This window comes from Dipteris shenzhenensis, chromosome 25 (assembly GCF_047967505.1).
Source record: "Dipteris shenzhenensis isolate YYH24624 ecotype China chromosome 25, Dip_SZ_1.0, whole genome shotgun sequence".
Lineage (NCBI taxonomy): Eukaryota > Viridiplantae > Streptophyta > Polypodiopsida > Gleicheniales > Dipteridaceae > Dipteris > Dipteris shenzhenensis.
Genome location: NC_141620.1, coordinates 7,834,407 through 8,122,764, shown reverse-complemented (window position 1 = coordinate 8,122,764; position 288,358 = coordinate 7,834,407). Strand labels below are relative to the sequence as shown.

Below are 288,358 nucleotides of genomic sequence, written 5' to 3'. Positions count from 1 at the left end.
GCTTAGATTGGCAACTTGGGGAAATTCAAAGCGTCCCCTCTATGGCAATCTAGTCTACTTTGATCTAGATCTAAACCAACCGTCGATCGATGAAAGAGCAACAAATAATTCCTTTTCTTTTGTTCTTTTTAAGTGCTGGGTCAGATGCATCGATGTAGAGGCAAATATGCATGAAGGAAGTGGTTTTGTCGGTGAGGCTCAAATGTGAGTGTAACTTACACCGAAGTGTGCGCGTGATGTGAGAGCACATAGAGCACAAAAAAACGAGCGACTTTCCCTTTTGGAGCACCCTCAAATTCTTCGTGGATCAAGAGATATGACTTGATCTAGGTGGAGGGGCAAAAGGAGTGCAAATGTGCTCAATGATGATGTGTCACTGTGAGTCACATGTAGTGATGATGTGGCACTGTGCTTAGCAAGATGTGTGTCAGTGAAGCTCTGTGCTGAGGTGGCAGGAGTGTGCACATGCAGTGTGTGCACAGTGTGCCTGGCAAGGGACTGTGCCTGCAGGGGACAGTGCTGAGGTGGCACTACTGATGAGGCAGAGGTGACATGGTAGTGATGACATGGCCTAGTGACGTGGCCTGGTGACGTGGCCTAGTGATGTGGCACTGATGATGTGGCCTGATGATGTGGCTTGATGATGTGGCATGGTGATGTGTCTGCTAATGTGGCACAAGTGACGTGTCTACTGACGTGGCACAAGTGACGTGACCTATTGACGTGGCTGTCGGTGTTGACGTGGCAATAATGATGTGTCAGTGGGTGATGATGTGGCAGTGGTGATGTGTCAGCTGACGTGGTGCTAGTGATGTGGCACTATGGATAAGGGTGCCACGTGGCTGGTCCTTGACCAAGCTCTAGGGTGTGGTGACCCTGAGGATAGGGTCCAAGTCAACTGCCACATGTCGTAAGAACAACGACTGGAATCTTTTGAGATTTTGAGAAAATCTTAAGGATTCCGTCGTCTTCTCCGTCGATGGAGGCGGCCATCGAGCCCGTATGTGTGCAACCCGCAGTCGAGAGGTCATAGTAGATGGTTGTGGGCGAGCCGTTGTAGGAGGTTGAAGATGCCGTTTGTTGTTGATGGAGCGCAGGCCAACGATGGAGCCTTAGCTTCGATGTGCGATGCTGCGTTCGATGATTGTGCTGGCCTTGTTCGTTGATGGAGAGATCGTTGATGGAGCTAACACCGGACGACAACGCACGAGCAAGGAGCCGTTAGCTCATTGATGGCATTGGCGCTGGCGTTGGATGTGCTTTGTTCTGGCTGTTGGGAGACTTTTGGAGCCAGTGAGGAGTCGGCAGCCATCTGCTACTTGCTAGACTAAGGTCCCGGGGCTGCTAAGTCGTTGGAGATGGCGCAGGAAAGGCTTGAGCGATGCACAGGAAAGGCTATGCAAACGGTGCATTTGAAGGAGCAGCCGCGCTGCAGATCTTGGGCCGGATGGTGGAGGCCGCCTATTTTCGAGACGGGCATTGGAGTTTGGAGCTACCCGGTCGGCTGTCGGCCGTCGCTTAGTGTGGTTGCTGGGAGCAACCTCTGCTTCTATGGTTATGCGTTGGTCGTCGCAAAAGATGAGCTGTGGCCCGTGGCTGGCAAGGATTGCTTAAGAGCGTTGGAGCCATTTGGACCTTCCTTGGAACTGCAAGTGCTGGCTATGGAACTGCTGGTGTAACGGGAGCCGTTGTTGTAGAGGTCATCGAGGAGGTGTAGCTTTGTATGTAAATACTTGGAGAGGTGGCTTACATGGGCAGTTTTGAAGCATTGCCCGTGAGCCTGACAGGTCAAAGCTTGGAGAAGCAGGCCGTCGTGGATGAGCCCTTGCTGAGAACGCTATGCATAGAGAGCCTTATTCATTGTAGGCATGTAGTCAAGGTCGGAGCCTTGGAGACTTGGCAAGCACGCAGGGGTTGATGCGCCTCAGGTATGCAGTCGTTGAGGGAGTCTAAGAACTCTTTCTCACAGATATCTCAAAACCTCTCTCTCTTTCACACAATCTCTCAGAGTGAATCTCTCTCAACCAAACCTCTCACAATAAGAATGTCTCACAAAATGAATTGAAATCCTCACAAGGAAATCTCAAGAAATGAATGAAAATCTCTTAAGCAATGACAGAAATTCTCTCTCAAATGAACGGATGAAGATCTCTCAGCGGAAGTGGACTCTCACGGAGAACACTCAAGAGAACTCTCAATCTAATAATCTCTCTCACACTCTCAAGGATCGCAATGCCTCAGCGGAAGGCAAGGGAGCTCTGATACCATGACAAAATATGAAGAGGCGAGAGGAGAAGAGTGGAGATGAGGAGAGAGGGCACAGCTAGAGAGCACACCACAAATGACTAACTGTACACTAGATTTAGTTGAAAAAATAGAATATATACAAACCCTTTTAGGGTTAGGGTTAGGGGATCTAACCCTTTCCTTTATAGCACTCTATAAGGTTAGTGCTATGCACATATGATCATGTGATGTTGAGCGTGAACTCTCAACATGATCGACCATGCAAAGCATATCCGATCGTGACAATACTTTGCACGCATCTCAACCTAGTTGAAAAGGACTTGCAAACAAAGTGGAGCCCCCATCCGGTAAGTACTTGTTTGAATAACACACCTAGGACCGTGTTTTTTTATGGTTGTGCATTACACTAGGGCAAAAACGGTGTTTTATGCTTGATCCACGATGCAAAGCATATCCGATGGGCACAATACTTTGCACACACCTTCAACTAGGTGGAATTGACTTACATGCAAAGTGGCATTCCCATCGCATAAGTACTTGATCGGATAACACAGCTAGCAGTGTGTTTTTTTACGAGTGTGCATGACACTCAGGCAAAAATGGTATTGAATGCTCGATCGACCATGCAAAGCATATCCGATGGGCACAATACTTTTCCTACACCTTAACCTAGGTGCTATTGAAATATTTTCAAAGAGGCACACCCATCCGATAAGTACTTGGTCAGATAACATACCTAAGGGTGTGTGTTTTTGTGGATGTGTATATCACTACAGGAAAAATGTTCTATAATGCGTGATCGACCATGCAAAGCATATCCGATGGTGATGATACTTTGCACACACCTCAACCTAGTTGAAACGTACTTGCGTGCAAAGTGGAGCCCCCATCCGATAAGTACTTGTTTGAATAACACACCTAGGACCGTGTTTTTTTATGGTTGTGCAAGACATTAAGGCAAAAATGGAGTTTTATGCTTGATCGACAATGTAAAGCATATCCGATGTGCACAATACTTTGCACACACCTTCAATTAGGTGGAATTGACTTACATGCAAAGTGGCATGCCCATCCTATAAGTGCTTGATCAGGTAACATACCTAACAGCGTGTTTTTTTATAGATGTGCACAATGTGGAATTGACTTACATGCAAAGTGGCATTCCCATCGCATAAGTACTTGATCGGATAACACACCTAGCAGCGTGTTTCTTTACGGATGTGCATGACATTAAAGCAAAAATGGTATTTAATGCTCGATCAACCATGCAAAGCATATCCGATGGGCACAACACTTTTCCTATGCCTCAATCTAGGTGGTATTGAAATGTTCTCAAAGAGGCACACCCATTCGATAAGTACTTGGTCAGATAACATACCTAACGGCATGTTTTTTTGCGGATGTGCATATCACTACCGGAAAAACGTTGTATAATGCGTGATCGACCATGCAAAGCATATCCGATGGTAACAAAAGTTTGCACGCACCTCAACCTAGTTGAAACGGACTTGCGTGCAAAGTGGAGCCCCCATCCGAAAAGTACTTGTTTGAATAACACACCTAGGACCATGTATTTTTATGGTTGTGCATGACACCAAGGCAAAAACGGTGTTTTATGCTTGATCGACAATGCAAAGCATATCCGATGGGCACAATACTTTGCATACACCTTCAACTAGGTGGAATTGACTTACATGCAAAGTCGCACGGCCATCGGTGTGAGAATGCAAAGCATATCCGATGGGTACAATACTTTGCACAAAACTTGTTTTTGTCAGATAACACACCTAAGGGCGTGTTTTTTTGCAGATGTGCATATCACTAGGGGAAAAATGGTGTATAATGCATGATCGACCATGCAAAGCATATGCGATGGTCACAATACTTTGCACGCACCTCAACCTAGTTGAAGGATACTTGCGTGCAAAGTGGAGCCCCCATCTAATAAGTACTTGTTTGAATAACACACCTGGGACCATGCTTTTTTATGTTTGAGCATTACATTAAGGCAAAAACGATGTTTTATGCTTGATCCACAATGCAAAGCATATTCGATGGGCACAATAATTTGCACACACCTTCAAATGGGTGGAATTGAATTACATGCAAAGTCGCATTCCCATCGCATAAGTACTTGATTGGATAACACACCTAGCAGTGTGTTCTTTTATGGATGTGCATGACACTAAGGCAAAAATGGTATTTAATGCTTGATCGACCATGCAAAGGATATCCGATGGACACAACACTTTTCCTACGCCTCAACTTAGATGGTATTGAAATGTTCTCAAAGAGGCACACCCATCCGATAAGTACTTTGTCAGATAACACACCTAAGGGCGTGTTTTTTTGCAGATGTGCATATCACTAGGGAAATAATGGTGTATAATGTGTGATCGACCATGCAAGGCATATGTGATGGTCACAATACTTTGCACGCACCTCAACCTAGTTGAAATATACTTGCATGCAAAGTGGAGCCCCCATCTAATAAGTACTTGTTTGAATAACACACGTGGGACCGTGTTTCTTTATGGTTGAGCATTACATTAAGGCAAAAACGGTGTTTTATGCTTGATCCACAATCCAAAGCATATCTGATATGCACAATAATTTGTACACACCTTCAAATAGGTGGAATTGAATTACATGCAAAGTCGCATTCCCATCGCATAAGTACTTGATCAGATAACACACCTAGCAGTGTGTTCTTTTACGGATGTGCATGACACTAAGGCAAAAATGGTATTTAATGCTCGATCGACCATGCAAAGCATATTCGATGGGCAGAATACTTTTCCTACACCTTAACCTAGGTGGTATTGAAATGTTCTCAAAGAGGCACACCAATCCGATAAGTACTTGGTCAGATAACATACCTAAGGTCATGTTTTTTTGCAGATGTGCATCACTACAGAAAAATCATTGTACAATGCATGATCGACCATGCAAAGCATATCTGATGGTGACAATAGTTTGCACGCACCTCAACCTACTTGAAAGGGACTTGCATACAAAGTGGAGCCTGCATCCGATAACTACTTGTTTGAATAACATACCTAGGACCGTGTTTTTTTATAATTGTGCATGACACTATGGATTGTTGCTCGGAATCCTCGTGCCAAAACCTCTATCATTCTCGGCTAGTAGGATGTCCAGCTTCAGTACTACATTTATATTGTTGGCTTGAAGAACCATGCTCATGGCTCGGTCTGCATCGTGACTTGCTGGACTCCTCAAAATGGAGACTCTCTATGGATTGTTGCTAGGAATCCTCTTGCTAGAACCTAAAAGCCACCTCTCGATTAGAGGGTGCAAGATGTCTTGGACATAAATTCAAAATCAGCCGTACAAAACCACTCTTTTGTACACACGGAAGAGTCTTTGTTCATCCCAATCTTGTCATTGCAAGTGGTTTTCAGGATGGTTCCATTGTTCATCTCGTACTGGCTCTTAATTCATAGTAGCTTCTTAGGAACATCCTCACTCTATGGAGAGGAGTGCCAAGTCAAGCTACAGGTAGTTATTGTATCTTGACTAGATTTGCATAGACTCCTCCTAATGAAATTTGTGCACTCAATTCTATGGACCCCTAACCTTAAGCACCACTTAACAATTTCAACATGTGATTCCCTAGTAGGATCACCAAATCTTGATAGTCTTTTTCCTTATCTCCCGAGTTGACTAATTAGCTACCCAACGACCAAGCTCAATGTGAGTGAGTGTGTGTGTGTTTGTGCACACACTAATAAGGGAAGATGATCTCTCTTGCAATCCGTGGGTTGCTACACAAGGTTCCCTACTCAATGTGGGGGTGCATTGGACATTAATGTAAAGCTAACATAGGGCGACATGCTACAAGAGCAAACTATATGAAGACACCTAGGTACAGGAAGTACTTGAGCAAAAGAGACATAACAATGAGATTATGTAAAGAAGAGATCAATGTTCTATTATAAAAATAACCCCTCTATTACAATAGCCCATAGCTACACACTTGTTACAGTTCTAGTCATCAAAAACTCAAGCTCACCTTCACTCGCCTCGACTCACGAGAGCCTCACTGGACTCTCTAATCTATGCTACCCTCTTCCTTCCACACAAAACTCATCGTTTCTATCTAATTCCAATTTCTATGTCCAAGTAGGAGCTTATTGCCTCATCCAAAGTTGAGCTAACCGCCTACTATTTCTACTTCTAACTACCAAGGTAGACCATGCTCCACCATTAGTGATTATTGTTTGTTTCCTAAATTTCTCCTTGATCTGTGGAGGTGTACTACCTTGCCAATCAAGATTAATCAGATTCTTCCATCACTCCCAGCTTGGTCTCCATGTGACCTCGCCTACACCGAGATCTTTCATCCAAACTCAACCAAGCTCAAGCCACATGTAAACCAGAGGTTAACACTTGCCTTGACTTAACTTAAGCTATGCCCTCACAATTCATCTTGAGTGACACACTCCATCCATTATTCAAAGGATAGGGTTCCACTAATTGTGTGTGCCTTTGTCTAGAGGTGTGTTTGTGGTGCTTCCTGGGTGGGGCTTGGTGCTATTAATGTTTCCCTTGTGGTTGCTCTTGGAGGGGCCTTTCTCTTTAGAGTTGGTGGTTGTCTTGGCCACATCAGCTCCTCCGTGGTTACCAATAGTACCTGTCCCTTAGTGGCAAGCTTTGTAGGTACAATTGGTGGTGTATGCTATGGTAGAGTGGCCCATGGGGACACTCTTGGTATCTAACACTAAATTTTGCATTGATAGGTTAGGGATTTAGGGGGGCACAGATATATGCCACAGATATCAACTGGTGAGATTGTTAGGGATGTCTCCCATGCATTAAGCCATCCATGTACTAACTCACCCAGATCAAGGTGCATCCATGCTTAGGACTAGAACATGGTGTAACATTGACATACCACCTTGCCATTCGTTTGGACCCACTTTTTGTATGAGGGCTGGAAAAGTTGCTTCATATGATTGAAATATGTCATCTGCCTCTATGAGAGCATTCCCAAACAATCATTCCACCAATCAAAGAAGTTGGTTGAAATATGAGGGCAGATGAGATACCCTCAAGGGAGAATTATTAATTATATGATGTGCAATAGCAGCTCTCTACTTTGCAAAATCCCATTGTTGTTTGAATGCCAAAGTCTGAACCTCATCATCAAAGGCACTGGTGGACCACTCACACGCTGCCACTTCTAAAGGGCCTCACAATTTTCGTTTAAAAATGCCTTTCTCTCCCATTTCTAATCTCTTGGTGACCTTGGTATGGGGTGGAGAAGGATGAGTGTTGGGATTATTAGGAGAAGTTGGAGGACTGAGAGGAGTTTGTTCTGAGTTAGGACCTAGCAAAGGAGGGAGGAGGAAGTGGACTCTCTAAGATCGGAGTCAGGGTCTATCTATGAAGATGGGCTGTGGTACAATGAGTTCTCCAAATAAAACTTGAAACTGGGGGAGCTGAAGGCCTTGAGCAAGATTAAAAAGTAATCACCTTTAATTCGTTTGTTGTAGAGCCTACTTCTCTCTTTGCCTCCATCAAAAGACTCACCTGATCCACTCAGCATGTTGGTAAGTAGCAATCTCGATGTTGGCCCATCAAGATGAGGATTGCCTAGCCATCCAGTTCACTAAATATGGTTAGTGACTACTAAGGTTTTGTCACTAGGACAAAACCTTATCTCTCTCTTTTGAGTTGTACTCTTTACACTCTTCTATTGCAACTCAGCTCTCAAGCTTTCAGCTCTCCAGCTCACTCTCTCTTGCTCTCTCTCTCTCTCTTCCCAATCTCTCACACGGATATCCTTTGCATGGTCGATCGAGCATTAAATACCATTTTTGCCTTAGTATCATGCACATCTGTAAAAAAACACGCTGCTAGGTATGTTATCCGATCAAGCACTTATGGGATGGGCATGCCACTTTGCATGTAAGTCAATTCCACCTAGTTGAAGGTGTGTGCAAAGTATTGTACCCATCGAATCTGCTTTGCATTGTTGATCAAGCATAAAACACCGTTTTTGACTTAGTGTCATGCACAACCATAAAAAAACACAGTCCTAGGTGTGTTATTCAAACAAGTACTTATCGGATGGGGGCTCCACTTTGCACGCAAGTTCATTTCAATTAGGTTGAGGTGCGTGCAAAGTATTGTCACCATTGAATATACTTTGCATGGTCGATCATGCATTATACAACGTTTTTCCGATAGTGATATGCACATCCGAAAAAAACACGCCCTTAGGTATGTTATCTAACCAAGTACTTATCGGATGGGTGTGCCTCTTTGAGAACATTTCAATACCACCTAGGTTAAGGCGTAGGAAAAGTATTGTGCCCATCGTATATGCTTTGCATAGTCGATCGAGCATTAAATACCATTTTTGCCTTAGTGTCATGCACATCCATAAAAAAACACGCTGCTAGGTGTGTTATCCAATCAAGTACTTATGCGATGGGAATTCGACTTTGCATGTAAGTCGATTCCACCTACGCCTTAGTGTCATGCACAACCATAAAAAAATACGGTCCTCGGTGTATTATTCAAACAAGTACTTATCAGATGGGGGCTCCACTTTCTATGCAAGTCCTTTTCAACTAGGCTGAGGTGCGTGCAAAGTATTATCACCATTGGATATGCTTTGCATGGTCGATCATGCATTATACAACGTTTTTCCTGTAGTGATATGCAAATCTGCAAAAAAACACGCAAAGTGGAGCCCCCATCCTGTAAGTACTTGTTTAAATAACACACCTAGGATCGTGTTTTTTTATGGTTGTGCATGACACTAAGACAAAAATAGTGTTTTATGCTTGATCGACAATGCAAAGCATATCCGATGGGCACAATACTTTACATACACCTTCATCTAGGCGGAATTGACTTACATGCAAAGTGGCATTCCCATCGCATAAGTACTTGATCGGATAACACACCTAGCAGCGTGTTTTTTTATGGATGTACATGACACTAAGGGAAAAATGGTATTTAATGCTCGATCGACCATGCAAAGGATATGCGATGGGCACAATACTTTTCCTACGCCTTAACCTAGTGGTATTGAAATGTTCTCAAAGGGGCACACCCATCAGATAAGTACTTGGTCATATAACATATGTATTCACAAAGTCTCACCAAAATGATTCATCTTTCGCGTGATGCGACATACATGTTTTCTCATTTTCGACCATACATGGCACACTATTGGCAAAAATTTGTGCATTGGTATGCTTATATTATACGTCTATGTATTGGATGATGATGAAATTTTGCAAAGCCCTTGAACTAAAAGATTTCCTTATACTCAAAAATTTCATAAGGATCAGACATATGGGACATGCATATGTTTTAAATTTCGACCATGCATGGTGCATAATTGTCAAATAAATTACACCGATATTTATATCATACTTGTATGTATCTTATGGTCATGAAACTTTGAATAGTATCTTATATTTCTAAATTTTTATGAGCATCAAACATAACTTGTATGGTGGGATTTGCACATTTCCCCACTTTTGACCATGGATTGCATATAATTGCCAAATAATTAAGGATTGATATGCTTATACTATACCTATATATTTTTGTAAGAAAATAATACAGCGTCTGTGCTCAACAGATAACAGGATCTCGTATGCAAGAGAGAAAAGCAGATAGTATGGAGAATCAAAAATTTGATTACTGTAAAACTGATACAATAGATGGCACTACATCCCAGCCGTGCGCTCCTATGTGAGAAGCTTCGATGGCATGCTAGAAATAGTAGAGGATGGAGGCTGGATGCTAAGGAATCACGGTTGCTGCAGCCAGTGATGATCAACCTGGAAGTCGGTCCCGAAATAGGTCACCGACCACACGATAGAACCGTGGTGTAGAATAGAGCAACTATCCTACGGTCTTTGTTCTCGGCCCAGAGCCATCCGGGATCATCTGGGGCTCCAAATGGGCCTCGCAACCCAACAGTGGCCTGTCTCGGAAAATGCTCCATCTACCCTCAGTGCGGTCAGTCATGGGATGCCTTCCCACACTTGCATGTAGCCTAGTTGGTAGTGTGCCAACTCTATCTGAAGCCGTCCAGCCATCAGGCCACACATGGCCCCCATCTGGTGTCCAAACCAGGACCTACCGAATAACCGAGCTACCCAAATACCTTCTCATATGGGGGGCTTATAAGTAGAGTTAGCTGGTTCCCGTTTGGGAGATTTGAAGTTTTTTCTTAGCATAGAGGTGTTGAGAACACCTGATGGCATTTGGCTTATGCAGAGGCAGTATGCCTTGAATATGTTGGAGAGGTTTGGCATGAAGGAATGCAAACCTATGGATACACCTTTGGAGCAAAACTTGAAGGTTATGGCTTATTCTAGAGTTGAGATTGAGAACATTACCATGTACAGGCAAATGGTTGGTAGCTTGATATATTTGACTATCACTAGGCTTGATTTGGCATATGCTGTGGGACTCATTAGTCAATTTATGCAGAAGCCACGAAAGCCTCACTTGGATGCAGTGAGGAGGATTATGCAGTATGTCAAGGCTACATATGAACATGGGCTCTTTTATGCATATGGCAAGGAAATAGAGCTGGCTGGATACACAGATGCAGATTGGGCAGGATGTGCATATGACAGGAGATCCACTAGTGGCTGTACAAGTCTGTTTCAACTAGGTTTAGGTGCATGCAAAGTATTATCACCATTGGATATGCTTTGCATGGTCGATCACGCATTATACAACATTTTTTCGGTAGTGATATGCACATCCGTAAAAAAACACGCCCTTAGGTATGTTATCTGACCAAGTACTTATTGGATGGGTGTGCCTCTTTGAGAACATTTTAATACCACCTAGGTTAAGGCATAGGAAAAGTATTATGCCCATCGGATATGTTTTGCATGGTCGATCGAGCATTAAATACCATTTCTACCTTAGTGTCATGCACATCCGTAAAAAAACATGCTGCTAGGTGTGTTATCCGATCAAGTACTTATGTGATGGGAATGCCACTTTGCATGTGATTTAATTTCAGCTAGTTGAAGGTGTGTGCAAAGTATTGTTCCCATCGGATATGCTTTGCATTGTGGATCAAGCATAAAACATCGTTTTTGCCTTAGTGTAATGCTCAACCATAAAAAAACACGGTCCTAGGTGTGTTATTCAAACAAGTACTTATTAGATGGCAGCTCCACCTTGAAGGCAAGTATCTTTCAAATAGGTTGAGGTGCGTGCAAAGTATTGTGACCATCGTATATGCTTTGCATGGTCGATCACGCATTATACACCGTTTTTTCCCTAGTGATATGCACATCTGCAAAAAAACACGCCCTTAGGTGTGTTATCTGACAAAGTACTTATTGGATGGGTGTGCCTCTTTGAGAACATTTCAATACCACCTAGGTTGAGGCATAGGAAAAGTGTTGTGCCCATCGAATATCCTTTGCATGGTCGATCGAGCATTAAATACCATTTTTGCCTTAGTGTCATGCACATCCGTAAAAAAACACGTTGTTAGATATGTTATCTGATCAAGCACTTATGGGATGGGCGTGCCACTTTGCATGTAAGTCAATTCCACCTAGTTGAAGGTGTGTATACAAAGTATTGTGCCCATCGGATATGCTTTGCATTGTGGATCAAGCATAAAACACCGTTTTTGCCTTAGTGTCATGCACAACCATAAAAAAACACAGTCCTAGGTGTGTTATTTAAACAAGTACTTATCGAATGGGGGCTCCACTTTGCACGCAAGTCCGTTTAGACTAGGTTGAGGTGTATGCAAAGTGTTGTTACCATCGCATATGCTTTCCATAGTCGATCACGCATTATACAACGTTTTTCTGGTAGTGATATGCACATTCGCAAAAAAACACGCCCTTAAGTATGTTATCTGACCAAGTACTTATCGGATGGGTGCGCCTCTTTGAGAACATTTCAATACCACCTAGGTTGAGGCATAGGAAAAGTGTTGTGCCCATCGAATATCCTTTGCATGATCGATCAAGCATTAAATACTATTTTTGCTCTAATGTCGTGCACATATGTCAAAAAACATGCTGCTAGGTATGTTATCTGATCAAGCACTTATGGGATGGGCATGCCACTTTGCATATAAGTCAATTCCACCTAGTTGAAGGTGTGTGCAAAGTATTGTGCCCATTGGATATGCTTGGCATTGTTGATCAAGCATAACACATCGTTTTTGCCTTAGTGTCATGCACAACCATAATAAACACGGTCCTAGGTGTGTTATTCAAACAAGTACTTATTAGATGGCAACTCCACCTTGCATGCAAGTTAGTTTCAACTAGGTTGAGGTGTGTGCAAAGTATTGTCACCATCGGATATGCTTTGCATGGTCGATCACGCATTATAGAACGTTTTTCCTATAGTGATATGCACATCCACAAAAAAACATGCCCTTAGGTATGTTATCTGACCAAGTACTTATCGGATGGGTGTGCCTCTTTGAGAACATTTCAATACCACCTAGGTTAAAGCATAGGAAAAGTATTATGCCCATCAGATATGCTTTTGCATGGTTGATCGAGCATTAACTACCATTTCTGCCTTAGTGTCATGCACATCCATAAAAAAACACACTGCTAGGTGTGTTATCCGATCAAGTACTGATGCGATGAAAATTCCACTTTGCATGTAAGTCAATTCCACCTAGTTGAAGATGTGTGCAAAGTATTGTGCCCATCGGATATCCTTGCATTGTCGATCAAGCATAAAACACTGTTTTTGGCTTTGTGTCATGCATAACCATAAAAAAACATGGTCCTAGGTGTGTTATTGAAACAAGTACTTATCAGATGCAGGCTCCACTTTATATGCAAGTCCTTTTCAACTAGGTTGAGGTGCGCGCAAAGTATTGTCACCATTGGATATGCTTCGATCATGCATTATACAACATTTCTCCGGTAGTGATATGCACATCCGCAGAAAAACATGCCCTTAGGTATGCTATCTGACCAAGTACTTATCGGATGCGTGTTCCTCTATGAGAACATTTCAATAGCACTTAGATTAAGGTGTAGGAAAAGTATTCTACCCATCGGATATGCTTTGCATGGTCGATCGAGCATTAAATACCATTTCTGCCTTAGTGTCATGCACATGTGTAAAACAACACGCTGCTAGCTGTGTTATCCGATCAAGTACTTATGCGATGGAAATGCCACTTTGCATGTGAGTCAATTCCACCTAGTTTAAGGTGTGTGCAAAGTATTGTGCCCATCGGATATGCTTTGCATTGTTGATCAAACATAAAACATCGTTTTTGCCTTAATGTAATGCACAACCATAAAAAAACATGGTCCTAGGTGTGTTATTCAAATAAGTACTTATTAGATGGAGGATTCACTTTGCACGCAAGTATCTTTCAACTAGCTTGAGGTGCATGCAAAGTATTGTGACCATCGCATATGCTTTGCATGGTCGATCACGCATTACACACTGTTTTTTCCTAGTGATATGCACATCTGCAAAAAAACACGCCCTTAGGTGTGTTATCTGACCAAGTACTTATCAGATGGGTGTGCCTCTTTGAGAACATTTCAATACCACCTAGGTTGAGGCATAGGAAAAGTGTTGTGCCCATCGGATATCCTTTGCATGGTCAATCGAGCATTAAATACTATTTTTTCTCTAGTGTCATGCACATCTGTAAAAAAACACGCTGCTAGGTATGTTATCTGATCAAGCACTTATGGGATGGGCATGCCACTTTGCATGTAAGTCAATTTCACCTATTTTAAGGTGTGTGCAAAGTATTGTGCCCATCGGATATGCTTTGCATTGTCGATCAAGCATAAAACACCATTTTTGCCTTAGTGTCATGGACAACCATACAAAAACACAGTCCTAGGTGTGTTATTCAAACAAGTACTTATCGGATGGGGGCTCCACTTTGCACCCAAGTCCGTTTCAACTAGCTTCAGGTGCGTGCAAAGTATTGTCACCATCAGATATGCTTTGCATGGTCGATGACGCATTATAGAACGTTTTTCCTGTAGTGATATGCACATCCGCAAAAAACACGCCCTTAGGTATGTTATCTGACCAAGTACTTATCGAATAGGTGTGCCTCTTTGAGAACATTTCAAACCACCTAGGTGAAGGTGTACGAAAAGTATTGCGCCCATGGGATATGCTTTCCATGGTTGATCAAGCATTAAATACCATTTTTGCCTTAGTTTCATGCACATCTGTAAAAAAACACACTGCTAGGTGTGTTATCCGATCAAGTACTTATGCGATGGGAATGCCACTTTGCATGTAATTGAATTCCACCTAGTTGAAGGTGTGTGCAAAGTATTGTGCCCATCAGATATGCTTTGCATTATGGATCAAGCATAAAACATCGCTTTTGCCTTAGTGTAATGCACAACCATAAAAAAACATGGTCCTAGGTGTGTTTTTCAAACAAGTACTTTTCGGATGGGGGCTCCACTTTGCATGCAAGTCCGTTTCAACTAGGTTGAGGTGCATGCAAAGTATTGTCACCATCGGATATGCTTTGCATGGTCGATCACGCATTATAAAACGTTTTTTTCGTAGTGATATGCACATCGCAAAAAAACACGCCCTTAGGTATGTTATCTGACCAAGTACTTATCGGATGGGTACGCTTCTTTGGGAATATGTTAATACCAACTAAGTTAAGGCGTAGGAAAAGTATTGTGCCCGTTAGATATGCTTTTCCTGGTCGATCGAGCATTAAATACCATTTTTGCCTTAGTGTCATGCACATCCGTAAAAGAACACACTGCTAGGTGTGTTATTCGATCAAGTACTTATGCGATGGGAATGCAACTTTGCATGTAATTTAATTCCACCTATTTGAAGGTGTGTGCTAAGTATTGTGCCCATCGGATATGCTTTGCATTGTGGATCAAGCATAAAACACCGTTTTCGCCTTAATGTAATGCTCAACCATAAAAAAACACGGTCCCGGGTGTTTTATTCAAACAAGTACTTATTAGATGGGGGCTCCACTTTGCACGCAAGTATATTTCAACTAGGTTGAGGTGCGTGCAAAGTAGTGTGACCATCGCATATGCTTTGCAGGGTCGATCACGCATTATACACCGTTTTTTCCCTAGTGATATGCACATCTACAAAAAAACATGCCCTTAGGTGTGTTATCTGACAAAGTACTTATCGGATGGGTGTGACTCTTTGAGAACATTTCAATACTACCTAGGTTGAGGCGTGTGAAAAGTGTTGTGCCCATCGGATATCCTTTGCATGGTCGATCGAGCATTAAATACCATTTTTGCCTTAGTGTCATGCACATCCGTAAAAAAACATGCTGCTAGGTATGTTATCCGATCAAGCACTTATGGGATGGGCGTGCCACTTTACATGTAAGTCAATTTCACCTTATTGAAGGTGTGTGCAAAGTATTGTGCCCATCGGATATGCTTTGCATTGTTGATCAAGCATAAAACACCGTTTTTACCTTAGTGTCATGCACAACCATAAAAAAACATGGTCCTATTCAAACAAATACTTATCGGATGGGAGATCCACTTTGCACGCACGTTCGTTTCAACTAGGTTGAGGTGCGTGCAAAGTTTTGTTACCATCGGATATGCTTTGCATGGTCGATCATGCATTATACAACGTTTTTCCGGTAGTGATATGCACATTCGCAAAAAAACACGCCCTTAGGTATGTTATCTGACCAAGTACTTATCGGATGGGTGTGCCTCTTTGAGAACATTTCAATACCACCTAGGTTGAGGCATAGGAAAAGTGTTGTGCCCATCGGATATCCTTTGCATGGTCTATCGAGCATTAAATACTATTTTTGCTCTAGTGTCATGCACATATGTTAAAAAACACGCTGCTAGGTATGTTATCTGATCCAGCACTTATGGGATGGGCGTGCCACTTTTCATGTAAGTCAATTCCACCTAGTTAAAGGTGTGTGCAAAGTATTGTGCCCTTTGGATATGCTTGGCATTGTCAATCAAGCAAAACACACGGTTTTTGCCTTAGTGTCATGCACACCATCAAAAACATGGTCCTAGGTATGTTATTCAAACAAGTACTTATCGGATGGGGGCTCCACTTTGCACGCAAGTCTGTTTCAACTAGGTTGAGGTGCATGCAAAGTATTGTCACCATTGGATATGCTTTGCATGGTCGATCACGTATTATAGAACGTTTATCCTGTAGTGATATGCACATCCGTAAAAAACACGCCCTTAGGTATGTTATCTGACCAAGTACTTATCGGATGGGTGTGCCTCTTTGAGAACATTTCGAACCACCTAGGTTAAGGCATACAAAAATTATTGTGCCCATCGGATATGCTTTGCATGGTCGATCAAGCATTAAATACCATTTTTGCCTTAGTGTCATGCACATCCATTAAAAAACACACTGCTAGGTGTGTTATCTGATCAAGTACTTATGCGATGGGAATGCCACTTTGCATGTAATTCAATTCCACCTAGTTAAAGGTGTGTGCAAAGTATTGTGCCCATCAGATATGCTTTGCATTGTGGATCAAGCATAAAACATCATTTTAGCCTTCATGTAATGCACAACAAAAAAAAAACATGGTCCTAGGTGTGTTATTCAAACAAGTACTTATTGGATGGAGGCTTCACTTTGCACACAAGTCTGTTTCAACTAGGTTGAGGTGCATGCAAAGTATTGTCACCATCGGATATGCTTTGCATGGTCGATCACGCAGTATACAACGTTTTTCCGTACTGATATGCACATCCGTAAAAAAACATGCCCGGTGGATCGAGCATTAAATACCATTTTTGCCTTCGTGTCATGCACATCCGTAAAAGAACACACTGCTAGGTGTTGTGCTCATAGGATATCCTTTGCATGGTCGATCGAGCATTAAATACCATTTTTGCCTTAGTGTCATGCACATCCGTAAAAAAAACACGCTGCTAGGTATGTTATCTGATCAAGCACTTATGGAATGGGCATGACACTTTGCATGTAAGTCAATTCCACCTAATTGAAGGTGTATGCAAAGTATTGTGCCCATCGGATATGCTTTGCATTGTCGATCAAGCATAAAACACCGTTTTTGTCTTAGTGTCATGCACAACCATAAAAAAACACGGTCGTAGGTGTGTTATTCAAACAAGTACTTATTAGATGGGGGCTCCACTTTGCACGCAAGACCCTTTCAACTGGGTTGAGGTGCGTGGAAAGTTTTATTACCATCGGATATGCTTTGCATGGTCGATCACGCATTATACAACGTTTTTCCGATAGTGATATGCACATTTGCAAAAAAACACGCCCTTAGGTATGTTATGTGACCAAGTACTTATCAGATGGGTGTGCCTCTTTGAGAACATTTCAAGACCACCTAGGTTGAGGCATAGGAAAAGTGGTGCCCTTCGGATATCCTTTGCATGGTCGATCGAGCATTAAATACTATTTTTGCTCTAGTGTCATGCACATATGTAAAAAAACATGCTTCTAGGTATGTTATCTAATCAAGCACTTATGGGATGGGCTTGCCACTTTGCATGTAAGTCAATTGCACCTAGTTGAAGGTGTGTGCAAATTATTGTGCCCATCGGATATGCTTCGCATTGTTGATCAAGCATAACACACCGTTTTTACATCAGTGTCATGCACAACCGTAAAAAAACACGGTCCTAGGTGTGGTATTCAAACAAGTACTTATCGGATGGGGGCTCCACTTTGCACTCAAGTCCGTTTCAACTAGGTTGAGATGGGTGCAAAGTATTGTCACCATCGGATATGCTTTGGATGGTCGATCACGCATTATACAACATTTTTTTGGTAGTTTGAAATGTTCTCAATGAGGCACACCCATGCATAAGTACTTGGTTAGATAACACACCTAATGGCGTGTTTTTTTGCGACATCTGCAAAAAAACATGCCCTTAGGTATGTTATCTGACCAAGTACTTATCGGACGGTGTGCCTCTTTGATAACATTTCAATACCACCTAGGTTGAGGCATAGGAAAAGTGTTGTGCCCATCGGATATGCTTTGCATGGTTGATCGAGCATTAAATACCATTTTTGCCTTAGTGTCATGCACATCTGTAAGAAAATATGCTGGTAGGTGTTTATCCGATCAAGTACTTATGCAATGGGAATGCCACTTTGCATGTAAGTCAATTCCACCTAGTTGAAGGTGTGTACAAAGTATTGTGCCCATCAAATATGCTTGCATTGTCGATCAAGCATAAAACACCGTTTTTGCCTTAGTGTCATGCAGAACCATAAAAAAACACGGTCCTAGTTGTGTTATTCAAACAAGTACTTATCGGATGGGGGCTCCACTTTGTAGGCAAGTCCTTTTCAACTAGGTTGAGGCACGTGCAAAGTATTGCCACCATCGAATATTCTTTTCATGGTCAATCACGCATTATACAACGTTTTTCTTGTAGTTATATGCACATCCGTAAAAAAACACGCCCTTAGGTGTGTTATCTGACAAAGTACTTATCGGATTTACCGTGTACACTAAAAAAGATAGCTCAACATTAATTCAATCAATTTCCTATTGGGCATGTTAAGGATTAGTAGCAACTCTCTGAGGCCTTCTTAAGAGATTTAGACAAGAGATCACTAAAGATCTGTCTGTACTAATAAGCGAAGTGACCTAAATTAGAAAGAACATGAGTTTGTTGAAGACTTTGAGCTCTGACAGTGAGCTTTGATCAATCATCTTAGCACAAGTCTAGATGATAAGTCATTGCAAGCCTAGTTGATTATTGGATATACTCAAATCGATCTTTGATCTCCAAAAATAGTCAATCTGATAAAGACATATGATGAATTGTTGAACCGAGCTATTGAGTAGAAAAGAGTCTGCCTACAAAAAAGAACATTGAAGAAAGTGATGATGACGTTGCCTCAACCAGGCCTAATTAACTTAAGTCAACATTGATAAAGGCATTGAAAGGAATACGCTTCAAAGAGAAGCCAAGTTAGAAAGATAAATGGTACAATAAATGCTCCAAAAAGGGACATACATAAGATGATTATAGAACAAAGACTACAAAATTTATTCTAAATATAGGCATGATGGGTCCACCTACTAGTATACTAAAACGAAGATGTCAGAAGTGAATTAAGTTGAGCTAGAGTCCAAGAGTAAGGAGGCACAACCAGTAAAACCTAAGCAAGTTAAGGGTAAAGGCAAAAATGGTAAAGATTAAAATCAAGATTCCCTTCATAGATTCAATGTTACTTTGTAGTGGTAACCACACCAAGGTTGAGTGCTTGTTGTGGCAAGAGCATTTAAACTACTCCAAAATAATAGGGAAAGATGAGAAGTTGACCCTAGATGTCAAGTCATAATAGCAGAACTTTTGAGTTTGGTGGATGCACATGTAGTGACTCATTCACAATAGCCGGTCACTAATGAAGATGGATTAGCACAAAAAGGCATAGAAGAATGTTGCGTCACGAATAACTCAAGAATTGAAGGGTAAAGCTCCTACTATGACCTTACTCATGATTTGAGTATGGTACCACCTGTAGACAACTTGAAAGAGGCTTCTAAAAGCTAGTCTCCAATCGTACCAAGTTCTGAAGAGGACCCAAGTCCTAAAATGGCCAAAGCATGGGAAATTTTCTAGCAAATGAAGATCATCCTTACAATAGTAGGGCTTAAACTTGCACCTTATTGCACAGATGTTTTACTACAATAACATCAAAATGAAGAGCCATCTGTCAAGACCATGGATTCACTTGCTACTATTTTGATCATCTATCGATACTCCAATGGTGGATAATGAAATACTAGTGATTACTGTCAAAATTGAAATTGCACCTTATTGCACAGATGTTTTACTACAATAACATCAAAATGAAGAGCCATCTGTCAAGACCATGGATTCACTTGCTAGTATTTTGGTCAGCTATCGATAGTCCAATGGTGGATAATGAAATACTAGTGATTACTATCAAAATTAAAAAACATGTATCACGAGTGATTGTGGATGGTGGTTCTAAAGTAAATATTATATCTGCAACTGTGGTTAATAAATTGCAATTGAACGATATGAAACCTTCTCCATTTTGAGTTTGGATGGCATACCAACGGCCTTGACACCCATAAATTTGCTTTTAGATATTGTTCTTACAATTGGTGGTAATCATTACACATTGAGTTTATTAATTATTCCATTTGGGTAGACCCCGGTTGGAAAGTACAAAGCCGACGTTACATGATTGGGAAACTGAGTTGATGATGTAAAAGAATAAGAGATAAGAAACTACAAATTATGAACAATCCAAATAAGGTGTGTAAAAGTTACAGATCCAAGATGTTGACTTCCAAGACTAGTTTCCACAAGATGCTAAAACTTGGCTTATGGAGCTTCATATCTTACTAGTGGGAGAGCTTAACATCTTCCAGGTAGCTGCTAACCTGAATCAAAAAATCAAGAAAGACAAAATTTCTGCACAATGCACATAAGCATTGGCTTTTGCTCAAAAGGAATAGATTTCTTTGCTAGGTACTTTATTGGGAAACACAAGGTTGGCGCACGGCATTAACTTGCATCCATTGTGGTAGCAAACTGTAAAGTAGTCGTTAACAATTGACCAAGCAAATGATGAAGTACCACAATTACTACTACTACAAGACTAGTAAGTAGACCACACAAAGTACTTACTGGGCATTGACTAGAGATAAGTGCTCTAAGAAAGTCTGAAGGTGGCATGCCTTAGTTTGGTAAATTGAAATAATAAACATTATTTGCATTGGATTTGGTTGGAAATATGTTGTAATCATTTTGAGGCTAGGGACTGTGAACAATTTATGTGACGACAAGGAACGTTTGCATTTGCATTCCTTGGAATGTGGTGATTGCAATGTACTTTTGTTTGTTTATGTAGTCTGTTGGATGTGTGGTTCTAGTTGAGCAAGTCAGATGCTTGGAGATTCCAATCTACATTTAAATTGGCTGCGTGTAATTACAATGAATGTGTATTCAATTTTTGTAAGATAACATGTGTTTTACTCCAACTTTCAAGGCACCGTACATCGAATTGCCAAGTTACAAATTTATCTTAGTCTCTACATTTATATAGCAATAGTCCATGTGGAAGTGAGTAATGTTTAGGGGTTTTACGAGGTAGAGATGTTCCTTGGCATGGACTCTTGAAAGTGCCATGTATGTGATGTCGTGCTGTGGCATGCTTGTGGGATCACAGCATAATGACTCCAATATTGAAACCTGTGCATGATGCACTATTCTTCTGAGGCCGGTTGGATTGGATACTACATTTGTGTCACAACACGGTTTGTATTATTTCCTATTTGGATTTCTTTTGTAATTGGAAGTATTGTAGTCCATGGTTGGTCGATAGAATTCCCATATAGGTATGGGGTTTATTGCCATGTCCATGCTTGAGCCTATGTTGGGATTTGGAAATTGTATCCAAACAACTACAAGTCAATTAGACGTTGTCATTGCTTTGAATTGCCCATCGGCTCCATTTACAAGAGCATCGGATGTGTCGTAGTTTCCTGCACATAGCTCAATGACCATGCCCACTTTTAGTTTTATTTCTTTATGAAGCCCAACAATTTTATTGGGATCATCCAAGAGAGACAATGGATGAGGGCAGTTTGCATTTTTTCTTGTCTATGGCTAGGAAAATCTAAACATTACCATTGGTGTATTGGAATATGTATTCATTGTGCACACGGACTGATTTGTTCATACATAACAAGCAAGGTAATGTCAAGGCTGATGGCACCTTGCAAAAGCATGCAAAGTTGATTGCGCTAGTGTCTTCTGTTTGTTGCGTGCTTGTTTGGAACTTATTTAGAATGCTAGTAAAGAAGAAATCGACTTGTTGCATAACAGTGTTGAGTTGGTAACATCTGAGGTTCTCTTTCCAAAAAAATTGCTTCAAAGGGTTTTCTTCTTGGAACACCCATTCATCACATATAGGAGGCGATTGGTATAAGTCATATGTTATTATGACATCCAAGCCACCGAATGGTAAATTATGAACATGTTTAATGGTGCGCAGTCTTTAAGTGACAAAGCTGAACATCCTCTCACCAATTAGTGATCTCTCATCGATAATTATTGCTTGAACTTCCATGTATTCTTATTTGAGTTTGTCTAATTTGAACTGACATCAGAGTAGCTTTGCACACACTCAGGCGGAGGTGCAAGAGGAGATTGCAGTAGTGAGGCATCACGTTCACAATTTCCAAGATGAGATCCATTGAATGCGGACAGGCCCACAACACCCTGCTTACGATAGGGCAAGTGCAAAAATTCTTGTGAAGAACCTCATCCGGTGGTCTTGGGAGTGCATTTTGCACTTCCTATCTTCACAGTAGGCATGCATGCGCACATGTTCACAGGGTTCTCCTGATCCTTTGACACCAACGACATGGTTATGAGAAAGAGGAGTGACCCCAATCATGGAGACAGTATGTCTCAAGGTTCCTCAACAGAGTTGACCATTGTCAAGGAACTCTTCACATTCACACTCACCACCTCGATTGAGCTTAGCTCAGGGCAACGGGTACATGTTTCATTGGATGGACGCAAGGTGTTGAGTGCATCCTCATCTCCAACAATGGTTTTGGCTACTTCACGCAACCTCTTTAATCAAGGAGGGCCATCAAGAGGAGGAGCAATGAATGTTACACCCGTTGGAGGCGAAGCAATGGCAGGTCAAGTCAAGTCAAGTATGCCAAGTTTTTGGGGGGGAAATCCGATAATCCGGATGCTCATGTCCAACAATTTGAGAAGGTGTATGCAGTCAACAACCCACTGCCCATGGTACCACTCCAACAGGAGGTAGTGTTTGAATCAACCTTGGCAGGCAAGGCATTAGGTGGCTTGCATAGTGTGCGGTGGACCAATTCGCCTCATATGATCTCGTCTACACCACATTCTTGAGACGGTTTTGTAAAGAGAAGACGATACCACAAGCTTAGGAAAGACTACGATGGTTGGATCAGAGAGATGAAGATGTGGAGGATTTGCCTACCCAATCTTGTTTACTTCTGCAATGTGTGCTTGTAGTTGTCTTGCTCTGGAGGTGCTAAACAACTACTTCATTTCGAGGTTGTCCCAAGATTTACGAACGGCTTTGGCTATAGTGGATCGGACACGAATGGGAGCAAGTAAGCGTCTCTACATGGCAAAGTGGCCAAGAATCGCAAGTCCTCAAAAAGCAAATCCAAGAAGAAATCGGTGAAATCTAAGAAGTTAGATGATAGCGATAAAAATTCGGATGACGATAGTTCCGAAGAGAGCCTTGAAGAAACCAGTATGGAGGAGTTTGATTCAAAAGCAGAGAAGAAGACCTAGAGAGCCTCTAAAGGGGGGGAGGTCACTCCACTGGCTTCAGGAGATGGATCGGTTGTCAAAGGTTTGAAAGGCTTATGGTGCACTCACTGTCGAAATCCAGGTCATTCAGCAATGGAGTGTGCCCTCAATGAGAAATGGTGTGTGATCTACTTGACCAACACCCACAACACAGTAGGCTATGACTATAACAGTCACGGCCAATGAGCAAATTGGTCAACTACAATGGCTAGCTTCTGGTGAGCAAGATCCGGGCACATCCTACATGCAAGAGGAACATCCCCAATCGACATTCCAAATGAGGCAGTGGCTGCGGTCACGAACGTGGCAATCATGGCCAAAATTGATCGAAAACATGCTTGTTCTACTTGGGAGAAGACCAATGGCAACATGAATGTGTGGATGCTCAAGAATGGGATCGGCAATGAGCGGAGCGGCAAAAGTTGACAATGCCAAGTATCTCCATAGTGCACATTGTGGAGGATGAGCCGTCGGTATGCCTGAAAATTAATATAATCACCCGTGCGGGTATAAAGCTACAGCGGTCGACCACAAAGAAAGGCGACAAGATGCTAGATTGGCTAGTACAGAAGCAACTGCAATGCAGGTCCGAGATATGGTGGTGGAGGAGCCACCCTTGATGAAGTCAACTGAGCCCCAAAAGGAGCCCAAACATAGCTCAGTATGATGCACCCACCTCCCCCACCGGTAATTTCACAGTGGGTGATTGTGTTGGTAGCACTTGTGTCAACCAAGATGGGTGTTTCCAAAGGAATTCCATTGGTTGATGGGTCACTTACTCAGAGATGGCTGGAGTAGCTTCAACGCACATCAACCCACCACAGCGGCAACCTCCACTGCGATGGTAGTAGTGAGAGAGGCAGGTCGAGTGTCAGCAGCAGAAGTTCTTACGATGGTCTCTGAGCCTGGGATGGTCTCTCTGACACCCTTGGCTGGATTTTCATTACGATTGCAACCAACGCATGTTCATCTTCAGTTTTGTGTGTAGTTGCTAGCCCAACTTGCAACACAGTGTTCTGCGGGGGTTGATTCCTCTAGAGTTACGAGCTTGGAGTCTAAAGTTCTTCAGTTAAAGGGAGAATGAAGCCCTGCAGAATCAAAATGCATGAATGCAGCAATTGAAAGAGCAAGTTGCAGACCTAGAAGCACAAGTTCAGGTGGCTGAAGCACATTCAGAGGCTATCCAACTGTTGCATTCGGAGTATGTTTCTAACGTTCAGGAGGAATCGTTACACCGTCATACTACTGATGGGCTAGCTGAGTACTTGTGGGCTTTTCCTGGCACAATCAAGGTCAATATGGAGCAGATGGGTTCGCTCCTTGATGCTCTCCAAGGGGATGTCTGTGCAGAGTGGGATAAGCAAATCGCATGCTAGCACAACGCAATGGTTCCATAAACATGTCGAGTTGTAGTTTCGCATCAATGCTAACATGAGACTAATGGTGATGCAGGTGCTGGTGCAGAGCTGCAAAGTGGTCTAGTACTTCCGCAGATGGGAGCGGTAGTGCGGATAATGATAAAGGAGTGGTTGTGGAGTTAGCATATATTGGGGAAGATTGGCACGCCAAATATGAAGAGTTGGCTCACGACATTGTAGAAGTTGTTGCTCACTTAGGCAAAAGAGTTCAGATTTTGAAGCAGCAAAGGCATTCTCTTTATTTTTGGTTAAAGTTGTGTGCCCATTCCTTCAGTATGTCTTTGCCTCCTTGGCCTCCTTAGTGGAATGAAGCGGATCCGTTTTTGAAAAAAAAAAAATAATAAGCACACTTCTTTTCTTGGGTTGTCTGATTCCACCTCATATGAGCCTATGGGAATCCAGCGGCTAGCTACACAAGAAGAATGTTGCCAGTAGCAATTGCCACAAGGTACATGGATTGAGGAGATTCTTCCTACTAAACAGTGGCCTGAGCATTAGCTAGTGGATTGGTCAAAGCCGCATCCTTTGCAGTGGTTGATGAATATGGAGCAAGATCGTCTTGCTTAACATAAATCCGATTGAATTTTCATGGTGCTCCTGTACGCTTGTGAAGAAGAGGACCAGGAGGAAATGAAAGCTGTGTTATCACAGTATTCAAGGCTCAAAATGATGAGAGGAATAGCAGCACGAACTGGAGTACATTATTGTGTAGGATATACGCTATGGCTTGGGAGGAGTGGATCTATACATGAAAGATTATGATACACTGGGCGACAGTGAAAGGATGCGTAGAGCCACTGAAAGAGCTACTGAGGGACGTGGATGGAAGATCAAAGCCATTGCTGAATGACCAAAACTATGTGGGAAAGACACCCCTCATGGTGGAGATTGAGCAGGATCAGCCCGAAGCTTGCGAGATGCTGTTGGGAGATGACAACATTGTCCAAGTGGATTATGTTTCCCAACACATATATTTTTCTATCAAAATTCGTTTTGCACTCCACAAAGAGGATGCTCCTGTTGCAAGCAACGTATGTGATCCGTGAAGCGGTGAATCTAGATTTGTCCCTCACCTCAACCACACCTATGAGTACAAGTGCCAACAAATATCCACTCATGAGCGAGAGATTGCAGCGAAAACTAGCGCCGTGAATTTCGTGGACAAATGCAGACATGATAATGGCATCGTATATGTAGTAAGAGCTAGAAGTGTCATTGGAATTTTGAAGACAGCTTTGCAATACTATTAGGAGACGGTATTACTTAGAGACACTTGCAAATTAACAGTGAATTCTGCAATTTAAAAGTGAAGATTTGCCAATGTAGCTGACCTTGTGAAAATGCATCTGCTTCGCGAATCATAAACCTCCACATACTTGAGCTGCTCACCATGAAGAACGATGGGGTAAGAGCTCTTGACAGAATCAAGATGCATGGACATAGAAATTTGGCCACCAACACTAGAGTTCTGACCTTCGGATCAAGAAACGATCCGTGAAGCGGATTACAAGAAGTCGTTGCAACCAAGTGCGTAGAAAGGCAATCAAAACACAAGATGATGAGAGGGAGTACATAGCACTTAGCAGGATACGAGATAGCACATCTAACATACTGACCATACTAACATCTAAATGCAGTCTATCTGCATTCTAACTATTCTCAAATTAACTATTTTCATGATACCAGCGTTGTACCTATACTCAAAATGCAAGCATTTAAAATTACATTGACATCTACTATCTCCCTATACTAACAACGCAACAATTTAAATTTACATTAACATTGTCACATTATAACATAATAGCATACACTATACTTACATTAACATAGCATATACTATAATAACAGCACATACTATACTAATGTAATATCATTGTAACATGACATTAACAATATACTATACTAACATTGTGCTAACATTATACTACAAGTTGAATTTCATGCATTGGGCCTGCCCTCAATGAATTTTAAAAGAAAAGGATAGGATTGGGTTCAATTAATTGGAACCAAAGAATGTGGGAGCTCATTGTGGTCTCTCTTTCTCTCCCCCCTTCTTCAATCTCTCAATCAGCATCCACATATATGATTTAATTGGATGCAACTTCATTGCACTCAAATTAAGCCAACTTTGCATGATATAAGTGAAGCTTCCCTTCCGACATATAAAAATACGCACCATGGCCTCACCTGACTGCTTGTGAATCGAAGCAGTCAATGCCCAGTTATCATTGCTTTAGAGCATCAAAATTACATTACCAGGCAAGAAAATTGGTCTGTTTTAAAATGATGTAGACAAGAAGGGATGGTCGACCAGCTCGAGAATCTCCCTTTCCCTTGCATCTACTATTGTTTCTTCCCGAGTGTTGGTGTCTTCTTGTTCATGATCTTAATCACAAAGATCCAGCTTGTCTCTCGAAGTTGAGTGAGTTAGACGCTTCCAATATCTCCTCTACCTAGCCTGCTTAGCGGTTTGAAATGAGTGATTTTAAGGCTTCCTTCCCTTAATCTCAGACTTCAAATGACAGTCCAAGCAGCATCATGGGCTTCGTGTGGCTTGATGTGTTGATGTTGTGTATACACTTCTTTTCTGGTTGTCCTTCTGGTATAGCAATTGCTAGTGTTGGTGCTCGATGAGTTGCAGCTGAAACTACTAAAATGGCAATGAATTCGTAAAAGCAACAGATGAACCAAGTGCAGAGGGAGGTAAAGGGAGGAAGGAGAAAAGAAATAGGGAGGCAGGCATGGTGAGAGGAGCAATGGGAGTGTTTTGGGGGGAGGAAGATTAGAAGGATGAAAGCAAATATATCTATATAGCAGTAGAGCAACAAGATTGTGGGGGATGATACTTATAGAGATGGAGGAGGGAAGAAGGTGACAAGGAGATGGAGAGAAGATGATGGAAAGAGGTAGCTAAAGCCGGTGCAAGAGATGAAATGAAGCTATGAAGAAAGTTTTTGAAGCTGTTCCTGAGGTTTTGGAGGGATTGGAGGCTAAGAATGGCAAAAATTTTCCTTGAAGGCAAGGAACAGAGAGCCAGGAGTTGAATGAGATGGAAATGACTCGATGCAATACAGATTTTCAGCAGTTTTCATCAAAAAACGTGTAAGCGAAGGCCATCAAGTCGATGCACTCTAATTTACAATTCAAACAAGTGTACCAAGATTCTTGCTCCCTCCATAAACACCTAGCAGACACCACTCAGAATAGTGTTTATACCCACATAGGTATGACACCTGGACCAAGGAACACGGTACAGAATTTGCTCGTAATATTTTTTTCAATAATTTCATATTTTTCTCTTTCACCTCCAAGCATTCACTAAGGCCTTCCCATTGGGGGCCGCTAGAAATAATGACACTAAAGCATACAATATACTAAGATAATAACATTATATGAACATTAAAATATAGCATATACTATACTAAGAAACTGAAATGGATGAAGCAATGAAAACATTGTTATTAACTAAGTTGCATTCCAATTACCAAAATGATTGGTTTTATTAAAGAGGTTATCTAATTAGAAGTTATGAAAACATATATTAAACTTATTTTTTTCCCTCACCCAAATAATATCAGCAAGTCATGGAGGCATTATTAATATTGTCATCTTGTGCAATGACTGCCATTTTGTTGGCAAAAAATAAACTAAATATTTGGATAAAGGCATATAGGAGTGTATCCACCTTGGAAGACAATTATGGTGGACCTAGCTTTGTTGGAACAGTACACCATCTTGCTTTGGATTTGGTTCATCAAACTCTCTCGCTTCCAAATCACAAAGTTCTTCCACCTCAAGGCTCTTTTGCTACCATCTCTTCTACTACCATCTACTCTTCTATAAACCTCTTCTCTTCTATTGTGCACTAGCCTCTTCTAGTTGTTTCAATTCCTTTTTTTAAAGCTTAGATATTGACAAATGTGCTCTTGTAGTGGGTCCCTCTTTTCTTTTGTCTATCTATTCATGTGTCTTCTTATGTTATTGTGTCTTCTTCTATTCCCTTTTGAGCACTAAAACAATGCCTACATTTGTGTTCATTCACTTTGGAGAAGCTGAAACATTGTCCATTCAATATGACACCCCTTCATTGGAGATCTCTCTTGCGGATCTCAAGGAACACTTCCAACTTGTGGATAAGGAGATTAGTCTGCATCAAGAAATCAAAGTGGATGTAGTGCTTCCATTGATGGACTTGGACAATCACACCAATGACACAAATGTTGGAACACTGAAAGGAAAGAGTAGAGTTGACACAAAATCAGAATACTTGCATATAGAATGAAGAAGAAAGAGGTCCTTAAGTAGGCACCTCATACAAGGTCACTGACATCACTGATGACCTCAAAGCTCCACAATCATCTCCTCAATCTACTCCTAGATTCACTCAATCATCCTATGTGGCTTTTCCACCACCTAACTGTGCTTGTGGGCACCTAACTGTGCCTCTAGCACTCACACATAGAAACATAAGGTGTAGCACTCACACATAGAAACATAAGGTGTGCCTGAGGCATACACCTTGAGATATCCTAACAAACCCCCCCTCAAAGGAATGCCTCAAGCTATGTCAAGGATACATCTAGTCTCATAGTTTCTCATGCCATCTCATGGTGGTCAAGGATAAATCTATGGCTAGGTTCTCATGCTAGCAAGGGTTTCCTTAGGTGTAAGGTAAACAAAAAGGGATACAAACAAACCTTCCAATGGTTATCTCCCCTACATGTACATGCACACAATGTCTGTAGGAGGTACCATGGAACAAAACATACACATGGCCTACATCATAAGGTGACCAGAGGTGTTTACAAAACACACAACACACAATAATTTATTTTCATTCATTTTCGAGGACTATCCAGGCTGAGTACCTTGACATAAAAAGAGTGATCTGGAGCATACATAGAGATGATTTAAAATGCATAATCTTCATGGGATGCCTCATCTTGTGGAGGCAGAATATCCATGTCAAGGCAAGGTCTTACCACATGGGCAGTGTCTAGTGCCTTATAAGATGGTACTATGATAGAACAAGTGGATTTGAAAGTCATATTCTTTAAGAGAACAATTATCTTGTCATCTCCATAGTTGTGTAGAGAAGCATATCTTAGGTATCTAACCTTCATCTTTTTCTTGTACTTGGAGTCAAATAAAAGTGCCATGAGAGGGTAGATCTCTGTAGTTGCTTCCTTTTTGGCAACCATTGTTTTGGCAATCTTCAACAAGGAAGTCAGGTTGGCATTTTCATCCTTTGTAGCATAACAAGACATTGCTTTATGTTTTGGCTTTTCACATATTTTGCATAAGCAAGCCATGAGAGGCTCTAACCCAGATATTGGGTAGTGTCTTCTCTCTTACAAGGCAAAAAGAACTGAAATACTTCCAAAGTATAGCCACTTGATGTAGCAAATAGTAGTGACTAGTTTTTAAACAATGATGCTACTTTTGCATGCTTCATAGGAGTGAATGAAATAAGCACTATCCAAGTCTAGCAAGTCAAAACAAAGCTGAAGCAACACTTGTAGTGAAGTTATTAAAAACTTCAAAAGACCAGAAATGCTAGAGAGTAGCATTTTATGTAGCATCATTTTCAAAAGTATGTCAAAACTGTCAAAACTAGAGAGCTGAACTTGGAGGGCTCATATCACACTCTTTAAAGCAAAAGAAAGAGGGCTTTCTGAGGCAAAAGAAAGCTGGTATACCACAGTAGATCCTCTGGGAAGAAGAGGCGAAAATATGCGTCAGGTCGCCTCACCTTCATGAACAAAGTCGACTGGTTTTTCTCTGTTTTCTCCTTCAATATGCAGCCATTGCTGCTCAGATTTCAGCACAAGGTAGCTCTAGGTATGGAGAAGCTTGCCCTGGAAGGAATTAGGAAAAGACAGAGCAGGTGCAGAGAACTTGCAGTAGAGGATTTCGACGACTTTTCTGCAATGGCGACAAGCAGCGCGCGAATTTCGTCGATTCCTTCCAGCCCAAAGTTCGCCCCAACCAGAGGGATCTCCAGCAAAAAGGGTGTGGGAAATGGTTGACGATTGAAGGAGAACAAGCTCAAGCAAAATTTTGGGAGAAGAGGGAGAGATGGTGAAGAAGAAGAAGAAGAAGATGATGATGATGTGGCAGAAATGGGCTCAAGGAGGATCAAATGGCTCTGATACCATGTTGGAACACTGAAAGGAAAGAGTAGAGTTGACACAAAATCAGAATACTTGCATATAGAATGAAGAAGAAAGAGGTCCTTAAGTAGGCACCTCATACAAGGTCACTGACATCACTGATGACCTCAAAGCTCCACAATCATCTCCTCAATCTGCTCCTAGATTCACTCAATCATCCTATGTGGCTTTTCCACCACCTAACTGTGCTTGTGGGCACCTAACTGTGCCTCTAGCACTCACACATAGAAACATAAGGTGTGCCTGAGGCATACACCTTGAGATATCCCAACAACAAAGGGGAAGGCTTTAAAGGATAGTGCAGAGAGCAAGATGTGATGCTAGAGGAGGAGATGGTGGAATGGATTCAATACTAGATTTGAAAAAGAGATGTATATATTCATATGTGAAAAGTGTCTTATTTTATGGACAATTGCAACATGTGGTTGGCTTTGTGGATGTTGGAGTCAACGTGTGGGTGGGGGATGTTTTTGTACTAAGAGGAAATTTTTGAATTAGTTTCTACAGTAAATCTTTTAGAGACAAAGCACCCTAACATGAGGGCAACACATGGGTATGTAAGACACATAACAATGTATGAAGCTTGTGCTACAAATCTTGCAATGAGTGTCCTTTAAAGGGCTCACTATAATGCCTCTATGTGTGGAAAACACTCGGGTATAGGTCTATATTTGCAGACCGAATTTGATGTAAATCCATGAGAAGGAAGGATATATGCAATCCAAACAATGTGCCCTTTGACTAGTCTTTCTTTTATTTCAATCATATATTTTATGTACTAATAAGTCATTTTCTATCCATAATGAGGCTGATGTGACAGCATGAGAAGCAAGGAGAGATGGAATATCATTTTGGGGCATGACTTCTCTCTCCAATGAAATTGGGATTAATCATATAGTGGATGAAGGGCTTGCTCACTTCCATGTTGCTTAACCATGCTCTCTTATTTGGGCTTGTTCGCTTTTCCTCGCTTGCTTTTTGGTAATCCTCTTGTCATGCATGGGTTAACTGATGTGGCGCATGGCATGGATCTACGTTGACCAATCAATCTCCTTTGTGTGGCATCATTAAGGTGGTGGTTGGAAACTTTATCAGAGGGTTGCAAACGTTTGGATATTTCTCTAGAAGCTCTCTTTGATGAGATTCATATATAGTATGGAGATTTGTCATAGTTTTTGTTGTCAAGCTTTCAAAGCTGAATGGTGTCAAAGTTTTGGGATGGGCTTAGTCTTCTCATCTCGATTGACAAAATTGCTCGAGCCTTGAGTCTTGTAACAACAAAAACCCTCCATAGAGGTGAGCCAATGTCTGTTAGTCTGTTTATCAATAATACAAAATAATTTATGACTGTTACTTTGTTTATCAATAGTACAAAAATCCTCCATAGAGGTGAGCCAATGTCCATTAGTCTATTCATCAATAATACAAATAATTTCAGAGTCTTCATCTACATTTGGTTTTAACTTTGATTTAAGGATCCCCTTAGAAATACATTTTGGGTTTTTGTTCTTGCATGAGTTGATCAAAGTGAGAGAGAAGGTAAGGTTGTGCCGTGAATATCACAGGCCCTTTCCTTCCCATTTGTGCGAGTGCCTTATAAGGAAATCTTAGTAAAAAAGTTGGCCATTACCTTGACAAATGCCCCAAAGTAGGAAAGGTAATTCATGGCATGTCAAGCTTTGAAAATACAATGAAAGACATATATCAAACCTTAACTTATAAATAAACCTAACTAACTATGGGTGGCTTTCCACTAAACCATAGGGCTCTAAAGTTTAGCTACTTTAAATAGGATGATCAAATTACACCTATTTTATGACTACTTTATAAAGATGAATTTTCTCTCCACTAGACTTTAGATTATTATTTGCTTTCCATAGAGTCAAATATAATGATGGTCACATGCAAAGTATGGTTTTCCAATGCGTCCACTCATCAAGTTTAGGAAAATCTTTCATAGGACAAATTTTTACTATTCTCAATCACTAGTTTCATCCATTGCCTTAAATGTGAAAAAGATGTATATGCAATCTTATTCTTCTTCTTCTTCTCTCTCTCTCTCTCTCTCTCTCTCTCTCTCCAATCACTGTACTTTAGCACTTCTTAGAGTCTTGGTATGAACTCTATTTTAGTAGTTTTACTACATAGAGTCATACTGATTACGGATTTACCATACAACCACTTATACATGTGAACCCTATGCCCTTCAATATAGATACTGTGTGTGTCAACTTTGTATGAGTTGAGGAGATCCTATGCCACCTTAGGACTCCACATGTCAAACAAACCATGGTAGATTCGCCATGTCCGACAACTTGTTGTATTTCAATTGTAAGGACACTTTCTATAATTTTGTGGAGATTTCCCCTTTACCAAATGCAAAAGAAGCCATGGCCTTGGGAAGGTGATGAGAACAAAGATAGGATGGTAGCCTAAATCCTCATTTAAAGAAAATCCAAGGGGTACATCTTGCATGTGCACCCATTGACCTTTGCCCCCCTGCCATCCATGGAGTGCCCCCCCATATCCCTTATTGTACACTCACTTTCCCCTCTGCACCCTTGTATTTTCCTTTCTACCTCACTAGCCCCTTTCTCTCATGCATTTCCCTTATGCTCCTTTGTAGCCCTATCTTGCTTCCTCACTTTCCCGTTCCTCTATTCCTCCAGCACCATCCCCCCTCACTCTCTCTTTGGTCAGGGCTCTCAACCCCTCTCAGCTACTCTCAAACTCTCCTAGCTCTCAACCTCTTTGCTCTTGGCTTTTATTCTCTCAATGGTTCCAAGACAGTAACTTCCTAGCCCATCAAAAAATACTTGAAAAGCCATGGTCTCTGTTGACATGCTTGGTGATCTCCTCACATGGGACTTTTCGATTTGCCTCAAAATTGTTGGAGAAGAGCAATGGAAGAATGATGGAGACCCAAAACATGAAGAACAAGTGCATAGATCAAAAGGAATGAGGGCCATAAGTAGGCAACCTATACGTGTATCCATAGTGACAACATATGTGACCTCAATGTAAAGGCCACCGAGCTCCATGATCTAAACCACCAGCTCTTAGAATCTAGCAATCATTTAGGTGGCAACATACCAGTGCCTCTAGCACACACACATGACCATAGGTGTGCTATGGAGGCAATACCAAGCTTGACACATCCCAAAAAAAACCCCCCTCAAGGGATTTCCTTAAGGATACATCTAGTCTCATAGTGTCACATGCCATTTCATGGTGGTCACAGATAAATCTATGGCTAGGAGCCTAATCTAGCAGGGTTCCAAAGGGTGTAAGGCACATAGAGTGGGATACACAAACCCCCCCAATAGTTATCTCTCTTGCATGTACAAATGTGTCTACAAGAGGTACCATGGAGGGAAAAACACAACCCCCCAATGGTTATCTCTCTTGCATGTACAAGGATAACAGGTTTGCAAGAGGTACCATGAGGGCAAACATACTCACTTGGCCTACATCATATGGCAACCAAATGTGATTACAAAGACAAAGATACACATAATTTTATTCCATTCATTTTGGAGGACTATTCCAAGTAGAATACCTTGGCTAAACAACTATAGTGGCATACAAATGGAGCTCTATCAAAAAACATATTCATCATCAAAGTCTACCTTGTCTTGTAGAGGCTCATGAACTAGAACCATCTTGGTTGTCTCTTTCTTGGCATTCTTGTCCTTCTTGGTATTCTTGGCATAAAAAAATCTTTCATTGTGATTTGTCTTCTCACATATTTTGCAAGTGTGGGTCTTGAAGCTACCTTTGTCCAAGAGGTTTGAACTTGCCCTTTTGAGTCTTTACTATAAAGGCATTATCAACTTCACGTTTTCTAGAGTTTTTCTTCCTTCCTTCTTCTTGTCGTGCTTTTATAATGCCTTCCAAAATTGGATTTGAAAGATTCTTCAATGTGCTAATTCATATTTTTAAATGGTAGGAAATTGCATACCATCAGCCCTAGGGGTGTATGAGTACATAATACCAAATGGAAGGCAGGTCAAGGCCCAAGGTCGACTTGAGCTACAAGAATCAAAGATAAAACAATTGGCAAAAGGTGTCATACTCATTAGGCATACTTTTCAAAAGGATAGCCATAGAATCATAGTAGGTGACAGGAGAGGATACTAAAGCTAATTCAGTCATGAGAGTCCACATAGTGTTGATGCGAGCTGCTAAGGACTCTCCTTCATGCATCTTCAATTAAAAGGAGCTAATCTTCAAGGAGAGTTTGGAATTGTGAGAACTTGCTCCAAATAGCACATCCAACTTGTGCCATGCTTTGGAAGGGGATTCTAAATCTCAAATATGATGAAGATAGTCGTCACTAAGACCAAACGCAATGATGGCATAGGCTCTTTCTTCTTCAGCATGGTCTCTTTGTGAGCTTGCATTGGAACCTCTGGGCTGAAAGGTTGTGGAAGAAGAGGCTAAAGTAGGTTTTACAAGTTCCCACAAGTTCTCCGGCATCAATGTAAACTCTACCTCCATTTGCTAAGTATGAAATGATTTGCCATCGAACTTATCAATATGTAAAAAGGTATCCATGAGAGGGTCTTACCCAAGGATAGTTCAGTGTCTACTCTCTTACAGTATGAAACAAGCTTAAAATCGAGAAATGATCATGAACCCCCCCACACATCAAGCATGAACAGCTCCAAAAATTGTCAAAATTGGCATTCAGAGATAGCTGCAACTTGGAGGGTTAAGTTCACACAACCACGACAAGCATTGAAGGGGATATTTATGCAAAAACCAACTACATATACCAAAGAGTGTGGACACTAGAGGATCGGTAGAAGTTTCCTTTAGGTCGCCATAGCTAGTAGCTTCAATATCGATTGGTTTTTGGACAATGTCTCCTCAACCCATGGATCAAATGAGATCAAATTCTAATAGCAAGCACCTCATAGAATTGCCCAACTATGGCTAAAAGGAATTAGATAAAGAATGACTATAAAGGCCGCATTCTCCAAATAGTCACCGAATAGTAATTGTGATGGTGCATGCAGCAGAGGAAATATATCTCTGATTGTTTGCAACCTAAAGGTTTCCTAATAGGGTGGGAAATACTGGTGAAGTTTGGTTGGCAATGGTCCTTCTAGGTGGGAGAACAAGTAGTTTGAAATTTGGGGCAAGAAGGGGGAAGAAGGTGAAGATAGAGAAGAAGATGATGAGATGGCACAAAAGAAGGCTAGAAGCTTAAGGAGGGTCGTACTACTTTGATACCATGTTGGAGAAGAGCAATAGAAGAATTGTGGAGACTCAAAACATGAAGAACAAGTACATCGATCAAAAGGAATGAGGGCCATAAGTAGGCCACCTCTACATCCACAGTGACATCATATGTGACCTCAATGTAAAGACCACTAAAGACCCAGGACCTAATCTACCAGCCCCTAGAATCTAACAATCATCAAGGAGGCAATCTACAACCACTTACCAGTGCCTCTAACACACACACACACATACACACATACATGACCATAGGTGTGTTATGGATCAAGCCTAGGATATTTTAAAGAAGACAAACTACCACTATGTCAAAAAGTCCATCCGAGGAAATCTGAGAAGTATCATGTGAAGCTAAGGGTTTTGTACCAAAGAATTTGTCCATTGATTTAGCCACAACTGCTAACATGCAACTGAGTTACAGGCAGTCCTGGAGAAAATTCCAAAGGTGAAAGGCATTATTACCAGTCTAGATGGTGCAATTGTAGATATCATGTTCAAAGACATCTAGGTTGATAAAGTCTTGGACTTGCCATGCCCTTTCATTGAGATGCTAGAGGATGACACACAATACTTGAAGTTTGAACCCTTCGACAAGAAGAAAATAGAGGGCAGGCTCTTAGTCAACATGCATGGTGCAGTTATGGGTTCATTCCATTGCGTAATGTTCCTACCTAGCGCTTTCGATGATGATGCCTCTACCACAGTGTGTTAAAGTGCCATGTGGTCTTTTAATTTGTGATTTTGCTTTTGCCTTGTACAGCGAACGTTTTTACACTTAGTGCACACTTCTCCATTGTACAGCACTACTCGGTCATGTTCACTTCTTTGTAAAAAGCACAAAGACTTAGTGCTTCAATAGCAGAGTGCCTTGCTTCGAGCAGGATATGGTACACCTTTGTAAATATGTCTTGTTTTTATACAAAGGAAAAAAAAATTTGTACATAAAAAACGCTTGTATATCCTTACTTTCATTTCTTATTAATAATATGTAACGTGAAGTTCATTTTTGAATGGTTTATCAAAGTTTTATGTTGCTTCACATTTCAAGTATGATGGTTCATTCTCATAATACTTAGTTGTACACTTTAAGAAATTTCATATAAATTTAGTGCCCTATAAATTTAACACCCATGCTACTTCCTTGGTTTATACTTTGTTTTGCTTCGAAAGTAGAATGATTTTCTTCTAATAAAAGAACATGAAATACCCTCATACATATGCCTTCTTTTCATTCAAACTAAAAAAAACTTGATGTTCCTTCTTACTTTTTGTGTTATTAGCAAGATGTAAAGTTTGCTTTTAAATTGCTTCTTGATATTTTTAGTGCCGTGTGGTTTTCTAGTTTATTATTTTGCTTTTGCCTCTCACAACGAATGCTTTCACGCTTAGTACACTTCTCCATTGTACAGCACTATTCCACCAAGTTCATTTCTTTATAAAAAGCACAGAGACTTAGTGCTTCAATAGTAGAGTGCTTTCCTTTGAGAAGGATATGATACACCTTTGTAAATATGTCATGTTTATATGTAACACGAAGTTCATTTTTGAATAGTTTATCAAAGTTTTATGCTGTTTCACATTTCAAGTACAATGATTTATTCTCATAATACTTAGTTATACACTTACAAAAATTTCATATAAATGTATTGCCCTATAAATTTAACACCTACCCGACTTCCTTGGTTTATACTTTGTTTTGCTTCAGAAGTAGAATGATTTGCTTTTAATAAAAAGGCAGGACATACCCTTGTATATTTGGCTTATTTTCATTTGAATTGAAAAAAGTGCAATGTCTCTTCTTGTTTTATGTGTTATTAGCAATATATAAAGTCTACTCTTAAATGGCTTCTCAATATTTCAACGTACTTAAAATTGCAACTACAATGCTTCGTTTTGATATTAAAAAATCATGTGCCCATCGAAATTTTGTGCTCATAATGCTAGAATTTTAAGAAGTAAAACATTCGAATGAGTACTTATTAATTTCTAAAAATCTAAGTAATTACTTTATGCACATAAACTTTTTAACTCTTTTTCATGGTTTATCAAAGTTTCATGCTTCTTAATATTTTAATTATGATGGTTTATTCTCATAAGTCTTATTTTTGCACTTACAAAAATCTCATTAATACTGATAATTCAAAAAATTACTACAAGTACCTGAACTTTATTACCATGTAGATTTAATAGCCATGCATCTTTCTTTATTTTCCTTTGAAAGTAGAGCGACTTACTTTTAACAGAAGAACATGATATACCCTTACAAATATGGCTTGTTTTTATTTGAAGCGATTGTCTTATTAGCATCTTCGTTTCAATAACAAAAAATCATGTCTGCTTATACAAGACCAAGTCCTTGCATTGTAGGAGCTTTTCCTTTCTTGTAAACCCTTTCTGGAAATTTGAGAATCTTTTCGAACAAATAGCTTTTATCATATGTACCTCTATTGCATACAATTTTATCATTTGACAATAACTTCATGCTCACACTCAAAAACCAGTTCCCTATTTTTTTATAGTAGAAAATACAAGATTTATATTAAGCACCATATATATTAACAATATATCTTAAATTTTCTTAAGCTGTCATGTTATCTTTGAATAGCATGCGACAATACAATTAAACACTTTAATTTACTGCTTTCAAATACTTTTCAAATGATCGTATACACATTCATCAAGCGATTGCAAAATGCATCTCGACACATCTACAATCAAGTTCGAGACACTAGCATTGTACGTACAAATTTTTGTTGCACCACTCGCTATGGAAAGTGGATACTCGCAAAAAAGCAACTACATTTCCTTGAACAAAATTCACATTGACGACTCTTTCTACAACCTTTATCCGCAAAACAAATGTGTATTTACATCCATATCTTATATATTGGACTTTCATATGATGCCTACAACACTAAAAAAATTAATTTACTTCGAAGGATACAAATTGCTACAGACAACAGCTTTTGCACACGAGGGATGGTGGCTACAGTTCTTTAAATCAAACCTCTTTCAATAGCTTTACCTACACATCAACAGCACTGAAGAATACTTTCAAGGATTGCTACATGATCATTATTATTATTATTGACAAATACATAACATGCGATAGGAGCTTGCTACCAACAAACATTAAAGACATACAAACACATAAACACACATTCACTTGCAAAAAAAACAACAGCAAGAACTGCAGATTTTACTATCTGAAACCTCCACTATATGAAACAATGATGCTAGAACCTCTATCACAAAGCATGATTCATAGTTACAAATAAATATATCAATCTATTACTACAGGTATAAATCATATAGAACCTGACACAAAAATGACATTTGCTGAATGGATAGTCGATATTGGAATTGACATTTCAACATATATACTAGCACTACGGTCATCAATTTCAAAAACAACATTGTTTATAAAAAGACAACCAAAAGACGTTTTCACAAATGATTTCAATCATGAGATTAGTTTTCTGTGGCAATCAAACATGGACATACAACACATTATCGATCCATATTTAGCTACAACATATTGCACTTCCTACATGACAAAAATGGATAACACAATAACAACAAGTCTCTGAGAAACAATGAAAGCTTGCACAAAAACTAACAGTAACACACACGATAGATTGCGAGCAATGGGTAACACATCGACGACAATTACACAGACACATTGATACATAATCTTATTACAGCTAAACAAGTCGTGCATTACGGAACAAATGTCAGATATGTTGTTCCTTGTGAAGACAACACACCATTAGGTTTGTTTCTAGGCAAACATAGTGAAGAACTAAGCTAATAGCAACTGCACACATCGAAACAAAAAACAACCACTACACAATTGCAAATATATACAGATCACCATCTAGTACATATAAATTGTTCTTCCAATCATTAAGAAACACATTATTGAGCATCAACAATGCAAGCAACGTGATATTAATAGGAGATTTCAACATTGACTTATTGCAAAAAACAAAACAATCACAAACATTAAAAGAAATTATGGCTGGAGGAATGTACCCAATGCGGCCACTCATTGTGGCACATCATACATATATTGGACGGATCATTCCATAACGTTCTCACATAAAACCAAAAAAAAAAAAAAATTCATGATAAGAAAAATGTAAAAACTTGAAGCACTGCATTTTATGGCCTACTTCAAGTACAAATTGTAGTGCCATCACATCATGACAATATATACGGCACAGTTGGATCACATCTGCAGCAACATACCAAAACAAGCCACTCATTATAAAAAATCATGCGCATATTGGACGAACCATTTCATAATATACACATGTACAAGGGGAAATTTGTTTCTTAAGAAATACTATACATTAATCAATTTCTAAAGACAAAGTAGAAAACAAAGCACAATATTCTCACATTAAACACAAAATAATAATGAAAGTACATATATCTATCTAATAAAAAAAGAACCAACTCATATGAAAGATCTAAAAATTATGTCCAATGTTTCAAAAGTGTGGAGCATCTTTTCAAAGAATGAGCTCATAAGTATCTAGCCATAGCAAATCCAGCCAATGGTGATGGATTTTTCCAAGTTCTATTCAATTACAATTGGGACACAAATGGCATGGTTGCCAATACAAAGGACAAGGTTTATGCCTTGACTTCACCAAAGATCACAGCAGAACAATAAGCACAGACTATAGCTACTTACGCCATTTCCATTTCATGTTTTGTTCAAGTGGGTTTAAATAACATTTTTTGTTCAAGTGGGTTTAAATAACATGTTTCTTCTTCCTTTAGGAAGAAAGACATATTGCAAATGCTTTGCAAGTGCACAGCAAAGCATCCCACTTTGAGAATGTTGGAAAATTTTGCACATACATCAGGAAAGAAGCCTATTGGGGCTTCTTGTGCTAGACGAGGGGAAGCTCATCTTAAAAGGGTTAGAGGATGAGATGGATGGAGAGATTCCATTTCATGCTTACTTTAGAGAGTAGAGGCGTCATGATGCATTTCTTGCTCTTTGGAAGGACATGAAGAGTCCCGTGAAAATGACAAACAACCTGAGATAGGTACAATCACATTGTTTTTGTCGATGTCTAGAGATCTGTTTTAGTGGTACAATCATATCCCTACAAGATATACTATTTTAGTTTTTGAAGATCTTATTTTCTCGATTGTCAGGTGGCTTATGACATTGCTACATTCTGATGCTATTGATGAGCTCCCACCAAGAAGTAGAGGGTGGGTTCATGCACAAGATGAGAATGGCATGTATCCAAAACCTATGCAAGATAGGGGATTGTCTGAATGGGAGCAGGAGAAGTGCCCATGGTGGCTCGACTACCCCATCCAAGAAGACACCCCTGGATGATTTGTATGCTCGTGAGTGGCATAAAACTTGATGCATAATGATGCTTTTGAGGTATGTTTGATTTTAAATAATTTTTGAACATTGTTGTGGGTTTCAATGCATGAAGAGTTCATGGATACGAGAGTGCATGTGGACATGAAGGATGCTTATACACAACCAAATGAGTCTCAAGCTATCACCGGAGGAGGGCTGAAAATTTAGTGTGCAAGAAATGTAAATTAGAATTTAGGAGAGATGAACCCGAGATACAAGTGGCAGCCACTACCTCAAGAAATGTGCATATGCCACGGAAAACATGTCGCTCTCACATAGCTCATGCATGTGTCCATGTGTGTGTTTAATGTCATCTACAATTACACTCTTGCTAAGATTTATTTGGATGTGCAGGATTGAAAGAGCTCAAAGTGCTAGGTGTGCTTCTAGTAGATCTGGAAGGCATGGATGATGTAGGACGCCAAGAGTATGTGCATGCTTGTCTTCATTTGGGGCTTTTCCTCATATCAAATCATTTATGATTTTGAGAATGTGTGGTGGTAACTGCAGGTTGTTGCTTTTCTTTGCTAGAGTGAATGCAAAGGATCTTTCCTACAAAGGAGATCCTTGCATAAAGGTGGCCAATTTGGTGTGGGCAGACTTTTTGGCATCACTGGGAGAGCACAGATTGATTCCCTTGAGTGTCCCAAGTGGAGCATTTTCTCACATAGCCTATCAAAGGCAATGACCAAATTTGCAAATGAGTTTGTTTTGGATGAGGGATTTAATATTATTTGCTACTTGCCTACTCATTTTGTTTTTGTCCATCATTATGGAGCCAAAAATGGTTTTGTATTACATCGTACCATCACCCTGTTGTTGGTGGATGGTGGGTACTTCTACCAAGACACAGGAGACCAGGTAATGAAACTTAAATCTTAGCTCTTCCCATCTATAGTGTCCTTGGATCCAAGGCCATTGTACCTATAGAATGTCTTACAAATTGTACTTGTTTGTGATGTAGGTTGCTGACATATTTCTTGGTATTTTTTATCGTGATGAGTATCTGGTACCTGCGATTGATAGAGAGGCAGGTGAGGTTGTAGACCCACATATCTTTAAAGCCCAAACGAGCACTATCATGGAGTCATTACATAAAGGAGAGACTCATTGCACAAGAGCTAACACAACTATTGTTTGTGGTGGAGCAAGGCGCTCTCAATTGTTCTTTCAATAAGTGAACACCTGCGCACTTACTCCTCTTTGTTTAAGCTCCAATAGCTACTTTACTTACCTATGGTTGTCATGTGTGTAGGTGCCTACTCAAGTCATTCATTCAGCCTAGAGACACTATTGTGGATGCGTTTGCAGGTTGTGGGGGGCTTGGTTTTGAGAGCAAGGCTTTGCTCTGGCATTGTTTGTGCATATACAAGGATCCCCACGTGTACCATGCATGTCTTCAGCTTGTGCCATCTAATTCTGACTCAGAGTAGTCATGAGGGAGCTTGAGTTTCCATGGATGATACATTGCATTTACATTTACATTCTATTGACATATAACTTTGCATTAGACATAGGTGTAGTTTTGACATATTCCTCTCCTTTTATGCCTAGACATTTAGACTTGTTTTGAAATGTCTAAGAGGTCTGTATTAGACATTTGGACTCATTTAACATGTTTACATTGCATTTACATTTACATCTATTGATGTATAACTTTGCATTGGACATTGGTGTGGTTTTGATATATTCCTCTCCTTTTATGTCTAGACATTTAGACATTTTTTTGAAATGTCTAAAAGGTCTGCATTAGACATTTGGACTCATTTGACATGTTTACATTGCGTTTACACTTACGTTCTATTGACATATAATTTTGCATTGGACATTGGTGTGGTTTTGACACATTCCTCTCCTTTTATGTCTAGACATTTAGACTTGATTTGAAATGTCTAAAAATTTTGCATTAGACATTTGGACTCGTTTGACATGCTTATGACTTAAATGAGAAAGAGTAAAGCTTCTCAAAAGTAAGCCTTACATTTTGAATTGTCTATATAGGGTCTGCATTAGACATTTAAAAGCTTTCTCCTCGCTTTTTCTATTCAAGAAGCTTTTTCTTGACCATGTGCATCCATGTGCATATCCTACAATTAGGGCAACCTTATCCATGAAGAGGAATCATATTCTATAATGGGGGAATGTCTCTTTAAGGGAAGGGAGATAGAAACCATGGAGTCTTAAGTAATTGGGGAAAAGTTTTAGAAGACCATATGAGCAAAAGATGAGAAATGTTGCTTTGAAGCTAAAGGATGTACATGATTTAAGATGGATGGAGCCTATGTTTCCAAGTATGTGAGGATGAGAGCATGTTCAAGAGTGGCCCACATCAAGCAATAGTCCCCACTTTTGTTTCCTCATTGATTGGATGAGGTGGCTAAGGGCATCTTCCATGTGAGCATCTCTGCGAAATATCTCTCAATGGGATGTGACTTTTTCCATAGAAATCTCTTAAGTCTAGAGTTAGCCTAAATTTAGCTCACAGTTTTTTGAAAAAGCTCGTACTAAAAGCTTGCAAAATATAAACATCCGTACTAACGTATCTGTAAATGGATCATCAATTTTATTTTCTTGTTTTGCAAACTATTTGATTGTTTATAAGTAGCTGTAGTACATCGTCATTGTTTTGTTGTGCTTGTGCTTTGAGATGGAAATGTGGGAGCCAAAGGCATGATATTATCACACCCTCTTGCTTGTATAAGGATATTTTGACGAGTTGTTTTCGCACCTTCATAACCACATTGGGGTGGACATTATCACTCACATACGTAGTAGTTTTCCGATTTTCTTTTTATCACAGATCCTATGGTCATGCTATCATCTAGTTGTTGTGGAAGCACACTTTGAACATTTTTACTATCAGCGGCGACATTTATAATGCGACCCTTCAAATTTTACTGTGGCTGAAGTGCAAGTACTAGCATATTTAATCGAACATTGCTCACAGCCCAACTAGCCTTTCTTCAAGATTTGAAAGCATTAGTTTCATATGAATAGGTGATTTGGTCATTTAGCTTCATATGAATATGTTCAGTTGGATGTGCCAATCAATAGCTCGATAGCCCGAGCATCATTTGTGAATGCAGACTTGGTTTGAATAATGGGCTTGAAATGAGGCGCATGAGAGGGGTCATCATCATATAGAATGCATAGTGAAGTGCTAAAACCTTGGTCCGGGCCTGATACAAATTTGTTTTTCAACAACAACCACACATAAATAGGTCTTTGCAAGAAAACAATAGCCCATAAAATAGCAAATTCACCCCCCCAAAGACCATCCTATGTCGCCGGTTTGCTCATGTGTTAAAAACTCATCATAGCTTTGCACGCCATGTAGTGACAGGATAGTACTGGGTTAGCAGGAGTGTTCGAAGAACTATATTGCTTGTTCCTCATTACCATGCAAGTAAGTAAGAAATTATTGCACAATTACTTTTTGAAGTTCACCAGATGTTAGCTTTATTTCAACTAAATGTTTTATTGTATCAAACAAGCAATCACCAGGTGTATACCTATAAGCCGTTGCACAATTTAAGTTTTGCTTGAATAGCATGTCATCAATTGTTTCACATTTATATTGGTTGTAATGGTACGTGGATTGACTGCCATGTTGTTTTTTATGCCATTTTTGATTGTGAGGCCAACTTCTATAGCTAAAGTAGGTGCTTCCCTAATTTCATTGATAGGCTCAAAGTGTAATGCATTTTTCATTGTATAGAATCTGCAATGGCGACGTAGTAAAGTGGCTACGATACTTTGCATAAAAAAATTTACGCAATAGTGACCACACATAAATAGGCCTTTGCAAAAATGATGATGCCCATAAAATAGCAAATCGATCTCAAAGGCCATTCTGTGTTGCTGACTTGCTCATTCGAGTCAAGGCCATCATGTAGAGTCTGCAAATATTCCAATGATAGATATGTTCAAATGCAAACTGTTGCTACCTTTTCATTACAGCTCAAAGAACTGAGGAATTGTTGGACTATTGCTTCACGAAGCTGCTCTGATGTCAGCTACATGCTGACCAGGTACTTTATTGTGTCAAATAAGCAACCGCGTGGAACCTAGTTATAATTTGATATGTGATGTAAATGTTTTTCATGCATCACAACATCAATTGTTTCATCTTGATTGATATATGATTCTATTAATGGAGCTTGTGTTACATTGGTTATTACAACTTCTTCTTCAATTCTACAATGGGTATTTGTACCTAGGAGTGTAATGGGAGATACATTTCTTTTATTTGAATTCACTTTAATGATAGGCTCAAAGTGAGCTGCATGTGAAGGGCGATCATTGTTAGTATTTGCAACGGTCTTACATTGAAGTTTTCCCCATGCTTTCCACAAATTCTCTTATTTGAGAATGACCATATGTAGAGTAGCCTTTTTAAGAATGATGATGTCCACATATCAACACAATTATCTCTCCAAAGCCTGCCCTTTGTTGCGGATTTGCTCATGCAAGCCAAGTATTCTTCACAGCTGTGCACATTGTGTAGACTCCTTAGAAAATCTAAACACAGGTATGCTTCATACATAAAATAGCAAGATGATCTCTCCAAAGGTTATTCCATGCTGCTAACTTGCTCATTCTAGTCAAGTACTCATCATAGGTTCTCACATCATGTAGAGTCTCCAAAAATTCCAATGATGGATATGTCCAAATGCAATCTATTAATGCATTTTCATTATAGCTCAAAGAACTGAGGACTTATTGGACTATTGTTTCACAAAAATGCTCCAATGTCAGTTGCATGCTGACCAATTAATTTATTGTGTTGAATAAGCAATCACATGGAATGTAGCTATCATTTGTTATGCGATGTTAATGCTCTTCATGCAGCACAACATCAATTGTTTGATCTCAATTGATATCCGATTCTGTTGATGAAGCTTGTGCTACATTGGTTATTACAACTTCTTCAATTATAGAATGGGTATATGTACCTAGGAGTGTAATGGGAGGTACATTTCCTTTATTTGAATTCACTTTAATGAATGACCAAGCATTGGAGAAATCCAAGGATCCCTTACCTTTACTTGCACCTACCTACCGTTTGTCTTGTTTAATCATTGCTATCATGTGATTAATAGTCCTGCGTTGAACATCTTTCTTGCAGTGCATACAATTAAAAATGCTTTTACCTATTTTTTGCAAGCTGCTTGGTACCTTGCAAAGTGAACATGCAGTGAAAAATGGGCAAGTGGTTTGCACGAACGTTAATTCACCATATACATGCAAAAACCAGAACATGAAATAAATTAGCAAATTTTCGTATTTTCCTAAGGCTTCCAATCATTTATTGCAAGTTGTATTGCCATTCAGATATTCAATGTTGTTTTCTTGGCCTACATAGTGTTGGTAAACCTCAGTTAACCGTTGTATTATAGGTGGATCGATTACTAGGGTTGCTATTGAATAGCTTGCAAAGTGTAACTACTTCTTTGTGGTGTACTTTCCTGTTGTCACATTCTTTATTACATATAGAAAAGGGCATCCATCGTTTAATAGAGAAAGCATTTCATCTTTGATATGTTCTTGGTCATTGTAAAATATTAACTGTAGAGAAAAGAAGCAAGTGAGGCAACAGAGAGAGAGCGTGGTAAAAGCAAAAGCAATTGAAATAGTTAGTCAATAATTAGAGAGAAGAGGACATGAAATTGATGCCATAGTCTAATGAGCACTTACAATTGTGTAGTCATTTGCACTTGTTCCATCAATAACTTTTAGATAGTGAGTTGAAAATCTTTCACTTTCATGTCTTCCAGCATCCTCCAAAATCACAATTGCAATTGTAGTAGTTGGTTATGGGTCCAGATTTTGTAATAGCTCTGCTATTGATGCATTTTCATAAAAGCTCAACTCAATTGCTCGTCTTGGCAACAGTGTGATAAGTGGTTTGCACTAATGTCAATTCACCATATGCTTGCAGAAACCAGAATGTGAAATAAATTAGCAACTTTTTGTATTTTCCTAAGGCTTCCAATCATTTATTGCAAGTTAACTGCCATTCACATATTCAATGCTGTTTTCTAGTGTTGGTAAACCTTAGTTAACCATTGTATTGTAGGTGGATCGGTTAGTGGGGTTGCTACTGAATAACTTGCTAAGTGTAACTACTTCTTTGTGGTGTACTTTTTTGCTATCATATTCTTTAATACATATAGAGAAGGGCATCCATCGTATAACAGAGAAAGCATTTCATCTTTGATATATTCTTGGTCATTGTAAATGTCAACTGCCTACTGCAGAGAAAAAAAGCAAGTGAGGGGGGCAAAAGAGAGAGGGATTGGTAAAAGCAAAAGCAACTAAAATAGCTAGTCAATAATTAAAGAGAAGAAAGGACAACAGAAGAGGATATGAAATTGATGCCATAGTCTAATGAGTACTTACGATTGTGCAGTCATTTGCACTTGTTCCATCAATAACTTTTAGATAGTGAGTTGAAACTCTTTCACTTTCATGTCTTCCACCATCTTCCAAAATCGCAACTACGATTGTAGCAGTTGGTTATTGTTAGCTCTTTCCCATGGCTTCCGTAGGAAAAGAGCAGGTTATTCTCAGTATGCAGGGTTCCGAGGCTTTTTGTCACCTACAGATATATCGACATTGTCATTTGTAGTATACGTGGAGCTTAGGACCTCGAGTCGTGTTTCGATGAGAGACGTACGCTTAAGTGTGGTAAGCAAACATAGTGCATGCATGTGTAAAAAGAACGTGTATCATCATGGTTGAGGTAATGAAGGCTTTCATCTTCATTGGGGGTTGTAGGGTTTAGGAGGAGCTTAAGGGTTAGAAGGAGGTTCTAGGGTTTAGAAGAGGTTCCAGGGTTAGAAGGAGTTCCAAGGTTTAGAAGGAGGTTCCAAGGTTTAGAAAGAGGTTCTAGAGTTTAGAAGAGGTTCCAAGGTTTAGAGGGAGGTTTAAGGGTTAGAAGGAGGTTCCAAGATTTAGAGAGAGGTTCCAAGGTTTAGAAGGAGGTTCCAGAGTTTAGAAGAGGTTCCAAGGTTTAGAGTAGAGCACATGGTGGAGAACTCGTCTCCCTTGTAGATCATGGAGATTAAGGTTGAGGAACTAAGGGTTTAGGGGGATCATAGGAGTGGGAGAGGAAGAAGGTGTAAGAGCATGGGGGAAAGAAGAGAGAGGAGGGAGGAGGAGGAGGAGGGGGAGGAGAGGGAGAGGATGGGTTGCAAGGTTGGAGAAGAGGGGACGAGGAGTTGTAAGGTTAGGACATGCTTTTGGACATGGAGTGCAAGGAAGCATGGACACTTGAGACAATTGCTTGGAATACCAAAGTAGAACTCAACACAATGTCCTAAAGAGTGTCGGCTTATTCCATTATGGGGTATTTATACAAGTTGGAGAGCTTCTCTCTTTGCATGTAGGAATTATAAGACATTCTCTCGCTACATGTAGAACTTGCATATAGAAGTTGCATGTAGAACTCGCATGTAGGAGTTGCATGTAGAACTCTCACATAGAACTCGCATGTAGGAGTTGCATGCAGAACTCGTAGGTAGAACTTGCATGTAGGAGTTGCATGTAGGAGTTGCATGTAGAACTCGCATATAGGAGTTGCATGTAGAATTCGCATGTAGAACTCGCATATAGGAGTTGCATGTAGAACTCGCATATAGAACATGCAAGTTGGATTTCTAAGAGGGATTATTTCTACCCTTATGCAGGTACAAGCAAAGCTTTGCCGCTACTCTACACACACATTTTGTTTTACCTAAGTCCATGTTGGCACAGAGACAACATACTTCCAGATCCATTTTATTACCCATCCTTGGGTTATGGCTTATTGCAAGCACGTACCTAGATTGCCATGCCTTTAGTCTAGTGGTTGTGGAACTTGTGTCGTGCCAATCGATCCTATTGTAAAGCCTTGGTACCATACAATTTTTGCTCAGTTTCCAGGTAGCTTGTATCCACCATTTGATCGAACAGAGATATGTGGTGTGGTTCTAACAAGATCACTCTTCGATAGAGTCGGCTTCTAGTCTGAGCATTGACCCTTTCATTGGGATTGAAAGTGAGTGGAGGCAAATGGGAATCGAGGTAACATGGGACCTCCAGAATGAATTCCAATGTTCTACAGAATATAGCACTTAGGCAAAGGAAGCAATCAATGTTGTCGCACATTATTTGCTCATGCTACTGAAGTGCTCAGACCATTATGCCTTGGATATTCCATCCTACACCAGAGTCTGGTTTGATCATTGGCCAATTAATGGTTTGATCTTCATCCAATGTGTGTATATTGGCTTCCCATTTTTTACACCGTGAAACTGCATAGAACTTGGGATGGGTTCTGAGACATGGAGGTGCACGTAGGTACTCTTTCAAGAAGATTACATCAAAGAGCTTGGGGCAGCGTCAATTAGGTTGTGGATCCAACTTGCTAATCCAACCTTCACTAATTTGACGCCAATGAATGTTGGTAGGAAAGTTGTCCAGGGCATCTAGGGTCCATCCACCTCGAGTTTTCATATCAGGATATTTGCCATAAAATTCCTTGATGGGGTTATTGGGAAGTGGTATCTCATCAAAATCATACCCATCATTGGAACTTGGCATGGGAGTACGAATTGGATTATCCGGATCCTGATATTCAAAATCAAATACTGTGTCATTTTTTGCTGATGGAAGCACAAGTAGTGTCAGAGGTGATGATGGGGTAGGGAGAGAATCTGGGGACATGGGGGAGAAATATGGAAGAGTGTTAGTTGCAGAAGGGAGAGTAGAGGGGAGGGGGGGAAGAACTGGGCAAATGGTTTGAGCAGCTTTGTAATCCTCAAGGGTAGGATTATCAAGGGAGGAGCAGAAGCTAGGTGTGAGGGGCTCGTAAGTTTGTGATTGTTGGGTTAGTTGAAAATGGTGAGAGGCATGAGCAAAGAGACGATGGAGGAAATAGATGTTAGGATGGAGCTCGGGGAAGGTTAAGAGGGTGATAGCAGCAAGGGTTAGTGAGGTTATGAGATTGGTAAAAAGAGTGGTTAGATATGGGAAGTTGGATGTGAGATAGGCTCTGTCATCTTTGGACACTTCTTTTTGCTGGTGCGATGGGATCATCAACTGCATGTGTGGGATATCGGTTATGTTATGCCTTGCAAATAATAGTGATGGCCTTTGTAGCAATGGCAACAAACCTGCAATAACCTTGAGGGGAGGACTACCCATGAGGCATACATATGCAATGAAGACATTCGTCTTGAGTGCTATAAACCTGGCATGTGTAGACAGGCAGACGATATTTTTCTCATCTTCGGATAAGTCTTGGTAAATTATGCGTAGGGTTTTGGTCTCTATGGAATGTTCCCATTTGATTGTTGGATGATCAGATATGATCCCGATTTGGAGTTGCTTCCATTGGATAAGCACACATGCGTTGAGGTAATCTTCTACTTGTAGAGTGGCCACAAGCTCTTGGTACACCACCGTTGTGCATTGTAGTGGGGCTTCATTGGTGTTGTCTTCCAATGCCTCATTGGTGTGCATTAGCAATTGGAGCTCAAGCTTGGAGATGATTATCTTTTGGGAGTGCATCTCATTCATTTTTTCTTTGTATTGCTGGTAGATGGTTGTATATGCCTCCTTGAGCTTTCTCATTTACAAGGTGACCTTTTCCTATTGAGGAATGTCTTCAGTGGTATTGGACCATTGGTCCAAGACTTGTGCTTCTGAAGTGTTGGCCTCTTGAGTGGTAGTAAGTTGGTCCTTTAAGATTCTGCATTCCCTCGTAAGCTCGTCAATGCTGAAGGCTCGTACTGCCAAAGACTGTTTCATGTCTTCAAGCTTGTCTTTGCAATCCTGGAGCTCTTCTTCTTTGTGAATTAGAGTGAGTCGAGCTTGTGCCACTATCTCCATCTGTTGTGATCATGTGCGGATGTCAAGGAGTTATAGTAGGTCCGTAGGATTGCCATTGCTTGTGCTACTACTGTCAGTTGTGTTTGACTTTGGTGGAGGTTGGAGGTTATATCTCTCATTGCCTTCTCTTGAGCTTGGAGAGCTTGGTTCATGTGCACTTCTTCTATCTCCTCATCTGTCTGCACCCGAAGTGCCTCGACGTCTATGGCAATTACTTGGAAACTATCTTCAATTTCTATTGCAGTCTGTCTATCCAATTCTCTTGCATATTCTTCCTTAGCCAAGCAAGTGAATAGTTCTAACATTTGGATCATTTGGCTAGCTTGATGTTGGAGAATGACAGACGGTGATCAGGTCTGGTGATATTGCTGATACAAGTGGTGCCCATGTAGCCATCCCGATGATTCTATAGTACTTGGGGGAGGTTGTTCCAATGGTATTACAGTCCCTTGTGTACAATAGTCATACTGTTGATCTGGCACTAGCTCCCCTTGTGGCTCATTGACTAGCATGGCATCGATGGGCGGTTCTAGTGAATAGCAAGCAAGTGAATAGTTCTAACATTTGGATCATTTGGCTAGCTTGATGTTGGAGAATGACAGACGGTGATCGGGTCTGGTGATATTGCTGATACAAGTGGTGCCCATGTAGCCATCCCGATGATTCTATAGTACTTGGGGGAGGTTGTTCCAATGGTATTACAGTCCCTTGTGTACAATAGTCATACTGTTGATCTGGCACTAGCTCCCCTTGTGGCTCATTGACTAGCATGGCATCGATGGGCGGTTCTAGTGAATGATGTAGCCTCAGACTCTGGTGCCGATCTTCCCTCAAGTTTTGGTGCTGATCTTGCCTTAGGCTGTGCTTGCTGTTGTTGTTGGAGATATATTGGTTGCAGTTGTTCACCAAGCTGTAGCATCTCGTGGGGCAATTCCTCAATCCTGATATTTAAAATAGGTATTTCTTCTAAGGCATTTGCACTTATCAATGAGATAGTAGGAGAAGTTGGTGACGGCTCCCATACTGGGTGAGAAGGGTATGCCCAACTCCTCAATTGGTTTTGGTGACTGGGCCAGAGTCATTTCTCTTTCTTGTAGCTCTTTTTTTATGATTATAGCCAATAAGTGTGGAATTTTACATTTTTGGCTTGATGAGCCATCTAGTTTCTTTGTAAAGAAAATGATTAAGTGCTAGACCCAGTCTTGTTTTAGCTTTCTACTCAGCAAAACAAATGTGCGGAGTGGAAGGGATCTATTCTTGCTGCACTTAACCCTTAGGATTGTGGATAGAAATTGTGTTGCTTCCTTGAGGCGATGGTTAAGGATTGTGCAAAGCAATATGCCGTCGTACTTCAAGAAACTTTGCATCGGCAGGCCATGTAGGGTATTTGGCACTGTGTGTTGGCAGTGAGAAAGCCCTTTGAATGACTGTACTATCAAGGATAATTTTTTGGGACTCTGATATACATTGATTGTATAGTACTTGCCAACCTTTGCATTATTGGAGTGATAAGAATGGAGAAAGTCCCTGATGTATGTGGTCATTGTAGGACTGTCCTCCAAGGTTTTTAGGCTCTCATGCAACCTGCCTAAGACCCCTTTGCTCTAAGTAAGATGTTGAGAGTTCACACTCAACATCATGTAATCATGTGTGCATAGCACCATCACGTGATCATATATGTGCATAGCACTAACCTTATAGAGTGCTATAAAGGAAAGGGTTAGATCCCCTAACCCTAACCCTAATTGGGTTTGTATATATTCTATTTTTTCAACTAAATCTAGTCTATAGTTAGTCATTTGTGGTGTGCTCTCTAGCTGGTGCCCTCTCTCCTCATCTCCACTCTTCTCCTCTCCCCTCTTCATATTTTGTCATGGTATTAGAGCTTGGTTCTGCCTTCCGCTGAGGCACCATCCTTCTTGTGAGAGTGATTGAGAGATTGAGAGATCGAGAGAGATTGAGTGTTCCATTCTCTTCCATTGAGAGAAAATTCCATCCATCGATAGAAGATTTTTGTCATTTATTCTTGAGAGATTTCTGTCATTTGAGAGAGTCTATTTGAGTGTTTCTTGAGAGTCTTTCAAAGAGAGATTTGTGAGAGATTTTGGATCTGCTGAGAGGGAGAGTGTTTTATTGAAAGATATATTCTCCTTCTCCTTAGGTAGAGAGAGAGATTCTCTACTACTGTCCTATTGAGATGAAGCATCTACAAGTCATGCAATAACCTCCTATCTCCTGGGCTCATAGCAACTCACAACGGTGGCCTCCAAGAAGTATAGTTCATAGCAATGCAATAGTGAGCTTCGACGACTCTCTAAAGTCCTACAACGAGCCCATGCCTTGAGAGTAGCTAGACTAAAGCCTCATGGGCTCCCTTAACACACAACCAGCACCACCCACGAGCCACCATCAAGCAACGAAATCAATGCCTCATCAAGCCATCAACGACAGAATTGTCTTTTGCTGCTATTCTGGGAGCTTTGCTCGCTAGTCACAGACTTCTCAAACATAGCCTTCTAAGGCTCCAACAGCTTGTATCTCTGCATCAACCCGCCTAGCTCACGGGCTCATGAGCAACGCTTCAGAACTACCCATGCAAGCCACCTCTACACAGTCGGCAACAAGCCCACATAACAGCAACCATCCTATGGCTCCTGCAACGAGCTCCGGCTCTATGTCAAGTCTGCACCAACGAGGTGCTACCTCCTACAACAAGGCTCTATTAACTACCAAAGCCCATTCAAGGCTCCATACCACCATCGACAAAGCGACCTCTAGCAAAGCCTAAGCTCCATAACACTTTAGGCTCCCAGCTTCCTCAGTGCACCTCCAAGCCTACGTGGCTCCTCCACGACTTTGCACAGAGCACTCTCTGACAACAGCTCCAACCTCTCATGCAGTGACAGAATCGACTTAACAATGGAATCCGAATCTTTGACGAAATTTGCAGTAGATTTCGATCCGCCAGAAGGTGACACATGGCCTGTGTGCCACATCACCTTATCTACCACGTGGTAGATAAGGCTCTCTCACTTATCGACACATGCCACGACCAGCTTAAGCCACATGGCACCCCTATCTGCACTACCACGTTAGCAACCCCGTGAGATTGCCACGTCAGCACCTTATCCATCGTGCCACATCATCTACCACACTGGCAACCACATCATCTGCCACATCACCCTACTAGCTCAGTTGCCGCATCATCAGTGCCATATAGGCAGGCCACATCATCCTACCACATCATCAACCACATCATCATTACCACATCATCTACTGACATCATCATCTGTGCCACCTCAGCTGTCCAATCAGCACTGACCTTTGCAGGCACTCACAGTGCTCCACAATCACTAGATGTGACCACTCCTGCCACCTCAGCACAGGGCTTCTCAGGCACACATCTTGCTAGGCACAGTGCCACATCATCATTGCATGTGACCTACAGTGACACATCATCATTGAGCACCATTTGCACTCCTTTTGCCCTCCACATAGATCAAGTCGTATCTCTTGATCCAGGAAGAATTTGAGGGTGTTCCAAAAAGAAGAGTCGTTCATTTTTTTTTGCTCTACGCACTTGTCACATCACGCACATATTTTGGCATAAGTTACACTCACATTTGAGCCTCATCGACAAAACCACTTCCTTCACGCACATTTGCCTCTACATCGACGCATCTGATCCAGCACTTAAAAAGAACAAAGAAAAGGAATTATTTGCTATTCTTTCATCGATCGATGGTTGGTATAGATCTAGATCATAGTAGACTAGATTGCCATAGAGGGGACGCTTTGAATTTCCCCAAGTTGCCAATCTAATCCATGCCCAAAATTCCCGATTAGTACCTACTCGGAGTCGTCCATACGCTCACATATGGTTTCACATCATTACATTACTTGAAATCTTATGTTCATCAGTTTAGTGAGCAGACTTCAGAATTCAAAGGCATTGCAGATTGTTTCAGTGGGCAGATAGCACTTGATTTCACACACATGCCACCATTGTAAAGCCTATTCGGCTATCTCATGGCATTGTGCATATCATTTCAGCCTTGTAAAGCCTCTTGGCTATTTCCGGCATCATTGCCACAAGCCTTGTAATACAGATCACATTTTATATATTGCAGTTCTATCTTCACCGACAGTTCAGAGATTTCACTTGGCATAGTCAGTGTATTTGCAGTTGATTCATACAGAGAATTTCATGACACTTTTGAGTACATTTCTTACATCATGTTGACTAGCAACCTCAATTTAGAAGCATCTGCTAAGTTAGACAACTCCAATTACGGTACATGGAAATACCGAATGGAGATCATTCTTGTACTTCAGGACAAATGGGAGTATGTCAATGGATCTACACTTAGACCATTGGACAATCCAGCCACAAGTAGCTGTACTCCATCTGTTGTCACAGCACCAGCAACGGGATCTACAACTACACAAATAGTTTTTGCACCAATAGCAAATCCTGCCATTGCTGGAGCTCAGGTAGAATGGGATAAGAAAGACAAGTATGCCTATCATTTGATCAAGCAGAATGTGCAAGATGTCATGCTAGGACAGCTCAACACAGTCAAGACATCAAAAGAAGCATGGGATATGTTCGTAGCTCTCTATGAGTCCAAGAACACATCTAGGATTCTCACACTGAGAAACCACATCAACCAGAGTTTTCGCAACAACAGTGAAACCGGTCATGCTTATGTACTCCGCATAAAAGACTACAACAATCAACTTGCAGCAACAGGAGAGACTATGAACCCCATAGAAATAGTTCAAGTAATCCTGAATGGACTAGGAGAGGGATACAAAAAACTAGTCCAAAGTATTACCATCCAACAGCAAATTTCGACACTGGAAGAACTTTAGTAAGTCCTACTTGGTGAAGAACTTAGGACTCATGCCATTCAAGCATGTAAAGGTCATTCTAATGATCACGCATTCATAGCTTCAGACAGAGGCAAAGGCAAAGGCAAAGGTAGAGGTAGATCATATCAGAAAAGTAGTCATCATCATCAACAACAAAATCAAAGTCAGCATCAACATCAGCATTAGCATCATCCTCAGCAACATCAGAATCAGTAAAGAGGAAATCATTCCAACCGAGGAAGATTCCAAGGATGAGGGAATGCATCCACCAATGTGTCAAACATTCAATGCAACTACTGTTACAAGTTTGGACACTATGAAAAAAATTGCCGCAAGAAGCAGTACGACCAAGGCGGTCAATCTAGCAGTAATCGAGAAAATTCTCGAGGCAGAGGAAATCATTGTGGACATTCTAGTCATAGTCATTTTGCAAATGAACATGGGAATATGTTTCTTGCAAGCAAGGAATCATCAGATTAATACAGTGTACCTAGGCACTGATTTCAATCCCAAAGAGGATTTCAGCTATCAAGTCGACCAAGTTGAATAGGATCCTTGGTACATTAATAGCGGTGCATCATCTCATATGACAAATCATCAGGAATGGTTCACAGAAATGAAGCCATTAGAAGGTCAAAAAAATGTCATCTAAACAGCAGACAATACACCGAATCCAGTTCAAGGGACAGGTGTTATTCCTATGAACAATTTCAATGGTACAAAAGGACTAGTGAAAGATGTGCTCTATTTCCGAAGCTCAGCAAAAACATTTTGTCAGTAGGTCAAATGACGGAACACAATTACAAAGTCATCTTCGATAGTGATGAATGCACTATCAGAGATAAATCCAAAAGATGTCAGCTAGTAGCAAAAGGTGTCAAGGAAGGATGCTTATATAGAATGCTAGATACAGTACCAGATAAGCATGCCATGTCAGCTCAACCACAACAGATGCCACTATCTGCAAAATGGCACGAGATATGATCATGTCAATTTCAAGTACTTGTTAGATCTCAAGAATCAGAATATGGCAATTGGGATTCTGAAGCTACAGTTTCTTGGAAAAGTTTACGAAGCATGCTGCTTCGGCAAACAAAAGCGAACCAACTTTGTCAGAAGTACCTCTTGTGCACAAGGTATTCTTGATTTGATACATACACATGTATGGGGTTATGCCCAAACCCGCAGCATCAATGGTTCACTTTACTACTTGACTTTCATCGATGACTACAGTAGATATTGTTGGGTCTACTTTCTAAAAGAGAAATCTAAAGTGTTTTCCAGATTTTAAGAATTTAAAGCCATGGTAGAAAACCAAACAGGTAGAAAGATCAAGGTCATGAGATCAGATAGAGGAGGTGAATATAGTCTTAAGCATTCATGAACTTTTGTAAAAATCACGGCATTCGAAGACAATTCACATGTGCAGATACTCCTCAGCAGAATGCAAGAGCTGAAAGAAAGAATGGGACTTTAGCAGACAGTGCTAGAGCAATGCTTAGTGAAAAGCATCTTTCAAATCAGTATTTGGTAGAAGCAATAGCTACAGCAAACTACTTGCTTAATCGGCTTCCTACCGAATCGATATAGGGTATGACTCCTTATGAAGCATTCACTAGACAAAAGCCACATATTGGGCATCTCTGCATATTTGGTTGCATAGCATATGCCCACATACATGATGATCATCGTAGGAAATTAAATGCAAAGTCATGCAAATGCATCATGGTTGGCTACAGTGAAGAAAGCAAAGCATATAAATTGTAAGATCCCATCAACCGCAAAGTCATTATCTCCAGAGATGTAATCTTTGATGAGGAATCAGAATGGAAAACCTCACCTACATAGGAGATAGAAGCATCGACTTCACGGTCATCTACAGAACAGGTTGATGAAGAAGAGCAAGAATTGCTAGCAACACCCCAAGCAGAGCCATAGCAGCTCAGACGTTCTACTAGGGAAAGCAGACCACTAACCAGATTGACATATGCTCAGAAAGGCAAAGCAATTCAGGTTGAAACCACCAATTATGCTCTTATGACTACCATCATGGCTACAGAAGAGCCAGTGTACTTTGAAGATGCAGTAAACAAGCCAGAATGACAAACTGCTATGAATGAAGGAATGGATGCTTTGTATAAAAATAATACTTGGGAATTATGTGACCTTCCACCAAGAAAGAAGGCCATAGCAAACAAATGGGTATACAAAGTGAAGTATAATCTAGATGGTAGTATTCAGAGATACAAAGCGACTAGTTGCAAAAGGATTTGCACAACAATATGGTCAAGACTATGATGAGACTTATGCTCCAGTAGCAAAGATGGGGATTCCATACGGTTCTTGATATCACTAGCGATACTCAGCAAATGGAATGTGTACCAACTCGATGCCAAGAATGCACTTCTCAATGGTAATCTAGACGAGGAAGTCTACATGCAACAACCAGCAGGTTATGTTGAACCAGGAAAGGAGAATAAGGTTTGCCATCTCAAGAAAAGTCTCTATGGGTTAAAACGAGCACCCAGAAGTTGGTACAGTAGAATTAACAAGTATTTTGCTGATCTGGGATACATGAAGTCCAATGGAGATCATACTCTCTACTACAAAGTTCAAGGGGAAGACATTAATATTGCACTTTGGTACGTAGATGATCTGATTGTGACTGGAAGCAAGGATAGCTTCATCAGAAAGCTGAAACAAGACTTATCTGCAGAGTTCAACATGAAAGATCTTGGACTTATGCACTATTGTCTTGGAATTGAGTTCTGGAGAGATTTACATAGCACATTCATGAGTCAACTCAAGTATGTTGACAGTCTCCTGAAGAAGTTTCATATGGCAGACTGCAAGATTGCAGCCACTCCCATGGAGCAAAGTTTGAAACTTACTAAAGATTCAGAAAAGCCTACAGTCAATGATAGATACTATAGGCAGCTCATCGAATCTCTTATATATCTAACAATCACACGGCTAGATATTTTTTATGTAATAAGCTCACTAGCACAGTTTATAGCAAATCCAAAATAGTCTCACTAGAATGCAACCAAAAGAGTCTTGAGATACATAAGAGGTACAAGACAGTTTGGGATAAAATACAAAGGAAGTCATCCACGGTTGCATGGATACTGTGACATTGACTATGCCAAATATCATGAGACCAAGAGATCGACATAGCGATATGCATTTTTCCTTGGCCAAGGTGCTATATCATGGTTGTCAAACAAACAGCCAATTGTTTCTTTGTCTTCGACTAAAGCAGAATATAGAGCACTCACTGTAGGTGCATGTGAAGCTATATAGCTCAAAAGACTATTGTCAAAAATAGGTTACTTTGATGAGTCAAAGCCAACAATAATATACTGTGGTAATCAATCGGCTCAAACATTCGCCAAAAATCCAGTATATTACTCCAGGACAAAGCACATTGATGTCAGAGAGCACTTCATCAGAGAAAGAGTGTTACTTGGTGACATCACACTGCAGCATTGTGATAGCAAAGAGAATATTGCAGACATCTTTACCAAACCACTCGATAAAGAGCTATTCGAGAAACACCGACTAGCTCTTGGTTTGATGTAGAGGAAGGACATTCCCATTAAAGAGGTGTGATAGAATGTAATGTTCAGTCCTTCGATTTCCTAGAATCATCATCTTGAGGGAAGGCCTACTTCATGATGTTGATCTTGAGGGAAGGTGTTGAGAGAGTTCATGCTCAACATCGTGTGATCATGTGTGCCTATATAGCACCATCATGTGATCATATGTGCATAGCACTAACCTTATAGAGTGCTATAAAGGAAAGGGTTAGATCCCCTAACCCTAACCCTAAATGGGTTTGTATATATTCTATTTTTTCAACTAAATTTAGTGTACAGTTAGTCATTTGTGGTGTGCTCTCTAGCTATGCCCTCTTTCCTCATCTCCACTCTTCTCCTCTCCCCTCTTCATATTTTGTCAGATGTTGCTTCCTAGGAAAGAGCATAAGTCGATGTGGATGGCCAAACAAGTTCTAGTAACTGGGCCCTGTCAATGGTTGTGTAGGCCGGTGGTGACTAGGGTGGCATTTGTTCTTCTTGGTCATGCACTGAATCCTTTTTGAAGCTATCACTCTGGACCACAAATGCCTGTGGTCATCGTGGTTGCGAGGATGTAGATGGCTGTGAACTTTGGAGGGGGTCTTGTCGTTGAGGCGATGGGCTCTTTCTATGCATCCTCTATAGTGGCGGCATCTTTTTTAAACCTGCATCCATGTGCATGTGGTGTACCATTTATCATTAGATTGGTTGGCATGCCAGTATAACCTTTCTCTGTGCGTGTGAGAGAGCTTATTTTTATACATGCTTTGAGAGTGTGGAATGAAAGTGTGTGGTACAATTATTCATGAAATCATCTATGTGTCTAAGTGAAAGTGTGTGAGTGCACATAACCTCGGTATGACCTTTCTATGTGTGTGTGAGAGAGCTTATTTTTATACATGCTTTGAGAGTGTGGAATGAAAGTGTGTGGTACAATTATTCATGAAATCATCTATGTGTCTAAGTAAAAGTGTATGAGTGCACATAACCTAGTAGGCTAGGTAGAGACTAACTATATGCTTTTTTTTGTTGTTGGGATTTTCATAGGGCAATTAGATCTCAAGCATCACTTCTGAGCCCTAGGTTAAAATCGATTGATGCTACCTATATGTGCGAAGATGTACATATGCCAGTGAGTCCTCATGATACAATCTAATCCTAACTAAGGAAGACTTGGCTTTCCAAATCTTCATTTTTGTTGGAGATGGCTTGCGTGTTGATGTAGTAGCGCTTTAGTCGGCTCCCATTTTTTGTTGTGTTGAATTGGACTCCATCCAATGTTTCTAACAGCACAGCTCTGATGGAATTCATCTTTCATACCCGGTATGGTCCTTAACCGAGATACTTCAATTTTTCCTTGTGTACTTTGGCATTGTATAACAGGACTAAGTCGCCTTCCTTGATGTCTTTAGCTTTAAGATTTTTATCAAACCATGCCTTTCTTCTATGTCTTTCTATTGTCATGGCATGGTAGGTGACTAGTCTTGTCTCTATATGCTTCTCCAACTGATAGATGCTTCCTTTCAAAGATTCATGGTCTCCCATGCATTCCTGTACTGCTATGCATAGGCTTGGTATTACAAATTCTAGTGGGACCACAACTTCAAGGCCGTATACACCAATTGAAAAGGTATGTTCCCTGTATTGATCTTGATTGGTTCTGTATGCCCATAAGGTTGCATTCAGTTTCTCTGCCCAATCAGAACACTGTGGTTCTACTACCTTGGTGAGGATGATGCATATTATTTTGTTGGTGGATTCGTCCTGTCCATTCCCTTGGGGATAGTAGGGTGTGCTTTTTCTATGGATTACCATGAAGCCAGACAAGAGTTCTTGGATTACCTCACTGACAAAATGTGTGTCTCTATCTAACATAATTTCAATGGGGCATCTGAATCGGGTGATCACATTTTCATATAAGAATCTTGTTGTGCTCCTGGCATCTACCTTTCTGACTGCTTTAGCTTTAGCCCATTTTGTAAAGTAATTAGTGGCCACAATGATGTAGCATACCTGTGTTCTTTTTGCTTCTGGATGGATGGGGCCCACATAGTCAATCCTCCATTTTTCAAATGGTTTTTGTGTAATAACTATTGTTAGGGGATTGAAGTCTTTGTGTTGTGGTTTAGTAGTTCGTTGGCATACATCACAGCCTTTTACATATTCATAGGCATCTACCCACAGTGTTGGCCACCAGCAGCCTGCAAGGAGAACTTTTCTTGTTATGGCTTCCCCTTGGAAGTGTCCTCCTACAATGCCTTCATGGACTGAATTCACTCAAGATTGGCATGATCTCATGAGGCATTACACATTTTCTTAATATCTGGTCCTTGCCCATCTTGTACAGTTGTCCTGCAATGAGTTGATAGGGTGCAACCTTTAGAATCATTTTTCTAGCATCTACTGCTTTCATTTCAGAGAGTGATGTTCTTGCCATTAAGTACCCAATGATATCTCCACACCACTCTAGAACAACATCTATTTGAAATAGTGTGGCATCTGGTAAGTCGTCTTCTACTCCAATGGCTTCTTCTACCAACTTGACATGAGACATGTGATCGGCAATGTAGTGTTAGGCACCTTTGCGGACCACTATTTTGAAGTTGAATTCTTGAAGCAAGAGGAGCCATCTGGTTATTCTTCTTATTCTACACGGACGGTTCACAAGCTAAAGCAATGCTTGATGGTCGGTGTAGAAGACAAAATCATTTGCTAGTAGAGAGTGCCAAAATTTCTTTACACTATACACCATTGCTAGGGCTTCTCTTTTTGTGATGGTATAGTTGATCTCTGCATCATTGAGTTGTCGACTGGTGAAGTAGAATGGGTAGTCTTTCTTATGTTCACCAAGTTGACAAAGCGCACTCCCAATTGCATACTTGGATCCATCAATATGAACATGAAAATCAATATCCCAATTGGGAGATATAAGGATGGGTGCCGTGTGATTGGGCACCACTTTAAAAGCTCAAAGGCTTGGTCACATTCTTTGGTCCATAAGAATTCCACTAATAATTTGTAAAGTGGTCTAGTTATCATGGCATACCACAATATAAATCTTCTATAATAGCCAACATGTCCCATAAAGACCTGTACACCTCTAACCTCTGCTTGTCTATCCAACAATTGAGACCCTTAGCCCACAAAGGAAACAATTATGCATATGATGTTAGAGCTACATGATTCTAGCACTGCAAATGTTTTGTAGTTTTTCCCTCGACATCCTAATGAGATATCCTTGGATACATGGGTAGAACTCTTAGCACTTTGCCCACTGAGTTGACTAAATGTTGTTGTAGTAGGGGCAATGATGAAGGGTTACAATCGTTTGGATTCTTATAGTTCTTTATCTCTTGTTGTATTTTTCCCATGGGTATGAAGAGGTATATCTTCAAAAACTTTCAAATCATGACTTAGTGCAATTGCTTATGTTTGAATGACCAACTTTCCATCCAAAAACACCTGTAAAAACTTATTCATAAATGACTTGAAAGCTATGAACATGACTTGCTAGAATGTGGTCGGGGCATTACAAAGGCTGAATGGCATGACTCTATATGCAACAATACTCCATTCTGTAGCAAATGCTATTTTTGATTGGTCTTTAGGAGCAATTTGCACTTGGTTATAGCCATTGAAGCCATCCAAGAAGCTATATATTTTGAAGCCTGCCACCTTTTCCAACACTGTTTCTGTTAAGGGTAGGGGATAGTGATCCCTAATTGTGGCAGCATTCACATTCTTTAAGTTTACACATATTCTGAGCTTCTTGTTGTGTTTAGGTACAATGATGATGGGTGAAACCCAATCAATGTGCTCTATCTCATAAATGAATCTGGCATCTAGGAGTTTTTCTAGCTCGTCACATAAACCATGGTGCCATACTTAGGATTTGTGCAATAAGGTCCACATACCTTAGAGTCAGTACCTTCCCTTATAGGTATCATGTGTACTGCCACGTCTGGTGAAATTCCTTTAATCTCTTTGTATGACCATGCTAGGCAGTCACGGTATTCCATTAGGAGTGCTTTGAGTTTGGTTTCATCTTCTTGTCGAAGCTGTTTCCCAATGAAAATCAATTTTTCTTCCTCCCCTTCAAGGGCAAGGTTTATTGTGCATGTTTTTGCCGGTCCCTCATAGACTGGAGTTTCTCCAATGCTATCAGTTTCTTGAACTTTAGATTCCCTTAGTGGTCTTGGCATTGCTATTGGCGCACTGCCACTTGTGTAATTCTTGAAGTATTTTGGCACTTCTTGAAGATCGGCCTCTGATGGTGTTGAACTAGCCTGACATGTGCCATGTGTATCGGCTAGAATAGTTGCATTTACCAATTTGTTAGGCTCTTTTTGACTTTCTTTTTCTGAAGTCTCTTGATCGAGCTTTTGATTGAGCTTCATCTGCACATGTGGCTTATATTTACGAAACTTCTTACGTTGGGAAGTGTGGGGTAACTTTTCCACTGGTAAGGTGTTTCCCAGTAAGGGTTCATTTGCTGCACATACTCCTTCCAGTCCCTCAAGGGACCATTCAAAAGGCGGTGGTTCTGATTTTGAGGGAGCTGGTTTTGCAAGGTACAATTTAACGATCCTTGTTTGGACTCATTCGAATTCATTGAAGTGTTCGACCTTGGCTTTTCTGTGATTTCCTCCTTTAGCTTTCTTGTGGGATCTTCAGCTGTTATTTAACTTTGGAGGTTCAACTTTTGGGAGCTTGACTGCCATTAGGGCATGCAGAATAGCTAAGTCATTATATCAAAGATTTGATCTTCAATTTCAGCATTCTCATCCTCTGTTTCAAGGTCCCAAACAAAATCTGAGTCATCATTGGTATGGCCATGTACCTTCTTCAAGTTCATTATCCCACTCGAGGTCAGCCATAAAGAATGGCATCTCTAGATCGGTTGGTTCTTCATGTGTGAGTGGAGGATCTACCTGTAGCACCATAGCATCAATCTGCGAGAAGATGGGGTTTAATGAATGGCAGTTGTCGATGGTTGCCAATGTTTGTATCCAATTATTGACATTGCTTTGTGAATCACCTGCTATGCCAAGGGAGCTGATTTGCTTGAGATTGTTGTGGAAGATGTGTCATCCAATGCTCTAGGCACAATTGGTTTTATAGCTCTTGTTCCCACATTCATCCTGATTGCAGTGTCACGATTCTAGATTGCCAGTCTATCAGTTCCCCAATCATGGAGGGCTAATGCTTCCCGTAACCAAGGACATCCTAGTAAGATTTAATAGGATTTTTTGGGGAGATCCAAGATTGAGAATTAAAGGAAAAAGTAGACTCCTGCAATCTTTGTGGACACGCCATTTACTATTCCCAAGGGTTTAGCCCGTGAATCATCCATCGCAAGGCATATGTTGAAATTAGCCTTTTGCATTAGTGGGAGACCCCATTCTTCGTAGAGCTCCTTTGATAGGACATTTACACCTGCTCCATCATCTACTATGGCTTGGACTTCATTATATGCCTTGTGGATCAAAGGCACAATAATGTTGCATATGTCATCTCTCTCACCCATCCGCACAGGGATATCTTTGATGTCGTTCATAGGTGAAGGGGGATTTGTGAGTTCAATCCATCCTTTGAAACTTTCCCAAAGATTGGGACAATTTCATAGGAGGATTCCGATGGGAATTGACACAGGCAACTTAGAATGCTAGAGAGTGCGGCTCCTTCAAGTTGATGTGGCAGTACATTATGTTATGGAGTCTCTTATTGGAACATTGGAATAGAGGCTCAAGTACAATATTAATACTTTGTGGGGCCAAATCATGGATTGGGTCTTGAGCTTGTTTCTTAGCCTCAAATTGAGCTTGTTTCTTTTGTACCCATTGTTGAAGTTTCTGAAAACAAGCCTTCTCCACCTCTGCATTTGGGTATGGAGCTTCTTTTATTTGAGGCTCAGGAGTTGATGTGGATGAGCTCGGCTGCTCATTGCTTGGCGGAAGTGGAGGCACTTGTGCTTTCTTTTTAAGAAGTCACTTTGGTTGGATTGGAATGTTAGGGTCCTTGGTGGCCTCTTTCTGTTGGCATGTAATTACATTTACAGGTTGTGATATTACACTTGCTGGACCCAGACTTTGATGGTCCACCCCAATGATGTCGATTGGGATGTCAAGCTTAACCTCTGTTTGTTGTGGGACTTTATTTTTCATGGGACAATCTATACAGGCATGTCCTATGCCACAATCTCTGCAGAGTGGTTGGAATGTAGCGGGGCTACCACGATGAGGGCACTTTGCGATCCGGTGATTTTCTCCACAACCATACCACTTGACTGGTGCTCGATATGTGTTGGGACGTATTTGATTTGTAAAAACTGGTATTAGACTGGGTACCCTGTTCCATATTCAAATGATGAGTCTACTTCCTCAACTTGTAATTGATGTATTGGAATTGCTTGAGGAGCTGGATTTGGTGCTCTTGGATATGGTCATGGATTCAGATTCCTGAGTAGTTGTGGGACTTATATCCGAATGGGAACAAGATTTAGCCTCAGAGCTGGTGGCACTTGTGCAAGTCCGGTTGCCTATACACTGGCATGGGTGCCGCTTGATATTATTGAGGTCGAGGTAGGTTTTTGCGCATGTTGAACATGCAACTGTTTTCATCATGGCCACTGACGCCGCAAATATGGCACCACAACCTTGGCGGTGGATTTAATTGTGCAATGATCCTGGCTCTTAAGACTAGGCACTCATTTGCTATATGATTGGCTATGCAATGTGGACACCAGACATTTTCTCGTTGTGGATATGTCTGAGTTGGCGGCTGAGACAAGTGAAGTTTTTATTGGGAGGGGGGGATTTGCACAAAGGGGAGGGGAGGGAGGTGGAGGGGGGAGGGAAGAGGAGGGTGGAGGGGTAGATGAGGAGTGGGTGGAGGGGGGTGGGGTGGAGCGGGATGTTGTGGCGGGCAAGAAGGAGGGGTGGGTGAAGGACGGGTGAGGGGGTGGGCAAACGAGGGGTGGGGCAGAGGGAGACGCTACGGCAAGGAGGAGGGCACTATGGAGGGGTGCTGGCCCTTAGCAACAGCAGCAAGGGCCTTAAGGCCCTTGCTTAGTATAGATTTGTAGTTAGTTTTAGGTGCATGGAGCGGCCGGCGAGGGGCGGTAGAGAGAGAGAGAGAGAGAGTAGGGGGAAGAGAGAGAGCGAGAGAGAAAGCGAGAGAGAGAGAGAGAGAGAGAGAGAGAGAGAGAGAGAGAGAGAGGTGGTGGTGGAGGGAGGAGGGAAGGGTGGTGGAGATACAAGGGGGGTGGGGGAGCAATGGAGGGAGGGAGGGGTGGAAAAGGGGTGGCAGAGATGGAGGGGGTGTGGGGGGAGGGGAAATGGAGGGAGGGAGGGGGTGGGCAGGGGCAAATGGAGGGATGGAGGGGGTGGGCGGGGAGGAAGAAAGGGTGGTGGTGGAGGGAGAAGGGGGGGGGGGAGGGGGTGTTGGTGGAGGTGGGTAGAGGGGAAGATGGAGGAGGGGGGTTGGGGGGGGGAAAGAAAGGGTGGTGGTGGAGGGAGAGGGGGGGGGAGGGGTGGTAGAGATGGAGGGGCGGTGGAGAGGGAATAGAGGGAGGGAGGGGGGATTTGGGTGGTGGAGATGGAGGGGAGGGTGGAGGGGGAGATGGAGAGGGGGAGGGGGGATTTGGGTGGTGGAGATAGAGGGGAGGGTGGAGGGGGAGATGGAGGAGAGGGAGGGGATGTGGGTGGTGGAGATGGAGGGGAGGGTGAAGGGGGAGATGGAGGAGGGGGAGGGTGAAAAACGGAAAACTTGACAAAAAAACTTTGACGAAAATCCAAAGGGAGGAAGAGATGGTTACCTGAACACTCTCCAAGTCTTTCTCAATGTAATGGGATTGTTGAGGACCAATGGATGGTGGGTCGATGGCTAGGTTATCGCCTGCGAGATGGGCTCGAAGTAACTTACCATGTGAGGATGGGAGTAGGGTAGTGGTCGATGGAGAGGGAGGAGTGTCTTACATAGGTCTCAGAATGGGAAAGAGGATGGAGGCAAGATGTGAAAGAAAAAGTATGAGAGGGATGGGTGCTCTTTTATAGGGAAGGAGGGGGTTCTGTGGATTTAGTCAAATACATGTGCACCTTTAAATTTATCCAAGTTTGACTAGGGAGGTGGTTTTAATTTTTCTTTTGGGTTATGGCATTTAGAACCTTTAATCATCAATTGCCCATAACTTTTGGCAGTTGTGTCAGAATGTGATTCCGTAAAAAGGAGAAACCATCACATGGTCTAATTTATTTCTTAAGGTGCTATTTTTCCAAAAAACATGCATTTTTCTACACCGATAACGAAGAGTTTCAGCTAGGATTTTTTTATTTTTTACTTAGTTGGAAAAATTTTAGCTCTCCTAGCTCTTGAGTGATACGTTCATGAAAGTTTGAAGTAGTTTGTTTTTTACACATACCTATGTATGTTTACTCGTTACTTGAGATGCCAGTCTCACCAACAATGATGCCAAATGTTGGCTCTTTCCCATGGCTTCTGTGGCAGGAAGAGCAGGGTATTCTCAATATGCAGGGTTTCGAGGCTTTTTGTCACCTACAGATATATCAGGGTTGTCGTTTGTAATATACGTGTAGCTTAGGACCTCGAGTCATGTTTTGGTGAGAGACGTACGCTTAAGTGTGGTAAGCAAACATAGTGCATGCATGTGTAAAAGGAATGTGTATCATCATGGTTGAGGCAATGAAGGCTTTCATCTTCATTGGCAGTTGCAAGGTTTAGGAGGAATTTAAGGGTTAGGAGGAGGTTCCAGGGTTTAGAAGAGGTTCCAAGGTTAGAAGGAGTTCCAAGGTTTAGAAGGAGGTTCCAAGGTTTAGAAGGAGGTTCCAAAGTTTAGAAGAGGTTCTAAGGTTTAGAGGGAGGTTCAAGGGTTAGAAGGAGGTTCCAAGGTTTAGAGAGAGGTTCCAAGGTTTAGAAGGAGGTTCCATAGTTTAGAAGGAGGTTCCAAGGTTTAGAGTAGAGTACATGGTGGAGAACTCGTCTCCCTTGTAGATCATGGAGATTAAGGGTTGAGGAACTAAGGGTTTAGGGGGATCATAGGAGTGGGAGAGGAAGAAGGTGTAAGAGCATGGGGGAAAGAAGAGAGAGGAGGGAGGAGGAGAAGGAGGAGGAGGGAGGAGAAGGGAGGAGAGAGGAGGAGGATGAGGAGGGAGGAGGAGGAGAAAGAGGGAGGAGGAGAAGGGAGGAGGAGAAGGGAGGAGGAGAGGGAGAGGATGGGTTGCAAGGTTGGAGGACAGGGGAGGAGGAGTTGCAAGGTTAGAACATGTTTTTGGATGTGGAGTGCAAGGAAGCATGGACACTTGAGACAATTGTTTGGAATACCAAAGTAGAATTCAACACAATGCCCCAAAGAGTGCCGCAGGCTTCATTCCATTATGGGGTATTTATACAAGTTGGAGAGCTTCTCTCTCTGCATGTAGGAATTATAAGATATTCTCTCTCTACATGTAGAACTTGCAGATAGAAGTTGCATGTAGAACTCGCATGTAGGAGTTGCATGTAGAACTCACATGTAGGAGTTGCATGTAGAACTCGCATGTAGAACTCACATGTAGAAGTTGCATATAGAACTTGCATGTAGAACTAGCATGTAGAACATGCAAGTTGGATTTCTAAGAGGGATTATTTCTAGCTTTATGCAAGTATAAGCGGAGCTTTGCCGCCGCTACTCTACACACACATTCTACACACACATTCTGTTCTACCTAATTCCATGTTGGCACAGAGACAACAGTTATGGGTTCGGATTTTACAATAGCTCTACTATTGATGTGTTTTCATAAAAGCTCAACTCAATTGCTCATCTTGGAAACAGTGTGATGTGTGTTACCAATTATTTTTAATGTAAAGCTTAAATCATCTTTATCCCATTCGGCTTTTTTCTTAGAAATCCAAAAGTTCTCAATTCTTATGTAGCTCCTTAGTCTAATTAGTTCCTTGTCTTTAGCAATGAGGTCCTTATCTAGCTGCTGTTGCAATGTAATTGTGGTAAGACCATCTCTGTCTATTAGTACGCTGAGTTTTTATTTCTATCTTACGTGCCATAATGATTTAAAGCCAAGACTTCGAATATGACTCTTTGCATGTTTGGAATTATATCCTTTATCATTATAACTTGCAACTTGGAAGCTTCTCTTTTTTGTGATTTATTTCTTGGCAATATGTAACTAGTTTCTATTTTTAAATTGGTTGAATCAAAAGTTGTTGTTTTGATCGCTAATTTCTCTAGATTGGCTATTGATCTTTTCTCTACTATCTTTGGCATTTCTTTCCCACCAGTAGACATCTTTGAGCACTACATAAATATAAATTGTTTGGATCATGTCAATAATTAATACCTATATAAAAAACATCTATTTACCTTTCATACCAACTATTGATAGCACGATAGAATGATGATTCAACAATTATATACTAATAGCAAGATTCAATATTGTTGGAAATTGAGTTTTATTTCCTTGTTTTTTGCATAACAAGCATACAAAATTGCATTAGCTAATAGTCTTGATGCATTGGCAATACAAGTTAAGAGAACTTTATCAATATAAGGTAAATAGACAATGCTAGTTAAAGCTCTCTATCTATGCCTATTAAATTTACTACTACCATAAATCATGGAGACCAAGTTTCCTACGTAGCTCTATGCTCTCCTCCTCATCAACCTCTTTGCAAATGATGTTGCCAAGTGCAAAATCACTAGTACTCCTCTGTGGTGGCACTTGCTTTGCTCTCAACATATCCACCAATAGACCACCAACAAAGCCATAAATTGATACCGTAGTTGCCTCATAGTGCCATTCACCAATCCCCCCATAATTTTTATTCAATTGTAATCACTACTGTAAATTCAAAGCACACTTAGCTATTGAAATCTTATAAAGTCCAAAGCCTGCATAAACCAATAAAAACTGTAATAAAAAAGGGGGGAAAGCTTAACTTGTCAGGAGACAAAGGGAAGGAAAAATATATTTTTTAGAGGGCCAAGTGGTTACTAAGTGATAGGGGAAATTGGGGTTTTAGAGTTTCAAAGTAAGAGGAGGGAAGGACTAAGGAGTAGTGTAGGAAGGAGAAGGGAAGAGGAGTGTAGGAAGGAGAAGGAGGAGTGCAGGATAGAGAAGGGACGGACTAAGGAGTAGTGTAGGACGGAGAAGGGACGAGGAGCGTAGGAAGGAGAAGGAGGAGATTAGGAGGAGGAGCATAGGAAAGAGAAGGAAGGAGGAGGAGACTCAATGGCAAAAGAAGGGAGACCTATGATGGATGGCTAGGATCCTTACTAATAGGTCTCTTATATATTTACTCTGCCTCCTCGATTGGAAGGCTAGGATATTTTTCAGTTTTTTTTTACTTCCTTGAAACATGTTACAAGGTTGCCTTTTTTCTTTGCCTCCTACATGGAAGGCTAGAAACATCACTGTATTTTCTGTATTTATTTTTTGGTGCTTCCTTAATGCACGATTGCAAAGTTTCTTTTTCTTTTTCTTTTTGCCTCCTTCATGGAAGGCTAGGAATGTAACTGTATTAAACATGCCTCCTTAATGGAAGGCTAGGTTTCCTTTATTACCCTCTCAATAGAAGGATTAGATTATTGGGGATGATCAATGGAGGACTTGTGTGCACAAAGAAGATTTGCTTGGGAACATTAACCAAAAAATCGTTCGAGCTATTAATTATCCAAAAGGCATTTATTTTTTTCTTGCCAAATTTCCATGCATCTATGTGAATAGTGTTTGTGACCTCTTTGATTCCAAGCATCATGTTAGAAAGTCCAGAATCAACTAGAGATGTAATATGTGAGAAAATACATGAATGAGCATTTGTAATCCACCTAAAACTATTCTTGTGGGATTTATAGTTGCACATAAGATAAGGTAGAGTTCCAATGTTAGTTTTCCCAAGTCCAAATAGATTAGTTCTCTCTTTGATGCATGTTGTATTCTCGCATTCTGTCAAAGAGCATCCTTCGAATTCCAAGCTAGATACCCTTTTCTTTGCTAACATTTGGCATAATCTTTTGCAAATAAAGGTTGGTGTTTGTGGGATTCGTCAAGTCCAACGATAAATAGATGTGAATGCAAGTATTGAATTTCACTAAGGATATGATCCTCCTTAAACCAAGGTTGGGAGGCATTCCAATTTGGGCACCTCCTATCAATGATATCAAAAACCAAGATTCTGATTTTATCTTTGTGGCAACTACTTGGCATAACATTCATTAATTTACAAAGTGAGCAACATGCTTTGTATAGTTCTTCAATAGCAATGTATGGGTTAGGAGGAAGAGGAGGGATATGGTTAAGACCTTTAGAAAAAAAACCCTTAATTTCAAATGATGACAAATAGAAGTGTTAGTACTAGTAAGAGCATGTGGTTCATTCAAAAAGTCCATAGTTATAAATGGAGCAAAGTGTTTGCTTTGTGCACATAACATGAATAAACCTCTTCAAGTATTTTCTATCCACCACCAACATTTTCAATCCATTCCCTTAAGTATCCAAGGATCTTTGAGGAACATCACTCGAAAGAAATTTTCGTGCTTGTGTCCCCTAAGTCGTGGTAGTGCTTTGATCCATGCATAGGCCCTTTGGAGGAGTAGGAAGACGAGGACCCATGTGGAGTGGAAAACTTGGATTTTTTGCCTGAGCCTTTGGATGTGAGTCAATAGCAAGGCTGGGTTTAAGAATCTGTTCAATCACTGCTGCAAGAGGAGTGTGGTTGATCTTGGGAAGAAGTGGGGAGTTTGGAGTAGCTTGAGATAAGGTTTTTGCCCGTTCAAGTAGCTGCTCTTGAAAAAATATAAAAGGCAATAAATGATGTCCTTACCTCAAGAGGGAGGGAAGCCACCCATGCTATGAATGCATAGAACTTAGCTTTAGGAGAATCAATCTTAAAGAGGGAGTGGAGATTGTGTATCATAAACCATAGCACCCACATGATCGAAGAAGTGTGACCAGATCCATCCCGAGAAGAGCATCGACACTTAATGTAAGGTCTATGAATGCTCCATAATGTCTTGAGATATTATTTATTTCCAGTTTTTTCTGCAGGAATGGCTTTGGTTCTAAATTAGACACTATGACTGGCACATTTAGATGGATCAAAGGTGTGTAGAGCAAAGCGTGGAAGAGTAAAATTCAGGTCAGTAGAAAGATACACTTTCTCTTGCCAAATAGACACATTACATTGGTTCATAGCCTCCGAAGAAAGGCTGCATAAAGTAATGAGGGAACCTAAGGTAAAGGGGGCCCAATAATTTAAGGTTTCAAAGGCCCAAAGCTTATGAGAAAGCCCAACAGAGTCCAATTCCAACTATCTAGGGGGCAAAAGGGGGATAAAGGAAGCAAATTCAAAAAAAGGATTGTTAGAGGTGGCTTCACCAAAGGAAAAGGCTTGGATTAAGTTGGCTAGAGCCTCTTTCTCTTCTATGTCTAGTTTGTCATCAACATCATCCATGGGATTGAGAGGGATGCAAGTAGTCAAAGCCGGGAGAGAGATCAAGGGAAGGTTGTTTACTAAGAGGAGCTTGTTGGCAATGGCTGGAAGACTCTTGTTATAAAACTCCAAGTCTTGTTCATCCGCGATATTCATGTCGTTGAGTTGTCAGAAAAACTTGTCTAAAGTTGCACTGGCAAGATGAGGATCCTTACGAAAGGTCAATAGCAACTGTAACCAATCATTGAGGGAGGCAATGCTGAATTGGCTGAGGGAGTGTTTGGCAAAATATGAAGAGGGAAGAGGGGAAGATTGGAGATGAGGAGAGAGGGCACAGCTAGAGAGCACACCACAAATGACTAATTGTACACTAAATTTAGTTGAAAAAATAGAATATATACAAACCCATTTAGGGCTAGGATTAGGGGATCTATTCCTTTCCTTTATAGCACTCTATAAGGTTAGTGCTATGCACATATGATCACGTGATGGTGCTATGCACACATGATCACATGATGTTGAGCATGAACTCTCACACCTTCCCTCAAGATCAACATCATGAAGTAGGCCTTCCCTCAAGATGATGATTCTGGGGAATCGAAGAAGGACTGAGCATTACTTTCCATCACTCCCCTTTAATGGGAATGTCCTTTCTCTGCATCAAACCAAGAGCTAGTCAGTGTTTCTCCAATAGCTCTTTACCGAGTGGTTTGGTAAAGATGTCTGTAACATTCTCTTTGCTATCACAATGCTGCAGTGTGACGTCACCAAGTAACACTCTTTCTCTGATGAAGTGCTCTCTGACATCAATATGCTTTGTCTTGGAGTGATATACTGGATTCTTGGCCAATGCTTGAGCCAATTGATTATCACAGTATATTGTTGTTGGCTTTGACTCATCAAAGTAATATATTTCTGACAATAGTTTTCTGAGCCATATAGCCTCACATGCACCTATAGTAAGTGCTCTATATTCTGCTTCAGTCGAAGACAAAGAAACAGTTGGCTGTTTGTTTGACAACCATGATATAGCACCTTGACCAAGGAAAAATGCATATCCCTGTGTTGATCTCTTGGTCTCATGATCTCCAGCATAGTCACTATCATAGTATCCATGCAACCATGGATGACTTCCTCTGTATTCTATCCCAAACTATCTTGTAGCTCTTATGTATCTCAAGACTCTTTTGGCTGCATTCAAGTGAGACTGTTTTGGATTAGCCATAAATTGTGCTATAAATGTTGTCAAGAGTTGTTGAGACTCACCAAGAAGAAGGCATAGTCAACTTTGATGGGATCATACATCCAGCAAACCATAGGTACTTGGGTTCTATAGACCCAATGTGGTATCACCAAGTTGTAACAACCACTCAATTTACATTACAAGATTCAACCAAGAAAGTATTTCCTACAAATTGGTGGTAGTGCTATCTAGATATTTCCAAAGGATGATCCTCCATTCAAGGAGTGGCCCGAGGAGCAAATAGCTAGCATAGAATCTTAATTGTAGCTAAAGCAGAGAGGAAGGGCAAAGAGCATCTTAGTGAGGAGGAGAAGTATTAGGTTACTAGTACCAAGCCAAGCAAAGTGTAGAGACTTGCAAAGGCAATGATTGTTAGGTACTATTTGTCTAGAGCATCGAGCAAGTTCAATCAATGTTAGCCCTCCATCACCGCCTCAAACTATAGAGAGGGCATCCACGCTGATGCATTGAAGTTTACATGACCAAGGAAGGCTAAGCTACTATTGGCATTTGTTCACTAAAGTGCATGGGTAGAACAACATAAGAGCAAAGAATTCAAAGAGATTCAATTAGGATAAGTGAATCAAGGATATATTTCTAGATAACAATATGGACATTCAAGTTCATCAAAAATTGGACCTCCCCTTGAAAGTCCCTTTGAAGTCACTACAAAAGAATACGTGGATGGTATTCAAAAGGCAACCGAGGTGTTCAAACGTGAAACTAGAGCAATAGCCAGGTTTGAGAAAGTGTTTGCAAAAGAAGTGCAAGTGCTCATTGCTAAAGGAGAAGATTATTCACAATAACATTTAGAATAGGCTTAGGCCATCAACGATTACATTAGCAACTAAGGGATGGCTATTTGATATTAAGTACTAAGCCTATAGGGCAACAGAACAGTTCCACAAGATGAAGGTGAAAGCATATATGAGTGTGGAGCAGCCTTCAAGAATGAAGTAGTGCAAGAAAAAAGGTTAGAAGAGAAACTGCTTTGTGGCTCCTTCGATGGCAAGTCTTTGAACAGGTATTCAATGTTCTGGGATGGTCGTGGACAAGGCTGTGTTGGTCTTGCTTTTCCACTTTGGATAAGAATGCTCCTAATTTATTGCCCTTTGATTTCCCTATCTAGAGGTTTCATTGCTTGGTCCTGGATGTTCTTGGTAATTATTTTCACCCAATTCACTTGGTTCATTGTTCACTACCTTTTGTACCATTGTCTGAGTGGCATTTCTATCAAAACTTCAAATGATGACTCTGTCCAAAAGGAACCAAAACGATTTATTTGTTTCAAAGCCTTGATCCTTGCTAGTGAAGTATCCCTACCCCTTTAGCCATGGTTCTTCATCAGAAAGCTTACTGCACTTTACAGCGAGCAGTTGTCTCTTCTTTTAGATTAAGTAAATTGAATTCCCTAGCCATGGCTTCTTTGGTGAGGCAAATTATACACCCTATTACTTTGTCTATGTTGTAGGCGCCTACTTATGACTCGATTACATCCATGGCCAAGTTGCAGTTGTAGATTTGCCCATAGGAGCAGTGAAATTATTCCAAATCTGCACAATAGGATGTGCAGTGTCATCACCAGTCTCCACAAATCTTGGTCTTTCCATTTTCCTTGCATCTTGCATCCATTCTGCATGACCTGTCATGTGGTTTGACGCACCTGAGTCAACATACCACACATCATTACTTTCTTCTACACTTGTCATAGAATTGGTCATGTTGCACCATAAACAAATGCTCATTTCTGTCATCACCCTATCTACTAGAGGAGACATAATTGCCTTGTTGCAATTTTCCAGTCATGATGTCATTCTGCTTTTTATAGCAGTCTTTAACCATATGACCCATTTTACCAAAGTAGTAGCATTCAACATTGTTGTTTACCTTTTGGCCTCTCTACCATCCACCACAACCTCTTTGGCTCCCCTGCCTCTAAAGTTACCATGTCCTCCTCCATAGGACTGGTTTTCTTAAATTTGCTGCATATTTTGATTTCTGTCACGGCCTCCATATTGGCCTGCTCTACCTCTACCTCTGCCTCTGCCTCTGCCTCTGCCTCTACGTCTTCCAGCATTTGAGTAGAAGACAGTTTCTTTTGAAGTTCCTCTTGAAGAAGATGTACCATCATTTCTGTGCTCTTCAGAAATTAGAAGAGCAATCAACTCCCCAAAATCGAGAAAATTCTCACGGATGGCAATGGATGTCCGGAACTGTGCATAGTCCTTTACTAGACCATTCAAGGTCACAGAAACTAAATCATCATCTTCCACTGGCAACCCAATGGAAGCAAGTGCATTTGCAATCTTCTTCACCTTCATGTGGTAGTCATTGATGCTCATATTTTCTCTCTGCACATTATGCAACTCTTGCTTGAGCTGCATTTTCCTAGCTTGCGTATTTGTGCTATACATTTTTATCAAAGTATCCCATGCCTCCTTCGACGTGTTTGCATCCTGAACATGCACAATCATAGAATTTGAAATACTGATAGACAACCAGTACATAACTTTTCTGGCTCTTTCATGCTATCCTTTAAATGCCTGCAACTCTTGTTGATTGGGAACATTAGGAACAACTAGTTTTAATAGCCTTTTCCCTTAAGGAAATTTGTCATTCTAAATTTCCATGCTAAGAAGTTGTTCTTGTCAAGCATTTCAGTGACTATCTGTGAAAGAGCATCAGACGCCATTACCGAACACTGTAAAAATATTTTGTCACTACAAAAAAACACAAATTGCATGCCACATATCTCTATTCGAACAAATGGTGGATACATGCTTCTTGGAAACAGAGCAAAAATTGTATGGTGCCAAGAGTTTACAGCACAATCGACTAGCATGCCACAAGTTCCACAGCCATTGGGTTACACGCATGACATCCAACTCTATGATCACAATAAGCCATAATCCGAGGACAGATAATAAAATGGATTCGGGGGTATGTTGTCTCTATGCCAACATGAACTTAGGTAGCACATAAGCTCCGCTTGTACTTGCATGAGGCTAGTAATAATCCCTCTTAGGAATCCAACTTGCACATTCTACATGCAAGTTCTACATACGATTCCTACATGTAGTTTCTATATGCAACTCCTACATGCATGTTCTACATGCAAGTTCTACATGCAACTCCTACATGCAGCTTCTAGATGCATGTTCTACATGTAGAGAGAGACTGTCTGATGATTCCTACATGCAGAGAGCAAAGCTCTCTAACTTTTATAAATACCCCATAATGGAATGAAGCCCACACTCTTGGGGGCATTGTTTGAGTTTTGCTTTGGTATTCCAAGCAATTGTCTCCAAGTGTCCATGCTTCCTTGCACTCCACATCCAAAAGCATGTCCTAACATTGCAACTCCTCCTCCCCTCTCCTCCAACCTTGCAACTTCTCCTCTCCCGCTCCTCCCTTCTCCTTCCTCTCCTCCTCCCTTCTCTTCCCTTCCTCCTCCCTTCTCCTCCCTCTCCTCCCCCCTTCTCCTCCTCCCTCCTCCTCCCTCCTCCTCCCTCTCCTCCTCCCTTCTCCTCCCTCCTCTTTCCCTCTATACTCTTACACCTTCTTCCTCTCCCACTTCTATGCTCCCCCTAAACCCTTAGTCCCTCAACCCTTGACCTCCATGATCTACGAGGGAGACGAGTTCTCTACCATGTACTCTACCTTGAACCTTGGATCCTCCTTTTAAACCCTAGAACTCTTCTAAACTTTGGAACCTCCTTCTAAACCTTGAAACCTCCTTTTGAACCCTGAACCTCCCTCTAACCCTTAAAATCCTCCTAAACCCTTCAATCCCTAATGAAGGCGAAAGCCTTCATTACCCCAATCCTAATGATGCATGTTCCTTTCACACATGCATGCACTATGTTTGCTTACCACGCTTAAGCCTACGTCTTTGACTGAAATATGACCCAAGGTCCTAAGCTACACTTATACTACAAACGACAACACCGATATATTTGTAGGTGACAAAAAGCCTCCAAACACTGCATTGCAGTTGGTACACCGCCCATGAATAATAGCTGGATGACAGCTATCTTTATGTACTTTAGTTAGTGGCTCAGTTAATGCGCCATCTAGGTTAGTTGAGTTTGGTTTGAGATCCACATATAGAGTTCACCTTATCTTTTGTACTAAGAGAGTTCTTTTTGCTTTCACAACTAAGAAGAGGAAAATTGTTTTCAGCCTCCACCTTTGTGTGTATTCCCCCATTGTGTATGTGAGAAAGCCGCAAGTGAGACTCTTTCCTTCTCTCCCACTCTCTTCACATGGTATCAGAGCTTGATTCGTGGTAAGAAGCTCAAGAAAGCAAACCAAGTTCGTGGTGTCTTGGTAAGAGGATCAGTGTTTCTTTCCTTTTTCGAGTTTGGGAGCAAATCTTTGCCAGTAGCACATCCGGAAAGTGCAATTATTTTTTTGATTCGAGGCCATTTCAGGGCCCATTTTGGTGGTAGAAGTTTTCTGTAGGCACTCAGAAAAGCACTTTTTTTTTTGTGCAACCATTGTTCTGCAGGTCAGTGAAAAGTTGCCACAGAAATTGCATCGTATGCTTATGCACAGAGATATTGGGAGTGACAGAATCATTTTTATTACCTGTTGATGCAAAATCGTCACTAGAAAGTGGCTATGTGGTCAAATATCACTTTCGTCAATTTTGCAGATTTGCCCTTGTGAGGCAGAAACTAGCCTGACATGTGCTATGGATACTGGGTGGCATAGTATCATTAATAATTTTTGAGGCTCGTGTGGACTTTCTTTTTCTAAAGTCTCATTATCAAGCTTCATCCGCACATGTGGCTTAAACTTTCGAAACTTCTTACATTGGGAACTGTGGGGTAACTTTTCCACTTGCAAAGTATTCCCAAGTAAGAATTCATTTGATGTGCATACTCCTTCAAGTCCATCAAGGGACCATTCAAGATGAGGTGGCTCAGATTTTGGGGGAGCTGTCTTGGTAAGATACAATTCGACGATCCTAGTTTGGACTCATTCGAAATCATTGAAGTGGTCAGCCTTGGCTTTGCAGCGGCGATGTCCTTCTTCAGCTTTCTTGCAGGATCTTTTGCTATTATTCAACTTTGGAGTTTCAACTTTGGGAAGTTCGACTGCCATTAGGGCATGCAGAATGGCTAAATCATTGTCAAAGACATGGTCTTCAAATTGAGCATTTTTAGCCTCTATTTCAAGGTCCCAAGGAAAATCTGAGTCCTTGTTATCATGGATAGCTTGTTCAGGTTCATCATTCCAGTAAAGGTCAACCAGAAAGAATGGCATCTCTAGATCAATTGGTTCTTCATGTGTGAGTGGAGAATTTACCTGCATGACCTTAGCATCAATTTGCGAGAAGATGGAATCAAGTGAATGGCAGTTATCAATGATCGCCAATGCTTGGATCCAATTGGTAACATTGCTTTGTGTATCGCCCGCTAAGGCATGCTATTGCAAGGGAGCTGATTTGCTTGAGATCATCGTTGAAGAGGTTTCATCCAATGCTCTAGGCACAATTGGTTTTATTACTCTTGTCCCCACATTAACTCTTACTGCAGTGCCATGATTTTCGATTATCAATCTATCAATTCCCCAATCATGGAGAATGGATGCCTCATGCAACCAAGGATGTCCAAGCAAGATTTGATAAGATTTATTGGGGAGATCCAAGATTGTGAATTTAAGAGAAAACCAATCATGGAGAATGGATGCCTCATGCAACCAAGGATGTCCAAGCAAGATTTGATAAGATTTATTGGGGAGATCCAAGATTGTGAATTTAAGAGAAAAGCAGACTCCTGTGACTTTTGTTGACACTCCATTCACTATTCCCAAGGGCTTTGTACGTGAATCATCTGCAAGGCATATGTTGAAATTAGCCTTTTGCATTGGTGGGAGCTCTTTGGATAGGACATTCACATGCTCCACCATCCACTATGGCTTGGACTTCATCATATGCTTTATAGATCAAAGGCACATTGATGTTGTACAAGTATGTCATCTCTATCACCCCCCTGCATAGGGATATCTTCTACCTCTTTCATAGGTGAAGGGGGATTTGCTTTGAAACTCTCCCAATATTGAAATATTTCTATCCTTTGAAACTCTCCCAAATATTAGAACATTTCTTAAGAGGATTCCAATGGGAATTAACACAGGGCAATTTAGAATGCTAGAGAGTGCGGCACCTTCAAGATGGCATGGTGGTACATTATATTGTGGATTTTGTTGTTGGAATAGAGGCTCAAGTATAGTGTCAATACTTGGTGTGACCAAGTCAGGGATTGGATCTTGTGCTTACTCCTCAACCTCAAATTGAGGTTGTTCCTTTTGTACCCATTGTTGAAGTGCCTGAAATCGAGCCTTCTCCACTTCTACATTAGGGTATGGAGCTTCTTTTATTTAAGGCTTGGGAGCTGATGTGGATGAGCTTGGCTACTCATTGCTTGGCGAAGGGATAGGCACTTGTGATTTCTTTTGAACAGGTCTTTGAGATTGAATTGGAATATTAGGGCCCTTGGTGGCCTCTTTTTGCTGGCGCGTAATTACATTCACAGGTTGTGATAATATGCTTTCCGGCCCTAGACTTTAATGGTCCACCCCAATAATGTCGATTGGGACATCAGGCTTAGCCTCATTTTGTTGTGGGACCTTATTTTTCATGGGATAGTCCATAGAGGCATGGCCAATTGCACCATCTCTATAGAGTGGTTGGAAAGTAACAAGGCTACCACGATGAGGGCACTCTGCAATTTGGTGATTCTCTCCACAACGATAGCACTTGATTGGTGCTCGATATGTGTTGGGCCGAACTTGATCACATAGACAAGTATTAAACCTTCTACTCTTTCACATAGTACACTGGGTACTCAGCTTTATACTTGAACTGTGAATCCACTTCCTCGGCTTGAAGTTGTTGCATTAGAACTACCAGAGGAGCTAGATTTGGAGCTCTTGGATATGGTCATGGATTTAGATTCCTAAGTAATTTCGGGACATGGGTCCACACAGGAATAAGATTTAGCCTTTTGTTGCGCATGTTGAAGATGCAACTATTTTCATCATGTCTACTGACTACGCAAATGTGGCATCACAACCTTGGCGGTAGATTGGCTTGTGCATTGATCCTGGCTCTTAAGACGAGGCATTCATTTGCTGTATGATTGGCTATGTCGTGTGGACACCATACATTTTCTCACCATGGATAAGTCTAAGGTGGCGGCTAAGACATGTGAAGCTTTTGTTCCATGGCCTGCATCGTTTCTTCTCTTAGCTTCATGATCATGGCTTCTAGGCGATCTTCATTAGATGTTTCTACATAGGGTGATGTTTTTGTGTGTGAAACGGCGGTTCAAACTGGGTTCAATTTGGCCGCCAAATGGGCAAGTTATGAAGGTTTAAAGTAGGGGTAAAATGGGGCTCTTTTTTGTTGGGGGTGTCTTAAGTATGGTGCGGAATGCGCCTAAACTCTAACTAGGGTGGACTAACTGACCTAGTCTAGTTCCTCTAATCGAACCAACCAGTTGGTCTAGTTGTTACTCTAAATGTTAGTTAGAGGAACTACCAATTACAAGAACATTTACTCTAACCTAACTTAGTCTAACCTAACCTAGCTGTGGGTCTAACTAACTATAGTTAGTCTAACCTAACCAAATCGTAACTAACACACCCTAGCTTTATCCTAACTTAACCTAGTTAGCTAAACTAACCTAGGTTAGTGGTTAGGTTAAATTTAGGGTTAGGTCCCTTTTTTTTTTAAAAAGCCGAGGGGGACACGCACAAGCGGGCAACGGTCGTCAAGAGGGTGGAGGAGTGGGAGGGTGTGGGGATGGGAGGAGACGGAGGGGAGGGGGGAGTATGAGGAGGTGGTAGGGGGCGACGCGGGCGGAGCTTGAGGATGAAACCAGTGGTAGACAAGGGCAGAACCTGGCAAGGGGTGGCAGGTGGTGGCCTTGTATCAGTTCGGTAGGAAGCCGATTAAGCAAATAGTTTGCAGTGGCTATTGCTTCTGGCCAATACTAATTCGGAAGATGCTTCTCACTAAGCATTGCTCTAGCACTGTTTGCTAAAGTTCCATTCTTCCTTTCAGCTCTTGCATTCTGCTGAGGCATATCTGCACATGTGAATTATCTTCGAATGTCATGATTTCTGCAAAAGTTCATGAATGCTAAAGACATGTATTCACCTCCTCTATCTGATCTCATGACTTTGATCTTTCTTCCTATTTGGGATTTTACCATGGCTTTGAATTCTTGAAATCTAAAAAACACATTAGATTTCTCTTTTAGAAAGTAGACCCAACAATGTCTGCTGTAGTCGTCGATGAAAGTCAAGTGGTAAAGTGAACCATTGATGCTACAGGTCTGTGCATAACCCCATGCATCTGTATGAATCAAATCAAGAATACCTCGTGCACGAGAGGTACTTCTGCCAAAGTTGGTTCACTTTTGTTTGCCGAAGCAGCATGCTTCGTAAACTTTTCCAAGAAACTATAGCTTAGGAATCCCAATTGCCATATTCTGATTCCTGAGATCTAGCAAGTACTTGTAATTAACATGACCATATCTCTTGTGCCATTTTGTGGATAGTGGCATCTGTTGCGGTTGAACTGACATAGCATGCTTTTCTAGTACTGTAGCTAGCATTCTGTATAAGCGTCCTTCCTTGATGCCTTATACTACTAGTTGACATCTTTTGGATTTGTCTCTGAAAGTGCATTCATCTCCGTTGAAGATGACTCAATAGTTGTGTTCCGTCATTTGACCTACTGAAAAAAGGTTCTTACTGAGCTTCAAAACATAGAGCACATCTTTCACCAATCCTTTTGTACCAGTGAAATTGTTCATAGGGATAACACTTGTCCCTTGAATTGGATTCAATGTATTATCTACTATATAGATGACATTTTTCTGACCTTCTAATGGTTTCTTCACTATGAACCATTCCTGATGATTTGTCATGTGAGATGATGCACCACTGTCAATATACCAAGGACCCTATTTTGCTTAGTCGACTTGATAGCTGAAATCCTCTTTTGGATTGTAGTCAGTGTCTAGGTACACTATATCCATTTGCTGCATTTCCTCATTTGCAAGAAACATATTCTCATGTTCATTTGCAAAATGACTATGACTAGAATGTCCACCATGATGATTTCCTATGCCTCAGAAATTCCCTCGATTACTACTGGATTGACTACCTTAGTCATACTACTTTTTGCAGCAATCTCTTTCATAGTGTCCAAACTTATGATAGTAGTTGCATTGGATGTTTGACACGTTGGTGGATGCATTTCCTCGTCCTTGGAATCTTCCTTGGTTGGAATGATTTTCTCTTTGCTGATTCTGATGTTGTTGAGATTGATGTTGATGCTGATTCTAACTTTGATTTTGTTGCTGATGATGACCACTTTTTTGGAATGATCTGCCTCTACCTCTACCTCTGCCTCTGACTCTACTTTTGTCTGAAGCTCTGAATGCTTGATCATTAGAATGACCTTTTTGTGCTTGAATGGCTTGCGTCCTGAGTTCTTCACCAAGTAGAAATGATTAAAGTTCTTCCAGTGTCGGTATTTGCTGTGGAATGGCAATACTCTAGACTAGATTCTCGTATCCCTCTCCTAGTTCATTCAGGACGACTTGAACCATTTCTACTGAGTTCATGGTCTCTCATGCTACTGCGAGTTGATTGTTGTAGTCTTTTATCCAAAGTACATAAGCATGACCGGTTTCGCTATTGTTGCAAAAACTCTGATTGATTTGGTTTCTCAGTGTGAGAATCTTGGATGTGTTCTTGGACTCATAGAGAGTTGCAAACATATCCCATGCTTCTTTTCATGTCTTTATTGTGTTGAGCTATCCTAGCATGACATCTTGCACATTCTGCTTGATCAAATGATAGGCGTACTTGTCTTTCTTATCCCATTCTGCCTAAGCTCGAGTAATGGTAGGATCTGGTACAGGTGCAAAAACTATTTGTGTAGCTGTAGATCCCGTTGTTGGTGCTGTGACAATAGGGCTGTGACAATAGGTGGAGTAGAGCTATTGGTGGTTGGATCGTCCAATGGTCTAGGTATAGACCCACTGACATACTCCCATTTGTCTTGAAGTACTAGAATGGTCTCCATTCGGTATTTCCATGTGCCATAATTCTAGTTGTCTAGCTTAATAGATGCCTCCAAATTGAGGTTGCTAGTCGTAAACATGGTGCAAGAAATGCACTCAAATTGTCATAAAAATTTTTGTATGAATCAAAAATGCAAAAGAGTGACTATGGAATTTGAATTGTCGGCGGTGAAGATAGAACTGCAATATATAAAATTCGATCTGTGTTACAAGGCTTGTGGCAAATGATGTCGGGAATAGCCAAGAGGCTTTACAAGGCTGAAATGATGTGCACAATACCGTGAAATAGCCGAATAGGCTTTATAATGATGGCATGTGTGTGTGAAATCAAATCATGTGCTATCTACCTGCTAAACAATTAGCAATGCCTCTAAAAAAAATTATCAAGTCTACTCACTGAATCAATGAACGTAAGGTTTTAGGTAATGTGATGATGTGAAACTATATGTGAGCATATGGGAGTAGGTACTAGTCGAGAATTTTGGGCATGGCTTAGATTGGAAACTTGGGGAGATTCAAAGCGTCCCCTCTATGGCGATCTAGTCTACTTTGATCTAGATCTATACCAATCATTGATCGATGAAAGAACAGCAAATAATTCCTTTTCTTTTGTTCTTTTTAAGTGCTGGGTCAAATGCGTCAATGTAGAGGTTGATGTGCATGTAGGAAGTGGATTTGTCGGCGAGGCTCAAAAGTGAGTGTAACTTGTGCCGAAATGTATGCATGATGTGACAAGCACATAGAGCACAAAAAATTGAGCGACTTGTCTTTTTGGAACGACCTCAAATTCTTCCTGAATCAAGAGATACGACTTGATCTATGTGGAGGGGCAAAAGGAGTACAAATGTGCTTAATGATGATGTCACTGTGGGTCACATGTAGTGATGATGTGGCACTATGCCTAGCAAGAGGTGTGCCTGTGGAGCACTCTGTGATGATGTGGTAGTTGGGTGCACATGTAGAGGCTATGTGTGCTTGGCAGGAGGTAGGTAACAGTGCATGGCAGGAGGTTGTGTACCACATGGTAGTGATGATGTGGCAATTGACTATTGACTGGTCAAAGTGATGATGTGGTCTTTGACTTTGACTATTGATCTAGCAGTTGAGGTGGCAGGGGTGACGTGGTAGGTGATGTCACTAATGACATGGCAGTGTTGACTTGACTGATGATGTGGTAGATGATGTGGCATTTGCTGAGGTGGCATGTGCTAACCAAGCTTGCTAACCCAGGGTCAAACTAACTTCACTTTGGTATCATCCTATCTGCCACATGTCAATACACTGACCATTAGTGGCTAACCAAAGCTAGGGCTGACCAATCTGCCACGTGTCAATTTTGTGGCCAAGCTAAGGATAGCCTTAGCTTGCGACATGTCACTGAGCAGGTGACCGAAATCTATGAAGATTCCAATGGAATCATAGAGATTGTCCGTTGCCGATTTTCATCAATGCGGCTATGTAACAGGAGCTTATTGTGTTGGAGCCCGTTATGGTCGCTGATCCTGCAGGTGAGTTTCTTCCCACCACCGATGGCGAGGTGTAGCTGACGGGCTATGTTGTAGCGAGCCTTGGAGCTCCTTAGTTTGTTGGAGAGTTCATTGGTTGTCGCAGAGGGCCATTGTTGTTGGCTAAAGGTAGTTGCAGTTGGGGCTCGGAGAGGTAGAGCCCGGAGTAGTTATGGCTCATTGGAGCTGTTTTGGCAATGGTTGTGGATGCGCTACTCGTCTGTTGTAGGGAGGCTCGTTGACCCTGTTGAAGGCATCATTGCTGGTACAAATTGCACCAGGAAGGAGAACAAAAATATCCAATGGGGATACCTAGAATCTATTTGACACTAGACTCACCAAACTTAACGAAGGCATTTATAAGTACATAGAGGTTCATGTGTAGGAATTCTTCAAAGGAAATGTCAGGTTTCTTCAATTTGGTGAGTAAAAGTCCTTGCTTGAGTATCCTAAAACTGGAATAACCTTTCTTCTTTAAGAGATCAATAGTGAAGCAAAGAGAAGACATTATACTATCATCCCCTAGATGAGGGATTGCTTCACAGCATGCTCGTAGTAATGTCAAACGTGTGCATAGAGAAGATTTGCATGGGAACATTAACCAGAAAATCATTCGAGCTATTAATTATCCAGAAGGCATTTATTTTTTTCTTGCAAAATTTCCATGCATCTACGTGAATAGTGTTTGTGACCTCTTTGATTCCAAGCATCATGTTAGAAAGTCCAGAATCAACTAGAGATGTAATATGCGAGAAAATACATGAATGAGCATTTGTAATCCGCCTAAAACTATTCTTATGGGATTTATAGTTGCACATAAAATAAGTTAGAGTTCCAATGTTAGTTTCCCCAAGTCCAAATAGATTAATTCTCTCTTTGATGCATGTTGTAATCTCGCATTTTGTCAAAGAGCATCCTTAAATTTGAAGCTAGATACCCTTTTCTTTGCTAACATTTGGCATAATCTTTTGCAAATAAAGGTGGGTGTTTCTAGGATTTGTCAAGTCCAACAATAAATAGATGTGAATGCAAGTATTCAATTTCACTACGGATACGATCCTCCTTAAACCAAGGTTGGGAGGCATTCCAATTTGGGCACCTCCTATCAATGATATCAAAAACCAAGATTCTGATTTTATCTTTGTCACAACTACTTGGCATAACATTCATTAATTTACAAAGTGAGCAACATGCTTTGTATAGTTCTTCAATAGCAATGTATGGGTTAGGAGGAAGAGGAGGGATATGGTTAAGACCTTTAGAAAAAAAAAAACCCTTAATTTCAGATGATGACAAATAGGAGTGTCAGTAGAAGTAAGAGCATGTGGTTCATTGAAAAAGTCCACAGTTATAAATGGAGCAAAGTGTTTGCTTTGTACACATAACATGAATAAACCTTTTCAAGTATTTTATATCGACCACCAACCTTTTCAATCCATTCCCTTGAGTATCGAAGGATCTTTGAGGAACATCACTCAAAAGAAATTTGCTTGATTGTGTCCCCAAAGTCGTTGTAGCGTTTTGATCCATGCAGAGGCCATTTGGAGGAGTAGGAAGCCGAGGATCCATGTGGAGTGGAAAACCTAGATTTTTTGCTTGAGCCTTTGGATGAGTCAATAGCAAGGTTGCATTTGAGAATCTATTCAATCACTGTTGCAAGAGGAGTGTGGTTGATCTTGGGAAGAAGTGGGGAGTTTGGAGTAGCTCGAGATAAGGTTTTTGCCCCCTCTTGAAAAAATGTAAAAGGCACTAAGTGAAGTCCTTAGCTCAAGAGGGAGGGAAGCCACCCACGCTATGAATGCATAGAACTTAGCTTTAGGAGAATCAACCTTAAAGAGGGAGTGGAGGTTGTGTATCATAAACCATAGCACCCACATGATCGAAGAAGTGTGACCAGATCCATCTCGAGAAGAGCATCGACACTTAATGTAAGGTCTATGAATGCTCCATAATGTCTTAAGATATTTATTCCAGTTTTTTATGCAAGAATGGTTTTGGTTCTAAATTAGACATTGTGACTGGCACATTTAGATGGATCAAAGGTGTGTAGAGCAAAGAGTGGAAGAGTAAAATTCAAGTCAGCAGAAAGATACACTTTCTCTTGCCAAACAAACACATTACAATTGGTCCACAACCTCCAAAGAAAGGTTGCATAAAGTAATGAGGGAATCTAAGGTAAAGGGGGCTTGATAATTTAAGGTCTCAAAGGCCCAAAGCTTATGAGAATGCCTAAGAGAGTCCAATTCCAACTGTCTAGGGGGCAGAAGGGGGATAAAGGAACCAAATTCAAAAAAAGGATTGCTAGAGGTTGCTTCACTAGAGGAAAAGGCTTGGATTAAGTTGGCTAGAGCCTCTTTCTCTTCTGTGTTTAGTCCGTCATCAACATCATCCACGAGATTGAGAGGCATGCAAGCAGTCAAAGCCGGGAGAGAGATCAAGGGAAGGTTGTTTACTAAGAGGAGCTTTTTGACAATGGCTGGAAGACTCCTGTTATAAAACTCCAGGTCCTGTTCATGCGTGATATTCACGACGTTGAGTTGTCGAAAGAAGTCTAAAGTTGCTTGGCAAGATGAGGATCCTTACGAAAGGTCAGTAGCAACTACAACCAATCATTGAGGGAGGCAATGCTGATGGCTATGGGAGTGTTTTCTTTCTTGGCATCTTCCTCAAACTTCAGTAACTTCTTGTGGAACCTATTATTCAGAAAATGGGCAAGTAATGATTGGATCCCTTGAGAAGGAGGAAGGCAAAGTTCATCCTTGAATCCAAGTTGTGTAAGGAATGCACTCCATGATTCCTACACAAGCCTGGGATAAACTAGAGTCATACGCAACACAAGGTTAACCCAATCAAGGGTTAACTAGGGTTAAGGTGTGTGTTTTAGTTATTAAAACCCACAAAACTTGGTACACCTAGACTACAATCTTGAATTGAGATTGTATTTCTATTCCATCGAGCTAGATACAAGTTCCAAGTTTTTTCAATGATGAGAATGGTAGAACCCAGCACTGTCCATCGCTCCATGGTTGGGAATTACTTGCTTGTCACCATCCAAAAAAAGCATGTGTTAGGACAACATAACTTCTTTTAGGAAGACAGGTAATCCATGTACTTCCTGACTTGTTATCTCGTCTTAACATGGATGAAGACAATAACTAGATTCTAAAACTGATGTACAAATACCAAGAAGTCAAGTTATTTGCCATCTACAGCAACGGTTTATCCTCAAATTACACCAAGTCCTCCATTGATCATCCCCAATACTCTAGTCCTTCTATTGAGAGGGTAACAAAGGAAACCTAGCCTTCCATTAAGGAGGCATGTTTAATATAGTTACGTTCCTAGCCTTCCATGAAGGAGGCACAAAGAAAAAGAAAAAGAAACTTTGCAATCATGCATTAAGGAAGTACTAAAAAATAAATACAGAAAATATAGTGATGGTCCTAGCCTTCCATGTAGGAGGCAAGGAAATAAAGCAACCTTGTAACATGTTTCAACAAAGTAAAAATATCCTAGCCTTTCATTGAGGAGGTAGAGTAAATATATAAGAGACCTATTAGTAAGGATCCTAGCCATCCATCATAGGAGGCATTTAACAAAAAAATGTAATAAAAAAGGGGAGAAATTTTAACTTGTCACGAAAAAAGGGAAGGAAAAAGATATTTTTTGGAGGGCCAAGTGGTTATTAGGTGAAAGGGGAAATCGGGGTTTTAGACTTTCAAAGTAAGAGGAAGGAAGGAGTAAGTAATGTAGGAAGGAGAAGGGAAGAGGAGCGTATAAAGGAGAAGGAGGAGTGTAGGATAGAAAAGGGACGGGACTAAGGAGTAGTGTAGGAAGGAGAAGGGATGAGGAGCATAGGAAAGAGAAGGGAGGAGGAGACTCAATGGCAAAAGAAGGCAGATGTCAGAGAAAGAAGGAGGAGCATAGGAGAAGGAGCGCAAGCAAGAGAAGGTAGGAGCAGCATAGGATGGAGAAGGAAGTGCCAGCATAGAAGAAGGAAGTATTCCAAGTAGAGGTCCAAGTAGAGGAGAGGGAAGCTACGCCAGTGAGAGCAGCCAGAAAGGCTACGTAGAGCGAGTTTTTGTGTTCAAAGCATGAAGAAAGACAAAGATGATCTACCAGTGGATATGTGTTCTCTTTTAGGAGTGCTGCAGTCACTTAGAGCAGCAAAAAACAGCCTATAGTTGCCTTGTCGAGCACAGAGGCTGAGTATAGGGGTGCAGCAATGGCTGCATGTGAGGTAGCTTGGTTGCATAAGCTACTTTATGATATGCATCAGTCTACAGATGGGCCAATTGTCATTTAGTGCCACAATATGAGCAGTATACACTTGGTAAATAACCCAGTCTATCATGCTAGAACAAAGCACTTTGAGGTGTGTTATCACTATATGCAGAAGAAGATTCTAGTAGGTTTTATTGATATAGTTTATGTCAGCACAGAGGATCAGGTAGCTGACTTATTCATGAAGGCATTGGGTATAGAGAAGCTGCGCAAGTTTAGAGACCTGCTTGGCATGCAAGAATTGGAATTAATGAGCTCGAGGGGGAGTGTTGGGATATTGAGCTCCACTCATGATATGCCAAGGTGACTGTTGTGCATTTATGTCGTGGACTTGTTAGTTGCAGATGCGATTGGTACACCGCCCATGAATAATAGCTCGATGACAGCTATCTTTATGTACTCTAGTTAGTGGCTTAGTTAGTATGCCACCTAGGTTAGATGAGTTTGGTTTGAGACCCACATATAGGGTTCATCTATTCCTTTTGTATTAAGAGAGAGTTCTTTTGGCTTTCGCAACAAAGAAGAGGAAAACTTTTTTCAGCCTCCACCTTTGTGTGTATTCCTCCATTGTATATGTGAGAAAGCTGCAAGTGAGACTCCTTACTTCTCTCCCACTCTCTTCACAAACCCGCCTCGACCTCAACAATACCAAGCGGCACCCAAGAAGTAACGCAGCCATATGACCCATTTTACCACATTAGTAGCATTCAACATTGTTGTTTGCATTTTGGACTCTCTGCCATCCACCACAACCTCTTTGGCTCCCCCTGCCTATAGAGTTACCATGTCCTCCTCCATAAGACTGGTTTTCTTGAATTTTTTGCATATTTTGATTTCTGCCACAGCCTCCAAATTGGCCTCTACCTCTTTTAGCATTTGAGTAGAAGATAGTTTCTTGTGAAGTTCCTCCTGAAGAAGATGCACCACCATTTCTCTGCTCTTTAGAAATTAGAAGAGCAATCAAGTCCTCAAAATCAGGAAAATTCTCACGGATGGCAATGGATGTCTGGAACTGTGCATAATTCTTTCCTAGATCATTTAAGGTCACAGAAACCAAATCATCATCTTCCACTGGTGACCCAATGGAAGCAAGTGCATCTGCAAGCTTCTTCACTTTCATGTGATAGTCATTGATGCTCATATTTTCTCTCTGCATATTATGCAACTCCTGCTTGAGCTGCATTCTCTTGGCTTGTGTATTTGTGCTATATATTTTTGTCAAAGTATCCCATGCCTCCTTCGGCATGCTTGCATCCTGAATATGCACAATCATAGAATTTGAAATATTGATAGACAACTAGTACATAACTTTTTTGGCTCTCTCATGCCAACCTTTAAATGTCTGCAACTCCTATTGGTTGGGAACATTAGGAAGAACTGGTTCTTGTTTAGCTCTAGTAATGAACTTTCAGCTCTAGTAATGAACTCCCAATAGCCTTTTCCCTTAAGGAAATTCGTCATTCTAAACTTACATGCTAGGAAGTTGTTCTTGTCAAGCTTTTCAGTGATTATCTTTGAAAGAGCATCAAATGCCATTACAAAACACTGCAAAAATATTCTGTCAATACAAAAAAACACAACTTTTGCCTCACAAGGGCAAATCTGTAAAACTGACAAAAGTGATATTTGACCACATAGTCACTTCCTAGTGATGATTTTGCATCAATAGGCAATAAGAATAATTATGTCACTCCTAATATCTCTGCGCACAAGCATATGATGCAATTTCTGCGACAACTTTTCATCGACTTGTAGAACAGTGGTCGCACATAGAAAACAAGGCATCTTTTTGAGTGCCAGTGAAAAACTTCTGCCACTAAAACGGGCCCTAAAATGGTCTCGAACTACCCTCTCATCGCAAGGCAAAGGGCTTCCCAATCTGAGATAGTGCACTCCTACACTTTTCAGCTGTGCTACTTGTAGAGATTTGCTCCCAAACTCGAAAAAGAAAAGCAACATTGATCCTCTTACCAAGACATCGTGAACTTGGTTTGCTTTCTTGAGCTCCTTACCATGAATCGAGCTCTGATACCATGTGAAGAGAGTGAGAGAGAGGTAAGGAGTCTCACTTGTAGCTTTCTCACATACACAATGGGGGAATACATACAAAGGTGGAGGCTAAAAACATTTTTCCTCTTCTTAGTTGTGAAAACTAAAAGAACTCTCTCTCTCTGTACAAAAGGAATAGGTGAATCCTATATGTGGGTCTAAAACCAAACTCAGCTAACTAAGGTGGCATACTAATTGAGCCACTCACTAGATCTAGTACATAAAGATAGCTATCATCCAGCTATTACTCATGGGCGGTGTACCAACCGCATTTGCAGCTAATAAGTCGGTGACATTAATGCACAATGATCACCCTGGCATATCACAAGTAGAGCTCGATATCTCAACATCTCCTATATGCAAAAATATTAGAATTGCATACAAAGTTATCTCTACAGGCTCAATGATACGGGTGCAATCGCATCCAACATGTATGCAAAATAGCAAGAGATGCTAGCCTCAACAACAAGAGCCCCGCCAAACCTCTTCCCAAGAAGATTCGATGGCAGAGTCCACAAACTCAGCAACGATATCCCTCTAAAATTCTTAGCCATCTACCCTTCCTTAAGAGGAGATAAGCTTCCTGACTACAGACCACAAATTGTATGGTGCAAAAGAATTACAGTAGGGATAACTCAAATGTCACAAGCTCAACAGCCACTGGGTTACGCACATGGCATTCCAACTCTAAAATCAAAATAAGCCATAACCCGAGGATGGGTAATAAAATGGATCGGGGAGTATGTTGACTCTGTGCCAACATGGACTTAGGTAGAACAGAAATGTGTGTAGAGTAGCAGCAAATCTCCCCTTGTACTTACATAAGGCTAGAAATAATCCCTCTTAGAAATCCAACTTGCATGTTCTACATGCAAGTTCTACATGCAAGTTCTACATACGACTTGTACATGCGAGTTCTACATGCAAGTTCTACATGCAACTCCTACATGCGAATTGTATATGCAAGTTCTACATGCGAGTTGTGCATACAAGTTCTACACATGACTTCTACATGCAACTCCTACATGCGAGTTGTACATGCGAATTCTACATGCAAGTTCTACATACGACTTCTACATGCGAATTCTACATGCAAGTTCTACATGCGACTTGTACATGCGAGTTCTACATGTAAGTTCTACATGCAACTCCTACATGCGAGTTGTATATGCAAGTTCTACATACGAGTTATGCATGCAAGTTCTACATATGACTTCTACATGTAACTCCTACATGCGAGTTGTACATGCAAATTCTACATGCAAGTTCTACATACGACTTCTACATGCAACTCCTACATGCGACTTGTATATGCAAGTTCTACATACGACTTCTACATGCAAGTTCTACATGCGAGTTCTACATGCAAGTTCTACATGCGAGTTCTACATGCAAGTTCTACATGACTTCTACATGCAACTCTTACATGCGACTTGTACATGTAAGTTTTACATGCAACTCTTACATGCGACTTGTATATGCAAGTTCTACATGCAACTCCTACATACGACTTGTACATGCAATTTCTACATGCGAGTTTTACATGTAAGTTCTACATGTAGAGAAAGAATGTGTTACACTTCCTACATGCGGAGAGAGAAGCTCTCCAACTTGTATAAATACCCTATAATGGAATGAATCCCACACTCTTTGGGCCATTGTGTTGAGTTCTACTTTGGTATTCCAAGCAATTGTCTCAAGTGTCCATGCTTCCTTGCACTCTACATCCAAAAGTATGTCCTAACCTTGTAACTCCTCCTCCCCTCTCCTCCAACCTTGCAACCCATCCTCTCCCTCTCCTCCTCCCTCCTCCTCCTCCCTTCTCCTCCTCCCTCTTCCTCCTTCTCCTCCCTCCTTCTTCTCCTCCTTTGTCCTCCTCCTCTCTCCTCCTCCTCCTCCTCCTCTCTCCTGTCTCTTCTTTCCCCCATGCTCTTACACCTTCTCCCTCTCCCACTCTTATGCTCCCCCTAAGCCCTTTGTTTCTCAACCGTTAAACTCCATGATCTACGAGGGAGACGAGTTCTCCACCATGTACTCTACCTTAAACCTTGGAACCTCTTTTTAAACCTTGGAACTCCTTCTAAACCTTGAACCTCTTTCTAAACCTTGGAACCTCTTTCTAAACCTTCGAACTCCTTCTAACCCTAGAACCTCCTTCTAAACCTTGGAACCTCCTTCTAAACCTTAGAACCTCCTTCTAACCCTAGAAACTCCTTCTAACTCTTAAACTCCTCCTAAACGCTACAACCCCTAATGAAGGCAAAAGCCTTCATTACCTCAATCATGATGATACACGTTCTGTTTACACATGCATGCACTTTGTTTGCTTACCACAATTAAACCTACGTCTCTCACCAGAACACGACTCGAGGTTCTCAACTACACATATATTACAACCGATAACCCCGATATATTTGTAGGTGATAAAAAGCCTCGGAACCCTGCATACTGAGAAAACCCTGTTCTTCCTACGAAAGAGAGAGCCAACAATTTGCACGGGAACATTAACTAAAAAATCATTTAAGCTATTAATTATCCAAAGGCCATTTATTTTTTCCTTGCAAAATTTCCATGCATCTACGTGAATAGTGTTTGTGACCTCTTTGATTCCAAGTATCATGTTAGAAAGTCTGGAATCAATTATAGATGTAATATGTGAGAAAATACATGAATGACCATTTGTAATCCGCCTAAAACTGTTCTTATGGGATTTATAGTTGCACATAAGATAAGGTAGAGTTCTAATGTCAGTTTCCCCAAGTCCAAATAGATTAATTCTCTTTGATGCATGTTGTAATCTCGCATTCTATCAAAGACCATCCTTCAAATTCCAAGCTAGATACCCTTTTCTTTGCTAACATTTGGCATAATATTTTGCAAATAAAGGTGGGTGTTTATGGGATTTGTCAAGTCCAACAATAAATAGATGTGAATGCAAGTATTAATTACACTAAGGATATGGTCCTCCTTAAATCAAGGTTGGGAGGCATTCCAATTTGGGCACCTCCTATCACAATGATATCAAAAACTTAGATTCTGATTTTATCTTTGTGGCAACTACTTGGCATAACATTCATTAATTTACAAAGTGAGCAACATGCTTAGTATAGTTCTTCAATAGCAATGTATGGGCTAGGAGGAAGAGGAGGGATATGGTTAAGACCTTTAGAAAAAAAATCCCTTAATTTCAGATGATGACAAATAGAAGTGTGAGTAGTAGTAAGAACATTTGGTTCATTAAAAAAGTCTGCAGTTATAAATGGAGCTGAGCGTTTGCTTTGTGCACATATGCAAGAAGTGTTTGAAGAAGTGGTAAAAATGCCCAATGGTCAATAAAACCACTTGGAAATACTAGAAGTGTATTTCCAAGAAAAAGCAATGTTATTTAAAAAGTAGAGCTTTGAAGGATCAAAGCATTTAGTAACTTTCATCAAGATCTCTCGTGGTTTGATGAATTCAAAAGCCTTTGAACAAAAGAAAACATGAATAAACCTTTTCAAGTATTTTCTATCCACCACCAGCCTTTTCAATCCATTCCCTTGAGTATCCAAGGATATTTAAGGAACATCACTCGAAAGAAATTTGCTTGATTGTGTCCCCAAAGTCGTTGTAGTGCTTTGATCCATGCATAGGCCATTTGGAGGAGTAGGAAGCCGAGGATCCATGTGGAGTGGAAAACTTGGATTTTTTGCTTGAGCCTTTGGATGAGTCAATAGCAAGGCTGCATTTGAGAATCTGTTCAATCACTATTGCAAGAGGAGTGTGGTTGATCTTGGGAAGAAGTGGGGAGTTTGGAGTAGCTCGAGATAAGTTTTTTGCCCGTTCAAGTAGCTGCTCTTGAAAAAAAATAAGTGAAGTCCTTACCTCAAGAGGGAGGGAAGCCACCCATGCTATGAATGCATAGAACTTAGCTTTAGGATCCATCCGGAGAAGAGCATCGACACTTAATTAAGGTCTATGAATGCTCCATAATGTCTTAAGATATATTTCCAGTTTTTTATGTAGGAATGGCTTTGGTTCTAAATTAGACACTGTGACTGGCACATTCAGATGGATCAAAGGTGTGTAGAGCAAAGAGTGGAAGAGTAAAATTCAGGTCCGCAGAAAGATACATTTTCTCTTGCCAAACAAACACATTACATTGGTCCACAACCTCCGAAGAAAGGCTACATAAAGTAATGAGGGAATCTAAGGTAAAGGGGGCCCGATAATTTAAGGTCTCAAAGGCCCAAAGCATCATTATGAGAAAGCCTAGGAGAGTCCAATTCCAACTGTCTAGGGGGTAGAAGGGGGATAAAGGAAGCAAATTCAAAAAAGGATTGTCAGAGGTGGCTTCACCAGAGGAAAAGGCTTGGATTAAGTTGGCTAGAGCCTCTTTCTCTTCTATGTCTAGTCCATCATCAACATCATCCATGGGATTGAGAGGGATACAAGCAATCAAAGCCAGGAGAGAGATCAAGGGAAGGTTGTTTACTAAGAGGAGCTTGTAGACAATGGCTAGAAGACTCTTGTTATAAAACTCCAGGTCCTGTTCATCTGTGATATTCATGTTGTTGAGTTGTCGGAAGAAGTTGTCTAAAGTTGCAATGGCAAGATGAGGATCCTTACAAAAGGTTAGTACAACTGCAACCAATCATTGAGGGAGGCAATGCTGATGGCTGAGGGAGTGTTGTCTTTTGTGGCATCTTCCTCAAACTTCAGTAACTTCTTGTGAAACCTATTATTTAAAAAACAGGCGAGTAATTATTGGATCCCTTGGGAAGGAGGAAGGCAAAGTTCATCCGTGAAACCAAGTTGTGCAAGGAATGCACCCCACGATTCCTACAAAAGCCTGGGAGAAACTAGAATCCTATGCGGCCTGAGGTAAACCCAGCCAATGGTTAACTAGGATTAAGGTGTGTGTACTTTAGTTATAAAAACCCACAAAACTTGGTACATGTAGACTACAATCTTGAATTGAGATTGTATTTCTATTTCACCGAGTCAAGTACAAGTTCTAAGTTTTTTCAATAATGAGAATGGTAGAACTTAGCACTGTCCATCACTCCATGGTCGGGAATTACTTGCCTGTCACCATTCAAAAAAAGCATGTGTTAGAACAACATAACTTTGATAGGTAATCCATGTACTATTGAAATATCGAGCTCCACTCATGATATGCCAGGGTGACCGTTGTGCATTTATATTACCGACTTGTTAGCTGCAGAACACCTTGCTCTTCATGTGGAGCTGTGGGAAAGAGCAAAAAATGAACCATATACATGGTGCATACTTTAAATCATTATCTTTGAGAGTAATTAAATACTCGTGGCCATGTGATCACTTTGGAGGTCAAAGAGGGTAACACTAGTGAGACTATGTGGAATGGTCGTGTTTGACACTTCTTAGGTATGACCCAATGTCATGGATTGATAGTAAATCACAAAGTCTACAATGAACTTGGCACTCTGTGAATGAAGGATTGCTAGCTAGATATTCAAAAGAGTCCAACTTATGTTTGTTTAAATATTGTAATAAGATATGCCCTAGTAATTCCAAAATATTGTGCATCTGGACCCTAGAACCACTGGACTCAGATCTCAAAGGCCTTTAGATTGGATCTTAGATCCCTTAAACTTGGATCCCACAACCCTTGTATTCGGACCCAAAACTTGAATCTACACTTGAAATCCAAAACTTCAATCTAGACTTGAAACTCTTTGAGTTCAAATCTTGAAACCGAAAAGTTATTTTTATAGATGTCAAACAATTTTTTTAGGTATAGTTTTCATATTTATCCTATAAATGATTGAATGATGGTTTTTTCGTTTGCTACCCAAGGTGATGTAAAGATTTGAAGACTACTAGTTTCTTTGACAAGAATTTGTCATAAATGAGGTAAGTCTACTATAAATAAGGTTTGACAAGAAATTTGTGCTGAATGAGACAAGTCTAGTATAGGTAGGTTTGTAGAGTTTTATGTAGACTACACACACGGATGCGAGTGAGTGCACGTGCACACACACACACACACACACACACACACACACATGCACGCACGATTATCTTTGTAGTAGTTACACACTCCTATGCCGAAAACTATGGATTTTGGCTAAAAGACATGAGAAAGTGATTTGTAGAGAATTAGAAGTTGCTTCAAAGTAGCCTTCATGGGTCTCTGATGGATTTGAGTTTGTTTGAAATTTAAGGGATTTTGAAAAGCCCAAAATTTTTAATGTTACAAAACAAGCATCACTTCCCAAAAAGGAAATGTTGGAGTGCACCAAAAGAGATTGGATTGGGGTTTGAAAGCAATGCAATAAGTAAAACAATGAGTGAACAAAGATAAATTTTTCTAAAAGCAAAAATAGCCTAGAAAGGATAATTCACTTCTTAAATTAAACACCATAGTATTTCACTTAGTAGAGGAAGCATCAAGGCATTTTTCATAGCATTGCTAGTTGCATTTTAGTGCCATATGCTTCTCCCTTGTGCTACTCCTTACAATCGTAACTTCCATGATGCCACAACCATTGCAAAATGAGGTACTTTCTCCTTACTTCCCTAATTTTGTTAATGAATTTGGCCTCCTCCGTTTATAAGAACATAACCCATCCTAAACAAGTCAAAGATTTGGCCTTTACAAAAATTAAAATAAAATAGTTCATCACTTTCCTACCCACTCAATTGCATGGATTACTATACCTAGATCAAAGGATTGTCTAGCATCAAAGTGTTATTTGCCCCCTCATATGGGTGCCTATAAACTCTCATTAGAACTGCTAGGGGACTTGTGACATAATGTGCCTAAGTTTCCTCTAAAATGGATGCCCTATACAATTGGAAAATTAGAGTTGCAATGAGCACATGACAATACAACCATTGTAGTGACCTAAAATGGAGAAATACCTGCTAGTAGATACAACATTCCTCAAGATGGTGCACGCTCACTTTGTCCTTTATAGAGGGTTTGGTGTCTTGGTTTTGACGACTAGAATCTCCATTGCTTAATTAAAATACTTGTGTTGACAAAATATGTGCAAGTGAGAGTCTAGGCGGTGGCCATTGTCAAATCTTTTAGGCCACATGCAAAAATGACATTTGGGCATTTAAAAGTAGCTAACGAGCAATGGTAAAAGCTAGTGTTTACACAGTCCTTTGTGTTGGTCAAAGGCATGCACCCATCATGTATGTGCAAGAGTTTTTGTTACTAAAGTTGTAAAGTAATAACATAAGAGAACTAGTTGAGCATTGCCCTTAGAGGGACGAGTGATTTGGGGGGAGAGAGAGAGAGAGAGAGAGATGTCTCTTAGAATAGAAAGTGTAAGAGGTGGTCTAGAATAACTGGAGGGACACTTTTTGAAAAGTGTCAGGAGAGCACCGCCTACACAGCAATGCTAACAAACAAAAAACAAAAAATAATACTTACCCACCCCGGACCTTGCTACATGGTTTGAACATGGACCGCCTCGCTGGTAGGCAGAGACCCTATCAATGCGCTGCCTTGCGTCCGCTTATTTTCGTATTCATTATTAGGTCTTTGCAAGGTGTGCTCTTGCACGGAAAGGATCAAGCCATTGGATGGAGGCGGTGGATCGACGGTGGAAAGTGGCGATCCCGGGGAGGGAGAATGGAGGCTTGCGATTGGTCAGCGCCGAAGAGCCACCTATAAGCACGCCCAAGGAGAATGAGAAGACCGTTAAGCCCAAGGAGGCTGAGAAGGCCGTCAAGCCCGAAGCCGAGAAAAGGCCTGCCAAGCCCAAAGCTGAGAAGAGCCTAAAGATGTCGCTCCGAAGGATTCCTCCAAGAAGAAGCACAAGAAGAAGAGCAGCGAGACCTACAAGATCTTCATATTCAAGGTGCTCAAGCAGGTACACCCTGACACCGGCATCTCCTCCAAAGCCATGGGGATCATGAATTCCTTCATCGATGATATATTCGAGAAGCTTGCTCAGGATTCTGCCCGCATTGCTCGCTACAATAAGAAACCTACAATCACGTCGGGGGAGATTCAAACTGCAGTTCGGCTTATCTTGTCGGGGGAGTTGGCCAAGCACGCAGTGTCCGAGTAACCAAATTAGTGCTCGAGTACTGTCGCATTTTGGTAGCACCGCCTTTTATTGGGGGACTTCGGAAAAGTTACTCTTTGTAGGATGAAGCCTTCTTCATGCTGCGAAATATTTTATATATGCTAGTTGCAGCTTATGTTTGATTCTTGCTTGTGGTGAAGATGCTAGGTCGGCACGTTCGACAGGATGGGTAACTGTTTGTGGGATAGTCCTTCCCCCTGTTGCTTGTCGTGTGGTAGGTCCTAACCCTTCTGTTCATCATCTCGTTTAGAAACGGTTGCGGTTGGTCTTGTGGACTGCTCGTGGTTTGGTTTGGCTGGGGGGCTTTGGAGGTTTCTAGCCTAAAAAAGAAATCGGATTCAATTACCGGGAACTTTGAAGATTTATAAGGCATGGTAAAATTAAGAATAGCCTTGGAAATGAGTCAGAGCTTTGAGCCGATTGGATTAAGGTTGACCCTTGGATTAGAATTTCGTAACAATTTGAATGTGAGTTTTGATTCTCTGTGGGTTTTCTATGTCTTACATGTTCTAGTCTTATTCTATATAATTGTGCTTCCTTAGCATTTTATGAAATATTCTCATTGCAATAGTGTGGATCAAATGTTGACCATGAGGCCTCTAAATTTGACTATGCCTTCCAAGTCCTTTTTATCTGTTGGAAGTGATTAGGTCATGTTTTTGAGGGGGAAGAAGAGAGCACTCAGGAAGAGATAAGAGACACCAAAAGTGGTGGAGCAAAAGCTACTCCAGCTTATTCCTCTTATTCCTCTTTCATATATATATGAGTATACATGGGCACTGTACAAGTGGGTGGGCACACTGCCCTTTACCCCAACAACCTCCCACTTAAAGGCAGTGTGCCTTTAAGGGAGTATAGTACACATAATACAATCAGCCATAGGCTGAAAAACAAGATGACCAGACCATCATCCTATGCCCATCGGCACTTTACAATGTGCAAAGTGCATAGAGGATAAGCTGCTAGCAGACATCAGGTTTGCAGGATAGAAAATGACAAGCTGTAGATGCCTGTCAACCAAGATCTCATGCCAAATCTCACTGGGAGAGTGAACTCTCACCACCACGTGCTCTTGTGCTAAGTCCATAGCACCCAAACTGTCACTGTGCAGAGAAAATGTCTCTGTACCACATGTGACCATAAGCACATAACCTACAATAGACCTCTGCTGGTCTACCCAACCTGCATCACTTGCATGCTGCTCCTAGAAGCATAAGGACCTGATGTCCAAAACCGCTTCCCTATTGCCAAAATCTACCATAATCATGCTACCAACTCCCACTGCAACGGAAGCAAGAACTGGAAGTGTAGCACCAATGGCAAACATGTGAGAACCAAGTCTCAACACAGTCATGGATGCATGAAGTACTATGGCTGCCATATCAACCATAACTTGCTGCTCAACTGATCTGTGATCGTCAAACCTGCAGTGTTTCAAGTATGAAGCCAATACAGGCAATGGAGTACTCAGTAACTTTCCCCTCTCCATACTGAAACAACCAAGTATCTGACAAGCATCATCAAGACCATGCAGCTCCCACTGCAAAGCATCCCTGTCCATAAGGAACCATATGGCAAGTAATCTCAGAAGGATAGCAACCTCCTGAATACTAAGACCATAACCTGTCTCACTGCGCATCACATCCTGAGCTCTCATAACGGTATCAAACCTATGAAGCCAAGCTCGAGGGGATTGCTTCTGGCTATGAAGGCACTTACGAAGCAAACATATCAATGATTCCTGCCCATGCACAATATGACCCGAGTCAATAACTGCAGAAACCACATCTGTCCTCGCATAACCAGCCAATGGATCATACCGGGCATCATTAGCCAAGGTATCCTCCTCACCATGCATAGCCTCATCCTCATCTGCAAGAGGCACTCCGCATCCTGGGAGTAAACTGTAACTGTCCATAGAAGATGCATCAACAATCTCCATAGGAGTATAAACTTGTGGAATACTAGAGACATCTGACCGTCTCTGACCAAAATCAGGAAGTAATCGTGGCTGTCCCAACTTTATAACCTGCTCACCGTGGGAAAAACCTCCCACTCCAAGGGATATGGGCTGCCCCTGCAAAGAATTCGGAGGTATCAGTGCACTTACACCCTCCTGGAACACCACTCTCCTGCTATCCACAGTCTTGGGCTGTCTAAACATAGCATCCTCTCTGAAATAGACATTATGGCTGCGTATCAACTCTCTAGTTGAAGAATCCCATAACCTGTAGTCCCTACTAGACTCACTGTATCCAAGGAAGATACACCTCCTCGATCGGGAACCATGAGCATAAGCCTCGCAACCAAACACACGTAAATGCTCATAACATGGTGCCTTGCCTGTCAAGAAGTCAAATGGCACTCTACCATTTAGAGATCTCCTGGGTGACCTGTTAAGCAAGTATGCAGCTGTCTTACATGCCTCAGCCCAATAGCATTCGGTAAGACCTGCATACCGTAGCATGCTACCAATTCTGTCCAATAGAATCCGATTTATGCCTTCTGCCAAGGCATCGTGAGCAGAAAGATGAGGAGTGGTCAACACCCTCTTGATACCAAGTGTATCACATAGATGCTGAAATCTAGAAGAGGTAAACTCTGCATCACCATCAGTCATCAAGCTCAATAGCTTCTTTCCTGACTGATTTTCAGCATTACCCAAGAAGCGCTGAAATGTATCATATACATCATGCTTCTGCCGAATCGGATATACCCATATGTACTTTGTAGCAGCATCAAAAAATGTCACAAAGTAAGAGGCACCACCTAGTGAAACGGTAGGCATAGGCCCACAAACTGCACTATGAACCAACTGCAATGGCTCAAGATACCTCTCACTAACTGTCTTCCTCACAAAGGAGGATCCTGACTGCTGACCATCATCACAATCATGACATAAAATTTGAGAGACATCCATAAGAGGAATGTATCTCAATATTGTAAGGGCTTCCATACCTGCAGTAGACATATGTCCAAGTCTGGCATACCATAAACTAGCTGATGGCTGCTTACTAATCATAAGCATCTTATCCTGGACACCTGATACATGCAATGCATAAGAGAATCCAACCCGTGATTCCCTAGCCATAACCAGATTGCCTCTAGCAATCTTCCATGCATGATCACCCAAAGAGACATGATAACCTGCCTCAACCAACTGTCCAGTACTGATCTTGCTCGTAGCAAGTCCTGGTATATGTCTAACCCTATGTAGAACAAGAATAGAGCCACTAGGCATAACAAGGTGGATATCCCCATAACCATAGACATCCATAGAATGATCAATGCCCATCAAACCACTCTCCACAATGCATTCCTGATATGCACTGAACCATGACCTATGAGGGGTCATATGACATGAAGCACATGGATCTAACATCCAATCACCGAGAATGGGTACATCAGTGGCCAAGAAGGAGGTGTCAGACATAGACAAAAGAATGCCTTCATCACTGCTACTGTCAGTGGAAACCCTGGCATCCATGCCTTGAAGCTCAACATGCTTCTTCTCCTTCTTCCTGTCATTCTTAACCTTGCTCTTCTTCTTGCATTTTCTTAGCCATTTCCAGCAATACTTTCTCATGTGGCCATACTTTCCACAATAGAAACATTTAACACAAGTCCGAGAGCTAGACTCGCTCTTAGAATTCCCCCTTGAACATGACCTGTTTCTACCAATTGATCTATCTTTGGAGTGCATATCAAGGCTGTATTTCAGCCCATCAGGACATTTCAGCCCATCATGCTGTAACATAACACTATCATGGTCATACATCCGGCATATATGAGTATAAAACTCATATGCATGGTAGTCTACACCCTGTACACCATCCTGTACCTGCAAGTAGACTGACTTCGAGAGTGATGATTGAATGATAGAGCATGCTTGCTCATCCATGTCATCCCGATCACTCTGTTTAATGCTATTAGGCTTGATACCTTTGCATTGAATGGGCTTATGCTGCCTCTTCTGCACTAACACATCATAAATCTACTCTTTCCAATACTGAAAGTTTGATCCATCCAACCTCTCAATATGAAAGAGGGCACTACCAGCTGTAGATGCCATATCTGTGGCACAATAGCTCACAACTAAAGAGCAGTATAGTGTAATAGGCAACCCAAATGACCAAAAAATATAGTGTTGTCCAGACCAATTAGGTCTCCAAATAAATTGGCTGATCCAATGCTCAAAAGCACTCAGCCATAAAGAAGCATAAACAAGAATATATGCAGCCCAGTAACCTGCCAATGCCTAGCAATCCAAGTAAGAAATGCACTGAACCAAATGAGCAATGCCTGCTCAACCAATGGCAATAGGAGCCCAGCTCAACTATCCATAAACATCAGTGCGGCATCCACCAATGCAAATCCATAATGCATTGAAATGGCATTTACTGCATCACCAATGCATCACCTCGAGTGTGCAATCCTTTGGCAACAAAATCAAGCATTCACCACTTGCCAAATGTGCCAAAGTGACTTGCCAAAATGCCAATAATGCCCTTGGACTGAAGTGAGATCCCAATCACTTTATATAATTTACTGTGAGTTGCCAATTCACTGTTGTGCAAGAGAAATCCCTACAACAATACCTCACAGCCACTTTGGGCAAAATAACACGCTGTCCCTGTTTTTGAACAGCGATATCTTTTCACTGAAAGACCGGATGCCAAAGCTGTAAACAGCAAAGTTGTAGCTGGTAGAAAGATCTGCAACTTGTCAGTTGACATCAAGAGCCAAATCCTTCTGGATTCTCAGATATTCTCACCTGAAAAACAGCTTCCTGCACATTGGTCACAAATAGACAGTAGACTGCAACTTTTTGTGGTCTTGCAAAGGCTGTAACTCCTGCAGCTTATACCGGATCAACTTGCTTCCAAAAGCAAAGTTGTAGTAATTTCTGTGAACTACAACTTTCCAGTTCGGCACAAAGTGCAATTCAGCACCAGGAAAGAGATATTCAGTCCTGAAAATGACTGTTCTGTCATTTTAAAAAAAACAGCAGCTTCCTTGAATATTTGCTGCCCTTTACAGCACTCATCTGCTCCGGCAAAAACAGCCCCAAAAAATGGTCAAAATACATCCAGCAGATCACCCCGTATGTCAACTGCAACACCAGCAAAATGGCAAGTACAATGCCCAACCAAATCAGCCCCAAGAATGCTCATAGATCAGCAATTAAATAGCCCAAAAGCACTGGCAAAACAGCCCCAAAATGTGCTCCAAATGATGCTAATCTGACAGGATCTCAATACATCACCGTACCACTGTATGTATCCAACATAGGCAAATAACCATGCATCCAACAAACTGTCAATGCATCTCAACCAGGCATGTACCACTGTCAAAGCATGTGTCACTGCCACTGCCAAAGTGATGTATCTACAAAAAAGATATGCAACCCACTGACTAAATGTAACGAAATGTTCACAAGGACTAAGATGCACCAGAGTATGTCCGTACAAGGACCCAAATGCACGGGAAAACACGAGCTAACAAAGCTCAACTGCAACCAAAAGAAGCTGCATAGTGTACAAGCACATATCCCACACAATGTCCACAAGGCGTACTTCTGCAAAATGTCCCGCAAAGAGACCAAAATCAGCCAATGCTCAGCTCCAAGACCTCAAATGCAACACCGGCTATCCCCCAAGCATTCAACTGCATCAATCATGCAATCCAGAGGCTCCGCAACAGCTCCCAGATGAGCTAGAGACAATGGCAAAGAACTATGCCAAGACTGGAACATCTCCAAAGACTGAGGCAGCTCCAGCTTCATCAATGTGAAGCCTCCACAGGAATACATGCTCCAAGCGCCCTCTCGGCCCAGCGACGTTCAAGATGGTGACTCAATAGAGCAAACAGCTCTACAATGGCTCCTCGGCATCGTCAACTCTTCTCTCCATGCAGCTTGCATCGTCCAACGCCATCTCATTTTTGGCACGTTGAAAGCAACCATGACTCACAATCGCCACGAATGGGCTCACAAGCCAAGCGAAGTCCCATGAGCCAAGTAGCTCATTGAGCATAAGCCTCCTCCCACAACGGACTACTCACGGCAACTCCAACACCATCGCCACGAGCTCCGCCATCGCCATAGCCACCACTCATGGCCAACAAATAGCTCCTTCCATGCTCGTGCTCGACGGCCATCAGCCTCCCGACAGCTCCATTACCAAGCTCAGAGAGCTCCTCGTAGATTGAACACCGTGGGCTCTGATACCAGTTGAGGGGGAAGAAGAGAGCACTCAGGAAGAGATAAGAGACACCAAAAGTGGTGGAGCAAAAGCTACTCCAGCTTATTCCTCTTTCATATATATATGAGTATACATGGGCACTGTACAAGTGGGTGGGCACACTGCCCTTTACCCCAACAATTTTTTGGTACATTATTTGTTGTAGCCTTGTACTCACATTTATGAATTTAGATTGGTTAATTTGTCTTGAATGAAAGGCTATTTTGGTAATCAAATTGTATTCATCCTTATTTATTTGTAACATTAATGATAGTTCCTTAGAATAGCAATAATTCTTCCTTGTCCTTTACTTGCTCTTCTAAGGAGCTATTATTAAACTTGCCAAGTGTCCCACTCCGTACCACATTGTAAAAGACACTTGTCGAAGGTTGCATGAAAAGGTAGAGGTGATAGATTATGAAGCACAAGTTGAGGTAGAGGTGGCTAATTCGAGGGTTGTTTATTATGTTGATGCATTGGCAAGCAGTGTTATAGATCACAGAAAGATGATAGTCTCAATTTGACTAGACTAACTTCTTTCTTAGACTAGCCCAATTCTCTCAATAAGAAGACTAACAATTGGTAACCCATCAAATATTGGGCTTCAAACAAGTATAGTTCACACCAAACCATACAAGTAGTTGTCTCTTTTGTGTTTATATAAACCTCCACGAAAGATTTGAAAATGAATCAAGACTACCTGAGGCGTTTCTTTTACATACTAGATATGCATCCCTAGATAAGATAAACCAACTAAATAGATAAAGAAAATGGTTCCAAGTTAGATGCCAATGCATAATAGATACATTCAAGTATGGACATATAAGAAAAACCCTTTTCGAAGAGCTTAGAAAAGGTCTTTCGAAAGAGCTTAGAGATATATAAAATTGGGTCTTTTGCATTCTTAGTTTTATGTAAATGTGATTGAGGATATGCTCGTTGGAGAAATAAGCTCAAGTATATAGTGACTTGATGGGTTTTAGAAGGTTACTCTTTGAGGGGTGAGGAGTCAAAGAAGAGCAACCTGCAACCTTAGATCCCCTAATAGAGATTAGATAAGTCTAGTCTTCTTGCATCATGTACTTGGAGACACTGAACAACTGTTTATTAGCACCTGGTGATGTGGATGTATAGATGAATTGTACCCATTACCACTTTGAGGTGGAAAGTTTAGATATGTATATTTAATTGATAAAACCATAGCTAGAGGGTAATTCCTACGATTGCTTGGAGACACTGAAAAACTATTTATTAGCACTTGGTCATGTGGATGACTTGTACCCATTACCACTTTGAGGTGGAAAGATGGTGAATGGTTAAGGTGTGGAGTTTAGGTCTCTTCATTTTTTAGATATTTAGGTTTCCTCATTCTATGTTTTTGTATTTATTTTGTGTGGAATTGATGAAAGTATGATCTCACATGCAATTAAGTGCTAAATAGGCTAAGCCTCGCTTTGTACTTAAAAGAGATCTTGATTGTTTGGTTTTCAATTAGGAGGTGCTTCCCATTGTATCTACATTGCAAATTGAAGGGGAACACAATCATCCTAGATTCACACATTGCGTCCTAGTATACAAAAAAGTCAACAGTTGTGGCATTATCTTCAATAGAGGCGGAGTATCTTGCTTTCAAGGGTATATGGCTAAGCTAGTACTTATAAGAACTTGGAGTAGTCCAAGCTGATCCCATGATCTTTTGTGATAAATCAGAGTTCCATAATGGCATTGGTAAATAACCCCAAGTAACATGAGAGGTCAAAATACAATAACATCTACTAACATAATGTGGAAAAAGGGATTGTATAGCCAAACTAGGGAAAGTAGACTATGGCTTCTCCAAGGGATTATGATGGAAGTGTTATTGTGTTTGTAACACTCCCCAATGATAGTGAGTATTAAGATATTGTTGTTAGTATAATCTATATGGTGTTATGTATGTATAAGTTTTTACACATGGATTATGGGTTAGAGATAATTAAAATCCAAGGGACATGGACTATGTGTGAATACTCCTTATGGGATTAGGGCACTCCAAATTTAGGCTTTGGTATATTGTACCATGTCCTTTATGAATAGTAAAGAGAGTTTATATTCTATAGTGGACACTTGCATATCCTCTCACCCATGCTTATGTGTGAGTTTTTTCCCATAGCTTAATAAGGGGCTCTATGCAAGTGCATCCAAGAAAGCAAAATTGAAGTACAAAGCTTTCTTTACGCTAGATTTGTACGCCACCAGGCATAAGGAAGAAAAGAGAGCAAAAAGCTTGAGCAATAGAGAGAAATATCTACAAAGATGACTGACTGGTCATACACTACATAAGGGAGGGACTCAAGGAACCATGAGTATTTCCCTTTTAACAAGGAGTTCTTACACACCTAACAAGTAGGTCTTTGAGAATCAAAAAGATTGTCATGTTTGTCCAACTCAACTCTTTGGTATTTTTCTCTATCTTTAATGGAACATGCAATCAATATTGAGGCAATGACAAAACACATTGTCAATGCTAGGATTACACATGGTTTTAAAGAATTGCATGACCATTGATAGTCAAGATTAAGAATTCTAGGTGTTGGAGCGATCAAGGTGAATTTGACACTGATTCTATGGTTGAACTTTAGGCTAATGCCTTGCTTCACCCATTCATTGGACTCTTGCTCTTTTCATATGTAGGTATATGGCACCACGAAGAGGGGATTTTGTGCTGAACCTATAGATTTGGTGAGTCAAGGAAAAGATTCAATGTCAAGTCTAAGCATTGGCTTTATGAGCTCTATCAATGACATTGACAAGTGTCGACTTTCACCTAGGAGCTTTGTTCTTTGTTGTTGCTTGCCAAAACACCTACTTCACCTACATACACTCATATCTAAACAAGTATCCATATCTTATTTAAAAATCCTTGCATAAGTAAATATAATGTTATTGGCTATTGGTGATACACTCTCAATTGATAGAATATAATGGGATATTAAGATTACCTGCCAAGTGATGGAAATAACTTTATTCCACATTGTTAAAAGGATCCAAAAACACTTTTAAAACGATTAAGTACACACGTTGCTCATGAGTAGCTAAGATACTTAAAGTATAGGGTTGAGACAAGGAGAATCAAATTTTTGGATTGGAGGAGACCCTAGGTATAAGTATGAGTGCTACAAGTGATTATGTGGAAACAAATGAAATACTTAGTCAAAGACTCAATTTACAATATGGATCAAGTGTCTTTTCTCATTCGCGGAAGCATAGATATGTAAATATCCAAAAGGAAGCAAACAACCCTTTTCCCCTAATCGCTTACTTTGTGCTAAAAATGTTAAGCTATTGGGAACCTTTCCCATACTTAGTACAATACATGCATATACATTAACGATGAATGCTATTTTCCAATCGCACTCCGTAGTACAAGGTTACTAGTGCCTCATTGCCACTACCATATTCTTCGTTATACTTGCGTTCCTTGCCTTTGTGTGCCTAGTCCCCTATGTTGTAACAATTTAAGTGGTCATACACATTGACATTATGCGAGAGAAAATGTTCATACGATGGTCGACACCCATTGTCAAGTGTGCATGACATTGATGAGAATGCCATTTTAGCTAGAAACTACTATGCATAATGGAGTTTATAGTTTTCAATAGTTTTGGAGACTATCATACTCATTAATATATTTTGGAGAAAAAGTTTCGAAGGACCTATGTTCTTGGAGTGATATTGATACATCTCTATCTTGTATTAGCAAACTTCTATTGGTCAAGGTTTTATTGACGTTGCAACATGTCATAATTTCTTTTATGTGTAGCAATTATTAACCTATCTATCATTTCTAAGTTTTTTTGCCCCTTTAAAACACTCATTTGGAAGACTAAAATGAAACTCTCATTCTCTTCCATGAGCAACAGTAGCTTGGATGAAGAGAATGTGATACTTTTTATTAGCCTTCTTTAATGCTAATCTTTATCAAACTTGATTTATCTTAATCCCCAAATTGTTGATAGAAACTGAGTACAAATGAATTTGTATAAACCGATGCTTTTGTGTTTGGATGAGTGGATGTGTGTACATATAGAAGCACATATTTATTCTGTAGTCTAGATTTATTATTGAGTGCTAATGGCATTGGTGAAAATGTCATAGTATAGTCTTGTGTGTTTATACTACCTACTAACAATCACTAATGATGTCAAAGGAAATGTCATGTTATCCAATTGTTATTGTATAGGTTGTTCACAAAGTTTAACCTTGTGTTCACAAATGTCATATCATGAGGTTAAATAAAATTGAGAGAGAAAAGCTTCCAAACGAAAATTAATCAAAATGCTCAATTCAAAGCAACTGAAAATGGAATTAAATTGTGAAAGAAAAGTAAAATCCCTAGAATTTTTAAATGTTAGATGATGAGATCAGTAGCACACTAACAACAAAAGGAAGTAACAACAAATGGGATAGTAGAGCTAGTGAAGATCGTGTCGTCAAACACTTATTTAGGGAAAGTCTTTGAACTAGGGCATGACCTACATGGAGGCAAAGAGCCCTGGCTTGGCTGCAACGGAGAGAATGCTTTTAGACACACTTCCAAGACCCCCCGACAAAGGAATGACTGCTTGATACACTAGTGAAGCCAACAGCCATATCTGCAACATCCTTTTGGGAGAGTAATCTATCGACGACCAATTAGCAAAAAATTTAGACACTGCAGGTGATTATGGAATCAAGAATAATTCGCAATAAGTTCCCAATTCTTCATCAAATAGTATAGGTAGAGTTCATCTGGCACTACTCCAAATTGCTGCCATCTTCAAGATAGTTACATATCTTCACAGGATTTAAGCCTTGCCTAGTTGAAGACTACCAAGGTTGGCACTAGAGTCATCTAGCCAAGGAAGGGGTTAGCACGACTTGGTACGCACACATCTAGATGGTTTGCTAGTCATGATACATTTGGTTTGCTATTAGGTTATTTAGATGGAACCAACGCCCCCTTCCAGTATAGTTGGGAAGCGCCTACTTCTAAGAGATGAGATTAACTGTATCATACAACAAATCTGCCTCAGCTCTATATTACAAACTTTGGGGCAAGCCCTCTGAGTTCCCCACCAAGATCCAATTCTATTACGACCACTTTTTGAGAGTATCAAAGGATGGGATCTCAACATTCAGTTTATAAAAAATAAGCCTCAAGAATTGCGAGCATATAAGATGCAGCCAAGCAAGCCCCTATCTTTAACATACCCTTCAGTAATATCCTCCTCGAAGTCATGTTAATGATGACATAGAATTAACCCAAAGCAACGGGAATCTTAGTAACAGTCTTCGAGAAGCCGAGAGCAGGCTGTCAAAAGAATAGGAGTGGCAGCCACTGAAGCAATAACCGGTGGTCTCCTGTAATTTTATTTCCTTGTCATACCAAAACTGGTAGACCAAATAGTTACTAACTTGAGCACCAGCTCTAACATAAAACACCTTTAAATAACTCTTCAAACATTTGGGTTATTTACACAAATAGCAATAAGAAAACAGAAAAGCTTCAACATTCTTTACACACTGCAGAAAACCATTGGCATGTACTATATAATAAAAATTCTGCCTTTTTTACAGGCTTAGTAAACATGCACGAGTGCAACAACATTATTATACCAATCTTACATTACCCACCATAACGGCTTGCAGCTATAGATGCTCCAGGAAACCTGATTACTTCTCAATCAAACTATGAAGTGATTCAGGGCAGATACAAGAAGAATGAAAGTCAGTATGACTACTTTATAATGCAATATTTCCATGATCCATCAAATTATGTCAGAGCAGTATAAGCAGATAGGAACCACACAATACAGCTGCACTTCAAAATTTCACTATACTATCGTGTGGTCTGCTCTCTAGCTGTGCCCTCTCTCCTCATCTCCACTCTTCTCTCCTCTCTCCATATTTGTTCATGGTATCAGAGCATGGTTCTGCCTTCTGTCGTTTTCAATATCCTCAAAATGTGTTCATGCTCACTAGAGAACCAAATATATTGGAGGCTAGTTCCATGAATATTCATAGATTTAAGCATACGTCCAATCAGAATGGCATGCATGATGTCTCTACAAGGAATATATAAGTTCTTAAGTTTAAAATATATCCAATCTTACAAATTGGCCACGAAGACCCAACAGTATAACAAGACCAAGCTGAGCCATTTGATCTCTTCCTGCAGCTCTAAATAGCTGCTATACTTATCATGGATTACATATCCTTTATAAAATCAGAGAAATCCACAATCATATTAGTTGCTTTGGACCTCCAACAGTTCCAAAGGTTTCAAATGTCCAGAATAGGCCCCAGTTTGTTTGGGAGACAATTCTGTGAGAGAGAGAGAGAGAGAGAGAGAGAGAGAGAGAAACACACAGGGGCATATGGGTCTTGTTCTAGAAAACAAACACTTGAAGTGAAAGAAATAAAAAAAGAAAGTAGCAAAAAGAACTGCTTACTGAGCAAAGCAATATGAATGCAATCAGTACCAAAGCATCCACTAACATCTGGTTTTCTATCTCTCCCATGCTTAAAATCTCTACGAAGAACTACTTACCGAGCAAAGCGACACGTATGTTATAATCAGTACCAAAGCATCCACTAGCATCTGGTTTTCAAAAGATTCCGCACTCTCCCATGCACAAGATCTCTAGTAAGAATTATTCCCGCATCAGAGTTACAATGAACATATCAATGAGCAGCTCGGGTTCAATCCCAAGCATGCATGAGTGCAGCTGTATCTTTCATGAAAATGAATCAGGACCTGCCAAGCACGTGTACGTGCCGCTGTGCCAGTTGAGCTTTAAAGACATGTGAGCCATTTAAATAAATTCAAGGTGGTGGGAGATTTGCCCCCCATTACGATTATAATGATATGCTAGCTAGAACTCCATCTTTATTCCTTACCCGTATGTAATGGCCATATGCCCTCTCCAATAGGTGCCCTTAAACCCTACTGTTGTAGCTGTAATACTTGAAGTAGAATGCCGCTGTCAGTGAGACTATCAATATAAGCTGCAAAAACACAGGCTCAAAAAGCAGAAATATTTTTGCAAAGGCAGGCCTGCAAACCACCAAATATAACTGATGACAGAATGCATAAATGAAGTTCTCCTCTTCTGTACTACAAGCAAGACTATTACTAGGCCTTGAGCGACTTCTTATATTCATTAAAGGTTCCATGAAACGGTGTCGCCTTGCCATCAAATATGACCCACATCTCATCAACACTTCCAGAAATAAGATGTTCATCATGGCTAACCTGTAAGAATGCAAACACAACATACATGCACCACAAGTTATAAACTAAAGGCACCTGGTAGAAAGAGAACAATATACTTAAATCACCTCATACCAATCTTGACTTTTTGGATGCAGTATATGGGACTGAATCCTTGCAAGGCTAAACAAGTTATCAGCACTGCCTTCCAGGCAGTATTCCTTTCACTTTTCTAAAAAAGCTTCCTCTAAGCTGCTCGCCTTCCTATTTCAAGCCTTCATCCCTTCTTTGCCATCGTTATCCAGTTTCTGTACTATCTAAGGCATCCCTCACGGATACTTGTACTCTCTTGTTAAAAATCTACTTAATACTGCTTCCAGAGGTGTTGAAACATACCATTAAAACTCCTCCTTGAAAAAGTACAAGCCCTTGGATAAGGGCCTCAACAGCGTCCAAATCCTGTACACAACAGACAGTTACATCTTGAAGTTTTCCTTTGCTGCAGCATGCCATGCATCCGGGGTCACAAAAAGGTCATACACATAAGGCTAGAACCAGACAAGCCATTCCAACATCTTTTTCAGTCTATTAACCACAGTGTTAGCCTCTGGGTAACTGTTTAAGAGAAAATACCAGATGATTAGATGGTTCATCAAGTAAGAGAATATGAGGCTTGTTGAAAGTGATTTTTGCAAAAGCTACACGACTCTTCTGACCACCTGGCAATCCACAATGCCAACATGAAGTCACAGAGTAACAGTGATGCAAGCGATACCATTTCATAGAACAAATAAAATAAGTACGATAATCTCAAATAACTTTTCTCGACTAGCCCTTGCCTCACTCAAAAAGTACTTTTCTTCTCTCATACACATCCACCAACATGAAGTAAGACATCGCAAAATCAAATAGATAAAATAAAACAAAGCACACAACCCTGTGTAGTTGCTGGGAATCACATTCTAATAGCAGCCACCTGATGTATTGCAGCTGGATAAAGCACTGTTATGAACTCTGAAATTACTCTTACTACACAAATCTGAAATCTTTACATGAATAAAAATGCATGGTTGAAACATGCAAACTCGCCATATATACCATTACTAGGCAAGCCTCTTATTACTATGATCCATTCCAATCAGGCGAAACCTTCTCTTTGTGTAGGTGCAAAAAGATTATTCCCAGCTTTGATAGAGTTCAATCCCCGGTTCCATCTCAAATATTCAGCTTAGGACAATACAACAGCTGATGTGAACAGGGAAGAGAAACACAAACCTGAAAAAACCGTTATTTGGGGTACTAGTCCTCTGCAGAGGGACAAATGCATTCATGTGAATGTGTGCTCTATCAAGGGCAACCTAATTTATTGCCACAGTATACACTAGCCCAAGTTCAAGTTCCACAAGCTGTGGGCCTCATAGAGGATCCAAGGACCCATAAGCCGTGGTCTCATACAGGGCCCAAGATGCCAACCTGTGAGTTTCTAGTGGCAAGCTTTCGCTCACTCTTTTGCTGCTCCTCATCATCATTGGGCTCTTTGCGTTTCTTGTTTGGACAGTCAGCTATACTGTGTGGCCTTCCTCTCTACAGCAAAAGCACTTTTTTGTTTCATTAGTTCTCCCTTCTCCTCAAAAGTTAAAACTCTTGTACTTAGCCTTACTCAACTTGCGTCGCTGACCTGCAACCTTGGAACCCTTGATAGGCTCTCCACTTTTCTTCGACTTAGAGCACTTCCATTGCATAAGGGCATAGGCTGTATTTGAGTTCTCAATCAACTGAAACATATTGTCGACCCTTGTCTTCGTGCAATAGTCTCTTAAGAAGCTCTTTGGGTAGCCCACAACATTACTTCTCCACCTGCTTTGATAAATGCACAAACCTATATGAACTGATAGGTAAGAGAGCTTACCAAAATTTTCTGTTATAAGTCTCGAGGTTAGCACAACTCCTAGCATTGAGATCATGCCAGGCCGTCATCACATCCACCTCAAAACTTGTGGTCAGCCACCATGAAGCAGAAAATACTTGCTTGAAACCAACCCATGTGACGGGAGCTAAACCTTGCAGAAGTAGATTGGTCCACCATTGGAGGGCATTACCTTTCAAAAAAGTGGCCGCCTTAGGAATTTTGAAAGCTTCGGTGAAGTTTCCGCTAGACTAGGCTGCGTCAAACTGCTGCAAAAGAGTCAGCACCTTCAGCTGATCCTGCATCCCATTGAATGTCTTGAACTTGACACCTGAAACTCCCTCCTTGAACTCCTCCGCTTTGCCCTTAGATGCCAGATTTTCGTAGATTGGGGGCTGTAAATATGGTGGCTTCAGTGGCTGCATCATATTTCCTGCATTTTGTGCACCTGTTCCGGACCGGATTGACCACTCCGGACCCTGCAGGAGGCATCCAAAACATACCCATGGGATTACCCATGCCTCCTTGCATTCCTGGCCACATTCCAACATTCCCATACATTACATTTGACATTCCGGGCTGCGTACCTCCAAGCATCTGGCCCTGGAAAGCTTGCATACCACGCAGAGATCCCATCGGGCCATTTCCAACCATGCCCATACTATTGTTGGTCAACCCAACCATGGCCTCAAATACTGAACCGCCCCCAAAGTAGCCTAGGTACGAAACTGGCTGAGGAAGAGGTTGCTGTCCAGAATTCAAGAATGGGAAATTGCTAGCCTGCTCATTCGGCCCAACACCTGGACCAAAAGCTGACTGCTGAATAGGAACTTGAGGCATGGGATTAGGTGGAGGATTATCTCGCTGAGGCTCCAACAACTGCCTGCATGGCTGCCAACGTGTGTGCATCTTCCTCTTCTTCCCCCTAGGAGGGTTGAGAGTCTTCTGAAGTCGAGGATTCTGTTAGAAACATGGTGGACAGAGAGAGAGAGAGAGAGAGAGACGTAGAAGTAGAAGTAAAATTTATTAACGTCTACGGGGGCCCAAAAATGACCCATGTAGAGAGAGAGAGAGAGAGAGAGAGAGATAGAGAGAGAGAGAAGGTTAGGGTTTGAGGAAATGATCCACAAATGAAGACATAATGAAAGGCTTTCATTCATTCATCAAGTATGTCAAGACAAGTGAGGTACAAGCCTTATATAGGCTACTCACTCACACACTAGCACCTAGTGCATATGGGATAAGTCCCATGATGACACGTGGCACTCACACAAGACTCACACACATAGACTAGTACTACATCACCTAATACTACACACCAACACACTCTTTGACTATAATATCTCCAACACCCCTCTTCAGAGCAAAGTGTGTGAGACACAAACACAAGAGTAGACCGATCCCCCCTCCACTGCAATACTACAAAGAGCAAGTCCAACTATCCAACACCTCCCGTGTGATAGTGACTTCTCAACCAGCAAGGGCAAACCATCACTCGTCATCCCCCCTTACTCTGAACTGGGTGGTTGATACCATCAACCAAAGTAAAAGACAATACATTCATTTTTGGGGGACAACCCAAGGCAGAGTACCTCTTATTGACTCCAAATACACTCAATTTGGAGGGACAACTCAAGGCTGAGAACCTTTATTTGACTGAACACAAACACATAGAACTAAGCATCATCTACCTCCTCGGAGAGGAATAGATCATGCAACATAGCAATTGAAGCTTCTTGCTCAAGTTCAGTAGATGTAGCATAGATATTCTTGAGCTTGTCCAGATTCTCCTTAGCTGAAGTAGTGAGGTTAAGTTGATGAAGCAAGTTGTTGACCAACCTCACACCAATATAAGCACTAGTGTCATGCTGCTCATCCCTAGCTAAAAGTGGTGCTGATGAGTCTTCACCAGGCGAGGCTCCATAGCATCAAACTGAGGTAGCAAAGGCAACAAGCTAAAATAGATAATGAACCAATAAAGGAGCTTGTCTAGTGCTCTGAAATTAATCAGCAGCTTGAGAAAGGCGTGAATAAACATGTCCAACTGCTGGTGGATGACCTTGGAGGTTCCAAAATGCAAACCCTAATGGAAAAGCAGCAAGAATACGCCTCGCAATGTAGAACTGAGTGAACCTGAATCAAAGAGCAGCAAGTAGATGCCCCAAAATGCAGAAATGATCCAAGGGAAGAGCACTTGTGGGCGTGGAAAGCACTCCCAAGTGCTGTAGCAGATCTGCAATCGTCCAAAATCCTCAAAACAGCTCAGCAAGGTGCTCCAAAGTGCAAGAGTAGGCTGTCCACGTGGAAGGCAGCTCCCTTGAACGGTCCGAAGTGATGTAGCAGGCCTCCACAATGAAAAACGTCTGTTATATGTATGCTAAAGGCCTCAAAACAGCTTCAAAATGCTCAGGTGGTTATTCAAAGTGCACCAAGGTGCTGCAGCAAGTCCTCATGCAGAGAATCGATTGATTTTGATGTGCTGAAAGGCCAGAAACACCTCAAAAGTGGCTGGAAATGCAACTCCAAGGTGATTTAGGGTTTCAAAATGCTGGAGCAGCTCCAAACTAGGTCAAAAAGCCTCCAAAAACCTTCAAAATCTGCAACTACTAGCCACAGGTGGTCAGTTTTGCTGGAGCGGCCTGCAAACCCTAAAATCTGCGATGAAAAAGCTCCAAAACGTCTTCAAAGGTCCACACGTGCAGGTGTGCAGTGAACAGTGTGCCGACCAGCAAGCTAGGAGGCCGTCAAGGGAGGTAGAGCACTTAAGAACAGCTCCAAGAGATCCGAATGGTGGCAGCAATGAAGGCAGCTGTGCAGAAACCCTAAATGGGTAGAGGAGGCTGAAATGCAAAGGCAGAAAGAGGTAGAGCTGAGGCAGCTGGAAGAGGGAGGAGCGTGACAAAAATTAGTGTTAGGGTTAGGAAAGAGATCACGTTAGGAAAAATTAGAGTTAGGGTTAGGCAGGGTTAACCTACTCTGATACCATGTTAGAAACATGGTGGAGAGAGAGAGAGAGAGAGAGAGAGAGAGAGAGAAAGAAAGAAAGAAAGAAAGTGTATTATTGTCCACTAAAGGCCAAAATGGGCCCATGGGACATCAAGAACTCTGCATACAAGATAGCACAAAATCAACGTGCCACAAAGAAGAGGCATCGTCGAATATAATCTAAGTGCTACGCAATACAATGCAAGTGAAAGTACATAATGTCAAATCTGAGCCTAAATACAAAGTAAACTAGATGCAAGAAAACCGCCCCTGTGTGCAAAATGGGGGGATGAGTACAATATGCCAATGCAAAGATACAAGTCCAGGTGTCACGGAGTCTGAGAACCAAAATAATACTGAAAATCCTATCCATCGACTCTGCCTCCTGCTATGAGAGTACAAATCTGAGCAAAGGTGAGGTGAGCGGCTGGTGGGGCGAGATCTCCATGAGTAAGTCTCCTTCGAAAAGCTGCCATCGTCCTGGATCGTCTGGAGATGAAGCGGCGAGTACGTCCCCTATGTAACAAGATCCTGCGGCGTCTACAAACCATCTCATATGTACATCCACAGGGTGGAGGCATGTGTCCTGTGTGAGCTCTGACCTCCTCATGCTCCTCCTAGTCTCTGTCCTCTGGTATAGCGTGTGCCTGAGCTCTATCAGGCTGGGCTCTATCACGCTCCGGTCTGTGCTGATGGTCTCTGAGGTAGTCTCGTCGAAGCATAGTGGCCTCCCTGACATAAAGAGCCAGGCAATGCTGATCCTCGTAGTCCATCACTCGTGAAAGAGGTCCAAAGCCATCCATGAAGAGACAGTGGAGAGAGAGAGAGAGACAGAGACAGAGAGAGAGAAGGTTAGGGTGTGAGGAAATGATCCACAAATGAAGACTTAATGAAAGACTTTCATTCATTCATCAAGTATGTCAAGACAAGTGAAGTACAAGCCTTATATAGGCTACTCACTCACACACTAGCACCTAGTGCATATGGGATAAGTCCCATGATGACACGTGGCACTCACAAACATAGACTAGTACTGATCACCTAATACTACACACCAACACTCTTTGACTATGATATCTCCAACAGATTCTGCATCAATTGGGTCAAGATATTCATCGACTCAAACAACTTCTCTTGCATCATAGTGTCAGCCTCACCTTCTTCTTCCTGCTCTGACTGAACAGGAGTCGGTTGACGTTCATGCTACTGACCAGATCTTGCTGCCCATACACCTGCGATGCAAACATTTGGGGCCCAAAAGTTTGCTGCCCATAGAATTGCTGTTCAGGAGCCTACTCCTCCTGCGGAGAATCCTCATCCCCAGAGGTCTCGTGCTCCTCAGTATCATGAAGGCTTTCCTGATCAGACTCAGGAGAGGAAGTCTGGGATCTCTCTCTATGAGACATATTGCCTGAATTTTCTTGGCTGAAATTATTGCTCAGTTATCTGTGCCTGCCCAACACAACCATGGGCTCACCTCTTGAGAAAGATGGGGGGTCCCAGAAATAGAACCACTGTCACCGGCCTTCGAAATCCATTCTCTCACGTCCTCTCGCTTCCATTTCCAATAATTATGAAGAGAACCTTGTTTCTATGGCAAACATGACCACAAACATATGACATTGGCATTGGATTCTTATTGAAATGGGGAGCCCACCACATGGATGTAAAAAGGAGGTATACTAAGAGCACCAATTTGGGTGCTTCATGAAGATAAAATTCATAAACCGAAAAACATAATTTATGGATTTAAGCAAGCACCTAATAACAGATACTGGTAAGCATTTTAGATGCATTGCATGCTAATGTATATTTCGTAACAAGAATAGTTTTGTACCATTCAACCATTATGTGGATGACTCAATAATAATTGGAAATACTTAGAAGCAAACTCCAACCCTCAAATCAAATTTGCCTTGCATAAAGAGGATGGCATTATGTGGAAGGCTGTCAAGATGACAAGAAGGCAGCCATGCCACTCTTTCAGGCAGCTGCTTGGCATCATTACACTACCAAAGGCCAGCACACACGCCACATCATCAGTATACGTCAGCACTAACACATGCCATATGCGCACCAGCCCTTGATGTCCTTTTGACTGCATTACAATTTTCTATGGGTGGACTGGTACTTCCCAAATTAGGGCTAAGTTCTTTTTGAGGTTTCTACTAAGGTATACGTACATGCAGCGGGCACCTTGTTTGTTGGGCTCATTTGCATTGCATCCTCTCATCGCCTTCCAATGTATGTATTATCTATCTTAACTCTACATCATTTCGTCTTGGGTTTTTCTTGCATAGCTTCTATTACATTTTCCAACAAGAGAAAGCGGGAATTTTTACGAGATTCATTGTTACAGAATCCATTCAATGAAATTATTCAATGCATTTAAATAACTAATTGACATAGTTTCCTATTTCTATTAAATTTACCATATATATCGTACAAATGTAGATTTTTTGTTGTTCTAAAGTCCAAAAATTTACCAACCTGAAAGTGTATACATAGGCTGAAGAGCCATGTTTCCAGTGATCCCAAAAGACCCCAAATGAGCTCTCAACTTCTGCTCCATAATGCCCTGAATTTTCAAGTCATGTCAATTCCTCTTCAACTAAACAAAGACAATATTGGATTTTACAAGGATTACATCTTGTAATCTCATCATCGAATGTTTGAAAATAGCACATATTAATTTATGTTTTTTACTTGACCACAAACCATTCTCATCCTTCGTAAGGTAAATCCCACTATCTTTCCCCCTCTTCCTCTCTTCTCCACACTCTTAACATTGCATAGACACTTACTGGGAAGCAACGCATCATATAAAGAAGAGGTGTAGATGAAAGATCAAGCCCATCAACATGGTGTTGACTAAACACTGCCATGCGAACCTGGACGATGCCAAACCAACAAACAACGCAAATCAGCTCATAACATTTTGCCAAAAGAATGATTCTTGTAAGCAAGATATATCATTAGATGCAATTGAAAAGCCCAAAAGGCATCCTAATGCACTCTCCCACCCACGTAAACACAAAACAAAAAGAAACAAAAAAGCATTGGGATTAGGGGAGGAGAAGCAAGAGGAGAGAACATGCGATGTGTTTGACAAATTGTCTATTTGCTGTCCCCCCCACAACTCATAGTGGGGAGGAGGGAAGGAGCAAAGCAATATGTATCCCTAGATACATCTACCAACCCTTAGATAGTCTTATCCCCTCCCCAAAGAGAGAAATGGTGCGTCTTAAGCCTCTTAATGCATCTAAATGAGCTTATTTTATATGTAATGCAAAATTTTAACAAGTCTTTGGAGGCTTAAGAAGAATTGAGATTTGATTCTCCCCAGCTTCCTAAAACTGCATGTATTCCATTTCTGAGAGTTCGGACGATTCCCTCAACAATATGTTCTGGAAATACCATTCATTCGACTAGATGGAGTCCACTAACTCTCAAGAGAGGACTGCCAGCCCTGCTACCCCATCCACCAGCCTCACCACCCCCTCCAACAATCTGTCTACTGCTGCAGCCCCTCCCTCTTCCGCCATTCCCACCCCCTCTGTAACTCTTTCTATATCCCTTCCCCTACCTGCTTGATTACCGAAGAGGAGCTAAACGTTGAGCCTAGAAGTGAAAGTTAAAACAAAGAGGTGTCTAAAAAAGAGTGAGACAAACAACCATTTATGCAGCACCCTTCTGAGAGAGTGACCTATCGGCGACCAATTGGGCGAGATTCGAGAGGATACAGGTGATTATGGGATCCAGGATGATTTGGAGTAAGTCCTTGTTCCTCATCAAATTGTACAAGCAGAGTTCGCGATGTAACCAATCTAGATTGATGCCATCTTCAAAACGGTGACACATCTTCATACAATTTGGGCCTTGCCTATCTGGAGACTCACGAGTTTGGCACTAGAGTCGTCCAGACAACTAGCCGATCGAGGGGTTAGCACAGCATAGTACACATGCATATCTAGATGATTTGCCAATCAAGGTATCAGATGGACCCCTTGCCCTCCTTCTAGTACAACTTGGATGCCATGTCCCTACAGATCTCGTGAGATGAGATCAACCGTACCACATGATAGGATCTTATACATCATGGATTTGCGTCCAGATTCGAGGATGAAGTGATGATCAGCCCCAGTCTCTCGAGGACAGACCGGTCTCACACGCATTGAGGATCGCCATTAGACAAATGTGTTGGGTGTTGGAAGCAATGGAAGCTCAAAAATGGAAGCACAATGGAGAAAAACGAGATGCTGTAATAGATTGCTGCAAAACTAAAGTGTGGAGGCTCAAGGGAGAGCCAACATAACAAAACCCCAGGGCTAACTGGACTAAGTATCCTAACTAACCTAGATGGTACATAAACTAATTGTACCAATAGTCCTAACTGTCTATAACTAGGCCTACAAGGCTCATACCAAGGTATAAGTGGCATCTATGGATAGCCCATGAGATAGCCTATAAACCCCCCTCCATAGTATGGGATGAAGTATCCTAGACATGGCTTAGGATACCTAAATATCTAGTGTCATGGTTGCACATGTTCGTCCTGTAGGAAATAGCAACCTCAGACTGTACAGAGTGCAAAAGATCAAGTTACAAAAGGTACTAAGTTTAAAGCTTGCTGAAAAGCCTCAAACTTAGGTCGAGGTAGAGCCTTCCTAAAAAGATTTGCCAAGTTGTCTTCAGTGGGAACATAAGACAACTCAGTATCACCTGCTGATAATCGATCTTCACATAGTGATAGTGAACCTCAATGTGCTTTGTGTGAGCATGGAAAATTGGATTCCATGCGACACCCAAAGCACTCTGACTATCAGTAAAGATGACGGTAGGAGCAATCTGACATGCACAAAGATCTGCAAGTAGCTTCCGATGCCAAACACACTCCACTATAGCTGTAAAAGCCGCTTTGTGCTCAGCTTCACAGCTAGAAGTAGCAACCATACTCTGCTTCTTGCTGAACCAACAAACACATGAAGTACCAAGCATAAAACAATTGCCACTATGTGACATATGAGTGTCAGAACAACCAGCCCAATCACTATCAGTGAACCCATGCATGCCAAGTGAAGTATCAGCCCCATAAAGAAGGCCTAAATGCTGAGTGCCTTTAAGATATCTGAAAACACGCTTCACGGCATGCCAATAGTGCATAGATGGGCTGTGCATATATCTGCTCAACTGTGAGATAGCACGCTGTAGATCAGGTCTCGTATAGCATAGGTAAATCAAACAACCAACTGCGTGCTGATAGAGAGTGACATCACATGTACCACTGCCATCCTTGGAAGAGAAGTGAAAATCAGTCTCTAATGGTGGATACTGGCTTGCAATCCTCAAACTGAAAATGCTGCAAAAGCTGTCCAATGTACTTGGATTGTGACATTAAAATGCCCCCCTCACTGCTAGCAAATTGAATGCCCAGATAGTAGTGCTGAAGACCAAGATCAGACATAGCAAATGTCTACTGCAAATCAACTTTAAAATCTGCATTTTGCTGAGCACGTGTCCCAGTTACAAGCATGTCATCCACATAAAGGACTAAAATCAGCAAATCTGTCCCACACTTGCGGATGTAAAGGGTAGCAAATGAGAATGAATTCTCGAATACCAAGCCCAAGGTGCCTTCTTCAATCCATAGAGAGCCTTTTTCAAGCGGCATACCTTGCTTTCAGAACCGTCAACCTCAAAGCCAGGAGGTTGGGAAACATTAACCTGTTCTTGCAAATGCCCATGAAAGAAAGCTGTCTTAATATCAAGCTGATGTATCTGCCAATGAAAGTGGGCAGCAAAGGCAATAACAATGCGAATGGTAGTGATCTTGGAAGTGGGAGCAAAAGTCTCCTCAAAGTCAATGCCATGCTACTGAGCATAGCCCTTAGCAACAAGATGGGCTTTGTAACGGTCCACTGAACCATCAGCTTTCCGTTTGATCTTGTAAACCCACTTAGTTCCAATGGCATTCTTGCCATAAGGCATATCACACAACTCCCAAGTGTCATTCTGATCGATAGAATCCAATTCAACTTGCATGGCCTTCATCCAACACTCATTCTGAAAGGCATCTTGATGACATAATAGCTCTTCATTCCATGCTGTAGCAACCAAACTACATGCTCTTTCTGGACAGCTGCTCTCGTACGGACTAGAAGAGGAGTGTCTTGTTTGTTGTCTTTTAATGTGTCAAGGAGCCAACGGGATACCTTTTTAGGCTCCTAATTTCTGCTCTTTCTTGGTAAAGAGCCCGGTGCAAATGATCCTAATCAATGATAGGCATATCAAGCTGAATTTCTGCATGCACATGGCGCTCTAAATGACCAACAGATGGAGGAGGGACAACCTCAGATGAAACATCATCCCGAGCATCGGATGGAAACAAAGGCATAAAGCTGTCAAATACGTCTAGGGCATCAACAACGGGCTGTTTTTTGACAGTCCAGCAAAGGCATAATGGAAGATTCATCAAACACAACATCCCGACTAACAAAACACTTGCCCGTGCGGGGCTGATATTGCTTATAGCCCCTACTCTCTTAACTATACCCAAGAAAAATGCATTTAACAGCTTTATCATCCAACTTAGTGCATCTCTGTGAAGTCACATGAGCATAAGCTAAGCATCCAAAAGTCCTCATGTGGGAAATGCGAGGCTTACGACCTGTCCAAGCCTCATAAGGTGTGATAATCTGCAATGCCTTTGTAGGACATCTATTCAAGATGTAATTTGCACACATGACCGCATCCAACCACAACTTATTAGGCAAATGTTTGTCTTTCAACATGCATCTGGCCATTTCCATCGTTGATCTATTCTTCCGCTCAGCCACGGGATCCTGTTGAGGAGTATTAGGCACCGTGCATCGATGATGAATGCCACGGGAAGCCAAAAAAACAGCAAACTCCTTCGACATGTATTCACCCCCCCTGTCTGTATTAATGTGAGCAATGTGCAGCCCACTCTCATTCTCAGCCAAGGCAATAAAGTACTTGAAGCATGAAGAAACATCCAACTTGGATTTCAATGCAAAAATCCAAGTGTACCTGGTGAAATCATCAATAAAAGTAACAAAATAGTAGAACCTTCCAAGAGCTGCAACCCTCATGGGTCCACAAACATCACTATGAACCAGATAAAGCTTACGTGAAGCACCAACTCTCCCATCCCTGGGAAACGCAGCACGGTGCATCTTACCAAGTAAGCATGGTTCACAAACCTGTTTGGTAGGCATATGCATTTTGGGAAGATTCACAACCATATCTTCCTTATATAACTTCACCAGGGCTCCAAAATTGAGGTGTCCAAACCTCTCATGCCATAAATGAGTATCTGCCATGGTAGAATCAATAGCGAAGACATGTGCATCGGCAAGTGCAGCATCATCATCTGAACATCTGTCATAAGCATCAAGTCTGTAAAGACCACTAGACAATGTGCCAATCAAAACCAGGGTAGAGGCATGTGTAACATCATACACTGCACACCTCACACCATAAAAAATAAAGCACCTAGAGCAAGAGGTGAAGGAGTCCTAGCTGTAGCAGTAGAACTGTCACCTGAAGACCCATCACCTGAAGAAGCAGAGGCTGCAGGTGTAGCACCAGTAACAATGCGTGTAGGCCTGGCCTCAGAACCTGAAACAATATGCCATAGATTCTTGGCAACCAAAACGTGTCCCATCATGTATGACCACATGGGGTAATTGGTGTCATCAAGGTTGTCATCAGCCCCAATCAGTCCAAACAAATCATCTTTGCCACCAGACATGGTGCTGAAATACAAGGCAAATGCACCAACTGGCAAAGCAAATCAGAGAAAGGCAACCTCTCAGAATCAAATGCCAAAAAAAACTGCCCAAGCTTCAAAGCTTATGTCTGCAAAAGACTCTGCTGTCCCAAGGTGTACCTGTTGCAAGAAAAATCCCCTAAAGCAACACGAGGCCTTCCAAGGCAACACGAGGCCTTTGCAAAATGAAAATGAAGCAAAAATTGTAAAAAGCCAATGCAACAATGGCTTACCCAATGATGAACAATAGTGACAGGCTCTGAAAGCAAGCAAATGAGGGCTGAAAATAAGAATTACAGCAAAAGAAGTGCTCCCACGAGGAGGAGAGCACGTAGAAATTGAGAGAAAGAAATCCAATGGAGAGAAGCTCGCATCCCGAGTCAAAGGGATGCCAAATGAGGAGGGAAGGGCTCAAAGAGAAGTCTCCGGATCAATTCAGCAGCTCCAAATGGCTCCAAACACCGGCACGCATCTCGAGGCAGCTCCAAATTGCTGGCACGCAGCTCGAGGCAGCTCCGAAATGCTTGAAAATCTGAGAAATGACTGGCGCACACCCCGAGGTAGCCAGTACTACAGTGAATGTACTGAAATTCTGACAAACCGGACAGAAGTACAGATTTTCCTGACAGATGTACAGATTTTTGTACAATTTCTGACAGATGTACGGATTTCCATACAATTTTTGACACATGTACGGATTCCATACAATTTCTGACAGATGTACGGATTTCTGTACAATTTCTGATGCATGTACGGATTTTATTTTATTTTATTATTATTAGTTTTGACAGATTCAGAATTCCTTACAGATGCTGTAAATGCTCGCGTGTGGTCGTTTTTTGCTGCAATAGGCTAGAAAATACACCAAAAAACAGTTTGCTCCAAAGTGCGGTCTTCTCGCGACAACATGAGGTTTTTCGTGACAGAAGTGCTTGGAAAGGTCTCAGACACTCGTGGGAGTGTGAAAACCAGCAAGACCAACAAGAATGAGAGCTCCGGAGGCTGCCAAACAGCTTGGGAAAGCTATCAATGGTTGAGGGAATAAATTCCCGACCTGCTCTGATACCACTGTTGGGTGTTGGAAGCAATGGAAGCTCAAAAATGGAAGCACGATGCAGAAAAACGAGATGCTATAATAGATTGCTGCAAAACTGAAGCGTGGAGGCTCAAGGGAGAGCCAACATAACAAAACCCTAGGGCTAATTGTCCTAACTGACCTAGATGGTACATAAACTAACTGTACCAATAGTCCAAACTGACTATAACTAGGCCTACAAGGTTCATACCAAGGTATAAGTGCCATCTATGGATAGCCCATGAGATAGCCTACAAAATGCGTGTCTCGTCTTATCAACTGAGTATCGACGAAAGGAGAACCATAGGTGCACCTAGAGAGTAGCAGATATGCAAGTTATTTACCTTGGCAGAGGTGGAGACAGAGGAGCACTTCCTATGTACTTGCCCAGTCTACTATGAGATCCGAGGACGGTGTACCACTATCTCTTTATAGAGAGGCAGGGTTTTAGGCCACTCTCCCCACTTTCATGACTAGGTTTGTGTTAGCCTCTGTCCGATGGAGATGCAACACCATAAAGAGAGCCTTTTGTGGCAGATCAGACAACAGGAGGTGACTTCTAGAGGAGACAAAGATAGATCTGACACAATGACACATCACAGATTTCTATGAATTCGAGTCAGCCTTGGGACATACTGGAGTACAATAGGAGGAGAGAGCTAACATGAAAGCAGAGTGGATCAGCGGGAAGAGACAAAGCGGAGAGGCTAAGCCAAAGACACAGAGACCCCACACGATGCAGAGGGTAACCAAAGCACACATGATGACGGTTTAACCCATTTCAGTCCTCAGAGGGACTATCTGAGCCAGGGCATCACTCTTGATATAGCCCACTGGATACAACGATCACGGAGACCACACCCCCCGCCATAGCGAGGGACGACTCGACAGAAATAGATCCGAGACATCTTTGCATCCCACTGGAGAGTCACCATGGCACCTCGATATATATTTTTGAGCACTAGTTTTAAGCGTTAGTTTTTGAGATTTTTAGCATAGCACTCAGCGAAGGCCCTTTGCCTTGGCCCACACGGCTTGTATGAGTCACTCTTTGATTATACTTTGTTTCATAGGCCCCTGAGACCTCCTGAAGACGGTAATACATCTCTCTCTCTCTCCCTCTCTCTCTCTCACCCGCTCAGCCCCCCGCTCAGCCCCTCCCTCACCCGCTCAGCCCCCCGCTCAGCCTCTCCGCCTCAGCCCCCCCTCACCCGCTCAGCCCCTCCCTCACCCGCTCAGCCCCCCGCTCAGCCTCTCCGCCTCAGCCCCCCCCTCACCCGCTCAGCCCCTCCGCTCAGCCTCTTCGCCTCAGCCTCGCCGCCTCAGCCTCTCCGCCTCAGCCTCTCTCTCTCTCTCTCTCTCTCTCTCTCTCTCTCTCTCTCTCTCTCTCTCCGCTCAGCCCCTCCGCTCAGCCTCTCCGCCTTAGCCTCTCCGCCTCAGCCCTCACCCGCTCAGCCTCTCCGCCTCAGCCCTCACCCGCTCAGCCTCTCTCTCTCTCTCAGCCCCTCCGCTCAGCCTCCCCTCCACTCAGCCTCTCCGCCTCAACCACCCCTCACCCGCTCAGCCTCTCTCTCTCTCTCTCTCTCTCTCTTTCTCTCTCTCTCTCTCTCATCGCGCATTTTTTGAAATCTCTCTCTCTCTCTCTCTCTCTCTCTCTCTCTCATCGCACATTGGCGGCGCTCGCCATCTCCCGCTTTTCAATGTTGCCGGTTTCCCGTAATTAAACATGGCCGACACCGTCGAGCATGTTACAGAAGCAGCAACAGCAGCAACATCAATGGCCGCCACGACCGATATGCTGCACTATAGTAGAAGAGGACTTGCATCTTCTTCAAAGGACAGCGCAGTGCCTGCACTTGCCGCACTCCCAGTCGCAGGTACACCGGTTTCAGCTCCATTATCTCATCTTCCGCCCAGCGCAGTGCCCGCACTTGCCGCACTCCCAGTCGCACGTACACTGGTTTCAGCTCCATTATCTCATCTTCCGCCCATAGCTACTTTGTACCCGCAGTTTTTTTCACCCCTCTCCTCTCAGGTTCCTTCTTCTCCTACCCCTTCTCCACCCTTTTTGCTCTCCCTCTCACAGCCCTCTGTCACCTCTTCCCCTTTGTTGCCTATTTTACCTACTTTGCCAGAGGCTCCCTCCTCCTCATCCTCTCTCCAGACTTTACCCATCCCCTCCTCTCCATCCCCGGTACCCGCTTTCTCTCCCCCTTTCCAGCCTTCTCCTTCATCCCCGCTACCCACCTTACCGGTTTCCCCCCTTTCTCCCTCTCTTTCTCCTTCCATGCCTTGCACTGTTTGTCCTTGCCGCCACATCCTACCAGAGCTTCAGCACTTTGAGACCCACCTCCGAGCTGCCCTTCAGATGCTTCACAGGAAGGACGAGACCATTGCTCTACTTACAGCTCAGGTTGCATCTCTTGCTGATCGAGTGACACAGCAGGATCGGGAGATCTTGTCTATTAGGACAGATCTTCAAGTCTTACAGGCGACTCATAGGACTCTTGCTGGAGAGATTCATGGACATACAGAGCGAGTGCAGCAGATCGAGACTCGCGTTCAGCACATAGACACATCTGCGTTTGACCTCCCTTTAGACAGAGGTCCAGAGAGCCACAGAGTGGGTGGATGTCGTCCGCCGTCAGCCATCGCAGCCTCAGAGATCGACTGTATCAGCTACATTGGCCGAGTCACAGCAGAGGGCCACAAAGGCCCTCAACATTCGCATTCGTGGTATCTTGCCCTCGGCGACAGAGTCCACGATGACACAGGCTGTGACCTTTGTCTCTCAGACATTGGGAGTACAGGATCATGGCATAGTAGGAGCATATAGAGTCGGGAGGGATCGTACTAGAGAGCAGCCCCTCATTATCAGATTCAGAGATGCCCAGGCACGTCTAGCTGCCCTCAGGAGGAGAGAGACACTCAGAGACCACCCACAGATTTCCATGGACGAGGATCTGACTCAGATACAGGTTGAGGAGCGCAAGGCGCTCATGCCTCAGAGAGATGCAACCCGAGCTCAGGGCAAGTGGGCAGTGATCAGGGATGGCAGACTCATCACAGGCACCTTGAGGCGTGCTCCCACAGTGCTTAGAGATGGCAGACCAGCAGATATAGCCCCACCTCCACCTCCTGCTCCGACCGCTTGACGGGACAAGGCCCATGGGACACACCACCCGTCAGATAGTCTACGCATCGCTGTATGGAACTGCAATGGTTCTTTTACAGCACAGCCAGGCAATCTACGGGGGGCATTCTTTGGGAGAGATATCATCTTTTTCACGGAGACACACGACAGTCCAGAGAGACCTTTGCCACGAGTGACAGGGTATACATGGAGATCTGCCTTCAGGCAGCACACTCGGACATTTGGAGTGAGAGGATCTGGAGGAGTGGCCATTTTGTACACAGAGCATCTCGATCGGATCATCACAGTGGAGAGAGCGGATTCACATGCTCGATTCTTGTGGGTACGCATCCGCCGCAGAGCCCCTCAGCGAGATCTTTTTATTGCAGTTTGCTACTTCCCCCCGGCGCAGTCGATCTATTCTTCCACTGGACCAGGCCAGTCCATATTTGAGGATCTCTCAGCGGACATTGCAGATTTTTCACATCGCGGAGAAGTCATCCTTTTAGGAGACTTCAACGCGAGGACCTCAGACAGACAGGCCCTCACTTATGACTTCATGGAGGATCCGGTCATACTCCCAGCATTTCACGATGATAGCCTCTGTCGGACTTCATCAGACTGCATAGTACAGCCCACAGATCAGGGACGTCAGTTACTGGAGCTCCTAACCTCGCACAGTATGGTCATTTATAACGGCTTGTCCAGGTGGCCACAGTCTTCCATGCCTACATTCTCTTCTGCTTCTGGGCGTGGTACTAGCATGATCGACTACATCATAGGTCCCCCGACTCTAGTCCCTTCCATCCATAGCCTTACTGTTAGCCCCTTCATGCCCTCTGCCGACCATGCACTCATCCACTTTACTTTGACTCATGTCTCCCATGACCCACCTTCCCCTCGTTATCACGACTGCCAACCCTATTATGAGGTTCATTTCGACCACCAGTTCGATGATGTATATAGCCAGAACCTCAGCCGCCTACTCCGTCCTCATCTATTAGATGCTCTACCATCCACGCAGGACCGGTGGGAACTTGTACATACTTCACTCGTTTCTGCCGCTCACATGTCGTTCCCTGCCACATGTCATTCGTCTAGTCCCCCACCGGTTGGTCTTGTTCCTTGCAACGGTTGGTATGACGAGGAGTGTAAGGAACTCCGCAGGAAACTTCACCTTCAGACCAAGGAGAAGTCTCCCCTCCTTGCCGAAACCAAGAGAGACTACAAGTGGTTGGTTAGGCGCAAGAAACGCCAATTTCTAGCCCGGAATGAGGAGCTGAGAAGCTTGCTTTTCAGCTGTGACTCCAAGGAATTCTGGAGAAAATTCCTCCGCTCGAAGTCTCAGAGCCCCCTCACAGACCCACGTGTCTGGTCTGCATATACTTCAGCTCTATACGATGTTCCAAATCAGCCAGCCATCGATTTATCCCATTCCCCTAGGCCAGCTTCATCTAGTCTCTTCACACCAGAGAGTGTCCGTGCAGCAGTCCACCGATTGAAGAACGGGAGAGCTAAGGATCATGATGGATTGCAAGCGGAGTATGTAATCCATGGGATTGATGCCTTAGATTTTGATCTTTCCCGTCTCTTCAATGAGTCTGTTTGTACAGGCCTACCACAGTCCTGGTTAGGCAATACCATAGTACCTATCCACAAGTCGGGGGACCCTATGGAGCCGTCGAATTACAGGACCATCATGATTGGCCACGTTATGGCCAAGATCTATGCATCAGTTTTAGAAAGCCGTATAAATGACCATGCCGAGACGACAGGACTCAGAGCCAGAGGTCAGGCTGGATTTCGCAGGGATCGTTCGACACTTGACCACATCCTCACACTCAGGGCACTGGTACATGAGGCGAAGTCACGAAAGCAACGGCTTTATTGTTGCTTCGTGGACTTCAGGAAGGCATTTGACACAGTTTCGCGATTCAGATTGTTTCAGAGGATTCGCCAGAGGGGCTTCAATGGAGAGATACAGTGGGCTATCATGGCTTTGTATGAGAGGGTCACTGGTCAGGTTCGGACACGTGAGGGGCTCTCAGAGGAGGTATGCAGCACGATTGGGGTGAAGCAGGGTTGCCCGCTCTCTCCTACTCTCTTTGGATTATATATTGATGAGCTAGAGATGTTTGTACAGATGGCAGGCGGTGTGGGCTCTACTCTCTCAGGATCCTCCATTCCTATCCTCCTGTATGCGGACGATGTGGTTCTCATTTCCTCTACTGCTCAGGGCCTCCAGGCACATATTGAGGCACTCCACAGGTTTTGCCAGGACAGGGGGTTGACCGTAAACCTTGGCAAGACCAAGGTTATGGTTTTCAACACCTCTGATCGTATTTACAGCACGGATGAGTTTTGCTTCACTTATGACGGACAGCCCATTGAGCTTGTTAGAGAGTACACTTATTTGGGGGCAGTTTTCAGGGGACCGGTCTTCACCATGACATATGCAGCACGAGATAGGATTAGTAAAGGGTATGCTTCGTTGGCTCATCTTGAGCGTCAGTGTTTTCAGTCCCACTTTCAGCATCCCGATACGAAATCCTTGCTTTTTGATACATTGGTGAGACCAGCTGCGATGTATGCAGCTCCTTTCTGGGCAGGAGACCTCGGCGCTGCAGATTGGAGACGAGTAGAGAGGTTACAGATCATCATGTTCTCTCGGCTCAATAGGGCCAAGGCTACAGTTCCGCACGAGGTCATGCTAGCAGAGTTTGGAGCAACTCCCCTTGCATTGGATGCAGCGTTTCAGTCGGTCATGTATTTGCACAGGGTTAGGGAGTTTGGAGACTCAGCAGCAGGCAGAGCTCGGTTGCCATGGTTAGCACTTGCATCTTCTATGGAGTTGGCACGATCTGGGGCCCGATACTGCTGGTACTTCAGACTCACTAGGTGGCTCACATCTCTTGGACTAGACATGGATAGACTGCCTCCCTTCCGATACAGCATAGATGCCCCTCATCTCGAGTTGACTCGCCACGAGCTTAGCCAGGTCACGAGAGCAGACTTGCTGCAGCTTCATACGTATCGCACTTGGATTTATCCCACGCAGCTTCCGACGAAGATGGCCACATATCGTGACCACTTCCTTCGGATCTCAGAGGATGGATTTGTCATTCCACCAGGCTATACAGGTATCCAAATGTCCCACTCACTGAGGATTGCCCTTGGACAACTTAGAGTCTCTTCGCATCAGCTCGAGATAGAGGCTGGTAGGATGCGACGCATGGAGGATGGACGGCGACCAGGCCGAGAGACTAGGATCTGCCCTTGTTGCACCATGGGAGAGGTGGAGTCAGAGGAGCACTTCATTTGCAGATGCCCGCTATATTATGAGCTCAGAGGTAGATTCCACTGTCTCTTCACGGATGGCTTTGGACCTCTCTCACGAGTGATGGACTACGAGGATCAGCATTGCCTAGCTCTTTATGTCAGGGACGACACTCTGCTTCGACGAGACTACCTCAGATACCATCAGCACAGACCGGAGCGTGATAGAGCCCAGCCTGATAGAGCTCAGGCACACGCTATACCAGAGGACAGAGACCAGGAGGAGCACGAGGAGGTCAGAGCTCACACAGGACACATGCCTCCACCCTGTGGATGTACATATGAGATGGTTTGTAGACGCCGCAGGATCTTGTTACATAGGGGACGTACTCGCCGCTTCATCTCCAGACGATCCAGGATGATGGCAGCTTTTCGGAGGAGACTTACTCATGGAGATCTCGCCCCACCAGCCGCTCACCTCACCTTTGCTCAGATTTGTACTCTCGTAGCGGGAGGCAGAGTCGATGGACAGGATTTCCAGTATAATTTTGGTTCTCAGACTCCGTGACACCTGGACTTGTATCTTTGCATTGGCATATTGTACTCATCCCCCCATTTTGCACCCAGGGGCGGTTTCCTTGCATCTAGTTTACTTTGTATTTAGGCTCAGATTTGACATTATGTACTTTCACTTGCATTGTATTGCGTAGCACTTAGATGATATTCGACGATGCCTCTTCTTTGTGGCACGTTGATTTTGTGCTATCTTGTATGCAGAGTTCTTGATGTCCCATGGGCCCATTTTGGCCTTTAGTGGACAATAATACACTTTCTTTCTTTCTTTCCTCTCTCTCTCGGCATCCATCTATTCTCTGCTATCAAATGCATCCTTATGACGGAGAGGTTCCTCATTACAAGCAGTAGCAATCGAAGTAACATGAAGCAAATTGACCTACATTTGTTTTTGTGCACCTCAGCTTGCTTGCTGTCCCATAGAGTATCCAGGAGGTGGTCTAATGATAGCCTGCTCCTCATCAATTCCCTGATCAATTTCTTGATCGTCAAGTGGCTGTAAATCAGCCTGAACAATGGCAACAAAAGGCAGCTGTGAACTGCTAGAAGCATTTAGAGTCGGATCCTACAAAGTGTCATTTCAATCTGTGAACGGCGGTATAAAATCAAATATATCAGAGGCTTCCACGGATGGCTGTTTTTTACAGTCCAACCAAGGTAAAGCTGCCTGCTCAGAAAAAACCATGTCTCTACTGACAATTACCTTGCCTGTGCTAGGCTCAAACAGCCTGTATCCTTTGCTCTATGAGCTGTAGCCAATGAAAATGCATTTGATGGCCTTATCATCAAAGCTTATGCCTCAGCTGAGAGGATACATGTGCATATGCAAGAGATCCAAACACCCGCACCAACGAGCTGCTTGCTATGGAGCTAAGCTCAAGCTGAGCATAGAGGAAGTCCGGTAGGAGTCAAAACACTGCTCTGATAAAACAGTTGGATGTGCGGAGCAATGGAATGTAAGTGGAATGCAACAGAGGAAGAAATAGCTGAAGGAAACAACAATAGTTGCAGATGGATAATGAAGAAAGTACATGTGGTCTATATAGACCCAAATTCAACCAAAGAGTTGACCAATGAGGTCAACTTCAGGAGTTGACCACCTACAAGGACATACCAGGGTTAAATGTTAACAAGGCGTTTGTTTGGCAGCTCGTGACTTTGGCTAGGTATTGGGCTCTCTAATGCCAAGGATCTCTAGTATCTTCCTTTTTTTTTGCTTTGCCCCCTATCAAACACTGGGTTAAGACAAATAAAAGAGTTAAACTTTCACCCTGATCTACGAAATTATTAGACTTGGTAACAGAAGTTAAATGGCAAACAGCTCAAATCCCACCTAACACAACAGTAGGGTTTATTAACCATGGGTTTGGGTCTTAATCCACATTACACACATAGCCCACTCTAGCATGTACAAAGAGCTCATGTTCCCCATGAGTTTCAAGCTGGCCTCCACCTAGGGATTTCTACAAAACCATTAAGAAGTTTCACCTTGCACATCTAGACAAGATCACCGCTCATAGATTGCACGAGATCCAAGATCTGCCCTTCACACTGATGACCTAGATTGGCACCTTAAGAAGCTTGTGCAAGCCTAGAGTGCCAGCTCAGGCCGCACATGCAGGATCACAATACATTCTATATTCAGAATATTGGCACAAGTTGGATGTTACGGCTGCACTTCAATTGACAACCTCTTTAATAGACATGGATGATAACAATTATAGCTAGTCTATAAGGCAAGCAATAGTTTGGCAAAGAACGGTACAACAGTATAACTTAATCTGGCATTAAGGCCATCAATCGAAAACTGTTGTACTCGAAGTGTCCTGGACTAGGCTCAATAACAAGGCAGGTTACCAAAATGGCAACTGTATCCTATTTAGATGCTGGGCATCACACTCTACACGAGGCTAACCACCAAAAACTTTGATCTGAATTGCCTGGAGTCATTTGATCCCTACTACGAGAAGTTTAATGTGCCCAGACCGTGGAAGCATGTACAAAATTGAGAGAGAAGTATACAATAACAAAGAAAGTTCTCTGGAAAAGATGTTTGCAGATAAGAAGCAATGAATGATTGTATATCATTCAAATGAAAGGACTTACCTTTGCGGACCTGAACACAGTACCAGAACTGGGCTCTAGCTCTCCTGAAATCAGTTTCAACAAGGTTGACTTTCCAATACCGTTTGGTCCAACCACTGAAAAAGAACACAACATATATGTTAAATTTGGCGGATTTGTATTAAAAGCACTCCCAAAATACATCTGCTACTGATTTCTGCTCACGTTTTTGTAGATTGCTAGTAGAAAAATCACAAACTACATTACAAAGTTGTCTCTACATGAACAGATGGAAGAAAACAAGATCTCAGTTTACTAACTGTGATACTTTATTAATCCATCGAAGCACGATCTAACAGGGAGGTTTACTCAGCTCTAAATCCTATGGATAATCTATTGATCCGTCAAAGTATGACCTAACAGAGAGCTCTAAATCATATCTAATCGCTAACCAGATTGGATATACGGCTTCCAAGCTATCCACGAGATGCAAAACATTATATTCACTATCTACATATGTTTCAAATTCCCTTACAACTGTTGTCACTTACTTGCCACGCGACTATCAAGGTCTATGCCAAAATTCAGATTCTTGAACAAAAGAGGGCCACCAGGGTATCCAAAAGAGGCATCACTGCAGCGAATCAAAAGAACTTCAGATGAGTGGTGTCATATTGAAGATGCTAAAACAAAAATTCTAAAGTGAAATGTAACAGCATGATTGGGAACAAGCGTCATTCGTGCTCTATTCATAGTACCTTTTTTCCACCTACAATCCAGAGTATCGAGATTGCAGTAAATTAACTCTAAACAATGCAAACAAGTCATATTCCCACAAGTAATCCAGTCTAGAATGAAAAGACTTTTGTTTGCTTTTCATCAAAACATTTGCCTTTGTTTGCTTTTCATTAAAACATTGTGCAGCAAGGAAGCACAAAAAGTGGACAGCAGCCTCCCTTTGTAATATTGTACTTTCTCAATTGCAAATATGTGTGACAAAGTAAAGAAGATGGCATTGTTCTCTAGCAGTTTAAAATAACCTTCGATTATTCTCGTACTCCTGAGATTCCAGCGAATTAAGATAGCAATAAACTCAATTTCTCTACTATATGTCCAGAATGACTGTACTCGTTTCCCTCAAAAGCTTTAGACGGAGCTTCCACACCTATGAACATACGTTTACATTATGCAGCTGGACAAAAGCTTTGAGGTCCACAAACATGTGGTGTGTGGGTTCAGGGTTTGTTTGGTTTGTGGTTTCGTTAAGGGCACCTCGAGGTCTTTTCGTCTATGATAACTGCAATATGTAACAATACCTAGTATTTTTTCATTATATAATTTATTCAGCGTCTGTTGCTACACATTTGTGAAAAGATTTCCTCTGACAGTTGCATAGCTTGGTACCAATTCCACTGTTATGAAATTCTTCTACTGACTCGAGGCTCTAATGACACATTTCTTTCCTTGTCACATTCCCTTCCATTAGTCTTGTGATCCCCCTCACCACAACACCGGATTCCCAATGTGCATCTAACTTGGGTTAATATGTTAGGACTTCTTGTGACAATGTTTCCATTTTGATCTCTTGGAGCTTGACCGATTTCTTGCATTGTAGGTTTTATCCTCAACATGTCCTCTAATACTCCAGTCACTATCTCGATCTCACAGTCACTCTGAGCATGGAATGCAGTACTCATTCCTAACCTTTGCCAAAAGTTAGATGCGAGCTTGGAATCTCTATCAGAATATGCTTTTAGGCATTCCATGAAGCCAAAATTTTTCCTTCACAAACACTTTGGCGACATCAACTGCTCCGTCCGTCTTCTTAATAGGGATGAAATGAGCCATCTTAGTAAGTCCATCTATTTCCCATCTTATAATCTTTAGAATTGGCCACTCAACAATTGCTTTTGCCTTCTTGGGATCCATATGCACTCCATCCTTAGGAAAAATCCCACCTACATAATCAATTGACTCCCTCGCAAAGAAGCATTTACTAGTTTTCCATAGAGTGAATTATCACAAAGCTTCGTTGAAACTTTTCTAAGATGAATCTCATGTTTTGCTTTATTCTTGGAGTAAATCAAGATATCATCCAGAAAAACAAAAACAAAATCATCTAAATACTCATAAAAAATGTTAATCATTAAGCACATAAATGTGACAAGAGCATTGGTCCAACCAAAAGGCAAGACTATATACTCGTAATGCCGTAGCGAGTCCTAAGGCAGTCTTAAATATATCCTCTTCTTTTATTTGGATCTGATGATAACCAAACCTAAGCTCTATATTAGAGAAGAATGTAGCTCAAAACAACTGTTCCGTCTTTCTTCTTTTGAAACAATACGGGAGCACCCCAAGGGGATAAACTGAGTTGGATGAAACCTTTCTTGAGCAAGTTCTCTAGTTGGAGCTTCAATTCAATATATTCTTGCAGTGTGAACCTATACGGAGCCTTGACATAAGGAACTGCCCCAAGGAGACCGTCTAGAAAGACATCCACATACTCCTCTAAATGCTTCTTTAGATACTCAAGTTTGCCATCTACTTCTTATGAAATGGGTTCTTCTAAATTCTTGAAAATTACCATATACAACTCGGCACTTTTTTGGACTGCCTTTCTAAGTTCCATGGCTGAAATCTCTCTTGGAGATATCATAGCCAAAGAGTGTGTTGGTGTGTAGTACTAAATGATCTAGTACTAGTTCATGTGTGCGTGTGTCATGTGTGAGTGCCACGTGTCATTTATGGGAGGTATCCCATATGTACTAGGTGCTAGTGTCTCTCTCCCCCTCCTTTTTTTTATACAACATATAAACTAGATTCATAGGTCTTAGGGTCCATGCACTACTGCACATTATCAATATCCTATACTACAGATCCAATTGTAGGTCCTAGGGACCATGTATTGGTGCATGTACATGTATTCATAGGTCCTTACAGACCATGTATTGGTCCCTCTAAATTAAATGTATTCGAAGCCAATAAGAGGTACTCTGCCTTGGGTTGTCCCCCACAATTGTTTGTATGGGATTTTACTTTGGTTTGATGGTATTGACCACCCAATACAGAGTATGGGGGGGTGACGAGTGATGGTTTGCCCTTGCCGGTCGCAAGCTGACTGAGAAGCCTCTATCACATGGGAGGTGTTGGACTTGCTCTTTGCAGTATTGTGGTGGAGGGGGGATCGGTTTACTCTTTGCGTGTTGGGTCTCACACTTTTTGATCTAAAGGGAGGTGTTGGACATATCATAGCCAAGGAGTGTATTGGTGTGTAGTACTAGGTGATCTAGTACTAGTTCATGTGTGTGTATCATGTGAGTGCCACGTGTCATTATGGGACTTATCCCATATGTACTAGGTGCTAGTGTGAGAGAGTAGCCTATATAAGGCTTGTACTTCACTTATCTTGTCATACTTGATGAGTGAATGAAAGCCTTCTTCATGTCTTCATTTGAGCATCATTTCCTTATACCCTAACCATCTCTCTCTCTCTCTCTCTCTCTCTCTCTCTCTCTCTCTCTCGGTTTTGCACTTTGTCTCATAGGCCCGCAAGGCCTCCTGCAGACGTTAATATATCTTTCTTTCTCCACCATGTTTCTAACATAGTATCAGAGACACCTTCCATAGCTACCACGCCATCCTAGCCCTAACCCTAATTCAAAATCCTAATCCAATTTTAGCCTCCGTTTTTGTAGCCGCCTCAGCCCTACTCTATTTCGCCTCAGCCCTACTCTTTCTGCAGCCATTAGTTTCCGTTTTCTGCCTCCTCCATACCCAGCCACCGCTTCAGCTCCTGCTGCCTCCTTTGTTGCCTTCATGCGAGTATTTTAGGTTCCCATTTTCCTCTCCTTGCTTGCTGGTCGGCAGCTCCTGCAAGTTGCGCCTACACGTGTGGAGGTTTAGGCAGCTTTGGTGCCCTGAAAGCTGGCTGGTCGGCACTTCCTTGAGCACACTTCTGCACGTGAGGGTTCCCAGGGTTGTTTCAAGGCTATTTTGGAGGTTTTCTCGACACTCAAGACAGTTTCATTCTGCTGCTGCTGTGTATTCGACCACTTGTGAGCATTTTGTGCAGCACTTCGAGGCCTTTGGAGGCATTTCCAACGTGCTTTGAGCTGGCTGCTGCATAACTGCCTTCAATAGAGGCATTTCCAAGCTGTTTTAAGGTCTTCAACACATCTCCATCAGCTGTCTTCTATTTCAGGTAGCTGCTACAGCGTTTCGGAGTGCTCTTGTGAGCCGTTTTGAGAGGTCTGGATCTGTTGCAGCATTCCATTCCACATTTTGAGGCATATACTGGCTGTTCTCTGATTCGGGGTCACATTGGAGCGCCACTACACATTTATATCTGCTCTTTTGCACACGAGGAGATTGCTGTCCTGTTTTGAAGACTGGGACTAGCCCATTCCTTTGCTGGATCTTCATTTTTGCTTGCTGCCCGCCTTAACAAACGTCTTTGCCATCATGACTTCGTTGTCTTCTACTTCACGAGCAAATGGAAGACCAACAAGAATATTATTTGCAAGTTTTGCAAGAGGAAAGGACACATTGAAGCTCACTGCTTCAAGAAGAAGGAACAAGAACAAGAGAAGCATCATGCCAGTCTCCTGGCTAAAGAACAAGCTAAACCTGAAGAGCCCCCGGAGGAGATACATACAGCTACAACAGAGGTTCACCGCCTCTCTCTTGAGGACGAGGATCCTTTCGACTAGGGTTGGGCTTTCTAGGCCCCTATGCTATGTGTGTTTGTGTTGAGTCAATAAAGGTTCTCAACCTTAAGTTGTCTCTCTAAATTGAATGTATTTGGAGTCAATAAGAGGTACTCTGCCCTAGGTTGTCCCCCACAATTGTTTGTATGGGCTTTTACTTTGGTTTGATGGTATTGACCACCCAATTCATAGTATGGGGGGGTGACGAGTGATGGTTTACCCTTGCCGGTCGCAATCTTGTCATACTTGATGAATGAATGAAAGCCTAGGGTGAAGTGGACGATCTTTGATTGACTCAAGAAGTAGCCATTGTTTGCTTTTCCCTCGAGTGGTGAAAGATTTGAATTTGAATGTTGCTGCGTCCCCCCAAGTGGCAAGAGAAAGTTCATGAGTGGAGTGATAGAGAATCTTGGTTTCCAATTGGGAGAGGTCATGAGTGGACGTGCATTTCCAATTCTGGACATAGGTAAGTACGTTATCATTATTGACATGGGTTGGCTTACTAAAGTTCAGGCCATAATTGATTGTGGAAACCAGGGAGGAGATAGAGAAAGATATATGTGGCGAAAAAATTACTTGTAATGTAGAAGAGATTGTTAGAAACATGGTGGAGAGAGAGAGAGAGAGAGAGAGAGAGAGAGAGAGAGAGAAAGGAGAAGGTTAGGGTATGAGGAAATGATGCTCAAATGAAGACATGAAGATATGACAGAAGCTTGTGTATGGGCTTTATCTAAATCTATCGCAGCAAAAATATACATAGATAACATGAAAATGTACCTTCCGCATACTCCTTGATCGTCACAGCTTTCGCCTGGACCTTGAGATGAATCGTCTTGTTGGTACACTCGAACATCATGTGGCCCTGCTCTCCACACCAATAGCAAAGTCCCATCCTCCTCGCCCACTCCAAGGACTCTAGATCTACCGTCCTCCAATCCACCTTTTCGGTCCTAGCCTTTAGTGGCATTTCTTTTCGTGGATCCTCCCATGGGCGGCTGCTGTTGTAAGCCATTGGAGGGTTGATTTGCAGCCTGACTAAAATTCTGACTGGGGCCACAATTGTTTCAGTTTGGGGCTGTAGCTTAGAATTTTGGGATGCAATCCATGCTGTAAAAAGATGACCCTGCCCCTTATATTATGTTAGGTTATTACTAGTAAATTTGTAATTCTACTTTTTTGAAGGGATTCATATATTCATAATTTTTTGCTTTTCGCACAGTATCCATGAAATTCCGTGGGCATCCTCGTTTCACTAAGGAGGGAATGTGAGGGTTCATGCCCTCAGTGAACTTGCTAGTCAAAGAAGCATCATCCAACTCTGGGGCATATTTTTGAAGATCCTCCAACTTTCAATAGTTGAAACCTACTCTGATATCACTTGTGAGCCGCCAAGTCACTAAAGTCGAGTTTTCACAAGAATAGCAATTTGAAATTAGAGAAGAAAGAATATCTTTATTTAAAGGAGATCAGTTACAACAAAAATTTTCCTGCTGGAAGATAGATCTACTGCCCCACCATCGCCATACCTTACCTGTAGTATCTCAATCTGTATCACAATCTCAGTCTCAATCACAATCGGAGATAGGTATCACAATCTCAATCTCATAAGAAATCTATATCTCAATCTGCATCTCGAATTCTATTCTTGGTCCTTAGTCTTCGTTTCAGTTCAGAATCTGGTTCTTCTATGAAACCTGACTCGAAATCTGTGCAACAAGAGGTCTGGTGAAAATCCGCGAGTTCACAATGAATCTTGACCTGCAATCTCCCTCCTTCCAGAAATAGATCACTGTGCGATTTGGTAGGTTTTCCTTCTTTTTTTTCAACATCGGAAAATCCGTCCTGTTTGGAGCCCGTACCTCCCAAACGTAACGGAATCTCAAAATAAATGATAGTATGACTTTGAATCATCTTTTGATTTCCTATCGTATAAGTTCAAGCCTAGGATGGCTTTGAAGATAAAATTTTAAGGCATTATTTGACACGATCATCGTTTTAGTGTCCACGGCTATCTTGACTATTAAGTATAATTCTTTACCATTCTTTTGAGCTTTTGCACGACTCACAAAGTCATGGATTATCCCTATTGGAATCTCTCTTGTATCTTCTCCAAATATTTTTTTCCAAAACCATATTATATTTTTTATCCTTGGGGCTTCAAGTTGTTTGAAGTGAGCTTGTGGCGGTATTTGTTGACTACATGCAATGACCATGAACAATGCTTTTTAAGTTGGGCGCATGACATGAGAGCTGGAAATGTTCTCTATGGCATCTTGATAGACATGCATATATCATCCTCCCGCAAGAGTCTCTTTTGCAAGCATTCTACAATGCTATTGTTGCCATGATTCAAAAGAGCAATGATAATTGGAATGATTTTATGATAAGAGTATTTTGATTTTGAATCTTATGAACATTTGTGCAGCACTCTAATTCATGAGTTTCCAATCTTTCTCCTATTCATCATTCCTTCCTCGAATCTTATTTTTATCAATAGGTATAAGGACTAGAAGCTGTTCGAAAGTGAACTATCACTATATTAGTTAATTACACTTAATTGCTATGAACATCTTTTCTTTACTTTGGGTTCAAGCATGACATTATGGCATCAAATATTCTCTATGGCATCACCTACAAGTGGAGTTTTTTGGGTGCATAAAACACAATGCCGTCTTATTCATGGATATTCAAGACATTATAATCATTAGATCAATGCATGTATTGTGCCATGGGTTCTACTGATTTGCATATCATGCTCAAGCAAGAGACTGTTCTAGTCTCTCTTGCAAGCATTGTACAACGGTATCTTTTCGATGACTAAATAATAATTATTATTTTATAATTACTCAATGGAAGCTACTATTTTCATTTTTGCAAGTCATTATCACCATGTACTACAATAGGGTGCGGCACTGCTATTTGGGACAACCTTGAAATATAGCAATTTTGTTAGGAGGAAAAAAAAAATTTTTGTTCATCATGGACGAGATACTGAAACGAAATGTCTTTGTTTATTTTTCTATGATGTGGAGCAGTTCCTATGGCTAAACAATGGAGAGAGCCAGATTTCAGTAGGACCCTTGGCAGCCTCCTCTTCTTCTTTGGACAGAGGAGACATGATGGATTGCTTGAGAGACTTAACCGTTTCTATGTTGGGGACTGGGCACTGCACAGAGGCAGCTCTACCGGGATTCTGGTAGGTACCACGATGTCAGACCACTCTCCAGTAGTACTTTACTTGGATCAGACCCTCCGAGGTCTCCCCCAGAAGGGGGGTTGCATTCCAGAGGACCTCCTGTAGGACTAGGAGATCCAGCAGGTCATGGTAGGGATTTGAGAGCAGTCAGAGACGACACCGTGCGAGACCTGGGCTGCATGGGTGGCCGATGCCATTTAGAGGAGCAGCGAGGAGTTGCAAGCTCATGCCCTTAGGCGGAGGAGGACCCTTCAAGAGTGAGAGCCGCCTTTGACAAGAGACCTTGCCTCCATAGAGCAGCTTAGCAGGGAGTAGGACCCACGTTCTCAGTGGCTTAGCGACAGGTTCGAGAGTGCAGGCCTTAAGCTTCAGGACACGGAGATTCGGCGGGCTGAGTTCTCCTATCGGGCCTAGTGGGTGCAACAGGGTGACATGATGACGAAGCAGTTTTTTCATACCACTGGGCCTCGATCGATGGGCACACAATTGCAACGTCTCCGTGATTCGCAAGGCATCATGCACACTGACCCGCAAGAGATTTTAGACCTGACCACAGGTTTTTACAGCCAGCTCTTTCAGACGAAGAGGATGACCCCAGCTGGTCTTGTGGCCCGAGATGTAGTTTGGGATCATGTTCCGACAATAGTCTCACAGGATTTATGCAGTAGACTGGAGGAGCCTTTCACAAATGACAGACTCTGGAAAGCCCTCAAGGCTCTCCCGACCCTGGTAGCCAGCATCACGGCGTGGAACATTTGGGTGGTTCATTGCAGTCCCGTGATGGGTGAGCACCTGGTTCCACCCTCGGCTACCCTAGTCGCCATCTGACAGGGCATCGATGATATACACACTACGATCCACCTAGGAGAGTGGGACTCCAAGCTCCAGGGCGACTATCGAGAGGCGTGCTCGTTTCTACAAGGCTTGGCCTATAGGAGTTTTCTAGGCAAGTGAGCTGGGTTTCTTTGGAATAGGCCAATTCTTTCTGTTAACCTTTTCCGGTTTTTCCATACTCAATACCTTGAGGGCTGTTGTCTTGTATGAAATCTTTCAAGCATTAAAAGAAGGTTCCTTTCTTCGGGAAAAAAAAAACAAAGATGCGTATTGGAAGCTCTCCACATGGTCATTGCATGTTTCCCTTCGAATAGTGCAATCCATTATAATGGCCTATGTGCAATTTCCTTTGCCATTGATTCCTTGGTCTTTTATAGACATTGAGAAATTCATTTCCAGGCCAATGGAATGCCTTTGGCACACTAAAACGGATCATAAGGCGGTTCGCCTACTAAAGTACAAATATGTCTACTCGCCCAAGATGCATGGGAGTTTAAATATTTTGAATATTCACACTCATGTGATTGCTCACAAGCTTGCTTACTTTTCTGGACCAGCATCAGCCATAGACACTTGTGCTCTCTTGTATCTTTTGCTTCTCTTCGTTCTGATGCATTTGGACGTGGATCCCCGCTGTATTGGATGTTATCTTTGAGCATCTACATGGTACTATTCTTGGTTGTCCATTTTCTACTCGCCTACTTCCGGTTTGGAAGATTATAGTGGAACACTTGCACTGGTCAAGCCGTGGTCCCGGATCCTGAAAATACCCTCTGTCTGCAAAGTATTCATTGGAGCTGGGTCTTTGATCCGCCATTGGCTTATCTTCAGCCTAGGAAGGCCTACTTTCTACATCGACTGGGTATCTCCATAGTGGAAGATGTGGTGGATGACAGGGGTCTTACTCTTTCTTTTCCACAGGCTTGGACATGTTTCTTTTTGGGTATGCACCACAGACCTATCTAGGGTATTCTCAAAACCATGCTGCTTCCTTTCCAATCAGTTCCCCGTTTGTTCACTGATCTTTCTCTTCTGGATTGAAGATTTCATCGACGCAATGCAGCTTATCTTCTCCTACCGCAGCCATGGATTCATGAGTGGGGTCTTTCTATCTGGCATCTTGACAAACCATTGGCTTGGTGGAAGGTGTGTCTTGGCTGTATTTGGAACAATAAGCTTCTGCATAGACAAGGCTTCTCTTGTGGCAGTGTTTCGTTGGTGCTTTACTAGTGGATTCTTTCTTGGCTGCCAGGCGCATTACTTCATCGCATTGTCCATCTTGTTCGCATCCCATGGACTCTGAATTTGCTCGGTTGCCCGTGACTTTCTTCCCAGATTGGGGACTTATCTTCGTGCCCGTTTTTCTCGTATTGCTTTTAGTAGGCAGTTTTGGTTGTTTGGGAGATATACCACCACCCCTGACTACATTCAATTTTTTAGTTGGTGTCGTTGTTGGGCTCTATGGCCCTTATATCATGCAGTGAATGTTCATCATTTCTTCTGTCTCCCTGCTTGGTTCTCTACAGGACTCAGATTGCACGAGAGATTTTTCGACCGCTCTTCTGTACTGGCTGTTCTTTTCTAGAGCAGCTTCTAATGCTTTTACTTGTCAATATTTTGTTATGAGTAGTCTGGGACAGCTATGAATGTAAATCCTTTCTTAATGCACAATTCTTTTTACCCAAAAAAAAATGTGTGTGTGTGTGTGAGAGAGAGAGAGAGCCACAGAGAGAGAGAGAGAGAGAGAGAGAGAGAGAGAGAGATAGTTTATTGAAATTCTTCGGCAGACCAAAAAGAGTCTATGCGTGGAGCCACTAAGCGAGCATTAGCACCCAGGACCAATGCAAAAGAAAATCCATAATCCTGATCAGAACGACGTAGGTACATCAAGAGAAAACTCTCTCAGTTCATGAAGTAGAAGAACCAAGTGAACAAAACATAGAACACAATTCTTGGTCAACCGAGGTCAGGCCTCTTGGTCAAAATTAAGGACCTTGGTCATCAATCAGAGCACCTTAATTATGGCCAAGTCTCTCCAACCGAAGTTCGCGCACCTTGGTTAATGAGGTTAACCCGCTTGGCGTGAGCCAAGTCTCGTTGACGGAAGTCAACACTCTCTGACCGAAGTCAATGCTTCAATTCCTTGGTTAACCGTGGTTAACCATATTGGCTGAAGCCGAGTCTCCCTAATCGAGGTTAGGTATCTTTGTCCGAAGTCAAGACTTTGACCAAATGAAAGTAGCTCTTTGAACATACATAAAAAAATGATGAGCTCATTGGTTATTATCAATAAATGGTCAACTTATGCTTTGACTTTGGAATATTTACAGCTTGGTGACATCCCCTCGGCTTCTATTCAATTGACCTCAACTAAAAAGCTTCCTTATATTTAAATATCCAAAAGCTTCCTTGTAAACATCCAACCTTTATGCAACCTCATCAATGTCTTCCCCTGAAAGGGCCATAATATCTGGGAGATAACTTTGCATACACCTTTTGTTTTCCCTTTAGCTTGCGGATCCTAGCCTTCTCGGACTTCAAAAGCACCCAATCCCCTTCCTTAAGATATAATTGTCTCCTATGCTTATCTGCATCTCTTTTACGCTTTTCTTGAGACTTTCAATAGCTGTCCGGACTTGGCTGAAAGTTGTCTGGAGGTCTCTAACACACTGATAGGTGGCAGCATCACCTTCCCATGATAGCAGCATACCTCTTTCCTCTGATTTAAGCATCAGTACTTTACTCCGAGATTAGCAGACTTACAGAGTGTCGAGGACTCACAGCAGCAGGACAGGCCGGATTCCGGCGTGATCATGGAACCATAGACCACATTCTAACGCTCAGATGTATCATCGAGGAGGCGAGATCACGGAAGCAGAGGGTTTATTGTTGCTTTGTGGATTTTCGCAAGGCATTTGACACAGTCCCGAGAGCCCACCTCATACGGCGCCTACAGGACTTGGGTTATGACCAGGAGATCATTTGGGCTGTCATGGCACTTTACGAGAGAGTTTCTGGCAGAGTTCGGGTAGGATCCGGGTGGACAGACGAGATCATGAGCACCATCGGGGTCAAACAAGGGTGTCCTTTGTCGCCTACCTTGTTTGGCCTCTACATTGACGAGCTTGAGACAATGATGCAGACACAGGGGGGTGTAGGTTGCTCTCTTGCAGGCACGCTGATCCAGATTTTGCTCTATGCAGATGACGTGGCTCTCTTGTCTTCCTCAGCAGAGGAGCTTTAGAGACACCTAGACGCACTAGTCCTTTTGTAAGTCTCATGGTTTGAAGGTCAACCTGGGTAAAACCAAGGTCATGATCTTCGATACATCTCGAGCCATCATGCGTCAGGAGCAGTTCACATTTGCGGGGTCATCTGTTGAGATAGTTTCATCATACACTTATCTTGGGGTTATCTTCTCCGGACCGAGCTTCACTATGAGACCCGATGCAGGCACGCTTGAGTAGAGGGTATGCCTCATTGGCCAGGCTAGAGAGGTAGTGCTTCCGCTCACACTTTCAGGATCCACGCACCAAGGGGTTGCTTTTTGACTCCTTGGCTCGCCGAGTGGGGATGTACAACAGTCCTTGTTGGGGGCCAGACTTGTCGGATACAGAGTGGGCCCATGTGGAGCGGCTACAGGTTCTCATGCTATCACGGATGATTCGTGGTAAGTCATCCGTTCCTCACCAGATCATTCAGGCTGAGTTTGGGTCACCCCCTTTACAGCTAGATGCTGCATTTCAGGTCATCACATATCTGTACCGAGTTAGGGAATATGGGGATTATACCTCTGGGCGTAGCAGGCTACCATGGATAGCTTTATCCTCTTCTATGGCACTTGCAGCAGGAGGAGATCAGAGGTGCTGGTATGCACGTACAGAGAGATGGTTTGAGCAACTGGGGCTCCACATGGATAGACTACCTCCCTTCCAATATAGCATGGATGCTCCGTTCTCTCCCCTCTTATCACACGAGGTCAACCAGGTTATCCGTGAGGATCTACTACAGCTACACACTTTTCGGACCTGGTTGGAACCGAGTGAACTCCCAGTGAAGCTTAGCTTCTACAGAGATCACTTCTTACATATCACAGCGGAGGGTTTCATTGACCCACCAGGATACACACAGATTCACCTACCCCACTCGATGAGGATCTCTCTTGGGCAGTTCCGGGTCTCTTCACACAGACTTCGTATCGAGAGCGGCAGAGCAGAGCGACTACCCAGGGAGCGGCGCATATGCACACTATGTGACATACAGGAGGTTGAGAGAGAGGAGCATTTTATCTTCAGGTGTCCTGTATACTATGAGATCCGAGGACGTTTCCATTGCCTCTTCAGAGATAGTTATGGGATTTTAGCCCATTTTCACTCCTACCCAGACCAGCAGTGTTTGGCAGGTTTCATTCATGAGGCACTTAGACACCGCGAGAGGATACTCCGAGCACGGAGACAGGAGCAGACTTCTTCCTCGATTGACCCCTCTCAGAGCTCTATCACGGAGTTCTTTCAGCTAGATCACATGGACCCCAACGAGACAAGGCCTCGACATCACCGTGACCCGGAACCCGTGACCCGACAGCTCAAACAGAGGGTCGACACACAGATCACACTTGGAGACAACCCCTCCTTGTTTAGAGTTGGAGCCCGACCGACGGGGGTCACAGTAGCCCTGGTTAGACATAGAGCTACGACCAAGAGACGTGCCAGGACCGCACCTCTGAGTGGCCGACAGCACTCTATTGCTGACTTCATGCCTCCACTGCCTCATCCATCCTGATATCTTGCTGTTGCTGGGGATGATGATGATATTGATGATGATGCTGAGATTGATATATAGTCGACCACCGCCATCACTATGTTGTACTTAGGACTTAGTACTGCCATTCTGCATTTTTGGCAGTTTGCATTTTGCATTGGTATGGACGCTCGTTTAGTAGCTCCACTACCACAGCTCGTTGTATCACGATTTTCACAGTCTCATAGACCCATCGGTCTTCCGAAGACTTTAATAAACTTTCTTTCTTTCGTTCTTTCTTTCGTTCTGGGTTTGAAACACGATCCAGTACATCAGGAATTCCTTCCGCCATTGGTTTATGCGGTCCTTGTGGCTTCTCTGCCTCTTTTCCCTTTGGAGTTGAAGGCTTTTCTGGGCACTGGGAAGCCACATGCCCCTCTTATGCCGCATCTGAAGCATTTACCCTCTTTCCTGAAAGTTTCAATCTGTTCAGGACTAAACTGTGGCCTTCCCTTACAGGGCCTCTGTACTTGGTTTCCCCTCAGCTTCTGAGGCTGCAATCCCCTCTTCTGAGCCTTGAGAAACTCTTGTTTCAGACTTGGGGGTCGCTGACTTTTTAACCCCCGGTATCCCTGGCACAGTAGTAGGATCTTGCATACATATAAGATTAGCCACATTGGCTGAATGCATAAGATTTGAAACATCTTTGATATCCTTAGTGTTCACTTGAGCATGTATCTTTGGAGTCAGTCCTACCCGATAGTTCCTGGGTTGAGTCTTGTCGGAGATTTTCTTGAAAGGTGAAACCTGTAAGTATGAGTCCCAAAATTTCTGATTATAAGACTCAACTGTGTCTTGTGCTTGCATATGTATACTTTCCCAACCAAGGAGGACATGATCCCAAAACTGCTTGGGAATGAATTGTTTATAAAAGGCATTCTTGAAGCCTCTCCATTTCTTGGGAGATGTATGGTTAGCAGTTTTGGCTATCCACCATGCACTGGCTGTACCAGTAAAATGCAAACCAACCATACGAAGTTTCGAAGACTCAATGAAATTTTTCAGACTAAAGGTAGCATCAAATTGCCTTATGAATTGCATTGCCTTCTCGGCTTGACCATATTGGCCATTGTTAGTGGCAAATCTCACTGACTTCCCACCATCTTTGAAGTCTTTAGTCTCTACTTTCTTGCCAGACTTTTTTTTTTAAATTCTTCTTCTTCTTCTTTGGCTCTGAGGATACAGACGAAGAAGAAGATGATGTCGAGGATAAAGAGGTAGAGCTAGAAGAAGAAGACAAACTAAATGAACTGTGATGATACTTCGCCTTTTTCTTCTTGGAAAGAGAACCTTCTCTTTTCCTCGTTTTGTTGTCCTTCTGGGGAGACCTCTACTCTTTCTCGATACCTCATCTGTGGAAAGAGTAGGACTCAAAGATCTCTTTTTGCCCACCACTCCTTGATTTGCTCCAAAAGGAGGCTTTTTTGGCCCTTCCTCAAAAAGAGGTTGTACCATCTTGCAAAACAAAGGGTCACTTCTTGCCTCTCCCAACTGAGTAATCAGCTCTCTCTCTGCCTGTTATACCTGATCAGACTCTGCCATTCCCTCATGGGATGATTGGGTATGCTATTGGGTTTCAAAGACAAGACACCTCAACAAGAGGTGTACTGCATTCACAACTTGTGCCAATAATAGATTATCAATTCAAAGCATAAACCCCTTCTCTGGATGCTACAAAAAGCTCTTAGAATGCATTTGTTTTCCCTTTACTGAGTACAAAGGCATGCATCTTTATATTTCTGCAAAATTCTGACCTCCTCTGTTTCTCTGCTGATTTTCTGACAGGAAATTGGCTAACAGATAGGTGGAATCTGATGGAAAAAACTCTCTGCGCAACCGTCTTTTACAGTAACTGGATGTGCATTGCGCAACCGGCTAGTTACACTATCCAGACTCGCTGGCCCTGGTCTGGTTAGTCTGTAACTGGACTCTGACGTAACTGAACCATTCTAGAATCTGGTTAGTTTAGCCAATCTGGTCTGGTTAGGCTGATCAAGTTAGCTATGATCTGGTTTGGCTGACCAGACTAGCAGAGACTCAAGAGTAACCACACCATCAACCTGAGTCAACTAACCACAGTTAACTGAACCAAGGTAACTGCCATGTCTGCATATGCCACGTGTCACTGTCAGAGTGTCAGGTCAACTCACACATGCATGCGACATCATCTCTGCATGTGGGTCTGCCTTGTCAACTGCCACGTGTCAAAACCACGTCATCTGTCCTACTGGCTGCCACGTGTCAATGCGCCACGTCAACGCCAATTATCTATATGGCGCATGCTATGTCACACGTCAGCGCCTAAGCGGGGCGCCTCCCTGCTGCGTGAAGGCGCCGTGAGTAGCAAACAAAGACTCTTCCGTCAAGACGTTCGCAAAAAATTCTCGTTAAGGTAGAGGTGAAAATCCTTTCGTTAGCGCTCAACGTCGCCCGCTCGGTCAACCATGTCGGTCAGCGACTCCGTCACTTCACACCCGGAACTGAGCTTCCATCACTTACACTACCAGATGACGAAACACCACTTCAGCGCAAGCACCTCAAAAGCCTAGCTTTGGGCGTCGATTGGCGATCCAAAACCTTCATCAGAGTCTTCCGTCAGTCTCGCTAGAGACAAGAATACCCACACGAAATCACGGGACCTTTGACCATCGCGATTGACACTCGAAAACCCACACTTTGGAAAAGAAAAAGTATGCGCCCGTGTTCCTCTATGTGAAAGGCGTCTCTATGCTGAGAGGTCACTGTCGCCAAAAATTCCCGTCAAATTTCTGATCACCAGAGATACCGAGCACTTCCGTCTCAAATTTCAAGAGCAGAACGTCAGACATCACATTTTCAGGCTCCCCTCTTTTCAGGTTATCACGCCTTGAGAAAAAAGCGTGAGCCTTGTGCTCTCATACCAATTGAAACTAGAAGCCACTTGATCAGCATCAATTTCTTCCCTTAAAAGCTAGCTGTGCAGAACATCTTTTGCTTTCACGTCACACCCTCTCTCTCTGCCTCTCTTACACAGCACTAGGGCCCAGAACAACTTGTCGGGCTGGACCCTCCCAAAGGTTTTAATTCATGATAAGAGATTTTGAATACAGAGTTCAGCTGTGCAAAATGTGAATTGTTTTACAAGAGCTCATGGCTCATTCATTTGCCAATATGCCACTTGTCAAAATAATTAATTAGATTTTAGTTGCATGTCACAAAGGGCAAAAACTCTAGGATCTTCGTAGCCCCTTGGTCACACAAGCACCTCCTGGATGCGCAAAGAGCTCCAAAGCGCTTGGGTTATCAACTCGCTTGGCACCTGCAATAATAAACTAAAGCGCACAACCATGGCACCCATTAAAATTTAGCGCCTTGCTTGCAAATAATGATCTGTAGACTAATCCTAGTCATTGTGGGCGTCCCCACCAAGCAAACATGTGAACAAAACACAGAACACAATTCTTGGTCGACCGAGGTCAACCCTCTTGGTCGTGATTAAGGGCCTTTACCATCAATCAGAGCCCCTTAATTATGGCCAAGTCTCTCAAACCGAAGTTGGCGCACCTTGGTTGGCGTCAGCCACGTCTCGTTGACCGAAGTCAACACTCTTTGACCGAAGTTAGCACTTTGGTTCCTTGGTTATCTGTGGTTAACCATCTTGGTCGAAGCTGAGTCTCCCTAACCGAGGTTAGGCTTACTTAACCAAGATTAGGTATCTTTGATCGAAGTCAAGACTTTGACCAAATGAAAGTAGCTCTTTGAACATAATTAAATAAATAAAGAACTCATTAAATATGGTCAACTTATGCTTTGACTTTGGAATATTTACAGCTCGGTGACAAGTGCACATGGCATCTCAGCTTGAGGTTATTATAGCTACAACACATCTAAGTTCTAGTCCTATCAGTTGAAGCCACATGGTGGAGAAGGGAGAAATAGAGAGGGTAGGCTAGGGAAAGACATAATGAAATGGAAATGAAATGACTAAGCAATAAACAAATGAACTTACTCACATGTAGACCAAAGAGCTTGAAGGCTTGATACTTGATTGATTTGACACTAGACAAGTACAACTCTTATATAAGAGCACACACACACATATGAACATCTATGCATATGGGATAGCTCCCAATGTAACACATGGCATCCATAGGACACACTAGACTAGAATTCACACTAAAACACACCAAACTAACTCAACTTGGCTTCATATTCTAACACCCCCCCATGAAGGCAAGGTAAGAGACTACGGGCTTCCATCTACTAGTGGAGGCAAGAGCCTTTGTAGTATTTGAAGACGAGATCGGAGAATCTTTGGTCTGGCGATCTTTTTCGAGAAGAAGTCACCATATCATCAGAGGTAGTCGTGGCAAGCCTAAGTATTTCAAGAGTATGCTCAATGAGAGTGACTCTTTCCATACTCTTCATGAGGACATCCATTTTATCCTCGTCGTCTGGGAGACACTTCAAGCTGGAAAGTTGTTGCACAAGAGATTGCATTTTTGCTAAATGTGCACTCAAGGCATCACTATCCTCCATTTTCAAATTATAAAATTGCAACTTCAAGAAAACCTTGGAGTTGTGATTTTGTTACCGAAAAGATTCTCGAGACGCGCCCATATCTCCTTGGCCTTTGATTTCAGGTCGATGTGATCAAATAACGTATCATCGAGGCAAAGTCTGATGATAGTAATAGCTTTTAAGTTGTGTTGCTTCCGTGCCTTGAGTTGTTGAGGATCCGTTGTGGAAGCGTCATCCTCAATAGCATCCCATACATTTTCTTTCATGAGGAGCTTATTGAGGTGGCTGAAGGGGTAGTTGGTGGAGAGGCATTCCGAGGCAATGAGCAGCAACAAATGGCGTGACAATATTTGAAGATCAGCTCCAACAAATCCCAAAGGTGAGGCTAAGGGAAGGGAGCTCTACCTTGGAGGAGAGGGTAGCTTCCATTTGCGGGGCTTCTCTTATCCTCTAGGTAGAGCAAGAAGAAGGGGAAGGGAAAGGTAGGAGAGGAGGCTATGATACCACATGAAGGCACATGGTGGAGAAGGGAGAGAGAGAGAGACAGAGGGTAGGCTAGGGAGAGATAATGATACTCAAAGAAAGACATAATGAAATGGAAATGAAATGACTAAGCAATAAACAAATGAAAGTACTCACATGTAGACCAAAGAGCCTGTAGGCTTGATACTTGATTGATTTAACACTAGATAAGTACGGCTCTTATATAAGCACACACACACATATGAACACCTCTTTGGAGATGATACCTCGATCGAGGTATTTCACACCGAAGCAAAACCTTTGTATTTTCACTCGAGGGGGTGTCACACTCACCCGCAAGTGGTCCGGAAGTGGACACCCTTAGCTTGCTACCTCCCCTCTACTTTACCTTAAATGGTGGTAAGATCAGCCGCCATGTGGAGAAGTGCATGCATAGTGCCAATTTCATTTCTCCTACAACTTTGAAGATTGCTAACAATGTGTTTGACTAGTGCAACATTTAATTTTTTGTCTGTCAAATCCTAGTTATTGCTTCAAAAAGATGATGGACAATGAAATTAAAATGTTATTTCTTTTAATGTTTTCTCCTTTCAGTTCATGGTAAATGCGCGACGGTGAAATTCCTTCAAGATTTGACAGAATTCAAAACTTACATTAAAATGATCAGTTACTTTAGTCATAAACATGCAAAATAAACAACAATGCGATAGCGTAGAGAATGTGGATATATTTTCCCAAGAAATCAAGCAATCGGGTGGAAGAGCTATGCTGTCCAATATAACAGATCTGATCATATAATCCAGTGAGAGACATGCTGATCTGAGAAAGGATAGTGAATGCTGGCTGCAGCATGTCCATATATGCTATATATTAAGAGAATCAAATCTGCTCATAAAGTCTCAATTTTGGCCATAGAATTCAGCTAAGCAATTGAGGGTACTGCTCCACAATTGTAGATGGCTGCCAAGAAGACTCATCAGGTAGACCTCTCCATTTGATAAGATATTCCATGTAGGACTTGTTCCTCAACACATGATCTCTAAATCCAAGGATCTTCTAAGGTATATACTCAATTTGGCCCTCTTCATCCATAGGAGGTAGCTCTTCCATAACTTGCTCCTTAGGCCCCAAATACTTCTTAAGCAGTGATACATGGAATACTTTGTGTATTCTAGAGGATGGTGGGAGCTCCAACTCATAAGCCACGCTCCCAACTTTCCTCAAAACCTTGTAAGGTCCATAATACCTATGAGCAAGTTTAACATTGGTATTACCTTTAAAGAAGCATGCCTAGACTTATGTAATCTGACAAATACATAATTCCCTTCTTCTGAGATACTCTTCTTGAATGCCATGGATCCTTTCACCATAGGCTTAGTTTCAAAGTGACCAATACCCAAAGTCTTCTCCTTCCAATTGTATTTGGGTTCATAAAGCTCTGCCAACTGCATGGCCTCTTTAAGAGAATTGGGCTTTTGGTCCCCAACATCTCAAGCAATATTAGGGTGCAAACCATGGATGAACTTGAGCATTCTAACTCTTTCATCAATACCATGAACAAACAGAGCCAATTTTCAAAACTGTTTGATATAATTTTTCACTGATCCTTGCTGAGTAAGATCATACCACTTACAAATATATTGATCCCTAGTAAAAGGAGATATAAAAGTTATAAGCAGTTCAGCCTTGAATTCATCCCAAGCATAAAAATTTAACCCTTCTTGTTGTAGATGCCTCCACCAAGAGTGGGCATAATCTTCCAGATGAAGAACAACAAATCTCATTTTACCTTGATCACCCTTTGGGTATAGAAGGAAGTAGTCATCCATCTTGCTGAGCCATTCCTCCAATTCCTCACGAGAGGTAGAATCACCTTTGAACTTAGGAAGTATAATCTTATCTTTCATATCTTTGTCTTGATGAACAGGTCCTTTTGGTTCAATAGATTTAACTGCCTGTATATGTTGCTGAAATGTCATTGCTGCCCTAAGGTTTGCTGGTAGCAACTTATATTCATGGAATTTTCGACACAACTCACAACTCTTCAGATGCTGAGCAGTTATTATTAGGAGTCTTACCATGTGCTGAATCCTTATCCATATGAGTTGTAACTCCAATAGAGTGATAGGTCCTTCGGGCAGAAGCCATAAAACCAACAAGTTCAGTTACATGTGTATGATCATCATTATCATCATCTGAACCTGAGTCTCCTTCAATTTGGGAATCCATAGGTCTCTTCGCATCATAAATTCGGCTTCTCTTTAACTGATCAAACCTTTTATTAAAAGTGGCAGACATGCTCTGCATCCTTTGCTCAATCCTCTGATTATTGGTCTTAATCTCATTAGTTAACTCCTTGAATATCTGTAGCATTGGGTCCATACAACTCTTTATGATTTGCTTTTGGTTAAGGGATGCTTGTACTTAAGGAGTTGCTGCTAAATCCCCTTGAACATTGCCAACATGAGGATCATTGGGCTCAGAAACTACAGTCTGAACATCAATTGCTTCCTTCTCTGAGATGGAATCAAGGATACCCATTGTCTACTTACTAGCTTAACCCGTAGACCTCTTTACAGGCATCTTTCATGACTCAAATCAAGAGTAAATGCACTGTCTTAAGCCCTAATCAAGAATAGCTCAATTTCCAAGGAGTAGCAGACTGTTGCAATCCTCTTGCACACTGTGTAAACCAATCTGCATAGAGACCTATGTAGGACTAAGCTATAGACAGAAGCGCCGTTCGACAATATACTATTGTACCAAACTGCCAGTGAACAGTCAAGTCACTGTCCACGTAGCTGAACTCCAGTGTAATCCTTCTTCATTTGACACAAAGCTTTGTGAAGTGGTTCCAGCATTGAGAACGACACCTCAGCAACAGCCACGAATAATTTTGAAGAGATATGTAGACAAATGGTTTACTAGACAACGTACGCATCAATTCCAAACAAGAAAATCGGGGAAGATCCCATGCAACAAACCTATATCTTGCTAGGACTAGGTGTGGGAGTTCCAAAAGCAGAGGCGACTCCTTGGAGGAAGGCAAATTAAAAACCGGAATTGTCAACTCCTAGATCGTCGCAGATCTTCTTAGCCAGCAGTCGAATTCCTTCATAACTCCTCCATCGAAGCTCGGATCTCCACCAAACTTTGAGGGCACACATTGGAGCTCAGTGCGATCGGTTCAAGCCATATTTGGTGCAGTGAAGCATCAGATCGTTAATTTCTTCACATTCTTGCGCCAGAGAGAAAAAACCCTTAATGTTGACTCAATCCTCCATCCTTTTAGATGGTAGAATATGCAAGAAAGTTAGAGTAGTGAAGTACCTTTTGTTTTAGGAAAAAGGTAGGAGAGGAAGATCATGGGCTGGATCTTCAACAGGGACTTGTGAGGGGCTGCACAAGGACAGGAGGAAGTCAATCCTTTTTAGAATTCAGCTGAGGATTGAACTCTTGCTGTATATTCTATTTCAGTAATGAAGTACACGTCATGAATGAATTGCCAAGTACAACTAGAGCCCTTATATAGGTATGGCCCAAGGCAGTACAAAGCAGTATTGCTTATGGGATTACCTCCTAGGATGCCACGTGGCAACTTATGGTATCCCCTAAAAAAAGAAGAAAACACTTACAAGCCAATAAAGGCCTTTCTACTAACTTTTAGCCTAAGTAAAAAGTAACCCTCTGTTACACCTTTCGGGCTACATCATTGGGTGCATGGTTGTTAAGACACTCGTGTCTTATGCTAAGACACTTAAGACACGTGTCTTACCTTAAGACACCTTTAGACACTCTTGTTTTTTTTTTTTTTGGTGGGTTGGGTGTAACAACAAACATCGAGTTTAACTTAACCATGCTATCATTGATGGTGACTTCGAATCCAGTAGTGGTAGTGACCTTGCAGATTTGGATTGAGAGTCAAAAGTTTCCTTTCAATTATATGTATCGAGATGCATATTTTATTCATGTCATGTGATTGACAGACTGTTGCCATGATATTTATGTGTATTGATTAATGATGTTGGTATATCATCTATGTAGCCCTCTAGGCTCTTGTTAAGTTGTTTATCTAGATTTTTGAATATCAAGATTCTATTGTCAATTTAAATCTTTAAAGTTGTGAGTCGTGACTTGCAAGCTCTTGAGTCGTGACTCTTAACTTGCAAGATCTTGAGTAGTGAGTCTTAACTTTAACTTTTAAGTCTTGAGTACATTGTACAAGTGCATTGTTACTTCTTGCATTGTTTAAGTGTAGCTTATTGTACTTCTAGAATCAAGCAGCTAGCTATGCTAGCAAGTTGTACACTTGCATAATTATACATATATTAATTAAATATTTATTATTACAATGACGAGTCTTACGTGTCTTATCTTCAAGACACTTTAGACACTCGTGTCTGAAGCGTGTCTAACGTGTCGTGTCTTAACGTGTCTTACAACCATGATTGGGTGAGTTGTTGCATTGGTTCTTTCCAATTTTTGCTTCATGTGCATTTTGGAAAGGCCCCGTGTTGCCTTGCAAGACCTTGTGTTGCCTTTTGGGGATTTTTCTTGCAACAGGTACACCTTGGGATAGCAAAGTCTCTTGCAGGCATAAGCTTTGAAGCTTGAGCATAATTTTGGCACTTGATTTTGAGAGGTTGCCTTTCTCTCATTTGCTTTGCCAGTTGGTGCATTTGTCTTGAATTTCAGCACCATGACTAGCAGCAAATATGATTTGTTTGGGATGCTTGGGGCTGATGACAAGCTTGATGGTATCAATTATTGTGAATAAACGGTGAGCAAGAGAGAGCAAGAGAGTGAGCTGAACGTAAGTCTGCTGAATAGTGGACTGAAAATGAAGTCACTACAAAAGAGAAGTGAGGGGTTTTGTCTAAGTGACAAAACCCTATCTTTAGGATGCAATCCTCACATGCATGAGGAGGAGGTGATTCCAAAGGAGGCAATGCATCAACCCTATATAGCATGCTTCTAAAGTGTCATTAAGCTGCCATTGCTCATGTGCCCATAGCTGGCATGCCATAACTCCACATTCTGCATTGCAGTAGTGGGAGTGCTCACCGGAAGTGCAAGATCGGATCTTTTTTCACATATATCAAGCTGAAAAAGACCCCGATACAAAGTGCCAGATAACATCAAATCATAGTCATTCTCTTTGGCTCTGACTGCACACTTAGCATCATCGAATACAACCTGAAATCCTCCTCTATTGAGAGAGGACACTGAATCTGTGCTATCAGTGGATGTGAGGATAATGTCCCCCACTCTACACACTGAATAAGAATAATTATTTGCACAAGTCACCTTCTTTTTAGTAGGTGGTGGATGCAGAGATGCAAAAAGGCTCTTCTTAGAAGTAAAGTATTCAGTGTCTCATTGACACTAAGAGAGCATGCATCCTTTGATGGATCATAACTGCAAGTCAAGAAAGCATAAGGATCATCCTCAATAGTGGCTGTAGCAACTGAACTACCCACTGAAGAATCTGAAATGCAAGACAAAAAGGCATAGTGCTCTTCTACAAAGTTTGCTGTAACATCTCCCCCATCATGTGCGTGAGGAGCTGATGCATCTGACACAGCCATACCTGAATCCCTTTTCTTTTCTTTAGCTATGTGCTTCTTGCACTCACCAATATAATGACCCGGCTTCTTGTAGTAGTTGACAAATGCCCTTCTTTCTAGGCTTATCTGCATCACCCTTAGCCTTATAAGAGAGCTCTCCTGAATCAGCTTTATGCTGATGTGCGGGCTGATTGGCATGTTGCTTTTGCTGCCCTTTTCCCTTGGGCTTAAACTTAGAAAGCATGGCATGCTCGCCAGCCCGTGTTGCCATATTTCTTCGTGTCTGCTCTTCCTGCAACAGAAGTCCTACCAACTCGTGAAAAGAGAGAGGATTGTTGCCCCCCTTCAATGACAAATTCAGCGAGGTGTGAAACCAAGATAGGACTCAGGAAGAGAATTTAGAGTGGTGGTAATCATCTCTGAATCCGGAATAACTTCATCAATATTCAACAACTACTCCCTCAAATCCTAAAGCTTTGTGACGTGAGTATTCATGGAATCTCCCTCATCCATATGCGTATGAGAAAGCTCTCTCTTCAGGAAGGAAACCCTAGCATCATTTCTTTTTGCAAACATACTCTCTAATATCTCCCAAGCTGCCTTTGAGGTCTTGCATGACCGAATGTGAGGAATAATGAACCTCTTGACAGAAAGAGAAATCACTGATAGAGCTTGTGCATCCCTAGAATCCCATCTTTTCTGCTCTACTGTGGGAGCCACTGGAGCAGCAGCTCCAATTACTTATGCTGCATTTGGACCTCTACCCCTGCCTCCAGCAGTAGGAGTGACATGTGTAGTCACAGAATCTGGCCTTGCTTCATCTCCATAGGACTATCAGTACGGCTGAATGCAGCTGTACAAAATGTACAACTTGTACGGACGGAATCCATACATCTGTACGGAATGCACGGGAGCTGTATGGAACTGCACGGCACATGCAGAGTACCTTGGTACGGCGCTGTACAGACGAAACCCAGCGGAACTATACGGCGAAACTATACGAAATCCGTACGCTTGTACGGATGGGAGCTCAAGGTAGCAGTGTACGATGGACGGGACTTGCGCAAAGTGTACGGATGGCCTACACACCCCCCTCCATGAGAGAGACAGCGAGAGAAAGAAGATATATTAACATCCGCGGAAGGCCTCACGGGCCTAGGGGACAAAGTACCCTAAATCCTTGAAAAATCACTTACAAAATAAAGAATTATTAAAGTAATTTAATATATGCAAATACACTTAAAATTCAATGGAAAAAACTATAACCATCTTGAAACGTCTCACAATATCTTGTATTTTCAGGTCATGTTGGCACATGTTCATCCAAAAGGATATAGCCACCTATGAATGTACAAGGTATGCCAGAATTGCATGGCCTCTTTAAGAGAATTGGGCTTTTGGGCTGCAACATCTGAAGCAATACTAGGGTGCAAACCATGGATGAACTTGAGCATTCTAACTCTTTCATCAATACCATGAACAAACAGAGCCAATTTCCAAAACTGTTTGAGATAATTTTTCACTGATCCTTCCTGAGTAAGATCATACCACTTACAAATATATTGGTCCCTAGTAAAAGGAGATATAAAAGTTTTAAGCATTTCAGCCTTGAATTCATCCCAAGCATTAAAAGTTAACCCTTCTTGCTGTAGATGCCTCCACCAAGAGTGAGCATAATCTTCCAGATGAAGAATAGCAAATCTCATTTTACCTTGATCACCCTTTGGGTATAGAAGGAAGTAGTCATCCATCTTGCTAAGCCATTCCTCCAATTCCTCGGGAGAGGTAGAATCACCTTTGAACTTAAGAAGTATAATCTTGTCTTTCATATCTTTGTCTTCATAAACAGGTCCTTTTGGTTCAATAGATTTAACTGTGTGTATATATTGCTAGAATGTCATTGCTGCCCTAAGGTCTGCTAGTAGCAACTTAATATTCATGGAATTTTTGACACAACTCTTCAGCTATTGAACGGTTATTATTAGGAGTCTTACCATGTGCTGAATCCTTATCCATATGAGTTGTAACTCCAATAGAGTGATAGGTCCTTCGGGAAGAAGCCATAAAACCAACCGGTTCAGTTACATGTAGAGGATGATGATCATCATCATCATCTGAACCTGAGTCTCCATCAATTTGGGGATCCACAGATCTCTTCCCATCATAAATTTGGCTTCTCTTGAACTGGTCAAACCTTTTATTAAAAGTGGCAGACATGTTCTGCATCCTTTGGTCAATCTTCTGATTATTGGTCTTGATCTCATTGGTTAACTCCTTGAATACCTGTAGCATTGGGTCCATACAACTCCTTATAATCTGCTCCTGGTTAAGGGATGTTTGTACTTGAGGAGTTGCTGTCAAATCCCCTTGAATATTGTCAACATGAAGATCATTGGGCTCAGAAACTTCAGCTTGATTATCAATTGCTTCCTTCTCTGAGATAGAATCAAGGATACTCATTGGCTGCTTACTAGCTTGACCAGTAGACCTCTTTACAAGCGTCTTTAATGACTTGAATCTAGAGTAAATGCACTGTCTTAAGCCCTGATCAAAAACCAGTACCAAAAGCCCCAAATGCTAGTTTTGCCCTAATTTCGCAGGTCAAATTTCTGAGAGAAAACTTGAAATTTCCCACTTGTTTAGGCGATCCTTATGCTAAGACTGAACCGAAGGGCCAATCAAGAGTACAATTTCATAACATTACACCTGGATGGCTAGAAATTGCTAGAACCTTTGGCAAATAGCAATTCTGCGGTAGCTGTTGAACTGAATTTTTGAAATTCTCAGTAACAAAAAATCAGATTACTATCAAACTTTATCAGTTGCATCCATGGAGCTGAGCAACCATATGCACTAAAGCTGACCCAAAATGGAGTTATAAATCTGAATTTCCACAGCATTTCTTCTATTCCAGCCAATCGAATTTGCTCATAACTTCTCCAGACAGTTTCGAATCACCACCAGACTTAGGGAGCAGCCTTATGTGATTAGTGCGAACAGATCAAGCCAAGAACGACTTAGTTTGGTGCAGGCAAACATCAGATCGTCACTTACAGCAGTTTCTTGCGCCAAAGAGAAGATCACTCCAATGTTGACGAAACACTCCACCATTTTAGGATTCTCATATATAGAAATGATCAGGGAAGCAAGGGCTTTCCACTGATGTAAGAAGCCCCAAATTCTGAGCACTTCGAAAATCAGGGTTCTCAGAGCCTGCCATGTGGCAGCTTACAACAGAGAGCACTTCTGGCGCTGAATTTTTGCAAAGAGGTAGGCCCTAGGCTCAAGAGTAGATGCTCGAAATTTCAAAGTGATTGGATTAAGAATTTCCCACAAATTCCCACGAAAAGTGCTCTGACACGAATGCAACAAGACTGCTCCTAACTGACAGTAAACACCCCTAACTTTGGTAGAATGTGCAGGAAAGTTGAGCAGTGAAGTACCTTATGTTTTAGGAAAAAGGTAGGAGTGGAAGGTCATGGGCTGGACCTACAACAGAGACTTGTGAGGGGCTGCACAAGGACAGGAGGAAGTCAATCCTTTTTAGAATTCAGCTGAGTATTGAACTCTTGCTGTAATTTCTATTTCAGTAATGAAGTCCAAGTCATAAATGCCTTGCCAAGTACAACTAGAGCCCTTATATAGGTATGGCCCAGGGTAGTAAAAAGCAGTATTGCTTATGGGATTACCTCCTAGGATGCCACGTGGCAACTTATGGTATCCCCAAAAAAAAGAAGAAAACACTTACAAGCCAAAAAAGGCCTTTCTACTAACTTTTAGCGTAAGTAAAAAGTAACCCTCTGTTACATTTGAAATGTCGAACGAACGCGTGTCCATCTCGATAGACCACCTATTTGCCTTCTTTACATGCTTCCTTCACTTTGGTAGGTTCATTTCTCCTTTGATTGAGTTGGGTTGGGGTGAGCTCTTCAAATATCCACACTCTGGTACCCTTCAGCATGCACAGATTGTCTAAGAAGCTTGGCTCTTAAAAAATCTCTTTAAAATAAACATGTGCTTGGTTTTCCTTTCTAGTGATAAGGCGTATGTCACCACAATGTAAATATCCTAAGTCAAAGTACAGTTGACCATTTATTTGATCTTAATTAAAGAATGTTATATGTGTTAATTACGGTCAAAGAGTTATTTTAATGGTCAAAGGATTGACTACGGTCAAAGAAACTTGACTCCAGTCAAGTAAACCTGACTACGGTCAGAGAATGTTGACTTTGGTCAACAAGACTTGGCATGCGCCAAGAGGGTTAACCCCGGTTAACCAAGATGTGCCAACTCCGGTTGGAGAGACTTGGCTATAATTAAAGCGCCTTGACCTTTGGTCGAAGCTCTTTAATTATAATCAAGAGTGTTGACCTCGGTCAACCAGAGAAAATATATATATATATTTATTTATATATATATTTGTTTAGATGTGCACATGTGTTCAGTGGGGACGCCCACCGTGACTAGGATTAGTCCACAGTGTGTTATTTGCATGCAAAGCGCTAACAATTAATGGGTACCATGGTGGTGCGCTTTAATTAATTGTTGCAGGTACTAGAAAGGATTATTTTCCTAAGCGAGATGGGAGCCTGACAAGCACCTGGGAAGCGGTTCGTGTGACCGAGAGCCTGGAAGACTCCAGAATGGCCCTATGTGGCTTGTAATAAGAGTTAGTCTAGATTTTAGACAAGTGGCATGTTGCCAATTTGAATGGGGCTAGAAGCTCTTGTAAAAAAGGGAGTTCTTTTGACGTTTTATGGAGAGAGTTACGAGAGCTTGAAGCTGAACTTTTGTAACAGTTTTTCAAAAAGTAATAAAGACCTTCGGGGGGGTCCAGCCCGACAATTTGTCCTGGGCCCTAGTGTTTGTCCAGAGAGAGGGAGAGCTTTGGAGAAGGGAGAGCTGTGGACAGTTTTAAAATTCAGTTTTAGAGCTTGGCTTCACAGTTTAAGATCAGTTCCGGTTGTATTGGTATCAGAGCTTGGCTTCACAGTTTCTTCAAACTGTGACGATCCAAGAGACAAGTAGAGAAAGAAATCATGGACCCACCGTGACCTTGTATTGGTACGGGGTACGCGTGACTTGCAGGCGCAAGTATATCAGTCGCCAAAATTGACGACAATTAATCGACGCACGCATTAGTTACGGGGCTTTATACGGAGAACTCGTTGTCAGTCTGTCCATCGCCTGGAGCTTCCGATGCTATGCGTCAAGCTGCAAGTACAAACTGTCAGGAGATGTAGCTTCGCCACATATGGTCTGGCCGTGGAGATTTTCGCAGGTGACAGAGGCGCTGTAGCGTGCGTTGCGAAAAGAGGCGTGGAGGTCGTTGTGAAATACCGCTCCAGTGCGAATTTACGACTGATGGTCACCAAGGCGCGACGCCCGACGATGATCAGCCCACGACCAAGGTTTGGGCAGGCGCTGACGTGGCGCTGACGTGGCGCGGGACACGTGGCGCAGCACACGTGGCATACACCGAGCTGACGTGGCGCAGGACACGCGTGGATGCTGACGTGGCAGCATGTGCAGGCTGATGACGTGGCAGTACACGTGGCAGCCAGCCTGGCAGACCAGTGGCTGAGTTAACCCTGGTACAGTTAAACCCTGGTTGGTTGACCTGTGGTTAGTGAAACCCTGGTTAAGCCAACTGCAGTCAGTTAACTCTGGTTAGTTGAACCAGTGTCCAGTCAGTTCAACTCTGGTCCAGTTAATCTGGCCTAACCAGATCAGTTTGGTTGGTGTAACCAGAACCAGTTAGTCTGGTTAGACTAACTAGCAGTCACTTCATCTGGTTACTGTTTTCACCAAAAAAAAAAAAAAAAAAAAAAAAGAGACAGTTGCAGAGACAGTTTTGGCTATCAATTTTCTCCTGCCTGTCAGGTTTTTACTGTCAGAAAAGTAGCAGAAAACCAGAGAAAAGCAGAGAAAACAGAGATTTGCAGAAAAAGGAAAATGCATGCCTTTGAGCAGTAAAAAGAGGGAAAAACAGATGCCTTTTGAAGCCATCTGCAGCAGCCAAAAAAAGGCAACATAGTTGATGATGCTTTGGCAACTGTGTGGGTACATGCCTTGAACTGACAGCCAGTACTGGCATAGATTGTGAATGCAAAACACCTCTTGTTGAGGTACCTTTTCTGTTGGAAAAGCAAAGGTAGTGTGCATCAGTTACCCGCACTGTGTGAGAAATCTGCAGATCTCAGAATATGGATCAATCACCTATCCAGTGGGATTCTCAAGATAGGGATGAGCATCCAAAACAGAGGAATGTGCTGCAAACTCAACAAGAATTTGAACAAATGGTACGCACTCGTATACAAGAGCTGGAAAATCTAAAAAGGGATCCCAGGGCTCAGCATTTGTTTCCAGCAGAGGCTATGCCTGATCCAGTATATGACGTGCCAATGCCAGAGGCACACTCCCGTGTACAATCTGAGAGAGAGAGATCTCATAGATCTCATAGGAGACGGTCCCATAGTAAAAAGAGATCCAGGCATCGTCACCGATCTCCTAGTCCATCACCGTCTACCTCGAGTTCGACTTCTGTGTCTTCTTCTTCCTTATCAGATAAACCATCCAGGAAAAGAAGGAAACACGAGAAGTCTGGGAAGAGAAAGTCTTCCAAAGCGACCAAGGAATTTAAAGAGGGAGGAAAATCTGTCAAGTTTATGACCTACAATGGACAGTATGGTCATACAGACAAAGCATTGCAGTTTATCAGACAGTTTGATGCTGCATTTGGTACAGAGAAATTTTCAGAATCCTCCAAATTAAGAATGGTCAGCTTACACTTAACAGCAACGGCTAGTGCATGGTGGAGTGCACTGACTACAGATGGGTCAGCCCCAAGAAAGTGGAAGGGCTTCAAGAAAGCCTTCTACCAGCAGTTCATGCCTAAACAGTTCAGAGACCATGTTCTTCAAGACTGGGACAGCTTGCACATGGATGCAGGAGATACAGTGGATGGGTACAACCAAAAGTTCTGGGATGCTTATTTGCAGGTTGCACCGTTCAAAAAGATCTCCAAAGGTACCCAGATGAGGAAGTACAGAGCAGGTCTCACTCCAAGAATTCAGGCAGTAGTGAATGCTTTGGGGGCAAAGAATATTCAAGATCTTATGCATTCAGCCTCAGTAGCGAGTCTTGTACCGCTACAAGATCCATCTACAGTGCCATCCTTGCATGCAGGACGTGCTGATAAAAAGAAATCTGATTTTCAAAAATCAGAAAAGAAAGAGTCCCCTAAGGCTGAAAAGAAAGGGTTTCAGTCTCAGAAGCCGAGGGGTACTCAGTTCTCAAAGACCTATAAAGGCAAATCTACTTTTACCCCTGAACAGATAGCGGAATTCCGTAGAGATGGGAAATGCTTCAGGTGCGGTAAAGAGGGGCATGTGGCTGCCCAGTGCCCAGAAAAGCCTTCATCATCGAAGGGAAAAGAGGCAGAGAAGCCACGAGGACCGCAAAAGCCAATGGCAGGGGGTATTCCTGATATACTGGGTCATGCTTTGAACCCAGAAGAACGAGAATTGCTGCTATCATGGGGCAAAGTTAGAGACCAGCAAGCGCTGATTTTATTTGATCCAGGGGCTACTGATAATTTCATATCAGAGGATCTAGCCCTGAGGCTGGGAATAAAGACGGAAGAGCTAGGCAGGGCTTTGGATGCCGATCAAATGTTTTGTGGGAATCCTGTGCCAGTTACTCCCTTGATAGGGAAGCTCCGTCTTCATATTCAGAGTTATGTGGATCAGGAAGACTTCTTCATTTCTCCACTGAAACATTATGATGTAGTTTTGGGGATGCCTTGGTTTCACCGCAAGGCAGTGAAGTTGACTCTTCCTGAAAGAGTGCTGGAATTTGTACATAGGGGGAAAAATCAGCGTGTAATTGCCAGGAATAAAGGGGATACTATCCCCATTGTATCTGATGTTTCATGCAGTAAAGCAATAAAGTCTGCAATTTCTGCGTACATGGTTTTTGTAAAAGAAAAAGAGACTGATATGCATGCTGAAATGAATGATGCAGACAAAGATAAGTTTCAGTTTTTGGTAAACTTTAAAGATTGCTTTTCTGACGTTTTGCCAGGGGAGTTACCCCCAGAGAGACCAGAAGATCATCAGATAGAGTTAATGCCTGGTAGTGAGCCACCAAACAGACCCCCTTATAGAGTCAGTGCGACTCAGAGAGAGGAGATTATGGCTCAAGTACAGGACTTGCTGTCCAAAGGCTTGATTCAGCCCAGCTCGTCTCCTTTTTGTTCCCCTGTACTGTTAGTACAGAAGAAAGATGGTTCATTCCGTATGTGCGTTGATTATCGCGCACTGAACAAAATGACCATCAAGAATAGATTCCCTATTCCGCGTATTGATGATGTCTTGGATCAGCTAAATGGAGCTTCAGTTTTCAGCAGGATAGACTTAAAGAGTGGCTACCACCAAGTGAGGATACAGCCTCAGGATGTGCATAAGACAGCATTCCGCACAACATTCGGGTTGTATGAATACTTAGTGATGCCTTTTGGATTGACAAATGCTCCAGCCACATTTAACAGAATGATGGATCGCATCTTCCGGAAGTACAGGCATTTTACTGGTACTTTCTTTGATGATATCTTAGTTTTTTCTAAGACAGAGGAAGAGCACAGAGAACATCTTGCTATAGTGTTTCAAGAGCTGAGAAATCATCAGCTCTATGCAAACAGCAAGAAGAGTGAATTCTTCCTGGAAGAAATCCATTATCTGGGGCATATAATATCCAAGAATGGGATACAAATGGATCCAGCAAAGATCCGTGCCATTCAGGAATGGCCAGAGCTGAAAACTGTGCATGAAGTTCGAAGCTTTTTAGGCTTGTGTTCTTACTACAGAAGATTTATCAGACATTTTGCTGATATCGCAGCTCCATTACATGACCTCACTAAGAAAAATGCAGCTTTCACATGGGGATTATCACAGAAGAAAGCATTCAATACACTCAAGGAAAAGTTGACTACAGAGCCTATTCTGGTAGTTCCAGATCTGTATCAGTCTTTTGATGTGGATTGTGATGCTTGTGGAGAATGTGTTGGGGCTGCATTGCATCAGAATGGTCATGTAGTAGCCTATGAAAGCAGACGACTTCGGGATGCGGAAAGATATTTAGGAATCTATGAGAAAGAGTTATTGGCTGTAATTCATGCTATCCATACATGGAAACACTATCTTTTGGGTGCAGATTTTACTGTCAAAACAGATCACCAAAGTCTGAAATACTTTTTGACTCAGACCAAGCTTTCAGAGAAGCATATGAAATGGGCAAACATGCTGTCAATGTATCATTTTCAGATTGTCCATACTCCAGGAATTCGGAACAGAGTGGCAGATGCCTTGTCCCGAAGACCCCAGGTCAATAATGTAACTATTGCTTATCATCAGGACCTGGAAGGCATGAGAGAACAATATGCTCATGATTCTGATTTTGGTGAAATTTTACAGCAGATGCAAGAAGGACAATCTACCAGTCACTATTCCCTGAAAGATGGGTATTTAATGAAAGATGATTGCCTATGCATCACCCAGGAGATGAGGAAAAAGATTTTGGAGGAATGCCATGCACCTCCCTATGCTGGACACAGAGGAATTACAGCAACAACTCTAGCTCTAGAGAGGTATTTCTTTTGGCCAGGAATGCGGAAAGATATACATCAGTTTGTTACTGAATGCCTTACGTGTCAGAAAATGAAGTATGATAGACAGAAGGCACCTGGCCTACTTATGCCTCTTCCCGTGCCTCAGGCACCATGGGAAAATATTACAATGGACTTTATTTTTGATTTGCCAAGATCAAAGTCAGGGAATGACGGGATTTGGACTATCATAGACAGATTCAGCAAGCAAGCTCATTTCCTTCCGGTTCGCAAAACCATAAAGGCAGATCATATGGCTAAGTTGTTTATGGCACAGATCTTTAAACATCATGGTATGCCTAAGTCCATTGTTAGTGATCGAGATCCCAGAATGACCAGTCTATTCTGGAGAGCTTTATTTGATAACATGGGGACGAATCTGAATTTTTCTTCTTCTTTCCATCCCCAGACAGATGGTCAAAGTGAAGTAGCAAATTCTACCATTTTGGATATGCTGAAATGCTACGTGGGTGACCAGAGTTCAGACTGGGAAAAGTACCTACCCTTAGTAGAGTTTGCTTACAATAATACAGTACATAGCTCTACAGGGAAAGCCCCTTTTGAAGTCATATATGGGAAGGTGATTTTGCCACCTATATTGAGGACTAAAGATGAAATATTTGCAGCTGATCAGTTTGTAAGAGACCTCCAGACAGCTTACAGCCAAGTCCGGACAGCAATTGAAAGGTCTCAAGAGAAACATAAAAGGGCTGCAGATAAACATAGGAGACAGTTGGATCTCAAGGAAGGGGACTGGGTACTTTTAAAGTTTGAAAAAGCTAGGCTCCGCAAGTTTAAAGGCAAACAGAAAGTGTATGCAAAGTTATCTCCCAGATACTATGGCCCTTTCAGGGTTACAGAAAGAATAAATGAGGTTGCATACAGATTAGCATTGCCAGAGCATTGGAGGATTCACAATGCATTCCATGTGAGTCTTCTAAAGAAATTTCAAGGACCAGAGCCTACAGAACCAGTATCAGAGGATCCACCAGAAGTGGATGAGCTGGAGGAAGTCCTTCAGCCAGAGCAAATTGTGTACCATACTGTACGTAAAGGCCCTCAGGGTAAGGAATTTTACAGGTATCTTGTAAAATTCAAGAATTATACGGCATTAGATGCCAAGTGGATGGACGAAGACATGTTATCCGATCATCCACAGCTTTTGGATGTTTACAAGGAAGCTTTTCAGTTGAGGTCAACTGAATAGAAGCCGAGGGGATGTCACCACAATGTAAATATCCTAAGTCAAAGTACAGTTGACCATTTATTTGATCTTAATTAAAGAATGTTATATGTGTTAATTACGGTCAAAGAGTTATTTTAATGGTCAAAGGATTGACTACGGTCAAAGAAACTTGACTCCAGTCAAGTAAACCTGACTACGGTCAGAGAATGTTGACTTTGGTCAACAAGACTTGGCATGCGCCAAGAGGGTTAACCCCGGTTAACCAAGATGTGCCAACTCCGGTTGGAGAGACTTGGCTATAATTAAAGCGCCTTGACCTTTGGTCGAAGCTCTTTAATTATAATCAAGAGTGTTGACCTCGGTCAACCAGAGAAAATATATATATATATTTATTTATATATATATTTGTTTAGATGTGCACATGTGTTCAGTGGGGACGCCCACCGTGACTAGGATTAGTCCACAGTGTGTTATTTGCATGCAAAGCGCTAACAATTAATGGGTACCATGGTGGTGCGCTTTAATTAATTGTTGCAGGTACTAGAAAGGATTATTTTCCTAAGCGAGATGGGAGCCTGACAAGCACCTGGGAAGCGGTTCGTGTGACCGAGAGCCTGGAAGACTCCAGAATGGCCCTATGTGGCTTGTAATAAGAGTTAGTCTAGATTTTAGACAAGTGGCATGTTGCCAATTTGAATGGGGCTAGAAGCTCTTGTAAAAAAGGGAGTTCTTTTGACGTTTTATGGAGAGAGTTACGAGAGCTTGAAGCTGAACTTTTGTAACAGTTTTTCAAAAAGTAATAAAGACCTTCGGGGGGGTCCAGCCCGACAATTTGTCCTGGGCCCTAGTGTTTGTCCAGAGAGAGGGAGAGCTTTGGAGAAGGGAGAGCTGTGGACAGTTTTAAAATTCAGTTTTAGAGCTTGGCTTCACAGTTTAAGATCAGTTCCGGTTGTATTAATACAACCGGAACTGATCTTAAACTGTGAAGCCAAGCTCTAAAACTGAATTTTAAAACTGTCCACAGCTCTCCCTTCTCCAAAGCTCTCCCTCTCTCTGGACAAACACTAGGGCCCAGGACAAATTGTCGGGCTGGACCCCCCCGAAGGTCTTTATTACTTTTTGAAAAACTGTTACAAAAGTTCAGCTTCAAGCTCTCGTAACTCTCTCCATAAAACGTCAAAAGAACTCCCTTTTTTACAAGAGCTTCTAGCCCCATTCAAATTGGCAACATGCCACTTGTCTAAAATCTAGACTAACTCTTATTACAAGCCACATAGGGCCATTCTGGAGTCTTCCAGGCTCTCGGTCACACGAACCGCTTCCCAGGTGCTTGTCAGGCTCCCATCTCGCTTAGGAAAATAATCCTTTCTAGTACCTGCAACAATTAATTAAAGCGCACCACCATGGTACCCATTAATTGTTAGCGCTTTGCATGCAAATAACACACTGTGGACTAATCCTAGTCACGGTGGGCGTCCCCACTGAACACATGTGCACATCTAAACAAATATATATATAAATAAATATATATATATATTTTCTCTGGTTGACCGAGGTCAACACTCTTGATTATAATTAAAGAGCTTCGACCAAAGGTCAAGGCGCTTTAATTATAGCCAAGTCTCTCCAACCGGAGTTGGCACATCTTGGTTAACCGGGGTTAACCCTCTTGGCGCATGCCAAGTCTTGTTGACCAAAGTCAACATTCTCTGACCGTAGTCAGGTTTACTTGACTGGAGTCAAGTTTCTTTGACCGTAGTCAATCCTTTGACCATTAAAATAACTCTTTGACCGTAATTAACACATATAACATTCTTTAATTAAGATCAAATAAATGGTCAACTGTACTTTGACTTAGGATATTATGTCATTTCCATCCCATTCAACTTGTAGTATCAGCTTCTTGAGTTGGATAATCTTCTCTTCAAAGTGTATTCCTCTTCAATTTTAAAGTAGCTAAGGCAACTGTCTTGCAATCCTTACAATTCGTAAAATCTTCTTGTCACGTGCTATAGCTTCCTGCTCTTACTTCTTCATAGACATCGAATTTGTCGATCTTGTTACGCATTGTTGCTGTAATTTCATGTCCCATAGATTTAGGTTGACTGGTGATGGTTTCTTGTACTTTGGTCACAAGCTGTGGTGCAGGAGCTGGAGTATTACATTACTGTAAAACTTCTTGGATTTGTTTTCCTTTGCTCTTCATTTCTGAAACTGCCTTCTCCAAAGAAGCAATGCGGAGCTTTGCATCTCTAAGTTCTTGCTGTAATACCAGCTGCCTATACTATGAGTCTAGAACAACTAAATTTTGGTGCGAAACCACAATAACCTGTAATTTAAACTCATGATGATATTAGCTAACATGAGGGCTCTTGCAAATCTAAAAAGAGGGCTGCTATCTTTGAATTCTACATGTACTCTTGTTGAATATCATGTAGCTTGTAGAAACTGCGGCGAGCAAGCCCACATGCTATACAAGGCATTTGCAACCACATTTTCTGTCCCCTTTCTATACTCAATGTCAAAATCATAGGACTAAAGCCAACCATCTCTTTTGCTTGGCTGACAAGTTGGGCTGCCTAAGTTAAAACTGAGTATTCTATGATCAGTTTTGACTTTGATTTTGCTCCCATGCAAGTAGTGATGCCACTTTTTGCAGGCATGTACGACGGCCAACATTTCCTGATCATAAACGTGGTAGGTGAACTCTTCAGCATCGACCTTTTCGCTTTCAAAAGCTATCACACCATGCTCGTGCCTCAGAACAGCCCCCAAGCCTTTGCCACTAACATTCGCCTCCACAAGAATGGCCATGAGAAATCAGGGCATACCACCACAAGGGCATGAGTCAATGTAAATTTCAGATCTCTAAAACTGATTTGCACTTCTTTTGAACACAAAAGGGCATCCTTCTTCAAGAGGTCCATAAGAGGAGCTGCTCTCTTTGCAAATTTATGTTTAAATGGTACATAGGAGCAGCAAGATCCAAAAACCCTCTCAGATGGGTAGGATTTAGTGGCTGCAGCCATTTCCAAATCCCATATCTGCTCACAATGTGCCCAAGCTATTGAACCTTTTCTGCCATAGAAGTGCATTTGCTGGCTTTGTGTAGAGTTGATGCACCCTCAAAATCTCCAACACTTGTTTGACATGTTCAATGTGCTCTTGTTTGCTTTTGTTGTAAAAGAGGATGTCATCAAAGAACACTCTCCTTTCTCTTTTCATGCTTCTCTCCTCTTCTCTTCTCATGCAAAAATGAAAGAAGATGGAGAAAGAGATAGAAACAAGTCCTCTCCTTTCTCGATCCTCTTCCCATTCTCACAATTTGGATTAGACTTGAAGGTCACTTTCAACATGTTCCTAAGTGCTTTTCCCTAGGAGCACATTCTTCGAGGAGAGGGCTGCGGCCAACAATTGCTCATTGAGAGGGGCTGTCAGAAAAGAAGGGTCAACTCCCAATTGTACGCCCCCCAAAGAAAATAGCTTGAAAGAGTGACACCTAGACAATGATAGAGGGACTATGGAGGGAGAAGGCTACCATATGGGCAGCACATGCAGTGTGCCTGAGGGTACTTGGGATCCACCCCAAGGCCAGACCTGTCCTCAAGACAGTCATGGTATTGGCCATCCATTCAGCCACACATGGACCCTTATAAGCATGGGAGAGCAGCCCACTTGGGCCCCTTTTGAGAGGCAGATGAGGCTGTGCACAGGCCTGCCTAGAGGCAAGCAGAAAGCCACAGAAATGGTGACGCCAGAAGGGGTTTTAATTGGGACCCTCAGCTGTCCTGCTCAGCCAATCTACAGACTGCTGGGTCGCTGACCAGTCAGCCAGATTAGGGTTCAGTTGCCCCTTTTCAGAGGGCTTTCAGCCCCCATTGCAGGGCAGACATGCACTTGCAGCTGTTCATTGCAGACTGCACTCCAGCCCTTCAAGAGTGCACATCCAGGCACAGCAAAGGCCCAGCAGGCAGTCAGCATTCCATCCTCCACAGGTGCATCCAGACAGCAGCAAAGGCATAGCAATAGCCAAGCCCTCAGCTCTTGTGAGGAGCTCATCCAATCAGCAGCTCAAATACTGAGCAGACAGGAATCTGACAGAGAGCATTTGGGCTCCTGCATCAGCAAAGGCCCCGCAATAGCCACACCCTCAGCTCTTGTGAAGAGATCATTAGTCAGCATTCCCGCCTCCAGAGGTGCATCCAGACAGCAGCAAAGGCATAGCAATAGCCAAGCCCTCAGTTCTTGTGAGGAGCTCATCCAATCAGCAGCTCAAATACTGCGCAGACAGGAATCTGAGGTATATACTTGCAATAAACTATTTATCTAAGAGGAGCCTTAACAAAATAAGGGGTCACAAAAGTACCTAAATGGATAGACAGGTTTTACTATCGGCTCTTGAACGGGAAGCATTCTTCTAGACATGACCACCTTGTACTGAAAACACCTCCCATCTCTAACTGCATACATATTACAATCAAATATTCTTTTCATTCACTTCAACCATTCCAAGAAAGCATATAAGAAGTGGAAACCTGAAGCTGATGATTGGTGCACTTGGTCTATCGTCGGGTGTCGGGAATTCAAATTTGTAACTGCACAAGTTTTTGAAACAGATATTGAAGTTATTCAAAATACATCATGACGAAACCAATGAAATATAAATTATTTAAACTGCATCTATACAAATGAAATCATAAATTTTGAGACATTATCTTTGCATGCAAAATGTCCATGTGGAAAACTCACTCAGGATCGTTGACTATAGCATCCACATGCCCCACTCGATCCAAAGCCTGACACATAACATTATTATGAGGCTACAGTCTGTATGAAGCTGTAAAATCCACTTCAAGAAAGTTTAATTTCCAGCAAATAAAGCTTTATGATACGACTCTTAGCAATAACAGTGACACCTATTGACTCCTTTTGGAATTGATTCCACAGTGCCTACCATGGACTTTTATAACGTGAAAGAACATCTCAGACAACCAAGCTTGGTCTTTGGGGTTCCACCCAACATGTAACTAACCAAAGTAGCACAGCCAAGAACCGATGGAGATGGCGAGGGACACATCTCTCACAAAAAAAAAGTGGGAGTCTTCATTGGATTACACCCTCTTTTCACATATATACGACGTGGCAAACTCACAACAAATGGGTGAGTACTACTTATGGTTGATTCAAAGTGCACACCTAATCAACAGGTGCAATTCAAAGCATTAAAGGCTTTTTTGAGCACTTCAAATTGTTAGGTGTGCCCATAGCACAAGGCATCCAAAATGCAGCACATATCCAAGTGCATAATCCATAGCCAAACTAGCAACCATAAGCAAAACAAATTGTCTGGCAAGTTGACATCCAAATCAACAAATATTCTCTGACAAGCTGCTCTAGGTATCCACATAAACAAACTAGGCACTGTCCAGCATCAATCCCTCTAGCACAGAAAGTTTGCACACAAAGGAGAGAGAGAGAGAGAGAGAGAGAGCCAAGCTCACACACACCAAACAAGAAAAGAGAGAGAGCTGAGAGAAATTGCAAGTGATCTTAGGAAAAACCCCCAAGATGGGGGGAAAACCTATGCTATAAGGAACTGCTCAAGGGCTGCTCAACCCTGCTCACCTATATATAGCCCCAACCCCTCCTTGGTTGGCCAACAAGCTAGTGAGCCGACCAGCCTGCATGTGGGCCGACCCACTAGGCCACATGGCTGACCCCCTACTACACAAAAGGGGCTGCTCTAGGCCCCGAAACGCGTTTCGGGACAGCCGAAAACATACGCAACGTTTCGGTTCTAAAACTGGATTGAGGCTGGATGCCTTGTAAGCCAAGGCTTGGCTTGTGTTGCAGGTTGTTGAATGCTTGTCAGGATTAGATTCAATTGGCTGGTTCTAGATAAGTGCAAGGTAGTGACCTTGTTGTATTGTTTGCCTTCTGAATAAATTTAAGATATGCCAAAAGGGGCGCCAATGATTTTGGAGCCAATCTGGTGTTGCACTCAGGGGCAATCTAGCTGTTGAATATTGTCTCAATATGTGCTTGGCTTTGTTGGATCTGTTTCCTAGAGGCTGTAATAAGTATTAAAGTGGCTGTAATTGATGACTAACGGCTGGAATTGAAATGTATGCAAGCTAGTTATGGTTCACTGCCCTTTAGGAAACTAAAGGCCGGTTTCAGTATACGTCGTAGCGACAGTAACACTGTCTAGCTAGTTACTGGTCTCCTCATTGTTCCTTTGAGGACACTACTGCCAATAATGACTCCCTTCGAATCTGAAAACACCCTTCAAGTCTGCGTACCTTCCTTGACTCCCAAACAGTCCACACCTCACACAATCCTACCTCATGAACACCTTCAAACAACAGCCCTAAACCTCCTCTCTGCGTGCTGCTCAACACTCCCTCAACACCTTGGGTCTCTAGCCAACTGTGGCTCTGATACCATGTGAGAAGTGTAGCAGAAATGAACAGCACAAATTCATCCAGATGGATATGCAGCCTATGGGAGTACATGGAAACAATGTCATTGCGAATCACTTCACAACCCCGCTTGACATTGTGAGAATGTCTCTGATCCCCAAGCCATGTCGATGTCATAAGAAAAGATCTCTTGATAGGGCTTTGATGAAGATATCCGCCACATTGTCCTCAGATGGACAATAGATGAGATCAGTGAAGCCATCAGAAATACAATCCATACATAATGATAATGATTTTCAATGTGTTTCATGCGAACATGAAAGACAGGATTGTTGGCTATGGCAATGCAACTCTGGCTGTCACAGAAGATAGAGTTTGCTTCGCCATCCTGTGCATGATGCAAGTCATGCAAAAGCTTCCTTAACCACATTAACTCCGTAGTGGCTGAATTTGCAGCTTTGTACTCTGCTTCACTGGAGGAAAGAGAGACTCGCTCCTGCTTCTTACTGAGCCATGAGATACAGGCTGAACCTAATGAGAAGCAATAGCTAGTAGTGGACCGTCTGTCGCCAATGTCCCCTCAGCAATCTGAGTCGGTGAAACCACTCAGCTCTAGATCATAATCTGAAGCATAATGCAAACCAAGAGAAAGAAAAGAAAGAGAGATATATTAACGTCCACAAAAAGCCTCACGGGCCTATGGGACAAAGTGACACCAAAGAGAAAAACTCATACAAGCCACAAGGGGCTGAGGCAAAGGACACGCAAAGATCCTTTGCTGAGTGCCATGGACATATCTGAGAATCCTCTTTGCTGCATTCCAATGTGTGATCATGGGACAATGCATGAACTAGCTCAAAAGCCTTGTGGCGTAGGCAATATCAGACCGTGTGGAGCATAGATATATCAAACTGCCAACCAACTGCCTGTACAAATTGCCATCAAACTTTTCAATGGAGTAGCCACAGGCTTACAGTTCTCCATTTTAAATTTTTGCAACAACCCCTTCGAATACTTTGTCTGTGACATGGAATTCCCATCATGGGTCTGCCAAAACTCAATGCCAAGACAATAATGCAATAGGCCCAAATCTGTCATGTCAAAGTTGTAACATAAAGCGGACTGCACTGCTGTAATTTGCTGCAAATCACTACCAGTGAGTATGATGTCATCCACATATAGTACCAACATGACCAATTCTGATTTTTGCCGCTGAACATATAGATTTGGCTATGTATGAATGTTTACGAAGCCCTGGGACATCAAAAATTGATGTATCTTCTGATACCACACACGAGGTGCTTGCTTCAGCCCATATAGAGCCTTCTTGAGCTTGCATACCTTGTGCTCTTGTCCCTTCACCTCAAAACCTTGGGGCTGATGTACATAGACCTCCTCTTTAAGATCTCCGTTGAGGAAAGTGGTCTTGACATCCATCTGGTACACTCACCAACCATAAAACGCAGCAAGAGAGATGACAGAACGAATGGTGGTCATCTTGGCCACTGGAGCAAAAGTCTCCTCATAATCTATCCCCTCCTCTTGTGCATACCCCTTGGCAACCAAACGGGCTTTGTATTTCTCAACTGTGCCATCTGAATGGTATTTCACCTTATAAATCCATTTCGTGCCAACCACATTTTTCCCAATGGGCGCATCAACCAAGTCCCATGTGGCATTCTTCTCAATGGATTTAATCTCAGCTTCCATAGCTTTCTGCCATGCCGGATTATGTTGAGCATCCTTGAAGCTCTAAGGCTCATTTTCAGCTTCCATCACTGAGGTCATCAAAGCAAAATTGACCTTTTTCTGATTTTTCTGAGTGCTGGCCTTGGTTTTCCCCAAAGTAGGCTGATGATCCTTAGCATCTTGAATGGTCAACCTTGCCCAACGTGGAATAGATTTCTCTGCTGTACCACTCGAGGCTGCATCAACATCTTTAGTGGCCTCACGACATTGATAATGTTTCCAAACATGAGGCTATCTATTCTCAATAATTGGCTGCAAATCTGAAACATTTAAGGGAGAGCCATTCTCAACATGTGGCAAGCCATCTGAACTATGAGAAGTAGAAAAGGAAGCATCAAAAGACTCCGTCTCATCATACTCAAACTGGAGGATGTCCAAATGGGTGTCATCGTATGGTGGCAAGTCTGCACTAGCGGGCTGCATGCACTCATTCTCACCAAAGAGAACATCTCTGCTGATTATTACCTTCCTGGTAGCGGGATTATAAAGCCTAAATCCCCTGCTTTCAGTGCTATACCCACGAAATTTGATACTCTTGTCATCAAGCTTTGTCCGATGGAACCAAAGCATATGCCACTGAGCCAAAAATTCTGAAATAACTAACCTTTGGCTTAAAGCCATACAAAGCCTCAAATGGAGTCACATTAACCAAAGCTTTGGTAGGGCCTCTATTCTGAATGTAAGTGGCTGTCACAACTGCTTCTCCCAAAAAAGCCCTTGAGACTCTCTTGAATTTCAGCATGCATCTCGTCATCTCCATGAGAGTACGATTCTTCCTCTCAAAGAGTAGATTATGATGTGGTGTGTAAGGGCATGTCAAGTGATGTTTAATCCCATGCTACTTCAAAAATCCCTGGAATGCATGTGACATGTACTCTCCCCCTCTATCTAAGTTGAGTGTTCCAATTCTAGAATTGGTTTGGTTCTCAGCCATAGCTTTGAACTCCTAAAACCAACAGAACACCTCCTTGCTTCTCTATGCATGGGAATAGTCATGGGGCCACATACATCACTGTGCACTATCTGCAACACTCTGGTTGCCTTGACCCTGTTTACTGAATGGCAAGCGATGCAATTTGCAAAGTGCACACCCCTCACACACTTCATTTGCTGGTTGCTGCAATTTTGGCATTCCCTGAGTCATATTATTGTTGTATAAGTAGGACAATGCCCTGTGATGGACATGTCCAAACTTGGCATGCCATAAATCAGCCTGGGAAGTGTTTGCTACAGCCAATACCTTCTTATCATAAGGCTGAGCATCAAGCTTGTATAAGCCTCTATCATATGTGCATGTTGCTACAACCTCATACCCTTTCTTTGGATCCTTGATCCTGCATTGGTTATCCTGAAATGCAACCAACATATGTTGATCATGGGCAATGTATCAAATTTTGCCTCAAATCTGGAACATACCAAACATCTCGGATATACTTAACTTTCCCATTATTAAGCTGAATAGGAATGTGTCCAACTCCGATGATGTCTTGAGAAGCATCATTGGCTGTCAAGAAGCATCATTGGCACACGTAACCTGTCTGCCATGAATAGGTGTGATGCTCTCAAACCACTCATGGGGAGGAGTCATGTGCATCCCTTGGTTGATTTTCAGCATTCAAATCCCCCCTGGCATCCATCTTCTCATAAAATGCAGCAAATACAAAATCTCTATCATCTTGGGCAAGATGAGCTTCACCGTGTGCATTTGAAGCACGAGTTTCAGTGGGGACAACAAAATTATTGCTAGAGCTGTCCCTTTGCCTTTTCTTTTCATTGGCAATCCTTTTCTAACACTCTCCAATGTAATGTCCTGGCTTCTTGGAATAGTTGCATTTGCCCTTTTTCTAATTTTTGCTTGAACTGCTTGCCTTCCTCTCCTTGGGTTGAGTTGTATGGCTGTGTTTTGGCTCAAACTTTTCCTGAAATTTGCCATTTCCACCCATGGCAAGCGCTTGCTCACCCTGACGAGAGGCTTTGGCGAAATTTGAGCATCTCTCCTCTTCCTGCAACAAAAGCCCAACGAACTCATCGAACAAGAGTGGGGCTGCCCTAAGAACAATGGTCAATGAAGTGACGAATGTGCCATATGAGGGCGCTAAGCTATTGAGAGTAATAGAGACGAGCTTCTTGTCTTCTATTTCCTCATTAATACTTGCGAGCTGATCACATAGATCAGTGATCCTGGCAATATAATCAGTGATGGCCTGGAGATCACAAAGGAGCTGAAGTGAGCGGAGCTGAATGAAGCTGGCGAGAGTATTTCTTGACACAATACACGTGTAGGGAAGAGCCTCGACAAGTATGGAGACGCCTGGAGCTGCTAGAACACACTTGGGAGAGGCTAGAGCTGAAAAGGGCCGAGATCTGAGCAAAAACGCCGAAAAACAGCCGAAAACTACTCGAAATCACCTTCCGACAAGTCGCACGGACTCCCAGCACTGGCAATCTGCTGACCCATCCGGATCTCCAGCAGCTCATCAAACAATAGCTGCAGCAAATGTGCCAGGGCATAACCTCCAAGCACTGAAGTTTAACAATCTGTTGACAATGTACAAGTTTGAACTTGAGAGGGGGCTTCAGAGAGGGCTGTATAGCTATGAGATACATGTGCATCGGGGCAATATCAGTTGATTATTATTCCAGTACCTTCACAATGGGCATATAACAGCTCATAGGGATCAATCCAGTATGTAATTGGCAATCTGTTAACCCATCCGGTTTTTTTTGGGGGCTTTTTTGTCCGTACAGTTGTACGGATCTGTCTGTACAGCCATTGACAACTTTATCAAGCTGTTTGGCAGCCTCATGAGCCCTCATTCTTGCCGCTCTGCATCCCCTTACCTCGGGTTGTGAGTTCTCCTCCATTGGATCACTCTTCTCTCATTTCCAAGTGCTCTCCTCCTCGGGGGAGCACTTTCTCTTGCTGTACCTCTCATTTCTAGCCTTCTATTGACCTCTCTCAATGCCATTCGCTGTCATTTTCACCTCTCCTTCAAGGGTGAATCCCTTTGCTCGCATTTGGAGCCTTTTCCCTACTGTATTTTTTGGGCTACATCATTAAGTAAGACTCGTTTGCATTGGTTCTTTCCAAATTCTGCAAAACAGTATTTTCTTTGCTTCATTTGCATTAAGGAAAGGCCTCATGTTGCCTTGGAAGGCCTCATGGTGCCTTTTTGGGAATTTTTTGCAGCAGGTACACCTTGGGACAACCAAGTCTTTTGCAGTTGAAGCTTGAGCATACATAGTTGATTGATCCCTATGAGCTTTTATATGCCCATTGTCATTGGAGCACTGAAGTTTATCGATCTAGTGACAATGTACCAGTTTGGACTTGAGAGGGGGCTTCAGAGACGGCTGTATAGCTCTAAGATACAGGTGCACTAGGGGAAATATCAATTGAATTATTGTTCCATTACCATCTGTTGGAGTGATCTACCAATACCAGCAGTTGGATTATTGTATCAGGTGTACCACATGACTTGTTGTACTAGTACCAAACCAAGGGAGTGTACCTAGCACATGTGGCCTAGAAGCAACAGTACCAGGTTTCCAGTGGTCGTCCTAAGGCAGTGCGTGTCACGAGGGGGGATTTTCGATGGTACCTATGGCTGTATCAAAGAAGATATTTGCGGGGACTTCAGCAATGGAGCATCACACGACGGATTCCTCCAGTTGTTCCAATGGCACACCTAGCTCCCTAGCGTCTACATTCCATCTAGGAGCTGAGAGGGGGTGTCGGAGGTCAACATTTCCTGATGTCACTCTAGAAAAGAAAGAAAGATGTATTAATGTCTACATGAGGCCTTGCGGGCCTATGAGAAAAAATGCAAAACCCAAAAGCTAACTCATACAAGCAACTAATGGCTGAAGCGATGGGCTCACAAAGGCGCTTGCTAAAAGCGAAAGTGAACAAAATAGTAGAGTGCCAAAATATCCGAAGAGTATTAGGTGCTCATAGCTCATGCTCCAAGTACATGCCCACGTTCCATATATGCAGGTAACCTAGTGGCTCTTTGATGAGATGTCATATCTGTGTCGGTCGAGCTGTCTCTCGACGCGGTGGAGTGCGTGGTCTCCTCGATCTTGGTATCCGATGAGCCATTGCTTGTGGGTGTGCCCGCCCCCCGTGAGATGAGACTAATTCAGAGAGAGGGCCATTGCTTGTGGGTGTGCCCGCCTCCCGTGAGATTAGAGTTGTCCAGAGAGAGGGCCTTGTGGATGTGCCCGCAACAGAGTAGGATATGCAGTGATCTTCCCAGCCATGTGGGCCTGTTCAAGGCAAAGGAGCATCCCCTTTGTATGGCTGTATGCAGCCTATATGGTAGGGCCTCAAGTCGGCCCCCTAGATCCTGTTGGTTGGGGGTGTCTGCAAGAGGGTTGACCCTTCATATGGGCCCCTTGCAGCCCAACTTATAGGGCAGGAGGCACGGCACAGTCTAGTCTTCCTTGGCGACAGGGGACCAGCCGCCTCTTAGGGCTGTGTGCTAGCCCTTCTAGAGGGCTGAGGGAGTCGTCCCCTAGCAAGTGTTGTCAGGCTAAGGGGAGAGGGTACATCCCACTTTATAGGGCCTTGGATCAGCCCCTTTGTGTAGTCAAGGGATCGGCCAGGTGGCCTAATGGGCCGGCCCACATGCAGGCTGGTCGGCTCCCTAGCTTGCTGACTGACCAGAGAGGGACTGCGGCTATGTATAGGCCCCCCCTCATTGGTGTTTTGAGTATCTCAATGTTGAGTCTGTTGAGCAAGGTTGAGCAGCCCTTGAGCAGTTCCTTATAGTAGAGGTTTTCCCCACCACTTGGGGGTTTCCATGAGATCACTTGCAGTTTCTCTCATCTCTCTCTCTCTCTCTCCTTTCTTGTTTCGTGTGTGAAAGGTTGGCTCTCTCTCCCTCTTCACTCCCGTTCATTTATACTGCACTTTCTTTCTATTTCCACAGGTTTAATCACATGAGCCTTAGGCCAAAGACTCTGGACACTTTTTGAGTTTCTCTAGTCTCAGTCATTAGAGCACTCTCTAATATTGTTTTTTTTCCATGAAAGAGACTTCTATTGAGTATGAAAAAAACCTACATAAGCAAGCTCGATGCGGAAATACATCATGTTGGACATGAGAAAAAACACTCTAGAAGAGTAAATAAAAAACTGAAAAAGAGCAAACTAAGGTTGAGGCTGAAAATGCCACCTCAACCCTCATATAGTCTCTGAGAAAAAGGGGGAGCCCCTCCATTCCGTAAGGAACATAACCCTCCTGGCAGAGGCTGCTCAGGAGGACCCCTACATGCTCGCCCAACTGGCCATGAGAGTGTGAATGATATCAGCCCAAATACTAGCTAGAGTATGAGAAGGGTGGACCTATGATCTATCTAAGGCCTCTGTGCATATGGCCCTCCAGCTCTACCTAGCAGGTAATACTAGCCACTATCTCCCAAGCACAATCCACATCAGCATGTACTGGTACATATCCGGAAATAGGCACATCCTCCAAAGAGCAAGGCTCAGTAGGTGTTGTTGAATAGAGATGGCTCAGAAAGCATCCTACCACTCATAGAAAATATGAGGTCCTGACGAAGAGAGCCAAGCCACTGATCCCCAGGTCATGAAGAAATAAGGGTGAATAAAAATGCTGAGAAACCTAACAGCCCCTATCCAAACGACTCTCGCATGTCTGCAGTCCCATAAGCAATGACGACTTGACTCCTCTATAGAGGAGCACCTCGGACAAGTGGAGTCTGCTCCAAACTTGGATCTCTGTTCACTGGAATCCCTCCATGTATAGAAAGCCAAAAAAATAAAGTAATCTTTCTCTTTCTTTGAGATTTCCAAAGCCTTCTCCAAAAGACTCTCTACAAATCAGCTAATACCTGATAACTCTCCCAAAGAGGGGCTCTAGAAGGTCTCAAATCTCTACAACTAATCTGGAACCTTCTGGCATTCTTGACCGTGTAACCAAAAAAAAGAGACTCCTCTCTTGGTTCCTTGCAACAATACATTGCCACTCTCCGGGGTCCCATTGAAGATACTTTATGGGGACTCCTCCATAGAGCCACAACCTCCATGAATCTAAAATAGAGAGACGAGGGCTCGGATCTATATGCCAAGCAGAGTCCTTGCCCTGTTCCACATAGCCTATGATCCTGACAGGCTAAAAAGGCATGCCCAAAAGAATATCATAGAGAGCATGCCACCTGAGTGTACATCAAAGACCAAAGCATCCTCATGTGCCCCTAAGAAAGCAATGACCTCAAGAGGAATACATGTCCTTGAGAAAGCCCCTATCCAAAGTGAACAAGCCACAAGTCTATTGTCATCTGTAACCACCCAATCATGGGGTAAGGCTGCATCTATCTTAAGTATCCGCCTTGCAGTTCCTCTGAGGTGACTGACCAAATTCTTGTTGACGATCTTTGGGAAGCCTTTTGAAGGCTTTCCAAGAACCCACAAAAGCGGATGGGCCTCTCTCCCACTTGGACCACTACATATAATGAGACAAGCCAAGCTGCCTACCATGCTCATCAAGTATACAATCATTCCACATGATAGGCTGCCCGTCGATCTCTTCGAGAGACGAGGGAGGAACTCTCCAAAGGGTACTTCAGAAGCTTGACCAAGCTTTCGGAATAGCACCCTTAAGCGGGGAGGATAGAGATCTGAGATGGGATGAAGGTCTCGTTGTTGAGGCTTGCATTTCTTGCTATCTTGCATACATGTTGGATGCGATTGCACCTGTATCATTGAGCTTGTAGGATAAGTTTGTATGCAAGTCTGATATTTTTGCATATAAGAGACGGCTGTGATGTTTAGCGGGGGCCTCGTTGCTGAGGCTGCAGACTCGTTTGCCAATTCATCTTGAGTTTTGGATAGCTTCTTGTCTTGCTTGTGAATTCATTACATGCTTTGAGAGTATGGAATGAAAGGGTGTGATACTATTATTGATGCAATCTATTATGTGCCTATGCAAAATCGTGTGTGTACGTGATGTGTCTAAGTATATGCTTATTTGTGGGATTTAATAGGGAAACTAAGACTCAATCATCCCTAATATGAAATGATTAGGTCTTCCTAAATGTGCAAAAACGTGCATACCATCTAGTGCTGTCCAGCCAATCTCCACCTGAGGAGGGTCGCATGGTCTGAATTCATTGAATGAAAAAAAAAATCTCGAGGTTCATTCCCAGGCAAAAAAGCTCTAGCCACAAACATGCAAAGCAAGGCCTTGCATTGCAAATCTGGGTCTATGATGATGAGAACCCCCTCTTGCGTGGGAAGGATCAAGATCTCCCAAGCCACCCTGACAAAGTGTATGTTGTGCCATCTAGCCCATTCCACAAAAACTTCCTTATGGGCCTTATGAGCTGAGTGATGCAATCCCTGGCGCTACACCAACAAGAGTTAACATACCAAGCCATGGCCAGAAGGAACCTCGTTGACAACTACCACCCTGGATGCAAGGTCCACCTTGGCTAAACTCTAGAAAAGGAGTTTCCTCCTGAGACTCTCCACCAAGCTTTCTTACATGCCTTCTTCTTCTTTTTATGCTTTGGCTTCGATGATCCACAAGAAGACGAAGATGAGGATGAAGAGGTAGAGATGGAAGAAGAAGAACTTGAAGAGCTATGATGATGCTTAGCCTTTTTCTTCTTTGAGTGTGAATAGTCTTTATGGACATAGGGCAACCCACATTAGGATTCGATATTTGTGGAAGTGTACATTTGTATAGCCAACAAGCTAGCGTCTCTTCCCTCCTCTTCAATGAGACATACATACAAACACACAAACACAAAGACATGCACACATACACACACGTGCAAACATGCACGCATGCATGCACATACATGCACACATGCATGTACATGTGCGCACATCCATGCATACATGCCTGTATGCCCACCACACACATAGATGCAAGTATGTAGAAATTTGCAAAGGTATATATGTAGGATGCATAAGCACATGCATGTATGCACGCACATACCTGTGCACACATGCATGCGTGTCCAAATAGCCACCACACACACAGATGCAAGTATGTAGGAATTTACAAAGGTACATAAGTAGGATGCACATGTATGTACGTACATATGTATAAAGACAGATAAGCAAGCTAAAGCAAGCAAAGGCTTGTAAGAAGACTACCCGCAATGAGCATCAACTTTCGCCTTTCAGGGAATAGTGACTGGCGAACTGCCCCTCTTAAAATCTCACTAAAATCTGCATCATTAGCATATTGCTCCCTCGTGTCTTCCACGTTCTGATGATAAGCAATAGTCACATTGTTGACCTCGGGTCTTCGGACAAGGCTCTGCCACACTGTTCCGAAAACCTGGTGTATGGACAATCTGAAAATGATATATTGACAGCATGTTTGCCCATTTCATATGCTTCTCAGAGACTTTTGTCTGAGTCACAAAATATCTCAGACTTTGGTGATCTGTTTTGACAGTAAAATCTACATCCAAAAGATAATGCTTCCATGTATGGATGGCATGAAGTACAGCGAGCAACTCTTTCTCATAGACTCCCAAGTATCTCTCTGCATCCCGGAGTCTCCTGCTCTCATAGGCCACCACATGACCATTCTGATGCAATGCATCTCCAACACATTCCCCAATCCACATCAAATGGCTGATACAAATCTGGAACTTTCAAGATTGGCTCTGTGGTCAGCCTCTCTTTGAGTGTGGTGAATGCTGTCTTTTGTGGAATTCCCCATCTGAAAGCTGAATTTTTCTTAGTAAGATCGTGGAGTGGAGCGGCTATATCCACAAAATGTCTGATAAATCTTCTGTAGTAAGGACACAGGCCTAGGAAACTTCGGACTTCATGCACAATTTTCAGCTCTGGCCATTCTTGAATGGCATGGATCTTTGCCAGATCCATCCATATCCCATCTGTCAATATTATATGCCCTAAGTAATGGCTAGGAAGAACACACTTTTCTTGCTGTTTGCATGGAGCTGATGATGCAGCTAGATGTTCCTTATGCTCTTCTTCGGACTTAGAAAAGACTATTATGTCATCGAAGAAGGTACCAGTGAATTGTCTGTAGGGTCAGAAGATACGATCCATCATCCTATTGAAAGTAGCTGGGGCATGAGTCAATCCAAAAGGCATCACCCGATATTCATACAACCCAGTAAAAAATCAGCAAGTCGATTTGTTAGAACAACCCTGTGGCACTTTCCAAGCCTGTGACCTCCCTCTCTCTGCCTTCCTCTGGTCCAAAAAACTGTCTCAAAGAAAATTTTGACTTTTTTGCTTGTTTCCCAAGACAACTTGCTAAACATGGGCCCCCTGAGCTATTTTTAGCAAGGGGATTTTTATTTCTCTCTTGTCGTTCAATTCTATGCCTTCGTATGGCCTTGTAGGTTAGTCTAAGGACTCACTGGTCAACCATATGGTTGACTTGGGGGCCATATAGGCCACCCCTTTATACTTTTTCATTATCCATTTGCAAGTACTCATGCACTTCGCTGGAAGGATCAGGTGGTGAGCCAATTGAAACCGTTATGGTGGAGATTGGGCTTCCAAAGGACCAAAGGAGGACGTTTATGCCCATGGAGGATTGTGTGGTGTTTTACACATGGGAGAAGGAGAGAAGCTAAAGCTAGAGAGACTAAGGGCATAAGCACATCAAAAGGTTGGAAGTGTTGGAATATAAGGGTCGCCTCCCCACTTGTTAGCCCCCATATGAGGATGATATGGGGAAGGATGACATACTCTAAAAGAAATGAGAAGATAGGGTAGAGTGAGAGCTCCTATGTGTGCAGCAACATGGTGGCTTCCACATGGTCAATACCTAAGTTCATTGCCAGGGCCTGCATGCTGCGGCTGGTACAGCAGCAACAGAAGGACTGCAGCAGATTATGCAGGAATTGAGTGGAGAGGGCCATGCCCAGCAGAGGAGCCCACAACAGGCCTTGCACTTAGCCTATTTATACTGGGTCAGTTGAATCTATGACCTCATTAATCAGGTTGGCTGATTGGTTGGCGATGTCTCACCCTAGGTGTGGAGCCCTGTGCAATCCTCAGCTAAAATCTCGTACACACAATTTCTGCAAACACTATCTCTTTTGCTCTCTCTCTCTCTCTCTCTCTCCTCTACATTGATGAGATCGCATCTTTCATAGATCGCCTAGGTGGCGAGGGCTCATTATTATGGGATCTCCTCATACAGATATTGTTGTATGCCGATGATAGAGTCCTTATATCCTCTTCAGCGGAGGGGCTGCAAAGAGATCTGGAGGCATTAGAGGTGTTTTGCAGAGAGAGAGAGAGAGAGAGATCTAACGGTCAACCTTGGGAAAACTAAGGTCATGATCATCAACACCTCACGAGCAGTGACTAACCGACTTACTTTCACCTATCGTGGTGAACCAGTGGAGATAATGCAGTTATACACATATTTGGGAGCAGTCTTTACAGAACCCAGTCTTCACGATGAAACAAGCAGCCCAGGCACGACTCGCACGAGGGCATAGTGCTTTGGCTAGACTAGAGCAACAGTGTTTCCAGGCGCACTTCCAAGATCCACCGACGAAGGGCTGGCTTTTCGACACACTAGTGCGGCCGACTGTCATGTATGCAGCACCTTTCTGGAGATGCGTTCTTTCGAGGACAGACTAGAGGAGCTTCGAGCGGCCACAAGTGACGATGGGATCCAGGATGATCCGATGTGAGCCCTCAGTTCCACATGAGATAGTACAGGCAGAGTTGGCCATGACACCTCTCTAGGTTGATGCCATCTTTCAGACAGTGACTTTCATCCACAAAGTCTGGGACCTACCCCATTGGAGACTTCCAAGGTTGGCCCTAGAGTCATCCAGACGACTCGCAGGGAGCGGGGCAGACACATGGTATGCACGCATATCTACATGGCTTGCCAGGCACGGTACCCAAATGGACAGGCTTCCCCTCTTTCAGTACAGCATAGATGCACCTCCTGAGTCGATCCCGCAAGATGAGATCAACCGTATCATACAGTTTGACCTCCTCTAGCTTCAAACATCCCGGACTTTTGAGGGGGGGGGGGGGACGAGGAGCTTCCCACCAAGACCCAATTTTATCACGACCACTTCCTGAGAGTATCAGAGGAGGGATTCATTATCAAACCTCAGTATCTCAAGGATAGAGGAGTATCTCATCCAATGAGGATTGCCATTGGTCAGATGCAGGTTTCATCCATCAGCTGAGGATTGAGGCAGGGAGAGCAGCGGGTATACCTAGAGAGCAGCGGGTCTGCACGCTATGTACGATGAGGCAGTTGAGACAAAGGAGCATTTTCTTTGTGTTTGCCCAGTCTACTACGAGATTCGCGGACACTACCACTGTCTCTACCTAGAGGGGAGTGGCTTCAGTCCTTTGTCACAACTGATCCATTTCCATGACCACGTCTGTATCGAGCTTTATCTGATGGAGATGCTGCGACACAGGGAGGCGCTTCTACGACAGTTCAGAGAGCAGCAGGGGATGGTCAGACCACTAAAGAACATAGAGGGTGACAGGGCACAGCGGCACGTCACAGACTTCTATACATTTGAGTCAGCCACCGGACACAGTGGAGTGGAGGAAGAGGAGCTAGCCGATATGAGAGCAGCGATATGAGAGCAGTCTGGATGAGCAGGCCGCACAGTCCCACCGAGAGAGGGGCGTAGAGGGCACATGTGCGACAGAGAGCCCCCAGAGTACATTCTATTGAGGTCCGACCTATCACATCTTCACTCAAAGTAGACCGACAGAGACGAGGGTTCACTCTAGACATAGCCCAGAGAGTCCAGAGAGCAAGAAGACCGCGCCTCCCACCGCAGCGCAAGACAGCTCAACAGCCACAGATACAAGACATTTTTGCAGCCCACCAAAGAGCCATCACTGTAATAGGCTTCGGTTTCGTCCCAGCGCCTGGATAGATTGCTTGATATGATTATCATTATGATTATAATTCTGTTAGCATAGACTAGTACTCAGTAGTACTCAGCAAGGGTCCTAGCCTACCCTTTTCTTCAACCCACTGAGGCTTGTATGAGTTTGCTTTTGTATGTACTTTGTCCCATAGGCCCGTGAGGTCTCCCGTGGACGTTAATATATCTATCTATCTTTCTTTCTTTCTCTCTCTCTACAAACACACTAGGGCCCTGGACAAATCGTAGGGTTGGACCCACCGAAGGCTTTATTCATGAAGAGAGAATATGTTAGAAGAGTTCAGCGTGGAGCTGATGATACAAATTTCCAATGTGAATTCATTTTACAAGAGCTTCAAGCTCATTTTAAAATGACAACATGCCACTTATCAAAAATCTAGACTATATCCTATTACATGCCTCTAAGAGCAATTTCTGGGATCTTTGTAGCACTTGGTCACGCGGGTGGCCTTTAAAATGCTTGCTACGCTCCAAATTGCTTGGGTCTTTCGTCCCTCATAGTAACAAATTAAAGCGTACCACCATGACACCCATTAATTGTTAGCGCTTTGCATGCAAATAATAAACTGTGGACTAATCCTAGTCACAGATGGGCGTCCCCATTGAACAAACAGGTGAACAAAACATAGAACACAATTCTTGGTCAACCGAAGTCAACCCTCTTGGTTGTAATTAAGAGGCTTTGACCAATGGTCGCGGCGCCTTAATTATGTCCAAGTCTCTCTAACCGAAGTGGCACATCTCTCCAACCAAGCTGGCACAACTTGATTAACTGTACTTAACCCTCTTGGCACATGCCAAGTCTCGTTGACCGAGGTCAACACTCTCTGATCGTAGTCAACTCTGTGGTTCTTTGGTTAACCACAGTTAACTCTCTTGGTAATAAACCAAGTCTCCCCAACCGAAATCAGGCTTACTTGACCAGAGTCAAGTATCTTTGACCGTAGTCAACTCTTTGACCATTAAAAGAACTCTTTGACCATAATTAACACAAATGAAAACTCTTTAATTATGATTAGATAATTAATTGTTAGCGCTTTGCATGTAAATAATAAACTGTGGACTAATCCTAGTCACAGGTGGGTGTCCCCACTAAACAACATGTGAACAAAACATAGAATACAATTCTTGGTCGACCGAAGTCAACCCTCTTGGTCGTAATTAAGGGGCTCTGACCAATGGTCGTGGCGCCTTAATTATGGCCAAGTCTCTCTAACCGAAGCTAGCACATCTCTCCAACCAAGCTGGCACAACTTGGTTAACTGTACTTAACCCTCTTGGCGCATGCCAAGTCTCGTTGACCGAGGTCAACACTCTCTGACCATAGTCAGCTCTGTGGTTCTCTGGTTAACCGCAATTAACCCTCTTGGTAATAAACCAAGTCTCCCCAACCGAAATCAGGCTTACTTGACCAGGGTCAAGTATCTTTGACCGTAGTCAACTCTTTGACCAGTAAAAGAACTCTTTGACCATAATTAACACAAACACACTGATCAGCTGTGCAAAAATTTCATCTTTGGTCCTTAGGATAGGTGGCAAAATCACCTTCCCATAGATGACCTCAAAAGAGGATTTCCCTGTAGAGCTATGTACTGTATTATTGTAAGCGAACTCTACCAATGGTAGGTACTTTTCCCAATCTGAACCTTGGTCACCCACGTAGCATTTCAGCATATCCAATGCTGTAGAATTTGCTGCTTCACTTTGACCATCTGTCTGGGGATGGAAAGAAGAAAAAAATTTCAGATTCGTTCCCATATTATCAAATAGAGCTCTCCACAATAGACTAGTCATTCTGGGATCTCGATCACTAACAATGGACTTACGCATACCCTGGTGCTTAAAAATATGTGCCATGAAAAGCTTAGCCATATGATCTGCCTTTATGGTTTTACGAACCGGAATGAAATGAGCTTGCTTTTTCTGAATCTATCAATGATAGTCCAAATCCTATCATTCCCTGACTTTGATCTTGGCAAGTCAAAAATGAGGTCCATTGCTGTACTTTCCCACGGTGCTTGAGGCACGGGAAGAGGCATAAGTAGGCAAAGTGCCTTCCGTCTATCATACTTCACTTTCTAACACGTAAGGCATTCAGTATCAAACTGATGTATATCTTTCCGCATCCCTGGCCGAAAGAAAATACCTCTCTAGCCCTTGAGTTGTTGCTGTAATTCCTCTATGCCCAGCATATAAGGAGGTGCATGGCATTCTTCCAAAATCTTTTTCCTCATCTCTTGAGTGATGCATAAGCAGTCATCTTTCATTAGATACCCATCTTTCAAGAAATAGTAACTAGTGGACTGCCCCTCTTGCATTTGCTGCAAAATCTCACCAAAATCTGCATCGTTAGCATATTGTTCCCTCGTGTCTTCCACGTCCTGATGATAAGCAATAGTCACATTGTTGACCTGGGGTCTTCGGGACAAGGCATTTGCCACTCTGTTCCGAACTACTGGAGTATGGACAATCTGAAAATGGTACATTGACAGCATATTTGCCCATTCCATATGCTTCTCGGAAAGTTTTGTCTGAGTCAGAAAATATATCTGACTTTGGTGATCTGTTTTAACTGTAAAATCTGCACCCAAAAGATAATGCTTCCATGTATTGAGGGCATGAGTTACAGCCAGCAACTCTTTCTCATAGATTCCCAGATATCTCTCTGCACAACTTCACGTCCCAGTGACAGCGTGCCTCCCATCATGGGGAGGGAGCCGGTGCTCCTGCTCTTGGTCGGACACTAACACTTGTACCCCAAAAAAAGGGGGAGGGGGGAAAAAAAAAACAGTCCAAGAGAAATAGGGGACAAAGCCAAGAAAGACACAACAAGAACAACAAAAAAAAGAAAACGACACAACTGAAACTGGAGGATGTGAACACACGTTACAACCGAAGTGGACTCAGGGTAGACAGCAAAGCAAAGGCAGGACCCCCCTCAGCTTCTTCAGCCTGCATCTCTACCTCGACCTCAGCTCCCACTACAGTTTCCGTTTCAGTTCCAACCTCAGCTCCCTCTATCTCTATTTCTATCTTTATCTCTATCTCTATCTCTACTTCGACTTCAGCCCCCGCTTCAAGCTCAGCTCCAGTTCCAGTCTCAGCTCCCTCTACATCTACGATCAGTGACATACTCATGCCCATGGCGCGAGTTGTTCTCTTCCCCTCCTCTCCTGTTACAGCCCTCGCACCGCTTATGACCCCTACTTCGGAGGTGTCATACACTATTCCGCATTACGCTACACTCTCCCCTCTCCCTCTCAGCCAACCAACGCTCCCACACCCCGTTGGGACTGCCTCATCCATTCCACTATCATCTCCGTTCCTCACCCAGTTCACCCAGTCACCGTCCGGTTTCCGGACTCTGTCCCACACTTTCATGCCACAGTCATCATAGTTTCAACTTGGACATGGGTGGGTGGATACACCAAAGGCCTGTAAGACCTTGCTCATGGAGATACATAGTTTTCGTGAGCGTGAGATGGAGCTGACTTGCTTCGCACGGGAGCAAATCCACTTCAACCAAGAGCAAAGTACAGGAGCAGGCTAAGGCCATTCGGGCTGGTCTCATTGAGGGACTGATACAGGTTATCATGCAGCTCCGACAGGAGGTCACAGCCATACACACTGTCCCAAGAAGTGCCCCGGTGGTCAAGGCACAGATTGCGAGCATGCAATCTGCTATTGAGAAGACATCCATATGGGTTTACGTGGCCAAACGGGAACCCGCAAGGGTAACCGTTTCGGCTACCCTCATGGAGCAGTAGCAGAGAGCTAGTAAGGCTCTCAACATCAAAGTACGCGGGATCCCACGCACTGAGGCTACAGCGATGGCAGATGCGACTGCGTTCGTGGCCACCACCCTGGGTGTGGCTGAGCACAAGATAGAGAGGGCATGGCGGGTGGGGAAAGATCCCAACCGAGAGCAACTCTTGATCATACAATTGACACTCAGGCACGACTTTCAGCTCTACGACGCAGATCAATCCTTCGAGATCAGCCAGCGATCTCTATGGATGAGGAGCTGCCAGCTCGTCTGGGCCCAACTGGCTATAGACGTCCCTCCAAACCCGGAGCGAGCGCGCAGGCCCACACGCCCAGAGCGCCCATGGGATATGGGATGTCTCTCCAAGCTGGCGACCTGTATCATCTATCACCTGGCTGCTCCAAATCAGGGGCTGTCTGTCTATCTTCTCTCAGCAGTTGAGGGGAACTTGGGAGAGGCTGTGCCGTAGCTTTCTCCAAACCGAGAAGAGGCTACGGAGGAAGGGGGAGCGGGGCTGAAGTGAAAATCCACCGAATAGAAGGCTGCCAATCACCCCCTCTCTAAGGGATATGCGCGCTGAAACCATGCTGAAGCAAGAGCTTCCACGTCTGCCCTCCTGGGGTCAGCCGCGGATGACTAACTTGCTAAGTAATGCCTGACTCTGAAGTTCTGGATCTATGATACCGAGACTGCCCTCTCTCTGGGGAAGAATAGTTCAAGAAGGCTCTACTCTTTCTGCTTTAGATAGAGAAAGGGCTGCTTTTATTTCAGATTTTCAGGATTGTTTCTCAGATGCACTTCCTCAAGAATTACCTCCCAAGAGGCCCGAGGATCATCAAATTGATATAATTCCAGGAAGCTCACCGCCTAATATACCTCCCTATCGTGTCCGTAAGGCACAACAGGAAGAGATAATGTCACAAGTGAAGGAACTCTTGGAAAAGGAATTAATACAGCCAAGTAATTCTCCTTACTGTTCCCCTGTGTTGCTTGTGCAAAAGAAGGATGGCAGTTGGAGAATGTGTATTGATTATAGGGCTTTGAATAAAGTCACAATTAAGAACCGTTTTCCAAATCCACGCATTGATGATATATTGGATCGGTTGGAAGGTTCCTCAATGTTCAGTCGTATTGACCTTAAAAGTGGATACCATCAGATAAGGATACGGCCTGAAGATGTCTACAAGACTGCCTTCCGCACTTCATTTGGCTTATATGAGTTCCTTGTGATGCCTTTTGGTTTGACTAATGCACCTGCCACTTTCAATAGAATGATGGACAGAATTTTTAGAGCACACAGAAAGTTTGTGGGCACTTTCTTCGATGACATCATTGTGTTCTCTAAAAATGAGCAGGAGCACAGGAAACACCTCACTATTGTGTTTCAAGAGTTGAAAAGACACAAGCTATCAATAAACACCAAGAAAAGTGAGTTCTTTATGTATGAGATTCGTCAAAGGATGGAGTCAAGATGGATCCTGCAAAAGTTGAGGCCATAAGGAGTTGGCCAATTTTGAAAAATCTGCATGAAGTCAGAAGCTTTCTTAGGTTGTGTTCATACTATCGGAGGTTTATAAAGTACTTTGCAGAAATTGCTTCTCCCTTGCATGCTTTACAAAAAAAAGCTGTACCGTTTCGGTGGGGACCAAAGGAAAATGCAGCTTTTGAAGAGCTGAAGCAAAAACTGTGTTCTGAACCCGTTATTATCTTGCCAGATCTTGCAAAACCCTTCGCTGTAACTTGTGATGCATGTGGGAACAGCATAGGAGGCACTTTGATGCAGGATGGCAGAGTGGTTGCATATGAGAGTAGAGTTCTCAAAGATGCTGAATTGTACTTGCAGACATACGAGAAGGAAATGTTAGCAGTGATACATGCCTTGACCACATGGAAACATTACCTTCTTGGAGCTGATTTTTATGTGCAAACTGATCATCAGTCACTTAGATATTTTCTCACGCAGAGAAAATTATCTGAAAAGCACATGAGATGGGCTAACTTCCTCTCAATGTTTCATTTTCAAATTGTACATGTGCCGGGTAACAAAAATGTCGTGGCTGATGCACTTTCCAGGAAACCACAGCCTGAAGCAGTCTCCAAGAAACCCAGTGTTTCAGCAGTGAGCATTGCTTATAACAATGTGTTAGATGTGATGAAAGATCAGTATGTTAATGATGCTGATTTTTCAACTATTTATGAACAGCTTTCTGATGGTCAAAGGCATGATCACTATATGTTGAAAGAGGGTTTCATTTTGATGCATGGACGACTCTGTGTCACTGATCAGATGCGACAGAAAGTCATAATGGAAAGTCATGCTCCTCCATATGCAGGACATAGGGGAATTACAGCAACAATTACAGCAGTGGAGCAATACTTTTATTGGCCATCTTTGAGGAAAGATGTGGAAGAATATGTGAGAACATGCATGGTTTGTCAGAAAGTAAAGTTTGACAGGCAGAAGGCACCTGGGTTGTTACACCCTTTGCCAATTCCGAATAGACCATGGCAAAGCATAGCTATGGATTTTGTGTTTGATCTTCCACGTACTCCTACTGGACATGATGGATTGTGGACAATAATTTGCAGGTTTAACAAACAAGCCCACTTTGTGCCAGTAAGAAAGAAAATTACAGCAGATCAAATGGCCAAATTGTTTTTGCAGCATGTCTTCAAGTATCATGGGATGCCTGAATCCATAATCAGTGATAGAGATCCAAGGATGACCAGCCTCTTTTGGAGAGGACTGTTTGAAAATATGGACACTACGCTGAATTTTTCGTCATCTTTTCACCCTCAGTCTGATGGACAATCGGAGCAAGGAAAACTCTACCATCTTGGATATGCTTAAATGCTATGTCTCAGACCACAAAAGCAAATGGGAGCATTATTTGCCTTTGCTGGAATATGCTTACAATAATACGGTGCACACATCCACAGGTAAAGCACCTTTTGAAATAGTGGAAGGTGCCAGGAAGGTACCTCCCATTTTGCATACAAAAGAGAAAATCTTCGAAGCTGATCGTTTTGTGGAAAGCCTTGAAGAGGCTTACAAGAAGATCAAATATGCCTTGCAAAGAAGTCAAGACAAGCAGAAAAGAGCAGCAGATAAGCACCGCAGGGAATTGGTATTCACAGAAGGTGATTGGGTTTTGCTGAGTTTTCAGAAGGCAAGGCTGAAAAATAAGAAAGGCAAGGAAAGGTTGTACACAAAGCTGAACATGCGTTACTATGGTCCTTTCCAGGTTTCTGAAAAGATAAACGAGGTAGCTTACAGGCTGAAGTTGCCTCCACATTGGAAGATACATAATGCCTTTCATGTGAGTTTATTAAAGCAATATCATGGAGATATTCCCGAGGATGTACCTGATGAGGTGCAGCCTAAAGTGGAAGAACAGGATGAACTTATGGTCCCAGAGCAGATTCTGGCACACAGAGATAGAAAGCTCAAGGGTAAAGTTATCCGTCGCTACTTGGTAAAATTTCAAAATTACCCATCACTTGATGCCAAATGGATGGAGGAAGGTGAACTGGCAGATTCACCTAGGATATTGCAGCTTTACCTTGATGCTTTCCAATTAGAGCCGACTGCGGCCCGGGCTCCTACAGGTAGTTCAGCAGAGCGAGCGTCTGGAGCATTACCTGATGTTCGAGAGGGGGGTAGCACCTCCACTCCCTCAGTACAGACGGGCTCACTGTGATTTCATGAGGTCGCTTGATGACACTGTATGTTTCATCCGAGATACTGAGCTGACAGTATTTCTGTTGTGAGACTTCATGATATTGATGCATCTTGACTATTGATCGCCGAGGATCACATAGATTTTGAGCAGTATATATGGATGGATGCATGCCTCTCCTAGCCATATTTTCACTGTCTCTGTATACTATAGCTGCGGCTTTCTTGTATACTCTTTTATGCTATATTTCATGCTCGCTCCTGCGTTTTGGGGCAGCAAACTGTGGTTTGCTGTTTCAAGAGAGGGGTATGTCACGGGGGCGTGAAATTCTAAGTACTTTAATGTACTACAAGACCGTGACAACTTTGGTTTTAAAAGTCCAAGCGTGGGCTTAATAATGTGTAATTAAACGCGGCATGGTGCCTAGCACATAAGCGTAATTAATCCCTAGGCCCAAAGGCATTCCAAGGAATTAAAAGAGTGGTTGTTGGGAAATGATGATGTGGCATTTTTAATGGGCCCCCTAGAGGGCCATGTACCTTCAGTGGCCCCCCTAGAGTTCCAGGTGGCTCTAGTGCCTTCTACATGCTCCTTTGCCATTCCTGGACCTTCCTGGGCCTTCTAAACTTCACATGTGTGGTTTTCTCTCTCATCTTCTCCCTTTGTTGAAATTTTGGACTGGTTTTTCAGCCTCCTTCAGCTGAATTCCGTTTTTCTTCATAACTCCTCACCCGTTTGGATTCCTCGACTTCCGTTTGGCCCGATGGCTTCCCCTCTGCCTCCCCTTCGTAGTGATATGCTTTTCCCTCCGTGCGTTTGGTAGAACGGGCAGAGCTGAGCACTTCTTTTGCTGGTTGAATTTGCAAAAGTGGCTTTTTCTGGACCTTTTTTCTTCTACCGCCTCCTGGGCCTCTCCTCTTGCAAAGCTACAGCTTTCTGTTGAATTTCGAGTGGTCCAACGCGCTGGTTGACTGGTTTTTCTCAATTTTGGAGGACTTTCCGGCGATGAAACTTCTCCAAAACCTTCTCAATGCATTCCTCTCTGAAGCACGCTTCTTTTGAGCCCAAGAACTCCCACTTCTTCGTGACAGAAGTGCTTCTTTTCGCATTTTTCAGTGGAATTCTTGCTGGTCGGCTCTTGTAAATGCTCTTTCTTCGTGCCTTTGCACTCCTCTTTGGCTGAGAATGCAATTGGGCGTTGGCTACTATGTCCTCTTGGCGATTGAGGACTTGGTTCGAGTCTTCAGGGCTTGGTGAGTTGTGATTTTGCTACTGCAATTTCTTTTTGCCATAAGCTATTGGTTGGCCTCGTGTGCTGCCTCTTTCTTGGCTCACAGGTGCCCAGGCAGTGCTATATGAGTCATTCTTTGGTTGGGTACTTTGCTGATTTTATTTTGGAGCTTTGAAAAGCTTTGTGAATGCCATCTGGAAACCACTCAAAGAGAGTGCAGCTGGGGTGCAGTGTGATTGCATCTGGACAGCCAATGGAATTGCACTCGGAAAAGAGAATGCCTTTGGGTTGAGCCTACGGGTTAAGTGCACTTATGTGATGGTGTTATATGCTTGAAAGCCTTGCGAAGGCTTAGTGAATTGGGGCTGCGTGCTCAGTTGCAGGGAAGGTCTCCCAGATGCAACTTGTAATCATTTCACTGTGAAATATAAAGAAATACCGAAAGGGGCGCCACAGTGTTTGGGGCCAATCGGGTGCACTTGTCTATGTCTGTTGAGCAGGGGCATTCTAGCCTCCATCCCTTTTTCAGTGGTTTTGTTTGTGAACAAATGGGTAAATGCCAAATGGTGATCATGCAATGGTTAATGGTTGTGATATATGCTTTGTAAAGGTTTAGTTCCATTGCCCTCTGGGTGATTAGAGGCCGGTTTCAGAATGACCGTCTGCCAGGTGACCTGGGCTCTGGTGGTGCCGGAACCGTCCGAGCCAGACCACAGAAAGTTCCGCACCAGTCTCCTCAACTGGGCTACGCACAATCTCGAGAAGCACCAGCAAGATGTCACATACCAAGCGCGGTGACTAGGACCTGATTGACCACAAGGGCCCTGCATGCCAGAGATAGCCGAGTCGTGCTCCAGAAGGCTAGCTTCCGTCGTATGGAAGCTAGGACCGGTAGGAACTGCTGAGCCGGCGTGGTATCCAGCCCTACCTGGAATCCCAGGTAACGTGTCGCCTGTCCTCTAGGGATCCAGCGAAACCCCAGGAAAATACCCCACTATGAGCTAACTCCCCAATCCGTAAGAAAACCAACTCACTTATGCCAGTTGATTTTCGCCCTAGCGACTAGGCAGAAAACCTCTAGAGACAGTCTCACTCGCTCCAGTGACTCAATATCATCGTGCACATATAGGGCCGTGGCATCTGCATACTCGGAGTCCAGAAGTTCTGCATCGCCCCTGATAGGGAGGCACATCCCTCGAAGACCAGTGGTACAGGCTCGTAGGAAGTAAGTCATGGGCTCCGCAAAAAAGAGGAAGAGGTAGGGCGAAAGCGGGCAGCCCTGACGTACCGAGCGCTCGAGGGTGAATCTCTCCCCCATCCTGCCACTGATGATAACCCGGCTGGAGGCCGATCTATAGAGGCTAGCAATACCTCTAATCCACTCATCCGAGAAACCGAACCGAGAAAGTGTGCCCTCCAAGAAGGACCAGCCTACCCTGTAATACACCTTCTCAAAGTCAAGGAGGAGTATGGCTAGGTGCTGGCCACTATGCTAAGCCCACTCCGTCACCTCTGAGAACGTAAAGATGTTGTCCAAAATGCTGCGATCCTGGACAAAACCAGTCTGGGTGTCGTGGATCAAGTCATGTAGCAGGGGTCGGATGCGGCTACTGATCATCTTGGCGAGGATTTTATAGGCAGTCGGAAGGAGGGTGATAGGGCGCCATTGTCTGATCTCCTGACGGTCCCCCCCTTTGGGGATGAGGCAAATCAAGCATGTCGCAAGGCTCTCTGGCATCTGTCCACTGGAAAAGATATGTTGGAAGGTTGCGAACAGGGGCTGGTGGATCTGCTCCCAAAAGGTGGTGAAGAAAGCTCCAGAGAGCCCATCCTCACCTGGGCATTTCTGCCCATCAATATCGCTCACAGCATCTTGCATCTCTGACACGGTGAACGGGTTGAGAAGGGTCTCACTCATGCTAGGCTGCACAAGCGTCGACGCATACCTCCACACCTCCTCCCTGCAAGGGCGGGCACGAGGGTCTGGGGGCTCCTGCTGAAACAAGGATCTACAGAAATCTGTCGCCAAGTCCCTGACCTCGTTTGGATCTCTCCTGACACTACCATCCTGCGCCCTAAGAGATCGGAGTTGTTCCCCTGCTGACCTCTGGCCATGAGTCCTGAAGAACTCTCTGCACATCCTGTCGCCTTTCCTAGCCCAAAAGGACTTGCAAGCGTGGAACGAGAACTCTGAGCGTCTCTGGGTGATCTCCTCTAACATGGCTCGGGCTCTAACCTCCTGTCGTCTACGCTCCTCAGAGCCTGGGGAAGACTGCTGCATCTGTTGTATCGAGGCAAGGTCTCGTCTAATGCCCCTCTCCTTCGCCCACCACTGCTGCCTGACTAGAGTTGCCTCCTGCTGACATATGAGGCTAGACTCGGCGAGAACCTGAGCTGCCATATCCCCCATGGGGTCCCAATCCTGCTCCCACAGGTCCACTATCCTGCTGCGAACCGCTGCTCTGGAGTAGATGGAGTTTGGGATCCGGCACGAGCGAGGAGGTAAGGAATGAGAGGCTGAGTCCAGAACTAGGGTGAATGGGGCATGGTCAGAGAGGGTCGTCCCTGGAACCACCCTTGACTCTCCACCTCTACCTATCGCCCAATCACTGACATAGAAACGGTCCAACCGCTCCAAAAGTCTGCCTCCCTCCCTCCTGTAACCCCAAGAGAAGTCCAAGCTCCCTGTCCATCTACAAAAAGGAGGCTCTCTCCAATTGTCCCGACCTCCCACAGCGAACAAGAAAGAGTCCCATTCCGCCTGCTTCGCCTGAGCTATACCAAGGAACTCTGGGACCCGTCCCTGCTGATCCTCTAGAGCCTCAAGGTTATTGAAATCCCCTCCTACAATCCAAGAATCCATCTCTGGCAATATGTCTATCAGAAAGCTCCAAAAGCGGCTCTCTGTCTAAGGTCAGTCGGGGCATAGATATTGAGGATGCCGATGCGAGATCCCTCAATATTCAAGCCCACCCAAAGCGCTCGTCCTCAAATCAAGGTGCCAAAACCACACACATGCTGAAATAGAGAAGCGTCGATGGAGGTACAGACACCTCCGCTCCTCCCCTGCTCGCCAATCGAAGGTTCCCAGTAGGTGTGGAAGCGCCCTATGAGGACCTTCCCACACTGGTCTCAGAAGCCGAAAGCTTGTGTTCCTATAATAGGAGCACATGTACCCTTCCCACCAAAGCTGGCTGGAGCTCTTGTCTGAGCACCATCTTCCTGGGGCCGCGGATTCCTGATGAGTGGAACCTGTTGACATTCCAAGAGATAATGCGTATACTCATGAAGAGAAGAGATGGGCCACAAACAGCTGTCTGCTTGCGGTCGATGTCAAGGTGGTCGGAGGATGTCCGGTGTGCAGACGAAGGCGCTTCTGTGAAGGTTTCGAAGGTGAGGCTGGATCATCGGACCCATCCTCTAAAACCTTCAGTAGAGGGGAAAGGCCCTTCGTCCCATGGTGGTACGAAGGAGGGGGGGCCCGTCTGGGCCACCGGTTCCGGGCTTACGGCCGCCATACCGCACCGACAAACTACGAAAGCTCCAAAAGGCCAGGGAAAAGAAACGGCAAAGGCGAGGGAGGGAGGAATGGAGGCGGAGGAGGGGAAGGAAAGAAGGAGGGATGGAGGCGCAAGAGGAAGCGGGGGGAGGAGAGATGGCAGCGAGGAGAGAGAATGGCGAGGGAGGGGAAGGAAAGGAGGAGGGAGGGGGTGGCAGCGCGACGCGAAGGCGGGGAAGGGGAAGGAGGAGAGGCGGGGGTGTGGCAGCGCGGCGCGAGACGGAGGCAGGGAAGGAAGGAGGAGAGGAAGGAGGGGGGGGGGGGGGGGGGGGGAGAGGCGGGGGGGGCAGCGCGGCGCAGAGGTGGGGAAGGGGGAGGAAGAGGAAGGGAGGCGGGGGTGTGGCAGCGCAGCGCGAGGAGGCGGCGGAGAAGGAAGGAGGGTTGTGTGGTCGGTATTTTTTAAGCCTTGCCATGGTGAACACCGAGACTAAGTGTGTCAAGGATGACAAGAAGCCGGACCTTGCACCAAAGAAGGCAGTCCCTACAAGAAGAGAAAGCTTGTCAAACCTGGTGATAGGATGTCACCTATTGTTTTGGATGCTGACGAGGAAGTACCAATGACAAAGAGCTATGGGAAGGAGTCAATCCCGGAAAAACAACTTTGAAATGGTCAGACTTGAAGTTCTCTAGAATGGGGACAACTTTGCAAAATGCTTGTAGATAGTCTATTGGGGACAAGAAGGAGTAAGATTCAGCCAAGGGAAAGCAGAAAGTCCAAGAAAGAAAAGCCAAAAGGAGTGACCACTCAGCTCAATCAACTTACAAGGACATAAAGGATGCTTGAAGAAGATAATGAGGAAGAGGAGGAACAATAGAAAGCAGCCAGGGACAAAGGGGGAAAGAGGGGAAAAGGGGGGGGGGGGGGGGGGGGGGGCACTTCACAACAGGAGTCATACGGTCATGACCAGCACTTGAGAACAGTTCAGAAGATCACATTGGGAGCTAAACATGTGCAAATCACTAAAAATACAACCGTGACGATAAGCCCAAGGTGTTATAATCTATTGGGAGGGATATGTTACTTGTCAAACGTATTTTACCTGTGAAGAACCCAAATCATAGAACAAGATGAACTTGGCAACCCTTGCTCAAGGGACCTACTGCTTTGTGGCAACATGCTCTCGAAGCCCAGAGGATTGTAGCATGCTACACTGAGCTCAAACAGCAGCTTCAAGAACAATTCGGGTCTCCACTGTTTGAGAGAGAGATGCTTCTGAACTGGGACGGATCAAGACAAAAGCAGATGGGTCGGTTCTAGACTACATAGATCGCTTTTGGGCTCCTCTCTTTAAGAAAAGTGCATCCTCTTCCAATAATGATAATGGTTGAAAAAAGGACAGCAAAGATACATACAGCTACGAATGAGGAGAAGGGAGATCTAACCCATGGGGGTCTTCTTCTTAAGGCATGGGATCCACCAATTGAAGTACACGTGGCTTATACACAGTTTTCTCCCCTTGTAATCCAGTACCATGTTGCAAAACATGTTGTCCAACCATTTCTTTTCCATTCATCTCTTCAGTTTGTTGTTGTTTGCCGACGTGTATGTTTTTTGCATTCTCACAATAACCTTTATGCAGAACTATAGAATCTTCTTCGGAGGGGTTTCAATGAGACTCTTGTAGATGACGTGTGGAAGGATGTGCAAGATTTGCAAATTACAAACATTGGAGAAGATTAAAGCTCAGAGTGGGGATCACAAAAGCACGCTCCACCTAAAATTCCAACACGAGCACCTACTGCTCCTGTTCTTATCAGGAACGAGCATCTAATTATTGCTGGCATATTGTCGTGACCTAGAACATCTTTTGCACAAATACAGCTGTTCTTGCTTGATTTGCAGCCACAAGCCACACTGCAAAGTTTACATTTTCACATCTGGCATGCTCATACACAGATTGTGAACAGCTCTAGAGCTTCATGTGAGAATTGTGAACTGATCTAGAGATGTTCTAGGGTTTCACCTACATACATTTTGTATTTTGGATCTATTTTGGTGGGACTTCGGTTTTGGCAACTGGGTCTGAATTTTTGGCATTACAGTCGTTATTCATACTGGTTTTCTGAATCTGAGCACTCAATTTTGGTGTTACTGGTTATGTGATATTTGTAATAACAAAACCTACAAAGGTAGATTGGTACCTGTTGCTTGACGTTTTGAATCTCAGGACTAATTAGGTGATGCTAACTTAAAAAGCAATTAAATTCTCGTGGTGAATCCAAAAAACATCATACTCAAAAACGCCTTCAGGTTGGTTGTCAAACTCTTCACAAGGGGGTAACTCGTGGGATTCCATCCTGTCCTAAATTTACCCATCCACATAGCAAAAAATGTGCATGGTCACAACAGTGGCAAATCAATACATTTCAGTTTCACTAACCCACACGTAGACAAAGGCTCCTCGCCTATAAACACACCGAGCTAGATCTAACCTATAAAAATGGGGTCCACCTCATGGACAAATTATGTCTCTCCAAAGACTATGCAATTGTTACCCCTCTCAAACTTTAAAAACCTCAGTCTCTTTGAGGAAGGATAGTCTCAACAGTTAGTATGGGCTGAGGAAAAATGTGACGAGGGCTAAATCTGCAAAGGAGATATGTTGCAAACTGACAAGACACTGAACTTGACACATAAATCTGGAAATTCACAATTCTGATAGAAAATTGCTCCCCCAGATTATTTCAGGTTGACACATTCAAACAAGCATATCTTAGCACTGCGTCTCTCCCGTGTAAATCTCTCAGGCTTGTTGATGTAGTCTAAGCTCACGAGAATGTGAGCATTGCACAACTTGAGTCAACCATACTAAACTTATATTAATTACACTAGAAAAAGAGAATATCAAAGCATGTAAAAATTTGAGTGTCCTGACAATCAAAAACCTGCTTTACAAGGAGATCTCATTTCATTTTATTTTTAATACTTGTCAATAGATCTTGACAGATTAAGTGTGTTTGATTTAATCAACTTCATGGACTAGTAAACATGTGCCGACAGAATACAACTAACTTAAAAGGACAAATACTGAAACTAAAGCTTATCTTTAAGCCAAGAAAGGAAATATAAATTCAAAAAATATTACAAACAAATTAAAAGTAGGCATGCAAAACGGAAACAATAGAAAATCATAGTAATAAGTAAAGAGTAACCTATGAGCTAAGGAGACCATGTTACTACAGCACTTTTAAAAGATCGAAGCTAGATTTTCAGCTATCACATGAAAATTGAACCAGGATATCAGAAATAAAAGTGAACGGACCCTTAGAAGCACATGAAAATGTGGATGAGGCTAACAGCTCATCAATGTCATTAAACTAACCTACCTTGATTCTTGATTGAACAAGAGAAGCTCTCTTTGCATTGTACCGGAACTTGTCAATAAAAGCCTACAAAAACCAGATAGAACCTGAAGTTGGTAAAGTTTCTCCTTGGCTGGACAATCAGGGAGCGACAAATAACAGCATTGCAAACAACCTGCATGTGTGCTCTGGTCCTTTCATTTGCCTCAACTGCTTTTTGCTGATTGCGAAGGCGTTCGGCTCTTGTTCTTTCAAACGTGTCATAATCACCCTTATAAGTAGTTAGTTTTTGTCCATGTAAATGTAATATGTCAGTTACCACCTGTACAAGAGCAAAATAATGAAACATAAATTACTCCATCCTTAAGAAATGGACGTTAATTGACCACTTATGTGTACAGATTATAATTAACCATTGCACTATGATATGTGGGACTGGATAACTTGCACTATGATATGTCAATCCCCTCACGATATACCCTTGAAACTCCTTCCAATCATTTGCCCTTGTAAATTTGGATGTAGCAGAACTCTAGTCAGATTGTTTGAATATGAAAAGGAATAGAAGCACACATGCAAGCCTCACTCATCAGACTTAATAGCCATCTATTCTCACTTCCACCATTTTCCATAATCAATGTCAAAGGCTTTGATACAAAGAGACTAAAGTAGCACAAGTACAGAACAAAGAGTTTGGCTAAGAACTAGAAAAATCTTTCACAGGCATGGGAATATCTTCTCAAACATCGATATGAACTATGACTGTCACCAAGAACCAAATAGAAATCACCTACCAAGTCTAGATTTTACAAAATTTTCATAGTGAAACAGGTGATTGACTGTTGATGAGTCTATAAAGCATTGACTCTAGCATTACAAACAGGCCAGATCCATATGCAAAAGGTAGCGTGAGCCACGTCTGGTAAAAAAAAGTAAGATTATAAATAGTCTGCTTTGCATACTCCATGATCTTTGGAAAAGAAAAGAACGACTGAATATTGGCAATCATAATCTTTACATGCGTTTAATATATAGACACTTTGAACCTTACGCTTGGCTTTACTTTAATCTCAGACAGGGTAGAAATGTCAGAGTGAAGAGAAACTCGAACTGGAAGAGAGAGTGGATGGGAAAGAAGGTACACAAGGGAAGTTGTCCTGACCCTCAAGAACTCCTCCTTTCGAATCTGAAAACACCCTTCAAAGTCACGCCTTCGATGACCCCCGGTCCGCACCAGTGCACACTCCTCCTCACAACAGACCTCCGAGCAGCAGCCCTAAACCTCCTCTCAGTTTGCTGGCTTAACACTCCCTCCACACCTCGTGTCTCTAGCCAACCGTGGTTCAGATACCATGTGAGAAGTGCAATGGATCTATACGAAAATGAAGAGAGAGAGAGAGAGAGAGAGAGAAAGAAAGAAAGATATATTAACGTCCACCAGAGGCCTCACGGGCCTATAGGACAAAGTACACAGAAAAGCTAACTCATACAAGCCTCAGTGGGCTGAAGCAAAGGGTACGCTAGGACCCTTGCTGAGTACTAATCTACGCTAACAGAATCATAATCATAGAAAAAAAGGTCAACTACAACTGCAGAGCGGGCCATATCAATCAATCAATCTATCCAGGTGCTGGGACGAAACCGAAGCCTGGTACAGTGATGGCTCTCTGCTAGGCTGCGAAGATGTCTCGTATCTATGTCTGTCAAGCTGTCTAGCACTACGGTGGGGGACGCAGTCTCTTCGCTCTCTGGATTCTCTAGGCTATGTCTAGGGTGAACCCTCGTCTCTGTCAATCTCCCCTGAGGAAAGCTGTGATAGGTCGAACCTCAATAGAGTGTATTATGGGAGCTCTCTGTCACACATGTGGCCTCTACGCCCCTCTCTCGGTGGTACTGTGCCGGCTGCTCATCCAGACTACTCTCATATCGGCTAGCTCCTCCTCCTTTACTCCATTGTGTCCGAGGGCTGACTCAAATGTATAGAAGTCTGCGACGTGTCGTGTGCCCGGTCACCCTCTATGTCCTGTAGTGGTCTGACCATCCCCTGCTACTCTCTAATCTGTAGTAGAAGCGTCTCCTTATGTCGCCGCATCTCCATCAGATAAATCCCGATATAGACCTAGTCATGGAATGGATCAGTCGTGACAAAGGACCGAAGCCACTCCCCTCTAGGTAGAGATAGTAGGCTGGGCAAATACAAAGAAAATGCTCCTCTGTCTCAACCGCCCCCACCGTACATAGCATGCAGACCCGCTACTCTATGGGTATACCTGCTGCTCTCCCTGCCTCGATCTTGAGATAGTGGGACAAAACCCGCATCTGACCAATGACAATCCTCAGTGCATGGGAGACTCCTCTATCCTCGAGATACTGGGGTCTGATAATGAAACCCTCCTCTGATACTCTCAGGAAGTGGTCACGATAAAACTGGGTCTTGGTAGGGAGCTCCTAGTCCTCCCCCGAAGTCCGAATGTGTGAAGCTAGAGGAGGTCTAACCGTATGATACGGTTGATCTCATCTCACAGGATCAACTCAGGAGGTGCATCCATGATGTACTGAAAGAGGGGAAGCATGTCCATCTGAGAGAGAGAAAGAAAGAAAGAAAGAAAGTCTATTAACGTCCACTAGAGACCAAAAGGTCTATTGGACAACAGGGAGAGGCTGAGCGGGGAGAGGCTAGCGGGGGAGAGAGAGAGAGAGAGAGAGAGAGAGAGAGAGTTTATTAGAGTCTTCGGAAGACCGATGGGTCTATGAGACTGAAAAACCTGATACAATCAGCTATGGCAGTAGAGCTACTAAACGAGCATCGACACCAATGCACAATGCAAAAAATGCAAAATGACAGTACTAAGTCCTAAGTACAACAAAGTCATGTCAATAGTCGACTGTATATCAATCTCAGCATCATCGTCATCATCATCATCAGCAGCAGAATCATCATCATCCTCATCATCAGCAATAGGACATCAAGATGGATGAGGCAGTGGCGGCATGAGGTCAGCAATAAAGCATTGTCGGCCCCTCAAGGGTGCAGTCCTGGTACGTCTCCTGGTCGTAGCTCTACGTCTAACCAAGGCCACTGTGACCCCCGTCGGTCAGGCTCCGACCGTAAACAAGGAGAAGATGTCCCCAAGTATGATCTGTGTGTCAACCCTCTGTCTCAGCTGTCAGGTCACAAGCTCCAGGTCACGATCATGTCGAGGTCTCGTCTCATGGGGGTCTATGATCTAGCTGAAAGAACTCCGTGATAGAGCTCTGAGAGGTATCAGTCGAGGAAGAAGTCTGCTCCTGTCTCCATGCTCGGAGTATCCTCTTGCAGTGTCTAAGCACCTCATGAATAAAACCAGCCAAACCCCGCTCATCTGGGTAGGAGAGGAGACGGGCCAAACCCCCATAACTATCTCTGAAAAGGCAGTAGAAACGCCCTTGGATCTCATAGTAAACAGGACACCTGAAGATGAAATGCTCCTCTCTCTCAACCTCCTGCATGTCACACAGTGTGCATATGCGCCTCTCCCTGGGTAACCGCTTTGCTCTGCCACTCTCGATACGAAGTCTATGTGAAGAGACCCAGAACTGCCCAAGATAGATCCTCAACGAGTGAGGTAGGTGAATCTGCGTGTATCCTGGTGGATCAACGAAACCCTCCGCTGTGATATGAGAGAGAGAGAGAGAGAACAAAAGTCATATTAACATCCGCAGGAGGCCTCACGGGCCTATGGGACAAAAGACAAAATGTCAAAATGGCTTACATCATCTAGCGAAACCAAAGGGTCGAATGGCATCTCAGCTCCATTATTTTAACACCCCTCTACATACCGAGAGAGAGAGAGAGAGAGAACCTCACACAAAAAACTGGAAAGGAGAGAGAGAGATGAGAGAACTGCAAGTGATCTCAGGAAAAAACAACAATGGGGAAAACCTCTGCTATATATGGGCTGAACTGCAACCAAACTGAGATGCCAAACAATGAGGAAAGGGGGCCTACATATAGCCTGGCTCCAATAGTCGGCTGTGCCCTATGAAGGGGGCTGCTCCCCTGCTTTGCCCACCTCGACTACAGGACGACCCACTCAGCCCTACAAAAGGGGCCACAAAGCAGCCCTTTCTAGGCCTCTGCTCCTACACCTACTGGCCGACCAGGCCACCACTGCCAGAAGCCCTACGGAAATCTCAGCTGCCACCAGTCCTCCACACCCCGACCAGCTCTCCAGGTCCAGGAGCAGCCACACATGCCTCCAACCCTGGCCAGACAAGTGGCAACCAACCTACCCTACACTACACTCACGGGGGGCGGGCGCACCCACAACAAAGGCCCTCACTCAGTCTACCCTAGCCTCTCAGAGGGCGGGCACAGCCACAAGCAATGCCCTCTCTCTCCACAGTGACATCAGGAGATGTTGACCTCCAACAAGTCCCACAATTCCTTCGTCCTGCATTTGGAAATATTTGTAGCTGGTGTACTGCTAGCTGACAGATTTTTGAGTTGACAGATTTATTTTGACCGTTTACCCTTCACTACTAAGGAGGCAGCTGAAAGTAATGATACCTCATCTTGGGATTATTCTTTAACTGAAATTGAAGATGAAGTGACATAAGAAAGAAAACATTGCGATACTCGTATAATATTCAGGGAGATCAGTCGCCTTCAAGAGGAGCTAAGAGCTTCAATAGCTTATTTCGCTTGTTCTAAAACCAACGCTAGGCAATGGTTGGTTGGAACTTGAGGACGAAGCCTATGAAAACGAGTTTAATAATTGGTTAAACAACGAGGATCCTTCAGATAATGCCAATGATGTGAATTCGGAAGAATGGTCTACCCCATCTAAAGATGAATGGGAACTTATGGCAGCTCATGAGGATCATGAGTAAAATAATGTAATTTTGTACTCACCTGTGAGTGGGCTACTGTCTGAGTCAGTTATGAGGTTATCACTCTATTTGGTGGGAGAAGAGATGTATTATTATTTCGCCCATAGTTATTTCGTGCATTTTAAAAGTTCCATGTTCGGTTTATTAATGACTTGTGAGTATTTAAATGTTTTAATGTTTTTACTAGTAAGTCATCACCGTGTGTGTGCTAATTTAAATAGAGATTAAGAAGTAATTGTACTATCCTTAGGATAGCATAACAAAATCTTTTTTTGCAAGAAATTGCAACTACTTGCAGATATCTCAGCCATGGATATGGTTTCCTGCATCATTATGTTGATGACAGGGGAACATTGTGTGGTTGTGATAGTATACTAGTTGATCTATTCTTAAGCATAATCCAATTACTTGAAAACCAAGATTCCACTAAGGTGACGAGATTGTGTTGATTCTCAGACAAACTCAATTAAGGTTAGTGCTCTGCAGTGTGGATTCACTCCAGCCTCATGGAAACGATACTTTAAAAAACTAAAAATCCAACTAATTTTAGCATGCCCTTACCGTGTTCAAGAACTGCCTTGCATGTGACACCACAATGAGAGTTTTAGGCCACTTCAACAAATAAGATTCAAGCCACAATACAGCATGAAGATCCAAATGATTCTGCACAGATTGCCAAAAATTTCCGGTCAGTTTTAGCTGAAATCGGGGTGTACAAAAAAAGATATAGAAGCATGTTCAACACAAATTCCTACAGAATTTCAAACTGAGAGTCGTATCCAGCTTAGTTTTAAAATACCATTTAGGGTTACAGAACACAGTTAGCTAATGCTTTGGAAACAATTGTAAGAATGATATATTGCTAAGCTATGATCTCTAGGATTAAGAGCATGAACAGAATTTAGGAGATAAATTTGCTGAAACTCTTACAGTTGGTTCATCAAGCAACAACAAATCAGGCTCGATAAACAGTGCACGTGCAAGGGCCATCCTCATACGCCATCCTCCAGAAAAAGTTTTTGTTGGCCGATGCTGCATATCTGATGTAAAACTTAGGCCCTTCACAAAAATCCAAGATTCATCAACAAATCATCGAACTTTAATTCCTACAAATGAGACCAACATCAAGCCTGGTGAATTTACTCTTTTTGGATGATCAGGCTTGATCATTCTAAATCAGCAAAAAGAACTGATCATTTTAAAGGTTTGCACAGGATAGCTTACTGCAAGAATGGAGGCTGCACGCGCCTCTGCTGAATATGCATCGATTTGTTCTAGCCTTTTGTAGATCTCCCCCAGCCTCTGTGACACCGAATCCTTATCGTGCTCAGAACCATTGTTCTCTATACCCTCAGACACTACTCCATTGTTAGTGGTTGTGCTTTTCCGTGAGAGGGAGGCTCCATAGGGCTTGATAGTGTCTCGCTCTGAAAACCCAGACGTAGAAGCTGCTGTGCCTCCATCCCTCTGCAATCACAGCAGAGTGCAATATAGCACAATTTCCAGAATTAAGTATGGATTGAAGCAATTGTGCTACTAAAAAGGGTGCTGACTCGCTCAAAATTCAATCATACCCCCCTATTCAAAGCATGCTATGACCATCCGAGTCTGTGTGTACGGATAGCAGTTAAAGAACTATTTTTCAATTTTTCAGCTAAAGAATTAAAGAGAGAATACTCTTCTTTTCAGACAGAAAATTAGAATCCAATCATTCACTTTCCATCAATTGCTCCACATAGGTGCTAAACAATAACATATCTGCATTCTAAACAAAAACTATTCAGAGAACAGATGTATATATTCCTTCCTCAGCATCAAAATCAATGTATCCCTTTGCAAGCATGCACAATTAACTGTTACATTGACTTGCATTGCAAAGGCAAAAGCAAGCAGGGAACATAGACTCAACATAATTTATTCATAGAGGAAGGTCATTTCAAATCGAAATTTTGAAGGCCAAAGTGCAAAAACAATACTCTGCTTGAATGTAGGCAACAAAATGAATGCAAATAGTGCAGCAGCAAGACCTCAAGGTATAATGCAAATCCTGGGATAAAAACCAAAAGTTCTATCTCATTTCCAGCAAGAATCATGTCATAAGAAAGAAAGGGCAACCCTTACTCCTAATAAGAAGGGAGAGTAGACATGGAGTATTACTGGTGGTGTCAATAACAGAGTGAACATCCAATTGGACCAGGGATAGGAAAAGTGTCCCAAAGATGGTGTTTGCACATATCAAATTGCAATGCATGCATCGTGAAGCAAGGAAAGCAGCTCATAATTTCAGAGGAATATCGTCAAAATTATGTAACCTGCCCTTGAATACTGCAATAGAGTAGTTCCCTCTGCACTGTATTTCTCCTTAAGGTTAGGAGTATTGCATTTCATGGAGTTGTTCTAACAAGGGCAACAGGTCCTTGCTGGCTAAATGCTGCTTATGTTGTCTGGTAGAATGAAGTGGGATCTCCGACACGAGCCTGTGATTTGAACAATCCCCTAAATTTATGGCTTCATATAACCTCTCTTTGGTCTCTATCTTCAGTTTCTGTCTGTAAGTAGACCATGTTACAAAGACCTGACCTCTGAAGCTCATGATCCATTCAAGAATATAAAGGATGTGGCCCTCCTCACCCATACGTGGTGACTCAGGAAAAAATTACCTGTTTTAACCACAAGCATTCAATAAGAACATTGTGGATTTTTTAGCTGAGTGGTAGCTCCAACTGATATGGTACTTCCCCAACTCTCCAGATAATAATATTTGTGGGCCAGCTAGGTATTGCTACTCTTTAAGGAGGTATATTTGTTCGAAGCAATCGATCAAGCGAGCGATGTCAAGAAGCAGGACCAAATAAGCGAGCGAGAAAAAGCGAGCAAAGCAAAAATAGCTGGGCTACCAACACATAATCTCATTGTATGTATGTTCTCATCATTAATGAAGATTTATAGTGCTTCCTCAACATTGAACATGATTATAACATAATATTGCAAGTGCACATTAGTAATAGTGCTCTATATTCAATGAGATGAGCTTAAATAGAAACAACAAGTACTATATAGTTGAAGTGCATCACTCAAGAAAAACATAACCTCACTATATGCATGTACTGATCGTTAATAAAGCTTTATAGTATCACCATAATTTTGAAGATGATTATAGCATATGCTTGTAAGTCTACATTAGTGATAGTGTTATTTATTCTCATCATGAGATGAGCTTGCATGGAAATGCTTTGGCTACCAACAAGTAGTATATAGTTTAAGTGCATCATTCAATAAAAACTTCAACATCGAACATGATCATAGCATGTTATTATGAGCGGCCTTGCTCTAACTCTAGTGCAAAAAAAATCCATTAAATTCACATTTTGATGCATGAAGTTTTAGGAAATGGTGCAAAAGGTCATGATAATCATCGAAATCATGCCTTGCCATTCGTTTTGATATGTAACATGACCCCATTTGGATTCGTAAATCAAAAGATACACGACGTTGAAATTATCACCTTTTGTGCGAAAAGAGGGAGTGCATAAATTCTCATCTTTTGGGCCAAAACAAGAAGCGCGTTAACGCGCTCCCTCTTTTCGCCCAAAAGGTGATAATTTCGACGTCGTGTATCTTTTGATTTACGAATCCAAATGGGGTCATGTTACATATCAAAACGAATGGCAAGGCATATGATTTATCCTAAATTCTCATCTTTTGGGCCAAAATAGGGAGCTCGTTAACGCGCTTCCTCTTTTCACCCAAAAGGTGATAATTTCGACATCGTGTATCTTTTGATTTACGAATCCAAATGGGGTCATGTTACATATCAAAACGAATGGCAAGGCATGATTTAGATGATTATCATGACCTTTTGCGCCATTTCCTAAAACTTCATGCATCAAAATGTGAATTTAATAAACAATTAGCCGATTTCTTGCATCAAATCTAGAGGAAAGTTTACCTAATAGGGACCTAGGGACCATGTCTATTTTGGCTTCTACCATTTATTTCTATAAGCAAAGATTGATTTGTTTTGGAATTTATTTCATTTTATGAAGTACAAGTCATGAATACCTTGCCAAGTACAACTAGAGCCCTTATATAGGTATGGCCCAGGGCAATACAAAGCAATATTGCTTATGGGATTACCTCCTAGGATGCCACGTGGCAACTTATGGTATCCCCTAAAAAAAGAAGAAAACACTTACAATCCAAAAAAGGCCTTTCTACTAACTTTTAGCCTAAGTAAAAAGTAACCCTCTATTACAATCCTCCCTCCTCAAATAGAAATTTGTCCTCAAATTTGAAAAGGCTGTAACCTGGACATACAATGCTCCTCGTAAACCTGAACAACTCAATTCTCGAAGATTTTGCTGGATTGGTGGGATGTAAGAGTGATTCATTAGGGAGGGTTTTTTTAGAAAAACATGGGTTTTGTTCCAAGAGTGAATAGAGTTTCAAAAACCAAGCATTTGCACATGCATGTAATGTGGACAATTCCATTCAAGAAGTCCTATGAAACTTTTGACTTGTGTGGAAGATTCCATTGGTGATCTCACTTATGTTGGTGGTGGAGAGAGAGAACTTGATTATGCCTATGTCATCGCCAAGGCATCATTAGTAAAGACGCACCCTATCTCCGCTCACTTTTACTCATTCAATTTTTTGTAATCCTTCCAACTCTCACATGGACTTTTTAAGAACTTAGACAGTTGCTAAAATAAGGATGTGTCAATCTATTATTGTTTTGTTTTGATCGTTTTTTTTGGCTTGCTCACTTTTTCTTGCTCGCTTTTTTTGGTTCGCTCACTTTTCCTCGCTCGCTTTTTGGTAATCCTCTATTTGTTCTTGTGGAATCATAACTGTAGGAAATCCACTTCTTCAAACTCCACTTCTAGCCTGATTTCTTGTTTGCCAATTGCAAAACAGCATCCATCTTTCCCAAATCATTCCAAGCTTACTAATTTTCCACAACAGTAACTGCCAGAGACGAAGGCATTTTAACCTTGCATCCATGCAGGGGCCCATTCCAATAGATATATGTTTGATGCTCTCAACTGACCATCTATCTCAAGAGGATATGCTGTACTTGGAGTTAGGATAGTGCGCACAGCAGTGTATAGCTCTGGCCAAAATGAGCTCATAACTTCGCATCTTTCTATTGCTAACCGGTGTATACACCTTCTTAATAAACTGCTAGGCATCCTACGATGCTGAATAGCATGGCTGTGTGGGAGTGAAATGAACCAGTTTAGTGAGCCTTTCCATAACCACATAAATGCTGTCCCATCCCTTACTAGTAGAAGGCAGCCCTTGCAATATATGTCCTCTTCCCTTCCAAAAGGCTAATGGTTGCAATAAGCCAGCCGGAAGCTTGTCTACTTTGTTCTCATGAAATGGCATACACCGTGAGACATTCTCCTCTTCCCTTCCAAAAGGCTAATGGTTGCAATAGCCAGCCGGGAGCTTGTCCACTTAGCTCTCATGACATGGCATACACCCTGAGACATTCTTAACCAAATCTGACCTTCCCAATAGAAACTATGTTTGACATGGACTTAGATCTTTGTGATGCCCATATGTCCTACCATAGGAAAAGTGCATCTCCTTCAACACCAACATCATATGCAACCAAGCATAGTTGACAGCCGAAACGGAAACGAAAAAAAAGCCAGAAACTAAGTTTCCAGCTCGAGCCAAAACGGCGAAACGAGAAATGGCAATATAGTACAATTTATGTGTAAAAATAACAAATTTATACATGATGCAATTATGAATATAGTGCTTAGAGTGACAAATTATGCTACTTAGCATCTACCATTAAGTCGTGACTTATGCAGCATGCATGGTGCTTCAACATCTATGATCTATCATTCATAAATGATGCTTCAAGATTCAAGAATCAACAAGTTACAACAATCTGAAACGGATTACAATTTACAATTGCATGAGTAAAAAGCATCATAGTATCTACTATTATCCAAATTCCAAATTCATGAACCATGTCACATGTGACATGTGACATATCAATGTCAAAAAAATAAAAGCACACCCATAGTAGCTACTAGCATCCATGATCATGAATCATGTCAAAAAAAAAGACAGCCAGCTGCCAAAGTAAACTCGGTATTGTATCAATAATCATCAAAAAAAGAAATAACATAGTCTAGACTCTAGACTAAGAGACTCTAGAGACTAGAATGCATCTAAAGTGTCCCTAGGGCCTAATCTAGTAGTACTAGGCTAGCACTGTCCAACTGAAGGTACATTAATAGTATCATCTCCATCATCTGCATCATCCATTGACTATGCATCCTCTGGCTCCTCGTCCTCAAATGAGTCATGGGTGTCGCCATCTGAAGAAGAAGCAACATCATCGGGTGGAGCTGAAGTGCCGCCTCCTTGAGTACTCCGCCAACTCCCTTGAAATTCGCCAAGTGGAAGTGGACGTAGACAAGGTGGACGTGGAGAAGATGAACATATCCAAATATCCAAGTGGAAGTAGACGTAGACAAGGTGGACGTGGCCATACCAAATATCCCACGAGAGAAGCTGAACATATATCCCATGTTGTACGAGGAGATAAGTGTTTCTGTTGAGAGCCTCTCCAATCTTATCCATAAACTGGTACAAGAGCCCTAACGTCCTTCCCTCCATGTTCATGATGCAAAGCACGGTGTAGATAGGATTAACAGCTTTGACTAATGCCTCCGCCTCATGCCACCAAGCTTCATCCATGATCATGCATACAAATTTGATAGACTTTTCATGGCCTTTTTCATCCCAATCATTCCACTCCTGAAACACAACAGTGTGTAGCAAGCCTTGAGGCACTAGCACGAGCCTCTCCACCACTATGAACATGTAAGCAAACCTCGTGGTTGAAGGTTTCAATAGCTCGAGGTCATTGTAGGCCCGATAGACGCTCAAGATTTTGGGTCTCTTTGTAACAAAATTCACGACACTGCGAGCAAAGGAGAAAATGGCACCAATCCAAGCTATCTTTCCTAGGTCCTCAATCAAAAGATCAAGGCAATGTGAGGCACATGGTGTCCACACAATCTTTGGGAACTCATCTTCCAACATCTCACCCATAGCCACAAAATTGCTACCATTATCGGTCACTACTTGCACCACATTCTCTGCACCTATCTCCAAGATGGTTGCACTCATGTGGTTCCAAATGTACAATCTTGTACACACTCCTCTTGCATACATCCGACAATCCATCACATAGAGTGTGCACCCATACTTTACCCAAGCCTCTTTCAAGGGCTACATTTTTGCTTCCACACGTGTCCTCTCTCTTCTTAGCTCTGGTGTCCTTAAGGCTTAACATGTAGGCCCTTCCCATTCATACCCAACGCGACTAATAGCTCTCATAGTCTTCTTCCATCGCAAAGCCTTCGCCACATGAAAGGGTATTGCACATTGTATAAAGAGCTTCGTGAGCTCACTAGAGGCCTCCTTGACTGCCTACTTTTGCAGGCATGCTTGAATGCTAGACCTTTGTAATGAGCCTCTTTTTCCCACACTAGCATATACACTACCTAATCCAAGTTGCAAGGGTGTCCTCCTAGCATTAGAACCCACGCTCGATGTTGCAGATGCGCCTCTACTTCTCTTTGAACCCAATGTGCTAGTAGTAGCATCATGCAATGGCTCCGTGGGCTCGGTCTCTTCTTCGTCTTGATTTGTTGCAGCCATGCGCTTATGCTTCCATTCTTCAAGGCCATCTTTCACATCAAGAGGCACAAACTTACAAGGTTCTGTATCCTTGTTGGGAACACCCGCCAGATGGTCTTTCAACCGTGTGACGAACCCTGTTTGCTTATGCCACAATAGTTGCATTTCCACTTCTTGGAGCCACCACCTAACGCATAACTATCAATGTAGGTGGCATGGCTCCAATACGGATCTTTCGGTATTGTGGAGAGGAGTAGGTAATAGGGAAAGGAGGAGGAGGAGGAGCAAGAGCGAGAGTATGAGGAGGAGAAGGACTCCTCAAGGAAGGGGTAGAGGAGGAGAAGAGTTAGGGGGGTAGAGGAGAGTGAGAGGATAGAGGAGAGTATGAGAGGGTAGAGGAGAGTATGAGAGGATAGAGGAGGGCTCAAGGAGGGAGTAGGAGGAGTAGGAGGAGGAGGAGAGTGGAGAGGGTAAAGGAGAGTAGGAGAGTGGAGGGTAGAGGAGAGTAGGAAAGTGCGAAAACATACAAGGTGCGGGCAGCAGCAGGAAAAAGGCGGTCAAAAAAAACCGTAATTAGGGTTTTGAAGAAAAACAAGGGAACAAAAACGGCATTTCTGCCGTTTCCATTTCTATGGCGTTTTTGTTTCTGTTTCGCTTGGCCGAAACGGTGTTTCTTGCCACTATGCAAACACAATCGGTCTTGCAAGTCTGAAAATATGGTTGTTGCCCTCAAAGAGAATAGATAGTATGCAAGCCCACATTCTAGACGAGGCAACTGCAACCACATTTTCTTCGCCCTTAAGGCCCAAAATCCACTCAGCTGAGTGGGGTTACATGGCTGCACCCATCCCTCACACATTTCACCTTTGAGACATCCATTTAAATCCCATTTCAACATACAATATGCCTGACATATTCAACCTATTTTCTCATCAAAGTAGCTCAAGCAATTCCTTCACACACTGTGCTGCTTCCTCACATCCCACTTTAGAAAGACAATATGAAGCTTTATTGATGGGATTACTATCAGCTTCCAAGACTATGGCATGGGCCACCTCTCTCATAGGAGGTAGCTGGTGGGAAATATAAGCAAATATATCAGCAAAGTCTGAAAGCAAGCACTGCATCTAAACGTCCCACAAGTTGAACACTTACTAGACAAGTACAAGACATGCTTAGTGGGAGGGCATTGACTTTAAGTAGAAATTTTTGCACCAGTGATTAGGATAAAGACCATCAAATGATACTTTCTTTGCTCGTAATATGGAACTTCACTTGCATTTATCGATGTTAAGTTTGCTTTCTTGAATTCTCCGGATCCATCTTCACTATGAGACCCGCATGGGCAAGGGATACGCTTCATTGGCCAGACTAGAGAGACAGTGCTTCGGTTCGCACTTTCAGGATCCACAGACCAAGGGGAGAGAGAGAGAGAGAGAGAGAGAGAGAGAGAGAGAGAGAGAGAGACCTAACAGTCGACCTTGGGAAACGGTCTTCAACACCTCACATGCAGTACTCCATCGACTCAACTTCTCTTATCGAGACGAGCCTATGGAGATAGTGCAGTCCTACACCTATTTAGGAGCAGTCTTCACAAGACCCCTTTTCACTATGACACATGCAGCCCATGCACAACTCACACAGGGGCGAGGTGCTCTAGCTGATTGAAGAGATAGTGCTTCCAAGCACACTTTCAAGATCTACCGACGAAGTGCTGGCTCTTCAATACGCTAGTGCGATCGATTGCCATGTATGCAGTACCCTTCTCGGGATGTGACCTACTGTTAGCAAAGTGGAGGCGATTCGAGCACCTACAGGTGACTATGGGATCTAGGATGATTCGGAGCAAGCCCTCGGTCTTGCATGAGATAGTACAGACAGATCGCCACCCCATGACAGCACTACAGATTGATGCCATCTTCCAGACATTGGCATTCATTCACAGAGTCTGGGACTTACCTCGGTGGAGACTACCGAGGCTAGCTCTAGAGTCATCCAGACAACTAGCTGAGAGCGGGACGGACACATGGTATGCACGTATAACATAGTTTCCCAGACACGGGATTCAAATGGACACGCTCCCTCCCTTTCAATACAGTATGGATGCACCCCTTGAGTCAATCGATCCCACGATATGAGATTAACCGTATCATACGGTTAGACCTCCTCCAGCTTCACACATCTCAGGCTTGCAGGGGAGATCAGGAGCTCCCCACCAAGACCTAGTTCTACCTCGACCATTTCCTAAGAGTCTCGGAGGAGGGATTCATCATCATACCCCAGTATCTAGAGGACAAAGGAGTCTCACACGCAAGGATCGCTATTAGGCAAATGCGGGTTTCATCCCCATCAGTTGAGGATTGAAACAGGGAGAGCAGCATGTATACCCCGAGAGCAGCGGATGTGCAAGCTATGCAAACTAGGAGAGATTGAGACAGAGGAGCACTTTCTCTGCACCTGACCAGCCTAGTACGAGATTCAGGAGCGATACCATTGTCTCTATCATGATGGGAGTGGGTTCAGCCCACTGTCGCAACTAATCCACTTCCATGACCAAGTTTGCATCGGGCTTTTATCTGCTTGAGATGCACCGACATAGGGATACACTGCTACAATAGATCAGGGAGCAACAGAAGGGGACCAGACCACAGGATATAGAGGCTAACCAAACATAGCGGCATGTCATAGATTTCTACGCATTTGAGTCGCTCCAGGACACAGTGGGGTGGAGGAGGAAGAGCTAGCTAATATGCGGGTAGTATCGATTGCCGAGAGAGGATTGCAGAGGCTACCCGTGACACGGAGAGCAACCAAAGCACACTCGATTGAGGTCCGACCTATCACCGCTTTCCTCAGAGAAGACCGCCCGAGACAAGGGGTGACTCTAAACATAGCTCAACAGGTTTAGAGATCAAGGAGACCACTATTGGCTATGGCAAGCGATGGAAGCTCAAAAATGGAGGCAAGAAGGAGAAAAACGAGATGCTGTAATATATTGCTGCAAAACTAAGCGTGAAGGCTCAAGGGTAAGCCAACATAACAAAACCCTAGGGCTAACTGCCCTAACTGGACTAAGTGTCCTAACTGACCTAGGTGATACATGTACTAACTGTACCAATAGTCCTAACTGACTATAACTAGGCCTACAAGCACCTATGGATAGCCCATAGAATGACCTACAAACCCCCCCTCCATGGTATGGGCTGAAGTATCCTAGACATGGATCAAGAATATCTAATGTCATGGTTACACATGTTCGTCCTGTAGGGATATAGCAACCTATGACTGTACAGAGTACAAGAGATCAAGTTACAAAAGGTACTAAGTTTAAAGCTTGGCGAAAAGCCTCAAACTTAGGTCGAGGTAGAGCCTTCATAAAAAGATCTGCCAAGTTGTCTTCAATGGGAACATAAGACAACTGAACATCACCTGCTGATAATCGCTCTCTGACATAGTGATAGTGAACCTCAATATGCTTTGTGCGAGCATGGAAAACAGGATTCCATTCCAAAGCACTCTATCAATGAAGATGGTAGGAGCAGTATGACATGCATAAAGATCTGCAAGTAGCTTCTGAAGCCAAACACACTCCACTGTAGCTGTAAAAGCTGCTCTGTACTCAGCTTCACAGCTAGAAGTAGCAACTGTACTCTCCTTCTTGCTGAACCAAGAAACACATGAAGTACCAAGCATAAAACAGTTGCCCCTGTGTGACACACGAGTGTCCAAACAACCAGCCCAATCACTATCAGTGAATCTATGCATGACAAGTGAAGTCTCCTCAAAGTCAATCCCATGCTGTTAAGCATAGCCCTTAGCAACAAGACGGGCTTTGTAACGGTCCATTGAACCATCAACTTTCCGTTTGAGTTTATAAACCCACTTAGTTCCAATGGCATTCTTGCCAGGAGGCAAATCACACAACTCCCAAGTGTTATTCTGATGGATAGAATCCAATTCAGCTTGCAATAATCTTTTTCTGAAAGGCATCTTGATGACATAATGGCTCTTCATTGCATGCTGTAGTAACCAAAGCATAAGCAACAAAACTAGCATGCTCTTTCCGGACAGCTACTCTAGTACGGGCTGGCAGAGGAGTATCTTGTTTGCTGTCTTTTAATGTGTCAAAAAAACAACTAGGTACCTTTTTGGGCTCCTAGATTTCAAATCTTTCCTGGCCAAGAGCCCTGTGCAAATGGTCCTAATCAATGAGAGGCTTATCAAGCTGAATATTTGGCTGCACATGTGGCTGCAAATGACCAACAGATGGAGGAGGTACAACCTTAGATGGAACATCATCCCGAGCATCGATGGAAACAAAGGCGTCAAGCTGTCAAAAATGTCTGGGGCATCAACAATGGGCTGTTTTTGACAGTCCAACAAAGGCATAGGGGAAGATTCTGTAGGCCATCTTCTCCCGGTCGTATTAATGCCCTCTGGGCCCTAGTATGTGCCATGTAGCTTGAGTTATTGGCACTTAGGTCACCTAGTACTTTTAGTGTCTTATGACACCTAGTACTAGTGGTACCACTAGGACACTAAGTCCTGGGGTTCTCTTTTACAGTACTTTGTACTTTCATTTTCATACTAGTTGATGTGACAGCTTCCACTTCTTGCTCCACTCTTGTGCATCCTTTTGCTTCCGTGAGCCTACAGTGGTATCAGAGCACTTCCTTCTCGAACCTGCTCCCTACTCCTCGCTTCCTGCTTCTAGCTCCAGCTCCCGCACTTTAGCTCCATTGTCAAGTTCAGCTACTGGACATCCCGCACAGCTCCAACACGACCCCGCGACTTGCTGTCCGTACAATTCCGTATAGTCGTACGGATTTCCGTACGGCGTGTTAGCTGCCCCCCAAAAAAAAATGTTCGTACAATTCCGTACGGCCGTACATACAACGCATCAGAATCTATCCGTACAATTGTACGGATTTCCGTACTATCGATACAGTTGTACGGATTTCCATACGGTTTCTATTGCCGTACATTTTCAATCTCCGTACATTTCCGTACTTCGGCGTCCATACAATTCCGTACCGTCTAGAGCAAACATTGCAACAGATCTGCAATTTTTTGGTGACATTTGGGGCTTTTGCATTCGGTCTACGATTTTGCAAGTAGATTGCAGAGTTGCAGACAATTTGGGGCTTTCTTGAATTTGCCCCATTTTTGGCTCAGTTTTGCTCTACAAATTGGGACTTTTGGGTCTACTGCAGACAGATTGCACGATACTTTCAGATTTGCAGTGAAATTGGCAAGAAATTGCAGGCCATTTGATCACATTTGCAAATTACAGCTTATTTTGGGGCTTTTTCAGATTTGGGCAGCAAGTCCTATTTTTTGCAGTTGCAAGCCTTAAGGCTATCTTTTGGGTCACTTTGTCAGTGCTTTTTGACTTGTCCCATTTGCAATGGCTGGCAACAATCATGATTTATTTGGCATTCCTCGTGAAGATGATAAGTTGGATGGCACCAACTATCTGATGTGGTCTTATCTCATGAAACATATTCTTGTTGCAATCATTTTTAGAACATTGTTTCTGGGGTTGATCTGAGGCCAGCCAATGCTACAGTGGCTGCCCCTACTGCTGGTCCCTCTGCAGAGGGTACTCCTCCTGATGCTTTATCCTCTAGCACCCCTATTGTTGCTCCTCCAACTCAGGAACAAACAAGATGTGATGCAAGAGATGCAAATGCACATTCCTATATTGCTTTATCATGCAAGAGAATCATTATCCCACACATCCAGTTATGCGAGACAGCAAAGGATGCTTGGGACAAATTGGCTTCTCTTTATCAGATTCGCAATGAGGCATGTGTTGCATATTTAAGAAGGCAATTGCAGGAAGTCAGCACGAATGAAGGTGACTCTATGGATGCATACTTGACAAAGGTCAAGGATCTCATGGAACAACTTGCCAATATTGATGAGGTGGTGGCAAATTCTCAGCTTGTCAGTACCACATTGAATGGGCTGTTAGATACATATGAAGGGTTTGCTACAACCCTTTGACTAGTGGCCATGGGTAATCCAGACCACTACTCCTTTGATCAGTTAGTCACTTTGCTTTTGCAAGAAGAGCAAAGTCGTGCTAATAGGCAAGGTACTATTCCTGATCATGCATTTGCTTCACAGCAGACAGGAAAAGGCAAGGCTTCCAAGCCTATGGGCAAGCCTAAATATGCGACTAACAGTGGCAATTCCTCCAATGCATCTCAAAATACAGCAGACAAGTCCAAGAAGAAAAGATGCAACTATTGTCGCAAGCCAGGACATGAAATTTCAGAATGCAGGAAGCGCATTGCTTCAAAGAAAAAGAAAGCAGGATTAACAGTCAATGCCTCACATGCAATTGAATCCCATGAGCCAGCAGATGCCTCACATGCACATGTTCTCCAGGATGATTGGGCATGGGCTGTCCATTGCTCTTTTGATCCCTCCAAAGTTGATGTATTGTTTACTGCTCATGATGCTTAGTCTCGGTATTTTGATAGTGGTCCTTCCAAGCACGTCACTTCTTGCAAACAGTTGTTTCATTCCTGGAAAGAGTGGATGGATGCAATGAGAGCTGAGCTACAATCTATTGCCAAAAATGACACATGGGAGTTAGTAGATCTCCCTCCCGGCAAGCATGCCATTGGTACCCAGTGGGTCTACAAATTAAAAAGGAAATCTGATGGCAGCATAGATCGACACAAAGCCTATCTTGTTGCAAAAGGGTTAGCCCACTCTTTGTGTCCGTGGGAGTGGATCTGATTTTTTAGTGCTGATTTTATAGGTGGATGACATGATGATCACGGGCCCTGATACTCAGCATATTGCAACTTTCAAGGCTGATTTGCAACAAGCTCTTGAAATGTCAGACATGGGACAGCTGCACTATTATTTGGGCATTCCGTTTGCTCATGTTGAAAAGGGTATCATGATGTCACAGTCCAAGTATATTGGACAGCTCCTTGATCGTTTTCAGTTTGAGATGCCCAATTCACAGCATTTGCAGGTAGTGAAGAGAGACTTCAGATATCTCAGGGGCACTCAGGATTTAGCCCTCTTCTATGGTGATCAGGGTTCACTTACCATGCATGCTTACACGGATAGTGACTGGGCAGGTTGTTCCGACACCAGAGTGTCACATACCGGCAACTGTTTTTTGCTTAGCAGTTCATGTATCTCTTGAATCAACAAGAAGCAACCAACAGTTGCCACATCCAGCTGTGAGGCTGAGTACAGGGCAGCCTTCACCGCTACAGTAGAGTGTGTCTGGCTTCCACAGTTATTTACAAATCTTGGTATTCACCAGACATCCTCCACTATGGTCTACATTGACACTAAAGTGCTTTGGCCATTGCGCGTGATCCAGTGTTTCATGCGCTTATCGACAGGCTTTACACTTGGTTCCCTTTGTTACATGATCTGGCATAACTTGTACATTCATAGGTGGCTATATCCTTTTGGATGAACATGTGCCAACATGACCTAAAAATACAAGATATTTTGAGACGTTTCCAGAATACTTCAGAGTCTTTCATGTCTCTTGTCTATATAAACCTTTTAATTTCTTGAATCTTCAAGATGGTTATAGTTTTTTGCATTGAATTTTAACTGTATTTGCATGGATTAAATTACTTTAATAATTCTTTATTTTGTAAGTGATTTTTCAAGGATTTATGGTACTTTGTCCCATAGGCCCGCGAGGCCTTCCGCGAATGTTAATATATCTTCTTTCTCTCTGTGTCTCTCTCATGGAGGGGGGTCTGTAGGCCATCTTCTCCCGATGGTATTGATGCCCTCTGGGCCCTAGTATGTACCATGGAGCTTTAGTTATTGGCACTTAGGTCACCTAAGTACTTTTAGTGTCTTATGACACCTAGTACTAGTGGTACCACTAGGACACTAGGTCCTAGGGTTCTCTTTTATAGTACTTTGTACTTTCATTTTCATACTAGTTGATGTGACGCCTCCCACTTCTTGCTCCACTCTTGTGCATCCTTTTGCTTACGTGAGCCTACAGATTCATCAAAGGCAACATCCCTACCCGTGCGGGACTGATAGAGCTTATAGCCCTTGCTCTCTAAGCTATACCCAATAAAAATGCACTTGAAATCTTTATCATTCAACTCAATGCGTGTCTGTGAAGGCACATGACCATAAGGTAAGCAACCAAAAGTCCTCATGTGAGAAATGTGAGGCTTACGACCCGTCCAAGCCGCATAAGGTGTGATAGTCTGCAATGCCTTTGTGGGACATCTGTTCAAGATGTAATTAGCACACATGACCGCCATCTCCATCACTGACCTATTTTCCCGCTCAGCCATGGGATTCTGTTGAGGAGTATAAGGCACCGTGCATCGATGATGTATGCCATGGGAAGCCAAAAATGTTACACTCAAGTCGAGGTAACATGACCTCGGAAGGGTCAATGGGCATTTTCCTTTAAAGGATCAATGATTGTATTATATTTGTTTGGGCTTCATATAAATGATCAAAAAGGAATCAAGGTCAAGGTCCTTGGTGAGGGTGACATGGCACTAGACTAGGTGGATCTAAGGCTAAGGGACCTAAATGCATGAAATGTGCCAAGGGGCAAATGGCTTTAATGATATCCCAAGAGAGGGGTAAATGATGCATTAAGGAGGGACCCTAAAATGAAGACATGTGGCAAACTAGATCCATCTAGGGAATTTTGGGGCTTGGTGGAAATTAAGTAAGCAAGAGCTTCAATGTAACGATTTGAAAAAAAAAAAAGAGAGAGCTTACTACTACCACTGAGATCGGCTGGGAGGTGATTTCGTGTGCATGTGCCCGTGATTCGATGTAAGGCTATGAGCAAGCAGGTTTTGCGTTTAATATTTGGTATCAGAGCGGTCGTGATTCATCATCGAGGACACTGACACCTGAAGAGCAAAGGAATGTTATCCTCTAGTTGAACCTTGGAAGGGTCAGTCGGCATTCTCCTTTAGAGGACCGACTTATGGTATATATTCATTGTGCTTTACTTATATGGTCAAAGGAGTGGGGTGGTTCCAAGGCTAGAAGCCTAAGTGCACCAACTTAAGGAAAGTGCCTAGGGGCAATTGATTTCAAAGTATCCCAAGAGAGGAGTAAAATGGTGCATTTAGTGAGGGCTCAAAATTGTGACATGACGCAGGAACCATCTAGGGATCTAAGGACTCTGGAAAAACATGTAGGAGGCAAATTGAACATAAGATCTTTTGGGCTTGCTCACCACAGGTTGGCTAAGAGGATATACATTGTGCCATCACATGTGAATCGTTTGGTTTTCGCCTAATACACAAGTGTCTAGCTTTTTCCTAAGCCGAGGATTCTCTCTGTTGATTAGAGGTCATATACACGTGTGGGGGTCTCACAATTCCTCACAGGTTAGATGCTTACGAGTCCCTTGCAACAGAGATGGAGGGAGACAGTTACAGCCTAGACACTCACTTCACTTATACCAAGAGAGGGATTAAGGTTCCCATGCGATTTCTCTCTTCACTCTTGCTTCTAGTTGGGGACCGGATGCATTGTCGCCGATTAGTGTTTCCAAGACAAGTACCAAATTGGTAGACAAAGATCTCCCCACTACCTTCTGTCTCGCTTATCGATCTCCCCTCTACCTTCTCTCTCACTTATCATCGACTACTACGAAGGAGGGTTTCCCAGAGACTTGAATTGATCCCAATTTTTTTGCTGACAATCAGATGAGTCGAAGGAGTATCTAGGCTAACAATTTCTACCAGGGAGGGTCATATCCTGCACTCCACTTCAGGTGGTTTCAGATTACACCGGAATGAGTTATAGATGTCAAAGCAGATTAATAGCGAGATTGCTAGGCAAACGATGCACAGAACAGAGACGTTTGGTGTCCATAGTTTGATTGCATTTCAGATTCGCTCGTCTCAACAGCTACTTCAATCAGACTTTGGAGAACGAGCATTGCTTTTAGTATTTTTCATGGTCCACGACAACATTCTATTAGGCCATTGGGCGAGCTGATTTGACATTCAAGGACATCGCTTTGAGACACACTACCTTCTTACTTGGGAATGCTATCATTTTGCACTTGAGTCACATGTGGCCTTCAATCAAAAAGAGTTTGTGGAGTGCCAATTCCTCGAGGGATATCCATGTTGTTGCCAGCAGCACCTCCTCACTTCCATCTTATGTCTAGACTGTCCATCATTTCATGCAATATGAGGGGCCTTAACGACCGTAGATTCATCACTGGTCTGGATGGCCATAGGACGGGAGTGGTCTAGACTACAAATTCTCAAAGACTCTTCAGTCCATCTCCCTAGGATCTCTTCCAAATTTTGTACTTATTCAGAAACATAAGCCTCTACAAACCACTTGTCAGGTTTCTGAGGAGACTATTTGGAGTCTAGGCTCCCGCAGATGACACTTTGCATTTTGATTTCTACCAGATGGGTTGCAGACATCATTCAATAAGACACGATAGTGGAGAGTGGGTGGTTTACATCATCATTTAGGTTGAGAATACTAGTATAGGTCTCAACATGTATGCTCCCACTATACTAGGGCAGAGACAAGTCTTTTGGAGATCGTAGGAAGACTCTTTCTCAAGTTGACACTTGCATTGTTGCAACATGGTTGAATTCTTTAAAGACAAGATCCGTCAGACTAAGTAAGAACTTTCTGACAAAGAAAGCATAGAGTGGGACCGTCTCTTGCTCCATGTTGGTCTTCACAACACATCTCGATTGGATGGCTTTTCTCTCTCGCAGACAATCTACAATTCTCTTGGTCGTAAGTCTCCCATGGCTCACACTCTTAAGCCAAATTAGATCAATTCTATGTCAGTCAATGGGGCTAGGCTAGAGAAGGGCAGATCAAGCTTTGTCCTCTTGGACCACGACCCTGTGTTGATTCAACTTATGTCGACTTTTAGACTGGGACTGGTACAATCGTATTCCCACATTTTCTGTTTCACGAGACAGAGTTTGTGCAAGAGCTTCAAGATATCTAGCTCTTAGAGGACATACCAAAGGGCATAGTTGCAAACATACTCGTTTGCATGCTGAGGCAAACGTTTGCAAACGTTTGTAAAATAAGCGTTTCCAAACCTTCAATCTTTTGGAACCTACAAATTCGGGGCTTTTTGTCAAAACCTCAAAAATTTTATGATGTATTTCTGAAGTGTTATTTCTGGGAAAAGCAGCAGCCAGCAGGTATTCATGGCATTCTTCTAGGAGGGCACAAGTAGATACCATAGTGGGCCGTTTCTTTTATGGAGCAAATCCGCGCATCGTAAAAGCCACAACCCTTACTTCATTGATATGGTGCAGGAGATTACAGCCTTTGGACCGTCATACTCCTCCCTCACATGAGGCCCTACGCAACACAATTTTGGAGAGTAGAAATCTGCCATAGAGCAAGCTTTAAGTCCCATCAAAGACATACATCTCATCAAAGGCAACTGATCTGGTATTTGTTAATGCAAACTTGCATTTGCATAAGAAGACCTGAGCTGAGGATGATGATGCCGCCCAGAACTATGATGATAAGGCTCTAGAGGAATAATTGTCTGATTCTCTCGTTTTCTATATAGCATATACTCTTGAGTCAATTTTTCCCTATTTTGTGGTGAGGGCTTAAGGCTCGAGGCTGCAGGCATGGCCTCCTTTTCTTGTATTTTGCATATTTATTTGCTCTAACATTTTGCACCTCTATGGCATAATGCACATTGCAATCATAATCATCAATACACATTTCAGTTTTCTATGGATTGGTATGTTAAAAGTGATTTCGTTTTCATATTTTGTTATTCTATTGGCACATCACTTGCTAATACTGTCCTCAACTTGTCGACTGTACCTGTCTACTATACCCAGCTGGCCGTGTTCTAGTTGCCTACAAATAGGACTTGTATGACTGACCCTACCTGCTACACATTGCCGACAGGTCTTGCCCACCTATCACCTTGCTGCAAAGCATACACATGGTCCCTTAAGCAGTCCCAAACATGCTGTTGCACTCCTCATTTGGGGGCTTGCATGTGGGGAGGTGACTACTATATTCCAACAGCCTCTCTCATTGACCCACTATGGAACTACACCCACTCGCTGATGTAGATGCTCCATAGTCCTCCACCCTAGAGCTCATGTTCCTCCAGGTCCAACTACATCAAGGTAAGCCATCGCAAAACATAGATACAATATAGGTAGCACCAACCACCCTCCTCGATCACGAACACCGAGCATTCTTGAGCAATCTTGGTACTAACATAATGTTCATCCAACTATCTCCCTCAAAAGCCAAGGATAGCCTAGCTCAATCCAAGCACTATGCTCCCCAAGTCTATTTCAACCCAGCATCGGACTGGTACCAGCTGCAACCAAGTAATGCACCTGAACAATGAAATCACTATGGTTGATCTACATAGACCCCCATCGCCAAGTATCTCTATAGAAATTTTGGACCACAAGCTCCAAATGACCCCTAGACACAACATACTCACTTGATCTATCGATGTTTTTATCTCCATCATAAAGGCTTCAACAAGTTCACCTTCTTCTGTTCTAAGCATCTTGCAACTAAGCCTTGAAGAAGGCTCCAAAACACTTGACCCTGTAGACAATTAACGCTCCTTAAAGCGATTATGATTATAGAGCCATGAAGCAAGCATTGATGGCCCCTGCCACAAGCAGACTTCCCACTCTGTCTGTCAAGAAGGCTTTGACCCTTCATTCTCTCAATACTTGAGAAAACAAGACAATCACTATTTGAATCTAACCACCTTTTCTCACCACCTTTTCTCGTGATCTCCCTTCTCCATCCTCATGGTGAACATTTGATTCAAGAGGCTGAGGATCCTCATAGTATTGTATGTCTAGTACAAGTCCCTCAAGATGTCCCATGCGTCCTTTGAGATATCGACCAACTGAATGTGCTACATGACCATGTCTATTGTCCTTCCTATTTTGCAACATTTAGAGTTCTTGTACTCCTCTTAATTGTAACGTGCGCGGAGCAATGGAATGGATATGGAATGCATGGGAGCAAACAACAAGCATAAGAAAACATGAGTACTTGCAAATGGATCATGGGAAATTACAAGTGGTGGCCAATCTAGGCCCTAAAGTCAACCACAGGAATGAATTCAACCCGAGGGTTGATTGGGGGACGAGCATTTTTCGAGCGAAATCTTCTGAGCGTCCGAGCGAAGGAAAAAAAAAGCTTCCAACTATGCAAAAATATGACAAAAATGGATCAGAAGAAAACATAGTTTCACTTAGAAATATGAAAAGTATTATAGGAATGCCTATTTTATACACGAATATTTATGTGAATCTTTGGGAATGGTAAGAACATAATGGGATGGCTTTTGAAGAAACCCACATGTAGAGTAGACTTCTCTATGAAAATTCCCTTATGATCCTTCTTACAACTTTTTAGTTAATAGGGGGTGACATTGAAAAACGTCTCTCACCCTATCTTCATGAAAGGGTTTCTCCAAAGAAAACTCATTGAAGCAAGCCATCAAGGTAGTTTCGCCAGCGAAACCCCTTTGAACAAGGTCTTTCAAGGTAGTTTCGCTGGCGAAACTACCTTGGACAGCACTTTTAAAAGTGACATAACTTTCACATCCAATGTCCAAATATAGTCATTCAGCCACTCAAATTGATCGGAAAACCCCATTTGAGCACATCTATGGGGTTATATTTTGGAAAACCTTGCATATATAGTATTAAATATTACATGTATTTTATGAGAGTGATATATAAGCCCAAGTTAATACTTATTTACAGTAATTTAAACTTCTGTAGAAACATGTCCATAGATATATTGTTATTAATACTATAAAAACACTTGAAAGATATTGCCATATGATATAAATGTGTTTAATAAGTAATTATTTATGTATAATATTATTATGTTGAGAGTGATTATGAGGGACGTTTCTTAAATGAATTATTTTTCAATACTTTTTTAAGGTAATAACAAGGGTACAAAGGGATGTCTATGAATAAGAAGATTTATGTTATGTAAAAATGAATGAGTGACTAGTTTGTATATTTTTATGATAAAGGGATCTAGTTCTAATGAAAATAAAAGTGTAAAAACCATGTTTCCTAAAGAAATACTATTTTTAAAATCTCTTGAAAAACACGCTCGTATAAACTTGCTCATAGGTTTTTGCTCGTAAAATTGACGCATCCGGTTGATTGATCCTAACTGGCCTACAAGTCCATATTACTGCTAAGTGCTAACAAACCCCCTCCATGGTATGGCTGAAGTATCCTAGATACATCTCAGGTATACTTGGAAACTATATCATGATTGCACATATTCGTCCAAGATGGATATAGCAACCTATGATAGTACAGAGAGACCAACATTGCGTAATAAAAGGTGCCAAGTGTAAGGCGTGTCAAAAAGCCTCAAACTTGAGTAATGGTGGAACCTTCGTAAAGAGATCAGCTAAGTTATCCTCCTTGGAAACATTAGGACAACTATATATCTCCAACTGACAAGCACTCTTGAACATAATGATAGTGCACCTCTATATGCTTGGTAAGCACATGAAAGACAGGATTACACGCAACGACCAAAGCACTCTAGCTATCAGTGTAGATGATCATAGAAGTGTCTTGGCTGACATGAAGATCTGACAGTAGCTTACGGAGCCAAGCACTCTCTCCTGTAGTTGTGTGTCACCAAGTTGTAAATACTCCAAAGTCAAAGTTCCAGTTTACCATTTATTTAATCATAATGATGAGTCTTTTATTTATTTAATTATGTTCAAAAAGTTATCTTAAATTGGTCAAAGTATTGACTTCAGTCAAAGATACTTAACTCCGCTTAAGTAAACCTAACCTCGGTAAGGAAGACTTGGCGTATGCCAAGAGGGTTAATTGCAGTTAACCAAAGAACCTCTGATTCCAGTCAGAAAGAGTTGACCTCGGTTAACAAGACTTGGCTTCAGCCAAAGCATAATGACTCCGGTCAACCTAGATCATTACTGACTCCGATCGGAGAGTTCTAGCATTAATTGAGGCGCCTTGACCCCTGATCAAAGTCCTTGCTTACGACTAGAAGGATTGGCTTCGGTCAACCACAGAGTTAGTTATTTTTATGTGCACATGTTTGCTTGGTGGGGACGCCCACAGAGACTAGGACTAGACTCTAGAACTTATTGCATGCAAAAGCCCTAACGATTATTGGGTGCCATGGTTATGTGCGCTTTAATTAATGGTTGCAGGTCCTAAGAGGGGTTGACTACCCAAGCGCTAGGGAGCCAGTGGGTAGCCACGAGATGTCCATGTGACCGAGGGCTACGAAGACCCTAGAGTTTTGCCCTTTGAGGCATGTAATAGAGAAGATTTTAGACAAGTGGCATGTTGCCAAGAGAGTTTGAGCTTGTAAGCTCTATGTAAAAAAATGATTCACGTATGTCTTTGAAGCAAGCAGCCCGTGAGCTGAACTTTCTACTCAGTTTTCATTGAATGAATAAAAACCTTTTGGCGGGTCTAGCCCGACAAGTTGTCTTGGGCCCTATTGTTGTATGAGAGAGAGAGAGAGAATGAGAGAGAGAGTGATTTTCTCAGCAACTGTTTGCTCAACCAGCAAGAGAGAACGATTTCATAACGCTGCTTTTGTAAAGTCTAAGTGGAGTGAGGTTTCATTGGTATCAGAGCTAGTCCTCCCTACCTTCTATGGCGGGAGCGATCAAGGAAGGCAAATAATTGTGAAAGTATTTTCATGACGTGAGAGGTATCAGAGAAATTTGTGTCGTGTGGGTGACCAAGGCGTCAAGGCATTTCCACGAGTGACTACACGATGAACTCTCCACACAAGCGTAGATCCGGTCATTGACAAAGATATTGACGAGCCATTCGATCTCCGGAACATTGCTCTCTACAGCACGCATTTCTCATCGCAAGCAGACAAACGGGATTTCGCAATCAAATTGATTCTCAGGCTCTTTGTGCGCCTGTTGCGTCAAACATTGAAGGAAGGATTTCCTAACAGGAAACGAGGGCGAAAGTCGAAGAGATCTTACATATTGCGCCAACCCTGCTGTGAGCGACACAGGTGACGAGGAAATCGACAAAGGTGGATCTGCTGAGAGATGATTGCCATATCACAACTGGCGCACAATCATGTTGATGCAAAACTAACCTTGGTCGTCAACGCGCAATGCTGCACGGAGAATTTCTGTCGTCATTTTCTTTTCTTTTTCCTCCTCCTTCGACTCTAGGTGTTGACGTGGCCACTAGGTTGTAGAGTAGCCGTCGCAGACACGTGGTCCTGACAGGCGGCTAACGTAGCAAACATGTGTCAGCCCCAGATGTTGATGTGGCATCTGCTTTTGAACAGACAAAAGAGGGGTCAGATGCATTCTGAAAGTCATTTGCAGTAACCAAAAAAGGGCACATAGTTTTAGGTTATGCCTTAACCTTGACAGCCAGTCTTTGGCACGAATCTAGGCTAAGTAGTGAGTGCATTACACCTCTTGTTGAGGTATTTCTATTCTGAAAAAGACAAGCTGAGTGCGTTGGTTGCATTTACTCTGTGAAAGAGTTTGCAAATCCCAGGATAAGTTTGCAAAGAATGGCTTCACAACAGGAAGCCATACCCTCCCATGAGGAGAGTGCCAGAAATGATCAAGTCATGCAAGAGCAGAGTGTGCAGTCAAAGACTGAGGCAACTTACAGACACTTACTGGCACAACTCATGGAAGCCAGAGGGGATCCATTGTTTCGCAAGCTCGCAAGTCCTCATGCAGAGCAAGAGCAGCAAGAGTTCCTTTTGGGGCAACCCAGAAGGTGACAGCCAAAAGAGATCCCTGGATACAATTCATGTTCTTCCTATAGATAATGTTTCCAGGAAGAGCAAGAAACCTCGCCATGAGGACAGCAAAAAGAGAAAAGCAGGTAGCCAGGAAGGGAGTACGCCTTCCAAGAAGAAAAAGGCTAAGCATAATCATCATAGCTCTTCAAGTCCTTCTTCTTCTTCCAGCTCTACCTCTTCATCCTCATCTTCTTTTGAATCATCAAAGCCAAAGCATAAGAAGAAGAAGAAGTCAGGCAAGAAAGCAAAGACCAAGGAGTTCAAAGAAGGTGGGAAGTCTGTAAGGTTTGCTACATTCAATGGTAAGTATAGCCAAACAGACAAGACCCAGGTACGAAAGTACAGGTCTGGTCTCACTCCAAAGATACACGCTGTGGTTAATACCCAGCAACATAAGGGTATACAAGATATCATGCACGCAGCCACTATGGCAAGCTTAATGCATATGCAGGATCCCACCACAGTACCTTCTCTTTTTGCTGGGACAGCAGATAAGAAAAAGCCAGCCACACCTCAGCTGGAGAAAAAGGAGCTTCCCAAGGCTCAAAAGAGGGAATTTCAGCCTCAGAAACCGAGGGGAAACCAAGCACCAAAAGCCTTCAAGGGTAAACCCAAGTTTTCCCCAGAGCAAATAGCCATTTTTCAAAAAAAGGGGAAATGTTTCAAGCGTGGGAAGGAAGGGCATGTGGCTGCCCAGTGCCCCGAGAAACCTTCGGGTTCTAGGGAGCAGAGAGAGCCACCATGGCAAGAGGAATTCCGGACATTTTGGGCAGAGTGTCAAATCCAGAGGAAAGAAAGTGCTGCTTTCTGTGGGCAAGATCAGAGAGCAGTAGGCGCTTATATTGTTTGATCACGAGACTACAGATAACTTCATCTCAGAGGATTTAGCCCTAAGGATGGGGATACAGGCGGAGGAGTTGGGCAGGGCTCTGGATGCTGACTAGAAGTTCTGTGGGAACCCTGTGCCAATTAGTCCACTGATAGGGAAGCTCCGTCTTCATGTACAAAACTACGATGATCAGGAAGATTTCTTCATCTCCCCATTAAAACATCATGATGTGGTTTTTGGTATGCCTTGGTCCTATTGCAAGGCAGTGCAGCTAAACCTTCCTCAGAGAGTGTTGGAGTTTGTTCATAAGGGTAAAACGCAGCGTGTGGTTGCCAGGAATAGAATGGGAGACTATCCCCATTGTATCTAATGTTTCAGTTGGAAAAGCAATAAAGTCTGTAGTTTCAGTGTATATGGTTTTTATAAAAGAAAGAGATGTTGAAATGCATGGTGAAATGAATGAGGCAGATAAAGATAAATTTCAGTTTCTTGTAGACTTTAAAGATTGTTTTTTTAACGCTTTGTAAGGGGAGTTACCCCCTGAGAGACCTGAAGATCATGGCATAGAGCTTATTCCTGTGTGGCCACCTAATAGGCCCCCTTACAGAGTTAGTGCAACTCAGCAAGAAGAAATCATGGCCCGAGTGCAGGACTTGTCCACGGGGCTGATTCAGCCCAGTTCCTCTCCATTTTGCTCCCTTGTACTACTTCTCCATTTTGCTCCCTTGTACTACTTGTACAGAAGAAAGATGGTTCATTTCATATGTGCGTTGACTGTCGTGCACTGGACAAAATGACCATCAAGAACAGATTTCCAATTTCGCGCATCGATGATGTGTTGGACCAACTGAATGAAACTTCAGTTTTCAGCACGATAGACTTAAAGAGTGGCTATCACCAAGTCAAGATACACCCATAGGATGTGCATAAGACAGCGTTTCGCACTACTTTTGGGCTGTATGAGTATCCGGTGATGCCTTTTGGTTTGACAAATGCCACGGCTACTTTCAACAAAATAATGGATCATATCTTCCGACCTTATAGACAATTCACAGAAACCTTCTCTGATGACATCATTGTCTTCTATAACTCCGAAGAAGAGCATAAGGAACATCTTGCTACGGTTTTCCAAGAGTTGTGAAATCATCAACTCTATGCAAATAGCAAGAAGAGTAAACTCTTTTTGAAAAAGATCCACTATTTGGGGCCTATAATATCCAAAGATGGGATACCGAAAAGACCCAAGCCATTCACGAATGGCCAGAGCTGAAGACTGTGCATGAAATCAGTAGTTTCCTAGGCCTATGTTCTTATCACAGAAGATTTATCAGGCATTTTGCAGATATAGCCGCTCCACTTCACGACCTAAGCAAGAAAAATGCAGCTTTCAGATGGGGTACTCAAAGAGAAGCTGACTACAGAGCCAATTTTGATAGTTCCTGATTTGTATCAGCCATTTGATGTGGATTGTGATGCCTATGGGGAGTAAGGTGGGGCTGCATTACATCACAATGGTCATGTAGTGGTCTACGAGAGCAGGAGACTTCAGGATGCCGAGAGATATCTAGGAATCTATGAGAAAGAGTTTTTGGCTGTAATTCATGCCCTCCATACATGGAAGCATTATCTTTTGGGTGCAAACTTTACGGTTAAGACAGATCACCAGAGTCTGAGATATTTCTTGACTTAGACTAAGCTCTCCGAGAAGCACATGAAATGGGCAAACATGCTGTCAATGTATCATTTTCAGATTGTCCATACTCCAAGAGCTCAAAGTAGAGTGGCAGAAGCCTCTCGAAGACCCCAGGTGAACAATGTAGCGATCTGGAAGACATGAGGGAGCAATATGCTAATGATGCAGATTTTGGTGAGATTTTACAGCAAGTGCAAGAGGGGCAGTCCACCAGTCATTATTCCTTGAAAGATGGGTATCTAATGAAAGATGACTGCCTATGCATCACCCAAGAGATGAGGAAAAAGATTTTGGAGGAATGCTATGCACCTCCCTATGCTGGACATAAAGGAATTACAGCAACAACTCAAGCATGCCATGCAGAAAGATATACATCATTTTGTTACAAAATGCCTTACCTGTCAAAAGGTCAAATATGACAGACAGAAGGCACCAAGCCTACTTACGCGCATTCCCGTGCCTTAGGCACCATGGGAAAGTATCGCAATGGACTTCATTTTTTATTTGCCAAGATCAATGATGGGATTTGGGTATAGTGCATTGAGCAAATCATCCAATAATATCACTAGGAATTCAATGATGTACTCTTGGAGTATTTTTACCTTGAAACATTGAAACATGGCTGGTGCATTATTCAATCCGAATGGCATCACTTTGCTTGAGTGTGCTCCCCATGGGTAATGAACGTGGTGTTTTCTTACATTCCTCAACTAGAGATATCTCCATGATTTATGAATGCATGTCATGCCATGCTACCTTAGCTATAGACATATAATATCATGCCTTTCTACCTTGTCTAGGATGGTGTTCTTGAATAGTTGTGGGAACGGGTTTTTGATGGAATACCCAATCAGCTTTTCATAGTTGATCCAAACTCACAACTTGCCATTCTTCTTCTATACAATGATTACTAGAAGCAACCAATGACTTTGGTTGGTAGATGAATCTTGCTTGAGGAGTTGGGTTTCAACGATTTGGGGTCCATTTTGTATCACTCTTGCGAAATGGGTTTTGCATCTAGAATGAGGAGGATTCAATGTAAAATCGAGCTTGGTGGGACACCTTCAAATCCATGTATTCAAGCAAGCTCATTTCATTCCGATACGCAAAACTATAAAGGCAGATCATATGGCTAAGCTTTTCATGGCACGGATCTTTAAACACCATGGTGTGCCCAAGTCCATTGTCAGTGACCAAGATCCCAGAATGACTAGTCTATCTTTTTTATAATATGGGGACGAATCTGAAATTTTCGTCTTCTTTACATCCCCAAACAGATAGTCAAAGCGAGGTAGCAAATTTTACAATGTTGATTTATTGAATTTGAAATGTTACGTGGCTGATCAAAGTTCAGACTGGGAAAAGTACCTACCACTGGTGGAGTTTGCATATAATAATATAGTTCACAGCTCCACAGAGAAAGCCCCCTTTGAGGTCATCTATGGGAAGGTGATTCTGCCACCTATCCTAAGGACCAAAGATGAAATATTTGCAGCTGATCAGTTTGTCAGAGACCTCCAGACAGCTTTCAGCCAGGTCCGGACAGCAATAGAAAGGTCTCAAGAAAAGCATAAGGCTGCAAATAAGCACAGGAGACAGTTAGATCTCAAGCAAGGGGATTGGGTGCTTTTAAAGTTCGAGAAAGCTAGGCTCTGCAAGCTTGAAGGCAGGGAAAAACTGTATGCAAAGTTGTCTCCCAGATATCATGGCCCCTTCACGGTTATAGATGAGATTAATAAGGTTGCATACACGTTGGCATTGCCAGAGCATTGGAAGATTCACAATGCCTTTCATGTGAGTCTTCTAAAGAAATTTCAGGGACCGCCGGAGCCTACACAGCCAGTAACAGAGGATCCATCAGAAGTGGACGAGCTGGAGGAGATACTTCAGCCAGAACAAATTGTGTATCATACTGTACGCAAAGGCCTCCAGGGCAAGGAATTTTACAGGTATCTTGAAAAATTCAAAAATTATTCGACATTGGATGCCAAGTGGATGGATGAGGACATGTTTTCTCATCATCCACAGCTTTTGGATATTTACAAGAAAGCTTTTCAGTTGAGCGGTGTCTCAACTGCATCATCTCCCTGACGACTGGAGGTCCATGCCCGACTGGGCCTCACAGTCCCATCTATGTATCCAGAGCAACTGCTGAATACTACTCATGCATTAGCAGTTACAAGGTCACAAAATACAAAGCCTATACAAGGATTGGGATCAAACCTAGCATCAAGGAATGAGACTTGCTCCCAATCAGCTTACTGAAGACGGAACCCCTGGGCCCCTTATATAGACTCAGGCCTAATGCACCAAAAATAGCGGAGACCTCTATTTTGTTCGTACCCTTGCCACTAAACCCGAGAATCAAGCCTGCCTACTACCCAGCCCTTAGCCTTCCCAAGCTACCTGAGCTTGTCTTATGTACCCCAGTACACGTCAAATACTAATCCGTGCACATGACACCGATACACCACAGTTGCAGCCAAGGACACCTTCCCCGTATGCACATATCTATGGATGAGGTGGTCTTTTTGACCGACCCATTATCGGGTATCATGAACAGATTTGCTTCTTACAAGATCGAGTGAGAGAGGTGATGATGCAGCTGGCAGATGCCATAGAATTCAAGTTTTGGAAGGACCTGGTAAGAAGGAAGTCATAGACGAGGTTGTAAAGTCATGCAATGCTTCCCCCCCTACCCCCCAACTAGTCTCTCCGTCAAGAATAAGTCAAGAATCTAGTTCAAACTGAAGTTCAGACAGCCAAGCAGGCAGTGATTGTGGAGTTTAATGCAAAGGTCAACAAAGCTGAAATTCAAGAAGAAATTAAAGAACATGCAGCTAGAAAGAACAATGCTTTGAAAATCAGAATTGGGGGGCTTCCAGATGGATGGTATAGAGAAGATGAATCATTCAGTGATACCTTGGCACATGTCAAAGCAGCCATGCCTACTGTTGATTGGACAGCTGACATGGATGACAACCCTCACAATCCTGATGATGATGGTGAGGCTCGAGTAGTCCAAATAGGTCAGCGTAATGGTCATGCTATCATTACATTCAAATCTTGAGACATGTAAAAAAGTACTACGACAATCTCACAAGCTGAAAGGGACTAAGATATGGATAGCCAAAGAACTCACAAGAGCTCAACTCTAAGGATAAGGCAAAGGTTCGGGCTGCCAGGAACGACAGTAAATGGGCAGTCTATCGTGAAGGAGTAGCACTCATTAAAGAGTTTAAATCAAAACCAAAAGACTATCAGTCTTAAACTGATGTATGGCCAGCTATATATATGTATGTTTTATCTAGGTTACCACGTAGGTACTTTTAATAAATGGAGCTTGCTTTGCACCCTTTGGGTGCTGCCCTGTGCCCTCTTGAAGCTGCTGTACTAGTTGGTTTCTCACGTTGTCCCATAGACTTCTTGGTCTTCCGTGGACATTAATAGACTTTCTCTCTCTCTCTCTCTCTCTCTCTCTCTCTCTCTCTCTCTCTCTCTCTTTTTCTCAGCCCACGTGGCTTCCCTCAGAACCCGTAACCTATTGCAGGTCATCCTCCCCCTTGTTCTCCTCCTTCGGAGCTCATATGTGTTTACTACTATATTCCAACACTAGAGATGTGAATTTAATATTCTCAACCACTTTTGAGCTTTCTCACGATTCTCATTTTAAATCCTAAAAAACACCTTGATCAGTATCTGAGAAACCTTGAAGAAGATCAACATGAAGCCCACAGCATTACAGATAACAGCCCAATATGAACCCCAAAAAAGTATTAAGTCACACAGGATCATCACAATATCACAAAATTTGGAAAGCACACCAACCTGCTGAGCAAGAAGACGAGACTCTTCTTCTAAAAGCTGCTTCCTCTCAAAGTCAGCATTCATAACGCATTGAAGCACCGTTGTATCATCTCCTACAACCTCCTGCTCAACATGTAATATCTGGCAGTTCTTGGGTATGCCATCGATTGCATGCAAAGCCATGTGCTTCAAGAACGTGGTTTTACCTGTTCCATTTCTCCCTACAAGACCTGCAAATTCTCCTCCCAGAGAAGGAGCCATTGTCAATTTTGCAGCCATGTCTCAACTCAGTTCATCTTTGAAACTTGACACGTGCAAAATAGGTTTCAATTATAGACATAGTTTCATAGCAGGCGCACTTCAAAAAGCAAATCAAAATGAAAAGCTAACCATAGTGCCTGCCATAAGCAAGAGTAACAGAGGCTTCACAAATGAGCTCCCGCCCACCGACAGATATACTAAAATTATCCATGCGGATGTCCTTTGGTACATTCCCACCATCATCGCGGTTCCAATGGTTTACAACTGCTGCAGGCATATTTGCTTCTGCAGCTTCGACAGCAGCCAAGTGCGCTTCGTACTCTGCCTGCATTAAATGTCACTAAAGTATGAAAATTCTAAAATCCGGTAAACATATAATCCAACCACCGGCAAAGTCCTGAGCAAAAGACTTGCCTGCCTCTGACGCTCTTCTTTTCTTTTCTTGCGCTCAATCTTTGCCTGATCACGCTCGGACAGGAAAACTGGGACACTTAGAGTTTGATCTACTTTGACAGGAGGCTCATCTTCTCGCAATCCATCGGACATTCGGACAGGCGTGGCAAGACTTCGAAATCCTTCTTTGTAGCCTCCAACCTCAGCATCTCCTCGAGACCCTATCTTCTCTGCAAGCTTCTCACATACCTGTGCTGGGTATTATGGAACTCTTAGCCACTAAACAACGTCACCGTACTGTAGTCAGTACAATGTGAGATCAACTAACATAAATCTCATCATCTGCACGTGTCCTCAACGAAACCAATTGGAAAGACATTCTTGCCTCTGTTATTGACCGTACTTACATTTCCGGGGTATCATCGCAACCTTAACGTATCAGTCTAAAATAAAAGACATTCTTGAAAGGCAATTACATTATATAACAATTTCTAGCAAAAGACGCTCGTTTCTAGAAGTTCCGGATATATGCCGCAAGCCTCGACAGGAACAAACGTCTAAAACAAACAATTTCTTTATTGATGATTTTGTGCAGATGTTATGAAATACCGAGCATTAATAAAGAGTGGAGGCTAAGACTGACCTGTTGCGCCTCAGCCAGATCCCCAACGCATCCGGAATCCACCAACAACTCACCTAACGCTTCGAACGCACCCGCTCCTTTCCATCCGAAGTCAAATGTCTCATCTTTTAACACGTCAACGATATAATCAACAATAGTAGAATCCACATCAAGGGCACGCTGACCCAGCACCTCACGGATCGCCGCCTCAGCAGTTTCCTGAGCCAATGCTGGAGACATCCTCTTTTTTCGTACAGCCTCTGCGATACTCAACAGAGAATTGGAGTTTCGTGGACCTCAGAACGCCCTAGAATCCCGTCAGAAGACGAAACCAAACCGTCGTTAATAGTAGGACGCACAGCTGGGAGTGTTTCTGCAATACAACAAGTGAGCGGATGCAGCAGAGATCGTCAGCAAGTTGCCGACCAGAAGCTCTGGCAAATTCAAGTGACTCTAGATATAACATCCCGACAGGCTACCAGCCTCGTGGATACATGGCCGAAACGTAAGCTTCCTCCTCCCTCCATAATGCCTCACGTATTTACCCTTAAGCATGTGCATAAACTAATCCAATTTTTGACTTTGTCTGGAAGCCCTAAGTAACCTCTTTCGGACGGATTGAGAATAATTCGAAATTCTATGAGATCATGGCCAATGTGTTGGTATTTGCGTCCAGCACACAAAGACATAGACCAAAGATATGGGCATGGTAGTTAAGGTGGCTTTATAGATGCCATTACTGCAAGAAGATTTAATATTTCATAATCACCATGGTTTAAAGCTTTGGATACTTTCATGAATTTACCTTAATATATTAAGTCTACAGTATGAAATACTCAACTCGGCTACAACATTGAATGTATGGTAGGAGTCGAGCAAAGATAACACTCAACAAAGCAAAGACAACGCCGCTCGAGCATGAGAATTTTTTTATGACTTGATGATCAGCATGAGCATCAAACAACTATTGCATACTCTCAATAACATTTCATTAATCAATTTGAAGAGATAGCGACACTAGGCACGAGCATAATGAGCTCGTTGTCCACCGTCTCAATCGTCAAGGCACTTGTGGTGCATGAGGCATAATCACGTGAGGATTAAAAAGTATTACAATATTCAGGGTGTCATCATGGATGGTGGGTCGAGCATCAAGAAGAGGATCATGAAGAAGTTAACGATGAAGAACTTGAAGCCATCTTCCTTTTGAATACAAAGCAACCTGTAGTCCCTCAAGGAATGCTCTCAGATGTGGTCATCACAATAGGAGAACTACATGATACAGTCAGCTTGGTTATGATTGCCTTGGAGCAAAAGCCATTGCCACTCAGAAGACCATGGCTCAAATGTGTTGAGGTGTTGCATGACTAGGGCATGAAGATGATGATGACTAGAACTCAAGACACCAACGTGAGGATACCCACCAACCAATGCCAAATGCCTAGAGGCTAGCAACCCCTATAGTTGGACTTTGATGTTGAATTTCCTTAAGATGTGGAGACCCGATTAATTGAGATAAACATCCTTTTGGTAGCAGAGATCGGGCTCTTTCAAGTGGCATCAAAGTTTAAGTGGAAGCAAAGGACCAAATGGATTGCCAAGTAGAAGACTCTCCACCTTGACCATTTTATGGAGGATAAAGAAGGTGAGAGAGAACCCTAATCACCATCAAACGACTCAAAATAAAGACGTTAGTCCATCAGCATATTCAATAACTCAACTTGGGAACCAAAGTGGTCCCCCCAAATGGTCAAGGTCAACCAATGTTGCAAAGCATCGAGCATTTGTTCATCAAATACAAAGATATGTTTGCCTAGAATTACTTGACCCTCAGAGGTGTACCCTTTGAAATCTACCATCACTAACTACCCTTTGTCCTAGATGCCAAGGCATACACTATCAAATGAACCCAAACTAACCAAGTACATAAAAGCCGAGCTTCATCAGTTCTTCATAAGTGTAGGGTTCATCTATGCAATAGATAGGAGTGACTAGTAGTACTTGATTGTGGTAGTCCCCATGTAAAATGGGAAGCTCTAAGCATACGTTGAATCCCCATGTACATGGGAAACAGCATACGTTGATTATCACAAGTGTAATGCCTAGACCATTTTATGACACCTTCCCAATTCCCTTCCGAGATAGCGTTTTGGACAAGATACTCAGCTATACTGACTATACTCATTCATGGATGGCTATAGGCAAACATAATTCAAATACCCACCCCAAAAGTCCTCACTATCTATCTCGACAATTTATGCATATATACCATGGAAGAATTTGTCTCAAGGTTTTCAAATGTAGAAGTTTTCCTTCATCCGGACAAGCTATTGTTTTATGTGATCTTAGGTGTATTACTATGAGATTATCACTGAGCACTAAAAAAACAAAAGGAAAGGTTTGTATGGCTATGCAAATCAACCTTGCATAGCTCCAATCATTCATTAGCTTCATAAGTCTCTATTGTAGGTTTCTTTATATATTCTAGCAAAGTTGCTACCCCTTATATGAACTCACCAAGAAAGAGGTGAGGTTCTACTAAAATGTGCCACTGGAATGTGTCACCAAGAAAGAGGTGAGGTTCCACTAGAATGTGTCAATGTTGCACATTAGGAAAGCATAAACCACACACAGAGAGAGAGAGAGAGAGAGAGAGAGAGAGAGAGAGAGAGAGAGAGAGAGGAGAGAGAGGCAATATAACTTTGTTTATTGCATGGAAAGTAGTGCCAACTAGAGATGTGTGTGAATGTGAGATGGAACACCTAAAGAGTGCCAAGGGAAACCCATCCAACAGATCCATCGACCAGGTCTGTGACCTTGCTACCTTAACCCAACTAAATCTGGTAAAGTGTACCCAACCCTAGTTTGAGTCTTGGGTTGGCCTTAACCTGGACATTATTTGGCCTATATCTAGCCCACATAATAGCCTATACCATGCCGTAAATAGCCTCTACCAGCCTATTAACTCGATGAGGAATAACTTTTTGACTATACTTCTGTTGGGCGGGCACACCCGCACTGAAGCCCTTAGACACCACACATGAGATGCAATATATTCTAATACCCTCTCTACACCAGCACTGAGAACACTGGAATGACCTTGGAGAGAGCATCTACCAAGGTGGGCATTGAAACATCCCATGCTAATGTGCAATGAATTCCAACTAAAGCATGATGAGTTATAGAACAAACCATTCCTAATATCCCTTAGTGAGCACATCACGTAAAGGTGTTAGAATATGAAGCCAAGTTGAGTCAATTTGGTGTGTTCTAGTGTATTCTAGTGTGAGTTCTAGTCTAGTGTCCTATGGATGCCATGTGTCACATTGGGAGTTATCCCATATACATTGGTGTTCATATGTGTGTGTGTGCTCTATATAAGAGTTGTACTTGCCTAGTGTCATGTCAATCAAGTATCAAGGTACAAGCTCTTTGGTCTACATGATGTGAGTACTTCCATTTGTTCATTGCTTAGTCATTTCATTTCCATTTCATTATGTCTTTCTTTGAGTATCATTATCTCTCTCCCTAGCCTACTCTCTCTCTCTCTCTCTCCTTCTCCACGATGTGCCTTCATGTGGTATCAGAGCCTCCTTTCCACCTTCCCCTTCTTCTTGCTCTACTTAGAGGAGGAGAGAAGCTCACAAATGAAAGCTCCCCTCTCCCCCAAGGTAAATCCTCCCTTCCCTTTGCCTCACCTTTAGGAGCTGTTGGAGCTACATTAGCCATTCCATTAGCCTCACCATGGTTCCTCGCCATCAAATACCTCTTCAGCTCCAAATGCCTCGCCATCAGTTGCAAATCAGGCTGAATAGTCTACTATATAGCCTGTCGTACACAGTTCGTACATACCGTATGGATTGTTTTTGTACAGTACAGTTTGTTTCAGCCTGTATTATCTGCTTGCCAGACCTCCATACTACTCTCGGGACTATTGCCCTCACTTGCGATGCCGTACCAGCCTGTACGCCGCCATTACTATTCATTGCCTTCAAGATGCGTGCCATTGATGCTCTCCGTCTCTTATGCTCCAAATGAACTAAACTTCCCTCACCTTTTGCTGCTCCATCTCTCTCATGATGTCATCTCTTTCCTCCACCTCTTTGCTCGTGGAAAAGTTCAAGGGCCAAGGCTTTCCTACTTAGTAGACAAAGCTACAGTTGCTTCTCATGAAGGAAGGAATATGGGACCTCATTGCAACTAATGCCATTCCACCAACAGATGATCAACAACTCAAACTTAGGAACCAGCATAATGACAAAGCTATTGTTCTCATTGGGGTATGCTTGGCAGATTCTCTCATTCATCACGCCGACTTCAAATCCAAAGCTAAGGAGATCTGGCACCAATTGGAGAGCCTATTTGGTAACAAGGTTACTAACTCCAAAGTTTTTCTGAAATTAAAGTTTTATGAGTTGAAAATGCAAGAAAATGAAGAGGTAGGTGATCACCTCTCTCCAACTTTCACTCTCACAATTGTCAAGTTTGAAGGGCCCTCCAGATGATGAGGACAAGATGGCTATCCTAGTCAAAAGTATGCAAGGTATTTATCACTTTTGAGCCAACCATTGAGGTTCTATGACTTGTAGCTACTACATTTGAGGATTTGGTTGCTCTTATTATTGATGAGAAAGACCACCGGAACAAGGAAAAGGAATCTACTCCTACATTCGGCACTAAAGAAGCTCTTATTTCTATGAGCAAATGGCAAGCCAATATGAATATCATATGCAGATATTGCAAACAGAAGGGTCATATTGAAGCATACTACTTCAAGAAGAAGGAGAAAGAACAAGAATGACACCATGCTAATCTTGTTTCTACTAATGAGGAGATTCCTTATCTCGACCATGCACTCACTACCCATTTCACCCTCGTTGAGGATGACAATCCATATGTATTTTGATTTCTCTTATGTAATAAAGGTTCTCTGCCTTGAGTAGTCCCTCTAAAATGAATGTTTGAAGAGTCAATAAAAGGTCCTCTGCCTTGGATAGTCCTCCTAAAATGATGTACTTCTTTTATGTTTATGGTCTGTGGCTCCATGTTCCTAGTTAGTCCCTGGAGTCAAGAGGGGGATGTACTGTGGGAACCATATATTGGCATTGATATGGTCTAGTTATTAGACCTGGCATACAAGTTCCAGGATGTTGGTGCATTGGTTTTCTAGACTGTTGAGTTGGTCATGCATCCATGTCGAGACATGAGCCTCTGAGTCATGTTTTGGATATAAAGCCATGTGAGTGCTCAATTTGACCTCTACACCATGCTCAGACTTCAACCTTTGAGTTAGCATGAGAGCCATGTCTAGTTCAAACATTGCACAATTTAGTAGTCCTATCACTGTCATGTTCTGTCCTTGGTTCCATTCCAATAATCTCTCACCTTACCTTCATGGGGGGGGGGGGGGGGGAGAATATGAAGCCAAGTTGAGTCAGTTTGGTGCGTTCTAGTGTGTGAGTTATAGTCTAGTGTGTTCTTACTCTTCAGCCCGTCCCTTGAAGTTCTCACATATTAAGTGCCATCACTGTATAAAGTGCTATTACTTCCTATGGATGCCACATGTCACATTGGGAGTTATCCCATATACATTGGTGTTCATATGTGTGTGTGTGCTCTATATAAGAGCTGTACTTGTCTAGTGTCAAATCAATCAAGTATCAAGGTACAAGCTCTTTGGTCTACATGATGTGAGTACTTTCATTTGTTCATTGCTTAGTCCTTTCATTTCCATTTCATTATGTCTTTATTTGAGTATCATTATCTCTCTCCCTAGCCTATTCTCTCTCTCCTTCTCCACCACGTGCCTTCAAAAGGAACCCTGAACAATGAGCTTAGAACACATCACATCCATAGTCTTTGTAGACTACACCAAGTAATGAACTTTGAAAACATCTAGTTCATAACATTGTCTACAAAGATCACCTTACCTACCAGATTCCTATTTTATAGTTGTAATCAGCCCACTCTTCCACCCAGAAGCCCTCTTGGCTATGGAAACTCATAGCTTGCTACTACGGTATGGTTTTCCTAAGCAAGAGCTACCCTCGAGTCATCTAGCCTACCATCCTATGTCTACGTTAATGATGTTGTATCCTTATCTTTAAATTTGCCCTTTCCTTTAAATCGACAATCTTTTGCTAGGTGACCTCTCTTCTTATAGGCATATCACTGGCTCCAACCTTTCTTGTGCACTGTCAAAAGTGCCTAATCACCACCATGAGTCACCTTTCACTTACCTGGGACAGTGAAACAGATTCGCTCTTCAAGACGAGGGAGTATAGTTCATCAAAATCAACTGATTTGTCATGACCTAGCACCACTATGCTCAAGAAACCATATCATAGTCTCATGGAAGATCTAGGAGGACAAGTGCAGCCAATTGAGTAGAGGATAATATAGCACCCATTGCTAGTATAGGATGACCTTGGCCTTCATTGAGAATAGCTACATCAAGCTACCTATAGGAAGAGCTAATCCTACAAAGTGATTGCTCACATAGAAGAATCCTAGGCATAGAGATCCTCCAACTTGAACCACACTTCAAAAGCAATAGTCAAGTTTTGCAATATTGGGGAGACCCCCTTTATAATGGTTCACATCAAATCCGCGTGTGCCTTAAAATCACAGTCCTCTCAATCCTATGATTCCTCGAGAGGAGCTTCCTCATAATGAATGTCCCAACACATCAAGTTATTTGGATATTTTGGCTTCCTATCGTACCCTTGAAATGATTTCCTAGAGGCCCTTGTGGATGAACTAGATCCGCATGCTCAACTTCAAATGAGCTTAGTTGGATCCGCCAAGTTTGTCCTCTTGATCATACACAGGGGGTCCATGGACCACCCCAAGGACTCACACACTTGTGTTGAAAGGTAGAGATGTATAGTCCTTATGAATAGGCAAGTGGGTGGGGAAGAAGAAGAGATAAGGAGGGTGGTTGAGGAAAGATGAGAAGGTAGGTTGGATGGGGATGTAGGAAGTTAAAAGATGCTGCTATGACACCTTCTTTAAAAAATTCCAAATCCTTTTATGTCCATGCCTACAATAGCCTTCTCGAGACATTCGTATATGTCCTAAACTATCCACGCCCTCAGATCACCTTCGATCATGGTAAAGCTTCTTCTCAAGCTATCCATGCTACACTACATTGTGCAATCCCCACAAAATCAAGACACCAACGATGGTTTCATCCATGTGTGATGTAATTAAGGGTGGGTGGGATACGTGCAACATGATATCCTAAATTTAACAATCAACAACCTCCGAATTGTTTACGCCTATCAACCCCAAACTCTCTTTTAGTCCAAGCCCAATCTTCTAGGTGACCTGCGGCACCCATACCATGTCAACGTTGCATGTTGTGGAAGCATAAACGAGAGAGAGAGAGAGAGAGAGAGAGAGAGAGAGAGAGAGAGAGAGAGAGAGAGAGAGAGAGAGAGAGAGAGAGAGAGAGAGAGAGAGAGAGAGAGATGTATTAACCTCTGTAGGAGGCCTCGCAAGCCTATGAAATAAAGCACAAAACCAAAAGTAACTCATACAAGCTGCTATGGGCTGAAGCAAAGGGCTCACTAAGGCTCCATATATATAGCTACCGTGGTGACTCTCTGATGGGATGTGAGGAGCTCATCGTGGTGGTGACTCTCACTATTAATCCATGATGCTCTCATCTCATCAAGATTCTCTCCCTTAGCCTCCCAAGTAGATGACTCATAGGCATAGAAGTCTGTAACACACGTCTGTGCTTAGTCGATCTCAGTGATCTATGGCATTGCCTCCTATTGCTCTTTGATATGTCACATTAGTATATCTTTATGTCACATCTCAATCAGATAGAGCCCAACACAAACCTGGTCAATAAATGGATCAGCCTTGTAAGTGGACCAAAGCCATGCCCCTCCTGAAAGAGGCTGTTGTATTCCCTCAAATCTCATAGTAGATTGGGTAGACACATAGAAAGTACTTCTATGTCTCAACCTCCCCCATCGTGTAGAGCCTATAGATCCTCTACAATCTAGATATGCGATGAGACTTGCAGTTGTCCAATGGAAATACTCTCAGTGCATGTGAGACTTTCCTATCCTCAAGATATTGAGGTCTCATGATGAGACTTACTCCGAGACCCTCAGGAAGTGGTCATGGTAGAACTAGATCTTTGTGGGGAACTGAGGGGGAGCCCTAGACGTATGAAGCTAGAGGAACCATATCATACAGTTGATATCATCTCATGGGATCATCTCGAGTGGTGCATCCATGATGCACTGAAAGGGGGGAAGTATGTCCATTTGAATGATGTGACTACCAAACCATGTGGATCCATGTTGTATCAACATCGCTCAGACTCCATGGAGGAATGTCACTGTCTGAAAGATGGCATCAACCTAGAGAGGGGTCATGGTGAACTCTGCCTATATAATTTGATCCGAGGGCCTACTCCGAATCATCATAGATCCCATAGCCACCTGTAACCTCTCAAAACTCTTTCACTCTGTCACTGAAATGTCACTCCCCCATAAAGATATTGCATACATGGTAGTGGGTCTCACTAGGGTGTCAAAAAATCCAACTCCCTCGTTGGAGGGTCCTGGAAGTGTGCCTCAAAGCATTGCCTCTCTAGTCAAGCCATAGTACCCTGTCCTAATGTGAGTCATGCTATAGCTACATGGGTCATCGTGAAACGTGACTTGGTGAACACTACCCCCAAATATGTGTAAGATTGCACTATCTCCATAGCTCATCTCGGTACGTGAAGCTATGGTGATGGGACATTGCTCGCCACGTGTTGAAGATCATAACCTTGGTCTTTCCAAGGCTAACTATCAAGTCTCTCTCTCTGCAAAACATTTCTAGAGCCTCTAGATGTTTCTACAATCCCTCTACTTAGGATGATATGATGACTATGTCATGTGCATACAGCAATATCCGCACCATCAGGTTAGCTAAAAGTGAACCCTCTCCACCTAGATGATCTAAAAAGGATGTAATCTAATCGATATAGATCTTGAAGAGAGTCGATGAGAGGGGATAGCCTTGCTTCACTCTGATTGTGCTCTCAACCCAATTTGATAGACCTCCTAGGGCACAAACTCATATAGACTCATAACTCTAGGAGATGCAACTCATGTAACCTCATGATCAAGTGGAAACGTGGGACAATATCAAATACCTTACGAAAGCCTACAAAGCAAGTGTTGACTTTCTGGTGCCTCAAATTTGCCTCCTCAATGACAGCCCTCAAGGTGAAGTTGTGGTCCAAGGTAGCAGGTTGTCTTTGAAAACCTGCCTGCCTAAGAGCCCGCTACCCATGCCCCTCTGTGTGGCTACTGATCTCCCTCTCTAGTACCAACCATATATCTTAGTTGGAGTATGGCAAATCAAAAAAGTACGGCAGTTCCCAATGTCCATGGGATCACCTACCTTGTGTATCAATACTATAGTGGTAGTGCTCCAAGCAGGTGTGAAGCCATGGCATATGACATGATTGAAAAGCTACGCTAGAACTGAGGTCAAGACCTCTTGCCGCTCATGATCTGGTGACCTCGAATTATAAAATCGGAGAAGGGAAGCCCGTAAATTATGTGTAGCAAACAAGTGACATGTAGTGGGTCTAGGCATAGAGGACATATCAGGTGGTGTCTGACCCAGGACATCATAGAGGGAGCATGCATCTCGCATGCATATGTGTGCCAAACAGCTGGATCTATGATGGGGATGGGTGGCTTCCCCTCCGATAAGAGCCCCTAGCCTATAGTAGGATCCCCCTGCAAAAGGATCCGATTGCCTCTTCCCTCCTGTGTTTGAGAAAAGCTCACTTTTTATGCCGTGTCGCTTGGCATGAAACCCGCTACAAATGTCCCAATGCTCGCTCACATGTGAGGTTGGCTCTCATCTCTCTACACTCATCATCAAATTAGGGGTTTGGGACATCTTCTCATATGGGACACATGCAGACCAAGTCGTGGGAAAGTATCTAGTGGCAGTCTCTTGTATCATTGAGAGAAGGGTATCTGAGGCCTGGGTGAGGTCCCCATCCCATCTCCATGTAAGACTAGAAGCTTTGAGGCTAGGTGTCTCATGTATACTAAGTCAAGTGCACGACCGAAATGGATATAAATGCAAGTGGCTATGGGGGGCCCCTCTCATGACTAGCATGGCGGTCAAGATACAAAAGGGAAGGTATGAGTGGTTGGAGCCGAGTAGAGGAGTCACAATAAATCATGTATTTGTTAGGTAAAAGCTAGTGGATCCAACAAGTAGTCCATTGTGTCTCTTCCCCCACCGTGTGGGAAACAAGTTAGCCCACCAGATGATGGCCATCTCCGGAGACTGTTATATATGCCCCCAACTCAAGTAGATGTCTCCCATATGCTATCACTGGTGCATCTGCATGTGCTAATTGCCTCACTATCCCCAGCTCTACTACATCCATCTCTGGTATTGTGAGGGAATCATCATCAAAATCTGGTAGGCCAACCTGCTTGTTTCCAATATGTGCATTGACTTCGCTAAGGAGGAGAGTGTCCCCCTGTCTAGAAAGCTCTGTGATGTCATCATGATTAGTCTCATATGGGCTGTGCCCTTCGATGGTGACTTCTTGTGCATAAGATGATAAACTCACACCCACATATGTTGTACGTGCTCCTCTCTTCGGATCATAGATATGAGTGGTCTCAAGTGTGCTCAAAAAAGGACAGCTATGCCTCTCAGCCCTTGTATTCCATTGTCTTCCCTCATCACCTTCCTATGGGCTGATTCCTATATATATATCCCATCACTATCGGCAACCCTCTTTCCAGGCTTTCGTGGGACTTGGTGTAGAATATCATGTCAATGTATGTTTCCAAGAAACTCTCTGAATTGGACCAAAGGGTACCATTGCGATTCCACACTACTATTTTCAACCCCCTTTGTGCTCTCATCTCCACCGTCATGGGCTATCCATCTCCTCCTCTTCTCTTTCTTCCCTTTCTTCCCTTTCTGCTCTCTCTTTGATAATCACTGTAGGTAGCCCATTTACCTACATCTCTTACTGCCATAACATGCACCATTTCCTCCCTTCGATGCTCCTACTGTAGCAATGCGTGATCATCATCCAAGTACCTTCTAGTCCCTTTCAAGGTTGCCCTCATGCTCATGAGGGTCTAGCTGTCTTGGTGAACAAGGTTTTGGCATTTGACATAGGGCTATCTCCAAGTGTTAAGACTCCAACCAAGACATTTGAAGCCTTGTTGTTCCTTCCCTTTTCTTCCTCCAACGACTCTAAGATGATCTATTTCTTGGGGGTTGCTGCACCTTTCTTAACCACATGCTTCCATTCTAGCATATATGCTTTCCCTTGGCGATTTCCTGTGTAAACTCAACATGCTTTCCTTGTATGGTTATCTGCAAGGTTGCCATCTCCTTCTCGAGCTTCTCATTCTCAGATTTTATTTCTTCCATTGCCTTGTGTGCCCCTTCTAGTGTTCCTTGCATGTCTCTTAGCTGCTATAGTTTGGTCCCCATAGCTTGCATTTTGTCATTGAGGTTGGTCTTTTCAGTTTCCCATGTTGCCTTCTCCTTCTTCTACTCATCCTTCTCATTTTTCTCCTTTTTGGCGTACATCTTGCATATGCCCTCCTTGCTGCTTAATTTCATTGAACGTCTTATCAATACATACTTTCTCTACCATCTATGCCACATTGGTGGTCTCAACCATCTATCTTCTCAATAAATACAAATTTTGGTAAGGTGATTCAAAACCTTAAAGGTATTTTTGGGTGGTGATCTTGCCATGTAAACTGTCATTGCACTTTCAAGGGCTTTTACATAGCCTCGTGTCGTCATGATCCAATGTATGAAACTATTCATCTGTTTATTGCATATTGTAGAAATATTAGAATGAAAAATAGGATAGCGAGAGAGAGGCAATATAACTTTATTTATAGCATGGAAAATAGTGCTAACCAGAGGTATTATGAGGATGAAATGGAACACCCTAAAGAGTGGCAAGGGAACCCTATTTATAGGGGAAACCTTATCACAACAAACCCACCAACCAAGTCTATGACTTGGCGGTTGACTTAACCCAACTAGATGGCTGGTTTGACCCTACCTTATCAGGTCAATTGACCTAACCCTTGTCCAATTCCTAGGGTTGGCCTTAATGTGGATGCTATTTGGCCTAGTCTTTGGCATGCATGCACACCCACATAGAAGCCATCACTCACCACACATGAGATGCAATATACTCTAATATAATGAAGACTAGGTAGTAGCCTTCAAGGAGTTGGATCAAGCAACATTGACCCCATCGTATGAGACATGAGGTGGTATGCAATTCCTATCCCAACTTCTATGAGTCACAACCCAAGACAAATATGAGATTCAAAAGCTATTCACAATAATGCCTAAATCAACTAGCTAAGATTGACAAGCTCAAGACAACTATGGGAGTCAAAAGCCATTCAATAATGCCTAAAATCAGCTAGCTAAGCTTGACAAACTCAAAACTTGTGTAGCTTGGTCTCGATAAGCAATCTAGAGGAGAAAAAAGCTTAGCATGATCGAGTCATGACCTTTATCTTCATTCTTAACCTCGGACCTTTGATTCTCATCTTTCTTCTTTTGAACCTTTCCTTTAGCATGACTCATTCTATCAAGGAGTTTCGTCCTTCATTTTGTTGCCAACTTTGGATCTGATCACAATCACCATCCATATAAATATGGGATCTTCCTTTAGAATTCACTATTATATACTTCTAATTGCTACAGCATGTGGCAATATACTACCTCACCCAACTTCCCTCCTTTTGCTCCTTTACTAGCCTAGGGGTTGCTCAGTGCCATTCATGTATAGTTTGTTGTTTCTCCTACTAGTAGCCTTTCTTTGGGCAATAAGTCACCCTCCGAGAATCAGTAGATACTATGAGTTGATATTTGTGGAATGGATTTTGTGCCTGTTTGCTTCTTTAGGGGGAGAGGGCTCTCACTTTTATAGCGTTTTGGCTGTGACGTCCACCTGGATTCCATTGTCCACTTGCACTTTGTGCCTAGATTTCCTCATCCATCCTTGCCTTGCTATTCTTTTCATAAGTCTCGATTGCCATGCTCTACGATGCTTATCAATCTGTTGTGCTACACCTTTTAGTTGGGCACCTTCTTCAGATACCTACTTCCTTAGCCTTACTGCTTCACTTGTTGATGCTTCAAGCCCGCCTTTGCTTGTTGCTTCTATCATTGCCTATTGCCCCTTTGTGTTTGCTAATGTATCGTCTTTCATCCCTTGATTTTGATTTTACCCTTCTTTACCTTTTGCCTTTTTGGTTTGGCTTTCAAAGCTAGAGCTTCGTTGTTCCTTCTTGCCCCTATTCTCCTTCGATTAGATGTTTCATTCATTGGGCTTCATCTTCATCGCTCCTAGTCTTTGGCCTTCACCTTCAATGTTAACACCACTTTTCTCACAAGGATATATTTATTTATTTTTCAAATAGGGAGGAACACTCTTATAACTTGATCTGAGGGTGGATTAAGTCCTAAAAAGGACCCATAGTTACATGAGACACTTGAGTCCTACCACCACTTTTGCCAATGCAGAAACTATAAACTCTATGAAGGACCTACCCATATAATCCTTGGCTACATCATCAAACTTACCCCAACTACAACTCAATATACCTCACATGGTAATTGTCAAAGTACCACACAGCCACCAATATTATAGCAAGAAGTCAATATCAACTCCTAAATAGAATCCTTCCACTAAAATTTAGACACCATAGCACACCTAAGCACCACCAAATTCCTCGAAACCCAAGTTTTTAAAGTCACACCTTCTTATAGCATGGGCTATATTAGCTTAAGGTATGGTAAGATGTTGATATCAACTCCCAAAACACAGTTTCTCCACTGCCCTTACTTCCCATTCCTTGGTCAACAATCCCCACACCATGAATCCCCCTCTTGGCCTAGCTCCATATCACCCTAGCTATGTGATAACTCAAAGGAAAGTGGAGAGCATTCTCCATAGCACCTTTGCACAAATGACACCTAGTATCATAGCTCTTCCATCACACAACCTTGTCTTGCAATTGCAACTAAGTTTTGACTGACACTTAACTTTGGAGGTGCAATTGGTCGCCTAATTTACTCAACTAAGCCCTCTAAATTCTTAGTGAATCCAAAGTTCCCCACCATGCATTCAACCTCTCCATCATCTCCTCCTCTAACATCAATCTCTTGTACACCTTGACCATTGAGATTTTATGCAAGGATGTCTTTCACATACTAATCACTACTCGACCTAGACCTTAGGATTACAAATCCACATCTACTCCCTCATGGGCTTCTCAAACCAAACCTTCTCTAGTTCCTTTATTTGACACTTCTACTCAACTCCTAAAAACTTTTCCAATTTGCTCTACCCCAAAATGGATACAAATTGGCTCTACTCCAAAATGGACACCAATTTCTTATTACCCATTATTCAAATTTATTAATATATGATCCAACCAAGCTTGAAAGTGGCCCCCTCTCATCCTTTATTCTAGACAACCAAATATTCTATCCAAGATTTGCATCATCTTTTAACCTAGCTCTTCCTTTTTGCTACATCAATAAGACATCTATTCCCTTCACATTTTCTAACCCCATCATTCTTGTCAAGAAGTGTGATACTAACTTTTTATGCCTCTCCATCTCCCAACATTGTATCTTCCCCCGCTAGCCTTATCAATGAATCAATGTATCAAATATGACTACATTCATCTAAAATTAGGAACCTTGGAACGAGTTTCATCTCTTTGGCTCATCTCTTCTTGTACTTTGATGATTACAATGTCAACATTCATGATTACCAATCTTGCAACTAGTGCTACTTTATCTTTATTATTTATCCTTCAAGCAACTCAAAGTGTTTCTTAAAAAATGGCATGTTTGCTTCTTAAGGCCTTCTTCATAGTGGAACTAACTTACAATCTATCTATTGGGATCCATGAATCTTTCAAATTGGTGACCACAGCCTCTTACATATCCCTTTCCATATGTGGGTTCATTATATTAGCAATTTTTTATGCATAGCCTTTCGTGGTGATCCTTGTATGGCTTTCATGATGATGCTCATTTCATTAATATTTATCTTTTTCTTCTCTTCTTATTTGGTTAACATTGAAAACCTAGTTATTCTTGTACCAATTATTATGTGTATCATGTCATGGCTTATCATAGGTGTTACAATAGGATTTAGCTTTTGCCATTAATTTTCAGGGTGTAGTGACCTAGTTTTTTGCATTGCCCATACCATACTTCATTTTTGTATAGGTTTCCTCTCATACATGTTTCTTTCATAGATTTCCTTGCTTCCCATTAAATATTCATTTGAATACATCTCTTCACCTTTTCTTTTCCTCTTTATCTTATTTCTCCTCATCAAGTTGTGACCTTTTTGGCAGTTTCCTAGGTTTTCAATGGCACTATCAGTATTGGCCCTTTCACTCCTCCCTTTTCCAAGTGATATTTTTTTCTCATGATTGTCTTTATCAATAATTTCTTTTAAGTTGTGGTTGGATTTATAATTTCCATTGTTATAAATTCTAATTAAGGGCACTCATCATCAACACCCACACCCACATGATTGGAGTTTGTATGCGAGTACTCATGAGATACTCGAGCAGATGGACACCTTGGATGATTCTAGGATCCATGGCACAAATCTCATATAGAGACCATTCTTGTCTTATAAGTAATTTTTGAATTCCAAGGCTTGAAAGAATCAAGATAGAGGCATGCATCCAAATGTATTTAGAAAATCCTTTACCAATCTATTAGATGGGGTTTAGAAGTATTCAAAATCTTTGTTGTATCTAAAGGCAATCATTTTCATCCACATAGTCTATTTGTTAGGGCACTAATTGCATGTAAACCATGTCTATTTGTAAGATGACGGGCCATGATGCCAATGAAAATAAATGAAGAATTCCATCCACTATGTAGTTTCTTACTTCTACCCATCCATTCTTAAGAATATATATATTAATTTACATCTACATCTATTCCTATTCATGAGTGCAAAAATTTATCCCATAAGTTAGCTCACATGGATTAGGATTGCATGTGAGAATGAGCATGTAGAGGCAGCATGAGGAAAAATCCATCAACATTTGGCAACCATGTATGGTGCCTTTGTCAAAAGAAAGGTGAGTGAGTCATCAAAGTGCACCGTAATTTTGCTATGCAAGCGTGAGTTGAGTACACAAAGATTGGTCATGCTCAATGCTAGGATTTATGTCCTATTTTTTTGGGTTTGCATAAAACACATAGTGCAGGACATAGAAGCTCTTACAAACTATGTAACCACTAGTGTGTGGACAAAATAATGTAGCATTGTAGTTAACAAAATAGCGGCATTTGAACATCGCAATGAAATATTTCTGGGTATGCCCAATTGTATGTGTAATCAAAAGTTCCTTTTCCAGTGCCATTTTTTTGTTTAGTTTAAAGTAGTACTTATTGAAGAGTGTAGTTGTTGTCTCGCTATTCTATGGGTAGAAATGATAGTTTCTACTTTTCCTACTCCAAACTCACACTTTTCTCCTTCAATCCCATCCTATACTCCATTGACAACACTTCTAATTAAGCTATAAGCATTATGCAATGGGTGGGTAATGATAGAGAGCTTGTGCAATATGAAAGCATACCTCAAACTCCCTGGCAACGGCTCCAAAAATGTGTAGTTTGGCAGTGATTCACGTGTCATGGGGATCTTGGAAGAATACTGTTAAAGCCTCTAACCCCACGCAACTAAGCATCGTATGCACAAGCCTCATGCTCGTGTCACTCAACCATCTACTAAATTGTGTGTAAGTGATTCCACAAGGGAGAAAGGAGAAAGGGAGAAGAGGAAGGGGGAGGGAAGAAGGGAATGAGAGCAAGAGGAAAGAAAGAATGGGGGAGGGGGAAGTGGTAATCACAAGATAACTTAGAAAGAAGAAACAAAAAGACTCAATGAAAGAGAATGTGGAGAAAGAGAGAGATTCTATTCCCAAAGTTTGCAAGTACACAATGAAGACCAAAGTCAAACTTTTGGCCTTAACTACATTCCACCTTTTGAAGGGAGGGCTAACCCTTGTACTCTCATGTACCTCTCTCATTCTCATATTGCAACCACTTGGGCCCATATAACTCCAAGGCAAATGTCATATTCTAATCTTCATGCTCTCTTCTACATCTTCGCTTGCTATTATAGTACATAAATTGTTAACCGTCGTGGTGGCTAACAACATTAGACAGTCCTACTTGAGTTTGGAGTATCCCCACAATAGCTTAACATAACACTCTAGGTTATCATGTACCTTCGCCACATTAAGGATTGTGGCTCTTGTACTACGAGCTAATGTATGGCCTTATCTTTATCCAAGGCTTTAGGAGTTGAGGGCCATTAAAGTTGTTGATATGCACATACATCCAGATGGTTTGAGGCTCCACATGGATAGATTACCCCCCTTTCAATATAGCATTTAGCCCCCCTCCATGCCACTCATATATCATGACATGAATAAGGTCATTCTGTTAGATATCAATGCTCCACTCTCATGTAACTATGCGGGAACCAGCTAACTCTACTTGTAAGCCCCCCATATGAGGAGAAGGCATTTGAGTAGCTCAGTTGTCCTGGTTTGGACACCAGATGGGGTCCATGTGTGGCCTGATGGCTGAACGGCTTCAGATAGAGTTGGCACACTGCCAACTAGGCTACATGCAAGTGCGGGAAGGCATCCCTTGACTGACCGCACTGAGGGTAGATGAAGCATTTCTCGGAGCAGCCCACTCTCGGGTTGCAGGGCCCGTTTAGAGCCTCAGATGATCATGGATGGCTCTGGGCCGAGCGTGACCGTAGGTTGGGTTGGTCACCCAATTGAGCCTAACTGACTACGACTCGTGGCTATATAAGAGCAAGCCCTGTGAAGCCCATTTTATCACTGGCTATAGCAACCCTGATTCCTTAGCATCCAGCCTCCTTCTCTACTATTTCTAGCATGCCATCGAAGCTTCTTTCACAGGAGCGCACGGTTGGGAGGCAGTGCCATCTATTGTATCAGTCCTACAGTAATCAAATTTTTGATTCTCCATACTATCTTGTTTTCTCTCTTGCGTACGAGATCCTATTATCTGTTGAGCACATATGTTGCATTATTTTCTTACATGGTATCAGAGCCTGGACTCTAGCAAGAAGATTTGGTAGTGTGTTTTTGTTTGCGAGCAGATTGTGAGAGATGGCCCAGCCCGCAAGATTGCAAATCCCATCGTTCGGCGAAAGCAGAAACTTGGATGGCTTTAACTATCCACTCTGGAAGTTCAAGATGAAGACCATCCTAAGCACATACGAGCTTTGGGACACTGCTACTTGGGTGGATGTGAGGCTGGTTGCAAGACCGGATCCAGCCAATGCAGGACAACAGATAGTACCAACTGCAGATGAGATTCTCATGTGGACAAGAAGAAATGCAGATGCACTATGTTCTATTGTCTGCAGTGTTAGTGATTCCATCATGGCATTAATTCAACATGTCACCATAGTGGAGGAGGCATGGACGGTCTTGAAAAATTAGTATGAGACCACGAATTAGACGTGGATTTAGAGTTTGGAGACTCAACTCACGAACGAGAAGTTGTCTGAGTCTGAAGCGACAGAGAAGTTCATCACCAGGGTAAAGAATCTGCGCGATCACATGATTGCGATTGGCATCACCATCACCAGTGAGAATCTAGCATAAAGGTGCATACGAATTCTCCCACCAAAGTACGATGGTCTTGTTACAGCACTAAATACACAGAATAGAAATCTGCCCCTCAACTTTGAGGATTTCAGCACGATGCTTCTAGAGGAGAAGATGTGTCAAAAGACGAGGACTGGAGAAGATTCGGCTTTCTGGACCGGATCAAAGAAAGGTAAGGGTAAGGACTCTGGTAACCCATCTTCTTCTGATGATAAAAAGAGAAAGAAGAAGATCAAGTGCTTCTATTGCAACAAGGTAGGGCACAAGCAGAATGAGTGCTAAAAGATTGCAGATGAGAAGAACGGAGTAAAGAAAGAGTCCAACAACAACGCACAGGTAGCACCAATAGAGCTGTTTGTAGCAATTAAGGAGATTTGCATGGAGGCAGTTCATGTACCTATGGATGAACCTTGGATCATTTATAGTGGTGCATCGTGCCACATGACCAGTCGGAAGGATTGGTATACCTCTCTACAGCCAGTAGGGAATGACATCATAGTAGCAGTCAGCAATGATGCAAAATGTCAAGCAAAAGGAAAAGGTACGATTGCTCTCAAGTCAGATGGAGTTATAAAACAGTTGTCCGATGTTCTTTATGTGCCAGATATCAAGAGGAACTTGTTATCTATTTCTGCAATCACGGATCAGGACCTCAAAGTTCAATTCGATAAGAATGGTGCACAGATCTTGGATCTTCAAGGGAAGGTCATTGATAAAGGTACACGGCGCAACAACATTTACGAACTCTCAGCTAAACCTTAGTTCTTTGAAGGAGATACATAAAAGTGGAATGATTGCAGACCTACCATAAATTTTAGATCTGCCCGATGTATGTGAAGCTTGCATGATGGGCAAGCAGCATCGTCAGCCCTTTCCTAAAGAGGCCAGCAGGGCAAAGGCTCCTCTAGAGCTCATTTACATGGACCTCTGCGGAAAGATGGAGATGGAAGCTTTGGGTGGTTCCTACTACTTCATGACGCTGATCAATGACTACAGTAGAAGGATATGGATATACTTCCTGAAGACTAAAGACGAGGCTTTTAGTAGGTTCAAGGAATGGCATGTAATGGTTGAGAAAGAAACGAGGAGGAAGGTGAAGAAGTTAATGTTGGGGTAAAAGGCAGTGTGCCCACCCACTTGTACAGTGCCCATGTATACTCACATATATATGATAGAGGAATAAGCTGGAGTAGCTTTTTCTCCACCACTTTTGGTGTCTCCTTATTCCTTTGTGTGTGCTCTCCTCTCTCACAACTGGTATCAGAGCCCATGGCGTTCGATCTATGAGGAGCTCGGTGAGAGGAGAACGGGCACTGCTTCGAGAGATCTACCAGGAGCTTTGGAGAGCTTGATTCTCTCATTCACGAAGAGATTTTGGGTAGACATCATCCAAATCTGTTTGCTCTACAATGCAGCTGCAAGAATCACTTTGGGTTATCTTCCAGCGCTCCAGTGCTCTAGCAACCTAGCGTTGGAAGGAGACCGTTGTCCGTTGGTCTTGACGTTGTCTCGTGGGAGCCTATCGTTGGCTATTGATGCATCCTTTACAGCAAGTGGCTGGCCGTTGTGTGCTTGTTGGAGGCATTGCTTCGTAGATACTTGCTGGAGATCGTTGACATTGGTGTTTCGCAACTCACGAGTGGATATTGTTGGAAGCTGTCGTATGAGTCTCAGAGGCAGCTTGTGTCTTGGAGCTTGGTCGTAAAAGCACCGTTTAGGCTTGCTGCTGCTGCTAAGGCTGGAGCTTTGAGCGATGCACTCTTGAAGCTGAGCCTTCATTGGAGAGCATTGTTTGGAGAGGGCTGTAGGGAAGCTCTTTGTAGATGCAGCTGCTGCAGATGGCTCGTGAGCCACTGCGAGCTCTTAGATGGAGTAGATAGGAGTCTCTTTCTCTCCATACCCTTATCCTTCCTGTGAGCAAAGGAAGAGCAGCCCAGTGATAGCAACAACACCCACTTTGGAGAAAAAGAGTGAGTTCTTTGTTTTGAGTCTGGAAATCTGACAGTATTTCAGACAGTAAAAGTGAGTAGAATGCCATTTTCGACAGCAAGTATTTGCAAATCCATAAGGATTTAGGCTCGGTGCCCAACGGAGGAGTCGGAGAACTTTGGAAGGGCTACGTTTTCTCAGTTGACAGCTCGGTCCTCCGAGTTTACAGTACAGAGTTATTTACTATCCAAAATAGGGATAGTTCGTGATCAGTGTGCAGACAGCCATTTTGCAGACTGTATATCTTTTCACCTGTGCAGAATCTGCCGCTGCATTCAACTAGAGAGTTGTAGATCCTTCAAAACACTACAACTTTGCTGTTGGACACAAGTTGATCAAACTTTTGGATCAAAAGATATTGCTGTTTAAATACAGTGACAGCACAAGTACAGTGCCATTTTTCTTTTTGCAGATGTCACAAGGGTACAACGGATGCATGATATTGTCGCTTACTTGGATGCACAAATGATATAGTGGTACATGCCATTTGGATGCCATTTTGGTTGTCAATTGACACATTTTAGATGCATCATTTCTCACATGCTGTGAGAGGTCTCAAGGTTGAGCAGAAAATACAGCCTTGGTAACATTTGTGAGGTGTCTTAATGCTGAGTTCAGTGACATTGATAGTCACTTTGCACTGATTTGGTTGGGCATTGTACTTGCCATTTTGCTGGTGTTGCAGTTGACATATGAGGTGATCTGCTGGATGTATTTTGACCATTTTTTGCTGGAGCAGATGAGTGCTGTAAAGGGCAGCAAACATACAAGGAAGCTGCTGTTGCTGTTTTTATGACAAAACAGTCATTTTCAGGACTGAATATCTCTTTCCTGGTGCAGAATTGCACTTTGTGCCAAACTGGAAAGTTGTAGTTCACAGAACATACTACAACTTTGCTTTTGGAAGCAAGTTGATCCGGTATAAGCTGCAGGAGTTACAGCCTCTGCAAAATCACAAAAAGCTGCAGTCTACTGTCTATTTGTAACCAATGTGTAGGAAGCTATTTTTCAGGTGAGAATATCTGAGAATCCACAAGGATTTTGCTCTTGAGGTCAACTGACAAGTTGTAGATCTTTCTACCAGCTACAACTTTGCTGGTTACAGCATTGGCATCCGGTCTTTCAGTGAAAAGATATCACTGTTCAAAAATAGGGACAGCGTGTTATTTTGCCCAAAGTGGCTGTGAGGTATTGTTGTAGGGATTTCTCTTGCACAACAGTGAATTGGGAACTCACAGTAAATTATATAAAGTGATTGGGATCTCACTTCAGTCCAAGGGCATTATTGGCATTTTGGCAAGTCACTTTGGCACATTTGGCAAGTGGTGAATGCTTGATTTTGTTGCCAAACAATTGCGTGCTTGAGGTGATGCATTGGTGATGCAGTGAATGCCATTTCGATGCATTATGGATTTGCATTGGTGGATGCTACACTGATGTTTATGGATAGTTGAGATGGGCTCCTATTGCCATTGGTTGAGTAGGCATTGCTCATTTGGTTCAGTGCATTTCTTACTTGGATTGCCAGGCATTAGCAGGTTACTAGGCTGCATATATTCTTGTTTATGCCTCTTTATGGCTGAGTGCTTTTGAGCATTGGATCAGCCAATTTATTTGGAGACCTGATTGGTCTGGACAACACTATATTTTTTGGTCATTTGGGTTGCCTATTGCACTATACTGCTCTTTGGTTGTGACCTATTGTGCCACAGATATGGCATCTACAGCTGGTAGTGCCCTCTTTGATATTGAGAGGTTGGATGGATCAAACTTTCAGTATTGGAAAGAGCAGATTTATGATGTGTTAGTGCAGAAGAGGCAACATAAGCCCATTCAATGCAAAGGTGTCAAGCCTAATAGCATTAAACAGAGTGATTGGGATGACATGGATGAGCAAGCATGCTCTATCATTCAGTCATCACTCTCGAAGTCAGTCTACTTGCAGGTACAGGATGGTGTATAGGGTGTAGACTACCATGCATATGAGTTTTATACTCGTATATGCCGGATGTATGACCATGATGGTGTTATGTTATAGCATGATGGGCTGAAATGTCCTGATGGGCTGAAATACAGCCTTGATATGCACTCCAAAGGTCAATCAATTGGTAGAAACAGGTCATGTTCAAGGGGGAATTCCAGGAGTAAATCTAGCTCTCGGACTTGTGTTAGATGTTTCTATTGTGGAAAGTATGGCCACATGAGAAAGTATTGCTGGAAATGGCTGAGAAAATACAAGAAGAAGAGCAAGGTTAAGAATGACAGGAAGGAGGAGAAGAAGCATGTTGAGCTTCAAGGCATGGATGCCAGGGTTTCCACTGATAGTAGCAGTGATGAAGGCATTCTTTTGTCTATGTCTGACACCTCCTTCTTGGCCACTGATGTACCCATTCTTGGTGATTGGATGTTAGATCCATGTGATTCATGTCATATGACCCCTCATAGGTCATGGTTCAGTGCATATCAGGAATGCATTGTGGAGAGTGGTTTGATGGGCATTGATCATTCTATGGATGTCTATGGTTATGGGGATATCCACCTTGTTATGCCTAGTGGCTCTATTCTTGTTCTACAGAGGGTTAGACATATACCAAGACTTGCTACGAGCAAGATCAGTACTGGACAGTTGGTTGAGGCAGGTTATCATGTCTCTTTGGGTGATCATGCATGGAAGATTGCTAGAGGCAATCTGGTTATGGCTAGGGGATCACGGGTTGGATTCTCTTATGCATTGCATGTATCAGGTGTCCAGGATAAGATGCTTATGATTAGTAAGCAACCATCAGCTAGTTTATGGTATGCCAGACTTAGACATATGTCTACTGCAGGTATGGAAGCCCTTACAACATTGAGATACATTCCTGTTATGGATGTCTCTCAAATTTTATGTCATGATTGTGATGATGGTCAGCAGTCAGGATCCTCTTTTGTAAGGAAGATAGTCAGTGAGAGGTATGTTCAGCCATTGCAGTTGGTTCATAGTGCAGTTTATGGGCCTATGCCTACTGTTTCACTGGGTGGCGCCTCTTACTTTGTGACATTTATTGATGCTGCTACAAAGTACATATGGGTATATCCGATTCGGCAGAAGCATGATGTATATGATACATTTCAGCGCTTCTTGGGTAATGCTGAAAATCAGTCAGGAAAGAAGCTATTGAGCTTGATGGCTGATGGTGATGCAGAGTTTACCTCTTCTAGATTTCAGCATCTATGTGATACACTTGGTATCAAGAGGGTGTTGACCACTCCTCCTCTTTCTGCTCATGATGCCTTGGTAGAAGGCATAAATTAGATTCTATTGGACAGGATTGGTAGCATGCTACGATATGCAGATCTTACCGAATGCTATTGGGCTGAGGCAAGTAAGACAGCTGCATACTTGCTTAACAGGTCACCCAGGAGATCTCTGAATGGTAGAGTGCCATTTGACTTCTTGACAGGCAAGGCACCATGTTATGAGCATTTACGTGTGTTTGGATGTGAGGCTTATGCTCATGGTTCCCGATCAAGGAGGTGTATCTTCCTTGGATATAGTGAGTCCAATAGGGACTACAGGTTATGGGATTCTTCAACTAGAGAGTTGATACGCAGTCATAATGTCTATTTCAGAGAGGATGCTATGTTTAGAGAGCCCAGGACTGTGGATAGCAGGAGAGTGGTGTTCCACGAGGGTGTAAGTGCACTGATACCTCCGAATTCTATGCAAGGAGAGCCCATATCCCTTGGAGTGGGAGGTTTTTCCCACGGTGAGCAGGTTATAAAGTTGGGACAGCCATGATTACTTCCTGATTTTGGTCAGAGACGGTCAGATGTCTCTAGTATTCCACAGGTTTATACTCCTATGGAGATTGTTGATGCATCTTCTATGGATAGTTATGGTTTACTCCCAGGATGCGGAGTGCCTCTTGCAGATGAGGATGAGGCTATGCATGGTGAGGAGGATACCTTGGCTAATGATGCCCGATATGATCCATTGGTTGGTTATGCCAAGACAGATGTGGTTTCTGCAGTTATTGACTCGGGTCATATTGCGCATGGGCAGGAATCATTTTGATATGTTTACTTCGTAAGTGCCTCCATGGCCAGAAGCAATCCCCTCGAGCTTGGCTTCATAGGTTTGATACCGTTATGAGAGCTCAGGATGTGATGCGCAGTGAGATAGGTTATGGTCTCAGTATTCAGGAGGTCGCTATCCTTCTGAGGTTACTTGCCATATGGTTCCTTATGGACAGGGATGCTTTGCAGTGGGAGCTGCATGGTCTTGATGACATTTGTCAGATACTTGGTTGTTTCAGTATGGAGAGGGGGAAGTTATTGAGTACTCCATTGCTTGTATTGGCTCCATACTTGAAACACAGTAGGTTTGACGATCACAGATCAGTTGAGCAGTAAGTTATGGTTGATATGGCAGCCATAGTACTTCATGCATCCATGACTGTGTTGAGACTTGGTTCTCACATGTTTGCCATTGGGGCTATACTTCCAGTTCTTGCTTCCATTGCAGTGGGAGTTGGTAGCATGATTATGGTAGATTTTGGCAGTAGGGAAGCGGTTATGGACATCAGGTCCTTATGCTTCCAGGAGCAGCATGCAGGTGATGCAGGTTGGGTAGATCAGCAGAGGTCTATTGTAGGGCATGTGCTTATGGTCACAGGTGGTATAGAGACATTTTCTTTACACAGTGATAGTTCAGGTGCTATGGACTTAGCACAGGAGCACGTGGTGGTGAGAGTTCACTCTCCCAGTGAGATCTGGCATGAGATCTTGGTTGACAAGCATCTACAACTTGTCATTTTCTATCCTGCAAACCTGATGTCTGCTAGCAGCTTATCCTCTATGCACTTTGCACATTGCAAAGTGCCGATGGGCATAGGATGATGATGTGGTCATCTTGTTTTTCAGCCTATGGCTGATTGTATTATATGTGTACTATACTCCCTTAAAGGCACACTGCCTTTAAGTGGGAGGTTGTTGGGGTAAAGGGCAGTGTGCCCACCCACTTGTACAGTGCCCATGTATACTCATATATATATGATAGAGGAATAAGCTGGAGTAGCTTTTGCTCCACCACTTTTGGTGTCTCCTTATTCCTTGGTGTGTGCTCTCCTCTCTCACAGTTAAGATCAGACAGAGGTGGAGAGTTCACATCAACTGAATTCGAAAGTTACTGCAAAAGTCACGGAATCAAGAGGCAGAAACCCCCACCACATACATCACAGCAAAATGGAGTAGCAGAACACAAGATGTGCGTCATCTGTGAAATGGGCTGGAGTATGATGAAATAGAAAGATTTGCCAAAGACTTTCTGGGTTGAAGCATGTAACACTGTAGTTTACATCCTGAATCATAGCTATATGAAGGCTATGAACGAGATGACTCCACTGCAAGCCTTTTTTGGTAAGAAACCTTCAGCTTCACATTTCAGAGTTTTTGGATGTGACTGTTTTGTGCATGTCCCTGATGCTACCAGGATCAAATGGGAACCGAAGAGCCGAAAGTGTATTTTCTTAGGCTACAGTGAAGAGGCGAAGGGTTACCATCTCTATAACCCTGTTACCAAGAAGGTAATTGTAAGTCATGATGTGGTCTTCTCAGAACAGCCGCATCAATTGGAGGAGGATGCTTCCTTCCTAGACAATCAAGACCAAGATATCCATTCAATACCACCACCAACAGCAGACCGAACTCCCCCAATGATGCTTGGGAGGATTCAAGACAAAGAAGATGAAGAAGAGCCTACAGAACCACAACGGCAACAGCCATTCCCAAAGTGGGCAAAGCAACTTTTGGATGGTAGAGAACCTCTAGCCATTGAGGAACCATCCAAACACCAGTGGTCCAAGAGATTAGAGAAGCAAAGAAGGGCACAGGAACACTTGGTCAACTATGCTTTGATGACAGAAGTGATCCGTGCTGATGAACCCAAGTGTCTTGAAGAGGCACGAGGTGATGATAGGTGGATGGAGGCTATGCAGTCGGAGTATGGCTCCATAATGAAGAACAACACTTGGGACCTTGTGGATCGACCACCAAAATGCAAGGTAATCAGAACCAAGTGGGTGTACAAGACCAAGTACAAGTCCGACAGCACATTGGATAAGTACAAGGCTCGGGTCATGGCAAAAGGATTTGCATAGGTACATGGTTTTGATTATCAAGATACTTTTGCTCTCATAGCTCGACTAACCATAATTCGCAATGTTTTGGCTTTAGCTGCCCAGGGAATTTGGTCCGTGTTTCAGATGGATGTGAAATCCGCCTTTCTGAATGGAGATCTCAAGGAGGAGTTATACGTGGAACAACCACCAGTTTTGAGATCCTCGGTTTAGAAGGTAAAGTTTGCAAACTAAAGAAGGCACTTTAGGGGCTGAAACAGGCCCCACGAGTGTGGTACCAGTAAATTGATGCCTACTTTCTACAAAACAGGTTCAGGAGGAGCCCATCTGATGCAAATTTGTATATCTTTAGAGAAGGAGGTAGGTGTATGATCGTGGTCCTTTATGTGGATGACCTTGTCATAACAGGGAACCATGAAGAGAAGATCTCGCAAATGAAGCATTTGCTAGGAAGAGAGTTTGAAATGACAGACCTCGGACTGATGCATTTCTGTTTGGGGATTGAAGTTTGGCAGGCACTGAAACAGATCTTCATTTCACAGCTGAAGTATGCTGGAGAGATACTGAAGGCAATTGGCATGGCTGAGTGCAAGATAGTTGGTACCCCTATGGAGGTTGACGCGAAGCTCTCAAATGAGGATTCATCACCAGTGGTGGACAAAGCGAAGTACAGAAGGCTTGTGGGCAGCTTGATTTACCTGTGCAACACACGACCGAACATCAGTTTTGCGACTGGTGTACTAAGTGGGTTTTCCAATAAGCCCCGGGAGAACCATTGGAGGGCAGGGATGCGGGTGCTGAAATACATCAAAGGCACACTTGATTATGGCATCACCTATACCAAGGGCAACATCTTGACTGGATCCTGTGACTCGGATTGGGCAGGAGACGTGGACAGCAGGAGATCAGTGATAGGGTATTGTTTCTCACTTGGATCTGGAGTTGTGTCATGGGTCAGCAAGAAGCAATCCACATTTGCTCTTTCTTCTACCAAGGCCGAGTACAAATCTGCTTGCTTTGCTTCTTGCGAGGCAGTGTGGTTGAGGAGGATTTTGGGGGAGTGCAGAACAAGCCTATGCAGTTATCATGTGACAATCAGAGTTGCATGGTGATTGCAAAGAACCCAGTGTTCCAGTTGCCAAGCTTGCTTAGTTGCCCACCTGTTGGGTTTAAAGCAATGCTTATCTTCCCTACTCTAGCCCCTTTTTAGGGGTTTCTTCTCTCTCTCTCTCTCTCTCTCTCTCTCTCTCTCTACTCTTTGCCCATCCCTCGTCACCCTCCCCTCGTCTCCCTTGCCTATCACATCCCCCTTCTTTGCTAGCTACTGGCATAGATTCTGTTTTGGTACCAGCAGGGAACATAATCTTGGTGGTGACCCTCCTTTAGTCTAAAAAGACGGGCTCTCATGGCATCTCCTTTGGCTTCCCAAGCCATTTGAATCACACTTTACTTGGAGTATAAACAATAAGTGAATATTGTCGTTCAATCCATCTAAGACAGAGCACTTGTGGGCTACATTGTTGGCCTCACACTTGTCCTAGTCAGGGTAATATCTAAGAAGATCCATCAATGAGACTACTACCACTACCCTCCTATGTAGGGGATGCTCTTGAGAAGTCCTCTATAAAGCAAGAGTTTCCAAGGCTCTAAGCTTAGGGTAAGACTTCGCACAAACAACTTGCCAGAAACGACTTCTGCATCTCCATGTTTATGTTGCCAAGTCCTCCTTCCACGTAGGGTAAGATTGTCTAATGGGTGACCCTAGCTATAATGTTCCTCATGCCATCCTATCTTGCCCATAAGAAGTTGATCACCAAGTGTTTGAGATGTCCCATGCAGCCCCTATGAAAAAATTGATACAAGGCTATGTCCTAGGCCATGGTCGAGGGGACTTGGTTAGCCATGAGGGACCTCCCTACAAGGGAGAGTTTAGCTAAGCTCCAACACAAAAGCTTGCATTACATCTTCTCAACATAAGGTAAACATACCACGTCACTAAAATATTTGTCTCAATGCCCACTTAGCGACCTAAGTAATTTGATATCCAACCTCATGGAATCCAAGATCAACCCCCAATCTAGAATCTCTTGAACCTCCATAGCTCAAAGACTCCTTAGACCTTCTTCCATAATGCCCTCCATAAAGAGTGTTGTGTCATCTATAAACTTTGAGTCCAGAAGGTCCTCCTCTTTGTGTATCAAGAGCACATCCCACTAAAGTCCATCACCTAGGAGTGTAGAAAATAGTCTAAAGCCTTTGCCATAGAAAGGAGTAAGTAGCCCTAACATATGTAACAAAAAAGGGGGAGAACGCATCTCCCATGTGACCACCAATAAGAATTTAGCTAGCACTCCTTTGTATACAAGGTAGAGACCCCCCAAGTCCATCTATCAAAGAAACCCATCCTATGCATTGTTCCCTCCCAAAAAGGCCACTTCATCTTACCATAGGCATATTCAAAATCCAAGAGAAGGATTGTGATAGGTTGGGACTTCTCTTGGGCTCAATCCAATGCCTCCAAATTTTGAAGGCATTATCCCACGATACTATGTTTCCAAACAAAACATATCTAAGCGACATGAATTATGTCAGCAAGATCTCAAGATCTTGGCTAAGTTTTTTTTTTTTTTGGGTGCAAGAAAGTTAGTTCATTAAGTATGAATGAAAACCGTGAGAGCAAGCTCAAATGCGGGAGTACACCATGCAATGCATGAGGCAAAAATAGCTCAAAGTGAGCTAATAAAGAACCAAGGTGGATGCTGAAAATGTCGTCTCAACCTTGAAAGAAACTCAGAGAAGAAAGGAGATCCTCTCTAAACTCTAAAAAAAGTAACTCTACTGCTTTGGAGGATCCCTACATGCTCCCCCAAATGGCCATCAGAGTGTGTACTATGTTGGTCCAAATATTGGCCATAGTCTAGGAAGGGTGAACTTGGATACCCTCCATCACCTATGTACACCTGACTCTCCAAATATGCCAAGCTACAATGCTAACCAAAATCTCCCAAGACGTGTCTACTGAGGCATGAGCAGCTCTGAAAGGACTGAGGGGAACATCCAGGAGGATACAAGACTCCATTGAGTGTCGCTGTACAATGAAAGCTTGATCTGGATCATGTCCCTCGAAAAAACACATGTGTATGAGTAAGAGATAACCAAGCCACTGAACCCCAGGTCATATAGAAAGGTGTTGTATGAAAGATGTTGAAAATCCTAGCAACACCTTTCCAGATCGTCCTCGCCTGTTTGCACTCCCAAAGGCAATGCTGTACTGACTCAACTGCCATGTGACAACGAGGACAAGTAGGGTCAGCCCTAAACCTAGATCTCCACAGGTTTACTACAATACCTCCATGAATAGAAAGCCAAAAGAAAAGAGTGATCTTTCTATGCCTGAGGGATTTCCAGAGCCTATGCCAAAAGTTCTTTTGCACAACTGCAAAAATCTGAAAACTATCCCAATGTGGCACTCTGGAGGGCCTCCAACCTCTATTGTTAAGCTAAAACCTCCGGGCATTTCTAATTGTGTAGCGAAAGAAGGGGAAGCTCTTCTCTTGGTGCCCCTCATCAATCCATTCCCACTCCCTTGGGTCCCCTTGCAAGAACCTAATAGGGGAGCCACCATATAGCTAGAGTCTCTAAGACCCCAGTGCAAGGAGAATAGGATTAGGGTCAAGATACCATTGTGAGTCCCTGCCCCACTTCATGAATCCTGCAATCTTGACAGGCTGAAATGCAACCTCTAAAAGAATATCATTAGAACATCTGATAAGTTTGCCTTGCGATTGAACATCAAAGACAAGGGTATCCTCATGTGCATCCTGCAATGCAATGATCTGTAATAGAATGCCCCGTCCCTAAAAACACTCACCACCAAGTGGACTCTGTAAGCAGCATATCATCTGTGTCAATCCACTCTGGTGGAATGGCTGCCTGTATCTATTATATCCTGAGTGCACTCCCTCTGAGGTGGCCAACTGCTAAAAGTCTCTGATCCTCTGTAAGTCTCATAAAGGCTTGCCAAGCATCTACAGTAGAGGCAAGTTCCCTCTCCCATCTAGACCACTACATAAAATGTGACACTCCAAGTGGCCTACCATGATCATCTAAAATTGAGTCATTTCACATGGTTGGCTGCTTGTGAATTTCTTCACGAGAGTTGGGTGGAACTCTGCGAAGCGTGTTTCTGAAGCAGCCCCAAGCTTTCAAAATAGCAGCCTTGAGAGGGGAAGGGGAGATTTGAGATGGGCTAAAGTAAAGATCCATTTGCTGCTATTCAACCAATCTCCCCCATGAAAAGGGGCACAAGACTAAATGCTGCGTGAGAAAAAATCCTTCCATGGCTCCTGTCCAGGCATCAATCCACGTACTACAAACTTGTAGAGTAAGGCCATACACTGCAAGTTCGTGTCAATAATATTGAGACCTCCTTCTCCTATGGGGAGAATGAGGGTCTCCCAAGCCACCCTGGCTACAACATATGAGGTGCCATCTAAACCACTCCATAGGAAGTTCCTGATAGGTCTCATGAGCTGAGCGATACAACCTCTAGATCTACACCAACATGAGTAGACAAAACAGGCCATGGCCAATAAGACTTGATTCACAACCACAACTTTGGATGCAAGGTCAAGTTTGGATGAACTCCAAAAGACGAGTTTCCTCCTGATACTCTCCAACATGGGATGAACTACTGTGCCGGAGAGATACCCACCCCAACCTGGCATCCCAGATACTTGACGAAGACTCCCCTCTGAATCCAAGTGAACCCTACGTCAATCCCCCAGGCTGGAGTGTCCTCATAACTGATCTAAAAGCCTTTGGATTTGTTCCAATTTATGTGTGCACTTGCCGCAATGCAAAACAAATCCAATGCCGTCCTAAATGAATTCAGTGTTTGTGGAGGCTTCCAAAAAAGCAGCCGTATCATCTGCCTACTCACTGTCTAAGAGCTCATCCTCCTACCTCAGAGGAAGACTGAGCCCTACAATCCTAGCTTGAGCTCTAATGCAATAGCTCATAGCCTCAACCACAAAAAGGAATTAAAAGGGGGCTAAGGGGCATCCCTGACGGACTGATTTGGTAATCTCAAACCTGTCCCCCTTGACTCCATGAATAAGAACTTGGCTGTGGTTGATCTATAGAGGGCTGATACCCCTCTGATCCATGTGTCTGAGAAGCCAAAATGAGTAAGTGTGCCCTCCAAAAAGCCCCAGTCTACTGTGTCATAAGCTTTCTCAAAGTCCAAGAGTAGAATGGCTAGCCTATGGCCATTAAGCATGGCCCAATCTGAAGCCTCCCAAAATGAGAAGATGTTATCAAAGATGCTCCTGCCATGCACAAAACCTATCTGCGTATCATGAATAAGATCTAGTAGAAAGGGCTGTAGACGAAGGAAGGGCTGTAGACGAAGGTTGATAGCTTTAGCTAGGATTTTATACAAGGTACCTAGCAAGGTAATTGGTCTCCACTGAGACACTAAATTCCTGCAACCCCCTTTCAGAATCAAATAAATGAGACCCTCTGTAACTGAGTCTGGCATCTCACCCAAGTACCATACACCCTATAGGACTAAGGTAATGTGATCCCCAATCTAATACCAAAAAGTAATAAAAAATAAGGAGGTAAGTCCATCTAAACTTGGACACTTGCCCTTGTGAAGGGCAGAGAGAGTAGTCCTGAACTCTAGGCTAAGATCTTTTAGGCAATAGCCAATAGGGTAATTGGGCACCACTATCAAATGTCTAATTGATCTCCCCCTTTTGGGATCCAAAAATCCATTCTTGAATTAATGACTAGAGTGGTCCAAAGTTAAAGATCTCTTGGAAGGCCAGGCATAGGGGTATGTATTCCCAAAAGTGCCTAAAGAAATATGTGTTAATCTGTCCTTGCCAGGGCATTTCTATGAAGGGAGGGCCTTGAGGGCCTTTAAGAGCTCCTCATTAATGAATCAAACCTATAGCTACCTTCATGTTGTGTGTTTAGAATAACTCTGGAGCTATAAGAACCATTTCCAAAGTGTGTCTCTAGATAGACTCTTAGAGTACAAGAACCTATGGGGACTTGAGAGTCCCAGATTGAAATAGCTCTATTGATTAAATGCAATGGTCATCTCTAGAATGTCTCAAGGGTTTGAGTGCATGTGGCCCCTCTCATCTCATATCCAAGCACTATAACTATGTCCCTACTGAGCAGTTTGGGAGAATGGCCTAGTTATCCTATCACCTTGGTAGACCCAACATGCCTTGGAAGAGTGACAGGAGAACTCGACTGTATGGATCTCAATGGCTAAGAGGCTGAGCTGCGTGCCCTAATACCAGTTTGTGGGTCACTAAGAGGATGAGTCCACTCCTTGAGATCCTCCATGGAGTCTAAACCCCATCTCAATGCTCTCGTGCTCCTAAATAAAGTGACATCACGATAGTGTATCTGTTGAAGGTCCTCCTTTGTATTGCGTGTACTACCCAACTACCTCGATTATCTTTTGGGTGGGTGGGTGGGGAGGTTGTCTATTCAACTACTACCAAATAACCACTATGGCTTGCTAAACTAAATCACTACTATGGCCTATTGGTACTTCTCTTGTAAAAAAGCATCAAGAATGAAATCCCCTTTCGTGGGAGTCCACCACAAGGCTCCTCTAGCTATATCATCATTGAGGAGTAATTTGATATCATCATCCCTACCAAAGTACCTGTGGCTCCCCTTATGGGCATCAGCCAATCCCCCACATAGATTATATCATTTCTCTCTAGCAATCCATCATGTTACGCCACCTAAAGGAGTAGCAAGGACTACTTGAGATTTTGGAGAACTCTGCATCATTTCAAGGGTCACATCCATGAATTGTGAACATCAATTGCTCCCAAGTACCATGCTCAACAAAGGGAATAGGAAAGAAGGAGGCTCAACCATGCTTGTCCTCTTTAAACTCTAGATGGTTGAAGTCTCTTGCAAGAATCCAAGAGTCGATATGTAGGAGGCTCTCTATTAGCCACCTTCAAAAAGAGGGTCGTTGCTACAAACAAGAAGGGCATAAATTTTCATAATCTTGATCCTGGAGTCTCCCATTGAGAGGCAACTCCAAACCACGCACCCTCGTATCAGATCTCCATAATCAAATCCATCTTGTGCCAAGGAATGGCATACTCAAAGACAAACACACCCTGCTCCTTCCCACTATTTGGGACCAAACCTCTGGCCCTCTTCGAAGAGGAGGCAGTGCCATCATCTTGATGTCCATGCAATGGTTGAGAACATGTGTTCTCATTCAAGAGGATACCTATTGATCATCCCACCACAAACCATTATAACTCCTAATGAACAAAAAACTATTATGACTATTGACGTGCTTGATCATGAAGATTGTGCATGTTCAATTCAACATAGGTCCAACTTATGGGAAGGGGGCTAAGAAACAATGCCTTACTTTGTGTGTAAACCCATATAACAATGGTGGACTTCTATGATTTTTATAGAGGCTTGGAGAACAAATAATTCATGTCCATGCAATAGACCTCCAAAGGCATGATTGGCTCTGTACCCACCTTTATTAACCATTGCATCATAAAAGAGGTCTTCACGTCTAGCCAGTTGTGCAATGGATTAATGATCAATGTGTAGCTTGCTTGACTTTCTCCTCTAATTCTAAATGGATTACTATCATTGCAAGATCTAGGCCTTGATTGTCTTGAGAGAAAGCTACCTATAAAGTAGCCATGTGCATGTGTGTGATCCATATCTCCTCCTGTGATATCCCAACCGCCCTTGCATCATTCTAAGATATGCTCCCTCATCATCAATTCAAAGAATATAGGAGGGAGGGGCTCCCAATTAAACCCCATTTGGAGCTAATAAATTAAGATTAAAACCTCTAAAGTAATGGGATCATCATTTGGAACATCATGATAGTTCCATGGTCCCAACTTCCATGAGTGCCTTGGGAAGGGGCTAATTTGGATGAGGATTTGGCCTTGAAGTCTAAGAGAATGGGGAAGACTCGTGTGTCATCCCTAGAGAAGAGAAGCCCTAAGCCTACAAGGAGGTATATTGGGACAAATTTGATGATGCTATGCTCTACATAGGAGGATTTAGTAGAGGCAAGTGTTAAGTGGTGGGGAGGCGCGTGTTTTGCAACTGATGAGATGGGGAGGGGGGGAGGAAGAGGATATGGTAACCTAGAGGTATGAAGGGGAGAGGGGGGGGGATGATGTGGGGGGTGGGTAATGAAGGGGGTGATATGAGGGGGTGCATGATTTGGGGGCAAATAGTGAGGGGGATTCCCATCTTTGCTATAGTGGTTGTGAGGGGGCAGGGGGGAGGAGAAGGGTGGGCCAGAGGTGGTGAGGAAGAAGAGGAAGGAGGTGGGTGGGGGGGGGAAGTGGGTAGGGGAAAGAGGGAGAGAGGATCTAGATGTGGGGAAGGGGGGTTCTAGATGACAAAAGAAGGAGGCCTAAGAAGGTGTGCCTCTCCTAAGACTAAGCTTATGGTAAACTCTTGAGATGACCAAGGGCCCTAAAATGCTCTGGAAAGAGGATCCACAAGGATATCAAAGAAAACCTTGGCCTTTGTTGTTTCGAGTCAATCTATAGGGCCTCCCACACCCTAATAGTCTTGAGTAAGGGAAGCTAGTAAGGGCCTCATTCATGCCCTCTTGTTGTGTCCCATGAGGTGCTAGGCATCACTAATTCTTCATAGCTCTTTTGCTTAATTTCCTTCTATCTACCTGGATCCAAGATGCTCAACCCATGGTGTTTGCATCCTATCTTGGTCTATTTGTAGAAGTGACCTTTCTACATGGCCCCCTCTACTACCTTGAGCAAGGCTACAAGCTAAGTTGTAGCTCAACCAGTACTATGAGGATAGGCTCTCATTGTGTGCCCCATATGTCTTCATAGAAGATGCTACCCTTCTTACCCTGAAATATAAACCTTTCGATGAAACTTTCCCCCATCCAAAGTCTCAAGGAGGATACATTTTGGCGAGGACTTTGGGTACTCTACAATCACCTTGAGCCAAGGAACCTCATCATCAAGGGCTCCAAAGCATCCTCTAATAGAAGATAGGATGGAATGATACTCCTTCAGTAGGTTGAGGAAATAAAGCATCATGGGAATACGTGGCGCATGGTGCATCAAATCCATATCATCAATCCATGGGTATCATGATACAAAATTTATTTATCTTCAAATGCAACATATTTATACAAGCAAACACCTTGTAGGTCATTGGATCAAAGGTAGAGGTAGATCATTCCCACAAAGTGGACATGATCAGTAAAAAAATTAGATTCAAAGTTAGAATGAGCATCAATATCATGCTTAGAGACATCAGCATCAGCAAAGAAGAAATCATTCCAATCGAGGAAGATTCCAAGAATCAGGGAATGCATCCACCAATATGTCAAACATTCAATGCAACTATTGTTATAAGTTTGGACACTATGACAGAGATTGCTGCAAGAAGTAGTACGACCAAGGTGGTCAATCTAGCAGCAATCAAGGTAATTTTTGCGGAAGAGGAAATGATCGTGGTGAAAATTCCAGTTACACAGTCATTATGCTAACCTGAGAACATGTTCCTTACTAGAGAGGAAATGCATAAGACTGATACACCTTGACACTGATTACAATTAAAAAGAGGACTTTAGATATCAAGTTGACCAAGCAGATCAAGATCCTTGGTACATCGATAGTGGTGCATCATCTCATATCATAAAGCATTAGGAATGGTTCACAGAGATGAAACCATTAGAAGGTCAAAAGAATGTTATCTACACTGTAGATAACACACTGAATCCAGTTCAAGGGAAAGGCATTGTCACTATGAACAATTTCATTGGTATGAAAGGATTGGTGAAAGATGTACTCTATGTTCCAAAGCTCAACAAGAACCTCTTGTGAGTAGGTCAAATGATGGAGCACAACTACTAGGTCATCTTCGATGGAGATGAATCCACTATCATAGACAAATCTAGAGGATATTAGCTAGTAGGAAAAGTAGTCAAGGAAGGATGCTTGTTCAGAATGCTAGCCACGGTACTAGATTTGCATGCCATGTTAGTTCAACCACAGTAGATGCCACTATCTGCAAAATGGCACAAGATATATGGACATGTCAATTTCAAAATCTTGATAGAGCTCCAAAATCAGAATATGAAATTGGAATTCCAAAGCTTCAGTTTTTTGGAAAAGTTTGCAAGGCATGCTGCTTCAGCAAACAAAAGTGAACCAAGGTTGGCAGAAGCACATCTCCAGCACGAGGTATTCTTGATTTGATTCATATAGATATATGGGGTTATGCCTAGACATGCAAAATCAATGGTTCACTTTACTACTTGAATTTCAACAATGACTACATCAGATATTGTTGGGTATACTTTTTGAAAGAGAAATTTGAAGTCTGTTTTAGATTTCAAGAATTCAAAGCCATGGTAGAAAATCAGACGGGCAGAAAGATCAAAGTCATGAGATCAGACAGAGAGGTGAATACATGTCTTCACAACATTCATGAACTTTTGTAGAAGTCACAGCATTTGAAGACAATTCACTTGTGCAGATACTCCTCTCAGCAGAATGAAAGGAAGAATGGTACTATAGTTGACAGTGCTAGAGCAATGCTCATTGAGAAGTATCTTCCAAATTAGTATTGGGTAGAAGTAATAGCCACTGTAAACTATTTGTTTAATTAGCTTCCGAATGAACCGATTCAGGGTATGACACCTTATGAAGCATTCACTAGACACAAGCCATGCATTGGGCATCTTTGCATATTTGATTGCATAGCATATGCCCACATACATGACGACCATAGCAAAAAATTGGATGCAAAGGCACGCAATTACATCATGGTGGCTATAGTAAAGACATCAAAGCACACAAGTTATATGATCACATCGACCGAAAGGTCATTATCTCCAAAGATGTAATATTTAATGAGAAATCAGAATGGAAAACCTCAAATACAGAGGAGATAGCCGCACTGATTACACAGAAATCTATAGAAAAGTTTGATGAAGAAGAGCAAGAATTGCCAGAAGCACCCCGAGAAGAACCATAGCAACTCAAATAATCTACTAAGGAAAGCAGACCACCTGCTAGACTGACATATGCTCAAAAAGGCAAAGCAATTTAGGTTGAAACCACCAACTATGCTGTTATGACTATCATCATGGCTATAGAAGAGCCAGTGTACTTCGAAGACGCAGTTGACAAGCCAGAATGGCAAATTGCTATGAATGAAGAAATGAAAGCTCTGTATAAGAATAATACTTAAGAATTATGCGACCTTCCACCAGGAAAGAAGGCCATAGCAAACAAATGGGTTTACAAAGTGAAATACAATCCAGATGGAAACAAATCCAGACTAGTTGCAAAAGGATTTGCATAGCAATATGGTTAAGATTATGATGAGACTTATGCTCTAGTGGAAAAGATGAATTCCATATGGTTCTTGATATCACTAGCAACACTCAGCAGATGGAATGTGTACTAGCTCGATGTCAAGAATGCTTTTCTCAATGGTTTTCTACATGAGGAAGTTTACATGCAACAACTGGTAGGTTATGTTGAACCAGGAAAGGAGAATCAGGCTTGCCATCTCAAGAAAAGTCTCTACTACTTAAAGCAAGCACCCAAAAGTTGGTACAGTAGAATCGACAAGTATTTTTCTAATCTGGGATACATGAAGTCCAATGCAGATCATACTCTCTACTACAAAGTTCAAGGGGAAGACATTACTATTGCACTTTTGTATGTCGATGATCTGATCGTGACCAGAAGCAATGATAGCTTCATCAAGAAATTGAAACAAGATTTATTTGCAAAGTTCGACATGAAAGATCTTGGACTTATGCACTATTGTCTTGGTATTGAGTTCTGGAGAGATTCAAATAGCACTTTCATTAGTTAGCTGAAATATGTTGATAGTGTCCCGAAGAAGTTTCATATTGCAAGATTGCAGCCACTCCCCTGGAATAGAGTTTGAAACTTACAAAAGATTCAAAAAGGCTGAGTTAATGACAAGTACTACAGGTAGCTTATTGGATCTCTTATATATCAGACTTTCACAAGTGATCAGTGGGCAAATAGCACATGATTTGATTTCACACACACATTCCATCATTATAAGACTTATTTGGCTATTTCACGGAGCATTATTCAAACCTTGTACATCCTCTTGGCTATTCCTGACATCATTTGCCACAAGCCTTGTAACAAATTTGATTAGTGTTTTGCAGTTGATTCAGAGAGTGATTTTCATGACACTTTGAGTACATTTCTTGCACTATGTCTATGACTAGGAACCTCAATTTGAAGGTATATGCTAAGTTAGACAACTCCAATTATGACACATGGAAATACCTAATGGAGACATTCTATACTTCAGGACAAATGGGAGTATGTCAATGGATCTACACTTAGATCATTGGATGACCTAACCAGTAGTATCTCTACTCTAGTTGTTATCATAGCACCAGCAATGGGATCTATAGCGGGATCTCTAGCTGGCTACACCAATAATTTTCACACCTGTAGCAGATCTTGCCATTGCTCGAGTACATGCAGAATGGGACAAGAAAGATAAGTATGCATATCATCTAATCAAATAGATGTCATGCTAGGACAACTCAACACAATCAAGACATTGAAAGAAGCATGGGATATGTTTGCATCTCTCTAGAACACTTTTAGGATTCTCACACTGAGAAACCAAATCAACTAGAGTTTTTGTAATAGCACTGAAACCGATCATGCTTGCATATTCAAGATCAAAGATTACAACAATCAACTCACAGCAGCAATAGAGACCATGAATCTAGTAGGAGTGGTAATTAGCATTGGGTTTGCCATTGTTTTGTCATTGCAGATTGACATTTTCATTTAGGCTAGATTTGCTCATATGGATGCATAGTATATGCACATGAGTCAGATGCATTTTGATGCTTTGAGCCTTTAGATTTGGTGACACTATCCTTCATTAAGGCATACTTATTTGGGTGCACCTAGTATTTGGTGTGATTTCTCTCTTGCAGGTACTAGCATTTGGGATTTTGTTTCATTTGCATGATGACATCCTCTTCCATGTGTCTGAAAAGGAGTTTTTCAGCATTAAAAAGTTTGATGGAACAAACGTTTCTTTATGGAAGAACAAATAAGGGATGTGCTTATTCAAAAGAAGCAGATTAAACCCTTGGCAAGGATTGGAGCTAAGCCTGTAGATATGTCCGAGGATTATTGTAATGATTTGGATGCATTAGCAAATTCTATTGTTAGACTTCACCTTGCAGAGTTAGTTTATTTCAAAGTAGTAAATGAGCATACTACAGAAGATTTGTGAAAGAAATTATGTGCCACTTATGAGAAGGAAATTGCCTCTCATAAAGTTTACCTCATGAAGAGGTTGTTTAAGCTACAGATGAAGGAAAGGGTCTCCATTGCTTCTCACTTGAACGAATTCAATATTATTGTCAATGAGCTTCAAGCTTAGAATATGAATTTTGATATGGAGACTAAGGTAATATTTCTCTTGTGTTCATTGCCATCCTCATGGGATACCTTCCTTGACTACTTTTCCTACTAGCTAATATTCTTTGGATTTGTCTAAGATAGTGCATTCATCTCCATCGAAGATGACCTGGTAGTTGTGTTCCATCATTTGACCTACTGACAAGAGGTTCTTACTGAGCTTTGGAACATAGAGTACATCACCAATCCTTTCATACTAGTGAAATTGTTCATAGGGACAATGCCTTTCCCTTGAACTAGATTTGGTGTATTATTTGCTGTGTGGATGACATTCTTCTGACCTTCTAATGGTTTCATCTCTGTGAACCATTCCTGATGCTTTGTCATATGAGATGATTCACTGCTATCAATGTACCAAGGATCTTGATATGCTTGGTTGACTTGATAGAGTTGAAATTGATAGAGTTGAAATCCTCTTTTGAATTGCAATCACTGTCAAGATGCACTGTATCAGTCTTCTGCATATCCTTTCTTGCAAGGAACATATTCTCAGGCTCATTGGTATAATGATTATGACTAGAATGTCCACCATGATGATGATTTCCTCTTCCATAGAAATTCCCACGATTGATACTGGATTGACTGCCTTGGTCGTACTGCTTCTTGCGGCAATCTCTTTCATAGTGTCCAAACTTATGACAGTAGTTGCACTGAATGTTTGACATGTTGGTGGATGCATTCCCTTATCCTTGGAATCTTCCTCTTTGCTAATGCTGATGTTGATGAGGATGATGTTGATGCTGATTCAGACTTTGATGCTGTTTTTGTTTCTGGCTGCTGATGATGACCACTTTGCTGGAAAGATCTACCTTTACCTCTTCCTTTGCCTCTACTTCTATTTGAAGTTGTGAATGCTTGATCATTAAAATGACCTTTGTTTGTGTGAATGGCGTGAGTCCTGATTTCTTCACCAAGTGGAGTTCTTTCAGTGTTGGTATTTGCCATTTGATGGCAATACCCTAGACTAGATTCTCATATCCCTCTCCTTATCGACAATGTATGGGCCACATTAGTTTGTTGATTGGTAGGGCTCCTTTGCCTAGATTTGTCTAACGTATTATTAAGTAATAACTACAAGTGCAAGGTAGGAACTTGCAAGGTCAACCACTAGCTCATTACATGCATGCTTTTCTTTACAATTGTCTCCTCACTCTTATATTTAGCCTTGGTCTAGCCACTCCCAATGCATATAGTATAGCTTTACATTCCTTCCCATAGCTATCCTTACAACATAGAGTATAGCCTTATAACCTTAAGAGTATAGCATCCTCTCTTGTATGTGGCCTTGGGCTAGCCACTCAAAATGCACAAAGTAGACCCTTAGGGTCCTTGTCATATCTATGTGCACTTTGCCACTTCCATAAGTTGCCTTATGGTTAGGACCCCACTTCCTTAAGTTGCATTATTGTCAAATATCCACCAATTCTCTAAGTCTCCTCAAGTCCAAATTTCCTTAGCTTGCCTTAAATCTAATAACCACTTCCTACAACAACAAGTCACAATGATTGATGTGCTTGAACGTTTTAGTCTTATTTTAGTTCTCTCCTTTACCTTTTGCACCTTGCTCTATAACCTATGTGTAGAGGCAAGGGAGAAGTCATCACTATTTGACTCCCTAAGCTATTTGTGCATATGGACATATAGCTTTTTGCAAGCTCTTCTTATTACTTGACACAAAGCTTTCTCATTGGACAAACAATACTTAAGAACTTTAGAATGGTAGGGTTTTACTTCTCTCATATGTACAAGATATTAGGCTCAACATGAGCTTTGATTACCATATAAGAAGGAGAAGGTAAGAGGCAAGGTCCACACATATCACACATGAATCACTGTAATGATGTAGAGCATATATGGAATTAGGGTTTCTTCCCATACCCTCATTTATCACACCTCGGCAATTAAACCTATTATGTGCTTTAATATTAGACCTTGAGATGCTATATTGATATTATTCTAACTTTTTACAATGAGTTGCAACTCAGTTTTAAAGAAGAGGGCTTGAACATCTTGATCTGGCTAGGCCAAAACAAGGATCAGAGAGAGAGAGAGAGAGAGAGAGAGAGAGAGGAAGGGAGGGAAGGAGGTATGGGGGGAGGAGCCGAGAGAGAGAGAGAGAGAGAGAGAGAGAGAGAGAGAGAGAGAGAGAGAGAGAGAGAGAGAGGGAGGGAGGGAGGGAGGGAGGGAGGGGAGGAGCTAGGGGGGGAGAGAGAGTGAGAGAGAGATAGAGAGAGAGAGAGAGAGAGAGAGAGAGAGAGAGAGAGAGAGAGAGAGAGAGAGGGAGGGAGGGAGGGAGGGAGGGAGGGAGGAGAGAGAGAGAGAGAGAGAGAGAGAGAGAGAGAGAGAGGGGAGGAGTCGGGGAGAGAGAGAGAGATAGATAGATAGATTATATATATATATATATATATATATATATAGAGAGAGAGAGAGAGAGAGAGAGAGACTTTCCCATAGCCAAAAATATCGATGAATGTACGTTTCCTTGACATGACACCATGTGCCTAATATCCATGGCTTGTGTCTGTCTCTTTAAAGTGAACCGTGTGGCTAATTTAAGGCTCACAAGGATAGGAGAGATCTTGCACAAGAACATGCATAGATAGGGTCTTTGGAGAATTTTGTGTAGCAATAGTCATCTCAATCAAATGTGTGGTTGATTTGTGACACATGCACCTAGACCATGGTTTTTCATAAGTGGAGCATTTACAAATTGACCACATGATCGATTTGAAGAGGATTCAAATCCTTTCCTATGAACCATATAATAAATTGAAATCTCATGAGGATAGACGAGGTGTAAAATGCTTTCAAATAAATAGGGGGGCCGCCCTTTGAAGCTACATGTATTCTTATAATAGTCATCTCAATCCAACTGCATGGTTGATTGAAAGCAACTACACGCTAAACCAATTTCGACATAGCTAATGCATATCAATGTAGGTAAATTCCCTTGACATGTACACCATGTTCAAAACAAGCATGGTTTGTATATGTTCCTTTTAAATCAACCACATAGTCAACTTGAGGATAGAAGAGATATTGCACTAGGATATGCACATGTAGGTCTCAAATTGACCACATGATCAATTTGAGACTATGCACCTCTATGCAAAGCTTCTTGCAATATTCATCTCAAATAAATCTGGTGGACAATTTGGAACACCTCTACCATGGCTTTGTCATAACTTGAGCATCCTTAAATTGATCACATGGTCAATTTAAAGAGGTACCAAATCCTTTTAAATTGACCATGCAGTTGATTTGAAGTTCATGAGGATAGAAAGGTTCAAAATGCTTTCAAATCGACCACTTG

The 288,358-nt window shown here is 42.7% G+C and overlaps 1 protein-coding gene and 1 pseudogene across 1 annotated transcript; one reads left to right on the top strand and one right to left on the bottom strand.

Annotated features, from left to right (window-relative positions):
• Positions 1-100,337: 100,337 nt before the first annotated feature.
• Positions 100,338-101,271, top strand: LOC147885398 (histone H2B.9-like; annotated as a pseudogene).
• An 11,793-nt stretch (positions 101,272-113,064) lies between these two features.
• ABCF3 (general control non-repressible 3) lies at positions 113,065-245,266 on the bottom strand. The gene is made up of 18 exons (XM_087396365.1): positions 244,684-245,266; positions 244,058-244,289; positions 243,777-243,968; positions 243,408-243,616; positions 213,796-214,038; positions 213,502-213,630; positions 213,133-213,234; positions 207,875-208,021; positions 207,724-207,786; positions 176,827-176,873; positions 176,613-176,672; positions 137,690-137,772; positions 137,181-137,275; positions 122,030-122,116; positions 121,716-121,803; positions 114,968-115,053; positions 114,731-114,793; positions 113,065-114,376 (listed from the first exon to the last, which is right to left on the bottom strand). The coding sequence occupies exons 1-18, from the start codon at positions 244,900-244,902 to the stop codon at positions 114,257-114,259; spliced, it is 2,265 nt and encodes a 754-aa protein (XP_087252491.1). The 5' UTR covers positions 244,903-245,266; the 3' UTR covers positions 113,065-114,256.
• Positions 245,267-288,358: the final 43,092 nt, after the last annotated feature.

Coding starts and splice junctions, on each gene's coding strand:
- ABCF3 (XM_087396365.1), bottom strand. CDS start 244,902: ATGTCTCCAGCATTGGCTCAGGAAACTGCTGAGGCGGCGATCCGTGAG. Junction 115,054..121,715: donor GCCTATGTATACACTTTCAG/GTTGGTAAATTT, acceptor GTGGATTGCCAG/GTGGTCAGAAGAGTCGTGTA. Junction 114,794..114,967: donor ATGAACCATCTAATCATCTG/GTATTTTCTCTT, acceptor TGTTGTGTACAG/GATTTGGACGCTGTTGAGGC.